This window comes from Tubulanus polymorphus, chromosome 2 (assembly GCF_964204645.1).
Source record: "Tubulanus polymorphus chromosome 2, tnTubPoly1.2, whole genome shotgun sequence".
NCBI classification, from domain to species: Eukaryota; Metazoa; Nemertea; class Palaeonemertea; order Tubulaniformes; family Tubulanidae; genus Tubulanus; species Tubulanus polymorphus.
The window spans coordinates 11,375,763-11,664,120 of record NC_134026.1 but is presented as its reverse complement, the minus strand read 5'-3'; the positions used below and the strand labels follow the sequence as shown (position 1 = coordinate 11,664,120).

The following is a 288,358-nucleotide window of genomic DNA, read 5'->3' as shown; positions in this document are numbered from 1 at the left end:
CCATTCATTAGTTTGGTTTTGTCGCCCGCGACAATTCATTATTTTGGTTTTGTCGCCCGCGACAATTCATTATTTTGGTTTTGTCGCCCGCGAAAATTCAATATTTTGGTTTTATCGCCCACGACAATTCAATACTTTGGTTTTATCGCCCACGACAATTCATTACTTTGGTTTTATCTCCAACGACAATTCATTATTTTGGTTTTGTCGCCCGCGACAATTCTTCTTTTTGGTTTTGTCGCCCGCGACAATTCATTATTTTGGTTTTATATTTGGTTTTGTCGCCCGCGACAATTCATTATTTTGGTTTTGTCGCCCGCGACAATTCATTAGTTTGGTTTTGTCGCTTGCGACAATTCATTATTTTGGTTTTGTCGCCCGCGAAAATTCAATATTTTCGTTTTATCAACCACGACAATTCACTACTTTGGTTTTATCGCCAGCGACAATTCATTATTTTGGTTTTGTCGCCCGCGACAATTCTTCTTTTTGGTTTTGTCGCCCGCGACAATTCATTATTTTGGTTTTGTCGCCCGCGACAATTCATTATTTTGGTTTTGTCGCCCGCGATAATTCACCATTTATGTTTTGTCGCCCGCGACAATTCACCATTTTGGTTTTGTCACCCGCGACAATTCATTATTTTGGTTTTATCGCCCACGACAATTCATTATTTTGGTTTTATCGCCCGCGACAATTCATTATTTTGGTTTTGTCGCCCGCGATAATTCACCATTTATGTTTTGTCGCACGCGACGATTCACCATTTTGGTTTTGTCACCCGCGACAATTCATTATTTTGGTTTTATCGCCCACGACAATTCATTATTTTGGTTTTATCGCCCGCGACAATTCATTATTTTGGTTTTATCGCCCGCGACAATTCATTATTTTGGTTTTATCGCCCGCGACAATTCATTATTTTGGTTTTGTCGCCCGAGACAATTCATCATTTTGGTTTTATCGCCCGCGACAATTCATTATTTTGGTTTTGTCACCTGGACAATTCAATATTTTGGTTTTGTCGCCTGCGACAATTCATTACTTTGGTTTTATCTCCAGCGACAATTTGCTTTTGTCGCCCGCGACAATTCTTCTTTCTGGTTTTGTCGCCCGCGACAATTCATTATTTTGGTTTTATATTTTGTTTTAGTCACCCGCGACAATTTTCTTCATTCATTATTTTGGTTCAATCACCCGCGACAATTCAATATTTTGGTTAATTATTTGGATAATTCATTATTTTGGTTTTATCGCCCGCGACAATTCATTATTTTGGTTTTGTCGCCCGCGAAAATTCAATATTTTCGTTTTATCAACCACGACAATTCACTACTTTGGTTCGGGTTTTGTCGCCCGCGATAATTCACCATTTATGTTTTGTCGCCCGCGACAATTCACCATTTTGGTTTTGTCACCCGCGACAATTCATTATTTTGGTTTTATCGCCCGCGACAATTCATTATTTTGGTTTTATCGCCTGCGACAATTCATTATTTTGGTTTTATCGCCCGCGATAATTCAATATTTTGGTTTTATCGCCTGCGACAATTCAATATTTTGGTTTTGTCGCCCGAGACAATTCATTATTTTGGTTTTATCGCCCGCGATAATTCATTATTTTGGTTTTATCGCCCGCGACAATTCATTATTTTGGTTTTGTCGCCCGAGACAATTCATCATTTTGGTTTTATCGCCCGCGACAATTCATTATTTTGGTTTTGTCACCTGGACAATTCAATATTTTGGTTTTGTCGCCTGCGACAATTCATTACTTTGGTTTTATCTCCAGCGACAATTTGCTTTTGTCGCCCGCGACAATTCTTCTTTCTGGTTTTGTCGCCCGCGACAATTCATTATTTTGGTTTTATATTTTGTTTTAGTCACCCGCGACAATTTTTTTTTTGGTTTTATCACCCGCGACAATTCATTATTTTGGTTCAATCGCCCGCGACGATTCAATATTTTGGTTTTATCACCCGCGATAATTCATTATTTTGGTTTTATCGCCCGCGACAATTCATTAGTTTGGTTTTGTCGCTTGCGACAATTCATTATTTTGGTTTTGTCGCCCGCGAAAATTCAATATTTTCGTTTTATCAACCACGACAATTCACTACTTTGGTTCGGGTTTTATCGCCCGCGATAATTCACCATTTATGTTTTGTCGCCCGCGACAATTCACCATTTTGGTTTTGTCACCCGCGACAATTCATTATTTTGGTTTTATCGCCCGCGACAATTCATTATTTTGGTTTTATCGCCCGCGACAATTCATTATTTTGGTTTTATCGCCCGCGATAATTCATCATTTTGGTTTTATCGCCCGCGACAATTCATTATTTTGGTTTTGTCGCCCGAGACAATTCATCATTTTGGTTTTATCGCCCGCGACAATTCATTATTTTGGTTTTGTCACCTGGACAATTCAATATTTTGGTTTTGTCGCCTGCGACGATTCATTACTTTGGTTTTTTCTCCAGCGACAATTTGCTTTTGTCGCCCGCGACAATTCTTCTTTTTGGTTTTGTCGCCCGCGACAATTCATTATTTTGGTTTTATATTTTGTTTAAGTCACCCGCGACAATTTTTTTTTGGTTTTATCACCCGCGACAATTCATTATTTTGGTTCAATCGCCCGCGACAATTCAATATTTTGGTTTTATCACCCGCGATAATTCATTATTTTGGTTTTATCGCCCGCGACAATTCATTAGTTTGGTTTTGTCGCTTGCGACAATTCATTATTTTGGTTTTGTCGCCCGCGAAAATTCAATATTTTCGTTTTATCAACCACGACAATTCACTACTTTGGTTTTATCGCCCGCGACAATTCTTCTTTTTGGTTTTGTCGCCTGCGACAATTCATTATTTTGGTTTTGTCGCCCGCGATAATTCACCATTTATGTTTTGTCGCCCGCGACAATTCACCATTTTGGTTTTGTCACCCGCGACAATTCATTATTTTGGTTTTATCGCCCGCGACAATTCATTATTTTGGTTTTATCGCCCGCGACAATTCATTATTTTGGTTTTATCGCCCGCGATAATTCATTATTTTGGTTTTATCGCCCGCGACAATTCATCATTTTGGTTTTGTCGCCCGAGACGATTCATCATTTTGGTTTTATCGCCCGCGACAATTCATTATTTTGGTTTTATCGCCCGCGACAATTCATTATTTTTGTTTTGTCGCCCGTGACAATTCAATATTTTGGTTTTGTCACCCGCGACAATTCATAATTTTGGTTTTGTCGCCCGTGGTTTTGTCGGAACATTAAGTTTTTGGTCGAACAGTGTGTTAAGGTTGTTTTGGAAATTTACTTGGTTTGGTATATTTTGGATAACTGTGTATGTCATTTGTCAGGACATTAATCAGAAGACGACTTAGGATACTACCTTGCGTGACTCCACTAGTTAGACCGTCTCATTCCAAGATGAGGCGTTCCGTTGATTTCGGTTACAAGTTTCCGTTCAGAGATAACTGCTGTGCCATTTGGGCGACCTATCATTGATACTGTTTCCTAATAGCCTATTCAGTAATCGCTGATGTTGAGCCTTATCAAATGCTTTGTTGAAATCCACCGTTGAACAGGATTCTAAGACTGTGCAGAAAACCCGTTATCGCTGCTTTGCAGCTATATTTATTATTATTTTCTTCCACACTATTTTTACCAAAAGAACATAGGCTTTGTTACCTTACCGCTGTTTCATATACAATCCATATAATATCGTTCAGCTCACTGAGATCTACATCTCTAGCCCGCGTGTTTTTTCACGAATCATCGTTACAAAAGCGCTGTCGGGCCGTAAAAATCGAAAATTTAGCCCCATTCAATGGGGCGACATGTTTTTCGAGTCGTCATCCCGAAATCAACCCGCAGGCCGACTGTCACTTCGATTATCAATTCAAGTATAAATGAACTAATTTTATGCCGCAGACTTCACATTCAGTCGCGGTCTTCAAACAGTGATTTTAACAATAGCCCATTTTCCTCATCAAATCATATTACCGATACACTGGAAATTTACTACTTTAGATTTTAAAAGCACTGTCGAGCCGTAAACATCGACGAATCGACGTGTTACTACATCGTCGTTCCGGGGATCAGCTGCGAGTTTCTCCTCATCATGAGAATCAAATCGAGTGCAAATTAATTTATAACTACCAGTGATTTGGCTGCGGGCGTCAAGCAGTTAGTTTAGCAATACCTATTTTTCTTTACCAAATTAACCGTGTATTTACTAAGATAAATCATAAGTGTACCGGGTAGTCGTAGGCCTAAACTAAACAAGAGATATAGCGGAGAAAAGCTCTATATCAATACCATCAATACTCTATATTTCCTACAGTACATACCGATCATTGTCAAATCCACAAGGTATTTACTAAATACAAGTTTACAACACACTCCTATCCGTAGGCTGGACTCACACTTGACATTCGGAGTAAGCATTCGCTGTGGAGGAAAGGAGATCGTTCGCTGTGTCGATTGAAGTGTTTATCGAGTTTTACGCGACCTTAAGGCTTTAGTATGGTGGCTGATAAGATAAAAAAAACACGAATATGCAAATGAGGGCGACATAACGACAAAACGACAAAACTAAAATAACGCGAGAAAACAATGATTTTGATTTTGTCGCCCGCGAAAATTCAATATTTTGGTTTTGTCGCCCGCGACAATTCATTACTTTGGTTTTATCGCCAGCGACAATTCATTATTTTGGTTTTGTCGCCCGCGACAATCCTTCCTTTTAGTTTTGTCGCCCGCGACAATTCATTATTTTGGTTTTATATTTTGATTTTTTTTTTGGTTTTGTCGCCCGCGACAATTCAATGTTTTGGTTCTATCGCCTGCGACAATTCAATATTTTGGTTTTATCGCCCGCGATAATTCATTATTTTGGTTTTGTCGCCCGAGACAATTCATTATTTTGGTTTTATCGCCCGCGACAATTCAATATTTTGGTTTAATCGCCCGCGACAATTTTTTTTTGGTTTTGTTGCCCGCGACAATTCAATATTTTGGTTTTGTCGCCAGCGATAATTCACTATTTTGGTTTTATCGCCCGCGATAATTCATTATTTTGGTTTTGTCGCCCGAGACAATTCATTATTTTGGTTTTATCGCCCGCGACAATTCAATATTTTGGTTTTATCGCCTGCGACAATTCAATATTTTGGTTTAATCGCCCGCGACAATTCATTATTTTGGTTTTGTCGCACGAGACAATTCATTATTTTGGTTTTGTCGCCCGAGACAATTCATTATTTTGGTTTTATGCTCGCGACAATTCAATATTTTGGTTTTGTCGCCCGCGAAAAATTCAATATTTTGGTTTTATCGCCCACGACAATTCATTACTTTGGTTTTATCGCCAGCGACAATTCATTATTTTGGTTTTGTCGCCCGCGAAAAATTCAATATTTTGGTTTTATCGCCCACGACAATTCATTACTTTGGTTTTATATTTTGTTTTTGTCGTCCGCGAGAATTTTTTTTTTGGTTTTATCGCCCGCGACAATTCAATATTTTGGTTTTATCGCCTGCGACAATTCAATATTTTGGTTTTATCCCCCGCGATAATTCATTATTTTGGTTTTGTCACCTGAGACAATTCAATATTTTGGTTTTATCGCCCGCGACAATTCATTATTAAGGTTTTATACCCCGCGACAATTCATTATTTTGGTTTTGTCGCCCGCGACAATTCATTATTTAGGTTTTATCGCCCGCGACAATTCATCATTTTGGTTTTATCTCCAGCGACAATTCATTATTTTGGTTTTGTCGCACGAGACAATTCATTATTTTGGTTTTGTCGCCCGAGACAATTCATTATTTTGGTTTTATATTTTTTTTTTGTCGTCCGCGACAATTTTTTTTTTTGGTTTTGTTGCCCGCGACAATTAATTATTTTTGTTTTGTCGCCTGAGACAATTCATTATTTTGGTTTTATCGCCCACGACAATTCATTACTTTGGTTTTATCGCCTGCGACAATTCATTATTTTGGTTTTGTCGCCCGCGAAAAATTCAATATTTTGTTTTTGTCGCCCGCGACAACTTTTTTTTGGTTTTGTCGCCCGCGACAATTCAATATTTTGGTTTTATCGCCTGCGACAATTCAATATTTTGGTTTTATCCCCCGCGATAATTCATTATTTTGGTTTTGTCGCCTGAGACAATTCAATATTTTGGTTTTATCGCCCTCGACAATTCATTATTACGGTTTTATCGCCCGCGATAATTCATTATTTTGGTTGTGCGCCCGCGAAAATTCATTATTTAGGTTTTATCGCCCGCGACAATTCATTATTTTGGTTTTATCTCTAGCGACAATTCTTTATTTTGGTTTTGTCGCCCGCGACAATTCTATATTTTGGTTTTATCGCCCGCGATAATTCATTATTTTGGTTTTATCGCCAGCGACAATTCATTATTTTGGTTTTGTCACACGAGACAATTCATTATTTTGGTTTTGTCGCCCGAGACAATTCATTATTTTGGTTTTATATTTTTTTTTTGTCGTCCGCGACAATTTTTTTTTTTGGTTTTGTTGCCCGCGACAATTAATTATTTTTGTTTTGTCGCCTGAGACAATTCATTATTTTGGTTTTATCCCCCGCGATAATTCATTATTTTGGTTTTGTCGCCTGAGACAATTCAATATTTTGGTTTTATTGCCAGCGACAATTCATTATCTTGGTTTTGTCGCACGAGACAATTCATTATTTTGGTTTTGTCGCCCGAGACAATTCATTATTTTGGTTTTATATTTTTTTTTTGTCGTCTGCGACAATTTTTTTTTTGGTTGTGTTGCCCGTGACAATTCATTATTTTGGTTTTGTCGCCAGCGATAATTCATTATTTTGGTTTTATCGCCCGCGACAATTAATTATTTTTGTTTTGTCGTCTGAGACAATTCATTATTTTGGTTTTATCGCCCGCGACAATTCAATATTTTGGTTTTGTCGCCCGCAAAAAATTCAATATTTTGGTTTTATCGCCCACGACAATTCATTACTTTGGTTTTATCGCCAGGGACAATTCATTATTTTGGTTTTGTCGCCCGCGAAAAATTCAATATCTTGGTTTTATCGCCCACGACAATTCATTACTTTGGTTTTATATTTTGTTTTTGTCGTCCGCGACAATTTTTTTTTGGTTTTATCGCCCGCGACAATTCAATATTTTGGTTTTATCGCCTGCGACAATTCAATATTTTGGTTTTATCCCCCGCGATAATTCATTATTTTGGTTTTGTCACCTGAGACAATTCAATATTTTGGTTTTATCGCCCGCGACAATTCATTATTACGGTTTTATACCCCGCGACAATTCATTATTTTGGTTTTGTCGCCCGCGACAATTCATTATTTAGGTTTTATCGCCCGCGACAATTCATTATTTTGGTTTTATCTCCAGCGACAATTCTATATTTTGGTTTTATCGCCCGCGATAATTCATTATTTTGGTTTTATTGCCAGCGACAATTCATTATTTTGGTTTTGTCGCACAAGACAATTCATTATTTTGGTTTTGTCGCCCGAGACAATTCATTATTTTGGTTTTATATTTTTTTTTTGTCGTCCGCGACAATTTTTTTTTTGGTTTTGTTGCCCGCGACAATTCAATATTTTGGTTTTGTCGCCAGCGATAATTCATTATTTTGGTTTTATCGCCCGCGACAATTAATTATTTTTGTTTTGTCGCCTGAGACAATTCATTATTTTGGTTTTATCGCCCACGACAATTCATTACTTTGGTTTTATCGCCTGCGACAATTCATTATTTTGGTTTTGTCGCCAGCGAAAAATTCAATATTTTGGTTTTATCGCCTGCGACAATTCAATATTTTGGTTTTATCCCCCGCGATAATTCATTATTTTGGTTTTGTCGCCTGAGACAATTCAATATTTTGGTTTTATCGCCCTCGACAATTCATTATTACGGTTTTATCGCCCGCGATAATTCATTATTTTGGTTGTGCGCCCGCGACAATTCATTATTTAGGTTTTATCGCCCGCGACAATTCATTATTTTGGTTTTATCTCCAGCGACAATTCTTTATTTTGGTTTTGTCGCCCGCGACAATTCTATATTTTGGTTTTATCGCCCGCGATAATTCATTATTTTGGTTTTATCGCCAGCGACAATTCATTATTTTGGTTTTGTCACACGAGACAATTCATTTTTTTGGTTTTGTCGCACGCGACAATTCAATATTTTGGTTTTATCGCCTGCGACAATTCAATATTTTGGTTTTATCCCCCGCGATAATTCATTATTTTGGTTTTGTCGCCTGAGACAATTCAATATTTTGGTTTTATTGCCAGCAACAATTCATTATTTTGGTTTTGTCGCACGAGACAATTCATTATTTTGGTTTTGTCGCCCGAGACAATTCATTATTTTGGTTTTATATTTTTTTTTTGTCGTCTGCGACAATTTTTTTTTTGGTTTTGTTGCCCGCGACAATTCAATATTTTGGTTTTGTCGCCAGCGATAATTCATTATTTTGGTTTTATCGCCCGCGACAATTAATTATTTTTGTTTTGTCGCCTGAGACAATTCATTATTTTGGTTTTATCGCCCGCGACAATTCAATATTTTGGTTTTGTCGCCCGCAAAAAATTCAATATTTTGGTTTTATCGCCCACGACAATTCATTACTTTGGTTTTATCGCCTGCGACAATTCATTATTTTGGTTTTGTCGCCCGCGAAAAATTCAATATTTTGTTTTTGTCGCCCGCGACAATTTTTTTTGTGGTTTTGTCGCCCGCGACAATTCAATATTTTGGTTTTATCGCCTGCGACAATTCAATATTTTGGTTTTATCCCCCGCGATAATTCATTATTTTGGTTTTATCGCCCTCGACAATTCAGTATTACGGTTTTATCGCCCACGATAATTCATTATTTTGGTTTTATCTCCAGCGACAATTCTTTATTTTGGTTTTGTCGCCCGCGACAATTCTATATTTTGGTTTTATCGCCCGCGACAATTCATTATTTTGGTTTTGTCACACGAGACAATTCATTATTTTGGTTTTGTCGCCCGAGACAATTCATTATTTTGGTTTTATATTTTGTTTTTGTCGCCCGCAACAATTTTTTTTTTGGTTTTGTCGCACGCGACAATTCAATATTTTGGTTTTATCGCCTGCGACAATTCAATATTTTGGTTTAATCCCCCGCGATAATTCATTATTTTGGTTTTGTCGCCTGAGACAATTCAATATTTTGGTTTTATTGCCAGCGACAATTCATTATTTTGGTTTTGTCGCACGAGACAATTCATTATTTTGGTTTTGTCGCCCGCGACAATTCATTATTATGGTTTTATCGCCCGCGACAATTCATTATTTTGGTTTTGTCGCCCGCAACAATTCCTTATTTAGGTTTTATCGCCCGCGACAATTCATTATTTTGGTTTTATATTTTGTTTTTGTCGCTCGCGACAATTCAATATTTTGGTTTAATCGCCTGCGACAATTCAATATTTTGGATTTATCCCCCGCGATAATTCATATTTTGGTTTTGTCGCCCGCGAAAAATTCAATATTTTGGTTTTATTGCCCACGACAATTTATTACTTTGGTTTTATATTTTGTTTTTGTCGCTCGCGACAATTCAATATTTTGGTTTTATCGCCTGCGACAATTCAATATTTTGGTTTTATCGCCCGCGACAATTCATTATTTTGGTTTTGTCGCCCGCGACAATGCACCATTTTGGTTCTGTCACCTGGACAATTCACCATTTTGGTTTTGTCGCCAGCAACAATTCATTACTTTGGTTTTATCTCCACCGACAATTCAATATTTTGGTTTTATCGTCTGCGACAATTCAATATTTTGGTTTTATCCCCCGCGATAATTCATTATTTTGGTTTTATCACCTGAGACAATTCAATATTTTGGTTTTATCGCCCGCGACAATTCATTATTACGGTTTTATCGCCCGCGACAATTCATTATTTTGGTTTTGTCGCCCGCGACAATTCATTATTTAGGTTTTATCGCCCGCGACAATTCATTATTTTCGTTTTATCTCCAGCGACAATTCATTATTTTGGTTTTGTCGCCCGCGACAATTCTATATTTTGGTTTTATCGCCCGCGATAATTCATTATTTTGGTTTTATTGCCAGCGACAATTCATTATTTTGGTTTTGTCGCACGAGACAATTCATTATTTTGGTTTTGTCGCCCGAGACAATTCATTATTTTGGTTTTATATTTTTTTTTTATCGTACGTGACAATTTTTTTTTTGGTTTTGTTGCCCGCGACGATTCAATATTTTGGTTTTGTCGCCAGCGATAATTCATTATTTTGGTTTTATCGCCCGCGACAATTAATTATTTTTGTTTTGTCGCCTGAGACAATTCATTATTTTGGTTTTATCGCCCACGACAATTCATTACTTTGGTTTTATCGCCTGCGACAATTCATTATTTTGGTTTTGTCGCCCGCGAAAAATTCAATATTTTGTTTTTGTCGCCCGCGACAATTTTTTTTTGGTTTTGTCGCCCGCGACAATTCAATATTTTGGTTTTATCGCCTGCGACAATTCAATATTTTGGTTTTATCCCCCGCGATAATTCATTATTTTGGTTTTGTCGCCTGAGACAATTCAATATTTTGGTTTTATCGCCCTCGACAATTCATTATTACGGTTTTACCGCCCGCGATAATTCATTATTTTGGTTGTGCGCCCGCGACAATTCATTATTTAGGTTTTATCGCCCACGACAATTCATTATTTTGGTTTTATCTCCAGCGACAATTCTTTATTTTGGTTTTGTCTCCCGCGACAATTCTATATTTTGGTTTTATCGCCCGCGATAATTCATTATTTTGGTTTTATCGCCAGCGACAATTCATTATTTTGGTTTTGTCACACGAAACAATTCATTATTTTGGTTTTCTCGCCCGAGACAATTCATTATTTTGGTTTTATATTTTGTTTTTGTCGCCCGCAACAATTTTTTTTTTGGTTTTGTCGCACGCGACAATTCAATATTTTGGTTTTATCGCCTGCGACAATTCAATATTTTGGTTTTATCCCCGCGATAATTCATTATTTTGGTTTTGTCGCCTGAGACAATTCAATATTTTGGTTTTATTGCCAGCGACAATTCATTATTTTGGTTTTGTCGCACGAGACAATTCATTATTTTGGTTTTGTCGCCCGAGACAATTCATTATTTTGGTTTTATATTTTTTTTTTGTCGTCTGCGACAATTTTTTTTTTGGTTTTGTTGCCCGCGACAATTCAATATTTTGGTTTTGTCGCCAGCGATAATTCATTATTTTGGTTTTATCGCCCGCGACAATTCATTATTTTGGTTTTGTCGCCCGCAAAAAATTCAATATTTTGGTTTTATCGCCCACGACAATTCATTACTTTGGTTTTATCGCCTGCGACAATTCATTATTTTGGTTTTGTCGCCCGCGAAAAATTCAATATTTTGTTTTTGTCGCCCGCGACAATTTTTTTTGTGGTTTTGTCGCCCGCGACAATTCAATATTTTGGTTTTATCGCCTGCGACAATTCAATATTTTGGTTTTATCCCCCGCGATAATTCATTATTTTGGTTTTGTCGCCTGAGACAATTCAATATTTTGGTTTTATCGCCTGCGACAATTCAATATTTTGGTTTTATCCCCCGCGATAATTCATTATTTTGGTTTTATCGCCCTCGACAATTCAGTATTACGGTTTTATCGCCCACGATAATTCATTATTTTGGTTTTATCTCCAGCGACAATTCTTTATTTTGGTTTTGTCGCCCGCGACAATTCAATATTTTGGTTTTATCGCCTGCGACAATTCAATATTTTGGTTTTATCCCCCGCGATAATTCATTATTTTGGTTTTATCGCCCTCGACAATTCAGTATTACGGTTTTATCGCCCACGATAATTCATTATTTTGGTTTTATCTCCAGCGACAATTCTTTATTTTGGTTTTGTCGCCCGCGACAATTCTATATTTTGGTTTTATCGCCCGCGACAATTCATTATTTTGGTTTTGTCACACGAGACAATTCATTATTTTGGTTTTGTCGCCCGAGACAATTCATTATTTTGGTTTTATATTTTGTTTTTGTCGCCCGCAACAATTTTTTTTTTGGTTTTGTCGCACGCGACAATTCAATATTTTGGTTTTATCGCCTGCGACAATTCAATATTTTGGTTTTATCCCCCGCGATAATTCATTATTTTGGTTTTGTCGCCTGAGACAATTCAATATTTTGGTTTTATTGCCAGCGACAATTCATTATTTTGGTTTTGTCGCACGAAACAATTCATTATTTTGGTTTTGTCGCCCAAGACAATTCATTATTTTGGTTTTATATTTTTTTTTGTCGTCCGCGACAATTTTTTTTTTGGTTTTGTTGCCCGCGACAATTCATTATTTTGGTTTTATCCCCCGCGATAATTCATTATTTTGGTTTTGTCACCTGAGACAATTCAATATTTTGGTTTTATCCCCCGCGATAATTCATTATTTTGGTTTTGTCGCCCGCGACAATTCATTATTATGGTTTTATCGCCCGCGACAATTCATTATTTTGGTTTTGTCACCCGCGACAATTCATTATTTAGGTTTTATCGCCCGCGACAATTCATTATTTTGGTTTTATATTTTGTTTTTGTCGCTCGCGACAATTCAATATTTTGGTTTAATCGCCTGCGACAATTCAATATTTTGGTTTTATCCCCGCGATAATTCATATTTTGGTTTTGTCGCCCGCGAAAAATTCAATATTTTGGTTTTATTGCCCACGACAATTTATTACTTTGGTTTTATATTTTGTTTTATCGCCTGCGACAATTCAATATTTTGGTTTTATCGCCCGCGACAATTCATTATTTTGGTTTTGTCGCCCGCAAAAAATTCAATATTTTGGTTTTATCGCCCACGACAATTCAATATTTTGGTTTTATCGCCCGCGACAATTCATTATTTTGGTTTTGTCGCCCGCAAAAAATTCAATATTTTGGTTTTATCGCCCACGACAATTCATTACTTTGGTTTTATCGCCTGCGACAATTCATTATTTTGGTTTTGTCGCCCGCGAAAAATTCAATATTTTGTTTTTGTCGCCCGCGACAATTTTTTTTGTGGTTTTGTCGCCCGCGACAATTCAATATTTTGGTTTTATCGCCTGCGACAATTCAATATTTTGGTTTTATCCCCCGCGATAATTCATTATTTTGGTTTTGTCGCCTGAGACAATTCAATATTTTGGTTTTATCGCCCTCGACAATTCAGTATTACGGTTTTATCGCCCACGATAATTCATTATTTTGGTTTTATCTCCAGCAACAATTCTTTATTTTGGTTTTGTCGCCCGCGACAATTCTATATTTTGGTTTTATCGCCCGCGACAATTCATTATTTTGGTTTTGTCACACGAGACAATTCATTATTTTGGTTTTGTCGCCCGAGACAATTCATTATTTTGGTTTTATATTTTGTTTTTGTCGCCCGCAACAATTTTTTTTTTGGTTTTGTCGCACGCGACAATTCAATATTTTGGTTTTATCGCCTGCGACAATTCAATATTTTGGTTTTATCCCCCGCGATAATTCATTATTTTGGTTTTGTCGCCTGAGACAATTCAATATTTTGGTTTTATTGCCAGCGACAATTCATTATTTTGGTTTTGTCGCACGAGACAATTCATTATTTTGGTTTTCTCGCCCGAGACAATTCATTATTTTGGTTTTATATTTTTTTTTGTCGTCCGCGACAATTTTTTTTTTGGTTTTGTTGCCCGCGACAATTCAATATTTTGGTTTTGTCGCCAGCGATAATTCATTATTTTGGTTTTATCCCCCGCGATAATTCATTATTTTGGTTTTGTCACCTGAGACAATTCAATATTTTGGTTTTATCCCCCGCGATAATTCATTATTTTGGTTTTGTCGCCCGCGACAATTCATTATTATGGTTTTATCGCCCGCGACAATTCATTATTTTGGTTTTGTCGCCCGCGACAATTCATTATTTAGGTTTTATCGCCCGCGACAATTCATTATTTTGGTTTTGTCACACGAGACAATTCATTATTTTGGTTTTGTCGCCCGAGACAATTCATTATTTTGGTTTTATATTTTGTTTTTGTCGCCCGCAACAATTTTTTTTTTGGTTTTGTCGCACGCGACAATTCAATATTTTGGTTTTATCGCCTGCGACAATTCAATATTTTGGTTTTATCCCCCGCGATAATTCATTATTTTGGTTTTGTCGCCTGAGACAATTCAATATTTTGGTTTTATTGCCAGCGACAATTCATTATTTTGGTTTTGTCGCACGAGACAATTCATTATTTTGGTTTTGTCGCCCGCGACAATTCATTATTATGGTTTTATCGCCCGCGACAATTCATTATTTTGGTTTTGTCGCCCGCAACAATTCATTATTTAGGTTTTATCGCCCGCGACAATTCATTATTTTGGTTTTATATTTTGTTTTTGTCGCTCGCGACAATTCAATATTTTGGTTTAATCGCCTGCGACAATTCAATATTTTGGTTTTATCCCCCGCGATAATTCATATTTTGGTTTTGTCGCCCGCGAAAAATTCAATATTTTGGTTTTATTGCCCACGACAATTTATTACTTTGGTTTTATATTTTGTTTTTGTCGCTCGCGACAATTCAATATTTTGGTTTTATCGCCTGCGACAATTCAATATTTTGGTTTTATCGCCCGCGACAATTCATTATTTTGGTTTTGTCGCCCGCGACAATGCACCATTTTGGTTCTGTCACCTGGACAATTCACCATTTTGGTTTTGTCGCCACCAACAATTCATTACTTTGGTTTTATCTCCACCGACAATTCAATATTTTGGTTTTATCGTCTGCGACAATTCAATATTTTGGTTTTATCCCCCGCGATAATTCATTATTTTGGTTTTATCACCTGAGACAATTCAATATTTTGGTTTTATCGCCCGCGACAATTCATTATTACGGTTTTATCGCCCGCGACAATTCATTATTTTGGTTTTGTCGCCCGCGACAATTCATTATTTAGGTTTTATCGCCCGCGACAATTCATTATTTTCGTTTTATCTCCAGCGACAATTCATTATTTTGGTTTTGTCGCCCGCGACAATTCTATATTTTGGTTTTATCGCCCGCGATAATTCATTATTTTGGTTTTATTGCCAGCGACAATTCATTATTTTGGTTTTGTCGCACGAGACAATTCATTATTTTGGTTTTGTCGCCCGAGACAATTCATTATTTTGGTTTTATATTTTTTTTTTATCGTACGTGACAATTTTTTTTTGGTTTTGTTGCCCGCGACAATTCAATATTTTGGTTTTGTCGCCAGCGATAATTTATTATTTTGGTTTTATCGCCCGCGACAATTAATTATTTTTGTTTTGTCGCCTGAGACAATTCATTATTTTGGTTTTATCGCCCACGACAATTCATTACTTTGGTTTTATCGCCTGCGACAATTCATTATTTTGGTTATGTCGCCCGCGAAAAATTCAATATTTTGTTTTTGTCGCCCGCGACAATTTTTTTTTGGTTTTGTCGCCCGCGACAATTCAATATTTTGGTTTTATCGCCTGCGACAATTCAATATTTTGGTTTTATCCTCCGCGATAATTCATTATTTTGGTTTTGTCGCCTGAGACAATTCAATATTTTGGTTTTATCGCCCTCGACAATTCATTATTACGGTTTTACCGCCCGCGATAATTCATTTTTTTTGGTTGTGCGCCCGCGACAATTCATTATTTAGGTTTTATCGCCCACGACAATTCATTATTTTGGTTTTATCTCCAGCGACAATTCTTTATTTTGGTTTTGTCTCCCGCGACAATTCTATATTTTGGTTTTATCGCCCGCGATAATTCATTATTTTGGTTTTATCGCCAGCGACAATTCATTATTTTGGTTTTGTCACACGAAACAATTCATTATTTTGGTTTTCTCGCCCGAGACAATTCATTATTTTGGTTTTATATTTTGTTTTTGTCGCCCGCAACAATTTTTTTTTTGGTTTTGTCGCACGCGACAATTCAATATTTTGGTTTTATCGCCTGCGACAATTCAATATTTTGGTTTTATCCCCGCGATAATTCATTATTTTGGTTTTGTCGCCTGAGACAATTCAATATTTTGGTTTTATTGCCAGCGACAATTCATTATTTTGGTTTTGTCGCACGAGACAATTCATTATTTTGGTTTTGTCGCCCGAGACAATTCATTATTTTGGTTTTATATTTTTTTTTTGTCGTCTGCGACAATTTTTTTTTTGGTTTTGTTGCCCGCGACAATTCAATATTTTGGTTTTGTCACCAGCGATAATTCATTATTTTGGTTTTATCGCCCGCGACAATTAATTATTTTTCTTTTGTCGCCTGAGACAATTCATTATTTTGGTTTTATCGCCCGCGACAATTCAATATTTTGGTTTTGTCGCCCGCAAAAAATTCAATATTTTGGTTTTATCGCCCACGACAATTCATTACTTTGGTTTTATCGCCTGCGACAATTCATTATTTTGGTTTTGTCGCCCGCGAAAAATTCAATATTTTGTTTTTGTCGCCTGCGACAATTTTTTTTTTGGTTTTGTCGCCCGCGACAATTCAATATTTTGGTTTTATCGCCTGCGACAATTCAATATTTTGGTTTTATCCCCCGCGATAATTCATTATTTTGGTTTTGTCGCCTGAGACAATTCAATATTTTTGTTTTATCGCCCTCGACAATTCATTATTACGGTTTTATCGCCGGCGATAATTCATTATTTTGGTTTTGTCGCCCGCGACAATTCATTATTTAGGTTTTATCGCCCGCGACAATTCATTATTTTGGTTTTATCTCCAGCGACAATTCTTTATTTTGGTTTTGTCGCCCGCGACAATTCTATATTTTGGTTTTATCGCCCGCGATAATTCATTATTTTGGTTTTATCGCCAGCGACAATTCATTATTTTGGTTTTGTCACACGAGACAATTCATTATTTTGGTTTTGTCGCCCGAGACAATTCATTATTTTGGTTTTATATTTTGTTTTTGTCGCCCGCAACAATTTTTTTTTTGGTTTTGTCGCACGCGACAATTCAATATTTTGGTTTTATCGCCTGCGACAATTCAATATTTTGGTTTTATCCCCCGCGATAATTCATTATTTTGGTTTTGTCGCCTGAGACAATTCAATATTTTGGTTTTATTGCCAGCGACAATTCATTATTTTGGTTTTGTCGCACGAGACAATTCATTATTTTGGTTTTGTCGCCCGCGAAAAAATTCAATATTTTGGTATTATCGCCCACGACAATTCATTACTTTGGTTTTATCGCCAGCGACAATTCATTATTTTGGTTTTGTCGCCCGCGACAATCCTTCCTTTTAGTTTTGTCGCCCGCGACAATTCATTATTTTGGTTTTATCGCCCGCGATAATTCATTATTTTGGTTTTATTGCCAGCGACAATTCATTATTTTGGTTTTGTCGCACGAGACAATTCCCCAAGTAGCAGCATTACGTCATAATGATGTCAGAAATCCGTCGAAATCTGACCGTACCGACTGTCGGAATATGATGACAATCTGACATCATTGCGATGTTAGAAAATGAAATATTGGGGACAAATATTCCGACAATTATGGGGAGCTTTATTTGAGTAATAATTCTAAAAGATATATTTTGATGTTTTATGATCCGTATGTCGTCGTTAAATGGGTGAAAATTCAGTTATAGTTTCCATCGTGAATAGACGTCATTATGATGTCTGTTAGCGATAAAATTTCGACATCATGGGGTCATGGGTAGAAAACTTTTCGATTATTGATCATTCTTTAAAAACTATATTTAAATAAAGGTGTGTTACATTATTTAAAAAAAAGTTGTTTGTATTTAGATGATTATCAATCTTTATTACGGCAATATATCGATGGGATTCGAAACCAACGATAACAATGCTGAGTCACGCTATTTATTGCACATGCGCATAAGATGCATTATTCACCGTGAACACGAACAAAGGAGCGATCTTCGGAGACAAAAGAAACAGGTTTTCTATTGAATTTACCCTAAGTATGCTTTGCTTTTGTTGCGTATTCACGTTTCTGATTAATGGTCTTATATACCCGGTAACCACAGCTATTGGATTCTGTCGAGTTGTTTGTCAGTTCAATTCAATTCGTTTAAATTGGACGTAATTTTTGTTTTGTCAGGATCCTTTTTTAAAATTGAATTTGATTGACATTTTATTGCTGCAAGCCTCAATTTCATTTGCGGAGTTTTGAAACTAAATTCTTAAAACCATAGATAAAAAACATTTTATTCATACTTCAGTATTTATAGGCGTGTTGCGTTCACTATATAAGCAGTGCTGAGCGACCGGTGGGTTCGAGTCTTGTTGGCTGATTATAGTTCGGCACAACACTTTAAATTTTGGCCTGTTCTAATTTAAATGAATAATCATAAGCAATAGCCCCTCCATTTTATGGATCAGAAAGAGCCATCGTTTTGGACACGCCGCCGTCGCATTAGGCGTGAAGTTGCATCAATTGTAAATTCCTTAGAATCCAATTCTACTCAACATCAGAGTCAAATTTATTCTGTAAATACTCCCAATGATGAAAATGATGTAACTCTTGGTGCTGTATTGCCGAATTCACCTGAGTTATTGGGGGAAGTTTCAAGCTACGGACTTGGAAATTCAAGTCCCATAGCATTTGATGAACTGGATGATCAATTATCAGAAATAAGTGGTTCTTCTGCATCAATAAACACTTTGTCTTCTAACGACTGTGAAAGTTACACAGAAGAACAACAATCACCCCAAGAGCTGTCTAAATCTCTTGCTCAATGGGCTACTGATCACAATATTACACAAGTAGCTGTAGGCGCTTTATTAAAGATTTTAAGCCCATGTCACCCATCCTTGCCTACAGACCCCAGAACATTATTACAAACATATAATATCTCGACAGTTGATATAAGTTCAGTATCAAGTGGTCAATATTATCACTTCGGGGCACGATTAGGAATTTGTAATTGGTTAGATAAAATTGACTTTGATTTAGATGATGACCAAAAATTGTTATTACAAGTGAATATTGATGGTCTTCCGCTATTCAAAAGTTCTAACTCACAGTTTTGGCCAGTTTTATGTAAAATTACTTTACCTACAAATAATGATACCGTAAGTCAACCATTCATTGCTGGCCTATTTTACGGCCAAAAAAAGCCTTCAGATACTGATTTTCTAATACCCTTTGTCGATGAAATTCACCAACTTGAATCTGGTTTTAGTTACAAAGATAAAACTTATTATGTTTATGTAGCAGCAGTTATTTGTGATGCCCCAGCTTTGGCATTTGTAAAGCATATACAAGGGCATAGTGGTTATTCTGGTTGCAGTAAATGTACTATTCCTGGAAACTGGAATGGAAAAATGTTGTTTACAGATTCCAATTGTCCCTTACGGAGAGATCAAGATTTCCGTCGCCAGGTTGATGCTGAACATCACCTGCACGGTGTCTCCCCATTTTTGAAATTGACCATTGACATGGTTGCTCAATTTCCTTTAGATTACATGCATCTTATATGCATTGGAGTTACAAAGAGACTACTCAAATATTGGATTATGGGTCCATTAATGTCTCGTATGCCTAGTCGTGTAATTCAAGCTATATCATCTGAAATTCTAAATTTCAATTCATTCATCCCATCTGAATTTGCTAGGAAAGGTAGAGCTCTATCAGAAATAGCTCACTGGAAGGCCACTGAGTTTCGCCTGATTACTTTGTATACTGGAATGATTGCCTTGACTCATCTTCCTGATCAAACTTATAAAAATTTCTTAATATATTCTGTGGCAGTAAGAATACTAGCAGATACCAATCTCTGTCAGTCTCATGCAGACTATGCACACAATCTTATTCTACTCTTTGTAGAGCATTACGAAACCATTTATGGCTCTAAAGCAATGGTTTATAATATCCATTCTTTAATCCATCTAGCTGAAGATGTTAAACGATATGGTTCGCTCGATGGCTATTCATGTTTTCCTTTCGAAAACTACTTAGGCCAGCTTAAACGAATGGTGCGGTCACCAGTTAATCCTTTGTCACAAGTAATTCGTCGTTTAAAAGAAAAAAATTTGTTTTCCTCTTTTGAATCAAATACGGTTAATGTAACATCCAAACTAAAAAAGGTCCATAAAAATGGTCCTTTACTACCACAACAGATTCCTTTCAGTTACGATATTACACAGGGTTCTGAAATTGAGATCAAAGGTCATAAATTGAAAAATTGTAAACCTGACAATTGTGTACTGATACATGGTGAAATAGCTCTCATACGAAACATATTGAAAATCGGTGAAACATTCTCAATTGTTTATGAAACATACAGGATTAGAAGGAGTTTGTTTACTTACCCTCTAGATTCCCAGTTGCTTGGTATATTTCGAGTAAAAACTCTAACTGGATGTATTAAGTGTTTACCTGTCAGTGCAATTACAAGGAAGTGCCTCCTTTTGCCAACAAATTCTCAGGATTATTTCATAGCCATATCATATCTCCACAATATGTTTTAGTTTTATGTAAAGCTCCATGGTTTTTGAAAATGATAAATTTTGCTGCCAGTCAAGTCAATAAACCATTTACTATCGCTGAACGTTGAAAAGATTCTTTGATTTAATACGATCATTTTAGTAACTTACGTAGAATGAATAATCTAAAAAAGGTATCATCAAATTCTTTGTAACAATAGGACTCAGCATGTCCAGCTATATGGCGTCATTAGACAGTAGTACTTTTTACGTTAAAATTTGTTCAGATTCCACTTAGTTATATTTAATTTCCATTCCTTTGGACCGGACAGCTTTTGATTTATTCTTTTTTCCATATCTTATTTGGAAAGGGATAAGATAGAGTTAATTACATTGAAACTGAGAGAAATGACCAGCGTAGTCTACTGGTAATCCAGGCTTTTTTATGAAAATATTGGCACAGTGTAGTAGTGTCTGCTAGTCCTCATTGATTGTATGGCAAAATGAGTATTATTAGATTTTCCACAACCACTGTTCATTTCATTTCTATATTTACACAGAACTTCTATACATGAAAAAGATGTAACATTTTTTTCAGTGAGATGTTTGATTTTGTATATTCCACCTAACCCATAATGAAATAATTGATCAGGTTTTGTTCAGATTATCAGAAAATGGAGAATAAATACAGCGTTGTTGAATTTACGTCGGAGGCAACAGTTGATATCGTCCCCACCAAATGGGTATTTGATGGAAAAACCAAGTGCTTTTGGCCACCTTCTGGTACCAATAAATCGGTGTCTCAAATGGTGAAAGACTGCGATTTTGCGAATATTAGATCCTGGAATGTGTTTAATGTAAGAGTGCTGGGCGTGACTGGTGAGTAAAGCAAGATTAGGGATTAGTGAAATGTTTAGTGACGTATTTACTCTGATGCTAGAGTAATTTCCTCAATGTATTGTATTGTTTTTGGTTTGCAGGTGACTATGGAAAGGCCAGGAAAATGGTGCTAAAAGCCGAAAATCAATCGGATGTCTACAGCACAGACATTGATGCTCCCCCAAAAAAGCGCAGCAGAAGGTATTTTCAATTTTTCAAAATGATGTGAATCAAATTCTACTAATCTAACATTTATATGATAGTTCACATATTATTTTTCTCATCATAGAGGGTAATTTACTTAATATTCATTTCAGACCTAATCCTAGAGTTTTTTCGGACTCAGAATCCAGTGCCGGTGATGAATCCCCAGTCGTGTCACCTAGAGTTGATTCACCGCGTGTTGAGCCATCAACCTCAACACCTAGAAATCGCCCCTCTTTACCACGCCTTCCATCACCCCCTACTTCATTAAATCTTTGTGGAACTGTCGTTGATACCAGTACAAGTTCTGTATCAGTTGGTAAGTATGCAGATAATTTCTCATTTGACTGATCAAACTCCGATCAAATCCATTACATTTTTACAAATACTTATTTCTTTTAGAAAGGAAACTTGATAAAATTTTGGAGCTTTTGGTCGAAGTAAAATCAGAACAAAAGCGCCAAAGTAAGGCACTCGCTAGGCTGACAAAACAGGACCGAACGGAAGTAGCCAAATTACCGGACGACATATATCTACCTCTTGATGAGAAAACGCAATTCGATAGGCTTGAGGGGAGACTTGGCGACCAGGTTATCAGAGAAGGGCTGGTAAGTGATTATTATCATAAAATTCAAGGTTCTGTATTAACGTTGGAGCTGCTTAGAAATGAAGAAATAAACCTATGTGTAAACCAATCTTTTTATGTTCTAGATAGGGTACCTTAGTTTGTATTCTGCGCAAACGACTAAAGATTCCACAAAGTCAATTATGAAGACCCTGCTTTCCAACAAACTAGCAGCAGAATTCAACTGGCTGGGGAAAGCTCCGAAAACAGCCTTTAACTCGACAAGGCTTTCCAAGGTCATTATAGGTATGTAGTTCTGTTTTTCCCGATTCTTTTATTCATATATTTTATTGAACAGATGTATGAACAAAATTTCTTTCGATTCAGATACAGTACAGCGCGGTGGAAACCAGCACACCAGGATCGATATCGAGCGCACAATGAAGGACTGGCTGAGATACGCCCCAGACCGCGTAAAGGCGAGCGCCAAAAGAAACAACGCACTGCAGGAGATCGACATCAATAATTAGATTTAGTATGTTACATATAAGAGAGAAAACACCACGAAAAAGCTCATTTTCAAATGATTAAATTTCATAAATTTATTCATCACGAAACATTTCTGGAACATTAACACGGCTCATAGTTCATGCTTAACGTCTTTAGATAATTCTAACTCAGTGTTTAAATCAAATTCTATTCGGTAATTTTATAAATAAACTCAACTTGAGGTAATCAATAGTCATGTACATAATCTGAATACATGTATTAGTATGAATTCAGCCGCATTCTAATCTGACAAGGGAAAAAATGTTCCAGAAAACATCTGTTATTAATCAACCTATATACTTATTTAAAAATGAAATCTTATGTGGTGTTTTGCCTTTATGAGTTTATGATTTTTTAAACTCTCTACCAACAATTTCAAAAGAGACTACATTTTTGTTTAATTCTATTTAAAACTGTTTCAAGATCTGTTTTAAATGTTGACGTTTCGCTTGAAAACTAGCTAGCAAATTTCAAAAGAGACTACATTTTTGTTTAATTCTGCTTAAATCCGTTTCAAAATCTGTTTTGAATGTCGACGTTTTCTTGAAAACTAGCTAGCAAATTTCAAAAGAGACTACTTTTTGGTTTAATTCTGCTTGAGGTTTCAGGATCTGTTTTAAATGTTGACGTTTTCTTGAAAACTAAGCTAGTATTCTCGATGTATATGTAGTTGAAAGGTTTTCTTTTATCTACAGTTGTATTCTATGAATTTCAACCAGTTATAATGATCATTTGATCGGACCAATCAGGATGTTTCTTCGATTTAACCCGTAGAACATTTGTCATTTTCGTATCTAATTAACGTCAGGTTAGTAGACTACGCTTTAAATCAAATCTTTCAGGACCGCCATTTTTTTGTCAGACGAATGCCAAGTAACCATAAATGTTGAATTAATATTTGTACATGTATTGCTTCTGAAAGTATTGTAAATTAGTCCGACTAATTCGGTTTTCCGAGTTCTTTGATTCAAGATACGTGGAGTTAACAGTAGAATTGAAATCCATAAATGTCATCTCCTTTTTGGGCATAAGTAACTTGGGAGTTTGATTAATATACCAAAGTAATTCTGATAATAGGACTAATCAATTTTTGTTCGGAATGTGGAATTTCTCGCATAATTTGACTGATGAAGGAGCAAATATGTAGTAAAGTCTTTAAAAAATAATGTTGTGAATAAAATATTATGTATAAACTGAGTCAATATATTTATGTACAGTTTATGAAATTGAAGACGTAGCTTACAAGAGAGCAGGGTTTAGATTTAAGTGAATAAAAAATTTGTTATTTTTTTAGATACTTTGAAAAGAGTAGAGGTTAGTACAACAATTTTTAACCTTGTAACGTATGTATAATCTAAAGAGATATTCATTTTAAAATAACTGTAACTGTAAAGCTGTAAGCTGTATCGAAATGTAAATGGCTAAGTATCGAAAAATCAGCAATAATTCTATAACTGTAGAATCCATGTACACGAATATGTTCACTTTTTGATGACGGGATTATTTCTTATTCCATCGCCTTAATTTTTTGTAAAAAAAAATAAAATGTGCTATTAAGCCTACGATTTACCTTAATTCACCATAAGATTCTTTTCAGTAGTTTTTAATGAGTGGGCTCAATTACTGAGGATTCACACCTTTTAAGGATTTTGTTTGGATAAGTGGAATCAATAAATCAATGGTTGCAAATGGAACGTCGGAATGATGTCATATTTTCATCAATTAAATGATTTAAAAAGGGACATCAAAATGACGTATTTCTGATCATCAAAATCAATGTCATATTGACATCATTTTGGATCAGAAAGACGTCAGAATAACATCATGATATGACATTAATATGACATCATTCCTATGAGCAACTCTGATATCAATTTGACATCATGATATGATGCCATCCTGACATCAAGGTATGACGTAATTATGATGTCATTCTGACATCACAGCGCTACTTGGGTCATTATTTTGGTTTTGTCGCCCGAGACAATTCATTATTTTGGTTTTATATTTTTTTTTTGTCGTACGTGACAATTTTTTTTTTGGTTTTGTTGCCCGCGACAATTCAATATTTTGGTTTTGTCGCCAGCGATAATTCATTATTTTGGTTTTATCGCCCGCGACAATTAATTATTTTTGTTTTGTCGCCTGAGACAATTCATTATTTTGGTTTTATCGCCCACGACAATTCATTACTTTGGTTTTGTCACACGAGACAATTCATTATTTTGGTTTTGTCGCCCGAGACAATTCATTATTTTGGTTTTATATTTTGTTTTTGTCGCCCGCAACAATTTTTTTTTTGGTTTTGTCGCACGCGACAATTCAATATTTTGGTTTTATCGCCTGCGACAATTCAATATTTTGGTTTTATCCCCCGCGATAATTCATTATTTTGGTTTTGTCGCCTGAGACAATTCAATATTTTGGTTTTATTGCCAGCGACAATTCATTATTTTGGTTTTGTCGCACGAGACAATTCATTATTTTGGTTTTGTCGCCCGAGACAATTCATTATTTTGGTTTTATATTTTTTTTTTGTCGTCCGCGACAATTTTTTTTTGTGGTTTTGTTGCCCGCGACAATTCAATATTTTGGTTTTATCCCCCGCGATAATTCATTATTTTGGTTTTGTCACCTGAGACAATTCAATATTTTGGTTTTATCCCCCGCGATAATTCATTATTTTGGTTTTGTCGCCAGCGACAATTCATTATTACGGTTTTATCGCCCGCGACAATTCATTATTTTGGTTTTGTCGCCCGCGACAATTCATTATTTAGGTTTTATCGCCCGCGACAATTCATTATTTTGGTTTTATCTCCAGCGACAATTCATTATTTTGGTTTTATATTTTGTTTCAATTTTTGTTACAATTCAATATTTTGGTTTAATCGCCTGCGACAATTCAATATTTTGGTTTTATCCCCCGCGATAATTCATTATTTTGGTTTTGTCGCCCGCGAAAAATTCAATATTTTGGTTTTATTGCCCACGACAATTTATTACTTTGGTTTTATATTTTGTTTTTGTCGCTCGCGACAATTCAATATTTTGGTTTATTCGCCTGCGACAATTCAATATTTTGGTTTTATCGCCCGCGACAATTCATTATTTTGGTTTTGTCACCCGCGACAATGCACCATTTTGGTTTTGTCACCTGGACAATTCACCATTTTGGTTTTGTCGCCCGCGACAATTCATTACTTTGGTTTTATCTCCACCGACAATTCATTATTTTGGTTTTGTCGCCGCGACAATTCAATATTTTGGTTTCATCGCCCGCGATAATTCATTATTTTGGTTTTATTGCCCGCGACAATTCATTATTTTGGTTTTGTCGCACGAGACAATTCATTATTTTGGTTTTGTCGCACGAGACAATTCATTATTTTGGTTTTATCGCCCGCGACAATTCATTATTTTGGTTATGTCGCCCGAAGAAAATTTTGAAGACGCTTTGATCAATAACCTTGATCTTTCGTTTATATTTGAATCTACCAAAGGCCCATCAGCATAAGAAAATTGGGTCGATCTGACTCAAGATGGCCGTCCTATGACCTTTTTAGAGCCCAAAAATGTCAATTTTGGCCAGAATTCTAGGTCCTGTAGCTTCCTACTGGTTTGCCATTTCTCATTGCAATTGCTGATGGATATTCTTTAGAGAGGGATGTTTTATACCTGTGACAGGTATTTTTGATCAGCCAATTATGATGCAATTGGCGGCCATCTTGGTGTCATCAGTACTCATTCGTAGGTGGGAAAAAGTTTTTCCACAATTAATTGATACCTAAGCATATTGTGTTACTATATTCAATTGGAAAGTTGTAGCCCATAACGTGTTCTATGATTTTGGTGAGTTTCAAGGTCATTGGTTATTGTATGTGGCCATCAGGGGGCGTTGAATAATACAATAACTAAGTATCGCTATATTATATTTGTACCAAGGCATATTTTGTTACCATGATCAATGGCAAAGTTGTAGTTCATGACATCGTCTATGATTGTGGTGAATTTTTAAGGACATTAGTTATTCCATATAGTCACCAGGGGGCGTTGAATAGTAGAAAAGCTAAGTTTTTCCTTATTAGATTGGTACCTAGGCATAGTTTCTTACCATGATCCATTGCAAAGTTGTAGTTCATGACATCGTCTATGATTGTGGTGAGTTTTTAAGGACATTAGTTATTCCATATAGTCACCAGGGGGCGCTGAATAGTAGAAGGGCTTAGTATTTCCTTATTAGATTGGTACCTAGGCATATTTTGTTACTATGATCAATTGCAAAGTTGTATTTCGTGACATGTACTACGATTGTGGTGAGTTTTAAGGTCATTGGGTTTTGCATATGGTCACCAGGGGGCGTTGAATAGTAAAATAACTTAGTATTTCCATATTAAATTGGTAACGAGGCATATTTTGTTATCACAATCAATTACAAAATCAAAGCTGCTCACATGTTCTATGATTGTGGTGGGTTTCAAGGTCATTGGTTTTTGTATATGGTCACTAGAGGGCGTTATGTATTGAAATTGTTAGATTGTTGAGCATTTGAAACCACTTCCCAAGTGAGCATGGTGTCTCTGGACCCCTAGTTTGGTTTTGTCGCCCGCGACAATTCATTATTTTGGTTTTGTCGCACGCAACAATTCAACATTTTGTTTTTGCCGTCCGCGACAATTCATTATTTTGGTTTTAACGCCCGCGACAATTCATTATTGTGGTTTTATCGCCCGCGAAAATTCATTATTTTGGTTTTATCGCCCGCGACAATTCATTATTTTTGTTTTGTCGCCCGTGACAATTCAATATTTTGGTTTTGTCACCCGCGACAATTCATAATTTTGGTTTTGTCGCCCGTGGTTTTGTCGGAACATTAAGTTTTTTGGTCGAACAGTGTGTTAAGGTCGTTTTGGAAATTTACTCGGTCTGGTATATTTTGGATTACTGTGTATGTCATTTGTCAGGACATTAAACAGAAGACGACTTAGGATACTACCTTGCGTTACTCCACTAGTTAGACCGTCTCATTCCAAGATGAGGCGTTCCGTTGATTTCGGTTTCAAGTCTCCGTTCAGAGATAACTGCTGAGCCATTTGGGCGACCTATCATTGATGCTGTTTCCTAATAGCCTGTTTAGTAATGGCTGATGTTGAGCCTTATCAAATGCTTTATTGAAATCCACCGTTGAACAGGATTCTAAGACTGTGCAGAAAACCCGTTATCGCTGCTTTGCAGCTATATTTATTATTATTTTCTTCCACACTATTTTTACCAAAAGAACATAGGCTTTGTTACCTTACCGCTGTTTCATATACAATCCATATAATATCGATCAGCTCACTGAGATCTACAAATAACCCGCGTGTTTTTTCACAAATCATCGTTACAAAAGCGCTGTCGGGCCGTAAACATCGAAAATTTAGCCCCATTCAATGGGGCGACATGTTTTTCGAGTCGTCATCCCGAAATCAACTCGCAGGCCGACTGTCACTTCGATTATCAATTCAAGTATAAATGAACTAATTTATTGCCGCAGACTTCACATTCAGTCGCGGTCTTCAAACAGTGATTTTAACAATAGCCCATTTTCCTCATCAAATCATATTACCGATACACTGGAAATTTACTACTTTAGATTTTAAAAGCACTGTCGAGCCGTAAACATCGACGAATCGACGTGTGTTACTACATCGTCGTTCCGGGGATCAGCTGCGAGTTTCTCCTCATCATGAGAATCAAATCGAGTACAATTTAATTTATAACTACCAGTGATTTGGCTGCGGGCGTCAAGTAGTTAGTTTAGCAATACCTATTTTTCTTTACCAAATTAACCGTGTATTTACTAAGATAAATCATAAGTGTACAGGGGAGTCGTAGGCCTAAACTAAACACGCCGAAGAGATATAGCGGAGAAAAGCTATTATGTCGACGAGGTATCAAAATAAAGAAATATATTACTTTATTCGGCCGCGGGCTTCAACCTCTATATCAATACCATCAATACTCTATATTTCCTACAGTACATACCGATCATTGTCAAATCCACAAGGTATTTACTAAATACAAGTATATAACACACTCCTATCCGTATGCTGGACTCACACTTGACATTCGGAGTAAGCGTTCGCTGTGGGGGGTAGGGATCGTTCGCTGTGTCGCTTGAAGTGTTTATCGAGTTTGACGCGGCTTTAGGCCTACCGGTACTGAGCTTTACTGTATCAAACAAACACAGTACAATTGTTGCGTTTATTAACGGACTCATTGGATTGAACTTCAAAACAAAATTTACGATATTTAGGTGGGTTGTAAAATTCAATAGGCCTACGACCAATCTGTCCGGATGTTAGGCCTACGCATATACATAGGCCTACATAGGCTAGTAGCCTCTACTAGGTTAAGCGTTCGCTGTAGGGGAAAGGAGATCGTTCGCTGTGTCGCTTGAAGTGTTTATCGAGTTTTACGCGAACTTAAGGCTTTAGTATGGTGGCTGATAAGGGCCATGCGTAAAAAAAACACGTATATGCAAATGAGGGCGACATTATGACAAAACGACAAAACTAAAATAACGCGACAAAACAATAATTTTGGTTTTGTCGCCCGCGACAATTCATTATTTCGGTTTTATCGACCGCGAAAATTCATTATTTTGATTTTATCGCCTCGGACAATTCATTAATTTGGTTTTGTCACCCGCGACAAATCAATATTTTGGTTTTGTCGCCCACGACAATTCAATATTTTGGTTTTATCGCCCGCGACAATTCATTATTTTGGTTTTATCGCCCGCGACAATTCATTATTTTGGTTTTATCGCCCGCGACAATTCATTATTTTGGTTTTATCGCCCGCAACAATTCATTAGTTTGGTTTTGTCGCCCGCGACAATTCAATATTTTGGTTTTGTCGCCCGCGACAATTCAAGATTTTGATTTTATCGCCCGCGACAATTAAATATTTTGATTTTATCGCCCGGGACAATTCATTAATTTGGTTTTGTAACCCGCGACAAATCAGTATTTTGGTTTTGTCGCCCACGACTATTCAATATTTTGGTTTTACCGCCTGCGACAATTCATTGTTTTGGTTTTATCGCCCGCGACAATTCATTAATTTGGTTTTGTCACCCGCGACAAATCAATATTTCGGTTTTGTCGCCCGCGACAATTCAATTTTTCGGTTTTATCGCCAGCGACAATTGATTATTTTGGTTCGAACAAAAAGCGTATTGTTCGATTAAACAGAATTGTTTTCATTCGAACAAGATTTTCTTGTCGGAAGTTTTTTGGTCGAACGGCGTGTTAAGGTCGTTCCGTAAATTTACTCGGTCTGGTATATTTTGGATTTCTGTGTATGTTATTTGTTAGGAAATTAAACAGAAGACAACTCAAGATACTACCATGCGTGACTCCACTAGTTAGATCGACTTATTCCAAGATGAGGTGTTCCGTTGATTTCGGCTACAAGTTTTCGTTCAGAGATAACTGCTGTGCCATCTAATATGAAATATTGGCAGAATCAATTAAATTTTGCTGTTCATTGTGCAACAACTGGTTGTGGTGTAAGTTGGCATGAACACTTGAATAACTTAGATAAAGATTTGAAATATTCTGATTTAAAATTCATTCATACAATATTTAGATTTCACACATATTTTCAAATCAGAATAATATTAAATGAATTAGAATGCCCTTTACCTGGATCGAAATATTTTAAAGAATTGGATAATAATATTAATCTATCTAAGTTTTATAAAATATGTAATGAATTTAATATGAATATTAATTCCGATTTTAGAGCGCATGGTAGATTACATGGTGTTGGTGAACAGTATGAAATAAAAAGAATTGATTATATGCATAGAATTGGAGCTTATCATAATTATAGAATTGATTATAATAATGGATGGATTAATTTTATTGAATCTTATAGTGAAGGATTTACAAAACCTGGTATACAAAGAATAAATCAATCAATTAGAACTTATTTGATATGTATTTTAGGTGCACAAGTTGAAACAAGATCACCAATAGTTGGAAATAATAGTACTTCATTCGATGCGCAGAAACAATTCAAAGTATTATTTGAAGATTCCATTCATAATGATAAAAATAGATCGATTCCAGAAAACATTTGTAAGATATCAAAATTATTTAGATAAATCTCATGTAAGACTAAATTATTGTATAGGCCCTAATCTATTAATTATTTCTAATGATTTAGTACTAAAGATGGGAAACATAATTGGTTATAATAATCCAATTAAAACTGCAACAATAAATAATTCAATTGGATTAAATGATATAAATAACAAGATTATTACTGCTCCAAAATTAATGGAAGGTGAAAAAAATAAAAAACATATTCAATCAACAGAAACTAAAACTAATAATATTAAATTAAATAATGATTCTAAAATAAAAGATTACTATACATCAGAAAATATTAAAACTGATAATATTCAACATGATATAATTAAAACTGATAATGATAATAAATCGAATGAAAATACTAAATTAGCTTTAACTTGTGTAGGAATTGTTATAGGAGGAAAATTATATTCTAAATTTTAATTTTTTTATTATATAAATGGATGTAGAAGGTGGAGAAGATTTTGGAATGGATCCTTTTGATGAACCTGGTATAACTGATGAACAACAACCTGATTTTAGTGAAACAAGTTTTAATGATGGTAATGAGCCAGAATATAATAATAATCTAAATATGCCTGATTATATTAAAAATGCAGAATCACAATTGAATCATGAAAATTTAGACCCAGGTTTAGTAAAACAAGATTTAGATAATTTAAACAAAATAGCTAAATTAGAAGATATAATTGAAAATTCTAAACTTAACATAAATGATGAAGACGTTGGACCTTTAGTAGATAAATTAAGATTTTTAGATAATGGTAAATGTTATTATAATTTGAAAGGCGATTATTATATTAATATCACTTATAAAAATCAAGATATAATATTAGCAGAATCAACTTTGAGAAAATTAGAACCAGATAGAATTAAAATAATAAGTAATAGTAATGAAATAACTGATGTTACACAAAAAGAAAGAGATGATAATATAGACGTATTTAAACAAAGAATTTATGAATTATTTAAAATAATCAAAAAGAAATCAGATACAGAAACAACTTCTGAACAGAATATAACTTCCAAAAGTAGTAAACTTAAATCAAATAAAGTTCCAATTGAAAACTTTTACCGAATCGATTAATTGATGCAACAGATCGAGAATTAGGAGATTTAGATATATTTTCTGATAAAGCAATTAGAGAAATTGAAAGTATAAGACATGCATCTGATAAAATTGCGCATGATAAAAGTATAAGAGATTTTAAAATTAGAACTTTAGAAAAAGAATTAACTGATAAAAATAAAGAAATAGAAAAATTAAAGTCTGGTCTTGATCGTCAAGTTATTGATGAAATAGAATATAGGCAAAAAGAATTACGTTTAGAAAAAGAAAAAGATGATTTAGAATATAACATAAAATTACAAAAAGAAGAAATTAAATTATTATTAAAATCATATGATTATAATATTAATAGATTAAAAGTTATTTTTAAAGATTTGTTGATAAAACCAGATTCTGAAATATCATTGAAAGATAGAATAAAGTTATTATTTAAATTAGAAGGAATAACAATTCTTTCAATTCTAACAGCTGTAACTATGTTATTTACAACAATTGGTTTAGCAATATCAAATTCTTTGAAATCTACGCCTACACCCAATAAACCGGATAAACCCCCGAATGATAATAATTCTATACAAGATAAAGTTAAGGATGGTTTAAAGAAATTAGCAAAATATTTATGGGAACTATCTAAAAAATCTGCTGCAGCTTTACCAGGAGTTATTGCATCAATTGTTGGTTTTATATTGAAATCTGCAGGAAACATTATTAACTTTGCTGCTGAACATATTATTTTATTTTTAATTACAGTTGTAAGTGCTATTATTTTTGGGTTAGTAAACATGATATCAAAAAGATATCAAGAAAAAATAATAAAAAATAAATGATTAATTTTTTTGTTAAATAAATGAGTGGGAGTTATATAAGTCCTTCCAAGATTTCTAGAATAACTAATGCTATTAAAGCAGAAAGATCACATCATATGATTACTCATAATCCTTCAAATATTAATCCCGATGAAACTTTATATGTTAGAATTCCTAGATTAACACAAAATACTTTTCCAAATAGTACGTGCGAATTTTGAAGAATCAACGTTACAAAAGCACTGTCGGGCCGTAAACATCGAAAATTGAGCCCCATTCAAAGAGCCGACATGTTTTTCTAAGTTGTCTGTCCGAAATCTACCGCACGTTTCTTGGGTCACATAGATTATCAATTCAAGCATAAATTAACAAATTTATTACCGAAAAATTGCACATTCTGTCGCGGTTTTTAAAAACTAATTTTAACAGTAACCCATTTCCCTCATCAAATTATATTACTGATACACAGGAAATTTACTACTTTAGATTTTAAAAGCACTGTCGAGCCGTAAACATCGACAAATCGACGTGTGTCACTACATCGTCGTTCCGGGAATCAGCTGCGAGTTTCTCCTCATTCTGAGAATCAAATCGAGTACAAATTAATTTATTACTACCAGTGATTTGGCTGCGGGCGTCAAGCAGTTAATTTAGCAATACCTATTTTTCTTTACCAAATTTACCGTGGTTTTACTAAGATAAATCATAAGTGTACCGGGGAGTCGTAGGCCTAAACTAAACACGCCGAAGAGATATAGCGGAGAAAAGCTGTTATGTCGACGAGGTATCAAAATAAAAGAATATATTACTTTATTCGGCCACGGGCCTCCATATCAATACCATCAATACTCTATATTTCCTACAGTACATACCGATCATTGTCAAATCCACAAGGTATTTACTAAATACAAGTATATAACACACTCCTATCCGTATGCTGGACTCACACTTGACATTCGGAGTAAGCGTTCGCTGTGGGGGAAAGGAGATCGTTCGCTGTGTCGCTTGAAGTGTTTATCGAGTTTTACGCGACCTTAAAGCTTTAGTATGGTGGCTGATAAGATAACAAAATACGAATATGCAAATGAGGGCGACATTACGACAAAACGACAAAACTAAAATAACGCGAGAAAACAATGATTTTGATTTTGTCGCCCGCGACAATTCATTATTTTGGTTTTATCGCCCACGACAATTCATTACTTTGGTTTTATCGCCCGCGACAATTCTTCTTTTTGGTTTTGTCGCCCGCGACAATTCATTATTTTGGTTTTATATTTTGTTTTTGTCGCCCGCGACAATTTTCTTTTTTGGCTTTGTCGCCCGCGACAATTCAATGTTTTGGTTTTATCGCCCGCGACAATTCAATATTTTGGTTTTATCGCCCGCGATAATTCATTATTTTGGTTTTGTCGCCTGAGAAGATTCATTATTTTGGTTTTATCGCCCGCGACAATTCATTATTACGGTTTTATCGCCCGCGACAATTCATTATTTTGGTTTTGTCGCCCGCGACAATTCACCATTTTGGTTTTGTCGCCCGTGACAATTCATTATTTTGGTTTTATCGCCCGCGACAATTCATTATTTTGGTTTTGTCGCCCGCGACAATTCATTATTTTGGTTTAATCGCCCGCGACAATTCAATATTTTAGTTTTATCGCCCGCGATAATTCATTATTTTGGTTTTATCGCCCACGACAATTCAATATTTTGTTTTTATCGTCCGCGACAATTCATTATTTTGGTTTTGTCGCTCGAGACAATTCATTATTTTGGTTTTATCGCCCGCGACAATTCATTATTTTGGTTTTGTCGCCCGCGACAATTCATTATTTTGGTTTTGTCGCCCGCGACAATTCATTATTTTGGTTTTATCGCCCGCGACAATTCATTATTTTGGTTTTGTCGCCCGCGACAATTCATTATTTTGGTTTTGTCGCACGTGACAATTCAATATTTTGTTTTTGTCGCCCGAGACAATTCATTATTTTGGTTTTATCGCCCGAGACAATTCATTTTTTTTTGGTTTTATCGCCCGCGACAATTCATTAGTTTGGTTTTGTCGCCTGCGACAATTCAATATTTTGGTTTTATCACCTGCGACAATTCATTAGTTTGGTTTTTTCGCCCGCGACAATTCTTTTTCAGTCCACTTGGGACTTTAGTCCCAGCGGGCTATCGTGTTCACTTTTCGTCCGTCCGTCCATAGACGGAATCCAGTTATTTTGGGAAGTTTTGAAGACGCTTCAAGGTAATGTCTTGATATTTGGTTTATACATGTATCTACCCTAGACACATCGTCAGCCCTAAAACTGGCCCTGTCAGATTCAAGATGGCTGGCTGGCAGCCATTGTTGTTTGCCAAAATCAGCACTTTTTAAACATTTTCGAAGTTTTCGTGGGAAATTTTGAAGACGCTTTGATCAATTACCTTGATCTTTCGTTTATATTTGAATCTACCAAAGGCCCATCAGCATAAGAAAATTGGGTCGATCTGACTCAAGATGGCCGTCCTATGACCTTTTTAGTGCCCAAAAATATCAATTTTGGCCAGAATTCTAGGTCCTGTAGCTTCCTACTGGTTTGCCATTTCTCATTGCAATTGCTGATGGGTATTCTTTGGAGAGGGATGTTTTATACCTGGGACAGGTATTTTTGATCAGCCAATTATGACGCAATTGGCGGCCATCTTGGTGTCATCAGTACTCATTCGTAGGTGGGAAAAAGTTTTTCCACATTAAATTGATACCTAAGCATATTGTGTTACTATATTCAATTGGAAAGTTGTAGCCCATAACGTGTTCTATGATTTTGGTGAGTTTCAAGGTCATTGGTTTTAGTATGTGGCCATCAGGGGGCGTTGAATAAAACAATAACTTAGTATTGCTATATTATATTTGTACCAAGGCATATTTTGTTACCATGATCAATTGCAAAGTTTAGTTCATGACATCGTCTATGATTGTGGTGAGTTTTTAAGGACATTAGTTATTCCATATAGTCACTAGGGGGCGTTGAATAGTAGAAAAGCTTAGTTTTTCCTTATTAGATTGGTTCCTAGGCATACTTTGTTACCATGATCCATTGCAAAGTTGTATTTCATGACATGTACTACGATTGTGGTGAGTTTTAAGGTCATTGGGTTTTGCATATGGTCACCAGGGGCGTTGAATAGTAGAATAACTTAGTATTTCCATATTAAATTGGTAACGAGGCATATTTTGTTATCACAATCAATTACAAAATCATAGCTGCTCACATGTTCTATGATTGTGGTGGGTTTCAAGGTCATTGGTTTTTGTATATGGTCACTAGAGGGCGTTATGTATTGAAATTGTTAGATTGTTGAGCATTTGAAACCACTTCCCAAGTGAGCATGGTGTCCCTGGACCCCTAGTTTGGTTTTGTCTCCCGCGACAATTCATTATTCTGGTTTTGTCGCACGCAACAATTCAATATTTTGTTTTTGTCGTCCGCGACAATTCATTATTTTGGTTTTATCGCCGCGACAATTCAATATTGTGGTTTTATCGCCCGCGACAATTCATTATTTTGGTTTTATCGCCCGCGACAATTCAATATTTTGTTTTTGTCGTCCGCGACAATTCATTATTTTGGTTTTATCGCCGCGACAATTCAATATTTTGGTTTTAACGCCCGCGACAATTCATTATTGTGGTTTTATCGCCCGCGACAATTCATTATTGTGGTTTTGTCGCCCGTGACATTTCAATATTTTTGTTTTGTCACCCGCGAAAATTCATAATTTTGGTTTTGTCCCCGTGGTTTTGTCGGAACATTAAGTTTTTTGTTCGAACAGTGTGTTAAGGTCGTTTTGGAAATTTACTCGGTCTGGTATATTTTGGATTACTGTGTATGTCATTTGTCAGGACATTAAACAGAAGACGACTTAGGATACTACCTTGCGTGACTCCACTAGTTAGACCGTCTCATTCCAAGATGAGGCGTTCCGTTGATTTCGGTTACAAGTTTCCGTTCAGAGATAACTGCTGAGCCATTTTAACGACCTATCATTGATACTGTTTCCTAATAGCCTTTTTAGTAATGGCTGATGTTGAGCCTTATCAAATGCTTTGTTGAAATCCACCGTTGAACAGGATTCTAAGACTGTGCAGAAAACCCGTTATCGCTGCTTTGCAGCTATATTTATTATTATTATTTTCTTCCACACTATTTTTACTAAAAGAACAAAGGCTTTGTTACCTTGCCGCTGTTGTCGATACAATTCGTCTGATATCATTCAGCTCACTTCGATCTACAAATACGGCCGTGCGTATTTTGAAGAATCATCGTTACAAAAGCACTGTCGGGCCGTAAACATCGAAAATTGAGTCCCATTCAAAGAGCCGACATGTTTTTCTAAGTCCTCTTTTCGAAATCTACCGCACGTTTCTTGTCACATCAATTATCAATTCAAGCATAAATTAACAAATTTATTACCCAAAGATTGCACATTCTGTCGCGGTTTTTAAAAACTAATTTTAACAATAGCCCATTTTCCTCATCAAATCGTATTACCGATATACAGGAAATTTACTACTTTAGATTTTAAAAGCACTGTCGAGCCGTTAACATCGACGAATCGACGTGTGGCACTACATCGTCGTTCCGGGGATCAGCTGCGAGTTTCACCTCATCATGAGAATCAAATCGAGTACAAATTAATTTATTACTACGAGTGATTTGGCTGCGGGCGTCAAGCAGTTAGTTTAGCAATACCTATTTTTCTTTATCAAATTAACCGTGTAGCCTACTAAGATAAATCATAAGTGTACCGGGGAGTCGTAGGCCTAAACGAAATACGCCGAAGAGATATAGCGGAGAAAAGCTGTTATGTCGACGAGGTATCAAAATAAAAGAATATATTACTTTATTCGGCCGCGGGCTTCAACCTCTATATCAATACCATCAATACTCTATATTTCCTACAGTACATACCGATCATTGTCAAATGCACAAAGTATTTACTAAATACAAGTATATAACACAATCCTGTCCGTATGCTGGACTCACACTTGACATTCGGAGTAAGCGTTCGCTGTGGGGGAAAGGGATCGTTCGCTGTGTTGCTTGAAGTGTTTATCGAGTTTGACGCGGCTTTAGGCCTACCGGTACTGAGCTTTACTGTCTCAAACAAACACAGTATAATTGTTGCGTTTATTAACGGACTCATTGGATTGAACTTCAAACAAAATTTACGATATTTAGGTGGGTTGTTATTCAATAGGCCTACGACCAATCTGTCCGGATGTTAGGCCTACATAGGCTAGTAGCCTCTACTAGGTTAAGCGTTCGCTGTGGGGGAAAGGAAATCGTTCGCTGTGTCGCTTGAAGTGTTTATCGAGTTTTACGCGACCTTAAGGCTTTAGTATGGTGGCTGATAAGGGCCATGCGTAAAAAAAACACGTATATGCAAATGAGGGCGACATTATGACGAAACGACAAAACTAAAATAACGCGACGAAACAATAATTTTGGTTTTGTCGCCCGCGACAATTCATTATTTTGGTTTCATCGCCCGCGACAATTCATTATTTTGGTTTTATCGCCCGCGATAGTTCATTATTTTGGTTTTGTCGCCCGCGACAATTCATTATTTTGGTTTAATCGCCCGCGACAATTCATTACTTTGATTTTATCACCCGCGACAGTTCATTATTTTGGTTTTGTCGCACGCGACAATTCATTATTTTGGTTTTATCGCTCGCGACAATTTTTTTTTTTTTTCGCGTTTTTATCGCCTGCGACACTTCAATATTTTGGTCTTATCGCCTGCGACAATTCAATATTTTGGTTTTATCACCAGCGACAATTCATTATTTTGGTTTTATCGCCCGCGACAATTCATTATTTTGGTTTAATCGCCCGCGACAATTCATTATTTTGGTTTTATCGCCAGCGACAATTTTTTTTTTGTCGCGGTTTTATCGCCTGCGACAATTCATTATTTTGGTTTTATCGCCCGAGACAATTCATTATTTTGATTTCATCGCCCGCGACAATTCATTATTTTGGTTTTATCGCTCGCGACAATTTTTTTGTTTGTTGCGGTTTTATCGCCTGCGACACTTCAATATTTTGGTTTTATCGCCTGCGACAATTCAATATTTTGGTTTTATCACCAGCGACAATTCATTATTTTGGTTTTATCGCCCGCGACAATTCATTATTTTGGTTTAATCGCCCGCGACAATTCATTATTTTGGTTTTATCGCCAGCGACAATTTTTTTTTTTGTCGCGGTTTAATCGCCTGCGACAATTCAATATTTTGGTTTTATCGCCAGCGACAATTCATTATTTTGGTTTTATCGCCCGCGACAATTCATTAGTTTGGTTTTATCACCAGCGACAATTCATTATTTTGGTTTTATCGCCCGCGACAATTCATTAGTTTGGTTTTGTCACCCGCGACATTTCAATATTTTGGTTTTGTCCCACGCGACAATTCAATATTTTGGTTTTATCGCCTGCGACAATTAAATATTTTGGTTTCATCGCCTGCGACAATTCAATATTTTGGTTTTATTGCCAGCGACAATACATTATTTTGGTTTTATCGCCAGCGACAATTCATTATTTTGGTTTTATCGCCCGCGACAATTCATTAGTTTGGTTTTGTCGGCCGTGACAATTCAATATTTTGGTTTTGTCGCCGGCGACAATTCTAGATTTTGGTTTTATCGCCCGCGACAATTTTTTTTTTTTGGTTTTGTCGCCCGCGACAATTCAATATTTTGGCTTTATCGCCAGCGACAAATGATTATTTTGGTTTTATCGCCCGCGACAATTAATTTTTTTGGTTTTGTCGCCCACTTTATTAGCTTTTGAATAATTAGGCCAATTAATAACGTAATAAAGACTTATGCTTTCGCCTATTTTGAAGTCGATTAATCTGATATAGTACGGAAGCGATAAAGGGCCTCGAGTTGTCGCGTTCAAACTCGACAAGTCGCCATATTTATGTCGATATATCGCGTCAAGTCCACATGAATATGTCTACATATCGTGACGTTTTCACAACAAATTTCGCTTTTTTGCTCATTTTCCACGGGACAAGCCGTCATTTGAAGACATGTCTAAATGTAAGATGAGGACGCTTGTAATTTGACGACTGAGTTTCAAGTCGTCATGAATATGTCGACTTGTCGCGAGGAAAATGGTCGAGAAAACGAAATATGTCGTCAAAATGTCTAGTCGAGGCTCCAAGTCACGATATATCGACATATTCATGTCGTCTTGACGCAATATATTGAGGTATGTCGACATAAATATGCCGACTTGTCGAGTTGGAACGCGACATCTCCAGGCCCCTTATCGCTTCCGTAGATATAGTGTCGAATATTAAGGTCATTTTGGCAGATTCTTTTTTTTTTAAAGTGATATTAAAGCGATCATTCAAGTGATCCTACTTAGTGAAAGATCTACGGAAGCGATAAAGGGCCTCGAGTTGTTGCGTTCCAACTCGACAAGTCGCCATATTTATGTCGATATATCGCGATATATCGCATCAAGTCAACATACCGGTAAATATGTTGACATATCGTGACGTTTTGACGAATTGAAACTCAGTCGTCATATCACTGGCGTCCTCATCTTTCAGCAACGCCAGTCACATGGAGTCGTACGTGTTCTACTTTCTGCGACGCGACACGACTGTCACAACCAACCGACGCGCTCTTGCGACTGGCAGAAACTAGTCGCAACAATCGTATTGCAACCGACTTGCACCGAAACTTGCGATGCAATGCGAGGATCGCATCGTGTCACAAGACCAACCTACGTCCGGCTTTAAGTTACTGCGAAGCACCAGAAATATCTTTTTTTTTTCGTTCAAGAGACCTTTCGCTTGAAAATTCTTTCGTCGGAACAAAATTTATTTCGTTCGAACCAATAATATTCTATACGATTGAACCAATTTGAAAAAATCGTAAGAACAAAGTTGAACAAACTTTTTTTTGTCCAAACGAAAGGTTTTTCGTTCGAACAATCGTTCAATTGAACAGAATCTTTTTTAATTTGAACAGAATTTTCTTGTCAGAACATTAAGTTTTTCGTTCGAACAAGTACATTGAAAAAAGTTTTTTCTCCGAACCGAAAGTATGAAGTATTTCGTTCAATCGAACAGAATTGTTTTCATTCAAACATTCATTCGAAAAAATTGTTTTCGCTCGACCAAATTTTTTTGCCGGGACTTAAAATTTTTCATTTCAACAATAACATAGCTTTTTATTCGAACACATTTTTTGTCAGAATGAAGAAAATTTTTGGTTCAAGCAAAAAGCGTATTGTTCGATCAAACAGAATTATTTTCATTGGAACAAGATTTTCTTGTTGGAACATTAAGTTTTTTGGTCGAACAGCGTGTTAAGGTCGATTTGGAAATTTACTCGGTCTGGTATATGTTGGATCACTGTGTATGTCATTTGTCAGGACATTAAACAGAAGACAACTTAGGATACTACATTGCGTGACTCCACTAGTTTGACCGACTTATTCCAAGATGAGGCGTTCCGTTGATTTCGGCTACAAGTTTTCGTTCAGAGATAACTGCTGAGCCATTTGGGCGACCTATCATTGATACTGTTTCCTAATAGCCTGTTAAGTAACGGCTGATGTTGTGCCTTATCAAATGCTTCGTCGAAATCCACCGTTGAACAGGATTCTAAGACTGTGCAGAAAACCGTTATCGCTGCTTTGCAGCTATATTTATTATTATTTTTTTCCACACTTTTTTGTCAAAAGTACATAGGCTTTTTTACATTACCGCTGTTGCCGATACAATCCGTCTGATATCATTCAGCTCACTTCGATCTACAAATACTCCGTGCGTATTTTGAAGAATCAACGTTACAAAAGCACTGTCGGGCCGTAAACATCGAAAATTGAGCCCCATTCAAAGAGCCGACATGTTTTTCTAAGTCGTCTTTCCGAAATCTACCGCACGTTTCTTGTCACATCGATTATCAATTCAAGCATAAATTAACAAATTTATTAACCAAAGATTGCACATTCTGTCGCGGTTTTTAAAAACTAATTTTAACAATAACCCATTTTCCTCATCAAATTATAATACCAATACAGAGGAAATTTACTACTTTAGATTTTAAAAGCACTGTCGAGCCGTAAACATCGACAAATCGACGTGTGTCACTACATCGTCGTTCCGGGAATCAGCTGCGAGTTTCTCCTCATTCTGAGAATCAAATCGAGTACAAATTAATTTATTACTACCAGTGATTTGGCTGCGGGCGTCAAGTAGTTAATTTAGCAAAACCTATTTTTCTTTACCAAAATTACCGTGTTTTTACTAAGAAAAATCATAAGTGTACCGGGGAGTCGAAGGCCTAAACTAAACACGCCGAAGAGATATAGCGGACAAAAGCTGTTATGTCGACGAGGTATCAAAATAAAAGAATGTATTCCTTTATTCGGCCGCGGGCCTCTATATCAATACCATCAATACTCGATATTTCCTACAGTACATACCGATCATTGTCAAATCCACAAGGTATTTACTAAATACAAGTATATAACACACTCCTATCCGTATGCTGGACTCGCACTGGACATTCGGAGTAAGCGTTCGCTGTGGGGAAAGGAGATCGTTTGCTGTGTCGCTTGAAGTGTTTATCGAGTTTTACGCGACCTTAAAGCTTTAGTATGGTGGCTGATAAGATAAAAAAACAGGAATATGCAAATGAGGGCGACATTACGACAAAACGACAAAACTAAAATAACGCGAGAAAACAATGATTTTGATTTTGTCGCCCGCCACAATTCATTATTTTGGTTTTATCGCCCACGACAATTCACTACTTTGGTTTTATCGCCAGCGACAATGCATTATTTTGGTTTTGTCGCCCGCGACGATTCTTCTTTTTGGTTTTGTCGCCCGCGACAATTCATTATTTTGGTTTTGTATTTTGTTTTTGTCGCCCGCGACAATTTTCTATTTTGGTTTTGTCGCCCGCGACAATTCAATATTTTGGTTTTATCGCCAGCGACAATTCAATATTTTGGTTTTATCGCCCGCGACAATTCAATATTTTGGTTTTATCGCCCGCGATAATCCATTATTTTGGTTTTGTCGCCCGCGACAATTCATTATTACGGTTTTATCGCCCGCGACAATTCATTATTTTGGTTTTGTCGCCCGCGACAATTCATTATTTTGGTTTTGTCGCCCGCGACAATTCATTATTTTGGTTTTGTCGCCAGCGACAATTCACCATTTTGGTTTTGTCGCCCACGACAATTCTTGTTTTTGGTTTTGACGCCCGCGACAATTCATTATTTGGGTTTTATCGCCCGCGACAATTCTTTATTTTGGTTTTATCGCCCGCGACAATTCATTATTTTGTTTTTGTCGCCCGCGGCAATTCAATATTTTGGTTTTAACACCCGCGATAATTCATTATTTTGGTTTTATCGCCCGCGACAATTCATTATTTTGGTTTTGTCGCCCGAGACAATTCATTATTTTAGTTTTATCGCCCGCGACAATTCATTATTTTGGTTTTATCGCCCGCGACAATTCATTATTTTGGTTTTGTCGCCCGCGAAAATTCACCATTTTGGTTTTGTCGCCCGCGACAATTCTTGTTTTTGGTTTTGACGCCCGCGACAATTCATTATTTTGGTTTTGTCGCCCGCGACAATTCATTATTTTGGTTTTATTGCCCGAGACAATTCATTATTTTGGTTTTATCGCCCGCGACAATTCAATATTTTTGTTTTATCGCCCGCGATAATTCATTAGTTTGGTTTTATCGCCCGCGACAATTCATTAGTTTGGTTTTGTCGCCCGCGACAATTCAATATTTTGGTTTTATCACCCGCGACAATTCATAAGTTTGGTTTTGTCGCCCGCGACAATTCTTTTTCAGTCCACTTGGGACTTTCTAAACATTTTCGAAGTTTTCGTGGGAAATTTTGAAGACGCTTTGATCAATTACCTTGATCTTTCGTTTATATTTGAATCTACCATAGGCCCATCAGCATAAGAAAATTGGGTCGATCTGACTCAAGATGGCCGTCCTATGACCTTTTTAGTGCCCAAAAATGTCAATTTTGGCCAGAATTCTAGGTCCTGTAGCTTCCTACTGGTTTGCCATTTCTCATTGCAATTGCTGATGGGTATTCTTTGGAGAGGGATGTTTTATACCTGGGACAGGTATTTTTGATCAGCCAATTATGACGCAATTGGCGGCCATCTTGGTGTCATCAGTACTCATTCGTAGGTGGGAAAAAGTTTTTCCACATTAAATTGATACCTAAGCATATTGTGTTGCTATATTCAATTGGAAAGTTGTAGCCCATAACGTGTTTTATGATTTTGGTGAGTTTCAAGGTCATTGGTTTTAGTATGTGGCCATCAGGGGGCGTTGAATAATACAATAACTTAGTATTGCTATATTATATTTGTACCAAGGCATATTTTGTTACCATGATCAATTGCAAAGTTGTAGTCCATGACATCGTCTATGATTGTGGTGGGTTTTTAAGGACATTAGTTATTCCATATAGTCACCAGGGGGCGTTGAATAGTAGGAAAGCTTAGTTTTTCCTTATTAGATTGGTACCTAGGCATAGTTTGTTACCATGATCCATTGCTAAGTTGTAGATCATGACATCGTCTATGATTGTGGTGAGTTTTTAAGGACATTAGTTATTCCATATAGTCACCAGGGGGCGTTGAATAGTAGAATGGCCTAGTATTTCCTTATTAGATTGGTACCTAGGCATATTTTGTTACTATGATCAATTGCAAAGTTGTATTTCATGACATGTACTACGATTGTGGTGAGTTTTAAGGTCATTGGGTTTTGCATATGGTCACCAGGGGCGTTGAATAGTAGAATAACTTAGTATTTCCATATTAAATTGGTAACGAGGCATATTTTGTTATCACAATCAATTACAAAATCATAGCTGCTCACATGTTCTATGATTGTGGTGGGTTTCAAGGTCATTGGTTTTTGTATATGGTCACTAGAGGGCGTTATGTATTGAAATTGTTAGATTGTTGAGCATTTGAAACCACTTCCCAAGTGAGCATGGTGTCCCTGGACCCCTAATTTGGTTTTGTCTCCCGCGACAATTCATTATTCTGGTTTTGTCACAGGCAACAATTCAATATTTTGTTTTTGTCGTCCACGACAATTAATTATTTTGGTTTTATCGCCGCGACAATTAATTATTTTGGTTTTATCGCCGCGACAATTCAATATTTTGGTTTTAACGCCCGCGACAATTCATTATTGTGGTTTTATCGCCCGCGACAAATCATTATTTTGGTTTTATCGCCCGCGACAATTCATTATTTTTGTTTTGTCGCCCATGACATTTCAATATTTTGGTTTTGTCACCCGCGACAATTCATAATTTTGGTTTTGTCCCCGTGGTTTTGTCGGAACATTAAGTTTTTTGGTCGAACAGTGTGTTAAGGTCGTTTTGGAAATTTACTCGGTCTGGTATATTTTGGATTACTGTGTATGTCATTTGTCAGGACATTAAACAGAAGACGACTTAGGATACTACCTTGCGTGACTCCACTAGTTAGACCGTCTCATTCCAAGATGAGGCGTTCCGTTGATTTCGGTTACAAGTTTCCGTTCAGAGATAACTGCTGAGCCATTTTAACGACCTATCATTGATTCTGTTTCCTAATAGCCTCTTTAGTAATGGCTGATGTTGAGCCTTATCAAATGCTTTGTTGAAATCCACCGTTGAACAGGATTCTAAGACTGTGCAGAAAACCCGTTATCGCTGCTTTGCAGCTATATTTAGGGTTTCTGCTGCCTTCGCAGAAACCCTATTGTATTCCTGCTGATTATTATTATTATTATTATTATTATTATTATTATTATTATTATTATTATTATTATTATTATTATTATATTCTTTTTCACACTGGATCTTACTGAAAGGATATAAACAACTGCAACTTACTTTCACTGTCGGTGAAACCATTCGGTATCACAAGTACTACGCTGCATTGACAAATACTGTATATGATATTAATCAGAATTGCACTGTTTACTCACTGTGAGCCTCTAAACATCGAAATTTAAGCCCGATTCAAACACTATCCATCTACGTATGTGCATTGCCTACGTGTCATTCCCACAGCGCGTCAGTGCGTCTGTTTGTGTCAGTGTCCATATAAGCAGTGATAGAGCTGGTGTACTAGATCTGTAGTTTTTTAGTATCTTTATATATATGTGGCGCACTGAATGAGGTCAGTCTCGAGTGAACGCAACTGAGGAATTTTTGTGCCGCATATACAAGCAATAGCCCTTGCAGTAACTTCCCTGGATAGAGCTAATGAATGCAGCTACGGTATCTATACGCGAGAGCCTGGATGGCTATATTCTGTTAGCATTACAATATTCCTTGACGGATTTACTTGAAACTTTCGTGAGATGTACGGAACACAGGTACCTTCAGGTAAATCGAGGGGATCTTAGATCGGGGACCCCGTTCACCCACCAGGGGGTGTTTTACATTTGAAAATTCTGACATCAAAAAGTTACTGTGTGAGAAATATTTTTGTCTTTGACTTTTCAGCTTCGGGTGAGCACGAAAGTTGTTCATAACAGGCCGGAGGTTAAAAAAGTGAATGGCACGCCCTATCTGCGATTAATCGTTTGGGCTCTACGGGCTAGAAAATGGGCCCCCAAAATTTTTAATGAGATTTTTGCTCCTAGCTCCTTAACCGTTGGAGATAGAATCGTGGTTGCGACGAGTGATCAGTACCCCTTGCGAAGACGCTTTTATTGATGTATGGTATAACTATGTTACTCATATGGTTCTCCAGTAGCGCCACCTATAAGACGCTGGAATACGCATTTTCATCTATATCTAAGGGTATCAATGGATGTCTATAAAAATTGATACACATGTACCTGGTTACAAAACGAAGCGAACCCCTCATATGATTAGTTCCCATTTTAACCACTAGGGGGAGTAAATTTTGAAAAATCGATTTCAGCATCCATTTTTTCGCATTTAATGCGGTCTGTTTATTATTAAAATCACAAAACTTGGTATAAGTACAAAGACATGTGTGTAATATGCCATCCTGCATGATTAGTTCATACAACTGCCACTAGGGGACTGTGAAAACAACGATTTTTGCTCCTAGGTCCTTAAACGTTGGCGATAGAATCGAGGTTGCAATGTGTGGTTAGTAGCGCTTTTCAAGATACTTGTATTTATGTATGTTTTAAGTAGGTAAATTATATGGTTCTCCAGGAGCGCCACCTACATTTTGCTGGAAATGCATTTTCATTGATAGCTACTAAGAGGATAAAAGGATCTCTATGAAAATTGATATACATGTACCTGGATATAAGATACAACGAATCCCTAACATAATTAGTTCTTATTCTAACCACTAGGGGGCATTAATGTTGAAAACTCATTCTAGCATCAGTTTTTTCGATTGTAATTCAGTAGTATGCTAACCGGCAAATTACCGACCACTTGGGCATGGTCAAAGTACCGTATCTTCGTTATTCTCGTTGTCATTTCCCCTAACCTTGGTACATTAGAACTTCTCGCGTAGTATCCCATGTGAATCAACATAGCCATGTTATCAGCTGACCCCTAGGTTGCGCTCCTCGTCCAGCAAGGCAGAAACCCGTTATCGCTGCTTTGCAGCTATATTTATTATTATATTCTTTTTCACACTGGATCTTACTGAAATGATATAAACAACTGCAACTTACTTTCACTGTCGGTGAAACCATTCTGTATCACAAGTACAACGCCGCGTTGACAAATACTGTACGTGATATTAATCAGAATTGCACTGTTTACTCACTGTGAGCCTCTAAACATCGAAATTTAAGCCCGATTCAAACAGTATCCATCTACGTATGTGTATTGCCTAGGTGTCATTCCCACAGCGCGTCAGTGCGTCTGTTTGTGTCAGTGTCCATATAAGCAGTGATAGAGCTGGTGTACTAGATCTGTAGTTTTTAAGTATCTTTATATATATGTGGCGCACTGAATGAGGTCAGTCTCGAGTAAACGCAACTGAGGAATTTTTGTGCCGCATATACAAGCAATAGCCCTTGCAGTAACTTCCCTGGATAGAGCTAATGAATGCAGCTACGGTATCTATACGCGAGAGCCTGGATGGCTATATTCTATTAGCATTACAATATTCCTTGACGGATTTACTTGAAACTTTCGTGAGATGTACGGAACACAGGTACCTTGAGGTAAGTCGAGGGGATCTTAGATCGGGGACCCCGTTCACCAACCAGGGTGTTTTACATTTGAAAATTCTGACATCAAAAAGTTACTGTGTGAGAAAATTTTTTGTCTTTGACTTTTCAGCTTCGGGCGAGCACGAAAGTTGTTCATAACAGCCCGGAGGTTAAAAAAGTCAATGGCACGCCCTATCTGCGATTTACCGTTTGGGCTCTACGGGCTCAAAAATGGACCCCCAAATTTTTTAATGAGATTTTTGCTCCTAGCTCCTTAACCGTTGGAGATAGAATCGTGGTTGCAACGAGTGATCAGTAGCCCTTGCGAAGACGCTTTTATTCATGTATGGTATAACTATGTAACTCATATGGTTCTCCAGTAGCGCCACCTATAATATGCTGGAATACGCATTTTCATCTATATCGACTAAGGGTATCAATGGATTTCTATAAAAATTGATACACATGTAACTGGTTACTAAACAAAACGAACCCCACATATGATTAGTTCCCATTTTAACCACTAGGGGGCGTAAATTTTGAAAAATCGATTTCAGCATCCATTTTTCGCATTTTATGCCGTCTGTTTATTATGAAAATCACAAAACTTGGTATAAGTACAAAGACATGTGTGTAATATGCCATCCTGTATGATTAGTTCATACAATTGCCACTAGGGGAATGCGAAAACAACGATTTTTGCTCCTAGGTCCTTAACCGTTGGCGATAGAATCGAGGTTGCAATGAGTGGTTAGTAGCCCTTTTCAAGATACTTGTATTTATGTATGGTTTAAGTAGGTAACTTATATGGTTCTCCGGGAGCGCCACCTACATTTTGCTGGAAATGCATTTTCATTGATAGCTACTAAGCGGATAAAGGGGTCTCTATGAAAATTGATATACATGTACCTGGATATAAGATACAACGAATCCCTGACATAATTAGTTCCTATTCTAACCACTAGGGGGCGTTAATGTTGAAAACTCATCATCCAGCAAGGCAGAAACCCGTTATCGCTGCTTTGCAGCTACATTTATTTTTTTTTCCACACTTTTTTGTCAAAAGTACATAGGCTTTTTTACATTACCGCTGTTGCCGATACAATCCGTCTGATATCATTCAGCTCACTTCGATCTACAAATACTCCGTGCGAATTTTGAAGAATCAACGTTACAAAAGCACTGTCGGGCCGTAAACATCGAAAATTGAGCCCCATTCAAAGAGCCGACATGTTTTTCTAAGTCGTCTTTACGAAATCTACCGCACGTTTCTTGTCACGTCGATTATCAATGAAAGCATAAATTAACAAATTTATTACCCAGAGATTGCACAGTCTGTCGCGGTTTTTAAAAACTAATTTTAACAATAGCCCATTTTCCTCATCAAATCATATTACCGATATACAGGATATTTACTACTTTAGATTTTAAAAGCACTGCCGAGCCGTAAACATCGACGAATCGACGTGTGTCACTATATCGTCGTTTCGGGGATCAGCTGCGAGTTTCTCCTCGTCATGAGAATCAAATCGAGTACAAATTAATTTATTACTACCAGTGATTTGGTTGCGGGCTTCAAGCAGTTAGTTTAATACCTATTTTTCTTTACCAAATTAACCGTGTATTTACTAAGATAATCATAAGTATACCGGGGAGTCGTAGGCCTAAACGAAACACGCCGAAGAGATATAGTGGAGAAAAGCTGTTATGTCGATGAGGTATCAAAATAAAATAATATATTACTTTATTCGGCCGCGGGCTTCAACCTCTATATCAATACCATCAATACTCGATATTTCCTACAGTACATACCGATCATTGTCAAATGCACAAGGTATTTACTAAATACAAGTATATAACACACTCCTTTCCGTATGCTGGACTCGTCACATTCGAAGTAATCGTTCGCTGTGGGGGAAAGGAGATCGTTCGCTGTGTCGCTTGAGTGTTTATCGAGTTTTACGTGGCTTTAGGCCTACCGGTACTGAGCTTTACTGTTTCAAACAAACACAGTATAATTGTTGCGTTTATTAACGGACTTATTGGATTGAACTTCAAAACAAAATTTACGATATTTAGGTGGGTTGTTATTCAAAAGGCCTACGACCAATCTGTCCGGATGTTAGGCCTATGCATATACATAGGCCTACATAGGCTAGTAGCCTCTACTAGGTTAAAGCTAAGTTCACTGTAAAGGAGGAATCAGATTTATTAAAATGCATGTTAATTAGTGATTAACTGGTTGTGATTTGCAACTATCAATCACAATTATCAATTTTATTGCCAAAAATGAAGGTTTTTTGAAAATTTCGTCTGAGCAGACAGCTGAGCTGACTTTTCATTTGAGTTTTTTCATCATAAATGAAACTGGTATTTCATTAATTCCTAATGACTTAAGCAGGGCGTAGGTCGACCTTGCCACGGCTTGTGACTCACTGCGACGCCAATCACAGCGACCGCCAGCGACGATTGTGTCGCAACGACTCATCGACCTACGCTCCCTTGCGACGGGTTGCGACTTTCAGCAACGCCAGTCACAAGAGTCGCATGTGTTCTACTTTCTGCGACGCGACACGACTGTCACAACCAACCGACGCGCTCTCGCGACTGGCAGAAACTAGTCGCACACAATCGTATCACAACCGACTTGAACCGAAACTTGCGATGCGACACGATAAGTAGGGCGTAGGTCGGCCTTGCAACGGCTTGTGACTCACTGCGACGCCAATCACTGCGACCGCCAGCAAACCCAACCACTGCGACTGCCAGCGACGATTGTGTCGCCACAACTCATCGACCTACGCTCCCTTGCGACGGGTTGCGACTTTCGGCAACGCCAGTCACAAGGATTCGCACGTGTTCTGATTTCTGTGACGCGACACGACTGTCACAACCAACCGACGAGCTCTTGCGACTGGCAGAAACTAGTCGCACACAATCGTATCGCAACCGACTTGCACCGAAACTTGCGATGCAACGCGAGGATCGCATCGTGTCATAAGACCAACCTACATCCGGCTTTAAGTTACTGCGGAGCACCATAAATATCTTTTCTTTCGTTCAAAAGACCTTTCGCTTGAAAATTCTTTCGTCGGAACAAAATTTATTTCGTTCGAACCAATAATATTCTTTTAGATTGAACCAATTTGAAAAAATCGTTAGAACAAAGTTGAACAAACTTTTTTTTGTCCAAACGAAAGGTTTTTCGTTCGAACAATCGTTCAATCGAACAGAATCGTTTTAATTTGAACAGAATTTTCTTGTCAGAACATTAAGTTTTTCTTTCGAACAAGTATATTGAAAAAAGCTTTTTCGCCGAACCGAAAGTATTAAGTATTTCGTTCAATCGAACAGAATTGTTTTCATTCAAACATTCGTTCGAAAAAATTGTTTTCGCTCAACCAAATTTTTCATTTCAACAATAACATAGCTTTTTATTCGAACACATTTTTTGTGAGAATGAAGAAAATTTTTGGTTCAAGCAAAAAGCGTATTGTTCGATCAAACAGAATTATTTTCATTCGAACAAGATTTTCTTGTTGGAACATTAAGTTTTTTGGTCGAACAGCGTGTTAAGGTCGATTTGGAAATTTACTTGGTCTGGTATATGTTGGATTACTGTGTATGTCATTTGTCAGGACATTAAACAGAAGACAACTTAGGATACTACCTTGCGTGACTCCACTAGTTTGACCGACTTATTCCAAGATGAGGCGTTCCGTTGATTTCGGCTACAAGTTTTCGTTCAGAGATAACTGCTGAGCCATTTGGGCGACCTATCATTGATACTGTTTCCTAATAGCCTGTTTAGTAATGGCTGATGCTGTGCCTCATCAAATGCTTTGTCGAAATCCACCGTTGAACAAGATTCTATGACTGTGCAGAAAACCCGTTATCAGTAATAGGGGTAATGGGCTTTCAGGCCAAAGGTCGAACGGTCGAGCTCATTAAAAAACAAAACATTAAAAGTAATTTAAAACTATAATATATTTTCATAACCGTGTGCATTTTATATTATAACTAAATATTTATTCTAAGATATCAATAATTTAAATTTTAAATGCATATTGTATTAAATCAATTGGTCGCTCCATTTATTTACAATACACAAATTCATATAATCAAATATATTTTAATAATAATAATTATTCTATTATTCAACTGAAATACACACGGTTATGAAAATATATTATAGTTTTAAATTACTTTTAATATTTGTTTTAATGAACTCGACCATTCAACCTTTAACCTGAAAGCCCATTACCCCTATTACTCTTAAAATAATCATATAAATGAATAACATTTAAATTGACAGATTATTCAATATAAAAGTATATATTTACAACATTATTTCATTATTCATATTTGTATGAGTTAGATTTTTAAACATTAAAAGTGTTAGTAAAGTGTGATTGAAATAATTCATATTTAAATCATTGAACTTCTAAAATCAATTTTAATAAAAAATTTAGTATTAAAATGGAAGCAAATAAGTACTACTGTCCAACATATATATCAATATAGATAAATCCCAAAAATCAAGACACAATAAAACTAAAACAATTTTATAAACAATTTGAAAATAATTATAAGATAGATAAGTATCCTGTTATAATTAAAAACATCCCAAAAATAGAAAGAGATAATAATATAAAGATAAATGTATTTGATTTAATCAAATTACCAAATACAAAAGGTAACAATATAAAACATTATACATTAGAACCTTTATATCTATCAAAAGATTATGATTCAAACGATGTTATAGATATACTGTATTATGAGAATCATTATATGTGGATTAAACAAATCGATTTATTTTTTAAATCAGAAAGTGATCACCATAAAATATATCTTTGAAGAAAATGTTTACATAGATTCAGTAATGAAAGTACATTATTAAATCATAAACAATTATGTGAAAATCATGATTATTGTAAATTAGTCTTACCAAATGAAAAGGATAAAATATTAGAATTCAAAAAATATGATTACAAAAATAAAGTACCATTTATAATATATGGAGATTTTGAATCATTAAATAAAGAATTAACTGATCAAGATAGAAAAGAAATATATTATAAAAGAAAGAAATTAAATTCTAATGAAAATGATTATTCTGAAGAACCACCAAAAACAAATACTATTAAAAAGATTCATCAATCAGCTGCTGCTTTCGGGTTATATATTAAATCTGATTATCCAGAACTAATTGAAAGTGAATATTATGATTATAGAAATGAAAATGTTATCAATCATTTTTGTGACTTATTAATTGAATATGAAATAAGATTTAGTAAATTATTGAATAATAATATAGAAATTATAATGACAGAAGAAGATAAAGAAGAATTTGCGTTTGCAGATAAATGTTATTATTGTGAAAAGATATTTAATTATAAAGATAAAAAAGTAAGAGACCATGATCATTTGAATGGAAAGTTTAGAGGCGCCGCGCATGAGAATTGTAACTTACAAGCTAAGAAAATTAACTTTGTACCAGTTATATTTCATAATCTATCAGGATATGATGCACATTTATTTATCAAACAGTTATGTCATAAAATAGAAGAAATTAATAACGAAATAGAAAGATTAAATTCAAATAGATCAAAAGATAAAATACCAACTTATAAATTTAGAATGTTAGCTAAAACATCTGAGAATTATATATCATTCCAATTTGGTTGCCTAAGATTTATAGATTCATATAGATTTTTAAATAGTTCATTAGATAACTTATCAAAATCATTAGTTGATGATGAATTGAAAATATTAAAACAACACTACCCAAATAATGATGATTTTCAATTAATAAAATATAAAGGAGCAATTCCATATTCATTTTATAAATCACATAATGATTTCAATATAACTGAATTATTAAAAGAACAATTCTATGATGAATTAAAAAATGAATATGTTAAAGATGAAGTATATAATAGAACATTGAATATTTGGAATCATTTCAAAATAGAAAATCATGGGCAATTAGTAGATTTATATTTAAAATCAGATGTATTATTATTAACCGATATATTCGAAAGGTTTAGAGATGTAAACCTAAAATATTTCAATATTGATCCTTGTCATTGTTATTCTAGTCCAGGATTAACATGGGATTGTGGATTAAAATTTACAGATATAAAAATGGATTTGTTAACAAATATAGATCAATTATTATTATTTGAAAAATCTATAAGAGGAGGAGTTTCAGGTGTATTAGGTGATAGATATTTCAATGTAAATGATAACCCTGGATATAAGTTATTATATATAGATGCAAATAATTTGTATGGTTGGGCAATGATGGAACCACAACCTTATGGAATAATGATAAATTTGATTTGAAGAAAAGAATTCTAGATATTGCAGATGATTCAGATACTGGTTACTTCTTTGTTGTAGATTTAGAATATCCTGAACATATTAAATTTAAATTTAGAAATCTAGCTTACTGTCCCGAACATAAAACTGTAACTCATGAAGAATTATCAAATTACCAAAAAAGAATTAAACCTGAAAATCATATTCATACAGAAAAGTTAATGGTAACTCAAGAAGATAAATATAATTATGTAGTACATTATAGAATGTTAAAGTTTTATCTAAAACAAGGAATGGTTCTAAAAAAAGTACATAGATATATTTCATTCAGTCAATCTAAGTGGTTAGAAAAATATATAGATTTTAACACCAAACAGAGAACTAAAGCTAAAACCGATTTTGAGAAAGATTTCTTCAAGTTAATGAATAATGCATTCTATGGTAAGACTTGTGAAAATATTAGAAATAGAAATCATATTGAGTTAGTTAGTAATGGTAAAAGGATAAGGCATTTACAAACATATCCTAAGTTTTTAGGTAACAGAATATTTGATGAAAATTTAGCCGCAGTTAAAATGAGAAGAACTTCTATGAAATTTAATAAACCAATCTATGTTGGTGCGTCAGTTTTAGAATTATCAAAATTACTAATGTATGAATTCTATTATAATGTATTACAACCACTTTTTGGAGAAAAACATATAGAAATACTATATTTTGATACAGATTCTTACATATTAAAGATAAAAACTGATAACATAACAGATGATTTAAAAACATTAAAACATCATTTTGATTTCAGTAACTATCCTAAAAATCATGAATTGTTTAGCAATGATAATAAAAAAGTTCCTGGTAAATTCAAAGATGAATTAGGTGGTGAAGAAATGATAGAGTTCATCGGTATTAGATCTAAAATGTATTCATATAAAACTAAAGAACATGAAGCTAAAAAGTTAAAAGGAATAACCAAAAGTGTAGTAGAAAAGAATATTCATTTCAAAGATTACATCAATTGTATATTCAATGAAGAAGTTAGAAAACATAAGATGAGATGTTTAAGATTTGAAGATCATGAAATGTTTATTGAAGAAATTGAAAAGGTTAGTTTGAATCCATTTGATGATAAAAGATATATTTTAGATGATGGAATTCATACAGTTACATATGGTTGTAATTTAGATGAATATCTAAAGTTCAAAAGAGAAGAAACCAAAGAGAACGAGATAATGAAAAGAATTCTAACGTGTTAATCAAATTTTAATAAAAATATGTATTATAAATGGAGAGTAAACAAGCACACAGTGAGAACAACAAATTATTTCTAGATAGAATAAAAGATACTTCAAATGTCAAATCAGTAGATTATAAATTTAAGAAGTTAAAAGAATTAATAATCTATAAGAAATATCTAATTACAAATATTGATACAGTTACTAACAAATATGGAGATAAATTAGTTATACACTTAGAATATGAAGGATTAAAAGGAAATACACATAAATTCAGAACATATTTACCGGATAGATTTCATAGATTATCAAGTGAAGATCTAGAAGAATTATGTTCTGGTGATTTCTATTTCGTATACAAAGGTAAGAATGAAAAAGGGCACCATGAAATAGATTTCGAATAAGAAAATATGTAAAATAAATGGTAGAATTAAAATAATACAGAATATTTGTTGATTCTAGAAAACTTACAAATTATAAATCACATAATTTACTAGTACAATTAGATAGAGAATTTAAGAATTGTGTTGATTTAAAATTAGTAAATGTAAGTTTATGTAATTCTTTTTATAATATATCGGATAAAACTATTGAAGATAATACTGTTTTAATTCATATTAGAAATGTAGATAAATGGTTTCATCTAATTTTAAAACCAGGATTATATAATTTAGAAACATTAGCTCAAGAAATTAATCGTAGAGCACGGTTGAAAATTAGAAGAGATGATAAATTTTTAATTAGATTTATAAAAAGTGATAGCACAAATAAAATTAAAATAAAGGTATATGATGTAAGTCAACATGCATTTATGGTAAAAAAACCTATAGCTAAACTGTTAGGAATTGTACCAGATACTGTTACAGGAAACGTAGATGGTAATTCAAATATAATACCTTTTACACACTTTTATATTTATTGCAATTTAATCGAGCCTACAAAAACTTTCGAAGCAACTAAAGAAACAATTTGTAGTTCTAGTATACTAAATATTTTACCGCTAAAAAATGTTAAACAATTTGGAACTCAAATAAATTATAATTTAGCTGAATGTGATTTCAACCTTGTATTCCACATTTTAATAATTTTAAATTAGAAATAAGAAATCATAATGGTTATTTAATAGATTTAAATAACTTTCCTGTGATATATGAATTAGTTATAAGATGTAAAGAGTAATTTTTTCACTATATAAATGAATATAACTGTTGGACCGAGTATATGTTTTGGATTTGATTTTAAACGTGAGAAAGAAATGAAATTTAACGTTAATGATGTAATAACACATATTAAAAATATTGCATTTTCAAATGAAACAACATTTGAGTTTGAAACAACAATAGATAAAGAAACTTTAAATGTAGAAAAGATTACTAATTTAATTAGAGAATCTTTAAGATTTTATGAATTAGATGAAGATTTTATCATCGATGATATTAAAAAAATAATAATTGAAATATATACAAATGAAACTAGTAATGAAATAAATGTTGAATTAATCATAAATAAGATAACTAAATATTTTGAAGATAGTAATTTTTTGATAAATAAATGAGTGATAATAAGTGGATAATAACTGGATTATATAATGGCGCATTACTATCAGTTGGAACTGTTGGTTATTCAATGGTATTTAAAGAAGTATTCAAAATGGGAAGTGTTAATGTTGATAGATTTGATATAAATGATATTTTAAAATTAACATTAGCAGTTACTTTAATCTAATTTAACTATTGATTATTTGGAAAAACAAAAATATATTTTACTAAATAAATGGCTTCTGCAGTTATAACTATCATAGGATCGGCAATTGTTAACGCTTTAGCATTTACTGGTGGTGGATATTTATTTAAGCATATTGATAAAAATGGATCATTAACAGAACAAAAAAGACATAACTTAGCGTTAGAGAAATACAATAAAGCAGCGGAAGAATATATAGAAAAACGACAAAACTATATGGATTATATTAACAAGGAATTATTTGATCAGAAGATTTCACATAGAGATTTTCAATCAGTTGATGATGCAATGAGTTTATATAACGCAGTAACAAATAAAGAAAAATTACATCTATACAAACCTTAATTATCAGATTATTATACCCCAAGTAATGAACAGAAGAAATATGAAATGATATGGATTTTAGGCGGAACTGTTATTGTTATATTTGTTGCTTATAAGTTTACTAATCAGTAATTTTTTTTTGCTAAATAAATGGATGATAAAGTTGTTAATATTGATATTATTCCTCATGATATAAATAAAACTAAATTAAAAATATATTTAGAAAAACAAATATTAGAATTTGAAAGTGACTTAAAGATAAAAAAGAAAAAATATTTAAAATGTCAAATTATATATTATTTGATTATAAGTGGTTCAGTTACAATTAGTTCTGTAATAACATTTCTAGCAATATTCAGTCCATTAACACCTTTAGCTATATCAATTGGTGTATTAAGATTAAGTTCAAGTGTTTTAACTGGTATAAGTTCAAAATTAAATATAAAAAGTAATAAAGAAAAAATTAAAACTAATAAAAAAGAAATTAATAAATTAAAGAATACACTAGATTATATAATAAGTTTAAATGGTCATATAACAGTTGAAGAACAAGATAAATTATTAAAAGAATTAATAAATTATTAATTTTTTAATTATATAAATGGCAGATAGTTTTCCAAAAGCTTTCCAATATAATAAATCAATTAAATATAATATTCCAGCAATAGATTTTAATAAAGATATAACATATAGAAATGAAGTTTTAGATTCATTAATTGATTTATATATTTATGTTACTGAAAGTAATAATTTTCATGTAAAGATGGAAAATATATTTCATGTGTAAACAATTAATTTTAAAAATTTAAATGAGGCAAAACAATGGTTATTAAAATCTAATATGAAGTATTGGCAGAACCAATTAAATTTTGCTGTTTGTTGCGCAACAACAGGATGCGGAATTAGTTGGAATGATCATTTAAACAAACCAAGTTTACCATTGATGTTATCACTTTTTAGATTTCATACATATTTTCAAATAAAATAAATATTAGATGAATTAGAATGTCCTTTACCAGGTTCAAAATATTTTAAAGAATTGAATAATAATATTAATTTTTCTAAGTTTTATAAAATATGTAATGAATTTAATATTAATTCAAATAAAGATTTTAGAGCAAAAATTGGAACAATGGGTGGATTAGGAATATTGTATACTAAAGAATTTGGAAAAATAATGACAAATTCAGATATAAGAACACTAAATTGGAATGAATTACCAAAATATTTTAATAATATACAACAACAAAACAATAATGGTTGGGTTAATTTCATTTTAGAAAATAGTGAAGGTTTTACTAAAGCTGGTATACAAAGAATAAATCAATCCATTATTTAATTTGTATTTTAGGTGCGCAAGTTGAGACAAGATCCCCAATAATTGGAAATGATAACACTTCATTCGATGCGCAGAAACAATTTAAAGTATTATTTGAAGATTCCATTCATAATAATAAAAATAGATCGATTCCAGAAAACATTGTAAGATATCAAAATTATTTAGATAAATCACATATTAGATTAAATTATTGTATAGGCCCTTATCTATTAATTATTTCTAATGATTTAGTATTAAAGATGGGAAACATAATTGGTTATAATAATTTAATTAAAACTGCAACAATAAATAATTCATTTGGATTAAATGATATAAATAAAAAGATATAAAAAGATTACTGCTCCAAAATTAATGGAAGGTGAAAAAATAAAAAACATATTCAATCAACAGAAACTAAAACTAAGAATATTAGATTAAATAATGATTCTAAAATAAAAGATTACAATACATCAGAAAATATTAGAACTGATAATGGTGCCATATGGCACCCACACGGTGATATTCAACATGATATAATTGAACTAAATGATGATAATAAATCCCATGAAAATGCTAAATTAGCTTTAACTTGTATAGGAATTGTAATCGGAGGAATATTATATTTTAAATTTTAATTTTTTATTATGTAAATGGCAGAAGGTGGAAAAGATTATGAAATGGAAGGCATGGGAAATAATGATGATGCCAATACTAACAATGATGATTATATGACTGCTGATAATAATATTGATGATGATGGTAATGAATCAGCGTATAATTCTAATTTAGCAGATAGTGGTTCTAAAGCCCCATCAACAGATGAACATGATAGAAGAACTAGATCGAGAATACCTATTGAAAATTTAAATCCAGATTTAGAAAGAGAAAATATAGAAAATTATGAATTTATATATAAGTTCCAACATGTATTTGAAGAATCTGGATATAATATAAATTATAGAGGCGCCAGACTTTTAGTAAAAGAATTAAAATTTTTAGATGGTGAATATTATTATAGGTTGAAAGATGATTCGGATTATTATATTAATATCTCTAATAAAAAAGAAGAAAAAATAATAGCAAAATCAACTTTGCTTAAGTTTGACACATCTAGAATTAAGAGAATAAGAAATAGTAATGAAATAGAAGATGTAACACAAGAAGAAATAAATCAAAATAAAAGAGTATTTAAACAAAGAATTAATGAATTATTTGAAACAATCAAAAATAATTTAGAAACAGAAACAACTTCTGAACAGAATATAACTTCCAAAACTAATAAACCTAATTCAAGAGAAGTTCAAACCGAAAAACTTTTACCAAATGGATTACTTGATGCAACAGATCAAGAATTAGAAGATTTAAATAATATATTTTCTGTTGAAGCAATTAGAGAAATTGAAAGTATAAGACTTGCATCTGATAAAATTGCGCATGATAAAAGTATAAGAGATATTGAAATTAGAAATTTAGAAAAAGAATTAACTGATAAGAATAAAGAAATGGAACAAGTCTGATCTTGATCGTCAAGTAATTGATGAAATGGAATATAGGCAAAAAAAATTACGTTTAGAAAAAGAAATTGATAATTTAAAAGATAATTTAGAAGTACTGAAAGGTGAAAGAGATATATTATTAAAATCATATGATTATAATATTAATAGATTAAAAGTTGTTGTTAAAGATTTGTTGATTAAACCAAATTCTAAAATATCATTGAAAGATAGAATAAGATTATTATTTAAATCAGAAGGAATAACAATTCGTTCAATTCTAACAGCTGTAACTATGTTATTTACAACAATTGGTTTAGCAATATCAAATGCTTTGAAATCTACTCCTACTCCCAATAAACCGGATAAACCCCCGAATGATAATAATTCTATACAAGATAAAGTTAAAGATGGTTTAAAGAAATTAGCAAAATATTTATGGGAACTATCTAAAAAATCTGCTGCAGCATTGCCAGGAGTTATTGCATCAATTGTTGGTTTTATATTGAAATCTGCAGGAAACATTATTAACTTTGCTGCTGAACATATTATTTTATTTTTAATTACAGTTGTAAGTGCTATTATTTTTGGGCTAGTAAACATGATATCAAAAAATATCAAGTAAACATGATAAAAAATAAATAATCAATTTTTTTGTTAAATAAATGAGTGGGAGTTATATCAATCCTTCTAAGAATTATAGAATATCTAATGCTATTAAAGCAGAAAGATCTCATCATATAATTACTCATAACCCTTCTAATATTAATCCCGATGAAACTTTATATGTTAGAATTCCTCGATTGACACAAAATACTTTTTATGTTCCAAATAGTATTTATTTATCAGCCGATATAAAAGTAATCGGTAATAATAATAATTATGTTGTTGATAATGTTGGGAGATATTTGATTAAAAAGTTAACAATAAAGATTGGTCCCGAAACAGTTTTCTCATTAGATGATTATAATTTATTTACGCATTATAAAGATTTATGGTTAACTAGAGAAAACAGAAATAATATGATATTTCAAGGAATCCAATCAGAAAACCAAAATAAATTAAGATCAGAAGCACATAATGCAATATTAACTAATGCTGTAGATAAATTGATAAAAAGTATATATGGAAGCAAATATAAAATTCCATTAGACTTTGAATTGATAAATAATAATGCACCTTTATATAAATACGCAATTCAAGAAGATGTTATATTCGAAATAACATTTGCTCCTGTAAATGAAATTGTATTATCTAGCGTTGTTAAAGATATGGGTTATAAATTATCGAATATATGTTTAGAATATGATACAGTAACTGATGAAAATATTTCAAGTATAATTCAAACTCAATACAATCAAGGATTTTCATTATTATATGATTACATTGATAAATTTAAAACCGTAACTATTAATGCAAATGATGAAATTATTAATGAGAATATTAACTTCCCAAGAAGATCTATTAAAGGTGTATTAATATTTTTTACCATTGCAACATATACTAATGGTGCAATAAATGTTGATAATCATTATAATCCTGAAATAACAAAAGTAGAAATAACTATCGAAGGAATAGCAAATAAAATATTTTGTCAAGGAATGAGAATGATTAATCAATGGCCAGAAATTAGAAAACATTTTATGAATGAAAATGTGAAATCATCTGAAAATTGTAATATTAATCAAATTGATTATTATACCGGTAATAAATATGCATTATGGTTAGATTTTAGAACAACAGAGGATAATTCATTACATGGTTCTGGAAAAAAATTACAGAACACTAAAGATGGAATACAATTATTCATGACAAAGAATAAAGGAATCAAAAATCTTAAAATGCACATTTATATTATATCTGACGCGCAATTAAATATTGTAAATTCTCAATTAAATAGTGTTATGTATTAAAATTTTAACTTTAATAAAAATTTATATAATAAATGGAAGGAGGTAAAGTATATAAACATATTCCGTACATCGATACACATGAAAATAATGATGGTTTATATTATGTAATACCTTGTAATATAGCTTTGATATTTGATCCTATTTTCAAAATTTATAAAACTAAACTAATAGAAATCGATAATAATAAAAGTGGTGTTGTTGATAATTTAAGTAATGTAATTGATAATAATGTAATACCTTCTACATCTAATAACGCAATACCTTCTACATCTAATAATGTAATACCTTCTACATCTAATAATGTAATACCTTCTACATCTAATAATGTAATACCTTCTACATCTAATAATGAAATAATATTAAATGTTAGTGAAAATAGAAATTATTGTGGATATTGTAAAAGTGAATTTTCAAACGCTACATCAAATTGGAATAAACATATGAATACAAGGGTACATATAAATAATGTTATAGAACGTGTTGGTTTAAAAGAATTTATAGAACACCCATTTAGATAGGTTACAAAGTTTGTTTCAAATCAAAAAGTAAATGGTGAAAAAATATATGAAGATTTATTATTAGCAACACCTAATAAAGATGAATTAGATCTAACCTATGCTAATGAAATATTAAAACCAAACACTGTAAATGAAATATTAGGAGCAAACACTAATAAAGATAATAATGAAAATGGTGCCATACGGCACCCACATGGTGATATAGTTACAGATATTGATAATAAACATTCTATGAAACATAAAGAAGAAACTATTGATGATGCGGTAGAAAGGATGAAAAAGTATAAAAATAAAACAACTATTGACGATGATACGGTAGAGAATTTGAATAAATTGTTAGGGTCTGATAGTGAAAGTGATTGAAATATTAATTATATTTAACACAAATAATAATATTGGTTGAAAATTGTATAAAATAATAGTAAATAAAAAAGGGGGTTTTAAGTATTTAAGGTATCTAATACATATCTAATACATATCTAATACAATCAAATACATAAAATATCTTATTTTATAAACTGATATTCATATGGAAATTGAAACCTCAGTAATAATAAATAACCTTTATTATTTCAAACTTATTCATATATTAGTTGATAAAATAAAAATAAATTGGTTGAAAATTGTATAAAAAATATTTATTTTAAAAAAGGGGGTTTTAAGTATTTAAGGTATCTAATAGGGTATCAGGTATTAGGGTATCTAATAGGGTATCATGTATTGGGGTATCTAATACATAGGTATACAAATAGTTATTTTATAAATTTTTATTCATATGGAAATTGTAATCTCAGTAATAATTTTGAATCTTTATTATTCTTTAATTTATTCATATATTCATCATGTAATTCAGTAGGTATAATTTGATTTTCTTCCGATGATTGTTGCATAGATTTTTTATCTTTGTTATAAAATAAAACTAGAAATCTTATATTCTCCCTAAAGTCTTTAACAATTGAATTATATTTTTGATTTAAAACCCATGTTGTTATCCCAAAATGTCTCCCAGAGAAAGCTAGATAACATAACTCACTTTCTCTAACTTTTGAATCATGTAAATTTGCGCAATCATCTACAATGAATAATGTATTTCATCCTTTATAAGTATCAATTGCTATCTTAATACAATTATCTAAATTTTCTTTTACTGTTTTAGGATCTAATATAATAAACTTTTTTATCTTAACTATATCTCTATTATATGTTCTATTCATTTCATAAGTAGGACAGAATAATATTATATTATCAAAATGATTCTTATAAATAGTTTCTAACAAATCTAATATGAAATGTGTTTTACCACAATTGGTTACACCAGTAACTAACATATTATGCGGTTCAAATATAAATAAATCTTTATTCATTTATTCTTTTAATTTCACTAGATAAAATCCATTCATTAAATTTATCATCATATCCTTTATATTTCACCAAAGAATACTTTTTTCCTTTAAGAGTTCTTGTTTTCAATACTTTTTCTATTTTGTATTCTATTTCATCTGGATTTGGTACAAGTGATAATTCTTGTTCATAGAAATAACCTAATATTTCTTCATCTTTTATATCTTCTAATTTACAAACAAAAGGTTTAGTTAATATTATCTTTTTAATTTTAAATATTTCTTCTGTAAAATTTGGGGTATAACCTTTATAAAATGTTTTTCTATATTTAGATATTCTTACGTGTTGTCCAATTTTGAATTTAGGTTCACCGAAATCATGTGTAACAAACACACCATACAAATTATTCCAAACTATTTCCGAATTATCTTCTTTTCTAGCTTGTATAGGTTTCATATTTATAGAACTATGTTTAGAATTATTATAACCTTTCACCAAATCATCTAACACATCGATATATTTATATGTTTCATTAGCAGTAAAATATTTCCACATTCTAGTTTTCAATGTTTTATTAAATCTTTCTATAATAGATGCTTTTTTATCTGAATGTGTTGAAAAATATTTTACATCGTTATCAGATAATAGTTTTTTAAAATGTTTGATATAAAATTCCTTACCTTCATCAAATTGTATCTTATCTGGAATAGCTTCTTTAAATATTGATTTAAAAGCATTTGTTACTTCTATACCAGTTTTATTTTTGATTGGAATTGACCATGCGTATCTACTGAATATGTCTATAACATTTAATATCCAGAAATATCCTTTGTTGTATTCCTCTAAGTTCTTCATGTCAATTAAATCTGCTTGCCATTGTTGATCGATATATGAAACCATAACTTTTCTTGTTAAATAAGTTTTATCCATTTTCTTGTGGATTTGATATGTTCAATTCGCTATATTTTATATCACCGTGTGGGTGCCATACGGCACCATTACCATTTTCCTTATCAGATTTAATTTTATTCCATAATTCTGTAACGTTAGAATATGATACTTCACTTTCTGGGTTATAATATAAATATCTTAAATATTGTTCTTTTTTTCATCTTCTTTTAATCCATTAATAATAATTTAGATTTAGTTTCAATGGCCTTATGATTTGACGTATTTTCTGATATAATAGGTTTATTGTCATTGGAATCATCTTTATCATCAGATTTGAATTTTGATTTATATATTACACCGGATAATATAATAACTGTTACTAATCCAATTGTAATATATAATTCATAATTACGTCCAGCATTAGAAGAATCAGATGGATTATTATTTGAATCAATATCAGATAATTTCTGTGATTCATTTAATCAGTTAATTTCTTTTTCTTAGCTTTTTTTAATTCTGAAGATCTTTTACCTAATTCTCTTGCCCATTTAATTTGTTTCTCGGATCTAGCCTTTTTCTTAAATCCATCACTCATTTATTTTAGTTAATTTTTGTTCTGATTCATTTTCTGTTTCGGTGTTTGGTTGTAGTACATCTGTTTCGTTCTTACCTGATTTATATTCCATAGGTTTGATGTTCGAAAATGTTATGACGCCAGTAGAAATTAATGTCATAACCGATCCTAATTGGAATGAAGCATAACCGACCCATTTTTGTAATTCAGTCATAACTAAGTAGTCATTTTTCAAATCACTATATAATTTATTTTCGTCATCAATTGGTATTAACTGGTTACATAACTTAGAGTAACATTTGACAATACCATCTGAAATAGAATCATTTATTCGGGCTAATCTTGCTTCTTCATAAATCTCAAAATATTTTATTACTTTATCTGGTTTCATAGCATCTAATTCTTGAAAAGTTATTATTTTTCCCAAGAAATCCTTAGATTTCCCGCCAGCAATTAATAATTCAAGATGATGCTCACAATATAAATAGTATTCATAATCTATATTACAATTAACTTGAGCACAATTAGTTACAACTGTATCTTTATTATCACTTATACCCAAATCATCTAATGTTTTTTTCAATATCAATACTATTCTTATTAGATTTCTTTGACATTTATATTAGAGAAAAAAGCAAAAAAAATATTATAAGTATTCTTCAAATGATACTAGCTAGTTAAAGCTAAAGAATTCTAGTATTGACTACTGATACTAGCTATTTGAATTTAAAGAATTTCTATTTGAATCTATTCAAAATATAAAGTATTCTCTTTTTGAAAAGAAAATATTAAAAATATAATAGAATTCACTAGCAGTTGAAGTTATTGTTTTTTTATTATATTTTATTTAAATTAGGATTTAATATCTCACTACTATTGTCTATCTATTAGGAGCAGTAATTATAACTGTCCAGATAAGTCATTTCGGATCCTCGATAATAAATCCTCAAACTGAAAATAAATTCAAAGAAACGACTGGTGGAATTACTATTTCATAAACACATATATTTTTTATACAAATTTTAGCGATCGATAATAGAACAATGGAGAACAATAGAAAAGCGGTCCAATCGGTTATTGCGCAATACACAGTTATATTTTTATTCTGTAAACTACAACATTCAAACATAGAACTGTAACCAATCAATATTGAGCAGCTGTTTCCGTCAACAACGATCAATAATAGAACAATGGAGAACAATAGAAAAGCGGTCCAATCGGTTATTGCGCAATACTTAGTTAACAGTAAACAATCAATACAGAACAACCGCCGCCATTAACAACGATCGATAATAGAACAATGGAGAACAATAGAAAAGCGGTTCAATCGGACCGGTTATTGCGCAATACTTAGTTAACAGTAAACAATCAATATTAAAACAGATATATACAATCGAGATTACATTTTTTGATATCCAAGACCTTCAGTGTTATAATTTATAATTTTGTCCAGAATTCTTTAATTACTGGATTGTTTCCAATCATTTTTCAATTTCCGGTAAATATCTGACTACTTCACTAAATGCTAATCCTAATATTTTGAATTTTTCATATTTTATTAATCTACCTACTCTTCTCAGTTTTCTTTCAAAACCGGCACTGATATCTCCACTCATTTTCTTAGTTTTCGATTCTTTGAGTCCAAACAGCAATTTAAGTCGCGTTGCTGGTAATTTTGGTAATTGTAGTTCGCGCGGTAATTGTTTATTATGTATTACATCACTCAGAATTTTCACCATTTCTTGATGATAGTCCAAATGTTCTTGTAATTTTTGTGAAGTTTGTTCGTCAATTACGAGAGTTTTATCCTCCATTTCTATTGATTCCTGTGTTTCACTATCCGTCGTTTCTGGTTCCTCATCCGTTGGTTGGCTTGGAATTTCTGGTTGATCTCTGTATTCCATTTTAATCTAAAAGATGTCGATGAATGAATTACTGAAAAATGAATTACTGTACTTAAATATGTTCAAAGGTTTCCCTACTTCATAATAACTACAAAAAACGGTACTTACACTTAGATTTAGAACTGTAAACTGTATTTTGAGAGAGAATATCCAATACGTACTATGTATGTGAAAGTTGATTTCTAACTGCCGACGTGGCACACGTTCGTCCAAACTAATTATTCCTGCACGTTTGCCTGGATTGTAACAGATGTTCCTTTGTGATGTAATTGATTAATCCTTTTCAACTGAAATAGCACATTCGATCAATATTCAAATGAGATACACCCCATTCAACTGAATATAACGTGCGACAGATGCAAAGAGCTAATACAATTACATATAGGCGGTTTGACATAGATCGAGAGTAACCGGTTTTCTAAGCGCTTAAGCTTCAACGTATTTTTCATTATGTGTTGAGTTCCATAATTCAACAAATGTCTTTGCTTTATCCAGTTGATCTAAATATAATTTCATATCTAGTTTATTAGATTTAATTATGTTTTCCTTCTTTTCTAAAGGTTTTAGATTCTTCCAATTCCAAATAAGTTTTTTATTGTATTCATCATTCATGTTAAATTTAGAAATCGGCAACACATGATCAATATGAAAGTATTCACCATAATTATCTATATTCATTTTATCGTCGAATTGATATATTATCCATGATATGAAAAATTCATCTGAACAACCCAATAAATTAGATAGTGTTTCTGAATGCGTTTCTTTGTTGAATAATTGTGTTAATCTAGATCTTAAGCATTGTTTCAATCTAAAATTAAGATGTGTTTGATATCTTACTCTCATATATTCTGCCATATAATAATTATAATGTTCTATATTATCTTCTCGATATTGTTTGGTATATAGTTTAAAACAAGTTTTACAGAAATATTGAAAACCATCTTTGCTAATCTTACGCTTATTAAATTCTGTTATAGCTAATTTATCTAATTTACATTTAGAACACTTCTTGTAGTATATATTTATGACGCCAGTGTTATTTGTTATATTTATAGTTTGTGGTTGTTCTGATTCCATTTATTATACATATTTTTTTACTAAATTGATTTTAGAAGTTCAATGATTTATATCATGTATTATTTCAATCACACTTTACTAACACTTTTAATGTTTAAAAATCTAACTCATACAAATATGAATATTGAAATAATGTTGTAAATATATACTTTTATATTGAATAATCTTTCAATTTAAATGTTATTCATTTATATGATTATTTTAAGAGTAATAGGGGTAATGGGCTTTCAGGTTAGAGGTTGAATGGTCGAGTTCATTAAAAACAAATATTAAAAGTAATTTAAAACTATAATATATTTTAATAGCCGTGTGTATTTCAGTTGAATAATAGAATAATTATTATTATTAAAATATATTTGATTATATGAATATGTGTATTGTAAATAAATCAATTGTTCGCGGAGCGGAGTGGTAGCGAAGTGGAGCGACCAATTGATTTAATACAATATGCATTTAAAATTTAAATTATTGATATCTTAGAATAAATATTTAGTTATAATATAAAATGCACACGGTTATGAAAATATATTATAGTTTTAAATTACTTTTAATGTTTTGTTTTTTAATGAGCTCGACCGTTCGACCTTTGGCCTGAAAGCCCATTACCCCTATTACTGTTATCGCTGCTTTGCAGCTATACTTATTATTTTATGTCACACTATTTTCACTAAAAGAACTAAGGCTTTGTTACCTTGCCGCTGTTGTCGATACAATCCGTATGATATCGTTCAGCTCACTGAGATCTACAAATACTCTGCGTGTTTTTTCACGAATCATCGTTACAAAAGCACTGTCGGACCGTAAACATCGACATTTTAGCCCCATTCAATGGGGCGACATGTTTTTCGAGTCGTCATCCCGAAATCAACCTGCAGGCCGATTGTCACTTCGATTGTCAATTCAAGTATAAATGAACTAATTTATTGCCGCAGACTTCACATTCAGCCGCGGTCTTCAAACCGTAATTTTAACAATAGCCCATTTTCCTCATCAAATCATATTACCGATACACTGGGAATTTACTACTTTTGATTTTAAAAGCACTGTCGAGCCGTAAACATCGACGAATCGACGTTCCGGGGATCAGCTGCGAGTTTCTCCTCATCATGAGAATCAAATCGAGTACAAATTAATTTGTTACTACGAGTGATTTGGCTGCGGGTTTCAAGGAGTTAGTTTAACAATACCTATTTTTCTTTACCAAATTTACCGTGTATTTACTAAGATAAATCTTTAGTGTACCGGGGAGTCGTAGGCCTAAACTAAACACGCCGAAGAGATATAGCGGAGAAAAGCTGTTATGTCGACGAGGTATCAAAATAACAGAATATATTACTTAATTCGGCCGCGGGCTTCAACCTCTATATCAATACAATCAATTCTCTATATTTCCTACAGTACATACCGATCATTGTCAAATGCACAAGGTACTTATTAAATACAAGTATATATAACACACTCCTTTCCGTATGCTGGACTCACTCACACTTGACGTTCGGAGTAAGCGTTCGCTGTGGGAGAAAGGTGATCGTTCGCTGTGTCGCTTGAAGTGTTTATCGAGTTTTACGCGGCTTTAGGCCTACCGGTACTGAGCTTTACTGTCTCAAACAAACACAGTATAATTGTTGCGTTTATTAACGGACTCATTGGATTGAACTTCAAAACAAAATTTACGATATTTAGGTGGGTTGTTATTCAATAGGCCTACGACCAATCTGTCCGGATGTTAGGCCTACGCGTATACATAGGCCTACATCGGCTAGTAGCCTCTACTAGGTTAAAGCTAAGTTCACTGTAAAGAAGGAATCAGATTTATTAAAATGCGTGTCAATTAGTGATTAACTGGTTGTGACGTGCAACGATCAATCACAATTATCAATTTTATTAACAAAAATGAAGATTTTTTTGAAAATTTTCGTCTGAGGAGACAGCTTTATAAGCCAGACTTTTCATTTGAGTTTTTTCAACAAAATTTATTTCGTTCCAACCAATAATATTCTTTTCGATTGAACCAATTTGAAAAAATTGTTAGAACAAAGTTGAACACACTTTTTTTGTCCAAACGAAAGGTTTTTCGTTCGATCAATCGTCCGATCGAACAGAATCGTTTTAATTTGAACAGAATTTTCTTTTCAGAACATTAAGTTTTTCTTTCGAACAAGTATATTGTAAAAAGTTTTTTCTCCGCACCAAAAGTATTAATTATTTCGTTCAATCGAACAGAATTGTTTTCATTCAAACATTCGTTCGAAAAAATTGTTTTCGCTCAACCAAATTTTTTTGCCGGGACAAAAAGCTTTTCATTTCAACAATTACATAGCTTTTCATTCGAACACATTTTTTTGTCAGAATGAAGAGAGTTTTGGTTCAAACAAAAAGCGTATTGTTCGACCAAACTGAATTGTTTACACTCGAACAAGATTTTCTTGTCGGAACATTAAGTTTTTTGGTCGAACAGCGTGTTAAGTTCGTTTTGGAAATTTACTCGGTCTGGTATTTTTTGGATTACTGTGTATGTCATTTGTCAGGACATTAAACAGAAGACGACTTAGGATGCTCTACTAGTTAGACCGACTTGAGATGAGGCGTTCCGTTGATGTCGGCTACAAGTTTTCGTAACTACTGAGCCATTTGGGCGACCTATCATTGATTCTGTTTCCTAATAGCCGGTTTAGTAATGGCTTATGTTGTGCCTATCAAATGCTTTGTCGAAATCGACCGTTGAACAGGATTCTAAGACTGTGCAGAAAACCCGTTATCGCTGCTTTGCAGCTATATTTTTATATTGAAATCTGCTGGAAGTATTATTAGTTATGCTGCAGAACATGTAATTTTATTTTTAATTTCAGTTGTCAGGAGCTAATAACGCAATAAAACTAATGCTGCAGATAATTTAATAAAAATGATTAAAAATAAAAATAAATAAAAATATATAAACATAAATTCCATTAGACTTTCAATATATAAATAATAACGCGCCTTTATGTAAATATGCAATTCGATATTTCATTTAATAATTTGATATTAGCAATTTGATATTTAATTTAATATTGGAAATAACTTTTGCACCTGTAAATGAAATAGTATTATCGAGTGTAATTAAAGATATAAGTTATAAATTATCAAATATATGTTTAGAATATGACACAAAAACTGATGAAAATATTGCGACTACAATGCAAACTAAAATATAATCAAGGATTTTCATTATTATATGATTAAATGATAATAAAAACAATCTTCATGATGATAATAGGTTTATTTACATGTTATCCGTTTCCATCGATTTCGACTCATCAGGCGTGAAGTGGCCTAGTTTACAAAGTACAAATGGATAATAAACATATCAAAATACGCTCAGAGAAAATGAGTCACCATGTGTGGAAAGTGTTTGTTAATACTTGGTTTTTTAGATTTTATATATAATGTCTCTTTGATGGTGATTTCAAAGTCATTTTTGCCAGAATCAGTGATTGAAAAGTTGCTTTTTTAAAGAAAAGTTTGGTGCACAATTTTACATGATGTTAAATGTTCCTAAATTGCTGAAGGCGAAGTTCCATGTTTTTTTACCCTTGTGGCCAAATGTCGCATTGTTTTACCAGTGTACCGTATGTATTATTTGCAGCACGCAACCATTTGAATTTATAGATTACATTGGCCAACAATGGTGAAGGAGTATGGGACTTGAGTGAAAAGTAGTTCCTAATTTTGTAGACGTAAAGACAATACGAATATCCACGTTGTAATATTGTTTGAATAGACTCTTGAGTTTTCTGCTAGATATAATCAGATTATATTTAGCAGAATTCAAGAGGGCAATCCTGAAACGATGTTCAAAATCAAGGATGTTCATCTTGCGGTGATTTAAAGAAAAATTCAAACCAAAGCCAAGGAGTTGACACAACGAAAGCCTAAAACGGAGGAGAGAGTCACAATGTCCGTGTTGCTTAGTCCAAGGAATAGAAATAATGAGCTGTTGAAGTTTCGAATTAAGTTCACTAGAATTGTCAGAAAAATGACGGTTACCGGAGTCCATAACGATAGAGTTGAGTAAGTTGAAGAAATGCGGGTCCGGAAGTTGAGCTCCGAGGTAATTGTGCGCTTGTCGAGATCTGAAGAATTGATAATCAAATGATCTGAAGAATTGATAATCAAATCATCTTTAGCTTGGCTGATGACTGATCTTAGATGAGGATTTGCTTGCTTCGGAAAGGGTGAATGCGAATCGAATTTCTTGATCCAGTTCATGGAGCAAGGAATCACCATGTTGCTGATGTAATCTTGCAGAAATTTCACTTTGGTTTTTGCTGTTTTCGCTTGAATGTATACCGCTTTTCATAAGTTACTTTCAGGCTTTGTTATGTCATTACTTTAATCTATTCCCCTTTCAATATTTTAATCACTCACTCTATTATTTCGTTTTTGTCTTGGATAAATATCGTGTAATATTCTCCTCTTCTCAGTACGCCTGATGATGGCTAATAGTCTTTAGCCGAAACGTTGCGCAAATAAAAATACGTTGCAAACCGCTCGCAAACAAAGTTTACGCCTGAACAAAGACGCCGGTTTATGCAAACCGATTTGTAAACCGGTATGAACGAGGACGCCGATTTTTCTACAAACCGAAACGGTTTGTGCTAACCGTTTTCAAACAAATGCGCCTCTGATGGCGCAGAATTGGGCGGGCGACCAGTCTACTATAGGGCGCAGAATTTAACGGTTAAACGATACTTACCAAGTTGAAGTTGGACCATAATTCTACCGAGCTGGTTATTTCCTTGAGAGATAACATGAGATGCGCATGCGCAGATACCGCCATTATTTAACATCCAATGGAAATTAACACTACATCCCCTTGAGAGATAACAAACTCAATGCCAAGATGAACAGGGAGGGATAGGTGGGCATGTTATCTCTCAAGGAAATAAACAGCTCGGTAGAATTATGGTCAAACTTCAACTTGGTAAGTATCGTTTAACCATTAAATTCTACCTCGCTGGTTATTGGTCCTTTCGAGATCCCATGAGATGTTTAAAGTAGTGTTAACTTCCATCACACAATCATAGTGCAACATTCCACATACAGTAACACAGAAATCCAAATAAATTAAAATGAACTCATTGAAATCAAACTGTATTGATAATTACTTTATTATATCCAGTTGTCCTCACATACAGTAGCAAAGTAGTAACTGAATTGCTAATATCAAAGTCATATGAAAAAATAAATTTACTATAAACTTAAAACAGCAGTGGCAAAATCTGCCTTACATTTCTCCACCGGTTTATTGTAATAGTTTCTAAAAGTGCTTTCTCTAGCCCAACCAGCAGTGGATAAAATTGTATGGATAGGTACTCTGGCCTTCAGAGCAGCACTCGTACTTGCCCCACGAATTGAATGAGGAGTAAATTTATCTACATCTATTCCAGCTTTTTGCATTGTCACCTAAAGCCACCTGGATAACGTATCCCTAGACACAGCCCCATGAGGCCTACAATAACTTATAAACAACTGAAACGAGTCTCTTAAATCTTCAGTACGACTCAAATATTCCTTCAAAACCGTAACGAGACAGAGACGCCTATCAGGAGCATAAGCTCTAATTTTAATTTCTTCCTGATGAAAACCAGGTCTAGTGGTTTTGAGAATATCCCCAAACCTAATTTTAACTGAATTTTCAGTCAAAACAATATTTCTAATATCTATCATGAGGATAGTCTTACCCCTTTGCCCTGCCAGCAACCATAATAACGACAACGTTTTGAGAGTTAGCTCTCTAAGAAGCAATTTCCTAACTGGGGAAATGGTTTTCAAGTAATCCAGTAAAAGGCAGGGGTCCCAAGTTACATTGTTCCTGGGAATGTAAGGTCTTAAATTGAATACTCCTTTCATAAATCTATTCACTAGCGTAGAGGAACCAACCGTTTTATCTCCTGGTATTTCCACATAATTAGATAACGCACTGCGTGCACTATTAATAGCACTGTAACTTAAACCATTAACATAAAGTTCAGTCAAAAACTCCACTACAGTTTCTATATCTGTAAAAGTTGAACTCGTCTCCCTTCGAAAACAATAACGTTCCCATTTGTCAATGTAGTTGTTGGATTGAGCCTTGGTGGAATCCCTCCATGAAGCTGCGAGGATTTTTTTGCTGCGTGGCCAATCTTCCATCTATCTAACCTACTAGTAATCTTGTTTTTGGCAGTTGCTGCTCCTCTCTCCAGTGGTGAGTTAGTGCTGGTTGAGCTTCCCGGCTATAGAGAATAAAAGGTTGTTCTTTACACATATGGACAAATCTAGAAAACCAGTGCTGAGTCGTCTAGAACGGGACTACCAAAACCCCTGACGCCTGATCCGACATCACCTTTTGAAGTACTTTCCCAACCAAATTGAAGGGTGGAAAAGCATAGAAAAACCAAGACGCCCAGTCTTCACTAAAAGCATCTATGTATTCAGCATAGGGGTCAGGCTTCCAAGCGATATAAGTTTGTAATTGGAAATTGTGTCTGGAAGCAAACAGATCAATCTCCATTTCTCCGAATTTTTGTCTAATTTTTTGAAAAAGTTTTGGATTAAGTTTCCATTCCATATTGTCATCAATTGACCTGCTCAGTTTGTCTGCTTCAACATTATTAATGCCGGGCAAATGCGTAACCGTGAGCCAATTATTATGTTTATAACACCAGAGCCAGATTTCTCTTGCAATTTCATTACACCCCTGTTTCCTACCCCCCTGATTTGAGATATATGATACAGTAGTAGAATTATCTTTGGTTTCCCTACTAAAAGACCTTAAAGCCATGAATACGGCTTTTAGCTCCAACACATTTATGTGGTCTTTGGCTTCTACATTTGACCAAGTGCCCCCTGTTCTTTCCTGCGTTGGGAGGCGCCTATAAGCCCCCAACCAGCATTTGAGGCATCGGTCTCGATCTCAGTGCAAACTTTCTTTCTCAGAATATGGGCTTTTTGATCTGCGAGATTCTTTGTCCACCATTCAATATCTTGTTTACAATCTGGTGGAAAAACATTTTTCTAATTTCTCAGGCGTAAGACGCACTGTCATCTCCAAAGAGTTCAAAATGAATCCTAGGTAGATCAATATCTGCGTGGGGTTCAAAACTGATTTCAACCAGTGAACAATAAACCCAGCTAGCTCCGATGAGTTCACCATGTAAACTACTGTTTCCCTACACAAATCTAGTGTCAGGTTTACAAGAATCGAATCATCGATGAAGCTAGAACACAAATGACCATCTCTTCGTGCTTGAGAAAATAGAACTTCAGTGAGTTTCGTGAAAAAACGCGGAGCACTCGCGAGACCATTAGGTAAACAAGCGAACTGATACAACTTATCACGCCACCTAAATCTGAGGTACTTCCTATAGTAACGATTGATAGGGACAGAGTAATATGCGTCTTTCCAATCCATTGAAGCCATGTAGCACCCCGGGGACATTAAACTGATAGCAGTTTTCAAACTTTCCATTTTAAAATGATGGTAAGTTATATACTCATTTAACTCGGTAAGATCTAATATAACTCGAAGCGAGTAATCAGCCTTCTCCCTTGTAAAAATATTTGAAACAAATTGATCTTTTGTAGGGGCCACTTCTTCAATTATTCTCTTAGTAATCATTTTTATGATTTCAGAATCAATTCTCAAGGACTTTTCCTTATTGAACCTATAAGGTTCTCTCTCAGGAACTGGGGGAGGAGTTTTGTCAAACTCAATTCTGCACCCTCTGATCATCTCTAAAATATTATGATCAGTAGAAAGTGAATTCCAGTAGGCATAATGGTTTTTAAGAGACCCTGCCTGGAAGTTTTTGGCAAGCGTTTCTCCTTTTTTGAGTGTAGCCCCTATGAAAGATTTCCATGAGGTTTGGTTAAACCTACATGCCTCTATTGTTGGCCTTTCTTTCTCCTCCCTATGTCGTTTTGCTTCTGATGGTGCATCTTCCGAGGCGGGTACGGTGCAGGCCGCCTGCCTCTTCCTAAAAACGTCGAGCGAAATGCGAGGCCGGCTTCCTGCCATACTGATGAGGTTGTTGGTCAGTATTTCCAGATTACTGAGTTTCCTCCCCATAATAGCTGCATCATTCAGCTCTTTGACCTTGTCACCTAAATTTGATCCAAACAACTCCGGGTCTCTTGGTTGCATTCATGTAAAGCAACCACAGAGATTTGAAAAACGTCAAACGTTTTTCTGGAGCATTCAACGACCTTTTGTCTATCTTCCGGCCTTTTTAACTTGGCCTTCAAATCACTCAAATCATTAATCAATTCAGCCTGTTGCGCGTTCAAGGTATTAGAGATTTTCTCCCCGACTTGTGAAAGTCGGAGGTCACGCTTCTTCGTGAAATGTTTTAGTTTGTACCAGATCGTCTGGTTTACCCTAGGGTTTTGAACATTCAGATTCTCTGGCCGTAAATACTTTGCCCATAGAGCTTTAATGGCATCGTCAGTGAGACGTTTTGTCGCTAATTTATTCAAGATGCCTGCCAATTTCTCATTTATCTTGTCTCCTAACTGCTCGTTTTGACCCATGTCAGAAGCAATGTCATCGATCCAGGAGTCATCGACTTCAGAGTCATTGTTATTGGGGTCCGACATTTTTCCCCCAACTTCTTCATTCAAGAAATCATCAATGTCCTCATCATAACTAAGGAGCGTTGCAGTGTCTGCATTTATGTAATCGTCACCCATAGAGACACTTTCCTCGGAGTCCGAGGTGTTTTTTTTTGTTTTTTGATCTTAAAATAGGGATTGTCCCCATTATTCATTTATTTGGCTGGTAAATTTTGTTTGATTTTTCGATTGAGTGTCCCTTACAGACCCACCACACCTGCCGGGAGCGAAACAGGGGGTTTGATTTTGAAATCGGAAATCGAAGTACAGATATAGATGTGTGATCGGCGGTCGAGTTAACAGAATATTTTTAAATTGAAGTACATAATTGGAAATTCGGTTCCGGTTCATCCAAACAATCTTCCATTCAGTCTGAACCGGCAAGCGACTGATTGGGATGAATTTTTCAGGCTGCCTAATTTAATACATTGGGATTCTGGAAATAGCTATATTACAAACGTGCTCAAACTTTGGATGTTTTGGTGTCTTGGCAACACAAGATTTAGGCTGTTTCCCTTTTTTAGGGTGAGCGATATGAGGGGAGTCCCCTTTTTGAAGCTCATTTACTGCCTTAGCTACCACACCTTCAATAAGGCTGAGAAATTCTGCTGAACCTGTGTTAGAAAGCAGGTCCTTTTGGGGCTTAGATGGACCCGGAACGGGGGTGCTGGCCGAGTCGGCAGAAACAATACCCTTCCTTTCCTTTTTGTTAGGCTCAGTTTCACTTTTATTAGACCTAACCGATTTGCCCTCAGTGGGCGAGGGGTTCTCGGTAATGCGACACTTGCTTGGGGCAGCACATGTTTTCCCCGTCGCAGACATTCTTCGATAAAAACCCAATAAAACACAGTAAATACGGTTAGTAACGTGTAACTGGACTTGATAACTTTTTCGATCGATTTTGTTTTTGATTTTGCACTGAAAAATGTATTCATGATCGCATCCTTTTCTTTTTCGATCGATTTTGTTTTTGATTTTGCACTGAAAAATGTATTCATGATCGCATCCTTTTCTTCCTTCGATTTTTTACACCATACTACGTGCGAAACGACGTGTCTGCTTAAACGAGGCGAAACTTGGTAGTTTCCTTGACCGTGTAAGGCTCGGGGAATATCTGCATACTGCAGATCTACTATACTATTCAGGCGCTCAATGAGATCAGGAATTTTCAAAATTTTCCAATTCGTCGATAGTTTTATGAGATTGTTCATACTTTCGCAATTATTATTAGTCCAGTTTAAAGGAACACGTTTCTCGATCTGCGTTGGAACGAAAACATGGAACATGGAACAGACCCAGTTTGCAATTTATTAATCACTTTGTTGTCATTTCGAAGTAACAATTTGGAAAAATAAAGTGATTGTTAGATTTAGAAACAAAATCGGAAAAAAGTTTAACTCAAACTAAGAAACTAAAAACTACGATATATTACGAAAAGATTTATTTCACAAAATGTGCTCAATTTGCACAGCGTATTGTTGAGTTTACCAAGGAAAACTCGTGTTATTTAAAAAAGTTTATTTCCAAATTCAATTTGCACAGTAGGTCTCATTTAGTGTTGATTTTAATATAAAATATTCAATTTTAGAATTCACAATCATTGTTTTTTATTTCCTGACGGTGTTTAGTATAACCCGTGAGTTCATGACGGTGTCTGACGGTTCCTGGCGGTTCCTGACGGTGTTTAGTATGACCGATACATACAATACTACTAAAATACCACTTTATACCACTAGTGACATACTGAACTATGCAGCAGAGGCTACTTGTTTGTTCACTCGAGGCGATTGATTGATTGTTCTTAATGTGACATTGGACACCAGCAGTTGATCCAATGAAAATAATGACATCAACAAGGTAACTTCACCTACATACTTACTTCGTAAAAATGTGAACATTGTCATTGAATATTCTATTTCACAAACACTGTATCGATTATCTATTGTAGATTATTGTGAGCGTTTTAGCGATGATTTTGTGAGTCACAACTTGTAGGATGTTTTAAGAAATTGAAATAATGCATATCAAATTAGCTCAACATGAAAAGAATAGATTGCAATGCATCAAGGTAAGTTTGAAAAATGGATTCTGAATCATTAATTGTAAAGTCAATCCAGATTTAATTGTAACAGTGTGATATGTATTTTAATTTCAGAATGATAACCTCATGCACTAATCAAAGAGAATAAAGAATCAGCACTAGCTGTCATGAATTGAGATTCCAAATAATAGGCGGTGAAACTCCTTGATTCTGATAAACTCATCATCATCAGTTACATCAGCAAGCGCTGCTGCGCCAAGATGTTGTGTACTTTATTTCTCCACTGCTCACGATCTGATAAACTGATGAGGTTTAAAGAGCTGGATTCTGTGAATAACTGCACTAGCGAGCCTTCAATTTGAATTGTGATTGGATTATCTGTCTGGTCGAGACATGGTCTCTATGATTCTAAAGACACTATCATTCAAATCAGGGATATCAGGATCGTCCCAATTTGTCGATGAAAAAAAAGCTACTGTTCTATGTCATGAAATACGTAATGTCATTGCTTAATCTCTTGTCAGGGGCTGAACAAGATTTTGTACCAGAAGTGAACAATAAATATTGAATTCAGTGAAAAAGAATTGGTCGTGATGAATTTTATAATCGATTTCTAGCAAAGTCAACATTGACATTGTGTTGTGGCGAAAATTGTCAATATCTGGGGTGGGTTTGACCACAAAATGTCGGTCTTTGGTGAAATTATATTATGTATTTCGGAATGGCCTTAAGCCGTTCTTTTCTCATTGTTTCTTTATAGATGTACGTATTCCGGGACGGGGCTGGGTGTTCTGCGACGATGTTTCGGGATCTTTTCGGCTCAATTTCAATCTGACAGATTTTTGGCAGTCCTGTCAGATTCCAATTTCACGACCTGGGCAGGCCCCCGCGGTGTTGGCCACGCCACATCGCGGTGACATTAGCGATTTTTCGGCGCCTGTCCAGGCCATTCTTTTATCCTCCGCCTACCTATTAGTGTGTGTTCTCCTTTTTATATTCGAGACCCAACTTCTTTGATTTTGGGCCGTTTTGGTTCCGTCTCGTCGCCGGAGAATTCTCCAGCCCTGCTCGTGTTTACGCTCGTTTTTACGACGCCGTTCGCTGGCGCCGCCTCACTTCCGTGTGAGCGTTTTCGCGGTGGTGCGGTTAACTCCGGTTTATTTTTAGTAAATATCTCCGTATCGGTCTTATAGTCGTCATTTTTCGCGTTAATCTTAAAATATTATATAACTTAATTCTATTTCTCGCGTATGAAGTCTTTATTTAGGGTTTTATCATTCGTCACGGTCGAATGATTTCGCGTGCTCTACTTTGTCCGCGGATCGTATCACTGCTCGTCACGCTTGACCAATCACCGCGTGCGTTGACCGCATGAAAACTATAAATTTGGCGCAATCGCGCTCATTGGCAACTTGGCTCTGGCAGAGCCACATTAGAAACTCTGCTTGCTGCCTCTTCACCGTTTTACGAATCGGACGCTGTAAATCGTGCAGATCATGTAAGAAGACAATTTTACTCTCTAATTAAGACACGGGCCTCCGGGTCGTCTGACCCCGGGATCGCTGCAGTGGTTTTTGACATCCCGCCCTCAGTGAGTCCCGAGTGCCGACGCACTCGGGGGTCGTGTAGTCGTCGGCCATGGGCTGCCGATAAACTCGTCACTTACAATCCTGTAAATATTGTAAATTCTCCGTCAGTTCATCGTCTGTTTAAATTCAATCCTCTGACGATGCCAACTTAACGCTCTCGTCGCTGTAATTAGTAATAGTAATTGTAATAATAATAGTATGGTAGGCCTATATCTTCTGTGCTATTTCCGTAATTTTACTCCGAGATGTCGTTTCTGCTGACCATGAAAATCACCTGTATTCAGTAACTCCTTTTTCGAACGAACGCGCGGTCGTTTCATCTTCTTGACGTCGCCTCTGAATTTCGACTCTTTGAGTTCGCGTCACCGACATTTTGAATTTGGCGCGCAGTCGTTGATTAACGACCACGCTCGTCGTTAACTATTTGACGCTCCGTCGTATAATTCTTATCGTTGATTGAAGACAACGCTCGTCGTTAACTATTTGACGCTCCGTCGTATAATTCTTATCGTTGATTAACGACAACGCTCGTCGTTAACTACTTGACGCTCCGTCGTTAACATCTTAATCGTTGATTAGCTTCGACGCTCGTTTACTGAGACCTAAGTGATATTAGATACACACCGGAGTCCGCCGCGCCACCGCTTCTATTTGACGTTCGGTCGTCTCCTTTGTATGCTACCGTACATTGACTGTACCAAGGCTTTGCAAGCCATGAAGGGCACATTCTTTTTATATATCGAAATGTAAATAATCAAGGTGTTTTGCGTGTGGACATGATGTCCCCTTGGCATCAAGAACGATGAACTTTGTATTATAAGAAAATATATATATTTAATAATTCGTACTACATTCCAATCAAACTTCGAATCTTGCGTTTATTTGATTCGCCGGCACTGGAGGGAAGGACGAGGATTTCTGTTTGTTTTCCTGCTGCATCAAACCCATTTAGTTCTACGTGAGGATCGTTCCCCTATTGACCGTCGCTACGGACAACACTTATGCATACGACTAGTTTGACAGATCTGGCATGAGTCGCAATTAGCTCCTGAGATGACGGGGGACAGCTATGTGCGAGAGGGCACTTGGAATGGGGGTAGCCATATCCGCCGAGTAATCAACACTGCGAGTTGCGTCCGAGGAAAGCCCCTAAAGCGGATTACTCTGAGGAGAGCGGGTTGGGGGGTCTGTATTGGCCACACAGATTAAGGCTACGTGGAGTAGGGAGGCGACTGTTTGGAGGAGAGCGTACTGCTTAAGCGCCCTTTTTAGCGACATTTTTTAATAGAGGAACCGGTTCTACATATTTTATATCATTTACTTTCCTGGGGAAGACAAGAGTCTCCTTGCCGTATTCACTACCCGAGTGCGGTCGACCCAGGCGGACCCGTGTAGCGAGCGCCCCGGCACAGCAGAGTGACTACGACTACGCTACCTATGGACAACAGCAGTCACTCCTGAATTACTATTTTTTTTATGTTTACACTACAACCGCTACAGTGTGGTCCATGAGGAGAGACAATATTGCGAATTTCCAGTGTGATCTGAGTAACTTGTCTTGACCAAGTCTCTTAATTTGACTGTCCCAACTTGCTGTCTGTATCAGGAAATCAGTAGGCTGAGATCCAAATATCTGATCTCACAAAGCGCTAAGGAGTTCAACAATTGTAAACTTTATTCAGATACTAAATATAGTCAACTGTATTAAAATATCAATTCTCTAAATACAACTCAGAAAGGATGTCCCCATCCTCGCTTGCCAGGGGTCCAGTATCACTCCCGAACTCGCTTCCACCAGCCCCCTGGCCCCACGAAGCGTGATTTCATTACTGGCGCTGTTGCGAATGACGTCATATATCGATTTGCGAACTACTTCCTTGTTCGGTAAAACGTTCGCTGATTGGTCCATTTAACGGGAAAACCAACAGAAGTCTACTGTCGGTTTGTTACAAGCGCTGTGATTGGTACGACCGGATTCTGGTCGGCTAGTAACGACTCCAACGACTCGTGAGGTCAAGGGGTTCGGGAAACAGCTTTAGCGTAGTGGGTTCGAATCCCTTGACGGGTGAAGATGGGATGTCCCCTGTTTCTTCAGAATGTTCTGTATTCAGTGTAATAGAATGTCTATTAGAATGGGACAGGCAACTAGACTGGTTACCAGTCTCTATCTTCAATTAGACTGGTTGCTTGTCCTATTCTAATTGAATGGGACAGGCAACCAGTCTACTGAAGGTAAAGACCGGCAACCAGTCTATCAATTTCATTGAATTGAAATTGTGTGGAGACGCCATCAAATTTAAATTAAGAAACCTTGTTGCTTTACGCCTTGTTTTATATTTGCGCAAACAGATAATGTGCGATATCACTCGGAAAAACTTCGACGAACTCTTACCTAAAATGTTGGAGCTTATCAAAGCTGCAGATTTCATAGGTTTGTATTATTAGTGTGTATTTTGGAACTTTCATCAAAATCTGACCTTTTTTGACATTTTCTTGTCAAAACCACAGGGACTTGTCACGACTGATAATGGATGAGACCAATGATGGGGGTACCAGTATCCCTGCAACTGTATAATAAAATAACAAGGGTGGCAACAAATTTTCAATCTGACAATGACTTCTCCACTTCAATCGACTGTAATTCCAAAAATTCTCAACCGATTCACATGAAATAAGCTTTAATACAACCTAGAAGACTTTCTGCTTCGAACGAGCCTACAACCACTACTCTCCGACAATTATCTCACAACGAAATCACCTTTTTTTGACGAGAGATAGCTCAAAATGGAGGTGTACCGATTCTATGGTGGACAGCAAAATGGTCGTTTTTTTCAATTCAAACGATGATTTCTATGTGAGATCTTAGAGAAAACCCCAACAAACCATACATTTTTAAAAACTACGCGGTCATACCTGTACGCTTATCTCATTTATTTGTATAATCCACGCGATGGGTGAGCTCACAAGCTCAAAATCGAAAATGAGGACGAACACGGCGTTCAACTTGTCATCAACTGGGCGGCCATTAATCACGTGATATCGTAGTAACGGGCTAAATATTTCACGCGCATTGATTGGCTTAGAGATTTCGAAAAACATTACAAAATTTATTAAAAATTCTGTTAATTAATAAAATATCCGTATTATGAAAATATAGTGCAACATTCGTCTGAGGGGTGGTATTATTAGCAAATATTTCCTTTTTTCAAGTCTACAGACGTAGACTTGTCGCGGTTCTATTAACATAGCCCGAACCTGCACGTCACGTGATTAATGGCCGCCAGCGCGATAGTGCGAGGTGACTTTTTCGTATATTTGTTCGATTTTGAGCTTGCGAGCTCACCCATCGCGTGGATTATACAAATAAATGAGATAAGCGTACAGGTATGACCGCGTAGTTTTAAAAAATGTATGGTTTGTTGGGGTTATCTCTAAGATTTCACATAGAAATCATCGTTTGAAGTGAAAAATACGACCATTTTGCTGTCCACCATAGAATCGGTACACCTCCAATTTGAGCTATCTCTCGTCAAAAAACGGTGATTTCGTTGTGAGATAATTGTCCTAGAGTGGTGGTTAAAGGCTCGTTGGAAGCAGAAAGTCTTCTAGGTTGTATTAAAGCTTATTTCATGTGAATCGGTTGAGAATTTTTGGAATTACAGTCGATTGAAGTGGAGAAGTCATTGTCAGATTGAAAATTTGTTGCCACCCTTGTTTTTTATATTATACAGGGATAGTGGACCTGGTCATTGATATTGGTTTTATTCATTCACTATCAATTGTGACAAGTCCCTGTGGTCAAAACAAGAACGAAGAGAGAAAGTGGGCCTACATTGAAAAAGTTGAGTGGATATTTTTTTGCCATAATGCAGCATGTGGGTCCTCCTAATTACCGAGATCACACAATTTACCGAGATGAACCAAGATGAACGGAGGTGACATGAAATATAGTATTTTTGTCAACAATTTCTTAACCTTAACCGTTTTAACACTTGAAATCATGTTATATCAGTAATTAGTTAGTTACCTAATCGTTGGTGGCACAGGGGCTCTTTGGGGGTGAACTGTAGCTTAGATCATCCAGTATCCCTGGTATATATATATCAAAAGACATTTTTATATAGGCCTATATAGTACCAGGAATACTGGATGATCTAAGCTACAGTTCACCCCCAAACTTTTGATACGAGCCCCTGTGGTTGGTGGTTAGCTTTTTATAATCGGATGGGCTTATACCAACGTTAGGGATGACAAGGGCCAAAACACGGTTGAACAAAGTAACTCTTCAAAAATATACTTTCTATTCACTTCAGTCCACAATTAGGCCTAATGGCTTAATTCACAAACTAACACAGGTACCTTTCGAAATAATCCAATTTTATGTCTGTTTCGAGTGATTAATCAACATTATTTTGAGAAATTAATTAATTTCTCCACAAATTTCGCCATTGGCCGCCATTTCTGTGTATTGCATAGGCCTACATGTGGCATGATAGACAAGGTGACCTACAAGTAGTCTAGTACCTAGCCGTTGGTCCTGAAACAACGTCTAGGGCGAAAGTGCTCATATAAGGTTAATTTTCGTCCCTCATTTTGAGGGACGAGGCTTTGAGCGTCTATTTCACCCCTTAAAACACCATCAACTTACCTCAAACTGACTGTTCTGTAATCAGATGGAAGTTAACTATTGTTTGTGCATAAATTTGTAATCCTAAGTAGCTTTTGACGATCGTAGTAGCTCAAAACTTTTGACTAGTCGCCTCAAAAAACAGTTGAAGTGAAGCAACATAACAAATATGGCGGCTTTTCGTGGTGCATGATGGGAGTGTAAATTACGGATTCGAACTTAAACTTGGTGCCAATGCAGATATTATTCTTGTTTCAAATTATTAAGGTTAAAACTGACCAAAATTTATGCGTTTTATCAACAAAAAATTACATTTAGAGTAATTTTAGAGAGACACATTGAATTTTCACATTTTATTAATTTAGTCCGTATTGGAAATCCCGATAGTGGCAATCAATTCAATTAAATCAAATAAATAAATTCTCTGGTTCGCGATTTAAATCATCAAAAAATATATCATAAAACACGTTTTCAAAGTCAACAAGGTAACTAATTTATTTATTTTAGTACAAAGGTTTGATTTGACACTAAAATCAGTTGATGCATTGCAATTAACAGGAGTTAACCTCTATATGATACTTTAGCGTCAGACGTTGTACGGAACCGTAACAACGACTGGTATTCAGACTAACCTACAAGGATTTGTATAAAACTTCCAAGCCGAAACGACAATTTTTATTTTTGATGGTTTTCCAACATCTATTTCAAATCTTCGTGCTTTCCATGATAAATAATGAAAGAATAAATTCTGGATGAAGAAAAATGTGAATTAGTGTTGATTTCTTAATTTTTTCAATTTCGTCGTTTCGCTTCGTTGGTTTGTGCTGTTGTCCTGGCCTCAGTCCACAGGTGCCAGCACCCTCCAGTAATTTTCAAAATGGCAGCTGTTGACTCGACGGAAATTTACTCTCACTTTACGGCCGATTTGCATATGGATTAATATCGTCAGGTGAGGTGTTATAGGTATCACACAAACTACAAATCTGTTGTGCGTCAATTACAACAAAAATTAGACGGATATCTTAAGATACAATGAAATGCCAAGCAAATTACTCGTCAGTCAAATTGGCTGACGAAGATTTCATTGAAAAATGACCTTCCCATTCCTGACTGTGGTTTGTGAAAATATTCGATCGTGAAACTAAACCACAGACAGGTTACTGACTAATCAGTAATAGGCACTTCAACAATTCGCGTAATCGATACTGCTGTGCAGCGATTGCGCAACAATTGAAAATTGTGTGGTATTTTCTGGTGTCTGGAAAACCCCCCTAAGGGAATTCCGGCCTTTTCACATCTCGCGTAATCACTCCGTAATGACGTCATCGTATTGAGGTAGCTTTCAAAATGGCGGCAAGTTTCGTTTTTGAATTTTCACAATCGGTCCATATTTTCCTATTTTACCAGTCGTTCGAAAAAGAAGGTAAGGTTTAAGTACTATTATGTCGATTTCCAATACTTTTCAAGACTGTACAAAAATACAATTCCATGTTTTTGAATGATGTTAACTTTTGAAATATACTCATTTTGTTGAGGTGTGAGCAGACGATCAGGGTGAATTCAAGTAGGGAAGTTGAGGTTTGCACGGGTCCAACGCTTCAAGTTGCGGTGCAATGCCTACATTCCCAGATTAAAAAAAAAACAATCAGCTCCATAACCATTCAAAATATTGTTTTAAATTCAATAACAAAAAATATCATCTTGGGGTTACAGTTGTTTTTGACGAATTTGGGTTGGTTTAGGGAGTTTTTGCAGCTGATTTCAGTGTGTTTAGAATCAGTAAGTTTGGTCATGTGACCAAGATGGCGCCCAATGATTGGCTGTGGTGATAAAAAACAATAACAAAAAGCACATGGTGATATTATTCTTAATGTTTACACAGATTTTCTCCCATTTTCACAGCAATGGCCAATAGAAAAACTAAGTCATGCGCTTATGATCTCATATCCACATACAGGCTTCTTGATGGAGGAGATATTTCAAACGGTTATGTTCTCAAACTTCGTAAAAAACATTCAGATAGTAAGTTATTCAAATTGGACAATGCAGTGGACTTAGCAGTGGCCAGAGACATTATTCAGCAACAACAGTCCACACCTGTTAATGACACTGTCACCATCTCTAAGTTGGTTTATCATGTTTGGATTAAATTTAAGAAATACAAAAACATTGACAAAGAATGGGCAAATATTGTGGTGTTCATTGACAGTATTTTTAAGTTGCCGATGGCTATTTCGCGGCCCCGTGCAATTTTAGCATCGATTGAACCCCCTGCTAGATCATCCCCAGTAGGCCTAATTGACAGTACACTTACACCTAGTACGAAAGAACCGATTTCGAGAAGGAAATTTGAAAGATGTTAGGGGTCATTCATTTATTACGTACGCATTAGGGGAGGGGGAGAGGTTAGTGCAATTGCATGCTGTAGTGCTTAATGTATATGAAAAAATGGCCGATTTTGCGTACAGAGGGAGAGGGGGGTTGAAAAATTCAAATTTTATGCGTACGTACTAAATGAATGATCTCTTAAGTGAAGCACAGCACCATAGAACTTCTAAAAAAGAAGATTCTTAACCTAAGGAAACAATTGTGAGATCGAAGAGATGTATCTTATCAAAATCGTAGGTTGAAACAAGCAATAGATGGCAAACAGATGATTGAAAAAAAAATTACGCGATGAGCGTCGTGATCACGAAATACAACTAACTCGGCAAGAAATACAACTTGAAAGTCTTGAAAAAAATTATCGGAATTTCATAATCGTAGTAAAATTGAAAAAAATTTGAAAATCTCTAATTCAAGTATTAGATATAAACATAATTTGCACAAGGAAATGAAGGAAAAAGAAATCATTGGACTGAAATCGAAAATAAAAGATCAAATAAAACAGCTGAACGAACAGTCCAGTCTGTTGGAGCTTCTTAAGACCGAACTTGACGAGCTACATACTGAGGTTTCAAATTCACTCCCTCAAAAAATCAGTCTGAAAGTAGACAAGAAAACATACAGTTACCAGTTCCGAAAAGCTGTCTTATTAACCAAGTACCGGTAGCTGCTACAGGAAATGTTATTTTGTGCGTACTTGGAGAACTATGTAATATTGATGATAGATGTGGTGTACAAGCTAGCACGATCAGCGGTTTTGCCTATGAATTAGGTGTGATTTCAGATATTCAGTGTGGAAAAACTTATTTCAAATGAAAACATTACTCTTGCCTGGGACGCAACATCACCTGATGGAGGTCATGTGATTGAAGTTCACTTCAATGTTTCTTCTGGTGACAAAATTGAAAGTTTCATCTTACAAATTGATAATTTGCCAGGTGGAAAAATGGAGGATTATGCCTTACACGTAACTAATTCATTGAAAGATGTTACTCACTCGTATTCGGAATGTTTTCAGAAAGACTTCCTTGATGTGTTCAGTAGTTAAAGTTTCATTGATTATACAATCAGTGATCGTGTGAATGTTAATAAAACAGTAGTTCAAGCTCTTCAGTCAACACTGGATTTAGAATTGCTCGAACTAAACTGCAACATCCACCCACTAGAGGGGTTATCTCAGAGTGCTGTTAGGTCAGCTAAGGAATTGGACAAAAACCACAATATTACCAGTGACACATTTGGTAATAGTTACCGTGTTGTCAACTGTCTACTGGCCCTCAACAAAATGCGCTTCAAACGGAAAAGGAGATCCACCTGGGTTCAAGCTCTTCATGAAAAACAACTCTATTAAAAGTAGTTTGATTGTACGTTATGTAGGTAATAGGTGGCACGTGATATTTCATTTGTGTTGTGTTTATTATATGTTGTGGGAAAAGGTGCTTAAATACCTAGAAGATGAATGCAATAAGACAACCACATTGAGGACATCCATAATTAAAGACTTGAGAAATCCTCGGATTATAGTGTTTTTAGGAGTCTTTGGTTTAATTGGGAAGGTAATTTCTGGTCCTTGGATGCGCGAAGTTTACAATGATAGTAGCCATCTGGATGTTGTACCAAAGATCAAAACATGTCTGGAGAATATTCAATTACTATGCAATGAACCAAAATCATTGGCTGCTGTTACTAGTGATTGTTTTGGGACAAAGCTTGATCGCACAGCTGATGAAGTCTTGAACTGTTTACTTACTGATTGTGATGCTGATAGTCTATTTCTTGATATTGTTAGAACTGTTCTCAGTGGATCATTGGTAGATCTCAACAGACAGTTAGAAAACTATTTAAGAGGGCATTTATCAAATCCGTCTCAAGAACTACTCCTTCAAACAAGATCAGCACCAGTCCATAATGTGGTAGCGGAACGTGTCATGGCTGTTACAGACTTCCACTTTAGGCATGCCCCAAATGCCACAAGTGGCTTTCTCGGCGGCAGAATCAAAGCTTCCCAGAACTGACGTTGGCCTGGTTGAATTCGAAAGAAGAATCTGCACGATGTGTTCTCATCGAATATGCAATTAAACGAGCAAAAAAGTGCACAGCGAGAAAAGGTCAACTTTGAAATTAAAAATGCTAGGCTGCAACTGAAGAAACTGAAGTCAGATAAATCAAAATTGAACTCTATGCAACAGAAATTTGAATTGGCATTTGTTGATAAGAATTTAGATGAGTTTTGCGATGTTAGTAGTGCTACTTCAACAGAAACACTTCAGTTAATGAATCAGATAGTGAATGACCCCTCTGTTATCATGCACCGGTATCTGCAGCACACTTGGAGTGATGACCACACAACCGAAGACAAATTATACACAGGAAAAGTTGTAGAATTAAAAAACATCAGTAAAACAAAACAGAAGGACAAAGTGAAGTTCAAAATCTCAGTCCCTGTCTTTGAGATTTCTTATTGGGACCCTGATACTGAATGTGAAGATGACAGCGTGGACCTTGATGTGTCCCAATTGCTTAGTGATTTTTATTTTGGCACCCTGCTTTTGATTTAACTTTCATGAATTGGAGTATGAAAGTCTCGAGTATGAAAAGGTGAATTGATCGTAGTCGATTGCCATTTCAACGGCATTTATAATTACTGAGCTATATAGTGAATATGTCGTTCTTTGGCTGTCGTTCTTTTTTCTAGTTTTCTGATGAAATATCATCTTCTGAATCAAACATATATCACCATATACTCTAGAAACAAGTAACATCATGTCTTTCAGACGTTTTTAAGAGTATATGGTGTTACTTGTTTGATTCAGAAGATGATATTTCTATTTTTGTTGAAAAATTCCTTGGAGAATCCGAGAGATTGTGACCTTGTGGACATTCAAGGTCAGGTTTTAGAACTTGCATGGTCTATATCCAATCTGACTATGGGAATAGATTAGGAATGGTCTTGGGTACATCCTGTTCATATTTGGTTTGATTTGGACGAATATTAGAGGAGGAACCGCATTTATAGCGTAGAACAATAGGGAGCATCAATTATTTCGTATGACCTTTGACCTTTCAATAGGTCAACATTTAGGGGTTTTATGTACCATACATATATCTTAATGGTTGATGAATGCATGTCACATGTTGTAAGTTACACCCTGTCCAAATTTGGTGTGATTTGGAGTCATAATAAAGGAGTTATAGCATTTTAAGTTAAAACAATGTCGAATCAATATCAAAGTATTATCCGTATTGTCCTATTCATTTCCCTTGCGAACTTATCCCTAATTTCCCGATCTTAAAATTGCCATAACTTTGCTTCTAGTTGAGGTAGGATAAAAAATGAACCACCATAAGTTAGTATTTTAAAAGCTCTAACCAGATATTCAAATTATGAGGTCATTAGAATAACTTTACAAAAATGTTGAAGTGCCTATCAGTAATAAATACCTTCTAGAATATTGCAAGATATTTTGTAGAAAAATAACTTAAAACTGAGATCGGAATTCAAAGAAATTTATTGAAAAAAATTAATTAAGTGAGAAAAAAGAAATTTATTGAGAAAAATACAATGTTAATGCAATCTTTAAAGTAATGTAATGTACCGAATATCATTAAAAATGAAAAACATTTTATTTTTCAACCAAAATCTGAAGTGAAATTAACTTTTGGTTTAATCTCGGTGAAATCGATAGTATATATTGAATTGATCGCAATGTGATCTCAGTAACTTAATGTCACAAATACTCAAGAAAACGAAATTATTTCACCCCAAAACTAATTTCGTATGCATAGGCCTAATAATGCACAAAATGCATTTCAATATAAATTAATAATAATAATATAATAAAAGCAACATATTGACATCAAATACGTCATCTCGGTACACGATAAATTTCATTGAATTAGATAAGTCGACGATATCTTCTCGGTAAAGTTAAAAGTTATTTTCCTACAAAATTATCTGACTCCAGCAGGTAGTTATTGCTGATATAATATGATTTCAAGTGTTAAAATCGATAAGGAATAAATGAATATGTTATAATTTATGTCATCTCGGTTGATCTCGGTAAATTGCCTCATCTCGGTAATAAGGATGACCGAGCAGTGTACTGTAGATGCACAGTAGTCCGAATACCAGTCGTTGTTACCAGTTCCCTACAATGTCTGACGCTAAAGTATCATATAGAGGTTAACTCCTGCCTAGTCTGAAAACCAGTCGTTGTTAGCGGTTCCCTACAACGTCCAACGCAAAAGTATCATATAGAGGTTAACTCCTGTTAATTGCAATGCAACAACTGATTTAAGTGTCAAATCAAACCTTTGTACTCAAATGAATTAATTAGTTACCTCGTTGACTTTGAAAACGTGTTTTATGATAATATTTCACAGGAGAGTGGAGGGCCACCACGTTTGGTTAGCCACAGACAATTCAACAGTGAGGGCTTACCTTCAGAATCAAGGGTGCACTCACTCAGAAATCCTCACGGATGTGTCAGCCAAAATTCTTCTTTGGTGCCTGACAAAGGGCGTTTCCCTGACTGTGGCACATTTAGCAGGGAAAAGGAACGTGATGACCGATGCTCTTGTCGTGGTCAGGCTATTGCGACAGAATGGGTTCTCCACCAAGAAGTAGCCGATTGGGTTCGAGACATGTTTGGCAATCCGCTACTGGATCTGTTTGCCACCTGGTTCAATCGGAGGTGTCCTCTATTTGTTTCCAGATGCAGAAGCGTGGGGGTCGATGTCTTCTCTCTGGACTGGTCGGGGATGCATGCGTGTGCGTTCCCGCCCACACCAGTCCCCCCACGCTTGCTGGATCAAAGAGAGAGATCAGTCAATTGCAACATAGTTCTGGTAGCACCATGTTGGCCGGCTCAGAAATGGTTCCTACCACTTCTCAACCTACTGTGCGACGAGGATTCTTCCCAATTTCCCATCGCCTCTGTCTCAGGGGAACTTTCGGCATCATCCAAACAGCCAGTGGTTAAATCTGCTCGCCTGGCCATTGTCCAGCGATCCTTGTCAGCTTCAGGCTTTTGGGAACAGGCTGCCTCCTTTATCACAGGATCTAAGCGGCCATCAACAAGGACCATTTACGATGCCATTTTGCAGATTGGTGTGCTGCAGGGGAAATTGATCCATGCTCACCCTCTGTAGCTCAATTGGCAGATTTTTTACTGCACCTATTTGTGGTAAAAGGTATGCAGGTTATAACTATTAAAGGTTACCGCTCCGCGATTTCTCATACATTGCGTTCTTCTTGACGGCCAAATGTAACAGGGGATCATTGGATATCCCAGCTTGTTGCAGGGTTTTCTATTTCCCAGCCTCGGGTACCGAGGATAGTCTGACCATGGGATCTGTCTGTAATTTTGAAGAAGTTAACGGGGGCTCCATTTGAACCTCTTTCGGCAGCGTCATTTGCGAATTTGTCAAAAAAGACTGTATTCTTGCTGTTCTTGGCTTGCTCGGCCCGTCGCTCTGAGATTCATGCACTTTCAGTGCGATAAGGTCATATTGTCTTCAGCCAGCGAAGGAATTTGTTTTGCTGCGGCCTGCTTTGGAGTTTTTGGCAAAGAACCAACGACCAGGCTCGGTTGGTCGTCAATGGCGAATTGAAGCCCTAAAACATCGAGTGGAACCACTGTGGCCAACCGGTCTTCCCTGTGCTACAGGGCTCCATTCCGTGCTTGGGTAAGTGCTCTCTTTTTTCCCTCTTACCTTGCATTTGAGTGGTGTTTTTTCTATCTCCCTTTCCCACCATCCTTGTGCTAGGCTAGTCTAGCAAAAACCATAGGAAAGGGTACAGTACTCGACGGAAATATTACAATTTTTGGAACTAAAATTTGTATTTCCGAGTAGTAATTACCCTTTCCTATGGTGGGAATCCCGCCCACCTGTCCCGCATAGCTGCATTTTTGTGTCTGCTATGACGTAAAAAGATGATATCGCCAGTGGCTAAATGCAATACCGCAGGGCCGGGTCGTATAGAAAAACCATTGGCGATCAATCCAAATTTAGAAAATATTGGCAAAAACCATAGGAGAGGGTAAGTACTACTCGGAAATACAAATTTTAGTTCCAAAAATTGTAATTTATATTTATACCTATGCATATTTTGTTCCCACAATCAATTGCAAAGTTGTAGGAAAACAGGGAAGTAAGGGGGTGAATTTGCTTTTTTTTTTTTAAGAAGCCGCACTTTGATCTGGCAAAACCGACTCCGCCTTTCAACCTGCGATGACTAACCGGTCTGAAGGCCGGCTCAAGGGTCAGATTAATCAACCTGTAGTAATACCAAAACGAACGCATAAATTCGACAAATATGCAGTATATATTTATACTAAATGCTACTCCATTCAACCCAAAAGGGGAATGAACATAGCTACACATTAACAGATGGCATGAATTATATAACACTTAGACACATGACAACCTACAAATCATAGGTCACTGACCTCAAGTGGTGACTCTTGCCAAAAACTGCGGGAACCCATGTTTGTATTTAAGCTGAATAAACATCTGTAGTAAAACCCAAAAATTCCCAGTGTCAACGCTCATCACATAGCTTGATTGCTCATAATCAACAGTACACGCAGTGTAGTTTTTTGCAGCCAATCTAGACAAGAGTCTAGCCTTGATTGCAAAAAACTACGCTGCGTGTAATCCTTCTTGATAGAATTCAAATGGCGCTGAGCCTCGGAAATCGCTTTCCTTTCTACAGCCTCTGCCAACAACTCTGCAACGCTTTCTCTACCAGAAAAGCCAACAGATGCCACCTTGATTGAAAAGCCATTTATCTGAAACGTGCGTGCTTCCGGCTTCCGGGATCCTTGAGAACTAACTCAAACACCCCTTGTGTCATAAGCACTGAACATATCTCTGTCTCACTAATCAGAGATGGTTTCAATTCTAGAAATACTATGCGATCGAGCAACAACATGACGGTGAATCACTTTCACCCAATACGTACAATCACTTGCAAACAAATGAATATTAAATATACCACTTGGGATAGTGCTAATCTATCATCTGTAATACAAATACTACTCACCGACTGCTCTACATTCCAACACCTTTGTTGCAGTTACCCAAAAGTTGAATGGTAATTACTTGTTTTCAAATCAGTAATATCAGCATTAATGTGATTGTTTCCAACAGGATGGTAATTGGTTTGCACCACCTCAATCAACTATGTCAACCCAATTCAAATTAACAAAATTTTTCAAGTTTTCAACTTGGAACTAGCACCTACAAAAACCGCTTAACCTCTTCACTACCGCTGATAATGTAACGTACCTCACCAGGATTCAAACACGATGCATCATTCAATTCAAATGAATTCGGTATTAGAGGCTGTTACTTACCGTTTACTCCTCGAGTACCATGTCCTGGTCTAAATGACACTGGTGTCCACCAAACAACACCCAGTACAATTGTTGGTCGTCAATCCTCTTCCACGCTCTTTTTGTTGACCTACCACATTTGCCAAGGCAGCCTGTTTGAATGAATTAATTTTAACATTGGTCATAATTGGGCTAGGCCTTGTTATCATCCCTAAATGTACAGACTAACTTTTTGAAGGCTGATTCAAATTAATTGCAATGAATCAACTAGGCCTATTTAACCTGAAGTTTACAAACAGTTATCATATTTTATTGCTGGATGTCCATGACCAAAGATATTTTTACAAAATGTTTAAAGGATCCTGTCAGTAAATGGATTTATGGCATATCAGATGGTTAATTGATTTATCAGATGCTAATTTTTCAAGTTGGTTGCTAAGACTAAAAAAACAAGCATGCTGCAAAGTGTTCAGTTTGTGACAGAATGTTTTCTGTAGCTAATGATGGAAAGTAGGCTCTTCAATCTCATGCTGATGGAAACAAACATAAGGATCTCAAAGAAAATCTTGAAAAATCACAAAACTAATTCGCAGACCATAACTGGATTCTTTTTACCTCCAGCATCTCCTGCAGCACATCGAACAGATTCCGCTATATCATCACCTGTTGTGGAACTGTCAAGCGCTAAAAGATCATTACTTCAGGATTAGGCTACACCAATACAGAGGATGTTCGGAAAGCAGAGACAATTGCTACCATCAACAAGGTTGAAAACCATTATTCGTTTAATTCTATGAATGTTAGTTTGTGTAGTTTCATTTACTAAGGATAGGTGGTTTTAGGCCTACCTGTTTTTGTGTGTGCTATTCCTGTAGGCTTCACTGATTTTGTTAGCATTAGGAGACACTTGGTCAGTTGTCAAAAAAAAAACGCGACCCAATACTTCCACTTTTCAGAGGCCTTCAATTTTTATACTGATGGATAGGAAATTTTGTTCGAAGGATAATGACACCAATAACTCTCGATTCGCTCAAGTTATTTTGATTCCAGGGCCATTGTTGTGAACCAGTCAGAGCCTCTATTGAATGGAATTTGAACTCAATTTCTACTCCACAAGGATTTCCACACACAGTTGACAAACAGATAATCGTACCGGAATAAAATAATACGCTTTATTTTCAAACTTTAAATTATGCAGGAAAGTATGACACAATTTAGCTTTTCCGTTGCTGATTTAGCAAGCACTCAACTAAACATAATCAAAAACTTAACAGAACATGTACATCCATTTCCCTGTTGCCTTGTGCATGAAGAGTATCATCACATTATCCTGATTTCTAGCTGCTCTCAGATACGTCCTTCAATTTGATGACCTTCCACTCGAATACAAACTTCAGCTCGCCTGTACATGTCCGCCATGGCATGTATTATCATGTCCCTAGGTAGTTCTCCAAACCATGCAGTAGGCAACTCTCCTTGGTGGATCTGTGGGCTCAATCCATGTCTTATTTGCATCTTGTAAGGATGAAATCTGATTTCCTTAATCAAACGAGTGAATGACGTTTCTGTCACACCTAAGTTGTTTCGTCGCTTGCTCTGGTAGGGATCCCTGATTACGGCTTCTCGAAATTCTGCAATTGCTTCCTCCGTTTTGAGACAGTTCGAGGTCGCCCAGAATTGCCCTTGTTTCGGTGAAAGCTGGTGCCATGGGTCTGATATTTAACATAGTGTCGGAACACTGTACTTTTGTTGCCATGGTTCTGGATACCGTTCATGAAACAATCGGAGTGTCTCCATCAGGTTTTCCGTTCGGTTGTAGTTTAGAACCATGAATGATGGAGTACTGAGGTCTTGCCATCTTTCCTCTAGCCCAGATAGTTCAAAATGACTCAAGTAAAAAACCCTTGATCTGTTATGGCTACATGAATCATTACGTTAAATGATAATTTTAATCCCGTTCACGCTTGAATAATTCATCTAAGACAAATGCCTTGGCTTCATGCTTCGCTGGTTCACAACAAAGGCCCTGGCATCAAAATTGCTCAACCGAAACCAGAGTTTTTGGTGTCATTTTCCTACCATAAAAATGTCCTATATATCTAGAGCCCTTTCAGTATCGACTTTTTAAAAAAAAAAACGTCTGAAGTGATTTGATTTAATTTTGGGTCTATTATGGGTTTTGTAAGTGCTGTAGCACAGTAATTGGATAAGGGAAGAGCAAATAAATGGTTGGACATCAATAGTAGGTCCTTCTAGTTTGTAAAACTCCTGCTAGTTTGAGTTTCATTCATATCATCTGTCCAGGGGGGTCAAGAAGGACCCCCAAATTGACGAAATTGGTGAAAATTATGCAAAAAATGAGAAATAAGTCATTTTGAATAATAGAAAATGTCCCCAGAATGAATATTTGTCCCTATATATAGGTAGATATACCTATTGGCTATGAAAAAAGTATGGTCCATAAGGTCTTGACAAGATTTGATAGAAAGGGGGTCCAAAATCCGATATATCAAAATTCATGATTTTTTGAAAAATTTCAGCTTTTAATAAGATATTATAAGGAAAGAGATTCTATTCTGATAAGACCCACAGAACCATCACAGATATTATATTATTCTCGTTTTTTTATAAATTGAGGGGTCTAGTGATCACTGGGGCATCTGAATTGGGCGGGGGGGGCTAGGTTCAAATAGGTAGGGGTTAAATTTTTGGGCCAGGGTCCAAATCGTCAAAAAAATAAAAAATGAACAAGTTTTTCAAATGAAGTAACTGTTGGTTTCTATTGCTCAAAAGTTCACACAGCTTGAATTATTTGTAATTATTCTGTGAATGGTATTTATGAAAACACGGCGTCGGATGGAGCGCAGGCTTATCTCCAAACGTATTGCAGAAATATTTGGTTCCACGGCGATTTCCTTCAGCACGATTGCTACAATTTTTGCAGTCTCTTTTCCAAAATCTATCTTCTCCTAGTTTTAGTTCGTGATACTGCTGATCCAATGGCGGAAGTGGTGGTCCTTCCCTTGGTCTTCCCTTCCTTATTTCAGGTGTTGGATGTCTCGCTCGATCAACAAGGGCCCTAACCAATGATCCACAAAATTTCACCAAAATACACCGATTCTGTTCATCAACAGGCCTTGTTATTTTGTACAATATAAACGCGTTGGTAATGCAAACTTCAAGTTCAAAGTTCTTTTCTCAACGAACGAATCGCCCTTGTAATAACTGCTTATCATTGTAACAACGCACTTATCTTTCCAACTCGTCACAAGAGTATTTTCTTTTCTGAAGGCAAGTGTTTCTTTCACCTACAGCAAGATTTCTAGATTTCAAATCTTGAGGAATTCCAACCCGGTTCAGCAATTGGGTATTATTATTATTATTATTATACAATATTTATATAGCGCCTTAATCCAAAAAAGGCTCTAAAGCGCTTTACAAATAAAAACATTAAGCTAAAAACATCTTACAAAACATTTAAAACATTCACATGAAGAATTTAGTTAAAATGTCTGGTGAAAAGTTCAGTTTTAAGATGAGTTTTGAAACATTGTAGTGATTTGGCAGATCTGATGTGGATGGGTAAAGCATTCCACAAAACTGGTGCAGTGCAAGTAAAAGAACGTAAACCATAGCGCTTAGTTCTAAAACGAGGTACATCAAGTAAAAATTGATTAGTTGACCGTAAATTATGTGCTGGAACATAGACAGATACCATTGAATTTTATATACTCCGGTGCACTGTCATTCAAAGCTTTATATACATACAACAAAATTTTATATTCAATTCTAAAATGAACTGGAAGCCAGTGAAGTTTGGCTAGAACAGGAGTAATGTGGTTCCTTTTACTTTCCATTGAAATAATTCTGGCAGCAGCATTTTGAACTCTCTGTAATTTACATAGCAGATCAGAATGGATATATAAAAGAGAGTTAGCATAATCTAGCCTAGATATAACAGTTGCCTGGAGTAGGGCTCTACAAGCATCCTCTGTTAAAAATCTCCTAATTCTACTATAAATTTCTTAAATGAAAATGACAGGTTTTATAAATTTTTAGAACATGCTTTTCCATTGTAAGGTTCCGGTCAAAAATTACGCATTTAGATTTCGAATGTTATCAGAAATAATGACACTGCAAGCTCCTACCTGTAATGACAGATCTTTGCAAAGATAGGTCATTGCCGGAGGACAAAACACAGAAAATTCAGTTTTATAATCATTTTGCATAAGGCCACTGCTAACAAGCCATGGTTTTAAATAACGTAAGCAGTCTTGAAGTTTCACGATACCAAGATCATTGTTTTCAAGCTTAGGCTTCACAACAACATAGTCCTGAGAGTCGTCAGCATATAAATGATACATCAAGTCATGTTTTTTAAAAATATCTCCAATCGGGCCTGTGTTTAAACAAAATAATTTAGGTCCTAGAACAGAACCTTGAGGAATGCCAAACTCAACCACTTTCTCAATAGATGGATGATCGTTAACTAATACACGCTGGGTTCTATCTGAGAGGTACGACCGTAACCAAGACAGCGCAATATCAGAAATACCATAAGAAAAATTCAACCTATCTAAAAGTACATTACGATCAATTGCTGACAACATGTCAAGCATTAAAAGTAAGACTACATTGCCGTCATCTAGGGCTACTGTAATATCAGAATGAATCTTTAAGAGAGCAGTCTCTGTAGAGTGTAAGGGTTTATAAGCAGATTGAAACTTATCACCTAAATCATGTTGAGTAAGGTGATGATCTAACTGAGATTCAACAGCTTTTTCCAGTACATTAGATAGGAAAGGTAAGTTGGAAACAGGACGGTAATTCTTAAGGTCCTCTTTGTTCAAACTAGGTTTCTTTAAAAGTGGACAGACATTGGCCATCTTAATATAAAAATAAATATGAAATATAGCTGCAAAGCAGCGATAACGGGTTTTCTGCACAGTCTTAGAATCCTGTTCAACGGTGGATTTCAACAAAGCATTTGATAAGGCTCAACATCAGCCATTACTGAACAGGCTATTAGGAAACAGTATCAATGATAGGTCGCCCAAATGGCACAGCAGTTATCTCTGAATGGAAACTTGTAACCGAAATCAACGGAACGCCTCATCTTGGAATGAGACGGTCTAACTAGTGGAGTCACGCAAGGTAGTATCCTAAGTCGTCTTCTGTTTAATGTCCTGACAAATGACATACACAGTAATCCAAAAAAGTAATCCGACAAAACCACGGGCGACAAAACCAAAATTATGAATTGTCGCGGGTGACAAAACCAAAAGAAGAATTGTCACGGGTGACAAAACCAAAATAATGAATTGTCGCTGGAGATAAAACCAAAGTAATGAATTGTCGCGGGCGACAAAACCAAAAAAAGAATTGGGGGGCAACAAAACAAAAATAATGAATTGTCGCGGGCGACAAAACCAAAATGGTGAATTGTCCAGGCGACAAAACCAAAATGGTGAATTGTCACGGGCGACAAAACCAAAATAATGAATTGTCGCGGGCGATAAAACCAAAATAATGAATTGTCGCGGGCGATAAAACCAAAATAATGAATTGTCGCTGGTGACAAAACCAAAATATTGAATTGTCGCAGGCGATAAAACCAAAATATTGAATTGTCGCGGGCGACAAAACCAAAAAAAAATTGTCGCGTTCGACAAAAACAAAATATACAACCAAAATAATGAATTGTCGCGGGCGACAAAACCAAAATATTGAATTGTCGCGGGCGACAAAACCAAACTAATGAATTGTCGCGGGCGATAAAACCAAAAATAGAATTGTCGGGGCGACAAAACCAAAATGGTGAATTGTCGCGGGCGATAAAACCAAAATATTGAATTGTCGCAGGCGATAAAACCAAAATATTGAATTTTCGCGGGCGACAAAACCAAAATAATGAATTGTCGCAAGCGATAAAACCAAAATAATGAATTGTCGCTGGAGATAAAACCAAAGTAATGAATTGTCGCAGGCGACAAAACCAAAATAATGAATTGTCGCGGGCGACAAAATCAAAATCATTGTTTTCTCGCGTTATTTTAGTTTTGTCGTTTTGTCGTAATGTCGCCCTCATTTGCATATTCGTGTTTTTTTATCTTATCAGCCACCATACTATAGCCTTAAGGTCGCGTAAAACTCGATAAACACTTCAAGCGACACAGCCAACGATCTCCTTTCCCCCACAGCGAACGCTTACTCCGAATGTCAAGTGTGAGTCCAGCATACGGATAGGAGTGTGTTAATATACTTGTATTTAGTAAATACCTTGTGCGTTTGACAATGATCGGTATGTACTGTAGGAAATATAGAGTATTGATAAATGGTTGAAGCCCGCGGCCGAATAAAGTTATATATTCTTTTATTTTGATACCTCGTCGACATAACAGCTTTTCTCCGCCATATCTCTTCGGCCTGTTTAGTTTAGGCCTACGATTCCCCGGTACACTAAAGATTTATCTCAGTAAATACACGGTTAATTCGGTAAAGAAGAATAGGTATTGTTAAACTAACTCCTTGAAACCCGCAGCCAAATCACTGGTAGTAATAAATTAATTTGTACTCGATTTGATTCTCATGATGAGGAGAAACTGGCAGCTCATCCCCGGAACGTCGATGAAGTAACACACGTCGATTCGTCGATGTTTACGGCTCGACAGTGCTTTTAAAATCTAAAGTAGTAAATTTCCAGTGTATCGGTAATATGATTTGATGAGAAAATGGGCTATTGTTAAAATCACTGTTTGAAGACCGCGACTGAATGTGAAGTCTGCGGCAATAAATTAGTTCATTTATACTTGAATTGATAATCGAAGTGACAGTCGGCTTGCGGGTCGATTTCGGGATGACGACTCGAAAAACATGTCGCCCCATTGAATGGGGCTAAATTTTCGATTTTTACGGCCCGACAGCGCTTTTGTAACGATGATTCGTGAAAAAACACGCGGGCTAGAGATGTAGATCTCAGTGAGCTGAACGATATTATATGGATTGTATATGAAACAGCGGTAAGGTAACAAAGCCTATGTTCTTTTGGTAAAAATAGTGTGGAAGAAAATAATAATAAATATAGCTGCAAAGCAGCGATAACGGGTTTTCTGCACAGTCTTAGAATCCTGTTCAACAGTGGATTTCAACAAAGCATTTGATAAGGCTCAACATCAGCCATTACTGAACAGGATATTAGGAAACAGTATCAATGATAGGTCGCTCAAATGGCACAGCAGTTATCTCTGAACGGAAACTTGTAACCGAAATCAACGGAACGCCTCATCTTGGAGTGAGACGGTCTAACTAGTGGAGTCACGCAAGGTAGTATCCTAAGTCGTCTTCTGTTTAATGTCCTGACAAATGACATACACAGTAATCCAAAATATACCAGACCGAATAAATTTCCAAAACAACCTTAACACACTGTTCGACCAAAAACTTAATGTTTCGACAAAACCACGGGCGACAAAACAAAAATAATGAATTGTCGCGGCCGACAAAACCAAAATAATGAATTGTCGCAAGGGATAAAACCAAAATAATGAATTGTCGCGGGCGATAAAACCAAAATATTGAATTGTCGCGTGTGACAAAACCAAAATAATGAATTGTCACGGACGACAAAAACAAACTATTGAATTGTTGCGTCCGACAAAACCAAAATAATGAATTGTCGCGGGCGACAAAACCAAACTAGGGGTCCAGGGACACCATGCTCACTTGGGCAGTCGTTTCAAATGCTCAACAATCTAACAATTTCAATACATAACGCCCTCTAGTGACCATATACAAAAACCGATGACCTTGAAACCCACCACAATCATAGAACATGTGAGCAGCTATGATTTTGTAATTGATTGTGATAACAAAATATGCCTCGTTACCAATTTAATATGGAAATACTAAGTTATTCTACTATTCAACGCCCCTTGGTGACCATATGCAAAACCCAATGACCTTAAAACTCACCACAATCGTAGTACATGTCATGAAATACAACTTTGCAATTGATAATAGTAACAAAATATGCCTAGGTACCAATCTCATAAGGAAATACTAAGCCATTCTACTATTCAGCGCCCCCTGGTGACTATATGGAATAACTAATGTCCTTAAAAACTCACCACAATCATAGACGATGTCATGAACTACAACTTTGCAATGGATCATGGTAACAAACTATGCCTAGGTACCAATCTAATAAGGAAAAACTAAGCTTTTCTACTATTCAACGCCCCCTGGTGACTATATGGAATAACTAATGTCCTTAAAAACTCACCACAATCATAGACGATGTCATGAACTACAACTTTGCCATTGATCATGGTAACAATATATGCCTTGGTACAAATATAATATAGCGATACTAAGTTATTGTATTATTCAACGCCCCCTGATGGCCACATACAAAAACCAATGACCTTGAAACTCACCAAAATCATAGAACACGTTATGGGCTACAACTTTCCAATTGAATATAGTAACACAATATGCTTAGGTATCAATTAATTGTGGAAAAACTTTTTCCCACCTACGAATGAGTACTGATGACACCAAGATGGCCGCCAATTGCGTCATAATTGGCTGATCAAAAATACCTGTCCCAAGTATAAAACATCCCTCTCTAAAGAATATGCATCAGCAATTGCAATGAGAAATGGCAAACCAGTAGGAAGCTACAGGACCTAGAATTCTGGCCAAAATTGACATTTTTGGGCACTAAAAAGGTCATAGGACGGCCATCTTGAGTCAGATCGACCCAATTTTCTTATGCTGATGGGCCTTTGGTAGATTCAAATATAAAGGAAAGATCAAGGTAATTGATCAAAGCGTCTTCAAAATTTTCTTCAGGCGACAAAACCAAAATAATGAATTGTCCCGGGCGATAAAACCAAAATATTGAATTGTCGCGGGCGACAAAACCAAAATAATGAATTGTCACGGGCGACAAAACCAAAATGGTGAATTATCCAGGCGACAAAACCAAAATGGTGAATTGTCGCGGGCGACAAAACCAAAATAATGAATTGTCGCGGGCGATAAAACCAAAATAATGAATTGTCGCGGGCGATAAAACCAAAATAATGAATTGTCGCGGCCAATAAAACCAAAATAATGAATTGTCGCGGGCGACAAAACCAAAAAAGAAAATTGTCGCGGGCGACAAAAACAAAATATAAAACCAATATAATGAATTGTCCCGGGCCACAAAACCAAAAAAGAAAATTGTCGCGGGCGACAAAAACAAAATATAAAACCAATATAATGAATTGTCCCGGGCCACAAAACCAAAAAGAAGAATTGTCCCGGGCGACAAAACCAAAATAATGAATCGTCGCTGGCGATAAAACCAAAGTAATGAATTGTTGTGGGCTATAAAACCAAAATAATGAATTTTCGCGGGCGACAAAACCAAAATATTGAATTGTCGCGGGCGACAAAACCAAACTAATGAGTGGTCGCAAGCGATAAAACCAAAATAATGAATTGTCGCGGGCGATAAAACCAAAATATTGAATTGTCGCGGGCGTCAAAACCAAAAAGAAGAATTGTGGCGGGCGACAAAACCAAAATAATAAATTGTCGCTGGAGATAAAACCAAAGTAATGAATTGTCGTGGGCGATAAAACCAAAATATTGAATTGTCGTGGGCGACAAAACCAAACTAATGAATCGTCGCGGGCGACAAAACCAAAAATAGAATTGTCGGGGCGACAAAACAAAAATAATGAATTGTCGCGGGCGACAAAACCAAAATGGTGAATTATCCAGGCGATAAAACCAAAATGGTGAATTGTTGCGGGCGACAAAACCAAAATGGTGAATTGTCGCGGGCGACAAAACCAAAATAATGAATTGTCGCATGTGATAAAACCGTAATAATGAATTGTCGCGGCCGATAAAACCGTAATAATGAATTGTCACGGCCGATAAAACCAAAATAATTGTCTCAGGCGACAAGACCAAAATAATGAATTATCGCGGGCGATTAAACCAAAATATTGAAATTAAACCAAAAAAGAAAATTGTCTCGGGCGACAAAAACAAAATATAAAACCAAAATAATGAATTGTCGCGGGCGAAAAAACCCAAAAGAAGAATTGTCGCGGGCGACAAAACCAAAATAATGAATCATCGCTGGCGATAAAACCAAAGTAATGAATTGTCGTGGGCGATAAAACTAAAATATTGAATTTTCGCGGGCGACAAAACCAAAATATTGAATTGTCGCGGGCGACAAAACCAAACTAATGAATTGTCGCAAGCGATAAAACCAAACTAATGAATTGTCGCGGGCGATAAAACCAAAATATTGAATTGTCGCGTGTAACAAAACCAAAATAATGAATTGTCGCGGGCGACAAAATCCTTGTTTTCTCGCGTTATTTGTTTTGTCGTTTTGTCGTAATGTCGCCCTCATTTGCATATTCGTGTGTTTTTATCTTATCAGCCACCATACTAAAGCCTTAAGGTCGCGTAAAACTCGATAAACACTTCAAGCGACACAACGAATGATCTCCTTTCCCCCACAGCGAACACTTACTCTGAATGTCAAGTGTCAGTCCAGCATACGGAAAGGAGTGTGTTATATACTTGTATTTAGTAAATACCTTGTGCATTTGACAATGATCGGTATGTACTGTAGGAAATATAGAGTATTGATGGTATTGATGTAGAGGTTGAAGCCCGCGGCCGGATAAAGTAATATATTTTTTTATTTTGATACCTCGTCGACATAACAGCTTTTCTCCGATATATCTCTTCGGCGCGTTTAGTTTAGGCCTACGATTCCCCGGTACACTAAAGATTTATCTTAGTAAATACACGGTTAATTCGGTAAAGAAAAATAGGTATTGTTAAACTAACTCCTTGAAACCCGCAGCCAAATCACTGGTAGTAATAAATTAATTTGTACTCGATTTGATTCTCATGATGAGGAGAAACTTGCAGCTGATCCCCGGAACGTCGATGTAGTAACGGCTCGACAGTGCTTTTAAAATCTTAAGTAGTAAATTTCCAGTGTATCGGTAATATGATTTGATGAGGAAAATGAGCTATTGTTAAAATCACTGTTTGAAGACCGCGACTGAATGTGAAGTCTGCGGCAATAAATTAGTTCATTTATACTTGAATTGATAATCGAAGTGACAGTCGGCCTGCGGGTTGATTTCGGGATGACGCCTCGAAAAACATGTCGCCCCATTGAATGGGGCTAAATTTTCGATGTTTACGGCCCGACAGCGCTTTTATAACGATGATTCGTGAAAAAACACGCGGGCTATTTGTAGATCTCAGTGAGCTGTACGATATTATATGGATTGTATATGAAACAGCGGTAAGGTAACAAAGCCTATGTTCTTTTGGTAAAAATAGTGTGGAAGAAAATAATAATAATAATAATCACGCGGATATCAATAGGGTTTTCTGTGAAATAACAGAAAACCCTAATAATAATCACGCGGATATCAATAGGGTTTTCTGTGAAATAACAGAAAACCCTAAATAGATGGTACAACACCGGTTTCAAGAAATACATTAATTATACGAGTAACACAAGGTAACAAAACATCTATACATTCTTTTAGCAACCACGTAGGCAGAGGATCTAGATTACAGGATGCAGATGAGTTTCCGAACATCATCACAAGTTAAAGGATTAAAGCACGATAGACTATTGCCACAAAACTGGACATCATTACTGAGATGGTTATTGTTAACAGAGGACAACTCTCTGAGTTTGCCACGCATGTTGACAATCTTACTCAGATAAAACTCATTAAACCGATTAGCCAAAAATTTAGGGCACGCATGAGTTGGAAAAATAGCACAGTCTGATTTCCCCATTAATTTACTCGATAACTTAAAAAGAGCTTTCATGTCATTGCCACACTCAATAATTTTTGAGGAATAATAGTCATTTTTCGCTTGCTTTAAAAGATTGTTGACTACCGCACATTGTTCTCTGTAGATAAGTTGATGAACAGTCAGTTTAGTTTTATTCCAAAGTCGTTCACGTTTTCGATGTTCTTGCTTAGCAGTTCGAAGTTCATCGGTATACCAAGGTGCATGTGGATGCAAAGTGACCTTTTTAGTCTGAGAAGGAGCATGCATATCTATAAGCTTTGAGATGGCGGAATTATAATTAATCACTAATTCCTGCACAGAACAGTCTATATCTGTTGCTTGACAGTCGGTTTCCAGGTCTTTCTTGAAATCAGGAACATTAGTAGATCGAAATTTGCGAAAAGTAACAGTCTTTTTAACCACGGATGGACGATTTATAGAAAGGTCGAAAATAATCGCTTAATGATCTCTTAAAACTTCAGCATTAGAGTTACAAAAACTAGGTTCACACGCAACAGGTGGACACACAATCAAAGAACAATCCATTTTAGTTATGACTAGATCAAGAGTATATGGCCTGAGTGATGAGTTGGTACAGTAACATGTTGCCTCAGACCAGCAGATGCTAGAGAATCAAGAAATTTCATAGCGCTAGCACAGTTCGTGTCATCAACATGAAAGTTAAAATCGCCAGTTATGATAAATTCATCCTTGATCGAAATAAAACTGTTTAAAAAGTTGTACCATTCATCAAAGAATGTAGATATTCTAAAACCATTTCTTTTTGAAGCTGATGGCCGGTACACAATGGTTGAATCAAAACAGGTGTCACATGACTTGACTTTGCAAGACATATACTCAAAATGAGTGAAATTACTAATTTTATCCAACACATCCACATCCAACGACTCTTTAAATATAATTGCAACGCCGCCTCCATTTCTTTTATCCTGGCGAGATATATGGTTGATTTTATATCCAGTGGGCAAAAGTTTATTCAAAACTACACTGTCAATGTCACTGCCCAACCAGGTTTCTGTGATGGCTAAAATGTCTAAATCATTGGAGGTCATATAATCTGCTATTGACAGCGCCTTATTTTTGACTGAATATGGATTAAGACAACATATCTTCCTGGTTCTGTTCATGTTGACATTCTCACTCTTGGCTGATCTCAGGATCACAGGAATTGTAGAACAGTTTGTATAGTTTACTATAGTCTTTATCTGCCTGACATCAGCTTTATTTCCATGCTTCGTTGGACATTTAGTACATATTTCCAATGAGCACAATTTGTCATACACAGGTTTAGATATGCTTTGAACTGAAGGGAAAAATTCAGCAAGGCCACTTCTAATGTACTTCACCTGTGCTGCCATCTTCACTACTTGAAAAAATTTTACCAAAATCTTCAAAATCCTTCAAATTCCAAGAAACACTGTCTTGTTTTCTTGTTGGGTACCAGTTATGTGGATCCGTTTTTCGTATAAACTTTCAGCCAGCCCAAAACTATTGTATTGACGATCCAAGAAAACTTGGTGGCCCCTATCTTCATAAGCTGCCATGATTTTCAATACAGATTGGGCTAGCTTCCCTAGCCCAGGAACTATAGCTGGGTCATCATTTCTCCCATAGTAGACATTGATATTCAACATGTAGCCAGTGTGAGCAAATGCCAAAGTGCACGCGAGAATGCCTTATTTAGTGGGTTTCTTGGGCATGTACATTATGAAAATTACTCTGCCTTTATAGGCGATCATACTTTCATCCATGGACAGCTCTCTGTGTGGGGCATAATATTTATTGAATTTTTAAACGTAAAGCCGTATGAAACAACAGAAAATCCATTTGCATACATAGCATCGCTGAAAAACTGGATATGCGATTCCCACAATGTGGACCAGTACTTTTTGACCTCCGGGATTCTTACAAGCCCCATATTCATAATGATTCCAAGTAGCCTGTAGATTTCATCAGTATCAGTCGGGACCCACTGTTGCAGCCTCGAATGCAGTTTCAATTGAGTTGTTGCTATTTTCTCAGCTGTGTATCGATTACATTCATCTGCAATTCCTGATGCGATATCTCTGGTAAAAATCCGCTTGAAGAATTCGACCGGTTCATCTACATTATCACAATGTTTTGGTCCAGGGGGCGCTTGGGGGATGAACCAGATTATATTTGGACCAACGTCATTCTCAGTCACATCAATCCGATCATCATCTTTATTTCGATTCGCTACGTCAGGCTGCCCTTGTCTGATAACTTGAGCTCCTCTGCCGCGACCCCTGGCTCTCACTCTGGCTCGACCCGTGGGCCGGCCCCTAGCTTGTTTCCTTGGTGGAGAATAATTTTGAGTTGATTCATTGCTGCTTGATGACATTTCATGAACGACAGGTGCCGTGTCGTCCTCACTTTCACGTTCGGAATTTGGCGGGTCTATGACGTCATCATTGTCACCATCATTAGTTATATCATCATCGTTTTCACTTGAATCATTTTCGCCATCATTTACATATTGCCGTATAAGATCCCTGGCTTGATCGCCGGAGTATCTTTGACAAGACGCCATGATACAGTATTGTAGTACTACAGCGTAGGCTATGTGCTATATACTGCTGTACTACTGTCTACACAGCATGCGGAGCGACTGTATGATCGATAACGCTAGTATACTACGCTGTCAGACAAATCTGGTGAACATATGCCGATTCATTTGCCATCTATTGATTTCTTAAACACAGTGGGGCTTCTGGTGCGCCTGCGTTCGGTTAGGAAAAAACTCGGCGCACCGGGTGCACCTGAGACACTGAAAGGGCTAGGCCTATATTGATATTGAAGGCCCCTAATAAGTGGAAGTATGGGGTTGCGTTTTTGGACCACCCTGTATAGGCCTATCTGTGTAGGTGAGGTTTTGTATTAGTTTGGCATGTGTGTGGACATGATGTAGACATATATAATATGAGTATAAATTCGGTAAGAAAATCTTTACATCATAATGTTATTCAAAGTCGTTATTACGCAAAGAATTGTTAATTGCTGTATTCAATGTTGTTATGTTTTGAAATAAGTTTGGACTTGTTATATTTTTTGTAGTGAACTGACGTTGTCGTGTTGATTGTCCTTATTAAAGAAATATCATATACATATAGCATGAATTCAGTAATGTCGTTCATGTATGGTGTTGTTTGTTGGGCGAGGACAAAAAAATTGACGCATTCTATTTATGCCGTTTTTATTCTGCAGAGTGGTTTATAATGAACAATAAATCAAAACTGTACCGAAAAATTATTTCAGATAGCGCGATTGCAAGCAAGTTCAATCTGGTCGAGGACAAATGCAGATATTTAGTAAACTTTGGAATTGGTCCTTACTTGCGAGAGATGTTGCAAATATCTGTCTCAAGTTTTAGTGAATATGTTCTATTATTCAATGAATCCCTCAACAAAGTTACTCAAGAAAAACAGCTGGACATGTGGGTTAGATATTGGAGTAACGGTATTGTAAATACAAGATATTATGGCTCGTAGTTTATGGGTCATGGTGATTCTGAATGACTGCTCGATGAATTAAAAATTTGTGCCGATAAACTTAGTCTTAGGAATTTACTGCAGATTTCGATGGATTGGTCAAATGTGAAATTGAATAGTGTAAATCCATGTATGCACTATGAAATTGGAACATGTGGGCTGCATATTCTACATTGTGCTATAGGAACAGCGTTTTAAAAGATAAATTTTGACATTCGCCCAGTATTGTCATCACTTAATCCTTTATTCAAGGATTCAAAGACTTTATTACATCGACCGGCTGTGATGTGTTTCCAATGTGTTTCTGTAAGCATCGTTGGACTGAGAATGAACAACCTGTTGTACGCCATGCCATTCTTCTACGGCCAACTGTTTTGAAGTATATTGATGCTGTTCAGAAAAAAACTGTTATGAAGCCCCAGTGTGCTTCTTACTTAACTATAGTTGACGCCTCAAAGAAACCTCAGATAGTGCCGCTCTTTCACTTCTTATCTGTATGTGAGGAGATACATCCATTTCTAGTGAAATATCAGACTGATGAACCAATGTTGCAATTTTCGGCGGAACATTTAAGCGCTATCCTATGTGGTTTGATGTTACGATTCGTTGAAAAATGCTCTCAGTGCCCACAGAATTTTAAAAGTCGACAAAGAGATGGAAAAATTGCTTCCTATAAAGGTAAAGTTTTGGTTACAATACTTCACACTTAATGCTGAATAATATATTAGATTTTTTACTGATATGAAAATAGTGGTTGGTTAGAATAGATATATGATATCTGGGATCCAATTTTTAAGAGTGATGGTACTGTTCACTGTTAAAGTGTTACTTTTTAACTAAACAACATTGTTGTCATCCCAATATTTAAACGATCCTTTTTTATTGATAGGTAATTGTTGGCTCTGCAACAAAAGCATCCTTTAAAGGTGCTAAGCTACCATATAGCAGCGGTTGGATTTCATGAATGACTCGTTGAAAGTTCTAATTGGACTTAATGGCAAATTGAGAAGGCACCTGTCAAGAACAGTTTAGTGCGATATGGTAGCTGCTTCAATCCATTTAACTTGCCAGACAAACCGGACCAGTCAATTCAGGTGATGGAGAAATAAGCTGAGGTACAGTGTGTATACATGGATTTACACTATTGCATCTTACCCAGATGTTTTGTCAATTTCTTTGATGCTTTATTTGTTGGCAAATTGTTTTTAGATGCTTGCAGATTCAAAGAAGATAATGTATTCAGAAACAGATATAGCAGTCTGGCAGCCAATTTTGTTGATAGTGATGTTCGCTCTAGTCTCTCAGAATTTAAGCTATATGAACATGATAAGCATGATAAGTCTGAGTTCTTTCATGCAAAACTTAACGAAACAAAGTATAATGTGTTGTGGAAGATTATACAAATACTACTGGTTATGTCCCATGGACAGGCTTCTGTTGAGCGTGGCTTCTCAGTAAATAAAGAATTAAGTAGAAGTAGATCAGTATTTTGTTTCAAGTTTCTGTATATTTTAATTTTGATTGGGGCAACAATGTCTGGCTTAAATTAAATAGGACATCTTTGTGTTCTTTACTTAACAGGTCAATAGCAATAATCTATCCACATTGACACTAGTCAGTGAACGAATCATATGTGGTCACGTCCGAAAAATTGGTGAAAAGTGCTCAGGACATAGTCATAACCAAAAAACTGCTTCTATCATGTAGTCGTGCCACAAATAAGTACGAAATATATGTTGAGGAAACAAGAAAAACCAAACAACCAGAAAACAACGTCGCTAAAACGAGCTGCCTAATTATCATGAAGTCCAAAACTAGGACTCAAAAAGAAGCAACTGGGGGTCAGAAGAGAATAGTAAGGGGAATAAAAAGATATCGGGGACAGGGTCAGTACCTGGCCAAAACTCGTTCTCTGTAAAATCTCATCTATGACAGCTGACCAGCAATCACTTCGTTTCTTCGCAGTTCCGAGGACCAAAACCATTCCCGTAGGCCGTTGAACCATCATCTACATACACCACAAGTCTGGTCGTACCATCCACCACCACTCCAGTAACATTAGACCTCTAGTGAACTGATCCAGACTGCTGAGGGAATGACACTACACCAATCGAGAACAGTCCCTAACATAAAGTACAATGACCGTTTATTGCAAATGTTGTAGTCCTGCCTGCCCGCCTTTTATAGAGCCCCTTGTACCCGATGTGTCCTGATTGGCTGCATGTTGCTGTCCCTGACGCGTCTCGATTGGTCGAAGGTTATGTGATACTGCGTGACGTGACGATCACGCGTGATTAAACATAAGTAAACAACAACACTCGATCTAACACTTTATCGTCAACTAGTCTATGAGAATTCCAGCCTGAACCGCGTATCAAAAGCTTCAAAAGAGAGATTGGCTACTTTTGAGAACATTTATCTTCCAAATAGTTAAAAAGTAATTCACCCAAAGAGAGAGCACTATACAGTGGACCACACCTCGGGTGCGGTATTGAACCAGCCCGATGATCTGGACACGGCTCCGACTATCAGATTTGAATTCAATATTATATTGAATAGGGGTTTCCAGTCGTAAGGCCAGGGTAAAAAGAAGTACTAAGAAAGACTTTTTCGGCAATTTTAAACCCAAAAGGAGGGACTTTTGACTCGAACTTCTTTCCAGTAAAATGAGGGCCCATAAGGGAGCATTTTCACAATGCCTTTATCAGAATACTAGTCTTGTAGACCAGTCATACATTTCAGGACATTTCTATAAAACTTTCCTGTATATTCATTCTTACTGATAATTGAATTGACCCGGCCTGAGTGGTAGAATACTGTCGAATTTGCAACATAAAAATCAAATTTGGAAGGACTTTTTATCAAAAGGAAGAACTTAGAATCAAAATGAAGGGACAAAGATGATGTTTGTCCTAACTTTTTCCAAAAGGACATAGAAGGACTTGGAAGGACTGCTGGAAACCCTCATAAAGGCACTTAGTCAGCAGATCGTTTAGTGTTTATCACTAAACAATCTACTGACTAAGTGCTTTTATGAGAAGATTCTAGAAATAAAGTTCCTAATCCAACAAGTATTTCAACGTCATGGACGGCAGCTCAGGTCCACTGCATAGTTACAAGAAGGAACAGCAAGAAATATTCGTGCAAAATCCCTAACCGAACACAGATCACCCTGACCCGTCCTGTGCCTTTGTTTGTGCCTAAAAACGTCAATTTTGGCCTGAATTCTGAGACCTGTTGCTCTTCCTAATGGTTTGTTATTTTTCATTGAAATCTGTGATGCAAGGATAAGGATTCCCCGGATCCGCGAATTTCGGTATTGAAAAATATCAATTTTCCAAATAATCCAAAAATGATGTAAAAGTATGGGGGGGGGGGGTGATAATCTCACTCAATTGGTCTGGCGCGATCGGTAATCAGGTGAACCGTAAAAGCGTTCACTGCTTGTTTTACTTATCTTCGCGTATTGCGTTTCAATGCATATTCATTCCAACACTGAATGTGTATGTATTTTTATTTTTACTGATCGTTTGCAGACATGCGCGCGCGGCAGCATTAGTAATGTATATAGGCCAACTTACTGTTGCGGCGCCTTCAGATACTATACACTACTGGTTGATGATTTTTAGTGAGCATTCATCGGCGCATTTTAACTGCAATAATTCTGGGTTCGACCCGTAATGCATGAGATGCTGAATGTCATCGAATGAGGATGTGCCACATTGGAATTTGCCATTACCTTCCAAAATATAATAGTCGTTCATGGGTTACAGATCGCTCTAAGTGCACGGAAAACGCTTTTAATTTCTAAAATTTTCTTGGGGGAGGACCCCCAACACCCCCCGAAATAACTTTGTGGTGCAATAATACACTTTTATGTGCAAATGAATTTGAACTTGATTGTTTGGCTCGTTGAACCCTCACTTGCCTTAGTAGCCATGCCTGTTCTTCAATGTTTAGTCGCACCTCCTGACATGTTTAACTGTAGTGTCATGAATATGGGCTTATGTTCAGCCGGATATGTTGAACAATAAGATAACATGGGATTTCTATTTATTTTGGAAGCTGGTTCCATACATATTTTGGAAAGAACATTCAGTTACACATTTGTATCTCATGACATAGATATTGTTTCATTGCTGTGAATTTTGAGGTCTGGTTTTTGCATTTCTTCACCAGCTGCGATTTTTAGACCGGAGTTGAATAACTAGGAATGTTTTTAGGTTAATGTCTTTCAGGAACTTAGGCTTTGCAGTGCTTGTAGTAGGGCCTAAGGGTTCATTTAGGGTTAATTCAGCCATTTCCGACTCCTATACTGGAGTGGGAAGTACCTCCATGATGGGTCAAACTCTTAGTTTAGGGCCTATTTTCGTCTGAGATAAAACTATATTGTTTATCCTGACCCATAAAAGTATTCACAGTATTTTCATTTTTTCATCTTTCAGCCATTGATTCAGAGTTTACGTCACTCCATTCAGATGGCTATAAACCTAGGTATGTATGAACTAGTACTAAATGCATGGCATATGATAAATGATGGAAGAATATTTAGGCTACTATGCGATGACTTAAGATGTTGAATTCTTAGAAGATCATGACTTCATGAATTTCATCAGGCTTCACACATCAATTGTTACAACGTTATTGAGTCCGTGGCATGCCTAGTGGCATTTTTTTATATGTTGAGTCCAAAATGTTGAAGATTTTCAACATGCGTCAACACCAGTCAGAAATGGTAACTCACAACTTAGTTAACCTGTACATTTGAACGAGGCACCTTGCCTACCATGAAAAAATTCAGTAGAAATGAAATTCTGATTCCATCCACAATATCTTGTGATTAAGGCCGTCCAAATAAAATGGTATGTTCGCCCTAACCAGGCAGACCCGGCTTCAAAGGTACCAAGTGAAAATTTTTTTCTGGGATTTATGGAAATAAAAAAAACCGGACGACCAACTGACCGACCCACTGCCGAGCCGATGATTGTTTGTAGTCTAGGGAAGGGGTCTATGTTTTTATGAATCGCTTCTGGTCCTACAGTTTTTTGATAGTATCGTCGTCAGACGAACCCATGTATGGCATCGTCGTCATTTCTGTCTGTCTGTCTGTCTGGTGGATGTTTCTTTAACACACATTTAAGCTGTTTGTGTGGATCGATAATTCTGTAATTTGGCATATATATTCTGTACTTGGTGTAGATGGTGCAGCTTGGTTTATATTTGATTCTGATGCTTATGAGTGCTAAATTTGGTTATAAAATAATCAAAGTTACTCTTTAGTTCAAGCCGCTGTAGCGAGTTACTACGGCAAAGCTCATTATACTCGCTGTGTGTGTGTATGTGTAACACAGAACACGTTTGTACATGGGAAATTGTACAGCGTGTGCGCTGATCTAGTCTTACGCCTCGCGCGCGATATTCAGCGCTTATGCCGACAGACTGGGGAGTGCTCCAGACACAATGCAGTGAACTATAGAACCTTTGGAATTCGGGTAATTTCAGATGGTTGCTACTCTTTACGTAAAAACCAGCATAATTAATTAGCCAGCTGAGATTATATCACTTTTTGTTACGGGTATTTACTACGGGAGCTTCAATCGCAGTGTCAAGAAATATTGATGACGAAGTCGAAGTTTAATTACATATTCCACAAAATAAACGAGGCTTTTTGATGAATAGAGTTTATTTTGTTTGAAAAAAAAACATCATTTAAACACCAAAATTGTCATGTCCAAAATGCCCATGATTAGTATTGGGTAACTGTCGTTCTTCCGCTGGTGAATATTGTTTTCCTGTTCCACTTGGTCAATCATAAGACTAGCTATAGGCCCTCAGGGTACAGCTAGCAGTTGGCCTTAAGGTTCAGTCTGTGAACAGCTTCAAAACACTCGTGTTGAATCATGGATGTGAAGCTTGTACCCCATGGACTGCATGGTCATTGGCCTATGCCATGGGTTCTTGGCGATTGTGCTGAGGGCAGACTGTATTCAGTGGCCATGGTAAGTACACTTACTGACATTTAGCTTGATAGAATGGATTAAACATGTACCGCATCAACACAGTTAGTATTTTCATTCACTTTTCAAGTTCTTAGTCAATACCGAGCCTCATCATGGAAAGTTTCTTTCTGGTTCTGATCTCTTCTTAAGCTTCTATGGATTTTGCATGGGTCAATGACTACATAGATCGCTTTTCTATGAATTGTTTACTAATCCTTGCATCATTACTAAATCATAGTTGTGCATATCCTATCAGTCGTTACATTGCTGTTCTTGGATTGATCCTTTTAGATTACATTCAGTGATGGGCCTTAAAATAAATGATGCACGAACTCATTAAATAAATGAAGTACGCAAACATATTGGAGCGATATAAGTTAACAAAACATATTGGAGCGATATCAGCCAATAGGCTGCTTGTTTCATCAAATATTTCTCAACTTCTTGAATGTATTTATTATTAGTTATTGGTATTTAAAAAAGTAATTTTTCTAAACACCCTCAACCTGCGAAGCGCCATGCAGGAAATTATAAGCGTGTTTGATGTTTCCTTTTCCCAATGGGGGAGAGGCCAGAGTAGTCCCTCCGACCAAGGAACTCTGTCACCACCAGGGTTTGAACCCACAAACCCTGGATTCACAAGACCAGTGACCGGCGACTTAAACCACTCGGCCACTGCGCCTCCCTCATTGGTATCTGCTAGCTCCAAAAGCAATACAAGCCTTCTTAGCCCACAAATTTCCCCTCAATAAATGATGCTCCCACTCATGATGTTCAGTATTGGATTTAGGGTACCTCAGATGCCTTGCGTGAGGCACTCAAAAATCAGGAGTGCCCTTCTTGGACCAAGGGGGAAAATAGTCGAAATTAATTTGAAAACTTTTCAAATGCCTTTTCAGGCACAATTTCCTGAGGTCGTGCCTCAAACAATTGTTTCTTTGGGGTCCTGGATGGTGTTTCGAATATTCGCACGTATTGAGTATTTTCTGTAAAGGGCAGCCTAAAAGTGTGAAAAGGGCTTACAAGAATTGAGAGGTACTGAATATAATATGTTGAAAATTGAAGGCATCAGTAGGAAAGTAAGAATATTTCAAGAACCTTTAGAATTTTCTTGCCTTGGAGGACATTCAAAGATTATGCCAAAATAGGTTAATTTTTCAATGCAAAGGTAATTTGCTGGCAGAAAAGGCAAAATGTAATCTTATTTTTTCTGTCAATGGGCAAAATAGGGCACCTATTTTTAGCTGAAGTTTTTTGCAGGATTGTGCCCTTTTCTAGCAAAGGTTTCCCTGTCCTATGAAAATCCTGGCTATGGGCACGTTGAAAAGTCTCAGAAAAAAGTAAAATGTAAATGGCACCATCGTCCTGTTGCTTACAAAAAAATGTAAAAACTGTTGAAAATGACTGTTATTGTACATTGGAGTCAATTCCTATAATGTGCCCTTTTTAGCCCACTTGGGACTTTAGTCCCAGCGGGCTAATGCGTTCACTTTTCGTCCGTTGTCCATCCGTCCGTAGGCGGCCATCTTGGTGTCATCAGTACTCATTCATAGGTCGCAAAAAGTTTTTCGACATTGTGTTGATATCTAAGCATATTGTGTTATAAAAATGAATTAAAAAGTTGTAGGTTATAACGTGTTCTATGATTGTGGTGAGTTTCAAGGTCATTGGTTTTTGTGTATGGCCACCAGGATGCGTTGAATAATACAATATCTTAGTATTTCTATATTTTATTTGTACCAATGCATATTTTGTTACCACAATCAATTGCAAAGTTGTAGCTGATGACATCGTCTATGATTGTGGTGAGTTGCAAGTATATTAGTTATTCTATATGGTCACTAGGGGGCGCTGAATAGTAGAATAACTTAGTATTATTTCCTTATTATATTGGTACCTATATTTTGTTAGGCATATTTTGTTACCATGACCAATTGCAAAGTTGTAGCTCATGACATGTTCAATGATTGTGGTGTGTTTCAAGGACATTGGGCTTTGAATATGGTCACCAGGGGGTGTTGAATAGTAGAATAACTTAGTATTTCCATATTAAATTGGTAACCAGGCATATTTTGTTATCACAATTAATTACAAAATCGCAGCTGCTGACATGTTCTATGATCGCAGAATATTGAGATGGTTGAGCATTTGAAACCACTTTCCAAGTGGGCATAGTGTCCCTGGACCCTTAGTTCTTTTTCTGCTTTTTTGGTGAGGCAGCCAAAATTGCACCCTTGATCTGTCCCTAATGTTATTCACATTATTGAAAGGCATACCCCTCAATTCATTCAATTTGACATTGAGAGCTGCCAACCATTCGGATTTTTCCGTAACTGTTCCGTTAAATCGTGTGAAATCAAGGCGTTTTCATGCTGAAGGTTTTCATGCTTGCTATCACACGGATTGATAACTTGCTTGGGGAGTCGAGAACTTTCGTTAGAAACTTTCTTGGGCTCTGATATTTACACACATTTAATGCAGTCATAAAATCTAGGTTCCTTTTGTATATTGTCTATATCGGTTGTCGTTTTCATCCTTTTATGATTTTGTTTAATCGTTTTTGTTATTTCAGCAGCACATACCAACCTTGGTTGAGCGTACATGATCAGTCTTGAAATGGTATTCATGCGCGGCATAGTGCTGCCGACAATTCAATTCATTCTTTATTGAAACAATAAAACATTTACTTTCAGGTTTTAAAAAAATTCTTTTAATTTTCTTCTACTTTCAATGGGGGCTTGCGTTAGCAGCCATTTGAAAAATCTCTGTATGAACATTTATATTTTTCAGTTTGAATATCTAAAATTTAAAACTCGCTTTTCTGTAAAATAAATTCTGAATTGAATTGAAGACTGGTTCCCTGCCTCTTCAAAGAGCCAGGGGGCGATAGTCTATGGTGGAAATAAACTTTAGGAGTAAACTTTATCGGATGATCGTAGTGGATTGTCGTTTGAAGGAGATGCTACTTATTCTTGCTCAATGTCTTTATTATTTTAAAAAGAAAAAATCGTGGCTCCTATCTATTTTCGTGTGCGGCTTCTCTTCACTTGAAGTCCCTCGAGTTAGTCAGGTTTTTTCTTTCAGCTGTAAATTTTTCTATATAAAATCAGTTCAACACAATCCGATACGTAATCTAGCAATTATCAACATGATGATAGATTCCATTAAGACACTACAATATTCAAATAACAACTATCCAAAAGCTTGCACTAACTTGGTCCACGTCTAAAATAAAACCATTCCGATATTCCCAGTGCCCGTGCCCGTGTGTTACATTTTATGTACGATGTACAACAACACTAGCATGAAGTTTAAGATATATCGTGAACACATATTGGTTGTATGTTTGCATGTACTACATGCTTATTTCTAACATTACATTTACTCTAATTTAGTCTGTTTGATTCTGGTGCTGAGCGGTATAACAAACTGAGAATGTCTACTTCAGAACTTGTACCTTGTCAATTAGGTAAATCATTCAAGTCTTTACTGCTAAAGAAGAAATAACTATTTGGGATTAGGCCTCCTACACGAAGCATTGATATTAATTCGATGAAAAAATTTCTGTTACATTTCAGGTATTTCTATATTCTTGGCAAACAAAAATTCACCAGTTAAGTAAGTATTGGTGTTGACCATGAGATGTTTTCAGGATCAACATAGCTGATCATAAAAACTTATTATTTTATGGTCTATTTTGTATTATAGAATGGTTTTGAGAGTAACTTTCTGTGACCTGTTGGTGACACAAATTGTTACCTCTCTGTAGTTATCAGGAGAGAAATTAGGGGTTGGATTTAGTGTGACAAGTTTTGACCATTAGCTCTTTTTGGTTTGGAAATGCTGCGAGAAAATGATGAAAATTTCAATGAATCTTTCCCGATTCTACTAATTGATGCCGATATATGATATAGCCGGTATAACGGTCTAATTCTGGATTTTCCAAGGGATAAGGATTTGTAAAAAAAATAAAAGGCCATGAATTTTTTTTAGTTCTACAGTTCATCAGATCAAGTCCAAATTTGGTATGAATGTTCTATGGACCAATACCTACAAAGTACATAGCCTTTCTTGGATTTTGCCACAAGGGGGCACCCCTAGGTATGCAGCTTCTATTTCTTCAAATCACACAGCGGAAATATATAAGCTGATAGGCTCCTTGTTTCAAATTGCTTGTCACCATGTTGTTACTATAAAAATCATCTCATCTTTCAAACACTATAGAATGATCGTGTTTGAAATATGACCATTTCCTTTCTTACTTTAGCAGAGCTGCCAACCGTTCCGATTTTTAGGCCAGCCGTAGGCTGAGCCTATTACTTAAAAAATGGAGCGAATTTTAATAAACTGAGCATACATTCATACAAATCATTCATTAAAGTAATATCCATTCTCCGAATCCTAGGGAGCTGAATTTTGAAAAAGGGCCTCGTTAAAATTTACATGAGCTTTTTCCGAAAAATCTGAAGGCAAAAATACCGGTTTAAAAAGCTAATCAGAAAGCAAAGACTCCTCTATGATTGGCTTAGCCGCAGAAATCAGGTTCACGTGAACCCTCTGTATTGTCTTCTGTTTGTAAAGTTGTAGCTCATAACATGTTCTATGAATGAAGTGAGTTTCGCAGTCATTGGGCTTTGCATATGGTCACCAGGGGGCGTTGAATAACGAGAATAACTTTGCATTTCGATATTATATTGGGAACTAGGCATAGTTTGTTACCGCAATCAATTACAAAATTGTAGCTCATAACGTGTTCTATGATTGTGGTGAGTTTCAAGGTCATTGGTTTTGTAAATGGCCACCATGGGACGTTTAACAATTCAATTACTTAGTATTTCCATATTATATTCGCACCTATGCATATTTTGTTACCACAATCAATTGGCAAGTTCTAGCTCATCACATTGTCTATAATTGTAAAGAGATTCAAGGTCATTGGTTTTTGTATATGGCCACCAGGGGCGTTGAACAATTCAATAACATAAGTATTCCCTTATTATATTAGCACCTAGGCATATTTTGTTGCCATGATCAATTGAAAAGTTGTAGCTCATGACATGTGCTATGATTATGGTAAGTTTCAAAGTCATTGTGCTTTGCATATCGTCACCAGGGGGCGTTGTATAGAATAACTTAGTATTTCCATTTTATAGTGGTAACTTTGCATACTTTGTTAGCACAATCAAGTTCAAAATCGTAGCTGCTGACACGTTCTACAATTGTGGTGAGTTTCAAGGTCATTGATTTTTTTCAAGGTCATTGGATGGGAGCGTTGAATATTGAAATTGTTAGATTGTTGAGCATTTGAAACCACTTCCAAGTGGGCATGGCGTCCCTGGACCCCTGGTTGTTCCATAATTTTGCGCAAATGTTTATGAGAAGTGCTCATTTTATGTAACGCAGTCCCTTTGAAATTACTGATAGTGTGGTGGGAAGATTTAAATGTTTGCCAATAGGTTTAAATCCATTTTTTTGTGTCTGATATTAAATTTGTGACCGTTCAAGCGTTGATGTAATGTTTGTCCAGTCTCTTCGATGTAGATGGTTCCAGGGTAGATATCACATGTGATGGCATAAACAACGTAAGTGGAGTCGCATGTGTGGGGTCCAGTGACTTTTGAGTTGTTGGTTGTTGGCCTCAGTGATGGTTTTTGATGAGTTGATGAGAGGACAGAGTTGACATCTAGATTTGTTGCAGGGTGCGTGTATTTGTTGTCTGAGCCTTCTTCGGTGGATAGTTCGCTGCTAATCAGGGTTTTTGCTTAGGTTTGCTGGTTGGCTGTAAGCTATGGCTGGTCTTAGAGGTAGTATGTTGCGTACTAGATGATCATCTTCTTCGATTATGTGTTGAAGATCTGATATCATTCATTGGATTCTGCGTAGGCGGGGACTGTAGGTGACTGCAATGGGGATTCTTTCAGCTTCTTCAGACGAACGCGGGTTGTATGGAAGTGTTCTTTGGGTATGTGAGTAGCGGGTGTGATTTGTTGGTGGATGGTTGCAGGGTTGTACTGGAGTTGGCGGAACGCATTTTTCAGTTGTTGTAGACGTTGGTCGCAGTCATGAGTGTTGGAGCAGATTCTGCCACAGTTAGCTAAGGACAATGATTGCTCATAGGATAGACGGACGAAGAAATACCTTGTTTGGTTTTAGTGGATAAAAGATATAATGAGAAACTTAAATTTTGTTTTCACTAATAAGAAAACTGACATCTCATGCATCCACTTCTCACTACTTGTAACTTTTAAACTCTGTCTTCGACCATATTGACCTTATGGTACTATCGTTTTCATGTAGTGTGAGGTTTGGGGCAGCTAACAGGGGGTTGGCTCTCATGCCTTCTCATGTGAGGATATATGAACAGAAAATGAACATCATCACCTGTAAAACTTCTATCAAACTTTGAATACTGAATCATTCTACATCTACTGTGTCATGAAGGTATGAGGCCCGTGGGCCTCCTGTTCATCAGGGATCCCAATCTTCCGACTTTAATCAGAATTCCGACTTAATTAGCGAACCTATGGTTCGCTTTTGCTATCACTAGCTGATGTCGTCATGCTTCCAATGCATTTGCCTATCGCCAAAAATTTCAGTAAAACGGGTGGCACACGTTTTATCTAGATGGTCCTGAGATCTGATTAGGAACATTTTCAAAATTCAAGTTTTCACAGAATGCGTCGAATAGTGGATTTTTATCAATCGAGATCAAGGTTAATTTTCATTTCATAATATTTCAGTCGCAATGTTGACATTGTGTTTCGACAGATCAAAGTTTCGGTTTCTTCCATTATATTTGTTACACTAGATTATATACACTAGAGACACCGCGCACTACCGCATTTCCTGGTTTATTCACACGCGTATTAACACGTTATTTTTGCTCATTGAAGGTAAGATATTCTATGAATAATGATTGTCAGTGGTCCTTAGTGCCCCGAAAATGTGTACTACATACAGCAAGAAGTTAGTACGGGACCGACCGACAGAATATCAATCCTCTTGTCTATTACACTGTGATTGCAATTAATTTCAATGCAATTTAAATTTCCCTTTATTTCTATTGATCTTACTCATTGTTTTACAGATACCGGTATCCCAAGAGTGAATCACCACCTCGACTCATTGAAGCAGGAATTATAGATTTTTTCGAAAAGAATGTTCCAACCAATACTCTAAGACAAAACTTCTGATATGATTAGGCCTAGCTCCTATCCTACCTTTTGATATGAATATATTATCTGAAAATAAATATGATTATTAAAACAAGAGTTGCCGTTTGAATTTGATCGCTCCTTTGAAGTTTTGAAAGGCAATGTGTATATCGATTTTCCTCTTCCCATCTTGCCACCGGCCCTTGCAATAAGACCAGCGTCTTATCCATTTTAGACATAAAACAAGTCTAAACTGGCTATTAGTTAATGGTCAGGTGAACTACAAGACCGATAAAGATTTGATGTTAAAATAAAGGGGGTAGGGGGTTATGATCAGTTATGACACTTGTGGTGAGTTCCGTAATAATCGACATGCGTGGCTATCCTGAGCGTACATCTAGAAAATCGATACTGTACCGCGTACTGCTACAACAGTATTGTAGGTGGCCACACGCTGACACGATATGAATAAGAAAATAGTGGAACGATGTGGTTTAAACAATAGCATTCATACACGCGTCGCACGCTAGTGAGCAGCGTCTATACATTACTGATCACTAGAGTATATACCTGCGTGCACGTGGTGTCTATTGATTAGCGCACAGCAGTAGTTATGGTTAGACTGACGCGTGTGATGCATACATATCGTCAAACAAAACAAACTATTCAATAAATCAATACCGTATTTTCCGGCCAATAAGCTGACTCGGCCAATAAGCCGAGGGCAGTTTTTTAGCCTAAAATACATGGATTTCATAAAGCTTCGCCCAATAAGCCGAGGCCCTTCATCAGAGATTTTAATTCACTGATTTGTCAATTAGTTCGTCTTAATTGACGATGTAAGAGGCTGACAGTAGCGCCCGCCGATGTGTGAGAGTGCTGTGTATACTATCATCGCCGAGTGACTGTGCTATACATAGACTCACTCAGCTGATTACTATACACACAGCCATACACGCAGTACGCGGCTCACTGCTGATTTGCATATATACTAATGTATGAACTGACACGTGGTAGTACGATGAACTCGCGCGTTATACAAATGTATACCATTGCCGCTGTGCGATGATAGAACAATCAAAGTAAAAATAAAATAGTTCAAAATAGATTATAATTGGTAGTAAATAATGACCTCAAATAAATATCGACCACTTTTCTTGATTTTGACGATCATTGAGAGCATTAGAGTGGCATAGATCAGGAAGTGATTTTTTATGTCAGATCGTATCCGCCCAATAAGCCGATCACAATATTTTGGGTAAAAATCTGAGGCTAGAAAATCGGCTTATTGGCCGGAAAATACGGTATTTTATTTATACAATGTTTTATTGGTTCTCGGCCTAAACGACGTATAATCGATGCGATTGAAGACGTGGCGAACCTCCATCGATGACATGGTCAACTTTGTTAAAATTCTACGAAAAACTGTTTTTGTCTATGGCTGTTTGTCTATGGTTTGATCTGACGAGGTGTCCATTCAGCATATGACAGTGATTATGATCTACACCTTAGTAGTAAGCTTTCAAGCAATTTCTCATGTCAGTCCCCTAACACTTCGGTAATCCGACCAATGTTATTCTGTGATATCGTAATGATGCAGCCCATACACATGCGTAAGGAATTCTGAACTCTCTTGTCAATCTTCACTGATATTTCTTCTCTATCTTGAAGACTTATATAGTCAGCAAATATGTGGTAAAGTCTATTCACAACGAGTTGACGTGCGGCTTTTTGACCACAGGGGTATCAGTTTACAGTAGTGAACTCAGTTGCAGAGTGCATGCTGCGCCAGTTAAGTGGCTTGTTGCTATGGTTTTGTACACAAATTCAGCAAGAGTGAATAACTAGCAAGATTTCACAAGACATGCAGTCATAGGAATATAGAAGAATTTAAGTTTATCACAGATTGAACTCCAATTTTCTACCCAGTCACTCTCTTTTGCGGATGCATCCATATTATATAGTTTGAATCTAATTCAGACGAAGAATCATCGCTGATATTTATAATGAATTTGTCAACCAAATCATTTGCATTTTAAACTGACTTGTGTAATATTAAAGAACCGAGTGGTTGGAGATGCAAGTTATGTGTGTGTGTGTGTGTGTGTAGTTATGCACTCTTGGTGGACGCTGGGCTACAGTGGGTCAGCGCAGCTGTGATGGATCATTTGTGTAGCAGCTATCTGACAGCTCACAGCAGTAGCTGCTCTTTGATGTGGAGAAAAAGCCGCACGTCAGCTCGTTGCGAATAGACTTTAAAATTTTATCCAACTTGATTAGAGGGTAAATTCTTGGATATTGTAATGTTTAAAGCTTAGGAGAACTGAGCATGCATATGTACAGTACCTAATGGTCCTCCCAGGAATTCAAAACAATTATTGTACAATATTTCAGGTATGAATCATTCACGTACAACATATATTTGTGCCCAGAAGCATTTGGACCAATTGATCCTAGATTCATCTGTCAGGTAAACCAAATCATTGAATTGAAATTCATTTAGATATAAAAGAACAATACAAACTAATAATAATGATTATCATTATGTTTATGATTCAATTTGCAGGTAATATTGAAGAAACTTCATTTTTATTTGTAGGCTAGCAGTCTTAAATTTCTTCGTAGATATAATTTTGATTTCAACAAAGTAAGTTAGATATCAGTCTACTCAATTATTAGGTCACGCAAACAATTACCCGAGTTTCTCATCAGAAAGTGACGAGGACGGGCAAATTATATTTTTATTCCCGGTGATTTTTCTGATTGACATTGAAGTGTACACATAAGCTTCCACGTGCGCGCGAGCACTAATCATTGGACTGTTGCACACACACACACAAACACTCGTACAGTTACACTACTATACAGTGATACTGTAACGCAGCTTGCTGGTGCGTACAAGTTTAAAAGGAAAATTTAAACTTTCATGGCAGAGGATGTGCACTGTGTTTTCTGTTTGATAGAATTTGTAATATATTGTAATTTCTTGTGGCCTGAAAATACTAAGCAGCAAACTATGTATAGGTCGAGGTCTGAACATTTAAGTGGTAAAATCCAGGATTTAAAATGATCTACTTACATACGGTACCGGTACCGTCCCTGCACTGTCTGGATCATTAGGTATCTCATGGTGGAGCTCGGTCTCTGATGCTCGCTCTCTTTTTGCCATGTTCAAAATGTGTCTGCACAACAGGTGTAAAATTCCCATAACCACCCAAAACAAATGGAAAAATTTTCTTCATCTTTTGGAAAAAAAGCAGAAATAAGTCATCTTGCATGTTTTCGATGGTTTTAAACAACATGATGACAATTACTCTATTAGCTGTATCGTGTATGAGCCAAATGTCAAGCCTAGCTCATCATATACAGCAAAAAGGTTAACAACTGCATTATAAGTCCGTTAAATACATGTATTGAGAAAACTTTTTACAGGTAATAATAATAATAATAATAATAATAATAATAATAATAACACTTTTAAAGCGCTGTAATTCCATGCTAAAAAGGCAAAGTTCAAAAGCGCTCCGCTAGAGTGTCATAGAATGCACGGAAAAGTACTGTTTTGAGGTGAGACTTGAATTGGACAGGCGACATATCAAGAACTTTTTGATGAGAGTCAATGAATTGGTTCCAGAGTCTGGGCGCACACCGTGAAAATGTTCTTCCTCCAAAATTACACAAACGGTATGTGGGTTCAACTAATTTGTGCTGATTAGCCGAACGTAATGTACGAGCAGGGATGTAGACTTGAATAAGTTCACTGATATATACAGGGGCGGAGCCAGTGAGAGCTTTGAAGGTCAGCAACATAGCCTTGTACTTAATCCTGGCGTCGACTGGTAGCCAGTGCAGCTCACGCAATATAGGTGTAATGTGCTCGAATTTAGAAACACGCATAACGAGACGAGCAGCACAGTTTTGAAGCAATTGAAGTTTACGAATCAGTTCATGCGAAATTCCACAGAGCAGACTATTACAATAATCCATCCTTGAAAGAACAAGGGCCTGAACAAGTGATTTAGTAGCTGTGCAGGTTAAGTTCCTACGTGCCAGCCCAATGTTACGGATGTGATAATATCCACTTTTTAGAACTGATTGAACATGTGATTTCATGATGAGCTCACAATGAAACATGACGCCCAGATTACGAATTGGTTTTTCTGATACAAGAACTTCTACACCAGCAACAGTCAATGATTTGATGTCAACAGATCGGAGGCGTTTTTTCGTCCCAAGTAAGAGTATCTCAGTTTTTGATGTATTTGCCTTAAGAAGGTTGGCCGTGTACCAGTTAAAAACAGCTTGTAAACAAGACTCCACATTCTGAAGCTGTTGTGTAACTTTAAGCGGATTGTTGAGGCATTTAATGAGTTTGTAGGCCTGGGTATCATCTGTGAACCCGTGTCAGGTAATGATTTGCAGAGGGAATCAGTTTAATTTAGTTCACTGTTCACAGATATAAAGATCATTTAGAAGAGTGTTTAAATTTTTAGCCCGCTGAGGACTTTTTGTCCGTAGACGGAAACCAGTTATTTTGGAAAGTTTTAAAGATGCTTCAATGTAATGTCTTGATATTTGGTTTACACATGTGTCTACCCTAGACACATCTTCAGCCCAAAAACTGAACAATCAATTGCAAAGTTGTAGCTCATGTTATATTTTATGATTTTTATGAGTTTCAAGGTCATTGGTTATTCTATGGTCAACAGGAGGCATTGAATAGTTGAATAATTCACTATTTCCGTATTATATTGGTACCAAGGCATATTTCGTTTTTATATCCAATGCAAAATTGTAGCTCGTGGCATGTTCTATGATTGTGGTGAGTTTCATGGTTATTAGTTTTTGTACATGGTCACTAGGGGCATTGAATATTGAAATTGTCAGAATGTTCAGCGTTTGAAACCACTCTCCAAGTAGGCATGGTGTCCCTGGACCCCTAGATCTTATTTTTATCCCAGTTAGGACTTATGTCCCAGTGGGCTATTGCGTTACTTCTCGTCTTGTCTGTCTGTAAACGGAATCCAGTTATTTTGGGAAGTTGTGAAGACGCTTCAAAATGAATGGATTGTCCTGATATTTAGTTTTTACATATATCTACCCATCCTCCCTCTGCAGGGACTCGAACCTGATGGCATCGCTACACTCAGCCAGGGCACGAACCCCTGCATCAGTAGACCGGGTGCGCAGGTACATGCGCAGCTTTCCGACCGAAAACTGGCGGCACCAATCAGATTACTCGTTGTATAATCGTTTAGGCAAATTTCAAGGAAGAACTATAAATGGGAAAACCCGGGCTAAAATAAAACGGGATTTCTGATTGGCTAAAAATCACATCATCTGAACTGCGCATGTATCTGCGCACGTGGTCGATTATGGCAGGGTTTCGTGCCGTGGCAATCTCGATGCCATCAGGTTCGAATCCCTGCCGGGGGAGGATGATATCTACCCTAAACACATCTTCAGCCAAAAACTGGCCCAGTCAGAATCAATATGGCTGACTTGTGGCCATTGTTGTTCGCAAAAATCAGCTCCTTCACATTTTTGAAATTTTGAAATTGCTTTTATATTTGTGACGGTTCGTAAATTCCTGCTTGAGGTTTCCCTGAGTCACAAGTTAATTAGGATCCTGGAGATTAGAGTAGAGAACGAACAGCTCGTTGAACATGCAGAGCAAAGAAGGACCTGCGACAACAGATATATTTTGCATAATCACGTTCAATTGCAATATTAAACTCCAGAGATAGGGCTCACTTTCAATTGCATCCATCCATCGGTCCATCCATAGCCAGAATCTTGAAGCTTTGATTTTAGCTTTGTGGTAAGTTTCAAGGTCATTGTATATGTTCACCAGGGGCACTGAATATTGAAATCGTCAGATCGTTGAGCAGCATTTCAAACCACTTCCATAAGTGGGCGTGGTGACCCCTAATTTGATTCGACAAAGAATATGTTTATCCTGCCACGGTTTCGTAGAAATATTTATTTCAAAACTTTGTGTATCTATTTATAGTTTATTTATGAAGGCGTCTCATTCTTGAATGAACCACAAGAGACATTGTTGCGCAATCATTTACTGAGTGGTGATATGTTTGCTGGTATAGATAGGTAAGTTGAATTTCAAGCTCTGAATGATAGGTTTTACCATAGAAATATAAGCGAATGGGAACATCGATTCTTCTCAAAGAAATCTGCTAGTGGTTTGTGTTTTTGATGGCAGCCTCTTCATTGGGAATAAACAATAGATTTTCTGGTTGCCGGTCTCTTCTTAATTAGCTTTTTTGAATTACCTATATTATCAACAGTTTGTTGGTAGTCTGCTATATATCAAGTATAGGGTACGTTATATTGCGGCACAAAATTTAATTGTAATACTTACGGGTTTTTTTTTTTCTGAAGCTAGTAGAATTTATGCGTGGAGCTCCGGCCGGTAAGCTTCGAACGGATGACGCAAAATTTCCAAGAAAAAAAAACATTGAAAATTCTTGACCTATATTAGTGTTTCCGACGTGAATACTGAAAATTTCTCGGAATTTCGGTGAATGTCGGTGCTTTCAACGTAATTGTGGCAAAGCCATAAAATGGCTAGCATAATAATTCGACATTCATACTGCGCGTGGTTCAGTATAATATATATAATTTGTTCATTGTGAGGAATATAATGAAGTCGGCTATCTTATTTGGTATACCAAACTTAGCAAGGATGACAATTTCAATATAGCACTAGCTTTGATTTGTTTTGTTATTGTCTTATTTCGACAACAAAATACATCCTTTGAAAAGGTTAGATGATGATGCCAGCCAGTAGCGATTACGTACATACACACTGTAGTGCCTGACAAAGTGTACTATACTGTGGATACATGTATATACACACGCCCGCTGTGTTGCGCTTTCAATACTGGTGCTTATTACCTTTATTGTCATATGGAGTAAGATTACCAGAATCTGAATAAAAATTCACCTTGGCACCTTGTCCAGTTGCCGCCTGGACCGAAAAATTATTTTGTTTAAGGGTAGAAGCTGGTCCATATGGACCTACTACTATAAATCAACCAAATTGGATGAAATTTGGTGGGATTTTTCATACACACATAAGCATTCCTCACACCAAATTTTTGAATCCTAGGTGGCCCGTTGCTATGGCAACAGACCATCAAAATTTTGGGTGTGGTCAATTTTTCAAAAAAATGGTTTGACCTCTAAATGAAATCTTTTAAGTAAATAACTACCTAATCATTATTTTAGATCCCAAATTACATAATAAGACCATTTGCATGCATTTTGGTTTGATATAAGGGGTCAAAATTCAGTGCCTACTGCCACGCCCCCATTTTGGGAAAAAAATTTTCCCAAAAATCCCCCATGCATCCAAACCAAAGATACAATATATGAAAAAGATGCATTATTGCATTGTTATGTAGCTTAGAATGTTATAATGAACCACAGAAAATTTCAGGCAGCTATGTTGAATACTTTTTGAGAACGATTTTTTGCCAGCCGGCAATACATGGTTTTGAGAAAATCGCGATAAAGAAACCAATAACGTTGTACCTTCAAAATATAATGTTTGTTTTGTATTTATTCATTGATATCACAACATCCAGCTCCATAGGCTTGTTCCAGATCATCTTCCACATCTTCCTTCCTTCTTTTAGCCAGTTTTTTCTCCAGTCTTTTTTGTTTATTGGCAGGTTGGGCCCTTTTTTCCGATGCCTTTTCGCGCTGGAAGTCACATTTTTCAAGGTATAAACAGCTCTCCTACATCATTTGTTAGATCAGGGTCAATTTGTTTTTGTTGTTTGACCTCATCAGGGTTTTTTCCCCTCTGGTATAACAGATTTATACCAGCACCAGTCATCACATCTCGTATGCTGGCGCTCAGGCGGACAATTCGGAGTTTGAGTTGAATGAAATAAAATAGCCCATATTGCATTTTGCATCTCTTCTATAGTGCCATTATTCATAATGGCATTTCTGAAATAGCTTTGCCACCTCAGCATTCTATCTTTGGTGACTTTTCCGCGACCTCTTATTGTTTTGGCACCACTTTTTTTAATACTTTCACGAAGAGAATTCATACCGGTAAACATGCGCTTCTGAATATGATTCAGGCATTCCTCTAGTTATTTTGTGCTCATCACCATAAGGGTTGAGCATTATTAGCTCACCAAGGGTCTTTTTTGATCTTAAAATAGGGATTGTCCCTGTTGTTTATTTGGTTTGTAAATTTCGTTAGATTTTTTGATTGAGTGTCCCTTACAGACCCACCACACCTGCTGGGAGCGAAACAGGGGGTTTGATTTTGAAATCGGAAATCGAAGTACAGATATAGTTGTTTGCTCGGCGGTCTAATTTACAGAATTTTCTTTTTTAAATAGAAGTACATAATTGGAAATTCGGTTCCGGTTCATTTAAACAATCTTCCAAGCAGTCTGAAACGGCAAGCGACTGATTGGGGTGAATTTTTCTGGCTGCCTAATTTAATACATCAAGATTTTGGAAGTAGCTAATTACAAGGGTGAAGATCATTTTGTCCATTTTTATATTTTTTTGGTCGTTTTCTACGTGTAAATAGTCCGAAAGTTTATTGTGGTTTTTTTCTTGGGTAGATGTTGATGTAGAAGTCCTCTAAGTTGATTGTTCCACGTGTTGACTAGATAGAAAGGAAGCACATTTCGAAACGCAAATTTTCCAGATGAGAGTATGGTCCTTGGGTATCCAAAGTGTAGTTTATGACATCGACGGTGCAGCTCCGATGAGGATGGGTTTCTCCGTCAAGGGGAGCGCAATCGGTACTTCACATCTGGTGCTGAGTTTGCCTAAAAGGAAAAGTTTTTACACAGGAGCAGTTTTGTGTTTCTAATATACAGTGCATAGGTAGGTGTGTGGATGCGTCGCAATCAAACGGACAGTGCTATGCGCATTGATGGACCGTCACCACCGCGCGTAAATAGACTGAGCTTGCTATTCTGAAGCCAAAAAGGAGGCAGCTTTCCAGCTATCGCGGCAATGAGACTGAGTTTACAGTCAAAACATCAGAAACAGTAAACTTAATGTAATGCGTATGTGGTGAAATAAAGCAAAAGTGGTCAGACAGTTCTATGCGTATTGATAGACGGTCGTTCCGGTTCGATCCATATCAGAACATACCTCAAGTGTCAAAATCGGGGTATGTAGGTGTAATTAATAAAAGAAAATGGCGTTGGGTTTAATTAATAGACTACGCTAATGGTATCGATTGTGATTCTGTTTACTGCATTCAGTCCGCTTGCGTCCAGATGTATAAGTATATTGTTAAGACTCCAAATATGAAGGGTTTTGTTGAAGCATGATTTCTTGGTTTAGGCGATCTATTAGTGAGTTTTTGAAATAAATTATAGTGTTGATGCGGCCAGAGCCTTGTTCTAGATTGTTATGATTTTTGTACAAAATGGATTGTGCGAGAAACAAAAGATAGTTCGCGAGTGTGCGTTTGAAGAAGTCTCTTTCTATTGTTTTAGTAATTCCTGTGTAGACGATGTCTTGAGTGATGTTTATAGGTGTGTTTAGTATGCGTTGAAAGATTTGTTGTATACGTGAATATAATTGCTGTGCTTCTGTGCATGAATATACTACATGGTCATTCGTTGCCGCGCGTCCACAAATTTTACAATTTGGATCAGTTTTAATTTTCCAAAGTACTAATTTTGAAGCTGTTGCAAGAGTATTATGTAGTAATTTCCAATGAATATCACTAAATCGTCTATCGATATGTTTATTATAAACTTCATTCCAAATTTCCGGCCAATTCAGATCAGTATTTAAAAGTTCAGTAATTTTGGTTTGCCCAATCGGTGTGATTTGATGGAGATTTTTTAATAATAGTATTCTATAAATTTGGGATGATGAAAGTTTTCCTATAGTACAGTCTATATTATCAAATTGCACATAGATTTTTGGTAATTCACCAGGATCTAAATTTTGGTCAGATAGAATTAGTTTCCAATGTTGCGGAATCGCATTGTATATACACGTGTGTTTTAATCTATTTGTTAATGGTGTTTCGTTAAATGCTTTGTAGTTCCCACGATTATCGAATAGATGTCGTAGATTGGTTATACCGTGATGTATGTATTCTGTGAAATTGATTTTCTTGTTGAGTTTAATTTTTGGGTTGCCAAAAATAGGTTTTTGCAGAATTTCGGTAATGGTCTCAGTTGGAACTAGATGTTTTTGAAAAACTGTCCATGATTTAAATAGATGTCTGTAGTAGTCATTTGTAATGACTTTTTTTGGTATTTCATTGTGAATCATGTTTCATATATTCCAGCCTGGGCCTAGATATTTTTGCAGGTTGTAGTTGATTAGTGGTTTCCAGTGAGTAGGTTTTAGAGCATGGTTAATTATCGTCTTAATTGCCTGTGTTTGCTGTCTGTATTTGACGCTGTGTATGTCGAGGCCTCCGTGTTCGATTTTTTTGTGTATTATGTCTTTACCGACAAGGCGTTTTCCATTGTCCCATAGGAAATTGATGGTTTTTGGTTCGAAGATTTTGATATATTTATCTGGGATTGGAAAAATTTCGGAAGTGTACCATAACATAGGTAATATGAAAGAGTTTATGACGACCTTTTTGCCGTGTAAAGATAATTTAGTTTGGCGCCAAAGATTTATGACATTTTGAATTTTATTTATTTTCGGATACCAGTTTAAATCATCACCATTCTCATTTCCGAAATGAATTCCATAAATCTTCATGGATTTCTTCCAATTTAAGTCTAAAGGATTATCGTTTCTAGTTTTCCAAGATCCTAAGCACATACACTCAGTTTTGTCTTTATTAATTTTTGCACCCGATGCTCGTTCAAATAAAGTTAAAGTTGTAAAGGCTTGATTCAATGATTCTAAGTCTGTTAGACATAGTGTAGTGTCATCTGCGTATTGTTTGATTTTAATTTCTGTGTCGTCTGGTAATTTCACTCCTTTAATGTTGTTATTTTCGCGTATTTTAATTGCTAATGGTTCCGCTGCTATTATTTAGAGTATTGCACTCATGGGACACCCCTGTCTTACGCCTCTTTCTAAAGTGAAGGGTTTAGTTAAGAAGCCGTTACTTTTGATTCTAGATTTTGGATTTGAATAGCAAGTTTTGATGTATCGAATTAGATTTTCTCCAAAACCGAAAGATTCTAAAGTTTTGAACATATATTGCCAGTCAACGCGATCGAAAGCTTTCATTTGATCGGTTGTTACTAAAATGCTTCTAAATTATCATTATTAACGTAATCAATTAAGTCTCTAATTATATGGCCATTGTCTTGGATTCGATGTCCCTTTACACTACATGTCTGATCTGGGTGTATTATGTCTGTTAGGCAGTTAATTAATCTGTTAGCGAGAACTTTTGTGAATATTTTGTAATCTGTACATAGTAACGAGATTGGTCTCCAATTTTTCAAGTCTGTTTTGTCATTTTTCTTATGAATTAATGATGTAATACCAGTTTTCATTGATTTAGAAAGTCTATTTTCTTGTATACATGCATGTATTAATTGTAGGAAGTCATTTCGGAGAGTATGCCAAAATATTCTATAAAATTCAATAGGTAGTCCGTCTATACCAGGGGAATTATTATTTTGAAAAGATTTTACTGAATTTGTTAATTCGTCCATATCTATGAGTCATGATGTGATTCTTTTTAGCGCGTTGTTTTTCATAATTCGCAAAGAAAGTACTTGTTTTCTCTCCGAATTCTCTCCACTCAATCTTAGATCTAATCATAGCACTTTTTGCTTTTTCAATTTCAAAATCACGAATACACTTGGTGAGATATTCAATTTGATTTTGGTTAGTGTTTACTCCTATATCAGAAAGTTTTTCGAGAATGAATAATTCAGATTCTAATGATTCCTTAAGATTGTTTTTAATTCTCCGGAGTTCCGATGCAAATTTTATAGATCTTTGTTTTATCTGAGTTTTGCCCTCTTCCCACCATTCAATAATTGAGTCATAAAACTGTTTGTGATTTTGCCACTGTGCCCAAAAGTCTGTTATCATAGTGATGTAATTAGGGTTTTTAAGTAGTTCTTTGTTGAGATGCCAGTATCCCTTGCCACGTTTGACTTGAGAAGTGTTTATTGTCAATTCGACGATCTTGTGATCGGAATGAATAGAGTTGACGTGTTTCACCTGTTCTATGTCTGATTGTAAAGTGTCTGACACATAGAATCGATCTATTCTTGTTTTAATGACATTGTTATTGCGTTTTGCTACTCTAGAGAAAGCTGTTGTGTCTGGGTTTTTAAGTCTGTAAGCGTCTGCTAATCTGTTTTGTTGACATAAATTGGCTAATTGTTCGGAGCCACTTCGTATTGAAGAATTGACGGATGTTGAATCACGATCTATAGGACTTTCTATACAATTAAAGTCCCCTGCTATTATTGTATGCTCATTAGGGTTGAGATTAAGATAATTACTGATATTGCTTAGGAAAATTTTCCTATCATGTTCCTTATTTGGGGCATATACGTTAACGATATTGTAAATTTGGCTGGACAAGGATGTTTTCAAGGATATCAATCTCCCTTGTCTGTCTATAGTCTTATCTAAAATTGTATATTCTAAAGATTTTCGAATACCTATGGTTACTCCACATTTCCTTTCGTTTATAATATTAGATATAATCTCAAAATCTTTCCTCAAGGGCTTAAATATTTTTTGAATTTCATAATCATTCGATATGTGAGTTTCTTGAAGTAAAAATATATCATAGTTTTTAAGTCTTTCAAAAATGCCAAAAATTCGAGCATTTGAGAAAACTAAGCCGTTGCAATTTAGTGATAGTAATCTAATACATTCTAAAGTATCCGCCATTGTATGTTCTTTTTTTACCTACATAATTAGTGAAAATTCTACATTACCTTAATTTGATCTTTTAGTCCTTGGTTTTGGTTGACTTTTTGGTTGACTCTTTGGTTGACTCTTTTTCTGTGGTCGGACTGGTGCGGGTGGTGCAATGCTTGAATTTGTTGTCTTTGCAGCAGTTTCTCTCGCATCGTCCGTGTAAGATTCTTCGTCTTCAGTTTGGGCTGGCTTCTCCTGGTCGATTATCGGGGACTTCTCGTCTTCCGAAGGCGCCTTTGACTTGTGCGACTTCTTCGGCGTTTGAGAAAATTTAGTTTGAGATGATGGCCTCTTTCTCGACTCATCAGTGACAACGGCCATTTCTGTCGCCACCTCATCTTTGTTCTCAGATGCTTCAGCCGGTGTTGGGTTTCCTTTTTTCATCAATGTTAAAGAAACGGTCTGTCGGAAATGGATTTGACGGCATCGATCGGGTGTATGGGTTGGTGAGTACATGCAATGTTGCACTCAACCCAGGTGTGATTAAATTGTCCACATATCACGCAATGTTCAGGCTGACCGTTGTAATAGACCCTTACAAGAAGTAATCCATAACGTTTCGAATCAAGAGTTATATTCAGTGGGATAGGTGATGTAATAGCTACCTCCAGTACACGTTTCTCACCGTTCTGAAATGTTGTTTTTCCTATCGTCGGGTGATAGGATCCCGTAAGGATGTTTCCATATGGTCGAATCATTTTGTCTACCGCTTCGTGAGGGCAGATCGCAGGTATACCTTCGATCCTGACGATGGTAGGAGTCTCCAAAGCCGATCGAAACTGTATGGTCGCTCCTCTAAACATAATCCTGTGGATTTTTAGAATGGTGTATTGTTCGTCAGATCCACAAAATACTCCCACGTTGTAAGTGTTGAAGTCAATTACTTTTTCAACACATCGGCGAGCCGTATCATCGTTTGCCAAGATTTCACATATCTGGTCAGTTTCAAGTTTATTGTACTGAACCCTAACTTTAGGGACCAGTAAGAAGTTTTCGAAGTCCTTAGCCATCGTGTTGTTGTATTTGAATGTCTTCGCCTGGAGTAGAGCCATATTTAGTCAATTGAAGAGCGCGCCGAAAGTACGTCCGTACAGTAAGCAAGAGCCGAAAGGGTCTTACTGTCCCCATCAGCAGTAAATGTAGTATACCTGAAACTCGTAGCATCAACTGAACGCTGCCATAGAACAAGAGCCATTGCAGGTTCCATGTTACCTGATGGCCCATCAAAGTTTTGTCACAATTTCCGCGATGCAATTCCAACCAATCCAATTTTTCCTGTCCTCCTAGTTTTTTCCTCACAACCTTACAATGAAAACAGTACTTAGATTTTATATCAAAGTCCAAAACAAAACCAGTAAGGCTATCAATAATAAAACCTATTCCATAAGGGGAAGTGAAACCCCTTTTCATCCACGTGCCATCATAACTGACAGATATGTTCAAAACATCCGCATCTGGGTCACTCCCAAGATCTATGTAACTAATCTAACTTATCCGTGCACAGTTTGTAGGGAATCAACTGAGCTTCTGTCATTTATTGCTTCCCCAATAAAAAGAGAGATATCATTGTATGTTTTATGATGAAACCCAGTGTATATGTTCATCACCCCTAGCAACTTATTCATTTGTGTGCAACCTATTCCAATTTCCTTGGCTGCCAAGACTGCCCGCCGGTTTATCTCGAAGGGCCTGTTTCTTCCAAAGTTACCTACAGTTTCACTACTCCAGACACGATTCAAAACAGCCCCACAATCTGAACATACCACTTTTATCTTAACTGAGCATCCTTTGCGTGAGCCAATTTCCGTTTTTGTCATTCGATCTAACTGACAACCATCACAAAAATATTCAACATCACCAAATAATGAATCTAATTTACTAATCTGAAGAACAATATACTCATTTTGTGAAATATTGACAACTGTTCTTTCTCTTTGTGGAACAGGCTCATCATGCAAATCACTGTCTCTAAATTTATCAAATTTGCGCTTTGTTGCTCCTACAACTGCTTCTGCGGGATTTGGCTGAACGGCATCAGAATTAGTAGCTGTAGTTTGGCTGGTGCTTGGTTGAGGTTCAGAACTAGTACTTGGTTGAGGTTCAGAACTAGTACTTGGTTGAGGATCTGCACTAGGACTATTAGTCCTACTAGACCTACTGGTGGTGGAAGAGGTTTGTTGCTTAGCAGATTCTGAATTTTTTTTAGTAGTCTTTTTTGGTTTTGCCTGTTAAGGTTCATCTCCTACCTCCTCAACTATCACAAAATGTTGCTGAATTTCTTCAGAATCATCACATATTACAGAATTGTCACTGTCAGTCACAGAAAACGTACTTTTATCAGTGACGGTGGTGCTTACTGACGAAGACGACAAATCTTTCTTTTTCCTACCCCGTGTTTCGTTATACGGCGCCTCTTCCCTTTGAATTTATTCGCGGTAGAAGGCTTCATTGTTCATTCACAATGAACTGACGAGTAATTGTCCATTTGATCAAAATAAAACCGGTTTTCAAAGAATTCTTCCATGTTTGTTTGTAAAAGTTTACTTCCACATTCCAGCGTGTTCAATCGGGTTACCGTAGCGACGGAGAAATTTGATCAACTGCGCGTGCGTAATTGGGTACGGAGATTGCCGAAGCTGTATGCTAATGAGCGTCCTCCATATATGGATATCCTCGGCATCCCGACACATCATTTATTATTCGTATTTCCCCGGAAGCCTCCGAAGATATCCTTATATGGATAATTGCGTCAGAACGAGGTGATTCTCAGCTTTTCAATGGTACCCAACATGTCCGGTAAAAAAGGATTATTGCAAACACATATTACGCTTCGAAAAATGGTCTAATTGACCCAAAACAAAACGATTTTCTCAAAACAATGGAATGACATGTTTACGAAAACATCGTTTTTATAGTATTTTGCAATGTTTGTGCAAAAAATTGTTCAGCAAGATTAAAATAAACATCCCAAAGAACCCGGAAATGAGTGTATCTCAAAACTGACAAATATCCCGATTTTCCCGATGTGGGTATAAACAGAGTTCTTTCTCATATAACTTTATGCGTGTTTCCGTGTGATTCGGTCAGGGAACCCTGAGCATTTCCCCTTTTAAGCGCTATATTGTTCTTTCTAGTTTCGTCTGCTAGCTCGATGAAATGTTCCGCTGGTTAAAAGTTATCATCGAATGAAAGAAATTTTGTCTTGTCATTCAGGATATGAGTGGTGGCACCACAATCCACGAGTAAACTGTTATTACCAGAATTTATTGTATACCCGCTGTTGTTATCGGAGTTCACATTAAAAATCACCAAGTTTTTATCGCTTCGTCTACGAATTTAGCTGCATCGTGACCTTGTCCTCGTTGTAGTTTCTTACAGAAATTACCTCTTATTCAGCAGTATTTGCACCATCCCCGTGGTCTGTTTTGTTTACAATCTTTCGCAATGTGACCTGGTTTATGACATCGATAACATTCAACCTGACGGCCGCTTTTGACTCCACGATTCTGTGGCGTACCCCTCGCACTGCTGTGGTAGTTTGTAGTATTTACATGTAACACACTGTCATCATACGCACTCGACTGTGATTGAGCTTTATTCGTTTCGGCAAAGTTTCTCAACGCAACTTTAAATTCTGTGAAAGATATCCCAACTTTTTTATTGATAACCGTTGTAAACGGCTTAAATTCTTCGGGTAAACCTGTAATGATCATTGCCACGAGTAAACTATCGCTTATGTTCTCTTCAGCAAACTTAAGGAAGGCAGCAGCTTTTTCAGCTCCTAAAACATAATCAGTCGTGCTCTCATCGGCACTCATTTTCAGAGACGTGAGTTCATGGTATAAACTAATTATTTTAGGCTTACCCTTTGATAGGTAATGTTCACGTAGAGTTGAAAGTCCTTTTTCACCATCGTCTTTTGCATCGCTCATAATTAGGGATAACGAACGATCATCGAGGCATTATACGAGCTCGGTGTACGCTTCAGCCTTCTTATTCACGAGCTGCTCGCCCACAAGTTGTGATCTTCCGGTCACCACATCGTGCATTTTCTTGATTCTCATATATCCTAAGAATTTGGTTTCCCATAACTCATACTTGCCCTCATCGCCATCATATACAGGTGCTCGAGACCTGGGCCCATAACCTGTTGCCATTTTCAGGGGATCTCGATGGATGATGACGGATTATTATGACAAAGACGGTTAAGAATTAACAATAGAGACCGGCTTCCATTGTGATAAAACTATCTTGAGAGCCTTTTTATTGTGGAGCTAAACTAGATACTACATAATCAAATAGATGGCAGCACTGCCCATATTTCTTTACAGGGTGCAGCAAAACTAAATGCAAGCAATAAGTTTAGCTAGGGTACATATTCTAACATGAATTACTGCACAAATTTCAGCGGTCGATGCTTTTAATCAACAAATATTGATATTCTATTATGAGAATATCTATATTTACCATATAGCGCCATCGATTGATAACATTTATTTTTGAGACGTGTACGTGATATCTCAAAACTCGTTTGAGAACATTTCATGAAATTTATATTAGATGTGTATAATAGTATGATGTGATAGATTAATGAAATTTTTATGGTATGTGTATGATAATATGAAAAGGAACTGTATTGTTCTCGGAACTTCTCCAATTCAAGATGGCTGACTTATGGCCTACATTCTGGTCAAAACGGCATGTTTTGAACTTTTATGGACTTTTGCTTTAGGGCAGTCCATTTTGTAATCGCATATGAAACTTTCTTCCTTTGGTACAAAATAATTTCCAAACGAGGCTTAGTATCTCTTTGGAACTTTTAAAACATTCAATGCAGTAATAAAAGCTCTAACCCTATCGAATTTCGCCAGAATCTGTTGCTTATTTATCAATTTAGTTATTTATTTGTTGTTGGAACTACATTTCTTTTCGGAAGAACACATGCCCTTTTACGTACATTCATTCTTTACACACGTTCCTGACACATTTACTCGCTGCTATGCGGTGTATTGATCTGTGCATGTATATCAAAAGTGCCTCGTGAGTGGCCTAGTTAAAGTTTTCTTGGAAACTGCAAATGAATTAACTGGGTTCAACCAGGGTTTGTCGCGGCTGGCCGTGAAAAGCAGTGAATTTTATAGAAGGGCAGTGAAATTGTGAAAGAGGGAAATGAATCTTGGAAATTGTTCATTTTATGAAAATAAATTGTCAAACAAACTTTCCACACTTAGTGTATAGAAATCGTCACACCATGAGCGTGGAGAGTGTCTATTTGAGTCAGTTGGGAAAACCCGCTACCGTGTATATTCATGATGAATCATCATGCCATTGTGTGTGATGGAGATCGTATCCATTGACAGATTTTCATGTAAACTCCTGGATTCAATCAAGGGGGACATCTTAGGCTTTTTAAATTACTTGGAGCACGGATTTTCTGAAATTCTGCCAAAAACTTCATGCTGAAGATAGGTATATGCGTTTCCATTCATAAAAAAAGACATCTTTTTCTTGATATTTTCCGGCGTCCTTATTTTCGATCTAATTGTCTGTAAAAAGTCAGTCTTCTCCGATCATTTGAAGTCGATTCAATAGTGTTCACTATTTTTCATTTGTTCTGCTTATAATCTCTAACTTAGACTACCAATGTTTGATTTTGACGCTGATTTGACATAGCCTACACTTACGTAAATTTAGGAAAGTCCATATTAAGAATTTCGTTTCTTGTTATTGTAACGCTGTCTTCTGTATTTATTGCAGATGCTTCATCTGTTTCATCACTATCCTGGGGTTTTGTGATTAAAGCTGTGTGTGTGAGCGTGCATTTTACAACTATGGTTTATTTTCCACTTGGGTCAATAGTACAGAAATCAGGAAGTTGTGTGCGTGAACCGAGCATAGCAAACTCTTGTGCATGTGGCAAATCACTGAACTGCCATATTGCCAACAGTAATGTGTACGCCACTACTTATTTACACTGTTCCAATATCATCTGCTCATTAGCCTCACAATTCATTCCACATCCTATTGTTCCCACATCTGATTAGTCCAACATCTAAATGGTTCCACAATCTTTAGGCCAGCCGTAGGCTGAGCCTATTACTATACAAATGGAGCGGATATGGGTATATAAGTGACATGGTTTCCAGATGAAAGGCTGTTTTGCTTGCCAGTGAGGGCATATTCGAACAAGTCAAGTATTCAAGCGTAAACAATTCTCGAAATTCTACGTAGCATAATTTTGAAATAGGGCTTCATTAAAATGTTTTTAACATTTTTCAAAAAAATGAAATCGGAAAAATTTTAATTTTCATCAGCCAATCAGGAAGTAGAGTCTTCTCTGTGATTAGTTTATCTGAAAATATCAGGGGTTGTTCACGTCGTTGTTTACAAGCAGTGTGGATTTTCCATAGTATGGATTACCCCAGCGGCGATACGATTTAGGCCTGCGATTCAATAAGCGCTAAAGTTGAAAGTAATCAATTCTCGAAATTATCGTTATTATTCGTACATATTTCAACCATAGCGATTGCCAGTCACTAAATTGATTGCATTTGATCGTTAGAATTTTAAATCAAATTCAATTTACGATGTGTTTATTTATTCCCGATTATGGATCGTATCAAAACAATACAACTTTATTGAAACAAAACATTTCTCCAGTTGGGGGAGCCGCGGATATTTACTGGAAGTGCAAATTTGGCGTGGTCTGGTGTCCTCGATAATCGACGTTCTCTCTTAGAATTTTGGAGTGATATTGAAATCCGGTTAGGGATTGTGAAAACTCATTGCATGATACTTTTGTCCTTTATTTAACAAAAAGCGTCGGGGCCAGGAGTTTCCGCGAGTCAAGAAGCGAAATAGCCTACTATCTGTCACACCTCCTCTCCGTGCAACGTTTTGGCCTTAATTTCGTTAATAATGTACCGATTTACCTTATCCATACATCAATGTCTTAAGTGAAAGATTTGCATTCAGAAATATATCATTTTCTTCATCCAATCTGTCTTTCTTGTTGTTTATCGACAAATATTTACGCAGCATATGACCGTGTAATGCTTCCTGCGCACGCGCATCATCCTATTTGTTGACATCACGTTGCTACGGGAGCGGGGCTTTTAAGAGTGCATAGTTGCATGCGAAAACTACCGCTGAATAAATTGTGCGCGGGCAAAAACACGCAACATATCTGTAGTTTTCGCCAGTATTCTTCATCATTCCAATATTTTCCGCATGGAATTGTTTGAAGTACCGCACAGGGAAAATATTTTAAAATTTAAAAGGGAAATTGTGTATTTTGAGTAAAAATGATGGAGAACAATAAAACACAATAGATCTTCTATTCTGATGCTCTGGTCATCGGTCCAGTCAAAAATTGGCAGACGAAAAATATCGTTGAGATTATTCTTGATGTGAGACACGATTTTACTAAGGCTAACACATTTTATAGATCTTTAATATATTGTTAATTTGGTAATCCTCTCGTATGGGCCTACAATGCCCAAATAAATGTGACTGCTAGGCAAAAGTCTGTTTCTTCCTCGATCGCTCCGACTCATAGAAATGTTTGCCAACCTTTATTTGTATTGAAAATACACTTAAAAATGATTTAATTTGATCGGATCTCAATTCCGAACCATTCCAATTTTCATTGCATTGACCATGTGACTAACTGCAATAAAAACACAAAACGCCAAGCAAAAGCATGGATGCAATACTCTGAGTCCGTGTTGCATCGATGATTTAAATACCACATTGAAAACAAAAATAGAGTCCAAAAAGTCTTATTGTCGTATTTCATTCTTAATTGCCAAACAAAACGTCGACGCGATTGAGTATAATTTCGGCATGCAAACCACTTTCCTAAAAAATATAAACAAAGACTGTTAAAAATTTATTTGATAATCAATTGAAAATAGTTTAATAGATTTAAATGATACATGCATCACTTACACGCACCCCTCTCCATTCAACTAACAGTCTGACACGCACACATGCATACACTCACGTACACCACATACGCACCGTAAAATACCAGACACAAATATGATATACACAATATACAAACATGGAATTATACGATACAAGGTTAAATAAGATCATGACTCATTATGTAAAATCTTCCAGCATACTGGACATGTAAATTCTGCTTCGGATTTTGTTTTTGTGCAACAGTATTTTAAATGCACCCACTCCTCGCAAAAGTTACATCTTATCCACGTGAAGTATTTAACACGTGATGGTGCTGTTGGTGGCTCGAGTTCTTTGCTTATTTTGCACACAGCATCTTCATCGTCTGCTACCTCCTCATCATTATCATCATCGTCTTCGTCATCCTCTTCTTCATCGTCGTCGTCATGGTCATCGTCCTCACAATTTACTATGAGTGAACCGTCATAGGTGGGTATCAAGCCATAGGTTTCCCAATACTTTTCTTCGACCTAGCAAATTCAAAATACATGTATTAGGCATTTCAACTGTGAAAAAATGCATCACTTCAATTTATTTTTACTTTTTCGATGACGTGGTCTTACGTTCTAAAACCACAGTTTCGTTGTGCGACATAGCACTTTTCATTTGCCTATATGCAATAGTATAACGGAAGCGATTTTAGAACCATAATTCGCATCTCAAAAACGTTTCCTTAATATCTCATAGTACAAACGATTCAAGGCCTGGGTACCAGAGACAGTAAATCATAGTGGTCTGCATCAAATTTGAGAGTAATATGACGTTAGAAAAGTTATTTAGTTGGGAATGAACTAGAAATTATTCAAGGGATTTAAGATGAGAGTAATCGTAGTCAGGTCAACGATTCCATACCTGAATATACTCAATCGGATTGCGCTCGGGGTGTCGAACCGGCAAACGAAGAACCCGATGACCGAATCTAAAATTAAATATTGAATTTACATAGAAATGGCATTTTATAACGATATAGCTATATGGACAGTGTATTGTTACCGTTCAGCAATCTCGTCTGTTTTGTAAATTTGTTTTGGCTTGTGTGGTTTCAATATTTCGACGAGCTCTACTTTCAAAACATTTTCAGGAATTTCAATGTTTTGTTCAGTAAGCCAATTGCAAATAGCTTCTTTCGTCGACGATGACGGGGGTACCTTTGAAGCATTGGTTAAAATGTTGTGGTAAGGCGCGTTGTCCATAATGATCGTCGATGGACGTTCACAAGCGGGCATCAGTTTGTTCTCAAACCAGTCGATAAAATGTCTGAAATAAGAAACAATCATTTTTGATTTTTTCGTCATTTTTCAATGCCTCTTGAATCCTACGTAAAAGGGAAAAATACATACTCTACGTTCATCTCGGAGTGGTAGTCTCCGTAATTCGTTCGACCAACGAACACGTCTAGAACGCCGGGAACATAACTTTCTCTGGAATATTGTTTACAAATATATCAAATAATATGGTAATGTTATCGGGTTCTCGTCAAATACCGTATCTTATTGTTTACAAATATATCAAATAATATGGTAATGTTATTGGGTTCTCATCAAATACCGTATCTTTGCTTTAATGGTGCATACCTTGAACCTGCATCAAGGATAATCAATCGTTCTCCCTTGCCACTCGGGATGTGTCGTCCGCATTCGGGACAACGGATGTTACCAGCGCTACAACACTTTTTAATGTTCTCAGTCCACTCGGCTGAGACTGTGTGGTGACTATTCAACCAAGTTTCGTCTAAATAGATAAGTTGACGGCCTTCTTTCTTTGAATTGAATACATATTTGGAAGTTGAACATTTTGAATAACATATTTCCCACAAACATGTATTTCAAATCAATTTTTCATGTTTTTTAGTCCACCTCTCTTCTCTGATACTTCGAAGGAATTGATGCCTAGCCATCAGAACATCGCCTCTCTCGGTGACAAATTTTTTCCCAATTCCTTTTTGATAGAATCTAAACTTTAAACGCTTGAGGGTTCTTCTTATCGTTTTGTGGCTGCAATCGATTCCGCAGTGTCTCATCGCAACCTTTTTAGTGAATTAAAAAAACTAATGCGTGCCCATTGGGAATTGTATATAATTTACTGTCTTATGTTAAGCGATGAAGGGATATTTCACGAACAATGGAAATGAGTGAGAATAATAATTGGTTAAATCGAAATTATGAAATGAACTATGACTATTGGGACTCAGATTCAGTTTCATTTGGGATTCATTGGATAATTTGTTAAGTGGGTTATTTTACCTTTAACTTTCTGAGATTTATAAACATTCCACTTCTGTACATATCATGGACTTAACGTCTCAAAACTCCTTTGTGAAAAGGATCAAATTTTCTTATTTGAACTATTTTTCTATTTGATTGGGTTAAAAATGACATGTCTATTTCTTTTTTCTCATTCACGATATCGTGAACCGATTGTTCGGGTACTTTGCATAATGCACTTGTACGCTTTACTGTTGATCTTAACGAGATACATGGCCTTGAGATCTTTCTTCCTCTTTCGCACATTCGGAAAACACTCCGTATGATAGTCTTTTCTGCCGTTGTCCGTGTTTTACCCATTTTCTATTTCTTTTTCTGCACTCTTTTGTAATCGGCACTCTCCCCCACCTATCGGCTGTTGCTATGTAGGTTGATGCGCGTGCGCAGTGAGCCGGAACTGCGCTCGCGACATCAGCGCTGAAGCATTACGCAGTCGTATGCTGCATAGATATTTGTCGATAAACAACAACAAAGACAGATTTGACGAAGAAAATGATATATTTCTGAATGCAACTCTTTCACTGAAGACATTGATGTATGGATAAGGTAAATCGGTACATTATTTACGAAATTACAGACCAAAACGTCGCACGGAGAGGAGACAGACAGTAGGCCTACATCGTGTTCTCTAGCGGTTCTCCTTTACCGAGATGACGCAATTCACCGAGATCAACCAAGATGACATGAAATATAACATATTTATTTATTCCTTGTCGATTTTAACACTTGAAATCATATTATATCAGTAATATCTCCCTGCTGGAGTCATATTTAACATATTTTGTCGGATATTTTTGAAGGAAAATGAAATTTTATTGCTAACCGAGATGACGTATTTGAAGTCAATATTTTTTCTACAAAATATCCAGGAAAATATGTAAAATATGACTCTAGAAGGTATTTATTACTGATATAACATGATTTCAAGTGTTAAAACGGTTAAGAAATTAACAAAAACGCTGATGGCGCTGTATGATTGCACTTTCGTACCCCCCTCCCAAAAATGTTTATTTCTGCATAGGCCTATTGTTCATCAGGTAGGTCTACTATTAAACCTGCTCTTCGTGTGATGTTTTGCAGTCATCCTTATTACCAGGGATGATGCAATCTATTGACGATGACCCAAGTTGACATGAAATTTGGTCCTTAATTTCATTAATAATCAATTGATCTGTGAATATTATGCATCAGTGTGATCAGTAAGGAATTTGCATTCATAAATCATGAATTAGCATGAATTTGTTAGATTTACAGAGGCAAATTGATATTCTAAAATGCTGATTGTCTTTGCTAAATTAAGTGGGTTGCTTCAGCAACCCACGGCATTTTTAAATGCTTTTGCTCCAGGTCTGATTTTCCCAATTTTGAGGCCAAAAAATTCTTGCGAACGTAATTATTGACAACAAGTACGTTCGCAAAAACGTTTTTTGTTTTAAGTGGCTATATTTACGGCGTCATAAAGCGGTCGTAAATTCTATATTTACGACGGTTTTATATTGAATTTAGGATTGTGGACTAGAGAGAAGAGGATTAGCGTCAAGAGGGTGAGAAGAGGGTCCAGAGGGTTAGGGTTAGGGTAAGGGTCCGTTTTAACCCCTAGGGATAGGATTAGGGTAAGGTGAGGCTATATTTAGTTAAAACATTCAACCGGTTTCCAACGAGCTCGGTGGTTTAGTGGTATTATGCTGCGCTAGTAATTAACTGGCCCGGGTTCGAGTATCGCTCTATCCGCTCTATGTTCTCTAACTCGATTCTCCACACTTGCCTTGAATTTTCTAAGTCGCGCACCCTAGTGGGCATGCGCAACGTGAATTAGCCAATCAGAATGAGACATTGTAAATATAGCTAGTGTCATCCGTTTACAGCATCGTAAAAATAGCTTGAGCGTTTTTTTGTCTCTGAGTGCAAATTCCCCATTGAACACATGTATTAGGCCAACCGTAGGCTGAGCCTATTAATATACAAATGGAGCAAATTTAATTGACATGGTTTCCAGAGCTGAGGCTCTTTGAATGTGCAACTGGGCATATATTCATACAGATCATTCATTAAAGCATTATCCATTCTCCAAACTCTACGTAGCTGAATTTTGAAAGAGGGCCTTGCTAGAATTTATATGAGCTTTTTCGTGAATATCTGATCGCAAAAATATTGGTTTTGAAAAGCCAATCAGAAAGCAACGACTCCTCTATGATTGGCTTAGCTGCAGAAATCAGCAGGTGTTCACGTGAACCCGCGGTATCGTCTACCGTTTTACTTCCGGCTTTTATTTTAAGATCTAAAATTGTATATCAAGATCGATTTCTGTGGAATCTTTTAGTTGATTAGGTTTTTGGAAGGAATATTTTTATATAAGCACTACACTATTTTTATATAAGCACTACAGAAAATATCATTGACCATTGTGCAAAGTCCGGGAAAAATTGCTTTTTCTCAAATTGGATAGATGGCCTTGATATGCTAATTAGCCATGTGCTCAAGCTACAAATTCAATCAAATTTTATTCTGCAAAAAATATCAAATCCAATTCAATTTTTCTTTATTGAACAAATAAAAACATCAAATCCAATTCAATTTTGTTTTATTGAGCAAATTTCTGCAAATTTAATTCTATTCCAAATTAAAATCAATAAGATCAAGGGAAAAGATTTATCTGAGGTATTTGTTCCTGCCAGATCCAGTCGCTGTCTGTGCTACTTTTGTATTCTAAGATTGTATTGTGTAAATCATTAGATATTGACTCTGAGCTGGGAGTATATTTTGACAAATTTAACCCACAGAATGCATCATCATTTGCCATTTCATGAAAAGCTGACAGGCTGGCCATAGTGCCCCTTGGGGCTCTTGTTTCATTTGACTTACTGCGCCTGAGATATAAACATCCGTGGATCTCTTGTTCTTTTATCTCTGGTTCTATGAAAAAGGAAAAGATTCCTTAAGTGTCTTTTTATTTTTCACTTTCCAAGTTATCAGGAGAGGCCTTATTCATCTAATGTGTCTTTTTTTCAGAAAGGTAACATGCCCCTTGAGCTCGCCCCGCTTGGGCCTTCAATGACACAACGTTGATATCGTTGTATATTTTAGAATTTCCCACCTGCACCCCTGATCTATAACCACAGGGTCAAAGCCCTTGGGCTTCTTCTTTTCTTGTTTAATCTTTGGGCATAATTTTGAATAATTATTTACAGTTAAGTACTAATGTGTGATGTTTATATTCATCACATTTAGACGTCATGAAAAGGAGAACAATTTTAAGGAGCAAATTTAGCACATGTTTTCCAGATGCGAAAGGCTTTTTCACTGTGCAACTGAACAGGCGTTCACGTGAATATATATAGTATCATCTACTGTTTTACTTGCAGTGGTAGAGAGGATCAGTGGAAGCAACATAAATTCACTCAAACACTGTGATCTTAAATTCAACAGAGCAGCAACCAGGCTTTCTTTTTTCCAGGCTTTCGACACACTACTAATACACATTTTTTATACTAGGAAGCAGCACTAGCTTGACCCACAAAATTCTCTCTCTATCATATCCTCCTCGATACTTATTAAGTAAGTATCGAAGCCAAAAAGAAACAAAATCACTAAATTGAAATACTTCAATTACTTAAAAAGTCTCCAATACAAGTTAATACTTATTGACTAATTAACTACCTTAGAAACCTTATGAATACAAAATATATGCCTATTTCCTGAAACTTTCTTAAGTCAACTTATCCTACCCGAAACTCAAACTAAATTAAAGTATTATAACCGAACAACAACTTGAGTTCATGGAGCGTAACAATACATCAGTAATTATTTAAGCTAACAAACTTATAGCCACTCTAATAAATGAATAAAATTCAAAAAATCAATCACACAACCACTTATATGTATATAGACTATGCTTTTAGATTACTTGCAACAACAGGTATAGAACTTATAACATTCAGTCATCACTTGTACTTTCTAAGTGGCACAGTTTTGTAAAAGGACGAACTAATGTACCGTTTCCAACGCGCAATTTCACGACTCGAACTCTACCAAAAGCCAATGTCCGGCGAGATAACAAGGACTATATCTCCAATTTGAATGTTTTTTTGAACAGTCAACCACTTTTTGTGGTTGTCAACCACCAACAGTCAACCACCACATTTCTCACTAATTCCTGTACCCGATGCCAACGCTTACGCAAATTGAAGTCAGTTTCGTCAACTGATTCCGGTGCATACTGTCCACCGCACTGACCAATAAGAAAATGGTTCGGCGTCAGAGGTAAATCATCCCCCGGATGCGACGACTGATATGTAATCGGTCTCGAGTTAAGCAACGCTTCGGCACCGATGAAGGCTGTCTCAAGTTCCTCATCATTCACATCCGCTGCTGAAAGTATACTATTAATCGCTCTCTTAGCACTTTTAATGATTGTTTCGTGAACACCCCCAAAATGAGGGGCTGCGGGTGGATTAAATTTCCACATAACACCACGATTCGCCGTTGATTGTCGAATATTATCTACATCTAACAAGCTAACTAATTTTTTAAGTTCAGGAGCAGCACCGACAAAGTTTGTTCCATTATCCGATGACATTTCCAACGGCATTCCTCGACGACTAGCCATTCTATAGAACGCGTTAAAAAATGTATTAGTCTCTAAACTAGTAGCCAACTCGAGATGGACTGCGCGGGAGAGCAAACATGTAAATAAACAACGCTTTTTAGATAACGCTTTTTACGGCATTTTCCTGGACCCTGAAGAGTAATAAATGGTCCAGCGAAATCTACGGCCGATCGCGCAAAAGCTCGCAACGGTAATTTCAGTCGAATCTGCGGAAGAGGAGTCATCATTTGGCTCGACACTTTAACAGTTCTCCTGTGACAAACTACGCATTCTCTTTCGCAATCACGAATTTCTTCTCTCGCAGCAACGATCCAGTATTTCGACTAAACAAGAGCGAGGGTGTGATTTGTACCTGCGATATGGTCACCCTGAATATGATAATCCCTCACAATCAATTTAGTAACCCAATGTTTACGGGGTAATATAACCGGATAACGCACATCATACGGAAGAAAGTCTGCGTGTTTTAACCGACCATCGCACCGCAGTAACGAATTGTTATCTTATTTCGGACACAAATGCAATATTTTACTATTGCATGGTAAAGCACGGTTTTGAATAATCGCTGTTATTTCCTCTTTGAAACATTCGTTTTGAGCTAATCGCACAAAATAATTATGGGAGTTCTGAATTTCTTCCGGCAACAGCTCACCACGCGTTCGGTGTTCTTTCACCGATCTGCAGTTCTCGCAAAATCTGATAACCCAGGCTCGAACCCAAACTGATAAGTTCCACCTTGAATAACGAATTGGGTTTAGTCTCCAATGATCGGATCATCAGCGACAGTAAGCACTGTAGTTTCATTTATAATCGACCATTTCTTAGTCTCCGTGTGACCTGCAGACTTTCCCGTTTCAAAGGTTTTCGTAGGCCTCAGAGACTCATTTTTGTACAGAAAACAAGGACCGTCCCACCACAAGGACATCTCGTTCAACTCGTAAGTAAATCCGCTGGATTCTCTTTTGTAGATACGTATTGCCATTGTTCCGGACTGGTCGAAAGTTGGATGACACCAACACGGTTCGCAATGAACAATTTTAAGCTTCGGCTTTGACTACGAATCCACCACAGAACGTTCATACTATCCTACCGAAATCGGACATGATTCAACAGAAATCGCAACGATTTGCCAACGGTCTTGGCTAGTTCTAAACCAAGAACTGCAGCCATCATTTCTAGCCTCGGTATACTTATCGACATTAGTGGAGCGACTCGCGATTTTGCACAAACGATACGAAGATATAGACTGATCAGTGTATACGTTTCGCTGGTATATAACAGTCCCATAAGCATCTTGCGACGCATCGATGAATACATGAAACTGAACGGAATCAATTTCCTTACACAATCTCAAACATCTAGCAACTTTAATATTCGACAACGACTCAAGCTCAGAGAACCATCTTCGCATCTTGTTTTCAAGCTCAATGTCTATGGGATCGTCCCAGTCCACACCTGCTGCCCAAAGCTCCTGCATTATGATTTTTGCGCGAATAATCAATGGACCATGGAAACCAAGCGGGTCAAACAACGTCGCGATTTTACGAAGAATATTCTGCTTAGTATAAACGAATTCAGTTCTAGGAGGATTTCCGTTAAATGTGAATTCATCTGTTGCAGCTTTCCACATTATCCCGAGTGTTTTAATAGCCGGTAATTCTCCGTCCTCTAAGTTAATTTCAGGCGCGCATCCCAGCATTTCCCCATAGCTCAGAAAGCTGTTGATACAGTTCTATCGCATCATGGTCGGTTGGCACAGAATCCATTGTATCGTCCATATATGTGGACTGTAAAACCGATTCGGCAGCTTTTGGGTATTTCTCGCTGTATTTCTTAGCATTATGCTGTGCAACGAACTGTGCTTCAAAGGGAGAAGAATTTACGCCAAATAGGACACGGTTAAATTCGTAAATATCTGGAGGTCTCGACTGATCCAGATCACGCCATAAAAATCGATTGAACGGACGATCATCTGGGTCTATCTTTATGCGAAGATACATTTCCGCAATGTCGCTAACAAGCGCAACTGGTTCCTTGCGAAATCGTAAGAGAACGTCAACTAAACTGTTCTGAAGGTTTGGTCCCAAGTAAATAACATCATTTAACGATATTCCATCACATTTCGCAGACACGTCAGAAACGATACGTCAGACGAGTTTTAGTCGTAGATTTGTCTGGACGTAGAATGATGAAATGAGGCAAATATCACGATTGTTCAGGTTTCTTCTCATTCGACGATACTTTACGGATATAGTCTTTATCTAAATACTGCTCATTAGTAGCGGAATATGATTGTGCAACTACCGGATCTTTTAATACTTTTCGCTCAGTACATTCGAGTCGTTTCATTGCCATATCATAATTGTTGGGCAGTTGAACCTTTTCGTCTCTCCACGGTGTACGGATTTGATAATTTCCCTCGTCAACTTTAATCGAATTCTCCAATACGGTAACCGCGTACCTTTCATCGGAGGTTAACACGATCTCATTACTGTTAACTAAGTAAGTACAGTTAGTGTGCAACATCTCGATTGAACACGGGTTCCCGATGCGAGTCCAGCCCAGGGGAGTGAGTCTCGCGATAGGCTCCCCAGGTTTTCCACGTATATCTTTAATCGAATAATGCAAGTCAACCATGTCGCCTCCGATTAATATATCGATTGTTTCTGGCTGCCCAAGAATGGGAAACTTAATATCTTTCAAGTGTTTCCAATTACAGTTAAATTTATTCCAGTCAATCGCATGGTGACTTTTGGAACAGTTAGTGCGTTTACGATTCTCGATACTCGACCATTGATACTCTGTACTGTAAATTCGACGGGCATAGTTTCAAACGTATCAGTTTGATCATTTAGCACATTAACGTTCATCCGATCAAATTTTCCCTGCAACCCGAGTTCAGCTGCAACATCAGCGTTGATGTAAGTTTTAGTGCTCGCATCATCTAACAACGCATTGACTTCAACGATTGTTGGCCATTCTTTAGGATCACTGGAACAGTTCTCATCGTCAAATACTGAGGTTTTTTCGCAAAGTTAGAATTATCGCGAACGGATTCCCCCTCCGTGAGGGGTTCTGATGGCTGATCAGTCAAATAAGTTTTTTCAAACTTGAGGAGATTCCGAATTCTGACCACTGGGATCTGGTTCGAGATCACCAGGTTCATTTCGACTGACCCGGCCCTGTACGACACTATTTCTGCGATTATTATGGAGTAAACGATTATGCGTTTGCTTACATCCATCGATGCCACATTCTGGATTGAACTTGCAATTCTTACCCATGTGATCACCAGATAAGCAACGTAAACACAATGTTAATTCCTTTGCTTTTTCCCATCGTGTGTCCATTTTTCGAAAAATCTCGCACCGCCAAATTGGATGTTGACTTGAACAGATCTTACAGCTATTATCGCTCGCTCACTGTTGACTATTACCGCTTATTCCTTTCACCGTCTTGTGGACTGTTACGCTAAATTCTGATTCTAAAATAATCCACTCACGCAAAACTTCTACCGATTCTATTTTCCTGTTTTCGAAACACCAACGGTTGTAGTGGCATAGCATATATTCTGGAATTTTCTTCAACAGTTTTGTGTATAACGAGCCATTTAATAATTCGTCATTTTGCCCAGATTCTTTCAAATTAATTACTGCTACGTCTAAGAGATCTGCAAACTTCATTACATCACTAGCATTGCCGTAACGTATTGGCCTAAAAATCTCAATTTCTTCCAATTGCAGCGCCACCTGACGACGATGTCCTCCAAGCGTCTATCTAACCTTTTTCTTGCTGCATCATATGCCGCAGCCGAGTGTCCGAGGTTCTGAACCACGCTTAACTCGCCAGACAGGTACTGCCGTAACTGCAACAGTTTGTACTCAGGAGTTTTCGGAGCCCGATCTACACACGAATAGAAGATAGCTTTCCAGTTTTCGTACGTCTTCTTGTCACCAGAAAAGACAGGGATCGCTACCCTTCTCATTTGCCGCCACATATCATTAGCGGTCTGATCTGAATGCAATCTAGGAGCGGGCGTGGAAAGGTCATTTGATACTGGTACTGCGTCAGGCATAGATGGCTGCGATAGACCTTGAACCAACGGAACATCTTGATTCAAACCTTCATGAACACTGTTAGTATGACTGTTGATACTGCATTGTGCCGACTTATTCGCCATAAGCCCACGCATAAAATTCATCGCGCTATTTTGAGCTTCAGTGAAACTACTCTCTAATTGTTCTATCTCTGTATCTGTACGATTTTTGGACTTGGTCATAGGTTGGCATAACCCTTTCATCTACCAAGATTCCCATTAACTTTCTCTTGGTCTTTGTAAAGGCACTTTCCTGAGCTATTTTCTGCCTTTTGAGAATATTCAATCTTTCAATCGTACTGCTGCTACTACTACTGTTGTCGACGACGTTAGTATCTGTCATGGACATGGTTACTGCTTCTTTTTTCTATCAACTAGTTCTAATAAACTTGCTATCTTTCTTGTCTGTTTCCTTCTATAACTTCTGTACTTCTGAAACTACGCTCTGCTACCAAAATATGGTAGAGAGGATCAGTGGAAGCAACATAAATTCACTCAAACACTGTGATATTAAATTCAACAGAGCAGCAACCATGCTTTCTTTTATTGCGACACACTACTAATACACATTTTAGCTCTCGAGGAACGAGAGAGCTATTATGAGCGTGTCGGTATCGTGTTGTGTATGTTTACCGCGTACCAAAGCACACCATTTTTACAGTCATTGAATTATCGAAAGATCCGATAAATGGGGTTAAATCCGCTGCAAAAATAGATCCGGCAATTTGTATTCAAGATTATTTCAGATTATATTGGGTTGAATGGTGATAGAAGTTGATATTGAAAAGATTTTTGAATAATATTTTATTAATAATTCATTCGGATAGATCTATTTTACAAGCTTAATAAATATGCGGATGACTACATCAGTCGGGTGTGAACGGGCACCTTGCACCAAGGGTCGGTACCGTAGCAGTCTTAAATTCCTTGATTTTTGCTGGGAAAGTCAGTGGCGAGTCTTTAACTTCGAAAGGTTGGCAGACTATGTCCTTGAAAGTCCTAATTTTTACGGTCAGACTGAAATTATCACCGAGTTGTATGACAGTGTGGCGTTTGTTTATTCATTTACTGCAGACGTATTGCGTAGCAGCTGTCGGCGTCTAGCCATACTACGCGAGGCAAGCGTGCGCTGGCAGATGACACTCGTATCTCACACTGCACACACTACAGTGACAAAGGGCTCATATTGATGCACACGTTATGAATATGCGCGTTTTTCATACAGTGAAATAAGTTTTTTTTGAATGAAGTTAACTTTATCATAGATTTTCATTTAAATTAATATCGGTCACATTATTACTAAAAAGACTTTGAAAGTGGTATACATTGGTCTGTCAATCTTTTTGTACTATAACCGGCCATAACAAATCGATCTGATGTATTTGTTCCTGCCTACCACTCCCTGTCTTGAGGCGCCCAGTTCCATCGTAGTGTCCAGGGCAGTTGTGAAGCGAACAGATCTGCATAATTAAAAGAGTAAGAATGATCAATGTAATATGTTTTCATTGATATTATAAAAAAAACTTTGCCTCGAGAACACAGGACCGTTGGTCCTCTAGTTTATACTAGGAGGCAGCACTAGCTGGACCCACAAAATTCTCTCCCTATCATGCAGGTTTTATTTTAAGATTTAGAATCGTATTTCTTCAAGATCGATTTCTGTGAAATTTTAAGTTCATTTGGTTTTTGAGAGTAATTTTTATTTGCACTACAGAAATTCATCCTTTACAACTCGCACAAAGTTCCGAGAAAAGTAGCCTTTTCTCAAATCGGATGGATGACCTTGATATGCCAATAAGCCATGTGATGTGTTGCAATTTGAATCAAATTTTATTCTGCATAATAAAATCCAATCCAATCAATTCTATTTTATTGAACAAAGAAAAAAATCAAATCCAATTAAAGTTTATTTCACATTCAATTCAATACGACATAGGGAACAAATTGATCTGAGGTATTCCTTTGTGCCATCTGTGCTACTTATAAAAACCTGATTGAGCAGGGAGTGTATTTTGAAATATAACTCACAGATTGCATGATTTATGAAACGTGAATGCAATGGCTGGCCATGTTGCCCTTTGGGGCTCTTGTACTTGATACCTTAAGTGGTTTCCCTCAGCTTGGAGCTCTTGATTCGATCTTGAGCTTCCAATTTCCATGACAAAGTCTAAAATTCCATGGACCTTGATTTTTTTGTTTTGTTAGAAATGTAGACGAAGAAGAGCTTCAGAAATGTTGTTCATCTATCACTGAATGGAGTGTCAATGCCCAAGTTGGAGAGCATGTCATTATTGAAATTCCTGTTGGTAAGTCATTCACTACTAAGCAATCACTATGTTTGTATTTCAATTGGGTTCTTAGACGTTAAAATGTTAAAAAATCTGTGAGGGATGAGGTAATCTGGCGTAAGTGGGAGGGTGTGCGGTGGCACGATCTCGCTCATTCATTGGACTGCTCAGAAACCCTTATAGCCTATTTTAGCCTTATGATGGGTAATTTGACATCACATGGGTAACCCGCCATGCAACGGTGCTTAACTGCCACGCAAATAATTGTTGATATTGGCCCCCAAATGCTGGGAAATCTCATCTGAGCACCTAGAAATATAAAATCTTTCCAAGGAGTGCCTTTTTCGCTCTTTTCTGAGCATGGCCGTTCTTTAAAGGACTACTGAACACTATTCCAATATGCATCGTATTTTTCCACTATACTGTTGATTAAGTAACACATATTCCATATTGACTCCTAAAAATATTTACATGAAGTTTTTTTAACCAAAAAATTAACTTTTGTAAGATCTCCGCTGTTTTGTTTACTCTGACCACATGTAATGAGCAGGTCACGTGAGTAAACGTCAGCGCGAGAAGTTACTTTGTAAACAAACATGGCGGATACAATTAACAACATAAGCAACAGCGATGAAAGTTCAGAAGATTCTTCGTCAGATAATAATTATATTGAAAGGGAAGACAGTGAGTCGGGCAGTGAATTATCTGTGGAGACTGTAAACGTGGCAGAATCAATTCTAGATCCATATTTATATGAGCCAGATGCATCCGACTCGGAAGAGGGCGACCAACCTGATGACAGGCCGGATAGACTGAATAGATTAGACGTGGATCGCCAAGATGAATGGTAATGAATAACTATTGTTTAAAAAAAACTATTCATAATAAGGTCAAATATTTTATTCACGGCATTCCTAAGAAAAAGTATTGTCTAACTAACCATACACTTTTATTACAACGTGGTAGGCCTATTACTCACTGCTCACAATAGGCCTATGTTATTGTCTTCGAACTCAACAATAGTTGTTGTAGTACGTTACTCGAGCGAGGCGTAGCATACATCTTTGTGTTAGCTAGTTTCTAGGGATGTTTAACTTTCAATTTGCAGACTGAACGTGGTAATTCAAAATCATTTTCTCTTTCCTAGGTGTCATTGCCAGATATTGGACACTGAGCCAGAGTGTATCTGCTGCCATGAGGTTCCCGGGGTCAAAAATAAATTAGACCAGATCAATGCAAGACCAGGAGACGACCATTTCACTTGCATGACTGATACGCCATCATTTCAGTCAGTGTGTTTGAATGTTTCGGTGCTGGAAACAGCATGGTATGGGTTTCGTTCGCAGTATGGCCGTAAAGCGTTTGAGGGACCTTTACCAGACAAATATAGGCACATTGCATATAGACAGTGTGTTCGATGGTGCTGGGGATTCTGCGGCAAAAACAATAGAGTTATATTGCCTGCATGTATCGTGTCATGCATCAGGGCACATTTCCCAAAAGAAGATGTTCTCGAAGAGGATCAGCAATTCAGAGGATTCCGTCTACCTCCATTAGAAAACTAAAACGCAATTTTTAGTTGCAATGTATAAAATATTTTATTAATTTACAAGAATAAATGATTTGTATATATTTTGCATTAAAAAAGTTGTCAATCATGTCATCTTGAGCCGAGTAACAAGGAATTCAAATAACTACAATGATATTAACAGCAGTAAATAGTCAAGTGGTTATTAATTGTCAACCAAGTCACTTTCCAGAACCTCGCGAATCACTTCATCAATAGATTCGGTGTTGACAGTCAGTTTTCGAAATCGCTTTTTAGGTTGAGTAGCGAGGACAGTTGATTTTGATTTTCCTTTGACCTTTTCGGTAACCTTCTTGAATCTTGATGTATGGTAGATTACCGCTTCATCCTTAACTACCCTTTTGCGATCCGCGATCAATGTGGCTGGTACATTTATTTTAGAGGAATCATGCGGGCGTCTCTTTATGTTGTTAAAAACTTCTGCAAAGCATAACTTGACGTAATCTGAAAAAAAATTTTTTAAATGAACCCGAGTAATTTTTAGTAAATAATATCACACTTTGTTAGGTTCAGCCTACCATGACACGAGTGTACAAGCTTTCAGCTGAATTTGACCTTGACCCTTGACAGTGGCGTACGTGCGCGTCCTTAGTTACCGTGCGTGAACTTGCTGATTATATTTTTGCGCTGCGCTGTGTGTCATAATATGAATTTTCAATCATTGTTCTAAATCTTTAACAGATATTCATTCAGGAAATATGTTTTTGTGGTTTTTAGATTGATAAAATCATATTTCATTATAAAAATACGCAGTGGTCCTCCTGGTGGTGATTTTCCTAAAATGGCCGCCGTCGGCGATGTTTTCAATAATTTTTGACGTCAAATTCAAAGATTTCACAGGATAACACTGGATTATGTGCATACGATATCATATTTGATATTGGCAACAGATGAAGGAAGATAACGATGGCTTAATTGGTGTAAATGCGTACGATAGATGCTGTATTTGCCTCTGAAATGCAATATTTCTGTTCTATTTCCGGGTTCTCGAGTCGACTGACCAGCTGACAGTAAGTACTGCTGATACGTGTGTAGGCTTTTAGTTGACTTTGTAGCTTACCAAAACCACCTGAACCATTTCTTTACGCAAAATGATAAATAGGTATGGTAGATTCTCTTTGTATAATGGCAGATAATTCGACATTCAATAGTAAAATGATACTCGAAAGACCTCCTGTCCTGGAGGACTGGACCTGGTGTAGTAGCCGTAGGTCACCGCAGCTCCACAATACTAAAAAGTTCATGCTGATACTTTGAAATGAAAAGGCCTAATGCACCGAAGCTGTTTCGGCAGAATATGTGACATGAATTTTTATCCGAATATAGGTCTATTGCAGACTGTACCAGGACTGAACTCAGATTGGCTATGCCGTAAAGACTTTCCAGTCGAAAATAAGTGGACCAGAATTTCATGTTTTAAGAAAAGGATGGAATTCACCAACAGGAAAGATGATTTGGCTGATAATGTGGCTGTGGCCACAGTTATATCTCGGTAAGTCAATATCTCATAGGCCTACGAACAGACGTAAGCACGAAATTCTGATTTTTTAACCTCCCTGCCCCATGTACGAAGTAATAACTGGTAAGCAGATTATATCTTAATTGTTTACTTTATTCGTATAGGACTATAGGCTACGGCTGACAGTAGAGCGAGCGGGAGGGAACAAACCCGAACATAACTCTATGGTTTAAAAACCATAAAGTTGCCCATTTCCCATCCACTTCTCTACTGTCAGACAAACAGATATATAGACAGACATAGACAGACATAGATAGACAGAATACATTAATAGTTAATAGACTGACAGTAGAGCGAGCGGGAGGGAATAAACCCGAACATAACTCTATGGTTTAAAAACCATAAAGTTGCCCATTTCCCATCCACTTCTCTACTGTCAGACAAACAGATAGATAGACAGACAGACAGACATAGATAGACAGAATACATTAATAGTTAATAGACTGACAGTAGAGCGTGCGGGAGGGAATAAACCCGAACATAACTCTATGGTTTAAAAACCATAAAGTTGCCCATTTCCCATCCACTTCTCTACTGTCAGACAAACAGATAGATAGACAGACAGACAGACAGACATAGATAGACAGAATACATTAATAGTTAATAGACTGACAGTAGAGCGAGCGGGAGGGAATAAACCCGAACATAACTCTATGGTTTAAAAACCATAAAGTTGCCCATTTCCCATCCACTTCTCTACTGTCAGACAAACAGATAGATAGACAGACATAGACAGACATAGATAGACAGAATGCATTAATAGTTAATAGACTGACAGTAGAGCGAGCGGGAGGGAATAAACCCGAACATAACTCTATGGTTTAAAAACCATAAAGTTGCCCATTTCCCATCCACTTCTCTACTGTCAGACAAACAGATAGATAGACAGACAGACAGACAGACATAGATAGACAGAATACATTAATAGTTAATAGACTGACAGTAGAGCGAGCGGGAGGGAATAAACCCGAACATAACTCTATGGTTTAAAAACCATAAAGTTGCCCATTTCCCATCCACTTCTCTACTGTCAGACAAACAGATAGATAGACAGACATAGACAGACATAGATAGACAGAATGCATTAATAGTTAATAGACTGACAGTAGAGCGAGCGGGAGGGAATAAACCCGAACATAACTCTATGGTTTAAAAACCATAAAGTTGCCCATTTCCCATCCACTTCTCTACTGTCAGACAAACAGATAGATAGACAGACAGACAGACAGACATAGATAGACAGAATACATTAATAGTTAATAGACTGACAGTAGAGCGAGCGGGAGGGAATAAACCCGAACATAACTCTATGGTTTAAAAACCATAAAGTTGCCCATTTCCCATCCACTTCTCTACTGTCAGACAAACAGATAGATAGACAGACATAGACAGACATAGATAGACAGAATACATTAATAGTTAATAGACTGACAGTAGAGCGAGCGGGAGGGAATAAACCCGAACATAACTGTATGGTTTAAAAACCATAAAGTTGCCCATTTCCCATCCACTTCTCTACTGTCAGACAAACAGATAGATAGACAGACAGACAGACAGACATAGATAGACAGAATACATTAATAGTTAATAGACTGACAGTAGAGCGAGCGGGAGGGAATAAACCCGAACATAACTCTATGTTTTAAAAACCATAAAGTTGCCCATTTCCCATCCACTTCTCTACTGTCAGACAAACAGATATATAGACAGACATAGACAGACATAGATAGACAGAATACATTAATAGTTAATAGACTGACAGTAGAGCGAGCGGGAGGGAATAAACCCGAACATAACTCTATGGTTTAAAAACCATAAAGTTGCCCATTTCCCATCCACTTCTCTACTGTCAGACAAACAGATAGATAGACAGACAGACAGACAGACATAGATAGACAGAATACATTAATAGTTAATAGACTGACAGTAGAGCGAGCGGGAGGGAATAAACCCGAACATAACTCTATGTTTTAAAAACCATAAAGTTGCCCATTTCCCATCCACTTCTCTACTGTCAGACAAACAGATATATAGACAGACATAGACAGACATAGATAGACAGAATACATTAATAGTTAATAGGCTGACAGTAGAGCGAGCGGGAGGGAATAAACCCGAACATAACTTTATGGTTTAAAAACCATAAAGTTGCCCATTTCCCATCCACTTCTCTACTGTCAGACAAACAGATAGATAGACAGACATAGACAGACATAGATATACAGAATACATTAATAGTTAATAGACTGACAGTAGAGCGAGCGGGAGGGAATAAACCCGAACATAACTCTATGGTTTAAAAACCATAAAGTTGCCCATTTCCCATCCACTTCTCTACTGTCAGACATCACGGTGAAAATATTACTATCACTCCGAAAATGCACATAACAAAGTATAGGCCTAGATGTTTGGTACTTGATTGAAAATTTAGCTCTTACTACATTTTTGACATTTTCGTTCATTTTGTTTAGTTATAAAAAATCCACCGCACAGACATTTGCGTGGAACAGTTTCAATACTTAGCGTTTTCGTAGTATATAGACCCTGATTAATGAAGATTAACTTGGTTCGTAGAATATTGTCCCTTATAGTGCAATAAACTCGTCCATCTTTATTGACACTAGCATGTTTAGATTCCAGTCCTTGTTCGCCAAACATGCCAATTGTCCTCCAGACACGAACAAATTCTGGTACATGATAAATTAGCATGTGCATTTTCGGAGTGATGTTTGTGTCCGGAAACGCGTTCGGATACCACATACCGAAATCATCACAAAGCCTACCTAGTTCTTCAACTTCAGAATTTTCAAGGAAACGGTTTGCCGTATATAATGTATAGATTGAGTGAAATTTCTCACACAAAAGTTGGAATAATGACTGAGTAGCTGGGTCAAATTCTAGTGCTTCACATAATTTACGCGGATTATTGATTCCTTTTGATTCATCGATTTTGAACATTTTATGGATATGATTGCCGACAAAACTATTCGAATGGTAGGCCTGTCGATCAATACCAATCTCAGATAGGATATTGTTGAGTTTTTTTTGGGTCGGTCCTTGAATACTATTAATTTCTTTGAAAATTTCATTCAGAAGAGATTGTTCCGGGGCTATTTGTGTTTTCAAAGTTGAGATGTCTTTTTTTAGCTTTGTGATGATGATGTTTTGTTTTTTTATGATAGAATCTGCTGATGGTTTGCGACCAGTAAAACATTCTATACACCTAAATTCATCAGGATTCGATACGCATTGTTTATGAAAGGGTAAGTTGCAATCTACGCAGTATGTATATTCATTTGGGTTTGCATTTTCAATAGAGCGAATGAAGCAGATGGATGCCGTGCAGTCAATTACCGATGAACCTTTACGGTGGGAAATTTTCATGAGATTAAGTAATTGGCTGGATGATTCAAAAGACAATTGTTTCGATTCGATTTCTAGTCTTAATTTTGAAACTACTTCTGATTGGTCTTGCCATTTTTTGTTTAATTCAGGGTTCGATTCCCTTAAGTTTGTCTGGTCGTGTTCTTTGCACTTGTTTTCCATCATCTCAAAGAAACGGTGGCCTAATCCTAGGGAAATATGGAGAACTGGAGGAACGAGATGAAGCATGTCTGATGGTTTGAATAGCATTGATGATGAAATACTCAAGGTTTCTGGGCCGAATGATTGTGGTGATTTTGATGAATTTTCGAGATATGATGCGATAGTACGGTTTTGATATGGATGGGAAGATGGATTGTGTGGTGTTCTGTTCTTTTTCCTAAGATCTTCAAGTTTTACTTGGCACCATAAACAGGGATAGGTAGCCGAGGGCCCCTGGTGACCCATGCAGTTACACAGATATGCATAATCCCCAATGAGGAACATCCTAACAGGCAAATCTAATTTTCTATTATCAATCATTGTTGATATAGTGATATCATTAGCATCGATTTCATCTTTGAAAATCCCGAATACCGTTCTCATATTCTCAACAATATCAGTGCCTTCAAAATAGCCAATCATTTCGCTGGCATCTGCACTGTTGTTCCCTTCCCCATTTATAACCGAGTATATCATTTTTGTACTACCCCCTCCCTTGTCAATACCCACTTTGACCCAAACTTCATTGTGAAAATTTGGATGAAAACTCATTTTCTTTCGGTCAGATAGATTTTGTACAGTTCTTTGAATTTGTAACTTCAAATTGGTCAGAGTTGCATGAGGAGCTGTCTTTTTTTCATGGGTTCTCGAATTAACTTCTAATTCTGTTTGGCCTACAGTGATATAGGGGGTGAAAGATTTTCCCCTCTGCAAGATCTCTTGTCGGATTTTGTTTGCAGATGGAAAGATTGGCGTTCCATAGCTTTTTAGAACCCGTTTCAAGTCGAAAAGTCGTCTCATCGGCAGACGCAGAGCAAGTTTTAATTCAACAGATTGCGATGCGGTTAATGGTTTGAGTAGATGTAATTGTTGAAAATGGTCTATTGCAGATTTAGATAATTTGGGATTGTGTGATAGAAATGTTGAAAGCGTGATGCTGCTCTGATATGAATTGATTGGTTTAGCTGATATTGTGTCTAATACATTTTTCATTGTCAATGCTCGAGCTTCTAGAGTTTGGGAACTTGCCGCTGATGATGGGACATTAGGGATGCTCAATTTGCAAAACTTTTCAGGGCGAGACTTCGTTAAGTGACGAGCATCGAAGATGCTATTCATATTTCCTCTGCATATTTCTAATAAGCTTTTATTTCTGATTAGAGATTCATATTGTTCGTATTGCAATATCTGATTTTGTAACTCTTCTAATTTCTGATCTTTAATTTTGATTTGCTCTGCTAAATTTACATTTTCTGATTGCAAAACCAATTTCTCACTTTCTATCTGTCTCATTTTCGACTCAAGTAGTTTGATCTTAATTTCTTGTTTATTTTCAGTTGCAGTGTTCTCCGTTTGACAGCTGCGATCCTCTTTGAAATGATAGGTCGGTACAGATGTTTCAACGTTGGTACTTGGTACATACATAACAGGGGACGTAAATGGAGTACTGGTAAATGGAGGCTGAATATTTGATTCTTTTTCGTCAAATGAAGTTTGCGATTGAGGAGAAAACTGGCTAGACACACTTTCACTCAATAGGCTCGTATTTCCCCATTTTGCATTTCCTATTGAATCAATAGATGGTAAAATACAATCAATTTCAATGAATTAATTTTCATGCATACGAGTCCCTTCATTTATAAACCAATGTCGATCATTATCAGTTGAAATAAAAGATCAATGGAAGTGTACATATGGTACTAATTAATTTAGTTTTGTTGTTTTCTCATTAATCCATATATTCATAAATAGGAAGTATTAGTCACCAGTTAGTAAATATAATTCAACTTACCTAACCATTTTTATCATAATTTCTTTCCATTTCAAATATAAGACCCACAATAACATTATACGTAGAACATTGTGTCTTTACACTTGCTAGGGTTCATTTGAGTTCTTAAGTTTGTAGTTAACAACAATCCAGATAAATGCCAATGGAATAGTGGTGAGAGTTCTACCCTTTTGTTATTGTGGGTTGTTGTCACTCATAAACCCTCAAATTCTCAGTCTCACTCACTGGCAGTCATCATAATATAATTACTTCACCTCCTTTTTCTGAACAATTCTTAAATATGAACATGTGCATTGTATACATTGTAAACCTGAGGCCTGTTTTCCAAGAATACATACGAGACTCTTATTAATGTTTCAATACTGATATTGGCTTAGGGGGGGAATGGGTTAATAGGCACAACAGGAGTAGACTATACACGAAACACATTTATTTGAGAATTGCCATTTAAGATCTTCATGATCCCTAGATACTTTGATTCAGAGCATGTTTAGAAATCAGTTCCTTTTTGAAAAATAAATCAGAACTTAAAAAGTCAGAAAATAAGTCAGAAAATATAATTATTGTTTTTATTCAATCAGAAAATAAACACTTAATTTAAATAACAAATTCCAAAGTTTATTTTTCACTCTCATTTGAATGCAGCTATAGATTATATTTTTAACAAATATACTTACAAATCAAAAATCGAAAATGTATACCTTATTCATGAATAACTAACTTGCCAGCAAAATGCAATGGGCACAGCCGAGGCATAGGCATGATTCATAGTTGGCATTTTGGGAGTGAAGAATGAAACTACTGGGACATAAAAAGAATTGTATTGATATACGTACTTGCTTCGATCATTTTTTTTACTTAAGCTTTATTTTTCTTACTTTTCTGGTTGGACCCATAATAAAGCTTACGTTTGCCTTGACCAACTTTCCTGTCAAAATTTTCTGCCATTCTGAAATTGAAATCATGCCAATTCAAGTAACAAAGTAACCGCTTATTTGTAAGCATGAGATGGTTTTTCAACTTAGCATACGAAATTAAATTGTTGGTTTACCTCACCTGACTAAATTAAAAATATGGCCAGACTGCAGTCTAAACGATATCAATATCAACACTTGCGGTTGGACTCTTGACACTGCGAATCTGAAATTATAAACAAAAAACTACAGCTTAATCAAGGAATTTTTAACTTTTTGGTATAGACTGACACTGCGACTGCGAAAAATCTGAAATTATAAACAAAAGTACAGCTTAATCAAGGAATTTTTAGCCCGAGGAGAACTTTTTAGTATGAAATACATTTTTCGGCCTACCTCACTAGACGATATTGAAGGGCCCCACCCGACGGCAGCCTGCCACTGAAGGACCACGAAAAATCTGAAATTATTGAAGTTACATGCATGATTGATCAATTTTTTTATTTCAAAGTCCAAGAAAAAGTTTTCGATTTGAAAAATGACTGATTTTTGAGCCTACCTCACGAGACGATATCTTATTTTATGAGTACAGTAGGAATTTAAACGACGAAAAATATCCTGAAAGAGAAAAGTGGATATTCGAACAGAAAGTCTAAAAGGGGACTACTATTTGATTTGGCTTTGCTTTTGGACATGAATCAGGCCTCTCTACTATTGAACATACGATTCAATATGAATTATCTCTCATGGATATCACTAAATTCGGTGTTCAAATGAGGCAAGGCCTATAAAGATAAAGATACTGCAAATTTGAATGATGATCGAAATCGACTAAAACTTATTTCCGGGTTAGGAGCGACACGATTTCTCAGCGATACGGTTACAAAAACACCACTTATAATATATCAATTAAAACTAGATAAGCTCACGCTCAGCGCTATGTTTACAGATATAATTATTCTTATCCTCAGATTAAGTATTTCCTGATGTATTTGGTGGTATACTTACACATAGGTCGTCCGATTATCGCTAGACTTTCGAGCCGGACAGGCGACAACGTCGGGGAAATTTCAAAAAACGGCAAATTTAGCGCGGTGGAGCCAGGCCAGTTGAATGTTATTTGCAATCTGGCAGGGGACGATTATGCTAAATAGCGCAAGAAACATGCCACTAAAAACCGTAGATTTTCCTATTCACTAGCATTATGCCTCGTGACGTCATGAAGTCACGCGATCAGAAAGTTAAAAATAGCGCGCCCTTGCTTAACTACGCGCTCACATTGTTAGTCGTTATTGCCTTATCGCGTATCGTCGTGATGAGTGGTTTTTGTCAGAATTTTTCTTAAAACGTGACCATCTTTATACTTTGGATAGTGCACCTGCCATCGCTGATTACCAGTCTTCGTTTCAGCTTGAATTCGTTCAGAATTTTCGTTATAGTGAAGTATTGCTATACAGATCCTAATGGAATTTGAAATGAAGATAGAATGATAATGTACCAGGTAGAACAATGATGTGATTTTGTAAATTCATATTTTTACATGTATTTACATACCTACTGAGCATTCCGACGTAAGAGAAATGTATCATCTTAGGGGCAAAATGATTTAAGATGTTATGAAAGCATTCGATACTGCTGGTTTGTCCATAGCTAGACATATTGGTTATCTGATTAACTGTCCGCGTGTTAGTTGCAAGATTCTCAAATTCAGATGCAACATTGGATCTTAAAAAATTGAAAGATCAATAAATCAAAATGAAAACAATTATTTACACTTAATTATCTAACCGGGTAGCTATTAAATAGAGAATAGAAAAATATACCTGGAATTAACCATTTCTTTTTTTTAGAATATGATGCGTGGAGACAGTTCTCATGATTATTTTGAACATGCTGTATGCATGTCAGCCATTTCTGTTTTATTGTCTCGTGGTCTCCTGTTTCTGAGGATTGGGCACACCAGTACAAATGGACTTTGATATTGGGTATCCACTCTTTGATAACCTTAGTCTTTTTGCTTTCCTAGGCGTTCAAGTTTTCTTTTGACCGCTTGACAGATAAAATGATAAACAAAACGTAGATCTTTGTGAACAAGCCTTAAGAAACCATTTACAAAATTGTGTTACTTACGCACCTTTGACACAATGCCAAGTATCATAGTAATGTGGAATTTTCCAAGTGTCGCGTGCCCATTTTCTAACGGACAAATGCATATCAGTTACGAGAGCTGTGATTTTGAATTTCTTCAGTTTTTCTGCGCATCTTTTTAAGCCTTCAAGTTCCATCGCATTTGATGATGTCACTTCATTTGACTGAATTATACATTAAAAAAACAAAATACCTAAAAAACGAATCCACATTCATAAACCCTGAATAACTGCAAGGCATACTTACTTGGACTAACTCAGAAGTTATTATTTTATTGGTCTCCAGATTCATTATCGAGTATGAGCAGTACTTTGCCGAGTGGCCAGGTGAGTCACAGCGTCCATCTCCTCCTATCAACAGTGGAGATGATTTGAGACTATCAAGCATAGACTCGCGTTTCCTTTCCCAAACTTGTCGTATAGCGGCATGGATGTATTTCGAATGATGGTTATACACTGTTCGCGTTGAAAGGCACTGAATTTTCATGAAGCTGGATTGACAATGAATGTTTGAAATTATATATTGAAATGTATTTTTTAAAAGTCGATGAAAATTAAGGCACAATTTGATGACAAGCATTGGTTTCAACTTACTTAAACAACCTGATAACCTTTGCTGTTAGGCTTCCTGTCAGTAGTATTCCAACACTCAATAATATACTGGTAACGGGAATACCCTTGATGGATGGCTCACTTTTCCATGTGGTCCTGTGGTTTACACAGCTTACACTGGGTTCTAACTGTCAGACAGGTAGAAGACACACTCTTCGAGACAAGATTTTCACCCTTGCAGATACTGCAGAATTGAAATAGTATCAGCAGAGCAGACTGATAAACAATAAACTTGGTCTGATCCTGAAATTCAACGTCATCTTCATTCCTGCAAGTAAAAATACTTCTATAATTTCACAGATCTTAGTATTGATCTCTCGACAAAATCAAATACAAATTTCTATGTCATGATATCTAACTTGAGGGTAGGCTACATGTAATGATCATCTTACTTCATTTCTTCAAATTTCAAACTTTCTTCTTGAAATTCATCATCCGATTCAGTCTCCGTGTCGCACTCTGGACGATATTCTTCATCAGAATCTGTCTTGTTTGATGAGACACTGCTCTGACTAGCTTTTCTGTATCGCTTCTTGGGTCTTGTCTTTGGGGATAGAAGGGAACATTGAACCCCACGTGAGGTGCGTCTGATTTTGTAGCTTTTGACTTTCGGTTTTGAATATTTTGGGAAATGTCGACGTTGACAAAAGTACTTAGGTCTCCATATGAGAGTTTGGATTGCTGAAAAATTTTTTTTAAATAATAATGATTAAATTCAATTCAATTTCTATAATCAACAAATGAAATATGAAATTAAAAGTATATTTTTGAATAATACTGATCAAATCTTATTCAATTTCTATAATCAACAAATGAAATATGAAATTAAAAGTAGGTAGGCAACTATCTTATTCATGATTTCGAATGGATGTAATTACCTTTACTAGATGTGATAGGTTCAGTTTGAACAGCTACAGTTTCCCACATCTTATCGAGATCGGCATCACCATCAATTTCAAAGTCAATACTTTGAAGCTCTGGTTCAGCTACACTTGGCTGAGTCGCATCATTGACCATCGCTAGCCTCCGTCTCTTTTCAAAAGCTGAACGTCCTTTCTGCATCTGCGGACTCAAAAAATCTGCTTTCTGAGGCGAGTCAACAGAATTCGACACAACAGAATCATTGAGATGCAAAGTTGGTACAGAATCTTTCTTTAATCGAAGACTGAAGTGAAAAATGCATCATAATAGTCAGTTGTTTCCAAACTAATTACAAGTCGCCTGATTATACATGACACACTTAGGCCCAGGTCACTCGAAAGTGAATTAAATATGATTTGTTTCAAAAGCTGTAGAATCAAGGTATCAGTTTATTTTATGGGATTGATGTTTTTAATATACAAACCTATTAGCAAAACCAGCATTGCACTCCATGTAATTGTCGAAGGCCTCCGTTGTGAAATGTTTTCTACAGAGCACACTTGATGACGAAGGCTTCCATCGTGCTCACTTTGTACTCATAAAAGCAGTCCATACTCTAGCAATATTTGGATCACGCGGCCATTTGTATAACAAGGAATCTTGTGTACTACAATTGTAGTACACACAACGCCGTGGCATAGTTTAAAATCGTTTTAAAATCTGTTTATAATCACTTTATCTCCTGTTGTTATCGCTATCTGAACGAGGCTGATAATACTTCCAGGTTCTCAACATCTCGCGCTGACGTCACCACAGGGGATTACCCGAGATTGCTGAGCATCGCGACTACGTATATTTTGGTTTGCCGTAGCAAGAAAAAACCTCTTAAAAGTATTCGAAATGAAAACAAATATACCTAAGGTCATTAGATTATCATTTATTACATCTTACTGGATTGATTCAAGGGAAAAAACAAAATTGTTCAGTAGTCCTTTAATTTCGACCCAGCAAAGCACTGCACGAGCTATTCTTCGCCCTCAATTCTAAGACCTTTAGCTCCCATATTGTTGGCCATTTTTCATAGAAATTTGTGATGGGTGTACTCCTAAACATATCAGAGATATTCTTTGATCAGTCAAGCATTATGCAATCGATAAATTGTATCACCATCGTAGTATTCATCTCCTCACGTGGACTTGGGTTTACTCAGGAGGAGGTGAATATTGAATTATAGAAAATTTGCCTATTTGTATTGGTACCTTGGATATTTTGTAACCGTTTTCAATTGTTAAGCTAAGTTTTGTAAATTGTGTTTAAGTTTCAAGGTCATTGGTTTTTGTTGTGTTCACTTTTTGTCTGTGTGTTGTCCATCCGTCCGTAAAAGGAATCCAGTTATTATTCCCCCGGCTCAACTTTAGTTGAGAGGGGGTATATATATTTACCCCCGTCTGAATACGCTGCCGCCGCAAGTGACGTTAACAGCCTAGAGGCCGCAATTGATGACCGATTTATTTCAACCTTGGTACACAAGTAGGATATCACTTGGGCCTGAACCCTATTCTACTCAATGACTACGTTAAGCCGCTGTTAGCGGCTCGTCGTATTTACCATTGCATACGCTAAGCCGCTAAGAGTGGCTTTCATGACTTGATTTTAACCAATCAAAATACAAGTTAACAATATTATCATAAATTTTGTGAGGAATTCCATGGAATCCCGTTTGCAACGCGTCAGACACTATTGATCATGGGAAGTACCAGAGGGGGAATCCCTTATTAACCAAAATGGTGGAAATTTCGTCTGCTGCTCGCAATTTTTAATTTGGCTATTCTGGAGTGAATGAGTTAGAATTAGGTCGATTCGATTCAAATTATGGCCACTAGGGGGCCGACATAGAAAAAGACGTTAACAGCCAACAGGCCGCAATTGTTGACCGATTTATTTCAAACTTGGTACACAAGTAGGATATCACTTGGAGCAGAACCCTATTTAAAATTGGGTCGATTCGATTCAAATTATGGCCACCAGGACGCTGACACAGGCATCACGCTGGGGAAAATGTCCGTTACTAACGTAATTGCGAAAAAAAACTTCCGATTCAAAGTAGTTTACCGGCGAGCTGAGTGTTTCAGTGAACATAGCATGGTAATTTAGGCTACTTGCGATCTTCTTTGAACGTCAATAGTTTTGGCTGGCTGCCAGTGACGTCATTTAATACTGATCGTATTTAAACTATGTCACTGGTAGCCAGCCAAAACTGTTCGACGCCACCCACAGTGATCATACCATGAATGAATGAGAGCAAAGAAGGAAATGAACTCTCCGCCTTTTATTGACGTCACTCAGTGGATGACGTTCAGTGAAACCTGATGAGAGATGACAGCACGTCGGCCAAGGTATTTAAAAAAAGCGTTGTAAATAAATACTGTATTCATAAAAACTAGTCGTTTGTTGTTTTATTTAAATCTTATTCTCATGTACAAACATCCAATGTCAACAATGTTTACCAGAGAATTCACAAAAATAGTAATCTATTTAAAACCTGACGCCAACGAAGTTACAAGAAAATTCTCTGAAAATACTACCTTAATTAGGGCATATATACATCCAACGTCAACAAAGCTTACAAGATAATTCTAAAAAATACAAACTATTACCTCCCACGTCAACAAAGTTTATGAGAGAATTCTCAAATAGAAACTTACTAACAATTATGTATTCAACCCCTGTAAGATATCTTTCAAATAATCCAATTTAACTTAAGAACTAGTTTGCAAGAGAACTTTTCTTGCCCCTTTGTGGTTTTCGCCCTTTTGACATTTGGATTTAAATATGTCTATTATGGCATCCCAATCAGGCTGTGTTAACTTTCGATCATTCATATTTATTCTGACAAAATTATTCAAAGTTTGACTTTTCAGGTGGGCAGGCTGCGAAGTTTTCATGCCGTTCAGAACACAAACGAGACTCTCTACGGACACAGTTCCCACTGGGGCAAAGCAGAGCACTTTCTGCAGCAGTGTGCAGTTAGGGATACCGCAACCGCAGTCAGATTTCGATAAATCGTGCATTAGTATCTTTGAGGTGTACAGCACGATATCAGTTCCGTTTTTCACATATTTTCACATACGAGCCAAGTATAGCGCTTTCAGCGATTTCATGGTCGCTACACAGGCAGGCCACTCCACAACAGTTTCATCTGCAGAGAAATGGGTTAGTGAGTGTAGTGTTTCCGTTGTACGTGTCTTGTTTCGTGGTTCCGTAAAAATCTGCTAGTAACTTATCTCATTCACGCCATAATCTTTATCATCAGTAGTCGGTAAATTTCTAGGATCGAGAACAGAAAACGATGTCAGCAGTCCTGACGCTTCGGTCGCATTTGAAAGTTCGACTTTCAGTTCTTTCAGCAGTGGCACTACCAAGGATTCTACAAAATTTTTCACGGTCTTTTCCTTGCCACGACCACCTCTCGAAACTGGGCCCAGTTCACAGCTCTCAATCACGATTTTCAAATAATCGGCGACGGAATCAAAATTAGGCAGGTTTGCAGCAGCAGCCACAGGTTCTACAGTTAATCGGTTGACATGGCTAATAATGCTGTCAATTTCTTCCAGGGCAGTTTCATGAAGGACAGGTACAGCTCTCTAGTCCAGATGGCTGGATTGAAACGTTTTGTTCATTTTGCCAGTGATGTGTAAAAGGTCGCTCAGAAATTTGTTCCTGAGAATGAATTTATGTTCTGACAGATTGAGTTTAATTCCACGCCATTCGGCGTCACCTGACTCTTTTTGCATCTTAGGCATCAAGGATAAACTTTTAACGTTTCAGTACTCTGATCGTACAATCACGATGCAACAACCACCTAGTAGTTGAAGGCATGATCATTTTCATTGGTTTCCCACCCTGTATCGCTTGAGAAGTCTCGAGTACTGCGAGATTTTTCGGAGATTGGTGGAATAGATTCCATAGCGCAAGGAGTGTTGTATCCATGAATGCAATATGGGGATATTGCTTTATGAGGTGCGCGAAAACGAGAGCTAGTCATTGACAACGGCAGTTTATATATTCGACGAACGGGGCCAAGTTCGGCGATGTGCGCTGCAAGCCAGACTTGTGGACTGACATGGCATTTGTGCCATTGAATGCTTCAAAAATCAGGTTTTTTTGGGGTCGATATTTTTGTCTTTGAGAAATTGTTTTATTATATCTGCAAGGTATTCTTCCCCTTCCTGGCTAATGGGCTCGATGCTGATGAATTTCTCCACTACCTGACCATCCACCCAAGGCCATCGCCCCAATATACAAAACTGCTGATGACGAGACTTATATGTCGCAGCATCTGTGAGGAGAGTGTTAACAGGCGCTTCCCGCCAATTATTAAAATCTATCGTTTGGATGTACTCGCCCATGCTAGACAGGATCTCATCAATTGCCTGATATGAAGTGTAAGTGGTTAAGTCAAACTTCATATTTCCTTGTTCAAATGTTTCTTTGATAAACTCAACAAAATCTTTGAAGTTATGTACATGTGCCCACTTTTTCTGAACAATGAATTCGAGGCACTGTATCATTTTTTTTCAGTTTTACCCCGTTAACATCGACTTGTGTCATTGAAGCTTGTTTCATTTTATCTATTACCGAACTGGAATTGGATCTATACAACTGTTGGTTGCGTAATGAATCTTTATGGCTACGTGAATCCAAATGCCTTTTGAATTGCCTGTTCGGATGATCGTCCACTTTAAAGCTAGATGATGCTAACAAATTTGACATCTTAGAATTGGAAAAATACCCTACACAGTCAACCACCCTTAGAAAACTATATGAAGCCCATTTGTACAAATTTACATACTTAGAAATGCAGTCAATAAATCTGCCGTCTACTTTGTTTGACGTGATCTCATCATCAGTCACATAAATATCAGATGATTCATCGTCACGATCAGATTCGGGACCAGGTATAGATTCGGCTTGCGTAGATTCAATCGCATCGCCTCTTGATTCATCAGTGGGGACGGTGGAATCGTCTACGATCGAATTCGGAAGGACCGGGTATGGATTCGGCTTCCGTAGATTCAATGACATCAGCTACTGATTCATCAGCGGGGACGGTGGAATCGTCACGATCAGATTCGGAAGGACCTTTGGCTACTAGTGGTTCATTGACATCAGATACAGCACCGGCTATAGAAAAAAAAACAATACCTTAGGATACCAGATGCCTATTGAAATTGACAATGTTTCTCAACAATAATATCATTTTATCGACTATCGCACATGCAGCACGTGCGGTAGTCGCAGTTTTCAAATGCCTTCGAAAAATGTTTGTTTCTGGAAATAAGTAAATAAAAGGGCACACAATTTGTGCGCCATAAAAAATAATTGCCTTTCTGTGCTAGGACTAAAGCAAAATGTGAATGAAAATAAATTGCCCAAAATTAATCTAAGGCATTTTCCTTTACTCAAAAGGGCACTATTGTAAAAGAGACATTATTGTCGCTATATAAATCTAATCGAAAAAGGGCAAATTTCGTCAAAAATCTAAAAAAAAAGCACAAGAAAATTGAAAGTGAACGCAAATTTAGTGGCATGATACCAATAAATGGCACTCAAACTCAAACTCACTCGCTGGGCATTAATACTGGCCCTTTTCAAATTTGGTGCCCTCACTGTGCTGTAGTCACCGAATGGCCCTGGATCCGCGCCTGACATGGGCTCAGTCCGGAAACACGGCTGATCGACGAATAAAGAAAGAACAAAACAAAACAGAAATCTTTAGAGCATACTCTCGGTTTTTCTTTTCTTATATGACTAATTCATGGAAACATTGATGCAATCAGTCTGGTAGAACTACCAACCGGCAGCTAGCGGCGCATATAGTAGAACACAACTTCAATTACTTTATTGTATAGAATATAAGAGTTCATTGGGAATTTTTTATTCAATTTGGGAGAAATTAATTAGCTTTGGATTGGGAATATGTTTCGGTTACTGGACATAAATCCGGCCCAGCGACATGAAAAATGATGTTTAGAGGCCGCAATAGTTGACTGATTTATTTCAAACTTGGTGCACAAGTAGGATATCACTTGGGGAAGAGCTCCATTCAAAATTGGGTCCAGTCGATTAAAATTATGGCCACCAGGGGGCCGACATGAAAAACTATTTTAACAGCCAAGAGTCCGCAATTCTTCACCAATTCATTACAAACTTGGTACACAAGTAGGATATCACTTTACCCAAAACCGTATTTGAAATTGGGTTGATTCGATTCAAATTATGGCCACCAGGGGGCAAAACATGACAAACGACGTTAACAGCCTAGAGGCCGCAATTGTTGACTGATTCAAATTATGGCCATCAGGGGAAAACAGCGTAGAGGTGATAAATTTTTTACTCTTTGTACACATGTTCTCTAATATCATTCTTATAGTAAGAATTGTGGCCTCAATATTTCTAACGCATTTACCACGAACCCTGTAACTTCATGTGGCGGTGAAGTTCAGGCCGGGGGCATTCGAGGCTCAATAGTTTTGAGAAGTTTTGAAGACGCTGCAAGGTAATGTCTTGATATTTGGTTTATACATGTATCTTGAGCCCAAAAATTGGCCCGGTCAAATTCAAGATGGCCAACTGGCAGCCATTTTTTGCCAAATTTAGCAGGTATTACACTTTTGAAGTTTTCAAGGAAAACTTTGAAGACGCTTTAATCAATTACCTTGATCGTTCAGGAATAGTTGTATTCCCCAAGGGCCCATCAGCGTGAAAAGAAATGGGGTGATGAGACTCAAGATGGCCGTCCTGTGACCTTTTTTGTGCCCAAAAAAAATCTATTTTGGCCTGAACTCTGGTTTGGTATTTTTCATCGCAACTTGTGGTGGGTATTCTATGAAAAGGGATCTTAATGCATGTGACAGTATTTTGGATCAGCAAATTATCAATCAATTGGTGGCCATCATAGTGTCATCGGTACTCATCCCTTCGTAGGTGGAAAAATTATTTTTGAGGAAAATTACAGCAGGTATGAACATATAGCCTTCATATTCGATCATTATAAGCACAGTCATAGGATAAATCTCCTCACAGACATATATGGAATTTGAGATCACCCAATTCTTTGTTCTTGCTACCAGGAGGAGTTAGATATTGAATAATATACAATTTGTCTATTTATAATGGTACCTGGTATGCATATTTTGTAACTACAATCAATTGCATACTTGTAGCTCTTGGAATGTTCTATGATTTTGGTGAGTTCCAATGTCATTGGTTGTGTATATGGTCGCCAGGGGACGTTGAATTGTACAATAAATTACATATTATTAGTTTTTCATATTGTATTAGTATCTATGCATATTTTGTGACCACAATCAATTGCAAAGCTGCAACTCTTCACATATCTTATGATTGTGGTGAGTTTCAAGGTCATTGGTTTCAGTATATGGTCCCCAGGGGGCGTTGAATAGTAGAACTGCTTAGTATTTCCATATTATATTGATACCTCGGCATATTTTGTTACCACAATAAATTGCAAAATTCTAACTCATGACATGTTCTATGATTGTGGTAAGCTTCAAGGTATTTGCTTTTTGCATATGGTTACCAGGGGGCGTTGAATAGTAGGATAGCTTAGTATCTATGCATTTGGTACCTATGCATATTTTGTAACCACAATCGATAGCTAAGTTCTAGTTCTCGATATATTCTATCATTGTGCTGAGTTTCAAGGTCATTGGGTTTTGTACATGGTCACCAGGGGGCGTTGAATACTGAATCTGTTAGAATATTTAGCATTTGAAACCACCAATTGGGCATGGTGCCCCTGGATCCCTAGTTGTAAATGGCCACCAGCGGGCATTGAATAGTCGAATAACTTAGTATATTAATATTTAATTGATACCTTGGCATATTTTCCCACCACAAACAATTGCAAAATTGTAGCTCATGACATTTTCTATGATTGTGAAAAGTTTCCAGGTCACCAGTTTCTATCACCAGGGGCTTTGAATACCAAACAACTTTAGTTATTTCATATTGTATTGGTACCTAGGCATATTTAGTAACCACAACGAATTGCAAAATTGTACCTTGTGACATGCTTTACGATTGTAGTGAGTTTAAAGCTCCTTGGTTTTTGAATATGGTTACCAGGGGCATCAAATAGCTGAAGAACTTAGTATTTTCATATTGTTTTGGTCTCTAGGCTTATTTTGTAACCACTTAATATTGTGGTGAGTTTTAAGGTCATTATTATCTTAATATGTATAGCAGGGGCGTTATTGAAATTTTCTGTTTGTTGAGCATTTCAAACCACTTCCCAAGTGGGTATGGTGTCCCTGGACCCCTAGTTACCTCAGGCATTATTACAGTGTTCTATGCAAGAAATAATATCTTCTCACTATGAACGATAGAAATCTCAGTCTATGTGAAAAAGCTAAAGGGGTGCTGTCTCTATTTGAAATAACTTTCTTGCGATGGATGCAATACAAAATGATTTATTGTAATGAGGCCAAACAATCTATTTGTATTGGCTGTATTCATAACTTTCCCAGACGTGTGTATTTCCGTCGAGTACTGTACCCTTTCCTATGGTTTTTGCCAATATTTTCTATATTTGGATTGATCGCCAATCGCCAATGGTAGTTTTAGGCCTTTTGTGCTCGCTGCTAGTATTACAGCAATATGTAAACTTGTAGATGTCCATCTCTTATGACCTTTTCAAAATAATTTGCCATTTTTTCTGACCAAAATAGACAATAGTCGTGGGCTCACGCTTTAAAGCGAAGTTCATTTTTGCTAACATATGAAACCTTGCGAATGAGGCTTCTTTTTGGAAGAACACATGTATTGTTACGTATATTCGTGCTTCACACGTGTGTTAGAGCGTCACACAGACGCTATATGGCCTAAGGCCTAGTTAAAGGGTTCAAAGAAACTGCAATTGATTCCTGCAACTTTGCACCGCTGTGGTAACTAATGGCAAGCACCATATTCTGAATCTTTCTGAAATAAAGAGTAGCCCTATAATGATATCTTTAGAGATTATAAATGCTCAGACTCTAGCAGTTAAGCATTACTGACGTTTAACTTTGATGAAGAATTAAACATGCACTATCATGTGAATAGTGCATATTAACAATTTCTTGTCATAAAGATATTGATAGTCTGTCGAGGAGGTGGATACAGACAGCAAGTTGACAGCTGCATAAACCATAGAGTGAGAAGCATTTAATGCTGCATTGCTGAGTCATCAGTAGTTACACATTAATGCTATATGTCATGTCAGGTCCTGTTACAACTCATGAGTCTAGAACTGCTCTCAAAATAATTGCCAACATGACTACCATGGTAACTACCAACATGATGGCAACTGCACTTAATCAGTTATTGGATAAGAGATTTATAATGCACATTCTACGCGAAAAATCTCATTACTACATATTGCCTACAGGTTTATCAGAATATGTCCTTATTGGTGAAATCAGACAGAGATTTAATGATATTTGGCCAAGTATTCATGACGAAAAAGTTTTTGTTGAAAAAATAAAAGAAGAAGACCGAAATAAATTTGAGAGCCAGGAGAAAACCAAGGAAGTTGATGAACAAAATAAGTAAGAGCTTGAATATTACCTTGTGTCTTTCAAATGCAATTGTTATGTATGCATATACGAAAATCCTCATAAGAAAAATTGTTTTTAACTTTATTTTGTTGTGTGATTTACAGGATATTGAATAGAATTTTAGGTGTAACTAAAATCATTAGAGGAATGATTCAAGCCAAAAAGGTATCTCGGATTGGGAAGATAATGCTAACTTTAGTTTCGTTTTGTCACGTAAAGTTTCTCTTGGTTACCTATCTGTCTTACAGCCACTTGTTGGGCATAACTGTTTAATGGATTTGCTGTTGATTTATGATAAATTCTACAAACCTCTTCCAGGTACGTATTTTAGAATGGATTTTCCTGTTACACATTAGTCTGGCCAAAATTATGAGCTTCTTACGGGTGGGAGGTTGCGGATCCTTTCCCCATACCTCATCCTTTCCCCATTGTTTTTGAAATTTACGTTTTTTTAACTGAACCAAACTTAGCATTGATTATCTTTTATTGCCATTTTTAGACTTAGTAGATTTAGGGTTTATCAATTGTTTGTTACTTGTCCAATACATTTCTCCAAATTGTCAGCTTTAGTGACTAGGTCACCGATGCTAATAATTTGACTCGAAAAATCGTGTCTCTCTAAAATCAATAAAGAAAGTAGTGCGATCCTGTACTTATGTACATAAAACCAAAAACCTTTAATAGCGTTTTTTGAGCCGCGAAATTATTTCATAACAGCTTCATTTCATTATTCAGATATTTGATCAGAGAGTGATATTTCGTATTTTCAATGGAACATACATTGAAATAAAAGAAAATCAGTGTTCATGGCTTTATTTTGCGTTGTTTGCATAGTATTCTTAAAACGTGCATACACTCGTAGTCAACTCCAAAACAGAAGCCACTGGATCTGATATTATGACGCGATACTATTTTAGTTCAATTAACTTTCAATCGTCTTTGGTGGGATTCGAATCTCCTGAGTTTTATGTTGGATTGGTATTAATCTATACCCTGCTCCCAATGCTTGCTCGATACTATTAATGTTAGTTCGTTAGTGTTATGTTTTATTCACTGCCGGTTATCAAGAATATATGCCGAAACTAAAGCCTATGTTTACAGGTCATTCTGATCATGGTTCGTACGCAGCTGATTTTCCTTTACTGGTCTGTAAAATCATGGGAAAAATGGTGTTCTCTTTTAGAACATTGTTACGGGTTTTTTTCACCAATACAACCCTGAAAAAAAGAATAGTTTGCATTGAGCCAATTTTGTAAAATCTCGGTACGTCTTTATATGTGAGCATTTGTTTCATTAGTTCTCGGCGTATAATTGATGCGATTGAATACATGTAAAACCTCGTTGCAAGCCTGTTAATAAGGATTTCTCCGTGACTGACAAATGTCAGGCACCAACCGTTTGGTGCCTGACATTTTGATTTTGTGCCTGACATTTTGAAATACGAAGAAAAAAGACAAAGAATAATATATTAAATTGCAAAATTATCATTATCAAAATTAACTTTTTAATAACCAAACTTCTTATCAACATAAAACAATGAAACAAAACTATTTCTATAAAATATAACAAAAATAACATTATAATTGCATGGTAAATGAGTCTTACCTTAATTTTTGACTGTACAAAATCTTAGGCCTTAGCCTAACCAGTCAGCAGAGAGCTACAGTATGTCTTCTTACCTAACCATACTTCAGATCAAGTTAATTGCATCCTCCAAGAATATTGCTGAGTGGGGATGTCAAATCAGGTGATGTTGGCTTAATCAAATCCTTCAAAACTGTCAATGTCACTGCTAGAAGCCTCTATATTTTCATACCACCAGTGCTCATAATTCTGCTCATCGTCAACCTGGGTATCCTCATCTGCTGACAGTGACTGGGAAGACTCTGCTGCTGAATTACTGTCCAAATCATCATCAGATGATACATTATGATTGACATTGTAATATTTTACCTTTTTTCTCTTACTACTATCATACATTTTTCTCTTGCCTGTCAGAGTGGTTTTACGATTTGGTCTCCTAGTTTTCTTCATATACCATTTAGTAACAACATCACCTGAATTGATTGAATTTAAATCTGGCCCCTCCTCCACAATTCATAATAGATTTGTCACCCTCATTTTGCCCAGTGCGCATCTATAGTCACTTTTCACTCTTTTTAGCTTAGAAAACATTCTTTCTAGTTTTGCATTGCTGGCTGGAATGGTTAAGGGAAGCTCAATCAGCATTAGGATATTTTTCCATCTCTCCTCAGAGCGGGATGATTGGAAGATCAATTTCCATGTTTCTATGTAATTACTCTGTTCAGGTGCAAGAAACACCAATGCGTGACCTGCTAAATCATGCAAATCTTCCGATATAGTGGTACAAGTACACTCAAGAGCTAAACATGTCTCAAAATGGGTAAACAAATTACTGATTTCAGAATCTGCAAAACTTTCTCCATAATCTAATTCATCACCAGATTCATCGTCTCTACTTTGCTCAATTTTCTTTTCCGCTTGAATTTTTCGAATTCCAGTACATATATTAAGAACTAATTCAATTTTTGGCGAACCATAGGTTTGCCTATGCAAACGGTCTGGTGAAGCAGTTTCCATTGAAATATTGCTGATTTTTGGTGTCATGGTTTGGCTTAACGAGTTCTTGAGCCCACGAAATTTTCATAGTGATCTAGTTATTTTCAGGGGACTTATTCTTGAAAAACAGGTAAAATCCCTGCTTTTTAGCACTAAGTAATGGTCAATTTTACATATGACAATTTGCATACCTGGAATTGAAATAAATAGAAGTTCAATCCTTCCTGGAAGTGTTGCCATTTTTTGTGCGACTCATCTCAATGTACTTTTCGACCTACAGGCCCTCACTTTATTAACGCCCTAAATTTTCTCGCTTCTATTTATTTGAGTTGACCTCGTTACCTGAGCTACAATGAATGTGATTGGCTGTTTGTGGGAATTCCGGGAATTTCGGCACTTCTGATGTAATTGGGAAAGCCCATTGGGAAAAGCCAATTTGGAACCCAAAACAAAATGGCAAGCGTTTCATACGTCTAGGTATTGTATGTTCGCTTATAATTTGTTCGGTGTTACGAATGTAACTGAGTAAGCTCTTCAATTCAGTATCCAAACTAGCAAGTATGACGATACCAATGGAGTGTTGGCTTAGATTTGTCTTTTCAATGCCTTAAAGACCTGCTAACCCGTACGGTTTAAGCGCAGCTGTCGCCATCTGGCTTTTTTTATGAACCTACTGCTCTACTCTATTAAATTTTAGTACGTTGTTAGGTAGAGAATTGTGAGCGATGATAAATTTATAATGGACTAAGTAGTCTGTAGACAAAAGCGGGCAGTGGAATGTTCTCAGCTATTCATCCAATCAACAGTCAGTTTTTTCACCAGTGATTTAGTCTACACACATATATATTGTTATCGTACTACGGAAATCCGTCCGAAGCGATCAATATAGAATGTAGAGTATAGTTTTTACACGCGTGCTGTTAAAAAAAATAAACACAGAGGATACGTGCGTCGTGCGCGTTTTTTAATTTAATTCAAGGATGATAAAATCAGGAAATTGCTAGTATCTTGTATCATGTATGCATTAATCATGTAACTAGAGGCTAAGAATTAATGAATTGATTAGATTTTAGAATAAAAGATTGTTGTTTGAAGAGTTTGTTCAGCATATCGTCAGATGATGGTTTTAATTCGGTAATCTATTCTACATTCGATTGCAATCCAAATTAATTCTCAGTATAATATTTTTGACAATATACACTCAATGATTTGATGATGAGCGACAGGGCCATTGGACCTTTATTTCAAAATAGCATTCTCTGGCTGCATGCGGTCAGTGATGCATTTCACCTCTGAATTAACTATACCACCTTTCATGGACCTTGGAGAGCTGAATCAACTGTGGTTGATTAATTTTACACCCTGATAGATTACCTCATCGCCTTTTTTGGTTTACCTTTGTCAGCAGTATGAGGTTGGCATTGAGCCAATTCATGTAAAATCGCGGTACGTTTTTTTATGTGAGCATTTTTTTCATTGGTTCTCGGGTTAAACGACGTATAATCGATGCGATTGGTTGCACGTTTGGTATGATAACAGGCTGAATAATCGTCGTAGCAGAAGATGAGCGCTGTGTTTTCTGTTTGATAGAATTTGTAATAAATTGTAATTTCTTGTGACCTGAAAATACTAAGCAGCAAACTATAGGTATAGGTCGAGGTCTGAATATTGTAGTTGTAAATTCCAGGATTTAAAACGATCTAATACTACACCCCGGTGTTCCGCGGCCATACATTGGAAGAGGTTTCGTTTCCAAGACTCAATATTCAGCCACCCTCTGATATGTGACATCATATGAATTTTATTTGAATATTTTTTCATATTGTGAAAAATATTTTTTTGAAAATATAAAATAGTTTCCAATGCCGAGCCTACCTGTACAAAATTTTGGACGTAGACCATAAACAAATGTTTATCTTTGGTCTTATTTGACTACAAAATAATTCTTTAAGAAAGATAAAATACAATATAAACTTCTAGAACTTTGAAGTCACGAATTAAAAAGATTTTTTCAAGCAATGCCCTTACTCCAAACAACCTCTAGCTTTCAAGGTAAACCACACTGCCCATGGGCAATTTATTTCCAATTTAGTAAGTAAGTATCTCATGATGGTCTGATTTTCAACATCTCTTTTTAAAAGCCTGTCCAATTTGCCCTGAGTGCGCCTCAATGCATGAAGTGAGTGAACCACATCAATACCTTCTCTTTGCAAGGAAATAGAAAATACTGACGCTGGGGTCAAAATATCAATGAAAAATGCTATGTTAATAAGCAGTTTGGCAGTTTTCCATTTCCTTGAATATCCAATTATATCGTCATTACCCCTTTCTCTAGACAGGTTTTCAAGGTGCATAATGTACAATCAGCAAATTTGTCAAACACTACTCTAAGAGCATTTAGCTCATGGGCTAACCAGCGATTTCCACATGCTATTTTCAGTTTCAAAGTACCCTCAGCAAATTCAAAGGAATTTTCTTACATAGATGCCAGTTGTTTTAGTTCGTATAACTTCTTTGGGGATTTATGGTACAAATAATAGAGCCGTAGAAGCATATTATCAACCTCCTTAAAATAGGAACCACGGATAGCATCTTTTAATGCCTATTTACCTAGGCTCCATCTGCGCCATAGCCAACCAACTTTTTATACAGGTCTTCTTTTTCCATACTTATGATCTCTGAAAAACTTGACTGGCCGATTTGATTGTTGGAGCCACTTTTCATGTTCAGAAATACTTACTTTGGTTTAACATCTTTTTTATCAAAATGAATACATAAATACATTCTTTCACAACAAAACTTTTATTGGTAGTGCCATCAGTAAGCACACAAAAAAACGACAGTTTTTAGGTCAGATTTGAGGGTTTCCAGTGAAGTTTCTGCATGACAGTCAATGAATTTGCCACACTGAACCCTGTTAGTATAACTTTCTTCGATATCAACTGCATGTTTTTTCTCAAACGCCAAAATCTTTTGTTAAAATAGTTATTTTCACCTTAGAAAAAAGATGCTTAATTTATCAGTTACGACATCAAATTGAACTTAGCTATGCTCTGCTCCATTTTTAAATGATTAAAGATTGCTTTACTAACACTCTAAGTACAAGATAAACTGCATAATTGCCGGCCTAACAACTAGTGAACTACACCTGTCTGCCTGAATCTCGAGCATAAAATGACATCTTGTACTGTGATCTTTCGGATTAGACAGTCTCAGGTTTGATGACCCATTGATCCAGGCAGGGGAAAAGTCTTTCATTGTTTTAATATGTGCTTTATAATGGGTGCAAAATCTGCAATTTAACTATGACACTAATGATCTGTCGTCTTCTTTGGTTTCGTATATTCGCCTCAGATTTAGCGAGATCGTTCGATAACCACTTTTTTATGGTCTCGGGCTTGAGCGTCTAGGGCTTTTTTTCCGCAGACATGTTAAATAATCAACCTTTAACGATGATAAAAAATGTCCCGGACATCGTGACCTGGAGCACCAATCGGTACCAGACAAAAACGATGTTTTGTATGAACGGACAATGTCCGTGTCCGGCTGCTTATTAACAGGCTTGTTGTTGGCTTCGTTAGAATTTCTCAAAAACTGTTTCTGGCGGGAAAATACTTTTCTCTTGCAGTGTATAAGTCAAGGTCAATAGCGAAATCCCTGGTGCCACGTCATCGTAACTCACTATAAAAAAGGGAACAAGACATTTCATATGCTAAAACGTTTGTGCAGTCATCAATACCTGCTATCACTTACCTTGTGTGCATCGCATAACGAACTTCAAACAGCGAAAAAAAGTTCCGGCTCTTGGGAGATCTCACCATTGGTTGACACTTAGATGTAACTTTCAGGGAAGCATATGTTGACTTGCCCTTACTCGTCTCTTCTGTTCGATTCCAGTTTCGAACCCGATCCCCGTCCAAGCGTGTTTTTTGCACATATGCTCGGGAATTTGCGTTATTGTACGCCCGGACACTGTGCACAGATGTTTGGATCACTGTAGAAATGAAGTGTATGAGAAACCCCATATCCTCAAAGTCAAACGTGCTCAAAAGACGTGCTTTTTGTTTGGGTTAGGTCAAATGTGCTCAAAAGCCAATACTTTTTAGTGGGCAAGTCAAAAGTTCCCATAAGCTATTATAATAATACTACTATATAATGATTTGATACCATAAGCTTAAAAACAAAACAAATTAAACTACGTGAACATCATTATTGCTGTGGAACTTTCGACCGGATCGACGACACTCTGTTCTGCAGAACGTTCGACCAAATCGATGATATATGACTGCAGCTCCCTATTTCGACCGATACCAATCTTCTTAATATGAAAGACGATTTCATTCATAATATGTTTTTATTAAATGTATATAAACAAGAATATAGACTTTAATTTTGCGTTTTTCTTCAAAGGAAACATCTTTTGTTTCAACAGTACATGCATAGGTAAGTATTTACAGCCATTTGTTCAATCAATCCCGCGCATTGGAAGTGATTCCATCTGTCATTATGTTCGCATTAAATCCATTTTACTTTCTTTCGTTTTTCGGAGCAGTACGGAAGTTCGCAAACTCTTTCGTTATTCGGTTTCGCGGACGCTAGCAGCTTGTTGTATATATAGTTTCTATATCTATTCAGATGAAACTGCCTCATTACAATCGGTGAGGTTCCATTTAGAATAGCTTCAGCGTTCTGAAAAATGCATCATTCAATTAAAGTATCAATTCAGAGAAAGAATGTTTTCATTTGTTTATCAAAGCCTACATACCATGAGAATAAAAATTCCGCAGCTATTTTCAACTTCCTGTACCGATTGTGGTACACATCTCTCCAAAGTCCAGCCATCCTGAAGTTCGATATCGCTACCAATCGATTTTGAACGCTGCATCATAAATGCGCTGAAATTGAAAAGAGAAATAATATATTTCTGAAATTTCTATTCTCCATGGCGTAATGAAAATTTAATGGACGGTCTCGTATTACTTACTTCCACATTAACTCAACATCAGGAATGAATTTGCTGTACGCGGGTAAAGAATTGAAAATCATGAGTGTTTTCGTGTTTACATCTTCAACTACGAGAATCCAGTGGTTTTCTTTGACACAAATTGGCAGCAAAATGTAATCCATTTGATGAAATCGGGCCTGAAATGGATTAAGTATGCTTGTGAATGCCGGTAAATGTACATGTCTGTATAAAACGAGATGTTCAATGCGTTTTCGAATAAGTACCTTTCGGTATAACCATGTCGTAAAATTGCCGTTCAGCCAATGGTGGTATATGAAGGAAGGGATAACGAATGTTGACGGTTTCGTTTGTGTCGACAATATTCCTAAGTAACAGTGAATAACCTGCAAAGATTTCAGCGTCGTAAGTATCATTATAATCAAAAATTCATGAATTTTGTAATCATGGAATGACGAAAAAAGTTATTATCCATTATTGTATACTCACTGAATCATTACACCATCCATCTAGCGATTCAATATCTTCTTTTCTAAGGGTACGGTTCATGACGTTTAATGTTTCGGAATCTGAAATTTGTTTCTTCGTTCTTGCTTTCCAAAATCGTTCATCTAAGTGATTTGGCATTTCTTTAATTGTCTGTATCATATCTTTTGGGAAGATACCGTTTTTGAACGCTTCAAATAGGATCGAGCTCAGTAACATCATTTTCTCACACTTTTTACTCGGGTTTTGCTTAATACTTTTACATTTGTTTATGATTGTTGGAGCTATGAAGTCGAGAGTTGCTTCATTTTCTGTTGATACTTTGTGAAAAAATGATAAAGCACAGTTGTCGGATTCCTGGTTGATTTGATGGACGGTTTTCGGTATTCTAAATTTCGAATCATAGATTACCAAAAGTAGCTCTTGGATAACTTTTATAGAGATTCCATTGATATATTCTATCAACTTCATATTGGTGTCGTCGTCCAATTTACGATTTGAAGGGGTTGAATAGTCATGAGGAATAAATTCGTATTTTGGATCCTCAAATTTCATTCTTTTCACTGGCTTTGGATTTTCGAAATCTGAATTCCTCAACTTCTTTCTCTTCAAGATTGATTTGGGTGTTTCCTCGATCACAGTTTTCTTTTTTTCTGGTGTGGTAGGGACTGGTTTTAACGAATGTTGAGTCTCTTCATTAATAAGAATGGATACAGGTTCCGGAATTATCTAGTCATTAAGGTCGTGCGGTTTTATTTCGGCACATGACGTTTATTTTGGTTGACGTTCATCTTTGTTCTCGACCTCTGCATATGTCATGAGTACTGAATCGGGTGCTGGATTGACAGTGACATCTAGATCACCAACGCGCAGTTTCTTTCTCCCCGATGTTTTATCTTTTCTTTTTCTCGCGTTTTTGCGCAATTGGGTGAGATTTATCACTTTTCTTGCATCTTCGATTTCTACGCCAATACTAATCTTTGCAGCTATTACATGCCAACAAGTGCCTGTTGCTGGACACTTCTCCTTTGGATTTAATGTTATGGCGTATCTAGTCCCAGCATTACCTGTTACGACGAAAGCCTTGGACTCGGCACAAAGCCGTGCGCTACCTTGCTGGCAGGCTTCTTTTGCCATTGCTTTCTGTGTTAAATCCTTTCTTTCTAAGTTCTTAGTCTCGACTTTATTTGATAAATCGATACCGAATGTTTGCTGCATTTCATTTGTCCCCGATTTTATATGTTCCACAATGCTTTCTGGATCAATGCAAGTGACAAATTCCAAATCACTAGTATCTAGTTTCGCGCTGTTGAATTCCGTCCGTAGAGTAAATTGGCCAAGACCACACCTTCCACGAGCAATCTCATTCATCAAATACCTCTGTAACATATTAAGCGCAGGTAGAGCACTATCTACCTGTACTTCCTTCTAATCCATCAATCTTTTCATCAAAGCATTTACTGATTCAGATGCATTGTTTGTAACGCCAGTGTAGCTACTATATAAACTGGACTGTTCAACTACGAATCGAGCAGCTTTTGTTTCGATGTCATTTTTTAAATTGCGGTCAAAGTACTCCTGAAAACTTGTTGACCACTTTTTACTTGCTATTTCGGCTGTATCGCTCGTTCAGACTTTCTGACATAAGCAAATCATGTATATCCTTAACGTAGACTTTAATTTCATCTGTTGCCGCACCATGCCTACGTAACCACTCTTTCGTATCCGATATTATGTGATTCGAACAGTACAAAATTTTCATGGATGGAAATGTTTTTTTGACGGCCTTAGTAAATCCAATTTCTCTGTCTAGAAAGATGGGGACGTTGTGCTTTCGTAGTTTAGGATTTCTTTTTGCAACGGTGTCCATAAACATTTCGTGAATGTTGCTGTACTTCCTTTCGTGGATAAGATACATCAGTGGCATACATGGCGATCCTTCAAATAAAACGTGTCTGAACACCAGGGTAGAAACGTAGAAGTCCCATAATTTGAAAGTTGTTTCGTAAGATAATAGCTGTACAGCTTTTTCCGACTTAAGTTCAAGTACTTGCTGAAACTCATCAATCATGTATTTTATGCCAGCTATGATGATCAAGTCGGGGTATGTCTGTATGATCGAAACATAATCCTCATCGGCACGCTGTAGTACGATTTCATGTACATTATATAGTGCATCACGGCTTAGTCTGAGCTGCTGTTTAACACTGTCTCTCGCATTTTTGATTTGTCCAATATTTCTAGGTTTCAAGACTGGTTCAAGGTTTGATGGTATTTCTTTGGAAACAAGATCTCTGTATATATTTGACGGCTCCTCCTTGGGCCTTGTCTTGATCTCCTTTAAAACAGAATTTGCTGTGCGGTGATGTATTTTTGCATTGGTGTTTGACGATCTATGAGGAAAGAGAATCGATAGCCCTTTTCTCATTGCCAATGTAGTGGATAATCGTCAGTTCTTCAAATTCGTACGCATGTTTGATGTATTCTCTTGACAGGCCATCGGCTGTATCCAAAACGAAAATCGATTTCGGTACACTTTTCTCACGAACATAACGAGGGAATCGCTTCACACCATTATTTTTCCATCGATAGCCATCACACCTCCAGTTTTCTGTAATAAGAAAGTTCATAAAAAATGATTATATGAAACTGCGATAACGACACCGATAGCGATTTTCTTAGAAATTCCACAGGTACGCCCAAATTAAAGTGGGGTGATTTTATTATAATCCATAATTGATCATAAACGATATAACTTTATAGGTCGAGGAATACACAAAATGCTTGTAAAATAGTGACGGACGAGAAAAGTACAAAATAGTTTCAGCTATATTGAAATATTGAAAGTTCTTGCGTAAATGGGTACATATTTCGAGCATCGTTTCAACTGTAAACTAATAGTCATTATCAGGCGCACTCGAACTAAAACTAAACTCGAACTATGTCAAAAGTTTATTTGTAATTACATTGATAAGATCTTGTGAACTTACGTTTCTCTGATGCGTTTTTCCATTTAAAAACGTAAACATCACCGCCTTTCGGCTTTGCCGATGGTGTGAAAATTACATGGTCAGACTTCTCTTCAACTGTTCCTGTAGAGTAAGAAGAAAAAATTATCAGATTATTACAGAAGATATGGAGTAAATATGAGTAATAGGTAAAGTATGTTTTCAGATCAAAGGTCGAAAGGTCGAGGCCGAGAAAATAAAAATTAAAAAGATTATATCAGTTTTAATTTTTTCTTTATTACTTTTTTATATTTAATTTTGAACTTATACCCGTTAAAACACTTGAACTTAAACCTAAAACTCCAATTGATATAGCTAAAGGTGTTAATGGGTTGAATATTGCTAAAAATGTTATTACAGAACTAATTGTAATTTTTAGAACTAATTTTACTTTTTTAATATTTTTTTTTTTACTTTTAAATCATTTTCAAATTCTAATATTTGTTTCTCGAAATATGATTTTAATTTAGACTATATCATGCGGAGCGGAATAATATCAATACCATCCATTTTATCTTCCATTTATTTTACAAAAAGTAATATATAATTAATTTCTAAATTTATATGCTAAAAATAATACAACAAGTATCCCACCTAAAATCAAAATTATTTCATATTTCTTCTGTTCAATACTTGGTGTATAATAATCTGATAATTTAGGTTCATATAGATGTAATTTCTTAGAATTTCTCCGTTGAATATTGCTAAAAATGTTATTACAGAACTAATTGTAACAGATCCACTAATAATAAAATAATATATAATTTTACTTTTTTAATATTTTTTCTTTTTTACTTTTAAATCATTGGCTCGAGGCAATGTATACCGATCCTTGACTGGCTAATGATTAAGGATGCGGTAGTACACAGAATCGCAGACCTCCATCTTTTTTTCGGGACAAGCACCACAGGCGATGAATATGGCGAATAAGCCGGTCGTGTAATACCAGCTGAGGTCCTTGACCTTGTTAACCATGATGTAGGCACGACAATATCGTTCCTTGACCGGAATGCCCTCCCACAATGGGATCTCGTGTTTCAAGACATTGGCACACCTGTTATCCAGATCACCGGTGGAGAAATTGACAGGTGTTTTCTCAACGCAGCTTCTGATGCACACCTTATCCGATGACCCTAGTTTTGCGTCCGCACTGGTGTAATAGGATTCTTCAGGACCGGGTGCACTTTGTACCTTTGTTCATGTAGTCACGGTGACGGGATGACAAACATTCCAAACACACACACTGAGTTGGTAACAACAAACCAAAGCGACCTTGTTGATGGTTGGAACTAACACCAGCATTCCAGGTTGCGATGCCTAATGAGAGCTACATGTCATCGTCTTCTAAATCTCCAGGGATGCCACGAACAATGCCTTTTATAAATATCTACGCCATAGGGTGCACTGTTGTTTCAGTTGTCGTTCGCACCTCCGTGGGAGCTGATGATAAGCACCTTTTAGTAGTTCCAATTGCATTATCCCCCTATTGTTTACAACGTCTAGAACATCAGTTTCAATGATGACACGTACAGTTTTACTCAGTTTCAGCTGTCACTAAGACAAGTGCAATTATTATTTGCTGGTTCATTATCATATCTTACTCGGCAGCTCCAAGTACGGAAGTTCACCTCCACAGGTGGTTTTAGTATCGAGTAAATCCTGAACTGGATACATTTTCACATCTTTCACCCGATTTAGAAATTCGATAATTGTAGTCACTTGCGCCCCTGTATGAACCAACGCCATGCATTTATCTCCGTTGACTACAATTTCCGTCTCGTTTGTGACCCACTAATTGTGTTCAGCCTGACTTTTCAGCACGAGTGTAATCGCATAATGGTCGGTACTGCCATAAGCATAACAACCCCGCTGACGACTCCTGGATTGCAGGCGATTATCCCCACGATCACTTGGAGCTCCATATCTAGCAATTCCATGGCCTGGTCAAAAATCTTGACTGATCGGTTTAGTCCTTATTTTCAGTCTAGCTGTAATGTACTGCTGCATCTCTCGTTTCAACTCAGCTATGGTAGCCGCTGGTGTCTCTATGGTTTTCTTCATATCGTTGTACTTGGGTATTCCACACTCGAGCCACTTTCTCCAGCACGCCCCCACTCGCTCTCCAAATTCAATAGGCAACCACGTGCCACACCCTTCAATGATCGTCTGATTAAATTGAGCAATTGGACATCCAGATAGGAACCATCTTGTTTCAGACCATTTACCTCAATCGCCGGTTGATCCTTGTGTGATTACGTATCGTTGTCCCCCACTGGGCGCCATTTGTCATAGCTGACTCCTCTTTTAACTGTCAGTAATCGGGGTTCAGTGTCTTGATGACAACGACTGACGATAGGAAGAACTCATCGACTGAGATCACATTGATAACTGCAATAAATAGAGTAGAAATATATTAACATTATACATTAATTATTCAACAGATCATCGTCCGATTAGGCAGAAAAAAAATCAGAGAATAACACTGATTTGAATTACATAATAGATTATTTGAACAAACATTCATGATAGATTATTGATTTTCTTATCCTTTGAATTTTTGCTTTAATATTTTCTCTTGAGTTTAACATAGATGTAGTTGACATATCAAGCAACAAACATTAAAATACAAAGTACACAGACTAATCTCAATTTACCGCCAAAATTACCTTACTACCGGAAAGGAATTGAATCAAACCTCCAACCATTTTGACTGAGGACAACTCAAAAATCCATCATTATAAGTAACAACGATATGGTAATTATACCACAGATCCAGCCCAAGAAATGTGTCTTTTTTAGACTAAGGATTATATATCATTAACTTGCCACTCACCTGCAATAAATAAAGTAGAAAATATATTGAGATGATTTATTATTTATTGAAAGATCATCGTCCGGTTAGGCCGAATGACAACCAGAGAATGACAATGATTTAAATCACATGTGTCAAACTCATAATTTGTTACTCACAGAGATGTCGCCACAAGCTGGACGATAGTTGACAGTTGAACCAACGAAACTATGATTAAAACCCACAAACAACTACTCTAGTGCCTACAAGCCCTACAGTCAGCCTATAAGCGTAATCATAGCACTGAAACTGCAATACTCAGGGTTCAGAATGATCTCAAGTGTATGGTGGACAGTCATGGCTGTGCTCTACTTGTGCTCCTCGACTTAAGTGCTGCTTTCGACACTGTGGATCATGACATTCTCCTCACTCGCATGGAGAGTCTTCTTGGAATATCTGGTAGTGCACTTAGTTGGTTTCGATCCTATTTGAGTGAGCGCACACAAGCTGTGGTTATTGATGGTTGTCGATCAAACCCAAAAGTTCTGGACTGTGGTGTACCCCAGGGCTCTGTCCTTGGACCCCTTCTGTTCCTTGTCTATGTATTGCCACTTATGCATCTGTTTACTAGTGATATTGTAAAGCGACATGGCTTTGCAGATGACAAACAAACGTATGTTGCCTTGTCTTGCAAATTTGATGCAGATCTATCCCAGCAGCTTAAAGAACTCCAGGACACCTTGAACAGGGTTCATTCATGGCTCTTTGAAAATAAACTCATGAGTAATCCGGATAAGTTCGAGGCCCTTCTCGTTGGAACTAAGCAGAGTTTGTTAATTCACATACCACCTCTAAATGTCGGTGGCACCTTCATCCCAGTGCAGAAAGTACCGGTGAGAAACTTAGGTGTGATGTTTGATTCGTCCCTCTCCATGGACAGCCAAGTCAAAAGTGTGGCTCGTTCCGCTTCGTTTCATCTTAGGATTATTGGTTCTACTCGTCGCTTCCTCACACAGAACTCAGCGAAAATGTTAACGGAGTCTTTAGTTCTGTCGCGATTAGACTATTGCAATAGCTGCTTGTACGATATCAGCGATTATCTTCTTCATAGACTCCAACTTGTGCAAAATAGAGCTGCTAGGATTATTACACTCACTAAGTCACGTGATCACATCTCTCCGATTCTCCGTTCACTTCATTGGCTACCAGTACGCAAACGGATCTTATTTAATGTTGCTTTGCTGGTTTTCAAGTGCCTCCATAACTTGGCACCCTCTTACCTCTCCAGCCTGTTAACAGTTTACAGACCTGTCCGAACACTTCGTTCCGGGTCGCAGAACCTTCTGTTAGTCAGATCATGTCGTCTTAAGTCATTCAGCGGATGTGCATTTGAGACATTTGCACCTACAGTGTGGAACTCCCTTCCACAACCTCTCCGTGATATTGACTCTCTGCCAGCATTCAAAGCACAGCTCAAGACATTTCTGTTCAAGTCATCATCTTCGGCTGGAGAGCGCCTTTGATAATAGTCCTGCTATTTACAAGGTGCTATAAAAATTTACAATCCTATCCTATCCTACCAGCAGAAGATACGAGCAGCCCGCTTAAAAGCAAAAAGCTAGGCAGGTCGAAATCAGTAGAGTTGAAGAATCAGGTATTGTCAAAATACCAACTCACTACCATGAAAAAGTAAGTAAGCGAGCATGGCTCATGAGGAAAACAGTCGTGCCTAGAACTTGAAGAAAACTGGATCCGAGCTAAATTCGTGCCTCTCTTGCTCCTAGGCAAAATCACAGTTAATTCTGTAGGCTTTCTGTAATTAGATTTTTATGATGTGTTTTGAATAAATGATAAAGATCCGAATTTATGTTTTATTTTCTCAATTGTAACAAGCTATGGGCTCTAACGTTTTGCTATCACATGGCATGTAATGAAACGTCATTCAGTTTACTATTGCCGTAGTTAACTATTGCCATGCATATCGCCACTGTATTCGCTGCACATCCAACACCACTGCTGAAGTAATTGTTACAGCAATCTCCCTGTCTGTCAAAAAAAATGATTGTGTACTGTGTAAAGCAGAGAGTGTATTCGGAAACAAAGAACCATTCACGAAAGGCGAATATTGCAGGCTGGCTATAGTGCCGCCTGGGGCTCTAATTATAATTTTTCATACCTTTCACAGATGGTGTATGGGTCTGCTGGCACAGATATTGACTTCCGTCAGATTTTACTCCAGGAGTTACAGCTGCTTGTTTACAAAACTGTTTTTTATGTAACAGATGATAGTAAATAAATAAATTACCCGTGGGCAAAGTGTGGTTTACCTTGAAAGCTAGAGGTTGTTTGGAGTAGGGCATTGCTTGAAAAATCTTTTTAATTCGTGACTTCAAAGTTCTAGAAGTTTATATTGTATTTTATCTTTCTTATTTTATCTTAACAGTCGATTTTCCAGAGTCAAATAGGACCATCTGGTCCAGTTGTCCATGGTTTCAAGTAGATGTAATTGACTGTTTGTCAACCTACCTCTTATGTGTTAACCGTTGAACCGTTGAACAGGATTCTTAGACTGTGCAGAAAACCCGTTATCGCTGCTTTGCAGCTATATTTTTAGTTAATGTTCATGATGAGGTCTATGTGTTCATTCTCTTTATATTCTTGGCTTCATTAAGTTGGTTTATTACTTTCTTATTTAATGTGAACCAATGGCTTCAGTATGCTGTGAACTAGCAGCAGTTCCTTGAAGGCTACATTAAGCTGGTATCGCTTTTTGGTTTACCTTTGTCAGTAATATGAGGTTGGCATTGAGCCAATTCATGTAAAATCTCGGTACGTTTTTTTATGTGAGCATTTTTTTCATTGGTTCTCGGGTCAAACGACGAATAATCGATGCGATTGAAGACATGACGAATCTCCGTCGATGACATGGTCAACTTTGTTTAAATTCGACGATAAACTGTAATCTTTGGCGAGAAAATTCTTAGCTCTTGCGTATAAAATTGCAATGACCTTGATTGGGGGTGCCGTCTCTACGAGCGAATGTGATTGGCTGTTTTTGGGATATACAGGGAATTCCGGCGCTACTAAAATAATTATAGGAAAGCCATTAATGGCGAATGTTTCATTGGACTAGGGCCCGTATATGTGCGAATTTTAAATGCTCATATCCTAATAGTCATCTTCAGGAATAATGGAATAATTGTTGTGACCTGAAAATACTAAGCAGCAAACTAAAGGTATAGGTCGAGGTCTGAATATTTTAGTGGTAAATTCCAGGATTTAAAAGGATCTAATAATACGCCCCGGTGTCTTAGCTTCGGCAGCCATACATTGGAAGAGGTTTCGCTTCCAAGACTCAATATTCAGCCACCCTCTGATATGTGACATCATATGAATTTTATTTGAATAATTTTTCATATTGTGAAAAATATTTTTTTGAAAATATAAAATCACAAACAAGGAAGTACATTTTTAACTTGTGAATGGTCGAACCCCCGTTATTCACAGTAACATGTGATTTGGATATTCTCGGAGCCTTCCTTCTTTATTTATTTATGAAATGACGTCACAAATTTACAGATTCGCGCCAGTGTGCGCGCCATGATTGATGATTGCTATTTCCACCGGTGTTATCTTTAAGTAACTTCAAGTTTAAAATAGGAAGCACAGTACATCCATAGAAACTACGCGCAGAAAGAGACTGTTATATTATTATCAGTTTAACATTTCATTTCAAAGTTGTTAGTAGTCAAATCTAATAGAAGATGATTTTTATGTGACGAAACTCAGTGGAAAATATGTTAAAATAATAATCAGCAGGAATCCAATAGGGTTTCTGCCGAGGCAGCAGAAACCCTAATAATCACGCGAATCTCAATAGGGTTTTCTGTGATGTAACAGAAAACCCTAATAATACTAATCACGCAAATCTCAATAGGGTTTTCTATGAAGAAACAGAAAACCCTAATGATAATCACGCGAATCTCAGTAGGGTTTTCTGCGATGTAACAGAAAACCCTTATTAAATGAAAACAAACAAATAACGGCTTACTGTAGCCTTCAAAGAACTGCTGCCAGTTCAAAGCTTACTGAAGCCAGTGGTTCACAGTAAATAAGAATGTTGCATCCCCGGGTTGAGATCTTCAGTACTGCATAAAATGATCATACTCATCGGTACTTAATTCACAGGCAATTAAACTACTTTACATATTTGTTTGCTATCTAAATTTCTGTTACCTGGGGCCTCCATTGGAACAATTTTCAAATGACCCAGTCTCCGGTTTACAGGCAGAGTCCTCGAGATCATTTATTGTCTCCACCGTCACAGGTGACCACATTATACCACATTATAGTCCACTTTAAAGAGCAAATGCCATCAAAATAGAATATTGTGTAAAAGTCATTTTCAAATCTGATGTATTCACAAATATCAAATATGCTACTGGTTTGAATTTTAGTTCAGCCATTACTGAGAAATACGACTTATAAATCGTCAATTTCTACACGTTCAGGTGGATGTTTCTGACGTCATCTCTGACAAACGCTCGCGGCTTCCAGTCATTTCCCTAGACATTTCATGCGATATTTTGGGAGTGATTTCAATTAATAAACTCTTGCCATTGTATACAGTTGCTACCGTTGTTTAAAACATGATGATATTATATAAGTGGGTAGCATTGTAGGTCTGTTAATGCGGAGAACAAATGATGTTTATTTTATCGATTATATAGAGGCTATGCATACTAGTGCGCACATGTGCTTTTGCAGATTGTCATAGATAACCTTATAAATGGCGCCACCACGGGTTGTATGTGAACTATACGCACGCAGTGAATGATGAATAAATGACTAATTGATGACTAATTCGAGCTACTTTTTCGATGAGTCAGATCTCAGGTCATTATATATATTTTTTATACTTTTTCGATGAGTCAGATCTCAGGTCATTATATATATATATATTTATTTATTTATTTATTTATTTATTTATTTATTTATTTATTCAGTATTATAATATTATTATTTATATGTATTTGCTCCTACTCTGCTAGTTAGCAATGAATTCCATGTTTTAAGAAAAAATTTAAAAAGATGTTTTTCTGCCCCATCAATTAAATCAATTCCATGAAATCTGTAATCCAATTTAAAAATAATAAAACAGCCAATTTGGATGAAAATGAGCATATTAGGTGACAAAAAATGTGATCATAAACAAAACCTGCTTTTACTCATGGAATTCATTTCAAAAATGAAATGCTATGCCAGGAATGTGACATGACAATGCTTTTAATCCTTTTTATTGGGCAATAAGAGTATTACAATTGAAATGGTCCACCTGGTTGCAGTTCATATAAAATCTTTTATTACTTACAATTAAATATTGCCAATTTGCTATATGTATTTGAGGCCTTGAAATCCATTATAGGGATACTGGAACAAAATCAAACGTAGTTGCAAATGGGTTATTAACTCAGTTCATCTGGCATGCGTCAATAATGTTCTTCTAATTCAGAGAGCTATGAAGATTTCAAGTATGAATTTCACTCAATGTTTCCAGCAGTATATGACACCAAACACATTTCATTCACCCTGAGAAAGGTAACGGTATTTATTTTCAGTTCGATTTTATCCTCACATACTTAATGCATTGTATGCTCTGGAAATAAAATAGACAAAGGCCTAATGTAAAGATTGTGCAAGCAAAGAGTCTTACACATTAAACAATAAGTAGCAATAGCAACACCTAGCAGCAGCTTTGCTGCCAAATGGTCCCATGTAAAGGCATTGTACTAAAATGATATGCTCTTGTTGAGATTGCACAAAACTGCCAGTTGACTACTGAAAGAAATTCATTTTCTAATGTGTATCATTATCTCCAAGAAAAATTTTCTTTTCTTTTGACAAAATGTTTTCCCGTAGTTAATAACCTCAATTGAATAAGTCATGTTTGTGCAATTTTCATAACCAGAAATAACAGTCTCTTTAGGCCAGCCCTAGGCTTAGCCTATTGCTATACAAATGGGGCAAATTTAAGTTACTTAAGTTAAGCGACTGAGTATGTATTCGTACTAATCAAGCATTAGAGCATTATCCAGTTGAAATTTACAGGAAGTTTTTGCGAAAAGCTGAAGGCAAAAATATCAGTTTTAGAAAGCCAATCAGAGAGCGGTCTCCTCTATGATTGGATTAACTGCAGAAATCAACAGGTGTTCTTGAACGCCTTTACTAAATAAAGTTAAAACCATTTGATGATGACACGAAACATCAAACGGTAAACTTCCACCCAACCATGATACGATATCACCGATAAATATAGATTATTTTACTCAATTTAACCAGAGTTGTTTATTGGTGAAAAATATCATAGTTAAGTACGCCGAGAATAACCATGCTGTATCATCAATCAGTTGACTGACAGTTTATTGTAAAATTCCATCGGGCTGCCTCAGTGACGCAAACGCTGGCATTGCATTCTGTGCGACGTTTTGATGCGTACGTTTGTCCGGTTGACCTACCTATCGACTGTCATCAGAGTATTTTGCATTCAGAAATTTTGTTCTGTTTTTGTTTTCATTATTCAGCAATAGGGCCTTGCAGTTGTAGGCCTACGTGGTTGATATGAATCTTGTAGACGAATGCGCTAAAAATGTTATATTGAATGGGTTTTGTATCCAAATCTTGATTGATATAGATATTTTGGCTGGGACATGATGTAAGGCATCAGAATAATCTTGTTGACTAACAGTTTATTGTAAAATTCCATCGGCCTGCCTCAGCGACACAAACGCTGGCATTGCATTCTGTGCGACGTTTTGATGCGTACGTTTGTCCGGTTGACCTACCTATCGACTGTGCATCAGAGTATTTTGCATTCAGAAATATCGTTCTGTTTTTGTTTTCATTATTCATCAATAGGGCCTTGCAGTTGTAGGCCTACGTGGTTGATATGAATCTTGTAGACGAAGGTGCTGAAATTGCTCTATTAAATGGGTTTTGTATCCAAATCTTGATTGATATAGATATTTTGGCTGGGACATGATTCAAGGCATCAGAATAACCTTGTTTCGTCTTTAACAGAATCGCATTAATGAGGTTTAATAATAAAAATATCGTGACTTAATCGTTCGGCAGAAAAATGAAATTCATTTTCAGCGTAATGAAAATTGTACATTAAGACCTTAAGTCTGTGGTCCTCCCAATCAATATTGTCATAGAACAATTGCTGGGGGATGTAAAATATTAAACACTTAATACATTAACCATAGAGGGGATAACACTAAAAACCTCATTTTCTAATGAGTAAAGACAGTTTATTAACACGTTTTCGGGATCATATCCCCTCATCAGGTGAAATACAAGTGAATCAAATGCTTAAACTACAGGTTTATATACAACATATGTTACAAAATTACAAGTGCTAAATTCTAAGCTAATTACAAACCAAGTATTTAATTACAAGCTAATTATTTGAATACATTTAGGATTAAAGGATTAGACGTTTTGAAATAATCGTTGATTTAAGGAGGGTCGTTGCGCTTTAATAAACAGGGCTTCCCTAATTTTACAGTCGAGATCAGATGAACCTTTGTCTAGAATTTTGAATTTGTTGTCACTGAATTCCTGATCACAAGTGTGACAAGTTGCGAGATGTTGTCCAATCGCAGAAGTCATTGATCTGTGTTCTTTAATCCTGATGGCCAAATGTCGTTTAGTTTTCCCAATATAGGAAGTGTTTATGTCACATAAACAATTAAATTTATATATGACTTTAGCCTTCAGCGATTTAGGGGTAGCACATTTCAAAGAGAAAAAATTCTTAATTTTGGTCGTCGTGAATGCGCATTTCAAGTTGATTTCGAATTTCCTTTTAAATAGATATTTTAATTTTCGGGCAAATAGGATTGACGGGTTACCAATATACGGTAATGAAATGAATAGATCAATTCCATCTTCATCTACAGGTTTCGGTTTAGGTTCGGAGTTCTGTTTTGATTTCAAAATCTATTGATACATTGATCGATGACATGAATAGGAAACGCATTAGATTTTAAACAGATTTTTCAAGAAATTGATTTCTTCTGAAAAGATGGTCCAGTCACTGCAAATATTGTAGGCACGAAAAAGCATGGTATTGATGAGTCCTATTTTCTATTTGTACGGGCACATGGCGTTGAAGTTCAAAAGTAGGCCTGTGTTGGAAGCTTTACTGTACACTCGAGATATAAAGTCACCACCGGTTTCTAACGGAATTTGTATTTCGGTATCGAGAAAAGGTAATAGATTAGGACCCAGTTCAAAAGTGAATTTCAGGTTAGAATGGAGGCGATTCAATTCTTCAAAAAATAGTCTGTAAGTGGATTCATTTCGAAATATGCCGAAAATATCATCCAAGTATTTCAGGTATTATGTTGGTTTGTAATTAGTTTTGGAGAGGAGCAAGTTTTCAAAATGGGCAAGACAAAGGTTGGGCCTAAGGGGCTGCCCGTGGTGACCCCATCAACCTGCTTGAAAATACGATCATTGTACATAAACAATCCCGAAGTTGCGATTTTCAGTAATTATTTGAATGTAGCCTGATCATATGAAGGTTTAGACTCAGAAGCATATACATAATCGGAAACTATATGTATGGTTTCTTTCAATGGAACATTAGTGAATAGTGACTCTACATCAAAACTTATAAGGATATCAGAAGGTTTAAAAACGAATTGTTTTAGTTTTTTAAGATACTCCCAAGTGCTATTTAACATGAATTTTGACGGTATATGCGGTTTAATGATTTTATCGAGATGTTTAGCCAGGTTATATTAAGCAATGGAAAATTATCCATTAATAAGATAATTTTCCATTTCGACTTTAGTAATTATCCAAAAGATCATGAATTGTTTAACAATTGTAATAAAAAGGTGCCCAGTAAATTAAAAGATGAATTAGGTGGTGAGGAAATGATTGAATTTATAGGTATTAGATCTAAAATAATATCTAAAGTTGATAATATTGACATTATTCCTCATGATATCAGTAAAACTAAATAAAAATTATATTTTGAAAAACAAATATTAGAATTTTCAAAATGATTTTTAAAATTGAAAAGAAAAAATATTTAAAATCTAAAATTATATATTATTTTATAATTAGTGGTTCAGTTACAATTAGTTCTGTAATAACATTTTTAGCAATATTCAGTTCATTAACACCTTTAACTATATCAATTGGTGTGCTAGGATTATCATCAAGTGTTTTAACCGGAATAAGTTCAAAATTAAATATAAAAGGTAATAATGAAATCTAATATAAAAGAAATAAATAAATAAAAAAATACATTAGATTATATTATTAGTTTAAATGGTAATATAACAATTGAAGAACAAGATAGATTATTTAAATGATTAATTAATTATATAAATGGGGTTTCCAAAAGCTTTCCAATATAATAAATCAATTAAATATAATATTCCAGCAATAGATTTTAATATAGATATTAAATATAAAAATTCTGTTTTAAATCCATTAGTTAATTTAGAAATTTATGTTACTGAAACAAAGTTTTCTATTTCTAGAATGGAAAATGTATTTAATACATATGAAGTTACTTTTACTCGAGATGAATATAATATATATAAAATAAAATCTAATACGAAATATTGGCAGAATCAATTGAATTTTGCTGTTTATTATGCAACAACAGGATATGGTATAAGTTGGAACAATCATCTTAATAACTTAAATACAAATTTGAATTATTCTGATTTAAAATTAACTCATACAATATTTAGATTTCACACATATTTTCAAATTAGAATTACATTAAACGAATTAGAATGTCCTTTACCTGGATCAAAATATTTTAAAGAATTGGATAATAATATTAATCCATCTAAGTTTTATAAAATATGTAATGAATATAATATAGATATTAGTTCCGAGTTTTGAGCGCATGGTAAAATTACATGGTGTTGGTGAACAGTTTGAAATAAAAAAGAATTGATTATATGCATAGATTTGAAGCTTATCATAATTGATAATAATAATGGTTGGATTAATTTCATCTTAGAAAGTAGTGAAGGTTTTTCCAATTCAGGTATACAAAGAATAAATCAATCTATTAGAATTTATTTAATTTGTATTTTAGGATCACAGGTTGAAACAAGATAGAAACAGTTAATTCAATTAGAGAATTGGTGAATAGTATTTCAAATACATCTGGCACTGGAATTGGAATAAATCAGATGCTTTTATCAGAAAAAGGATTTATTGATTTAACTGATGAAGAATTAGAAACATTTCCTGAACAAGCACGTAGAGAAATTAAAGGTGTACAAAAATCAGCTGATGAAATTGTTAATATTAAGATGAGATTTTCTAAAATAACCGTGTTAGAAAAACATTATCTGATGCATATGAAGAATTAAAACAATTAGAATTAGATAAAAATCTTAAAGTAATCGATGAACCTGAATATGAAAGCAGAAAGTCGGCTTTAAAAAAAGAAATAGATGATTTCAAATATAGCTAAGAATTTCAGGAAAAAGAAAGAGACATATTATTAAAATCATATGATCTCAATCATATTAAGAAATAAAAAGTTATTTTTAAAGATTTATTGATAAAACCAGATTCTGATATATCATTGAAAGATAGAATAAGATTATTATTTAAGTTAGAAGGTATCACAATTCTTTCAATTCTAACATCTGTAACTATGGTATTTACAACAATAGGTTTAGTTATATCAAATTCATTAAAATCTACACCAAGTCCTAAACCACCTGATAAACCCCCGAGTAATAATTCAATACAAGATAAAGTTAAGGAAGGTTTAATAAAATTAGCAAAATATTTATGGGAACTATCTAAAAAATCTGCTGCAGCTTTACCCGGAGTTATAGCATAAATTGTTGGTTTTGTTTTAAAATCTGCTGGAAATATTCTTAACTTTGCTGCTGAACATATTATTTTATTTTTAATTACAGTTGTAAGTGCAACTATTATTGGATTAGTGAATATGATAAAGAATAAATTATTAATTTTTTTTCTTAAATAAATGAGTGGGAGTTATATAAATCCTTCTAAGAATTCTAATGCAATTAAAGCAGAAAGATCTCATCATATAATTACTCATAATCCTTCTAATATTAATCCTGATGAAACTTTGTATGTTAGAATCCCTCGATTAACACATACTAACATAAAATACTTTTTATGTTCCAAATAGTATTTATTTATCAGCTGATATAAAAGTAACTGACCATGATAATATTTATGTTGTAGATAATGTTAGTAGATATTTGATTAAAAAATTAACTATAAAGATTGGGCCAGAAACAGTTTTTTCATTAGATGATTATAATTTATTTATGCATTATAAAGATTTATGGTTAACAAAAGAAAATAGAAATAATATGATATTTCAAGGCATCCAATCAGAAAACCAAAATAAATTAAGATCAGGAGCTAATGAGGCAATAGTAACTCGTACCGCAGATAATTTGATTAAAAAGATTTATGGTAGTAAATATAAAATTCCATTAGACTTTGAATTGATAAATAATAATGCGCCTTTATATAAATATGCAATTCAAGGAGATATTATATTCGAAATAACATTTGCATTTTCATTATTATACGATTATATTGATGAATTTAAAACTAACTATTAATGCAAATGATGAAATAATCAATGAGAATATCAACTTCCCAAGAAGATCTATTAAAGGTATATTAATATTTTTTACCATTGCAACATATTCTAATTGTGCAATACAGGTTGATAATTATTATAATCCTGAAATATCAAAAGTAGAAATAACAATTGAAGGTTTAGCAAATAAAATATTTTGCCAAGGAATGAGAATGATAGATCAGTGGCCAGAAATTAGAAAACATTTTATGAATGAAAAAAATAAACTGAAAATTGTAAATCTGAAAATTGTAATATTAATCAAATTGATTATTATACCGGAAAGAAATATGCATTATGGTTAGATTTTAGATCAACAGAGGATAACTTATTACATGGTTCTGGTAAAAAACTGCAGAACACTAAAGATGGAATACAATTATTCATGAAAAAGAAGAAAGGAAGTTTAAATTTCAAAATGCACATTTATATCATATCTGACACGCAATTAAATATAACAAATTCTCAATTACACAGTGTTATGTGTTATGTATTAATAAAATCATCTTTAATAACAAATTTTATAATAAATGGATGAAGGTAAAGTATATAAACATATTCCATACATTGATAAACATGAAAATAATGATGGCCTATGTTAATGTAATACCTTGTAATATAGCTTTGATATTTGATCCTATTTTCAATAATTATATAACTAAACTAATGGAAATCGATGATAATATAAGTGGTGTTGTAGATAATTTAAGTAATGAAATTGATAATAATGTTATTCCCTCTACATCTAATAATGTTATTCCTTCTACATCGAATAATTTTATTCCTTCTACGTCTAATAATGAAATAATATTAAATTATAGTGAAAATAGAAATTATTGTGGATATTGTAATGGTGAATTTTCGTTTATTAACGGACTCATTGGATTGAACTTCAAAACAAAATTTACGATATTTAGGAGGGTTGTTATTGAATAGGCCTACGACGAATCTGTCCGGATGTTAGGCCTATGCATATACATAGGCCTACATGGGCTAGTAACCTCTACTAGGTTAAAGCCAAGTTCACTGTGAAGGAGGAATCAGATTTATTAAAATGCATGTTAATTAGTGATTAACTGGTTCTGACTTGCAACGATCAATCACAATTATCAATTTTATTGAGAAAAATTAAGATTTTTTTGAAAATTTCGTCTGAGCATTTCGTCTTCATTAGCCAGACTTTTCATTTGAGTTTTTTCAGAATTGTTAAGTAGAATTATATCTTTTCAAGAATTAGATAATATGAACAAAGAAAAAGTAATCAAATATTTTAAAATATACGAAGAAGCTAGATTTGCTAGAATAAACGATTCTATTAGTGACGGAATAGTTAAATGTTATTGTTAATTATGAAACCGGATAATACCAATTGATGATGAAAATAAATTATATACTGATTTAAAAAATGATTATTTAGTTATGACAGAATTACAGAAATGGGTTGGATACGCATCCTTTCAATTAGGTGGAATAATGACATTAATTTCTACTGGTGTAATAAAATTTTCAAATATTAAACCTATAGAATACAAAGATAAACAAGAGGCCCATGGGCCTTGAAGCATTGGTAGATTATACTGTGGTATTAAGTGGTTATAATGTATTACATCTGTCGGCAAATCTTCTATAACGATGTTGATTGGGAGGACCACAGACTTAAAGGTCTATTTGTCTAATACGATTTTATTCCCGAGAATGAATCTATTTTCTGCCGAACGATTTAGCCTAGGCTATTTGTACTGTTAAACCTCATTAATGCAATTCTGTTAAAAAGACGAAACTAGTTTATTCTGATGTTTTCCATCATGTCCCAGCCAAGATATTTATATCAATCAAGATTTGGATACAAAAACCCATTTTTCCGCATGTAGCTAGGCCCTACTGAATAATGAAACAAAAACAGAACGATTTTTCTGAATGCAATTGCAATAAACAACTCTGGTGAAATTTAATAAAATGATCTATCTTTATTGGTGATATCGTATCATGGTGGTAGCCTACCTGATAATGACCATGATGATAGTAATTATAAACTATAGTGATTATAAACCTATTATACCAGAAAATAAATCAAATGATAAAATCATTGAAAATCAAACAAGATTATTATTAATGGATTAAAATGAGATGAAAAAGGAACAATATTTAAGAGATTTATATTATAACCCAGAGAGTGAAGTATCATATTCTAGTGTTTCAGAATTATGGGATAAAATAAAATCTGATAAAGAAAATATAAAATATAGTGAATTAAAATTATGGTTACAAAATCAACCAACATATCAAATCTATGAGAAAATGGATAAAACTTATTTAACAAGAAAAGTTATGGTTTCATACATCGATCAACAATGGCAAGCAGATTTAATTGATATGAAGAACTTAGAAGAATACAATAAAGGATATTTTTGGATATTAAATGTTATACATATATTCAGTAGATACGCATGGAGTATACCAATCAAACATAAATCCGGTATAGAAGTTACTAATGCGTTCAAATTAATATTTAAAGAAGCTATTCCCGATAAAATACAATTTGAGGAAGGTAAAGAATTTTATAATAAACATTTAAAAAAATCATTATCTGATAACGATGTAGATTATTTTTCAACGCACTCATATGAAAAAGCATCTATTATAGAAAGATTTAATAAAACATTGAAAATGAGAATGTGAAAATATTTTACTGCTAATGAAACATATGAATATATCGATGTGTTAGATGATTTAGATGATTTAGTGAAAGGTTATAATAATTCTAAACATTCAAGTATTGGTATGAAACCTATACAGGCTAGAAAAGAAGATAATTCAGAAATAGTTTGGAATAATTATATGGTGCGTTTGTTACACATGATTTCGGAGAACCTAAATCTAAAATTGGACAACACGTTAGAATATCTAAATATCAAAAAACATTTTATAAAGGTTATACTCCAAATTTTACTGAAGAAATAATTAAAATTAAGATAATATAAACTAAACCTTTTGTTTATAAATTAGAAGATTTAAAAGATGAAGAAATATAAGGTTATTTTTATGAACAAGAATTACCAAATCCAGATGAAATAGAATATAAAATAGAAAAAGTTTTGAAAACAAAAACTCTTAAAGGAAAAAAGTATTCTTTGGCGAAATATAAAGGGTATGATGATAAATTTAATGAATATGAATTGATTTTATCTAGTAAAATTAAAAGAATAAATGAATAAAGATGTATTTATATTTGAACCGCATAATATGTTAATAACTGGAGTAACAAATTGTGGTAAAACACATTTTGTATTAGATTTGTTAGGAACTATTTATAAGAATCATTTTGATAATATATTATTCTGCCCTACTTATGAAATGAATAAAACGTATAATAGGAATATAGTTGAGATAAAAAAGTTTATTATTTTAGATCCTAAAAACAGTAAAAGAAAATTAAGATAATTGTATAAAAATAGCATTAGATATTTACAAAGGATCAAATACCTTATTCATCATTGATGATTGTGCAAATTTACATGATTCAAAAATTAGAGAAAGTGAATTATGTTATTTAGCTTTTTCTGGTAGACATTTTGCGATAACAACATGGGTTTTAAATCAAAAATTCTGATTCAATTGTTAAAATATGATTCAATTGTTAAAGATTTTAGAGAAAACATTAGATTTTTAGTTTTATTCGATGACAAAGATAGAAAATCTATGCAACAATCATTGGACGAAAATCAAATTATACCTACTGAATTACACGATGAATATATGAATAAATTAAAGAATAATAAAGGTTCAAAATTATTACTGAGGCTTCAATTTCCCTATGAATATAAATTCATAAAATAAAATCATAATTTAAGTATTTATGTATTAAATACATAAATACTTAAAACCCACGTATTAAATACGCATTAAATACGTATTAAATACTTAAAACCCCTTTCTTAAAGTAAATATTATTTATACAATTAATTTTACATTTTCAACCAATACATTTCTAATTTTCCAACTAATATGTGAGTAAGTTGGAAAATAATAAAGGTTATATATTTTTAATTTTCAAACTTCAATATAAAATATAGCTGCAAAGCAGCGATAACGGGTTTTCTGCACAGTCTTAGAATCCTGTTCAACGGTGGATTTCAACAAAGCATTTGATAAGGTTCAACATCAGCCATTACTAAAGAGTCTATTAGGAAACAGTATCAATGATAGGTCGTTAAAATGGCTCAGCAGTTATCTCTGAACGGAAACTTGTAACCGAAATCAACGGAACGCCTCATCTTGGAATGAGACGGTCTAACTAGTGGAGTCACGCAAGGTAGTATCCTAAGTCGTCTTCTGTTTAATGTCCTGACAAATGACATAGACAGTAATCCAAAATATATCAGACCGAGTAAATTTCCAAAACGACCTTAACACACTGTTCGACCAAAAAACTTAATGTTCCGACAAAACCACGGGGACAAAACCAAAATTATGAATTGTCGCGGGTGACAAAACCAAAATATTGAATTGTCACGGGCGACAAAACCAAACTAATGAATTGTCGCGGGCGACAAAACCAAAAAAAGAATTGTCGGGGCGACAAAACCAAAATAATGAATTGTTGCGGGCGACAAAACCATAATGGTGAATTGTCCAGGCGACAAAACCAAAATGGTGAATTGTCGCGGGCGACAAAAGCAAAATAATGAATTGTCGCGGGCGACAAAAGCAAAATAATGAATTGTCGCGGGCGACAAAAGCAAAATAATGAATTGTCGCGGGCGACAAAAGCAAAATAATGAATTGTTGCGGGCGATAAAACCAAAATAATGAATTGTCGCGGGTGACAAAACCAAAATATTGAATTGTCACGGGCGACAAAACCAAACTAATGAATTGTCGCGGGCGACAATACCAAAAAAAGAATTGTCGGGGCGACAAAACCAAAATAATGAATTGTTGCGGGCGACAAAACCATAATGGTGAATTGTCCAGGCGACAAAACCAAAATGGTGAATTGTCGCGGGCGACAAAACCAAACTAATGAATTGTCGCGGGCGATAAAACCAAAAAAAGAATTGTCGGGGCGACAAAACCAAAATAATGAATTGTTGCGGGCGACAAAACCAAAATGGTGAATTGTCGCGGGCGATAAAACCAAAATAATGAATTGTCTCGAGCGACAAAACCAAAATAATAAATTTTCGCGGACGATAAAACCAAAATAATGAATTGCCTCGAGCGACATAACCGAAATAATGAATTGTCGCGGACGATAAAGCAAAATATTGAATTGTCGCGGGCGATAAAACCAAAATAATGAATTATCGCAGGCGATAAAACTAAAATATTGAATTGTCGCGGGCGATAAAACCAAAATAATGAATTGTTGCGGGCGACAAAACCAAAATATTGAATTGTTGCGGGCGACAAAACCAAAAAAAAAATTGTCGCGGGCAACAAAAACAAAGTATAAAACCAAAATCTTGAATTGTCGCGGGCGAAAAAACCAAACTAATGAATTGTTGCGGGCGATAAAACCAAAATAATAAATTGTCGCTGGCGATAAAACCAAAAAAATGAATTGTCGCGGGCGATAAAACCAAAATCATGAATTGTCGCGGGCGACAAAACCAAAATATTGAAGTGTCGCAGGCGATAAAACCGCGATAAAAAGAGAAAAAAATTGTCGCGGGCGATAAAACCGAAATAATGAATTGTTGCGGGCGATAAAACCAAAATATTGAAGTGTCGCAGGCGATAAAACCGCGACAAAAAGAGAAAAAAATTGTCGCGGGCGATAAAACCGAAATAATGAATTGTCGCGGGCGATAAAACCAAAATATTGAATTGTCGTGGGTGACAAATCCAAAAAATGAATTGTCGCGGGCGATAAAACCAAAATCTTGAATTGTCGCCATTGTCGTGTGCGACAAAACCTCAATAATGAATTGTCGCGGGCGATAAAACCAAAATAATGAATTGTCGCGGGCGATAAAACCAAAATAATGAATTGTCGCGGGCGACAAAACCAAATTAATGAGTTGTCGCGGGTGATAAAACCAAAATAATGAATTGTCGCGGGCGATAAAACCAAAATAATGAATTGTCGCGGGCGACAAATCCAAAAAATGAATTGTCGCGGCAGAAAAACCAAAATCTTGAATTGTCGCGGGCGAAAAAACCAAACTAATGAATTGTTGCGGGCGATAAAACCAAAATAATCAATTTTTGCGGGCGATAAAACCAAAATAATGAATTGTCGTGGGCCATAAAACCAAAATATTGAATTGGCATGAGCAAGAAAACCAAAATATTGATTTGTCGCGGGTGACAAAACCAAATTAATGAATTGTCGCGGGCGATAAAACCAAAATAATGAATTGTCGCGGGCGATAAAACCAAAATAATGAATTGTCGAGGGCGACAAAACCAAAATTATTGTTTTGTCGCATTATTTTAGTTTTGTCGTTTTGTCATAATGTCGCCCTCATTTGAAGCGACACAGCGAACGATCCCTTTCCCCCACAGCGAACGCTTACTCCGAATGTCAAGTGTGAGTCCAGCATACGGAAAGGATTATGTGTTATATACTTGTATTTAGTAAATACCTTGTGCATTTGACAATGATCGGTATGTACTGTAGGAAATATAGAGTATTGATGGTATTGATATAGAGGTTGAAGCCCGCGGCCGAATAAAGTAATATATTCTTTTATTTTGATACCTCGTCGACATAACAGCTTTTCTCCGCTATATCTCTTCGGCGTGTTTAGTTTAGGCCTACGATTCCTCGGTACACTAAAGATTTATCTTAGTAAATACTCGGTTAATTCGGTAAAGAAAAATAGGTATTGTTATACTAACTCCTTGAAACCCGCAGCCAAATTACTGGTAGTAATAAATTAATTTGTACTCGATTTGATTCTCATGATGAGGAGAAACTCGCAGCTGATCCCCGGAACGACGATGTAGTAACACACGTCGATTCGTCGATGTTCACGGCTCGACAGTGCTTTTAAAATCTAAAGTAGTCAATTTCCAGTGTATCGGTAATATGATTTGATGAGGAAAATGGGCTATTGTTAAAATCACTGTTTGAAGACCGCGACTGAATTTGTAGTCTGCGGCAATAAATTAGTTCATTTATACTTGAATTGATAATCGAAGTGACAGTCGGCCTGCGGGTTGATTTCGGGATGACGACTCGAAAAACATGTCGCCGCATTGAATGGGGCTAAATTTTCGATGTTTACGGCCCGACAGCGCTTTTGTAACGATGATTCGTGAAAAAACACGCGGGCTATTTGTAGATCTCAGTGAGCTGAACGATATTATATGGATTGTATATGAAACAGCGGTAAGGTAACAAAGCCTATGTTCTTTTGGTAAAAATAGTGTGGAAGAAAATAATAATAATAATAATCACGCGGATATCAATAGGGTTTTCTGTGAAATAACAGAAAACCCTAATTATTCTAAAATGATACTAGTAACTCTTTGGGTTAATACTATTTAGTTAAGTTAGAGAATTTTAAATACTAGCTATTTGAAGTTATGTAATTTTTATTCAATTCTTATTACAATCTATTTAATCTAGTGTTAATTAGAATTGCATTAGAAAATATTAAAAATATAATAGAATTCACTAGCTAGTTAAAATATGTAATTTTTAATACTTTTTATTTAAATTAGGATTCAATATCACACTACTTTTGTCTATCTATAGGAGCAATTAAATTGTCCAGATAAGTCATTTCGGATTCTCGATATTACATCCTGAAGCTGAAAATTAATTTAACCAAAATGCTGGTCGATTTCATAAACACATATATTTATTATGCAAATTGTAGCGATCGAAAATAGAATAATTGAGAACAATAGAAAAGCGGTCCTACAGGACCGCTTTGCCATTGTTCTAACAAACACACATGGCGTCAACATTCAAACATAGGCCTACAACATTCAAACATAGAACTGTAACCAATCAATACAGAACAGCTATCACCATTAACAACGACCGAACGACGAATGTACGCGCAACTGCAATTCCGGCAAATATTATAGATTGGAAGTCTATACAGTATGACAAAACAGCTACAGTCTCTTTCGATGAAACATTCATAATTTCTGATTCCACACCCATCTTCACTTTCTTGATTCAAATGGCAATTGTCTTCATTTTGTTATCTAAAAGATATCTAGCGTAGAATATAATTAACTTGAAGTTGAACCCGGTTTATGTTAGAATTTAGCACGAGTCAAATCATTGCTTGTGATTTTGGGAAGTGTCTCGTATCTCACTTTATTACAGCTCCGGAGTACTCAAAAGTCACAGCCTTGTTGTTAAATATGAATTAATGCACTTAAATATATTTAAAGGTTTCAAATTTAGTAGTCACCTTTCCCGACGTCTTAATAACAACAAAAACGGTACTTACATTTAGAACTGTAAACTGTAACTCTGAATTGTGTTTCGAGAGAGAAATCCTGTGCTTATGCATTGCGCGCTTATTACTAACTGCCAACTAGCCAAACACTGTCTGGCGCGTTGGTAACAGGTGTTCGTTTATAATGAAATTGATTATTTCTTTACAACTGAATGCATGCTTGTTTATTAAAACGTTCGATCAATCAATATTCAAATTAATTACTACCTTGCAACTGAACGGTGTGAACGCGCAACAGATGTTTGGATATACAGGCAGTTATATAGACTGGGCGTTATCGGGCTCTTATTCTAACTGCAGATTAAATCTCAGTCTGCGGTTCATTCTGTGAGCTACTATTCCATTATTCAACAAATGTCTGCTTTATCCAGCTGATCTAAATACAACTGTAAATCAAGTTTATTTCCTTTCCTAATATGTTCTACTTTTTCTAAAAGTCTCAGGTTCTTCCAATTCCATATTAACTTCTGATTGTATTCATCGTTCATGTTAAATTTAGATACTGGTAATACATGATCTATTTGAAAATAATCACCATAATTATTCATATTCATTTTATCGTCAAACTGATATACAATCCATGATTTTAAGAATTCATCTGAACAACCTAACAAATTAGTGTAACTGAGTGATTATCTTTCCTGAATAATTTTGTTAATCTAGAACTCAAACGCTGTTTAATTTTAAAATTAAAATCTGTTTGACACCTTTCTTTTTGAAAATTATTACTATAATCATTATATTGTTCACGATTATTAGCTCGCCAACGTTTATTTTTTTCATTACATTTTTCTGGATTATTTGCTTGATATTGTTTATTATTATTTTTGCATTTTTCAGCATTATTTATATAATATTGTTTATTAACTACTTTTATGCAACTTTTACAGTAACTTTGTATACTATCTCTCTTAGTCTTATTTTTATAATATTCTGCTAATGATTTACTTAATTCACATTTTGAACGAATCTTATAGTATGTATTTACAACACTATTTGTAATATTGATACTTTGTGCTTGTTCTGACTCCATTTTGATATCAAATTTTTTATTAAAATTGATTTTAGAAGTTATTCATATATAAATTATTCATTTATATATGTTATTCATATATATGGAATGATTAGAGTAATAGGGAATATTGGGTTCATATCAAAGGTTGAAGGGGTGAGTGAGTAAAAAATAAAAAATAAATTCGAGCGTGCGAGAATTTTTTTAAAAATTTTTTATGAGCTCGACCCTTCGACCTTTGGTATGAACCCCATATTCCCTATTACTCTAATCATTCCATATATATGAATAACATATATAAATGAATAATTTATATATGAATAACTTCTAAAATCAATTTTAATAAAAAATTTGATATCAAAATGGAGTCAGAACAAGCACAAAGTATCAATATTACAAATAGTGTTGTAAATACATACTATAAGATTCGTTCAAAATGTGAATTAAGTAAATCATTAGCAGAATATTATAAAAATAAGACTAAGAGAGATAGTATACAAAGTTACTGTAAAAGTTGCATAAAAGTAGTTAATAAACAATATTATATAAATAATCATATTCCCTATTACTCTCATCTATCTTGGGGTTTGATGGGTCCTGTAATAGTGGAGCTTCTTTCGTGATTTCACCTTTTTCCACCCTGTAGACGCGTCAACACTACTGTGGTATTGGTTGTAGAGTCGTCCCCAACGGAGAGGCCCATTTTTAGCACTCTCCCCGGACACATCATGGTATAGCCGCGTACTAAGATCTCCAAACGGTTATAACGGGTTTTGTTGTTGACCGCTTTTTCCTTAATCCCTTGTACAAGTTCATCTCTATTCTTATGTCAGTAAAATTTGGAGATTGGAAATGAATCCCTCCATGTTCTGATTGAAAAACTTCACTACCTTGTTGAAGCCGCCGTCCGTAAATGGTATCGGTACCCTATATACGTTTAGCAACGCTTAATTTCTGCTACAAGTCGTCGGTCGTTTCAGAAACTAGCTCATTCGATATAGACGAAAAAGACTATGGATTTTTTGGTTGACGATGATTTTATTCTAGATGCACTTGGTATGTGTTTGAATTCGATACATTCTCCAAGGCTGACTCAACGAAAGTGTGTCTGATTGAATGAATAATTCTGAGTGAGTGACAATTCTTTTGAATCTTACAAGTTATATATACAATATTGGTTACAAAAAGAACAAACAGGTAAACATGTGACAGACTTACAGTGACATGTTCCAAACTGGTCATTGTTTAATACATTAGTGGGACACCTGTCTGAACAAAGAATTAATTAATTACAAAGCAAACAAATGAGCATATATAGTTATATAAATAATTTTGATATAGAGACTGCTAATTAAACATGAAACGATACTAGATATGATATTTGATGAGAAAATCAAAAGAATTAAAATAAGAAACTAATCGTTTTGTTACATCCGCATCCAAATTAGTCACAATAATGACCTACTTTTGGTTATAAAAGTCTAATGACACCCCGTTCAGTAAGTTTCTCGACTTGTCAACGAGGTATTCGCTATGCCCGGTAAACATACATTCTTTTGTACCCCTGACGCTAACCTCTTTAACTTCGACGTTTCGCTAATAAATTTCCGAGACTCCAAACAGCTCAGTGATTGGGACGCTCAAGAGCACTCGGTATGGTTTTTTTGACGGTGAGTATGACGGTTACGAGTAATGACATGCTGCAATTCTTCGTTCAAATTCTCAAACATGGAAAGTCCATTACTGATAATCAAGTTAAACTCTTTTGTTGGTGCTCGTCCACCCTATCTCAGGTCATGTAGTTGCTTCTATGGTTGTTCAGTTTTACGGAAACATTGAAATAACGCAGAGGAATGACAGCACATGATAAGGTCACAGTTTTTTAGCCACTCATGTCGTGATGCATTTTTTTGACGCACGGTCGAATCCTTGCGGCAACAGTGGATGACTAACATTTTCTTATATCTAACGCGAGAATTTCATGGCCAGACTGACTGCAACAATAATCACGAGCACCAGGTTCTCGGCCACGAATCCAACTACTTTTTCGGCTTTCCTCAACAGGAATCTACCCACGGAGTAGGTTCAATAGTCGTAATTTACGGGAGGCAGGTGGACTTCTTTCGGTTTTGGAACTATTTTGATTTGCAAAAAATTTTTGATCTGAGGTCAAAATCCATGGGTAATATACCATAGGGGTCGTCTATGACATACAGATACTTGTACGCGATGACGCTATTCAGAAACACACTGCCTAATATGAAGGCCTACTCACTGTTTAATTGGGCATCTGAAGGGGTATAGAAATCACCCAGCAATGGCTGTGTGCCCCAACTCGCTGACGATTTGTCGTTCCTGGTATTGTTGTAAAGCCTAAGGGCCTAAAGTCTGTCTTTGTCTGCATCTCGTTTTGCAGCTCCCTGTTGAGGTAGTACAGTGTTTTGCCTTTTCCCGTTCCATGTCACCTATGCCGCGTTCAATCGTTAGAGTCGCCTTGTGTTGCTCTATAGATTGCTTGGCCTCCAGTAAATGCTGCAGCGTTTGCTATGGCGTTGCTGATAATAACCGCTGCAGTAGCCATGATTAGGTCCCTACACTTTTTTCACTACAGAATTTTCGACTTCGCCAGATAATCCTTGGATATGGTTGCTAAAGAAACCGCAACCATGAGTTTCATAGCCTCCGAAGGGTCAGCCTTGGAGAGATCACCCAATAAAATCGAAGCGAAATGTGGCATCTTCTTCCCTACATACCCTACGGTCAGCCAGCTTAGAACAGCCGAGTGACAAAGTGCGTTTGCGATTGTTTGAATGTTGATTCGTTGTCATTACCCGGAAATTTAAGTCATCTGTGCAAGGGAGTTTTCTGCAACAATGCAAAAGGGTGTAGTCAATTTCCAATGCAGTGAATACGTAAAGCGTAATTCAATCAATCTCCAGCGCATTTTACGCAAAATGACATGCTAGTGTGATGATTCACGAACAAAAATATTTACACTTTTGGGTTTTCCGCATATTTGGGATGACCCGTTTTTTTTGGATTTTTTATGCTCCTCCATTCACGACGACACGGGGTTCTGCACCATGTCGTGAAGTTGTTCCTCGAGATCCATTCTGTTATAAATAGTAAATATTTTCTCTCATGATACGTTTGTCTTTATTGTCCGTTATTCGTCCTTGAAAGCCCCTTGCGGTCTTCCTCTCTATTACACAACCTTCAAAATTACCTGTATATCTAGATGGCGTTACCATGCAATCAGTATAGAACACCATTGAATATGCTGCCACTACAATCAATAACACATAACACAGTACATATGTAGCTCAGCAGGGAATAAAGATTCAATCCTTGCATCAACCCTCTCTTGTACGGATTACACTTTGGCTTTCTTATGGATTGCCATACTTCATTTTGATATTTTAATAATTTTCATGATTTTATTACCTAAAGCAATTTAGAGATAAAGGGGTTCTTGAGAAAACTGGACTCGGAGATCTCTATGAAGCATTAGTTAGGTAACTATGTTTACAATCTTTATGGACAATTATTCTGTTATTGCATATCCTTAGGCTGATTTTGTATCGGGCTTTTCATGAATGATGTCTACAGGTCAAGAACATTTTTTCAACCCTACTCCCACATGCATACTAAATTCAGTCAAAATAACAGTGGAATGTTTCAAGTGATAGTGTAGTGCATGAACCTATATTGATGTTGAATGTGTTCACTGGACATCCATTCTTCTGAATCCCTTTGAAATGGACATTAAAATCTGATTTTGGTAGATCCTTCCCCAGCAAGGTAGACATCATTTCATGATCGGTCGTTTTCCAGTAATCGTTAAATTCTGATGTAATAAAGGTTGTGCTATACCCTTTAAAAATTGAGAGGATTTTAATATGTTATTTATTTGTATTATGTAGTGATGTTGACAGTCATCGTGTCTTGTATTGCCCATTCATTGAACATGGTGCTGGATTCGAAAAATATAGTAAGATATATATTGACTTCCGATATTTTCCAGCTTTTAAAGCTGTTTCCATTTAACAATGCTTACCACTAACTAAAAAAAACCATAGAATTAGATATGTGTTCATTAAAAAAGAGCGCATAGTCTAGCTTTGTTAGGTGCACAAAATAAGAAATTAATCCACGAAAACTTGAAATCCATGCTTACATATATTTTAATTAATTGGTGTTCTTTGAGAATATATAAAAGAAAAACAAATCCAGAATGTGAAGTATTATTCACGCTTGAATGTGGCAGTTCAGACCTCAGTTACTTGATGGGTTTAGCGCATAGAAACCACAGGGTTCCAGATCTGCGATAATATAAACTGTTTGATGCACCGTGATCATAACCACTGGGATAGACTTTAGTACGTACGCACCATTTGATGCCTTTTTGATAGAGCATTGAATGACAATATTACTTTACAATGTACTATAACTCAATAAATGTTCTAACAATCATCATGACAGCCGTATCAGCAGAATTTAAAATAATGCAATGAGGATTCTGATCTTGTCCAGTTCGACTCATATGCATATTTCACTTACCTCCAAAGATAAAACGGCTCTTGCCACCAATCAATAAGTATGTTCTCGAAAGTCATTATGTATATGAACAAGGGGTAGGGGCATTTATGAAAAGGACTGTTGCGTATAAGGGAGGGAGGGGGTTAAAAATTGGTTCTTTTTGCGTACATACTAATTGAATGATACCAGAGCAAAATTTGACCAATGCACTTACCTTCATGATTTTTTAGGTGATGGTCATTGTCCTCACGAAGCTGGCTATGACTCATATATGGCTGGAGTAGGTATGTTATCATCAATGGTGGTATTAAGATGATTTGTAGTGGCTGGATGCGAATTGATCAGTTTTATCCATATACTGCTTCTCATTTCAGTGTTCCTTCAAGTGTGTCATTTATTTTCAACTCAAGATGTTAAGTATGTTCTTCTTTGTTGTTGGACTTTGTTGTACATAGCTGCAATCTAATTTAACAGTCACGAACATGACCCCCAAAATATGGAATTCTGTATGACTGATTATATCTATCATAATATTCATCCAGTTATTTCCTGTACAGCCAATGCCAGTGTCTTCTACCATTCCCATACGCATTCGAGGTGCCTCTTAACGTGTTTGTCCCAAATTTTACCTCCCTGTTCGCCATGCCAAGAATGTAACAACAAAACACACGAAATGCACTAGTTCCTACACATGTTGAAGAACAGTCCCATAGCATGAAGTAAAATGGAGTAGTGACCATAGGAGCAGATAGATGCCTTTATTTAGATATAGACTAATAACTATACAATTGATACATTTGACTTTTTATTTTCATAAAGCACAACTTTTTTGCTTTCGATACCTTTAGCACAGTAATAACGAAAGGTCATGCCTTTGTTCTCGTCGTAATGAAGCCATTGTCAATTTTCAAACGAATTTGGCTGGAAAGCCTTCGTACCATTCTTTTTTCCAAACCCCTTCATTAGAAAATCATGACTTTCTAGTTGGTTTGGTCCATCAAGAATTTTTTTCGCGACGAGTTTCAAATGCACCATCCTCTATTCATGTGTGCAAATTTAAATCTTATATTATGTGTGAATATTTATTTTCTAGAAATGATTCCAATGTAGACAATTCACCCATTTTTTAGGTTGTGATAGCGGATCTTTGTCAGCGGTTATACTACAATCAAATCTATTTTAGCACATTTAAACACAATTTCAGTAGCCTGTAACTTCACTATTAATGGGCGAATGGGGCAGATTAACCAGGCATATATTTCGGAATTTGTTTTCTATTTATGGTGCACAAATTTGAAAGCAGTGGGTATCATATTTTTGAGAATTTTACAGAAAAAGGTCAAAAATTACATTAATTTTAGCATGTTTTTTATGCAGCATCTTAAACTGTCCAAAATAAACATGTAAGCCCTTTTGGCGCTGACTAATTAATACCCTAAAGTGCTGGATATGATTTGGTCATGTTAAAAAAATTCCAGTCCGGTGCATCAATTAACAGGCATCAGGTGTTATGTGTCTACACCGCGGCTGGTGTATCATTAGTTACTTATATCTATCTGTGTTTGACAGGTGCTGCCATCTTTCATAAGGGATAAAAATGTTTACGAATTACATCAATACATTGCAGTTTGATGCACCGGCGAAGTCCATCACCGATTTATACACTACAATGCTGTGTAGACGCTCTGTGTGTAAGATCTTGTCAAAATTCGATGCTTTGTTCATTAGTTAGGTCATCCAAAGACAAACACATTCTGGTTGAAGATGAGGTCATTAGACAGGCATCTTTCATACGATCGATCCAATAACTTGTATGGTTCGATGTACCCAGAGGGTACTTATTCATATGGGACGTCAAGATACATGCAAATTTCCATTGTTAACTTCAAAATGTGGAAGTTGCAAATTCAAATTGTATTATTAGATAGGTCAGCACATTTCACATTGTTGTGGTGCCATCAGGGTAAGATCCCTTTGAGCCGATGCTAGCTACTGAATCATGATATACTAAATCAAGCAAGGTACATGCTACATGGTAAATGGAAACATTTTTATTTATAGATCATCACAAGCTGAACCAGTTCCGTTCAAGAAATATCTGAGTAGAATGAAACCATTTTGTAACAAAATCAATGTGATACGGGCTGCTGTTAATTCAATTGTACGCAAGTCAGACTTTTCAAACATTCATACTCTACCAACCTTTAAAAAATTTTGCAGACTATTTATCTACATTCTTACCTCAGGCATTGTCTCAACAAGACCCTATATCAATCAGACCGGAATGGCTGTATATAAAAAGTAAAACGTCACAGAAGAAGCTATGTAGTAAAGAGGTAATTCTTATTGTGGCCTTCCTTTTTCCAATTACAACATCGTTCACCACACTTAAATGTGGTTATCCTACTATTCTCTCAATTATTCTTAGTTTTGAAGATTATCTATGCTGAACTGAGCTCGAAATGATCACATATTATCAAATGATCGGTTTAGCTTACGATCACCCATGGTGTAGACGTAAAAATCATATATCATTCTATATCCTTTATCTCAAAAAAAGTAATCTTTACAAGTACATTTGTATAGAATTAAAACATCACATTGTAAAAAGCCTTTTGTTACATAAGTTCATTTTTAAATCATAGCTGGCTGGATTATTGTCGAGTTATGGAACGGTGGACATTCGCCTAAAAGGAGATTATGAAGGTTTTGTTGCTGCCAGTAATCTAAGATGGTATGTTGAAGAATGGACCATGTAATTTAATGTATTAATGTATGTTTAATGGATTTTGATTGTCCTCTCAGGAATTTGTTTGTTTTTCAGTTCCAAGGATATTTTAAGAGCGTTCACGTCTCATGACTGGATGAAGATATCTAAGTACAACAAATGGATACACTGTGTATACATCAGAGGTCTACTGAAGTACGTAAGCATGTAGTCAAATAGATGCACATGTTCTGTTAGACCTTTGGAAAAAAGAAATTCAGATATGAAATCATAATTGAATCAGGGTAGCGTAATTGAATCAGGGTAGCGTGGAAGGTGATAACTCGTCTTGAATTATGATGACCTGGTTGATCGATAATTTTATGAAGGTTATTCAGTTTTGGAGATTTAAGTGGTTTTGATGTTGAAACACCACCTCGAACAAGTAGTCAGTCTCTTTGAGTAGATGTAAAGTAGGAGTGTCATCATAATATCATCAGTCAGCAAACCCTACTCTGACTAGGAATATGCTATAGGCCTCAGGCGGTGCAGATTCAGGGGAATCTCAAGGAAGCTCAAATCCCTCTGTGGGAAATGGTAAAGAGAAGCGATTATGGCTGTACTGCGCAGCTGCGCCATGCAAATTTGAAATGAATGTAATTATAGAAAACTTAGATATTACATTGTTCTGATACACAGCTGGTATGCTGTCTGGCATGACTTGACGTATAGCATTGACTAACGTATGGTGGTGCCATCATGTGGAGTCATCATCTTGAATCAACGTCGAATTATAGCACGGATTTCGCGGAATCCCTAGGTGTCTGTGATCCCCTTTGGGACATAGTTGAGTCAAATCACAGCTGCCTCATTCTGATTATAAATGAAGGGAATTATGTATGCCTATGTGCCTATGCCTATTTAAGTTTCCACAAAATTGGCTGCCTTCCAAACAACTGCCAATCATCCTAGCGACTGCCGGTGTTACAGGAGTAGTCTATATTCGATGAATTATTTCAATTTTGAACTCATCGTTGATGCTCCAGATCTTGTTATCTAGACTATTTGACATATTTCACATGTGAACAAGGTGAAAACTTTGTTCGGTGAACTCACAGAGACACTCGAAGAGACAGTTTGGGTAGCCTAATAGCATAAATATGTTCTTAAGCTGGCTGCTTAACCAATCAACAGTCACTACTGCAGTCACTTACACTAGCAAATCAATTAATTTGATATTTCTAAAGATGAAAATATGCAATTTGATGTATATACTATTCCCGATTCCTTGCTTTTATCACTAGTATGTGCTTCTTTAGATAGAGATCTGATTTAATCATGCCCATGAAATTTCAATAAATGAGCTTTCGTTACCTCAGGCTAACTAAATATTAGATAACTAAATATTTCTGTGAAAACAAGCACTGTGTCAGTGGTAACGGAAAATTTTGCAACTGCCATTTCTTTGTCCGCAACTGGTATTTCAAATCATTTTGAAAGCCCTGAATGCACCCTCAAATATTGCCATTAAATACAACGAGACATGTAGTACTATATAGGTAACCTATTTCATTGATGCACAAGCTATTGCTACTAATGTGTAACACCTTCATCATTCACCTGATGAAGCTACTATACATTAGTAGCGTAATATTGTAATACTACTCGTCTCATTGTATCATCCTCGCTTGCCAGGAGTCTGGTATCGCTCCCCGAACTCACCTCCACCAGCCCCCTGGCCTCACGACATGTGATTTCATTACTGGCGCTGTTGCGCATGACGTCATTGACCGATTTGAGCAGCACTTCCTTGTTCGGTAAAACGTTCGCTGATTGATCCATTTAACGGGAATTCCAACTGAAGCATAACGTTGTTTGTTACAAGCCCTGCGATTGGTGCAAACGGATTATGGTTGGCTAGTAACGACTCCAACGACTCGTGAGGTCAAGGGGTTCGGGGAACGACTTTATCTTAGTAGGTTCGAATCCCTTGACGGATGAAGATGCATTGTTTATATTCTACACCCAGTTAACGCCGTTCCTCTACAAATCTTCTCAACATGAAATTCTGTGTAATTATAGAGGTGTCTCAGAAAATTACCGAAGCTTTAAGAGGTTTAAGATGTGTTTCTTTACTGATATCAATTATAGTTATTGAATAATTAATTATAAAACTTCGGTAACACATTATTTTTAAAACCACACATACGTCTGATGTTTTTTACGACCACCTAGCTTCATAACATTTAGTATGGTAATGGGAGGAGCGAAAATCGGGCTTTTAGCCAGTGTTGTCATATGGCGGAACAATAGATTGCAGAATTTTTCAAAAAACACGGAATCTCTTCATTTTTACTATACATAGTAACCGGACAAGACATCGGACCCAAGAAGGTTTCAATACCGGGTACCAGTATGTGATAATTCATGATATTGCCAGTCAATAACTTAATCTGTGATGCAGAGTTTCGCTGTACTGTATTGAGTGAAGGAATCCAAATGGATAGAAAATAAATAAGTAGGCATCGTGAGTAATTGGGAAAGTGGGCTTTCATACCAGAGGTCGTGAGGTCGAGACACCCCTCATCACCACAAATAATTTTTTCCCCTAATAAATTGGAGATAGAAAAGCATTCTTAGCAACAATAAATAACAGAATAAAACCAGCAAAAAAACAATTTGAAATAAAAAAGTTAGCCGACGTTACAAAAGAAATTGAACATAAAATATTGAAATTAGAAAAGATAAAAACTAAATATGGAGAGAAAGTATCAGCAAATTAAGAAATAAAAATAAGTTTAGAAAAATTAAAAAATTTTTTGCTTTTTTCCAAAAATAAACAAACTTTTTAATATAAAAGCGCTAATAAAATGATAAAATTGTCAAATATTAAAAGTGTGAGTAAAATAATTTAGATTTTCAATATTTAAAGTGTGAGTAAAATAATTTAGATTTTCAATGTTAAAAGTGTGAGTAAAGTGTGAGTAAAATAAGTTAGATTTTCAATATTAAAAGTGTGAGTAAAGTGTGAGTAATAATTTTGCTACATAAATGAAAGAAGAAATGGAATTTAAAATTGAAATAAATGAATTTAATGAATTATTTTCACTATTTAACATTAAAAATTGTATCTCAGCAAAAAATTTAGCGTATGGAAGGCAATATAAAATTGATAATATTACTGTTATTAATCAGATATTATTAAATGAAACATATTTAATTACTGAACTAATAGATACTTTAGATAATGGTGCCAAAAATCCTAAAATATTTAATACAGTTTTAAATTATAAAGGTAATTTAGATGAAAACATAATAAATATTCTTAAATTTCCTTTTAATGAAAGAGAAAGTGATATAATACTTTCAAAAGGTAATGATAGGATAGACTTAAGAATTGAAAAACGACAATTATATTATTGTAATTTTGATAATAAACAAATTATTTATAATGAAAATACATCAAATATTGAAATTCAATGTGATTTAGAAAACAATAATTCTTTTAAAGATATTGCAATTCAGTGTGATTTAGAAAATAGTAAATCTTTTAAAGATATTGCAATTCCATGTGATTTAGAAAATGAATTCAAAAGATTTAATCCTAATGAAAAAATTCATTGTTATTGCGGAGGTAAATATTCAAAATCACATATATCAAAGCATTATCAAACAATTAAACATAAAAACTGACGTAAAGAGTAACAATTCTACATTAAAAATAAATTAAATAGTCAAATAATTATTGAATTAAGTTAAATGATTTAAATATCTAATAGACTGTTAAAATGCTAAATTGTCAGACTGTTAAATAATAAATTGTTAGACTGTTTAAATGATAAATTGTTAGAATGTTAAAATGTTAAATTGTTAGACTGTTAAAATGTTAAATTGTTTGACTGTTGAAATGATAAATTGTTTGACAGTTGAAATGTTAAATTGTTTGACTGTTAAAATGTTAAATTGTTGGACTGTTAAAATGTTAAATTGTTAGACTGTTAAAATGATAAATTGTTAGACTGTTAAAATGTTAAATTGTTCGACTGTTGAAATGTTAAATTGTTAGACTGTTGAAATGTTAAATTGTTCTGCTGTAAATTTAATTGTTATTTGATTTAATCATTTAAAAGTTTAATATTTTAAAAATGATCATAAAGTATTTAATTAAAAACTAGCAAATATTTATTAATTTTCTAATTTCTTTCTTAAATAAATGGATGGTTTCATTCCAACTGGAAAAAGTGATTTGAAACATTATCTTGTAGCAGGAGGATTAATATTGGCTGCGCTTTATTTATACTATGAGAATATTAGTAAGGATTTGATGAATGAAAATATGAAATTGAGCAAGAAATTAAAGAAGTTAAATACTAAAAATAGAAATAATCATAAAAACGGTAATAATCACAAGAAAGTTGTTGAATCAGATTAAATAGTGAATTAATCTAATAAAATCTTTTTCTAATTAAATGAGTGAAAATATATTAAATTTGTTAAATCTTATTTACAGAAATCAAGAGAAAATGAAATTAATTATGATGATTTCAGGGGAACTTTCATTTTCAGTTTATAGTTTGAAACAATTGTTTCATTTTTATGATGATTGTAAAATAAAATATATTGAATTGAAAAATAATATCAATTAGATTTCAGATAGAATGAATAATATTAAAAGATGTGAAATTTGTAGTAAAAATTACAAGACGGAAAAAGGATTTAGAAATCATAAATTCAGGCATAAATTAGAATGATTAAATGAAAAATCAAAGTAAAGAATTTTAAGAAAATCTCATTTATTGTGTAAAATTGAAATAATTTGAACTAAACTAAAATTAAACTAAAATATACAATTTTGTTAATCTAATGCATCTTTAGTTATATTTTAGTTGAATTGTAATTAAAGTTAGTTGCAACTATCTTCAACTAGAATTTAACTAGAATTGAATAAAAATACACTAAATTAACTGGCCTGTTAATTTAGTGTATTTTTATTCAATTCTAGTTAAATTCTATTTTAACAGTCTAACAATTTAACATTTCAACAGTCAAACAATTTAACATTTAACAGTCTAACAATTTAACATTTCAACAGTCAAACAATTTATCATTTTAACTGTCGAACAATTTAACATTTTAATAGTCTAACAATTTAACAGTCTAACAATTTAACATTTCAACAGTCGAACAATTTAACATTTTAACAGTCTAACAATTTAAAATTTTAACAGTCTAACAATTTAACATTTCAACGGTCTAACAATTTAACATTTCAACAGTCAAACAATTTATCATTTCAACTGTCAATCAATTTAACATTTCAACTGTCAAACAATTTATCATTTTAACAGTCTAGCAATTTAACATTTCAACTGTCAAACAATTTATCATTTTAACAGTCTAACAATTTAACATTTTAACAGTCTAACTATTTATCATTTCAACTATCAAACAATTTATCATTTTAACAGTCTAACAATTTAACATTTCAACTGTCAAACAATTTATCATTTTAACAGTCTAACATTTTAACAGTCTAAAAATTTAACATTTCAACTGTCAAACAATTTATCATTTCAGCAGTCTAACAACTTAACATTTTAACAGTCTAACAATTTAACATTTTAACAGTCTAAAAATTTAACATTTCAACAGTCAAACAATTTAACATTTTAACAGTCTAACAATTTAACATTTCAACCGTCAAACAATTTATCATTTTAACAGTCTAACAATTTAACATTTTAACAGTCTAACAATTTAACATTTCAACAGTCAAACAATTTAACATTTAACTGTCGAACAATTTATCATTTTAACAGTCGAACAATTTAACATTTTAACAGTCTAACATTTTAACAGTCTAACAATTTAACGTTTTAACAGTCTAACAATTAAACATTTCAACAGTCAAACAATTGATCATTTTAACAGTCTAACAATTTAACATTTCAACAGTCTAACAATTTAATATTTCAACAGTCTAACAATTTAACATTTCAACAGTCAAACAATTTAACATTTCAACTATCAAACAATTTATGATTTCAACAGTCAAACAATTTAGCATTTTAACAGTCTAACAATTTAACATTTTAACATTCTAACAATTTATCATTTAAACGGTCTAACAATTTATTATTTAACAGTCTGACAATTTATCATTTTAACAGTCTATTAGATATTTAAATAATTTTACTTAATTCAATAATTATTTGACTATTTAATTTATTTTTAATGTAGAATTGTTACTCTTTACGCCAGTTTTTATGTTTAATTGTTTGATAATGCTTTGATTTATGTGATTTTGGATATTTACCTCCGCAATAACAATGAATTTTTTCATTAGGATTCATTTCTTTTGAATTCATTTTCTAAATCACATTGAATGGCTCACAGGTGGCAGCCAGTCAACTGTATCATGAAATGATTTCTGATGAAATAGCCGGCAAATAAAGGGATTCGAACCTAACTCAGTGCATCGATTGGTCCGGTACCTTGTCCGACAGTGGGAATCAGCACGAGAAAACCCGGTTACTATTTATAGTGAAAATGAAGAAATTCCGTGTTTTTGGGAATTTCCGCGATTCCGTTGTTCCGCGTTATGACAACACCGGCTTTTAGCCCAACACCAAGTGCAGCATTTCTCTTTACTCAAACCCTAAAACCCAGAACTCTAACCCCTAACCCTATAAACTGCAACCCTAAAATCTTAATCAGGTCGAGGGAAGATTGAAATGATTCCTTTCTTTTTCAGAATTGGGGCTATCACCTCAGGCGTATTGGTGACCAGTGCTTTAATTTCTTGTTTGATGGACAGTTGAAATTCCTGTCTCAATGAATGGATGACAGTCAATGAATTAGGACTATTCACTATCAATGACTGTGACCTCTTATGTCACAAATCACCTGAGCAGGAATTTTTAAAACCGCCACAATAATGTTTCCTTAATTTCAGAAAATAAATCATGTAAACCATCTATTTTCTTATCAATTTTTTCAACCCATTGCATTCACTTTTCATTAAACATTCCTCCCTTCATTTCCAACTAAGACTAAGTTGTTTTGGGTAGTTTTTCAAGATGCTCATATGTAATGTTTTGATATCTGGTTTAACCCTTTCAGTACTCAACTCACCATCTTACATGGTATACTATCTGAGATGATTTCTGGGTCCAATACGGACTAAATTAATGAAATGTGAAAATTCAATATGTCTCTCTAAAATTACTCTAAATGTTATTTTTTTGTTGATAAAAACGCAAAAATTTTGGTCAATTTTAACCTTAAAGTAGTTCTGGAATTTGGGTTAACATGTCTTGGAGATTGAAAATAAATACATTTTAGTAGTTGAATGTGTCCGTGTTTTTATTCAAAAAAAATCTATAAAGTTATAATTATCGCGTATAAAATTGCCTAAAATCAATGTACAGTACTGAAAATGCGCGAATGGACCACGTGACCTGATGACATCAGAGGTTGATATAAACAATATGGCAGTACCCAGCAATGCGTTAAGCGACAGTGACTACTTGCATTTAGAGTCTGATTCTGCTGCCGATACATCATCTGGTGCAGGTATTTTTACGTATTCTAATATCCTTTATTGTGAAGCATGTTCCCTCTCGCTCAAGAGTCAAACTGAGTCGTTATAATGCTGCGATTTTAATTTATCTTCCCTCTGTCGGCAAGCTCACTTGCTGATTTTACTTCCGGGTTCAGTACGGTAGATACAGCGAAAAGTTTAACTGCTTGCTTTCGAGGCTACCACTGAAGTAAACAAACTTTACTCACTCAACCATACGAGCAATCATGTAGTTCAAACCGAAATGGAGCTATATGACTATATCTGATTTATTTATTTTAAATTGTTTGTAATCACCAGATTCAGGGAGTGATGATGACCTCGGAAGTGATAATGAGCCAGTAGGACTAATTCTCAACCTTGAATCACTTCGCAAAGAACAGACAGAAGATAACATTGGTGCTATGGAGTGTGTGGAGGAAATTCAGAGGATAGGGAATAATGATTGGTAAGGGCTACATCAGATTGATATATTTCTGCTCTCAATTACCAGTAGGCCTAATTGAAATTTAATGGCTCTGTACATGTTATTAGTTCTCTATCTCTAGGTTTCAGTGTCAGAACTGCATTCCTATGGAAACGATTGAGGAGAGTTTTTGCTGCCAAGAAAAAACCCAGTGCTTGGAAAAATGGAACAGTTTGCCGCAGAAGAGGGTGGAAGCGATATAAGATGCATATTTGCGCATCCTGGGTTCCACTCTGTATGCTTGGACCCTTGGTCGCTTGAAATGGGGTATCAGTACCTAAAAGCAGATGGCTACATCGACACACATGCCAAATATAGCGTAAGTAAAAGCATAGATTATGTCTTAATAGATATAGGCTTCATATATTATTATTCAATTAATGTGATCACATATATTTTGTAACAATTTTTCGCTCAAATGTTCAGTTTCATTAGTTAAACAACATGGAACTATGAATTAATTTTCGCCATTTTTGGAAATATTTACAGGAAGTACAGATACACAGGTTATCGTCGCTTTATACAATGGTGCTATGGAATCCTTGGCAAAAAGAAAAGAGTTCCTCTTCCTTCGTGTGTGGTCAAAATAATTCGAGAAACCTATCCTGATGAAACAGGGACATACCGTGGATTTAAATTACCAACATTGAATTAATTAGGGTTTTTTGTTTGTTCACAGAAAACCCTATTGATATCCGCGTGAATATTAGGGTTTTCTGTTATTTCACAGAAAACCCTATTGATATCCGCGTGATTATTATTATTATTATTTTCTTCCACACTATTTTTACCAAAAGAACATAGGCTCTGTTACCTTACCGCTGTTTCATATACAATCCATATAATATCGTTCAGCTTACTGAGATCTACAAATAGCCCGCGTGTTTTTTCACGAATCATCGTTACAAAAGCGCTGTCGGGCCGTAAACATCGAAAATTTAGCCCCATTCAATGCGGCGACATGTTTTTCGAGTCGTCATCCCGAAATCAACCCGCAGGCCGACTGTCACTTCGATTATCAATTCAAGTATAAATGAACTAATTTATTGCCGCAGACTTCACATTCAGTCGCGGTCTTCAAACAGTGATTTTAACAATAGCCCATTTTCCTCATCAGATCATATTACCGATACACTGGAAATTTACTACTTTAGATTTTAAAAGCACTGTCGAGCCGTAAACATCGACGAATCGACGTGTGTTAGTACATCGTCGATCCGGGGATCAGCTGCGAGTTTCTCCTCATCATGAGAATCAAATCGAGTACAAATTAATTTATTACTACCAGTGATTTGGCTGCGGGTTTCGAGGAGTTTAACAATACCTTTTTTTTTCCGAATTAACCGTGTATTTACTAAGATAAATCTTTAGTGTACCGGGGAATCGTAGGCCTAAACTAAACACGCCGAAGAGATATAGCGGAGACAAGCTGTTATTGTAACCGTCGATCTGTGAAGGTAAATCCGATTCTCCGCCATCTCTAACCGGCTGGTTGTTGTGTCGGTAGGCTGGCTGGGGAACTAGCATTTACACCAGCGGTACAGGATTCCATCCATCAGGAACAACAAGGCAGTTAAACCTTATACGTACAATCTTTATTGCATCCCGGAATGAGAATGATTATCATAGCTTTACATAGTCTTTATATACAGAATCATGAGTATAATGCGAGAACTAGGGGTCAGACAAGTTGTAGACATCAGGACTCACAAACAAACACCTAGTGACATGTTTGAGAGACATTAATTAATTATCGATGAGCACTGACTATAGCTAATTATCGTGAAAACATGTTGAGTAATGTCACATGTTGATTACGACCTTAAAGCACATATTGACACTATAGTCATAAGTTATATTATATTATTATCATTATTATTATTATTATTATTATTATCATTAATATGTAGTAGAGCTATGAAATGTTATGAACTGTTCGATATGACATTGTAGATCTATATGATTATGAAATATGCAAATTATATCAGGGTGGCATTATGTCGACGAGGTATCAAAATAAAAGAATATATTACTTTATTCGGCCGCGGGCTTCAAACTCTATATCAATACCATCAATACTCTATATTTCCTACAGTACATACCGATCATTGTCAAATCCACAAGGTATTTACTAAAAACAAGTATATAACACACTTATTTCCGTATGCTGGACTCACACTTGACATATATATGCAAATGAGAGCAACTTTGTGACAAAACAAAAAAACTAAAATAACGCGACAAAACAATAATTTTGGTTTTGTCGCCCGCGATAATTCATTATTTTGGCTTTATCGCCCGCGACAATTCATTATTTTGGTTTCGTCGCCCGAGACAATTCTTCTTTTTGGTTTTGTCGCCCGAGACAATTCATTATTATTTTTTAATATTTTGTTTTTGTCGTCCGCAACAATTCAATATTTTGGTTTTGTCGCCCGCGATAATTCATTATTTTGGTTTTATAGCCCGCGACAATTCATTATTTTGGTTTTGTCGCCCGAGACAATTCATTATTTTGGTTTTATCGCCCGCGACAATTCACCATTTTGGTTTTGTTGCCTGGACAATTCACCATTTTGGTTTTGTCGCCCGAGACAATTCATTATTTTGGTTTTATCGCCCGCGACAATTCAATATTTTGGTTTTATCGCCCGCGATAATTCATTATTTTGGTTTTATCGCCCGCGACAATTCATTATTTTGGTTTTGTCACCCGAGACAATTCATCATTTTGGTTTTATCGCCCGCGACAATTCATTATTATGGTTTTGTCGCCTGCGACAATTCACCATTTTGGTTTTGTCGCCTGGACAATTCACCATTTTGGTTTTGTCGCCCGCGACAATTCATTATTTTGGTTTTGTCGCTCCCACAATTCTTTTTTAGGTTTTGTCGCCCGCGACAATTCATTATTTTGGTTTTGTCGCCCGCGACAATTCAATATTTTGGTTTTGTCGCCCGCGAAAATTCAATATTTTGGTTTTATCGCCCGCGACAATTCACTACTTTGGTTTTATTGCCAGCGACAATTCATTATTTTGGTTTTGTCGACCGCGACAATTCTTCTTTTTGGTTTTGTCGTCCCCGACAATTCATTATTTTGGTTTTGTCGCCCGCGACAATTCATTTTTTTGGTTTTATCGCCCGCGACAATTCATTATTTTGGATTTATCGCCCGCGACAATTTATTATTTTGGTTTTGTCGCGGCAATTCAATATTTTGGTTTTGTCGCCTGCGACAATTCATTACTTTGGTTTTATCTCCAGCGAAAATTCATTATTTTGCTTTTGTCGCCCGCGACAATTCTTTTTGGTTTTGTCGCCCGCGACGATTCATTATTTTGGTTTTATATTTTGTTTTAGTCGCCCGTGACAATTTTTTTTGGTTTTGTCGCCCGCGACAATTCATTATTTTGGTTTTATATTTTGTTTTAGTCACCTGCGACAATTTTTTTTTTTTGGATTTGTCGCCCGCGACAATTCAATATATTGGTTTTTTCGCCCGCGACAATTCATTATTTTGGTTTTATCGCCCGCGACAATTCAATATTTTGGTTTTATTGCCTGTGACAATTCATTATTTTGGTTTTATCGCCCGCGACAATTCATTATTCTGGTTTTGTCGCCCGAGACAATTCATCATTTTGGTTTTATCGCCCGCGACAATTCATTATTTTGGTTTTATCGCCCGCGACAATTCACCATTTTGGTTCTGTCGCCTGGACAATTCACCATTTTGGTTTTGTCACCCGCGACAATTCATTATTTTGGTTTTGTTGCCCCACAATTCTTTTTTTGGTTTTGTCGCCCGCGTCAATTCATTAGTTTGGTTTTGTCGCCCGCGACAATTCAATATTTTGGTTTTATCGCCCACGACAATTCATTACTTTGGTTTTATCTCCAGCGACAATTCATTATTTTGGTTTTGTCGTCCGCGACAATTCTTCTTTTGGTTTTGTCGCCCGCGACCATTCATTATTTTGGTTTTATTGCCCGCGACAATTCAATATTTTGGTTTTATCGCCCGCGATAATTCATTATTTTGGTTTAATTGCCCGCGACAATTATTTTGGTTTTATCACACGAGACAATTCATTATTTTGGTTTTATCGCCCGCGACAATTCATTATTTTGGTTTTGTCGCCCGAAGAAAATTTTGAAGACGCTTTGATCAATTACCTTGATCTTTCGTTTATATTTGAATCTACCAAAGGCCCATCAGCATAAGAAAATTGGGTCGATCTGACTCAAGATGGCCGTCGTATGACCTTTTTAGTGCCCAAAAATGTCAATTTTGGCCAGAATTCTAGGTCCTGTAGCTTCCTACTGGTTTGCCATTTCTCATTGCAATTGCTGATGGATATTCTTTAGAGAGGGATGTTTTATACCTGGGACAGGTATTTTTGATCAGCCAATTATGACGCAATTGGCGGCCATCTTGGTGTCATCAGTACTCATTCGTAGGTGGGAAAAAGTTTTTCCACGATTAATTGAAACCTAAGCATATTGTGTTACTATATTCAATTGGAAAGTTGTAGCCCATAACGTGTTCTATGATTTCGGTGAGTTTCAAGGTCATTGGTTTTTGTATGTGGCCATCAGGGGCGTTGAATAATACAATAACTTAGTATCGCTATATTATATTTGTACGAAGGCATATTTTGTTACCATGATCAATGGCAAAGTTGTAGTTCATGACATCGCCTATGATTGTGGTGAGTTTTGAAGGACATTAGTTATTCTATATAGTCACCAGGGGGCGTTGAATAGTAGAAAAGCTTAGTTTTTCCTTATTAGATTGGTCCCTAGGCATAGTTTGTTACCATGATCCATTGCAAAGTTGTAGTTCATGACATCGGCTATGATTGTGGTGAGTTTTTGAGGACATTAGTTATTCCATATAGTCACCAGGGGCGCTGAATAGTAGAATGGCTTAGTATTTCCTTATTAGATTGGTACCTAGGCATATTTTGTTACTATGATCAATTGCAAAGTTGTATTTCATGACATGTACTACGATTGTGGTGAGTTTTAAGGTCATTGGGTTTTGCATATGGTCACCAGGGGGCGTTGAATAGTAGAATAACTTAGTACTTCCATATTAAATTGGTAACGAGGCATATTTTGTTATCACAATCAATTACAAAATCATAGCTGCTCACATGTTCTATGATTGTGGTGGGTTTCAAGGTCATTGGTTTTGTATATGGTCACTAGAGGGCGTTATGTATTGAAATTGTTAGATTGTTGAGCATTTGAAACCACTTCCCAAGTGAGCATGGTGTCCCTGGACCCCTAGTTTGGTTTTGTCGCCCGCGACAATTCATTATTTTGGTTTTGTCGCACGCAACAATTCAATATCTTGTTTTTGCCGTCCGAGACAATTCATTATTTTGGTTTTTAACGCCCGCGACAATTCATTACTGTGGTTTTATCGCCCGCGACAATTCATTATTTTGGTTTTATCGCCCGCGACAATTCATTATTTTTGTTTTGTCACCCGTGACAATTCAATATTTTGGGTTTTGTCACCCGCGACAATTCATAATTTTGGTTTTGTCGCCCGTGGTTTTGTCGGAACATTAAGTTTTTTGGTCGAACAGTGTGTTAAGGTCGTTTTGGAAATTTACTCGGTCTGTTATATTTTGGATTACTGTGTATGTCATTTATCAGGACATTAAACAGAAGACGACTTAGGATACTACCTTGCGTGACTCCACTAGTTAGACCGTCTCATTCCAAGATGAGGCGTTCCGTTGATTTCGGTTACAAGTTTCCGTTCAGAGATAACTGCTGAGCCATTTGGGCGACCTATCATTGATACTGTTTCCTAATAGCCTGTTTAGTAATGGCTGATGTTGAGCCTTATCAAATGCTTTGTTGAAATCCACCGTTGAACAGGATTCTAAGACTGTGCAGAAAACCCGTTATCGCTGCTTTGCAGCTATATTTATTATTATTATTTTCTTCCACACTATTTTTACCAAAAGAACATAGGCTTTGTTACCTTACCGCTGTTTCATATACAATCCATATAATATCGTTCAGCTCACTGAGATCTACAAATAGCCCGCGTGTTTTTTCACGAATCATCGTTACAAAAGCGCTGTCGGGCCGTAAACATCGAAAATTTAGCCCCATTCAATGCGGCGACATGTTTTTCGAGTCGTCATCCCGAAATCAACCCGCAGGCCGACTGTCACTTCGATTATCAATTCAAGTATAAATGAACTAATTTATTGCCGCAGACTACAAATTCAGTCGCGGTCTTCAAACAGTGATTTTAACAATAGCCCATTTTCCTCATCAAATCATATTACCGATACACTGGAAATTGACTACTTTAGATTTTAAAAGCACTGTCGAGCCGTGAACATCGACGAATCGACGTGTGTTACTACATCGTCGTTCCGGGGATCAGCTGCGAGTTTCTCCTCATCATGAGAATCAAATCGAGTACAAATTAATTTATTACTACCAGTAATTTGGCTGCGGGTTTCAAGGAGTTAGTATAACAATACCTATTTTTCTTTACCGAATTAACCTAGTATTTACTAAGATAAATCTTTAGTGTACCGAGGAATCGTAGGCCTAAACTAAACACGCCGAAGAGATATAGCGGAGAAAAGCTGTTATGTCAACGAGGTATCAAAATAAAAGAATATATTACTTTATTCGGCCGCGGGCTTCAACCTCTATATCAATACCATCAATACTCTATATTTCCTACAGTACATACCGATCATTGTAAAATGCACAAGGTATTTACTAAATACAAGTATATAACACATAATCCTTTCCGTATGCTGGACTCACACTTGAAATTCGGAGTAAGCGTTCGCTGTGTCGCTTGAAGTGTTTATCGAGTTTGACGCGGCTTTAGGCCTACCGGTACTGAGCTTTACTGTCTCAAACAAACACAGTACGTTTTGCGTTTATTAACGGACTCATTGGATTGAACTTCAAAACAAAATTTACGATATTTAGGTGGGTTGTTAAATTCAATAGGCCTACGACCAATCTGTCCGGATGTTAGGCCTACGCATATACATAGGCCTACATAGGCTAGTAGCCTCTACTAGGTTAAGCGTTCGCTGTGGGGGAAAGGAGATCGTTCGCTGTGTCGCTTGAAGTGTTTATCGAGTTTTACGAGACCTTAAGGCTTTAGTATGATGGCTGATAAGGGCCATGCGTAAAAAAAAAAACGTATATGCAAATGAGGGCGACATTATGACAAAACGACAAAACTAAATTATGCGACAAAACAATAATTTTGGTTTTGTCGCTCATGCCAATTCAATATTTTGGTTTTATCGCCCGCGACAATTCATTATTTTGGTTTTATCGCCCGCAACAATTGATTATTTTGGTTTTATCGCCCGCAACAATTCATTAGTTTGGTTTTTTCGCCTGCGACAATTCAAGATTTTGGTTTTTCTGCCGCGACAATTCATTTTTTGGATTTGTCGCCCGCGACAATTCAATATTTTGGTTTTATCGCCCGCGACAATTCATTATTTTGGTTTTATCGCCCGCGACAATTCATTATTTTGGTTTTATCGCCCGCGACACTTCATTAATTTGGTTTTGTCACCCGCGACAAAACAATATTTTGATTTTGTCGCTCACGACAATTCAATATTTGGGTTTTATCACCCGCGACAATTCATTATTTTGGTTTTATCGCCCGCGACAATTCATTATTTCGGTTTTATCGCCCGCGACAATTTTTTTCTCTTTTTGTCGCGGTTTTATCGCCTGCGACACTTCAATATTTTGGTTTTATGGCCCGCAACAATTCATTATTTTGGTTTTGTCGCACGCGACAATGGCGACAATTCAAGATTTTGGTTTTATCGCCCGCGACAATTCATTTTTTGGATTTGTCGCCCACGACAATTCAATATTTTGGTTTTATCGCCCGCGACAATTTTTTTCTCTTTTTGTCGCGGTTTTATCGCCTGCGACACTTCAATATTTTGGTTTTATCGCCCGCGACAATTCATTATTTTGGCTTTATCGCCCGCGCCAATTCATTAGTTTGGTTTTGTCGCCTGCGACAATTGAATATTTTGGTTTTGTCGCCCGCGACAATTCATGATTTTGGTTTTATCGCCCGCGACAATTCAGGTTTTTGGTTTTATCGCCTGTGACAATTTATTATTTTGGTTTTATCGCCCGCGACAATTCATTATTTAGGTTTTGTCGCACACGACAATGGCGACAATTCAAGATTTTGGTTTTATCGCCTGCGACAATTCATTTTTTGGATTTGTCGCCCAAGACAATTCAATATTTTGGTTTTATCGCCCGCGACAATTCATTATTTCGGTTTTATCGCCGGCGACAATTTTTTTCTCTTTTTGTCGCAGTTTTATCGCCTGCGACACTTCAATATTTTGGTTTTATCGCCCGCGACAATTCATTTTTTGGATTTGTCGCCCACGACAATTCAATATTTTGGTTTTATCGCCCTCGACAATTTTTTTCTCTTTTTGTCGCGGTTTTATCGCCTGCGACACTTCAATATTTTGGTTTTATCGCCCGCGACAATTCATTATTTTGGCTTTATCGCCCGCGCCAATTCATTAGTTTGGTTTTGTCGCCTGCGACAATTCATGATTTTGGTTTTATCGCCCGCGACAATTCAGTTTTTTGGTTTTATCGCCTGTGACAATTTATTATTTTGGTTTTATCGCCCGCGACAATTCATTAGTTTGGTTTTGTTGCCCGCGACAATTGAATATTTTGGTTTTATCGCCCGCGACAATTGATTATTTTGGTTTTATCGCCCGCGACAATTAATTTTTTTGGTTTTGTCGCCAACATTATTAGCTTTTGAATAATTAGGCCAATTAATAACGTTATAAAGACTTATGCTTTCGCCTATTTTGAAGTCGATTAATCTGATATAGTACGGAAGCGATAAAGGGCCTCGAGTTTTCATGTTCAAACTCGACAAGTCGCCATATTTATGTCGATATATCGCGATATATCGTGTCCACATGAATATGTCTACATATCGTGACGTTTTCACGACAAATTTCGCTTATTTGCTCATTTTCCACGGGACAAGCCGTCATTTGAAGACATGTCTAAATGTAAGATGAGGACGCCAGTAATATGACGACTGAGTTTCAAGTCGTCATGAATATGTCGACTTGTCGCGAGGAAAATGGTTAAGAAAACGAAATATGTCGTCAAAACATCACGATATATCGACATATTCATGTCGACTTGACGCGATACATCGCGGTATGTCGACAATAATATGGCGACTTGTCGAGTTGGAACGCGTCATCTCCGAGGCCCCTTATCGCTTCCGTAGATATAGTGTCGAATATTAAGGTCATTTTGGCAGATTCTTTTTTTTTTTAAATGATATTAAAGCGATCATTCAAGTGATCCTACTTAATGAAAGATCTACGGAAGCGATAAAGGGCCTCGAGTTGTTGCGTTCCAACTCGACAAGTCGCCATATTTATGTCGATATATCGCATCAATTCGACATGAATATGTCGACATATCGTGACGTTTTGACGACTTGAAACTCAGTCGTCATATCACTGGCGTCCTCATCTTTCAGCAACGCCAGTCACATGGAGTCGTAGGTGTTCTACTTTCTGCGACGCGACACGACTGTCACAACCAACCGACGCGCTCTTGCGACTGGCAGAAACTAGTCGCACACAATCGTATTGCAAGCGACTTGCATCGAAACTTGCGATGCAACGCGAGGATCGCATCGTGTCACAAGAACCAATAATATTCTATACAATTGAACCAATTTGAAAAAATCGTTAGAACAAAGTTGAACAAACTTTTTTTTGTCCAAACGAAAGGTTTTTCGTTCGAACAATCATTCAATTGAACAAAATCGTTTTAATTTGAACAGAATTTTCTTGTCAGAACATTAAGTTTTTCGTTCGAACAAGTATATTGAAAAAAGTTTTTTCTCCGAACCGAAAGTATTAAGTATTTCGTTCAATCGAACAGAATTGTTTTCATTCAAACATTTGTTCGAAAAAAATTGTTTTCGCTCAACCAAATTTTTTTCATTTCAACAATAACATAGCTTTTTATTCGAACACATTTTTTGTCAGAATGAAGAAAATTTTTGGTTCAAGCAAAAAGCGTATTGTTCTATCAAACAGAATTATTTTCTTTCGAACAAGATTTTCTTGTTGGAACATTAAGTATTTTGGTCGAACAGCGCGTTAAGGTCGATTTGGAAATTTACTCGGTCAGGTATATGTTGGATTACTGTGTATGCCATTTGTCAGGACAATAAACAGAAGACAACTCAGGATACTACCATGCGTGTCTCCACTAGTTAGATCGACTTATTCCAAGATGAAGTGTTCCGTTGATTTCGGCTACAAGTTTTCGTTCAGAGATAACTGCTGAGCCATTTGAGCGACCTATCATGGATACTGTTTCCTAATAGCCTGTTTAGTAATGGTTGATGTTGTGCATTATCAAATGCTTCGTCGAAATCCACCGTTGAACAGGACTGTGTTATCGCTGCTTTGCAGCTATATTTATTATTATTATTTTCTTCCACACTATTTTTACTAAAAGAACAAAGGCTTTGTTACCTTGCCGCTGTTGTCGATACAATCCGTCTGATATCATTCAGCTCACTTCGATCTACAAATACCCCGTGCGTATTTTGAAGAATCATCGTTACAAAAGCACTGTCGGGCCGTTAACATCGAAAATTGAGCCCCATTCAAAGAGCCGACATGTTTTTCTAAGTCGTCTTTCCGAAATCTACCGCACGTTTCTTGTCACATCGATTATCAATTCAAGCATAAATTAACAAATTTATTACCCAAAGATTGCACATTCTGTCGCAGTTTTTAAAAAACTAATTTTAACAATTGCCCATTTTCCTCATCAAATCATATTACCGATAGACAGGAAATTTACTATTTTAGATTTTAAAAGCACTGTCGAGCCGTAAACATCGACGTGTGTCACTACATCGTCGTTCCGGGGATCAGCTGCGAGTTTCTCCTCATCATAAGAATCAAATCGAGTACAAATTAATTTATTACTCCCAGTGATTTGGCCGCGGGCGTCAAGCAGTTAGTTTAGCAATACCTATTTTGTTTATCAAATTAACCGTGTATTTACTAAGATAAATCATAAGTGTACCGCGGAGTCGTAGGCCTAAACGAAACACGCCGAAGAGATATAGCGGAGAAAAGCTGTTATGTCGACGAGGTATCAAAATAAAAGAATATATTACTTTATTCGGCCGCGGGCTTCAACCTCTATATAAATTCCATCAATACTCTATATTTCCTACAGTACATACCGATCATTGTCAAATGCACAAGGTATTTACTAAATACAAGTATATAACAGTACACTCCTTTCAGTATGCTGGACTCACACTTGACATTCGCAGTAAACGTTCGCTGTGGGGGAACGGATATCGTTCGCTGTGTCGCTTGAAGTGTTTATCGAGTTTTACGCGGCTTTAGGCCTACCGGTACTGAGCTTTACTGTCTCAAACAAACGCAGTATAATTGTTGCGTTTATTAACGGACTCATTGCATTGAACTTCAAAACAAAATTTACGATATTTAGGTGGGTTGTTATTCAATAGGCCTACGACCAATCTGTCTGGATGTTAGGCCTATGCACATAGGCCTACATAGGCTAGTAGCCTCTACTAGGTTAAAGCTAAGTTCACTGTAAAGGAGGAATCAGATCTATTAAAATGCATGTTAATTAGTGATTAACTGGTTGTGACTTGCAACGATCAATCACAATTATCAATTTTATTGCCAAAAATGAAGATTTTTTTGAAAATTTCGTCTGAGCAGACAGCTTATAAGCCACCCTTTCATTTGAGTTTTTTCATCATAAATGAAACTGGTATTTCATTAATTCCTAATGACTAAAGCATGGCGTAGGTCGGCCTTGCGACGGCTTGTGATTCACTGCGACGCCAATCATTGCGACCACCAGCGACGATTCTGTCGCAACGACGATTCTGTCGCAACGACTCATCGACCTACGCTCCCTTGCAATGGGTTGCGACTTTCAGCAACGCCAGTCACAAGGAGTCGCACGTGTTCTACTTTCTGCGACGCGACACGACTGTCACATCCAACCGATGCGCTCTTGCGACTGGCAGAAACTAGTTGCACACAGTCGCTGACAATCGTATCGCAACCGAATTGCACCGAAACTTGCGAGGATCGCATCGCGTCACAAGGCCGACCTACGTCCGGCTTTAAGTTACAGCGGAGCCCCAGAAATATCTTTTTTTCATTCAATAGACCTTTCGCTAGAAAATTCTTTCGTCTGACCAAAATTTATTTCATTCCAACCAATAATATTCTTTTCGATTGAACCAATTTGAAAAAATCGTTAGAACAAAGTTGAACAAACTTTTTTTGTCCAAACGAAAGGTTTTTCTTTCGAACAACCATTCGATCGAACAGAATCGTTTTGATTTGAACAGAATTTTCTTGTCAGAACTTTAAGTTTTTCGTTCGAACAAGTATATTGTAAATAGTTTTTTCTCCGAACCAAAAGTATTAAGTATTTCGTTCAATCGAACAGAATTGTTTTCATTCAAACATTCATTCGAAAAAATTGTTTTCGCTCAACCAAATTTTTTGCCGGGACAAAAAATTTTTCATTTCAACAATAACATAGCTTTTTATTCAAACTCATCTTTTTGTCAGAATGAAGAAAATTTTTGGTTCAAGCAAAGAGCGAATTGTTTTCATTCGAACAAGATTTTCTTGTTGGAACATTAAGTTTTTTGGTCAAACAGCGTGTTAAGGTCGATTTGGAAATTAACTCGGTCTGGTATATGTTCGATTACTGTGTATGTCATTTGTCAGGACATTAAACAGAAGACGGTTTAGGATACTACCTTGCGTGACTCCACTAGTTAGACCGACTTATTCCAAGATGAGGCGTTCCATTGATTTCAAGTTTTGGTTCAGAGATAACTGCAATGATACTGTTTCCTATTAGCCTGTTAGAAATGGCTGATGTTGTGCCTTATCAAATGCTTTGTCGAAATCCTCCGTTGAACAGGATTCTAAGACTGTGCAGAAAACCCGTTATCGCTGCTTTGCAGCTATATTTACTGTTAAAATTTCTATGTACAAGTGTTAAATTTTGTAACTTTTAAATTTTCTAATAAAACAATTCGGTCGAATGAAAATTATATTCTTAAATCATAAATGATGTTCTAGCATCCGAGAACTCAACCGTCATCTACTCTTTGTCTTCCGTGAACCTGGTCATTCTGGTCTTATGCAATCTAATAGCTTCAACTTTTGTGATTTTTTTTTGCTGAACTTGAGAGAGGTGGTGGTTTGGTTCTATCACTCAAGTATTTCCTCCCAGTTGCAAGGCGCTCGAAGACACAGGCCATAAGTGGTTTAATGTAGTCTGGAAAAAAGTAAAATTCAATTTTAAGATATAAATACATGTACATGTACGTGTATACTCTAAAAGCCCATGTTTGAAACTTACTAAAGGTTGCTTGCTCAAACACTTTACATAGTGTATGACTTCCTTTCTTGAACTTGGGATACACAACGTTATACCTATTTCCCCATCTTTGGTCTGAGCCTGTCTTCTGTTGACTTTTTCATTGTGATGTAATACAGCAATACGATACCTGTAGAGCAAGCAAATGTACAGAATTGAATATAACAATCGCATTGTTTTTCAGCAGAGATCCTCAATTCTTGTTATTAGGAATAAAACTGATATGCTAACAAATTCCTGCCTAGCTGTTATTCCATGATAACTAAAATGTACAATTTTTGGCGCTAGATGATTGAGGAGTGAATGGAAAGACTCAACTCTAGACGTTACACCGTTCGGCGATAGACATTTTACATCATTCTTGAAATGTGTTTTGAATGCTACATCAGTCAGCCTGGTATATGCCTTGAATCTATTCATGGAATGCGAAGATTAATACTTGCATGTGATATATCTTTTCATAAACATTATAGTGTATACATAGTGATATATATATATATATATATATATATATATATATATATATATATATATATATATATATATATATATATATATACCATATGTAACAGTGTAACCTAACCACAGTGCAATACGAAATCTAAAAAAATGCTGTTGGATAAACCAGGAGAATGTGAGCAAAAGATACTTTGGTTATAGATATTTTAGATATAGCCCCTTCAACCCATATAGTCTCTAGTCCAGCCCCTAAATAAAGGCTTCTTGTAGGATTCATGGCATCAATGTGCCTGCACAGAATTACACATAAGCTTATAGTGAGAGAAAATAGATTAGAAGTGTGTAAATACAAGTAAAGCCAAAGCCAAAAGCAACAACATAGTATTTATCAATGAGATTTACCATTACATATAGTGTCCATCAATTAACTGTAAAAGGAGGCAAAATATGATCAACAATAGAAAACAACGTAGCCATGTTATGACAACAGTTACGGCTAGTGAAATATTCTCTTTCTGCTATTTCTCCGTGTTGACATTCAGGAAAATGGGGGTTATCATGGACGTGTATATCTTCGATATGATTAGAAAGAGCCGCCCATACTAGATGTTTGGATATTGCGGCCTTCCAATCATAAACGAGCTGACACCCTCTTTCTTTACCAACAGCCAATAGTTTTTTTCCAAGACCTAAAAAGGTGAGGAAATATTATTTGAACAATCATTTTTAAAATAAATTTGTAAAAAAAGTCAGATACCCTACTTTTTCTAGATGCCAAACATCAAAACTGTGTTTAATGTTGGAATAATCTGTTCTCATCATTTTCCGGATAGAAACGTGTCTGTCAGTCACCAGTTCTTTGACAACGATACCAAATGATGACAGTTCATGAAGAGACCGTATCAACCCTTCCTTCTCCATGGCCGAACTAGATGTTACTTCTTTTGACTAAAGAATGAAGTCAATATTATAAGTTAAATTAAAAGAAAAATGTGTAATTTTTATAAGAACTAATTTACAATATTTTACATACCTGTACAAGCTTTGCCGATATGATTTTGTTCGAGTTCTTTTCCATTACGGTATAGGTTCCATATTTGGCAGAGTGACCTAGATGAAAATCGGGTAAATTGGCATGGAAAATTGCTAATTTGAATTATGATAATTTCAAACCTAAAGAAGTGCATGGGCCTACCATTGGATTCTTTTTCTTTCAAAGATGACAAAAGTGCCTCACTTTCTTTGTTAAAACCTCATTCACGGCTGGAATTAAGTACTTTGATTGATGTTTCATCAACGTATCATATGAAATGCTGTGCACATTCATATGTTGAAACAAACGCAAGGCCTTAGATGGAGCCAATCCAGCAAAACGTATTGCAGCACTGAGAGATATGTTTCCCACAGGCACATTGGCTATTTTCGGTTGGCTGTGCCAGACACGCTTAAAACCACAAAACCCAGATTGGCATTCCTGAAGCACAGAGATGGCAGTTCCATTTGATGTTTTCATTTTGGGCTCAGTGACACATTGCGGGCACATTTTGAACAGCGACATCAGTTGACTCTCGGAGATCATATTGAATTTCTCACCAGGTTGCCACGATTCATCCCTGAAATTAGACACCAGGGGCCGGTTGCTCAAAGGTTGTTTAATTTTAACCAGTCGTTAAGACTAACGACTGGTTAAAATCCCTGAAGATTCGTTACTTAAACACTCGTTTAACGACTGTTTAGATCGGTTGCTCAAAGACTGTTTAAGCCTTTGGTTAACTAACGAGTCGTTATCTTTTTTTAACTAGTAGTTAAGTCCTAAACAGTGTTTAGCCTCATTTTCAAAATCAAAATGGCTGCAAACATGGAATCTGTGTCAGTTAAACCTGCTCTACAAAACATTAGAAATAAAAGAAAAACTAACTTCAGTGTAATAGAAATCGATCTGTTAACTAGCCTAGTGAGAGAAAACTACGATTTATTGACCAGCAGCTTCACAAACAGTGTTACAAATCGGAAAAAAACATGATAAGTGGGTGGAGATAAGTAAGTCAGTGAGTTCTCTTGGAATTTGTGAGAGGACACCTGCTGCTGTAAAGGAAAAGTGGCGGCAGCTTTGTGTAACTGCCAAGGCCACAGTAGGAGGCTATCAGCGGGAGAGCCGGAAAACTGGAGGAGGACCTGCACCTACTCAGCCGTCACCAGTTATAAACGAGATTATTGCCATCCAAGAAGAGCGAGGGAATCCATCCTTTTTTTTGGAATAGAAGGTGGTGTGGTGTGAAACTACCTTTTTGAGCGACAACTATTGGTGAGTTAATCTATCGTGTATCATTTTATTCAAATACTATTAAAAGGTCTTTGAATGATTTTTGGGTCTAATTTGGTAGCATATTTTCAATCGTCTGCCTTTGTTTTTGTTTCTAGCCAACGATCTTCAGACCGGCTTCTAGTGACTGTGATTTAGTTCGCACAGATAAGAGATAATTAAAGCCCTCTGGACTTACTGATTATTTAAATGCTTACCTTTACATACTTTCTCATTGTCTGATATGAAAATCAATGCTAGATTCCGGCCATTATAACTGTTAACTTAGGCAACATGCAGTCATGTACAGCAAAGTTCAAGAAGAACCTAAAACTACTAATGGAGGGTGTACCTAAATTGCGGTTACGGATTTGGAATTTGGCTCGGTCCAATTCAATTCTATGTCAATCAGCTTTTTATTACCTCATCTTACTCATTGGGTTGATTTCTCATTTTCAGATGCTTATGAATTACAATCGCTGATTGACAGCAATTCGGAACCTGAGCCAAAAGTTACAGAGGAGCAAGAGAAGCTGACAACTACGCTGCCGGAGTCAGTAGTAGCAAAACTGCCAAAACGGAGGAAGTTTACCACTGATGACCGATTGCAGCTTCAGTGCGAGTTGCTGGTTGTCCAGAAAGAAGTGGCAGAATTCCAAAAACAAAAAGTACTTCTGGAAATTAGAAAATTAGAAGAATAATTTAAAGATTCCATTTCATGTTTATAATTATCCAATACAACGTATGATTGAATGTTTTTTTCAATTTTATTAAAGATTGTTCCCATGATTAGATTGATTTTAGTCATTGAAATGCCTGGCACTGAATGCCACGCCATCAACATTTAGTGGTGCAAAGACGTCATCAAACTCCATTTCGTCGACGACATCTGCGGGCTCTGGTTCATCCAACTGTATAGCTATGTTGTGTAGTATGGCACAGCACAAAACGATCTTACAGACACGTCCGGGTATCATTCTTATCTCTCCGTGTAGAATGTGGAATCGGCGTTTAAAGATTCCAAAAGCCCTTTCTATGATGCTTCTGGTACTTTTATGAGAGACATTGTACCTTCTTTCTGCCCTTGAGCGCGGATGTAAAAACGGAGTAAGCAGAAACCTCCGGCACGCATATCCACTATCTCCTAAAACGATGCCATCATATTCTGGATGTGCTTCCAAATATCTAGGAAAGAAGAAATCAGCCATTTCTAAATCAAGTTGTGAGTTATAGATGGTGAATGGTTCTAAGCTTCAATAAGAAAAGATTCCAATGACTGATAGCAATTCTCAGTCAAATGGACTTTTTCTTAGATTTCGACTCATGAGAAAATTATTTTCCTTCTGGTTTTTCCAATAACGTAACACTTTAGAATATGCAAGAATTGATATCTATGAAAAGGTTATTTTTATAGTTCATAAATTACAGAAACAAGGGAGGGCGAACACATAGTTCAAGTGAGACGGAGACATTCATACCTGCTGACTGGAGATGATCGGAATATATGACTATCATGAGTGAATCTTGCTAGAAAGAAGAAAAACAGCGTGATCAATAGGCCTGCTAATAGACATTTTTTACGTATAATGACTGAGGGTTAAGTTTGACACAAACATAAGTAGGATATTGTTCCGCGGTCCCTTTCTCTATTGTCTTTTTCCTATATTACAAACTCCGGTCCCTGGCGAGAAAGTCGACCACGAACACAGAAACCCGAAAACCAAGGAATAAAAGGAACTCCGGATTTAAATATGATAATACTCAACTTTAATTCTACAATTTTAACTGAACTATAGTCTCAACAATTTATAAAATTCCCTACCTTTTAATTTAGAATTTTGTTACAAATCCCGCACACAAGAAGATGCAATTCAACCGTATAGCCGAAAGTTATCTGTTCTATAGTCTTCTAATGCTTCCCCTGAAAATGCTTTCTAAAAGAGTCCGCTCTCTCTCGAGGTGCGGCCCCTTTTATACGGCTGCGTCCACACCCAAGAAAAATCCAGAACCCTGCTTGCGGCCAGCCGTAAAAGGGAACGAGCAACCAACGCAGCACCACGACGCAGAGCTGGGGTCCTGATTCCTAGACTTTTCATTCGCTGCTAACTTTAACCCGACCCTCGACGTCATGATACCTGCCGGTCTGCTCTCCTTCTCAACCGCACCGAAGAGATTACATATATACTATTTTTCCAACCCTCGAACTCATTTATTTTAACTTATCCAATGATTACAATTCCCACAATGAATGGTATTTAATTTTGTCTAAATAGTAATATACAATGTAAGCCGAAATATCATCTTTCTTAATTATATTCTTTATCATTATTAGTACATTCAAATTTAAACACACAAACACTTATTAATTAAAATAATAAAACTCTTTAATATTACTTTTTAATATTACTCTTTAATATTACTCCTTATTATCGAATTATCAGACTAAGGGTCAGCGAGTGTTTCATAAGTTGATTTCATAATTGCTCATTTCCACGAATTCTTCTCATGACTACAGCGCCGTGATTACCTTCAAAGTGATTTAGAATGCTCGTCTGATACAAGTATAAATGTTTCAGACAAACAACCATTAAGGCGGATAATGTATTATCGTACATAAGGAACAATGCGTGTGTTCTCCCAGGACATGCCAAGAAACCTACGTATATAAATCGTTTGATCTTTTTGAAAGTACAATTCAGCTGTGGATCAGTATGCTTCATGATGGTAGACCTATCTTGGGATTCGGACCAGTATTGAAGCGGGGAAGATTAGGGACTGTATAGTAGCGCCTTCTACTGTAATGCTAAGACTGAGATAAAACTGTCGCTTGCTGCATCTAGTCGCAAGTACCCGGAAATATATGAATTACGGGAGAAACAAAACATTAACTGGGAATATATTTTACCTTTATGATCACATATTGCCTGAACATTGATGCTATGAAAGCTCTTTCTGTTGACGAAAGCTGGCTCATTTTCTGTTGGAGCCTGAATGCGAATGTGCATACAGTCGACGGCACCAACAACGTTCGGAAATCCGGCCAGATCAAAAAAGCCTCTCTTCAGGTCATTCAAATCGTCGACTGCCGGCCATTTAATGAATTCATCGACGGCGATCCCGGCTAGTCATGACGTGTACGATTCACTTGCCTAATCCAGTCTTTGTATCGCTGCTCATCCTTTACTGGATGCGGAAATGTGTGTAAAGATACACCATCCTTATGTGTGTTAGCACACCCGTACGCGACACATTTTTTTACCATCGTAAACTCGAAAAAATAACGCCGAGAAACAAACGCATTTCATTTACTTCCGGGTTCGTGTTGCCAACCTCTAACGTCATCTCATCACGTGACTCACCGGCGGTATTTTTAAAATTGACTCTAATAAAATGCCGATTTCGCAAAAAATTGTTTGATTTTATTTTTGCCACCATAATATATCAATAATATAAGGTTGTCAGAAAATAATGTTTACGTTAACAAATTCTAGAACTACTTTAATAATTTGAAACAACAATAATATCTGCATTGGCATCGACGCAGTCCAAGTTTAAGTTCGAATCCGTAATTTACACTCCCATCATGCACCGCGAAAAGCCGCCATATTTGTTATGTTGCTTCACTTCAACTGTTTTTTGAGGCGACAAGTCAAACGTTTTGAGCTACTACGATCGTCAAAAGCTACTTAGCATTAAAAATTTATGCACAAACAATAGTTAACTTCCATATGATTACAGAACAGTCAGTTTGAGGTAAGTTGGTGGTGTTTTAAGGGGTGAAATAGACGCTCATAGCCTCGTCCCTCAAAATGAGGGACGAAAATTTACCTTATGAGCACTTTCGCCCAAGACGTTGTTTGAGGAACAACGGCTAGGTACTAGACTAGTTTGCTTTGTATTCAAGACAGTTTTACACTGCATCAGTTTGTATTGCAATAATGGTTCATCCCATTAATTTGAAAAAATAACATCTCTTTTCAATCACAAAGTATGATTCTAATCGAAGTATTCAGAACTAGGATTATATCATTTATACAAAATATCGTGAGTTGGTAAAACTTACCCTGTGGACAGCAAGCACTATATAAACACAGGTGATCTCTTCGGGGGGTTGATATCAATATGTCTGTGCTTACAAACTAGAGGTTATGTTTTATACACCAATGATGACAAGAATAAGTTAGGGTGACAGACCAAGCACAACCAAGTAGAAATTTCCGGCTGACGTCGTGATACTACGAAAAGCTTCTGGTTGATAATCTTGTACGGCCGGGCTTCTAGTGGGAGTGGACGTATAACTTCATAACTTCGTGCGGACACCTAGCGGCGCAAGACGATGTCGCTGGTCATAGAAGAAATGTTCTGGACTGCGAAGTAAAACTACAAAATATCAACTGTGCAAACATAAAAGAATGCAAATCTACAGACAGTCACGAATAATATCTCTTTTATACGCAGTTCAATAAAAAAGTAAGATTCTGATCGAAGTATTCAGAACTATAATTATTTCATTAATACAAAATATCGTGAGTTAGTAAAACATAAACATAAACATTGGTGATTCTCCGACGGACTAATATCAATGTGTCTGCCCTTACAAACTGGTAGCTACGTTTTAGACACCAATGATAATAAGAATAAGTTAGGGTGAATGACCGAGCACAACCAAGGCTTGCTAAACTATAAAATTCAATCCCGGGGAATTGAATACACCTAAAAAGTACCACCAAATGCTAGTACCCGAAGAATGGCAATACCGTTCCGGTCGTTTGTGGAAATGCGGCAGTATTGATTATCATTCTGTATGTCCAATATACAACCAAAAGTTTTTTCGCACGGTAGATCACTGGCACCCAACTCCATGAATGACGTAGCTCGCTCTTCTGGTGCGGATAGTATCACAGCTCATGAGTTGGTTAAAACTGTCAACAAGTGGAAACTTCCTTTTTTATTTAACGGAGTCCGTTAACTAACAAAGGAAGTAACATTATACGATCTCCGTCCGGGACGGAGATCGTATAACAGCGTAACAGTGTCAGTTCCATACGATGGTACGGACTTCCCCCATTTCAAAACACTGTCGGTTGTTAGTAATAGGGGTAATGGGCTTTCAGGCCAAAGGTCAAACGGTCGAGAAATTTTCCAAATATGAAAATAACAATAATTTCTACTTGAATTAGTCGCGTACACTCCTAATTCAAGTAGAAATTATTATTATTTTCATATTTAGAAAATTTCTCAACCGTTCAACCTTTAACCTGAAAGCCCATTACCCCTATTACTCTTAAAATATTCATATACATGGATAAAATATATATGAATAACATATAAATTGATAGATTATTCAATATAAAAGTGTTAGTAAAAAAGTAACGAGTAATTAACGAGCTCTTATAGAATAGATAGATAGATATATAAATAGTTATTTTATAAATTTATATTCATATGGAAATTGTAGTCTCAGTAATAATTTTGAACCTTTATTATTCTTTAATTTATTCATATATTCATCATGTAATTCAGTAGGTATAATTTGATTTTCTTCCAATGATTGTTGCATAGATTTTCTATCTTTGTTATAGAATAAAACTAGAAATCTTATATTCTCCCTAAAGTCTTTAACAATTGAATTATATTTTTGATTTAAAACCCATGTTGTTATCCCAAAATGTCTCCCAGAAAAAGCTAAATAACATAACTCACTTTCTCTCACTTTTGAATCATGTAAATTAGCGAAATCATCTATAATGAATAATGTATTTGATCCTTTATAAGTATCAATTGCTATTTTAATACAATTATCTAAATTTTCTTTTACTGTTTTAGGATCTAATATAATAAACTTTTTTATCCTAACTATATCTCTATTATATGTTTTATTCATTTCATAAGTAGGACAGAATAATATTATATTATCAAAATGATTCTTATAGTTTCTAACAAGTTTAATATGAAATGTGTTTTACCACAATTGGTTACTCCAGTAACTAACATATTATGCGGTTCAAATATAAATAAATCTTTATTCATTTATTCTTTTAATTTTACTAGATAAAATCCATTCATTAAATTTATCATCATATCCTTTATATTTCACCAAAGAATACTTTTTTCCTTTAAGAGTTTTTGTTTTCAATACTTTTTCTATTTTGTATTCTATTTCATCTGGATTTGGTACAAGTGATAATTCTTGTTCATAGAAATAACCTAATATTTCTTCATCTTTTAGATCTTCTAGTTTATAAACAAATGGTTTAGTTAATATTATCTTTTTAATCTTGAATATTTCTGCTGTAAAATTAGGGGTATAACCTTTATAAAATGTTTTTCTATATTTAGATATTCTAACGTGTTGTCCAATTTTAAATTTAGGTTCTCCAAAATCATGTGTAACAAATGCTCCATATAAATTATTCCAAACTATTTCCGAATTATCTTCTTTTCTAGCTTGTATAGGTTTCATATTTATAGAACTATGTTTAGAATTATTATAACCTTTCACTAAATCATCTAACACATCGATATATTTATATGTTTCATTAGCAGTAAAATATTTCCACATTCTAGTTTTCAATGTTTTATTAAATCTTTCTATAATAGATGCTTTTTTATCTGAATGTGTTGAAAAATAATCTACATCGTTATCAGATAATAGTTTTTAAAAATGTTTGTTATAAAATTCCTTACCTTCATCAAATTGTATCTTATCTGGAATAGCTTCTTTAAATATTGATTTAAAAGCATTTGTCACTTCTATACCAGTTTTACTTTTGATTGGTATACTCCATGCGTGTCTACTGAATATGTCTATAACATTCAGTATCCATAAATATCCTTTGTTGTATTCCTCTAAGTTCTTCATGTCAATTAAATCTGCTTGCCATTGTTGATCGATATATGAAACCATAACTTTTCTTGTTAAAAATTTCATCCATTTTCTTGTGGATTTGATATGTTGGTTGATTTTGTAGCCATGATTTTAATTCACTATATTTTATATTACCATTTTCTTTATCAGATTTAATTTTATCCCATAATTCTGAAACGCTAGAATATGATACTTCACTTTCCGGGTTATAATATAAATCTCTTAAATATTGTTCTTTTTTCATCTTATTTTAATCCATTAATAATAATTTAGATTTAGTTTCAATGACTTTATGATTTGACTTATTTTCTGGTTTATCATCATTGGAATCATCTTTATCATCAGATTTGAATTTTGATTTATATATTACACCAGAGAATATAATAACCGTTACTAATCCAATTGTAATATATGAGTAATTATTACTTCCAGCATTAGAAGAATTAGATGGATTGTTATTTGAATCAATATCAGATAATTTCTGTGATTCATTTATATCAGTTAATTTCTTTTTCTTAGCTTTTTTTAATTCTGAAGATCTTTTACCTAATTCTCTTGCCCATTTAATTTGTTTCTCGGATCTATCCTTTTTCTTAACGCCATCACTCATTTATTTTAGTTAATTTTTGTTCTCTTTCATTTTCTGTTTCACCGTTTGGTTGTAGTACAGCGTCATCTGTTTCGTTCTTACCTGATTTATATTCCATAGGTTTGATATTCGAAAATGTTATGACACCAGTAGAAATTAATGTCATAACCGATCCTAATTGAAATGAAGCATAACCAACCCATTTTGTAATTCAGTCATAACTAAGTAGTCATTTTTCAAATCACTATATAATTTATTTTCATCAATTGGTATTAACCGGTTACATAACTTAGAATAACATTTGACAATACCATCTGAAATAGAATCATTTATTCTAGCTAATCTAGCTTCTTCATAAATCTTAAAATATTTTATTACTTTATCTGGTTTCATCTAATCTAATTCTTGAAAAGTAATAGTCTTAGTTAAAAACTCTTTAGATTTCCCGCCAGCAATTAGTAACTCAAGATGGTGTTTACAATATAAGTAGTATTCATAATCAATATTGTTATTAACGTGAATAGAATTAGAAACAACTGTATCTTTATTATCACTTATACCCAAATCATCTAACGTTTTTTCAATATCAATACTATTCTTACTCGATTTCTTTGACATTTATATCAGAGAAATTTAATAAGAAAAATATTATAAGTATTATAAAATGATACTAGTATCTCTTTGGGTTAATACTAAATTGACTAGGTTAGTTAAAGTTAAAGAATTTCTATTCAAATCTATTCAATCTAGTGTCAATTAGAATTACCAAAAGAAAATATTAAAAATATAATAGAATTCACTAGCTAGTTGAAGTTATGTAATTTTTATTATATTTTATTTGAGATATATTAATCTTTATCCACTCAATAACGATTCAACATATTGTTCATTATTTGGATCATTGTTCCATAATTCAATGAATTTCTTTGCCTTTGTTAACTGTTCTAAATATAACGGTAAATCTAGTTTGTCATGTTTAATCATATTTTCTTTCTTTTCGAGGGGCCTTAGATTCTTCCAATTCCAAATTAACTTTTTATCATATTCATCATTCATGTCAAATTTAGATATTGGTAAAACGTGATCAATATGAAAATAATCTCCATAATTATTAATATTCATTTCATCATTGAACTGAAATGTAATCCATGATTTGAGAAATTCATCTGAACAATCCAATAAATTTGTTAGTGTGTATGAGTGTCTATCTTTACTGAATAAATTTGATAATCTAGAACTTAGATATTTTTTCAATTTAAAATTAAAATCTGTTTGGCGCCTTTCTTTTTGATAATTATTCATATATTCTGTATAATGTTCACGATTATTATCCCTCCATTCTCTCATATATTCTGTTTTATAATCTCGATGATTTTCTCTCCATTTTTTATTTTTAACTTTGAATTTTTCAATATTATCCATATAATATTCTGTTGAATAATTTGGATTATTTTCAAGAAATTTTTTATTATATAGTTTAATACAGCTTTTGCAATATGTTTGTTTACCATCTTTCTTAGTTTTATGATTATAATATTCTGTAAATGGTTTACTTTTTTTACATTTGCAACATGTCTTCTGATATATATATTTACAACACCAATATTATTGTTTATATTTATAGCTTGTGATTGTTCCTCCATTTATAATACACTTTGTATTTAAATTAGGATTTAATATCTCACTACTATTGTTTATCTATTAGGAGCAGTAATTATAACTGTCCAGATAAGTCATTTCGGATCCTTGATAATAAATCCTCAAACTGAAAATAAATTCATAGAAACTGGTGGAAATACTATTTCATAAACACACATATATTTTATTCTACAATCATTACCGATTTCCACATTCCAAGCCGCTCCTGAGAGGAGCGGTAAGGTATGCGTGGAATGCAGGAATCAATAAAGTACAATACAACACTTGTCACTGTGTGTCATTAACAACAGCTTAATGACGCAATTGAAATTCCGACAAACGTAATGCATTGGAAGCCTATACAGTATGGCTAAACGGCTACAGTCTCATGAGTTGAAATATCCATTATTTCTGATTCCACATCCTCCTATCTTCACTTTCTTGATTTAATGGTCTTCATTTGTTATCTAAAAGATAAATATCTAGCGTAGAATAAAACTAACTTGAAGTTGTAGTTGTAAAATATTAATTACAGCATTTAAACATGGCCATTTGTGGCGCATCTTACCAGGGTAAGTTTTACATGTTTAACGTTTCCCAACGCCTTAATAACAACAAAAACAGTACTTACATTTATAACTGTAAACTCCTAAAATTGTGTTTATAGAGAGAATATCCTATGCGTTCCTATGCTTATGCGCGCTTATAACTGCCAGTTATTCACTAGCTAAACATTGTCCAAGCAACAGATGTTCCTTTGTAATGCAATTGATTAATCCTTTTCAACTGAAATAGCACATATTCAAATGAGGCGCGCCCCATTCAACTGAATATAAAATGCGGCACAGATGTTTTTGTAAACAACCTAATACAATTACATATAGGCAGTTTGACATAGATCGAGAGTAACCGGTTTTCTAAGCGCTTAAGCTTCAACGTATTTTTCATTATGTGTTGAGTTCCATAATTCAACAAATGTCTTTGCTTTATCCAGTTGATCTAAATATAATTTCATATCTAGTTTGTTAGATTTAATTATGTTTTCCTTCTTTTCTAAAGGTCCTAAATTTTTCCTATTCCAAATAAGTTTTTCATTGTTTTCATCATTCATGTTAAATTTAGCTATCGGTAACACATGATCAATATGGTAATAATTCCCATAATTATCTATGTTCATTTTATAGTCGAATTGAAATATAATCCATGATTTGAGAAATTCATCTGTACAAACCCAACAAATTAGATAATGTTTCTGAATGTGTTTCTTTGTTGAATAATTGTGTTAATCTATATCTTAAGCATTGTTTCAATCTAAAATTAAGATCTGTTTTATATCTTTCTCTCGTATATTCTGTCTTATAATCATTATAAGCTTCCCTATTATCTTCTCGATATTGTTTGGTATATAGTTTAGTACAAGTTTTACAGCAATATTGAAAACCATCTTTGCTAATCTTACGCTTATTAAATTCTGTTATAGCTAATTTATCTAATTCACATTTAGAACACTTCTTGTAGTATATATTTATGACACCAGTGTTATTTGTAATATTGATAGTTTGTGGTTGTTCTGGTTCCATTTATTATACATATTTTATTACTAAATTGATTTTAGAAGTTATTCATTTATATGTTATTCATGTATATATATATGAATTATTTCAATAAAACTTCACTAACACTTTTAATGTTTAAAAATCTAACTCATACAAATATAAATATTGAAATATGTTTAAAATATACCTATGTATTAGATACCCTATTATATACCCTAATACCTACCTCTGTATTAGATACCTTAATACTTAAAACCCCTTTTTTAAAATAAATATTATTTATACAATTTTCAACCAATTTATTTTTATTTTTCAACTAATATATGAAGTTTGAAAATAATAAAGGTTATTTATTATTACTAAGGTTTCAATATAAATTTTAAAAAAATATATAATTTAAGGTATTTTCAAATAATATATATTAGATATGTATTAGATATGTATTAGATACCTTAAATACCTTAAATACTTAAAACCCCCTTTTTTATTTACTATTATTTTATACAATTTTCAACTAATATTATTATTTGAGTTAAATATAATAATTATCTTAATCACTTTCACTATCAGACCCTTACAATTTATTCAAACTCTCTACCGTATCATCATCAATAGTTGTTTTATTGAACTTATTCATCCTTTCTACCGCATCATCAATAGTTTCTTCTTTATCTTTCACCAAAAGTGTGTCCACATAATCTTTAATATCAATATGCTTATCTGTAACTATATTTTCATTATAATCTTTCTGAGTGTTTGCTCCTGATATTTCATTTACAATGTTTGATCCTAATATTTTATTAGCATCGGTTAAATCTAATTCATCTTTATTAGGTGTTGCTAATAATAAATCTTCATATAATTCTTTACCATTTACTTTTTTATTTGAAACAAACTTTGTATCATATATAAATGGGTGTTCTATAAATTCTCTTAAACCAACACGTTCTATTACATTAGTAATATGTGTCTTTGTATTCATATGTTTATTCCAATTTGATGGAGCGTTTGAAAATTCACTATTACAATATCCACAATAATTTCTATTTTCACCATAATTTAATATTATTTCATTATTAGATGTAGAAGGTATTACATTATTAGATGTAGAAGGTATTACATTATTATCAATTACATTACTTAAATTATCAACAACACCACTTCTATTATTATCGATTTCTATTAGTTTAGTTTTATAAATTTTGAAAATAGGATCAAATATCAAAGCTATATTACAAGGTATTACATAATATAAACCATCATTATTTTCATGTGTATCGATGTATGGAATATGATTATATACTTTACCTCCTTCCATTTATTATATAAATTTTTATTAAAATTAAAATTCTAATACATAACACTATTTAATTGAGAATTTACAATATTTAATTGCGCGTCAGATATAATATAAATGTGCATATTGAAATTTAAGCTTCCTTTTTTCTTTGTCATGAATAATTGTATTCCATCTCTAGTGTTCTGTAGTTTTTTTCCAGAACCATGTAATGAATTATCCTCTGTTGTTCTAAAATCTAACCATAGTGCGTATTTATTACCGGTATAATAATCAATTTGATTAATATTACAATTTTCAGATGATTTCACTTTTTCATTCATAAAATGTTTTCTAATTTCTGGCCATTGATCTATCATTCTCATTCCTTGACAAAATATTTTATTTGCTATTCCTTCGATAGTTATTTCTTCTTTTGTTATTTCAGGATTATAATAATTATCAACATTTATTGCGCCATAAGTATATGTTGCAATGGTAAAAAATATTAATATACCTTTAATAGATCTTCTTGGGAAGTTAATATTCTCATTAATAATTTCATCATTTGCATTAATAGTTACAGTTTTAAATTTATCAATATAATCATATAATAATGAAAATCCTTGATTGTATTGAGTTTGAATTATACTTGAAATATTTTCATCAGTTACTGTATCATATTCTAAACATATATTCGATAATTTATAACCCATATCTTTATTAACGCTAGATATTACAATTTCATTAACAGGCGCAAATGTTATTTCGAATATAACGTCTTCTTGAATTGCGTATTTATATAAAGGCGCATTGTTATTTATCAATTCAAAGTCTAATGGAATTTTATATTTGCAATTCTTTTACCATTACTAACTAACTCAATATCATTTCTATTTATTATGAGAAAACTGTTTCTGGACCAATCTTTATAGTTAATTTTTTAATCAAATATCTTCCAACATTATCGACAACATGATTATTATTATTACCGGTTACTTTTATATCGGCCGAAAAATAAATACTATTTGGAACATAAAAAGTATTTTGTGTTAATCGAGGAATTCTAACATATAAAGTTTCATCAGGATTAATATTAGAAGGGTTATGAGTAATTATATGATGTGATCTTTCTGCTTTAATAGCATTAGATATTCTATGATTCTTAGAAGGATTGTTATAACTCCCACTCATTTATTTAACAAAAAAATTAATTATTTATTTTTGATTATGTTTACTTGATATTTTTTGATATCATATTCACTAAACAAAAAATAATTGCACTTACAACTGTAATTAAAAATAAAATAATATGTTCAGCAGCAAAGTTAATAATGTTTCCTGCAGATTTCAATATAAAACCAACAATTGATGCAATAACTCCGGGTAATGCTGCAGCAGATTTTTTAGATAGTTCCCATGAATATTTTGCTAATTTCTTTAAACCATCTTTAACTTTATCTTGTATAGAATTATTATTATCTGGGGGTTTATCCGGTTTATTGGGAGTAGGAGTAGATTTCAGTGAATTTGATATGGCTAAACCTATTGTTGTAAATAACATAGTTACAGCTGTTAGAATTGAAAGAATTGTTATTCCTTCTAATTTAAATAATAATTTTATTCTATCAATGATATTTCAGAATTTGGTTTTATCAACAAATCTTTAAAAATAACTTTTTATCTATTAATATTATAATCATATGATTTTAATAATAATTTAATTTCTTCTTTTTGTAATTCTATGTTATATTCTAAATTATCAATTTCTTTTTCTAAACGTAATTCTTTTTGCCTATATTCCATTTCATCAATTACTTGACGATCAAGATCAGACTTTAATTGTTCTATTTCTTTAATTTTATCAGTTAATTCTTTTTCTAGAAATCTAATTTTAATATCTCTTTTACTTTTTTCATGCGCAATTTTATCATCTGATCCTTGCATACCTTTAATTTCTCTACGTGTTGGTTCAGGAAATGCTTCTAATTCATCCATCAGTTAAATCAAATAATCCTTTTTCTAGTAAAGATTGTATTCGATTTATTCCAGTTTCAGTACCGGGTGTATCTAAAACACTATTCATCTCTTCTTCAAATGAATTCATTGTATCTAACATGCTATCAAAATGTTTTACTAATTGTAATTGACTTGAATCATTATCAATTTGTTGAATATCTCTTCTCGATGTTTCGGGTGTTGAAGATCTTAATTTATCTAATCGATCTGCATACTTTTCCATTTCTGGATCAAAATCAGTAGGATTTGGATTTTTAAATGGTGAATATTTGTTTATAGTAATATTAGGAATTGGTTCTTCTTCATTTATTCTATAGAGTGCATTCCATATAATTCTGAGAAATTCTCTACCGCCTTTTGAACCTTCAATTGTAGATCTTGCTCGCATTTCAGGTTCAAAAATATTTTCTTGTCCCATTCTAGATAATTGAATTGTTACAGTATTCCTATTTAATTCAAGATTATAATACCATGAATCATTTTGAAATTCTAAATTATTCATGAAAAATGGGTCATCTTCTAAAATTTGCATTACAACGCCTTCTGAATCAATTTCATCTGTTACAACTTTTGGTAATAATTCGTTAACAATTGTATCTGTTACTCTAGATTTCATTCTATATAGTTCCATGGGTTTATCAGGATATTCTTCTTGTTGTTTTTCTAGTAGTTTCATAAATTCTTTTCTTTCTGTTCTAGTTGAAATTCTACCACTTTCAGGAGCTTCTAAATATTTATCTAATTTTTCACGTACTTCGGAATTAATTCCATCATAATCATCATCATAATCATCATCTCCACCTAAATTAGTCTTATATGCTGGTCCATCATCATTATCAATATTAGTTTCATTAAAATCAGGTTGTGGTTCATCACTTATACCGGGTTCATCAAAAGTATCCATTGGAATATCTTCTTCCATTTATATAATAAAAAATTAAAATTTAAAATATAATATTCCTCCTATAACAATTCCTATACAAGTTAAAGCTAATTTAGCATTTTCATGGGATTTATTATCATTATCAGTTTTAATTATATCATGTTGAATATTATCAGTTTTTATATCACCGTGTGGGTGCCGTACGGCACCATTTTCTGATGTATTGTCATCTTTTATTTTAGAATCATTATTTTATTTAATATTCTTAGTTTTAGTTTCTGTTGATTGAATATGTTTTTTATTTTTTTCACCTTCCATTAATTTTGGAGCAGCAATAATCTTTTTATTTATATCATTCAATCCAAATGAATTATTTATTGTTGCAGTTTTAATTAGATTATTATAACAAATTATGTTTCCCATCTTTAATACTAAACCATTAGAAATAATTAATAGATTAGGACCTATACATTAATTTAATCTAATATGTGGTTTATCTAAATAATTTTGATATCTTACAATGTTTTCTGGAATCGATCTATTTTTATCATTATGAATGGAATCTTCAAATAAAACTTTGAATTGTTTCTGCGCATCGAATGAAGTGTTATCATTTCCAACTATTGGTGATCTTGCGCACCTAAAATACATATCAAATAAGTTCTAATTGATTGATTTATTCTTTGTATACCTGATTTTGTAAAACCTTCACAATTTACTAAAATGAAATTAATCTAACCATTATTATTATCAATTTTATAATTATGACAAGCTCCAATTCTATGCATATAATCAATTCTTTTTATTTCATACTCTTCACCAACACCTTGCAATTTACCATGCGCTCTAAAATCAGAATTAATATTTATATTAAATTCATCACATATTTTATAAAACTTAGATAGATTAATATTATTGTCCAATTCTTTAAAATATTTAGATCCGGGTAAAGGACATTCTAATTCATTTAATATTATTCTGATTTGAAAATGTGTGTGAAATCTAAATATTGTGTGAATTAATTTTAAATCAGAATAATTCAAATTTTTATCTAAGTTATTTAAATGATCATTCCAACTTATACCACAACCAGTTGTTGCACAATAAACAGCAAAATTTAATTGATTCTGCCAATATTTCATATTAGATTTTACTTTATATATATGATATTCATCTCGAGTATAAGTAACTTCATATGTATTAAATATATTTTCCATTTTAGAAATAAAAAACTGTGATTCAGTAACATAAATTTCTAAATTAGTTAATGAAATTAAAACTAAATTTTTATGTTATATTTTTTTTTAAATCTATTGCAGGAATATTATATTTAATTGATTTATTATATTGGAAAGCTTTTGGAAACCCCATTTATATAATTAAAAAATTAATAATTAACTAATTCTTTTAATAATTTATCTTGTTCTTCAACTGTTATATGACCAATTTAACTTATTATATAATCTAGTGTATTTTTTAATTCATTAATTTCTTTTATATTAGTTTTAATTTTGTCTTTATTACTTTTTATATTTAATTTTGAACTTATACCAGTTAAAACACTTGAACTTAATCCTAATACACCAATTGATATAGCTAAATGTGTTAATGGTGAGAATATTGCTAGAAATGTTATTACAGAACTAATTGTAACCGAACCACTGATAATAAGATAATATATAATTTTACTTTTTAAATATTTTTTCTTTTTTATCTTTAAGTCACTTTCAAATTCTAATATTTGTTTTTCTAAATATATTTTTAATTTAGTTTTATTTATATCAAGAGGAATAATATCAATATTATCATCCATTTATTTAGCAAAAAAAATTACTAATTAGTAAATCTATACGCTACAAATATAACAATAACTGTTCCCCCTAAAATCCATATTATTTCATATTTCTGTTGTTCTTTACTTGGGGTATAATAATCTGATAATTTAGGTTTGAATAGATGTAATTTTTCTTTATTGGTTACCGCGTTATATAAACTCATTGCATCATCAACTGATTGAAAATCTCTATGTGAAATCTTCTGATCATATAATTCCTTGTTAATATAATCCAAATAGTTTTGTCTTTTTTCTCTATATTCTTCTGCTGCTTTATTGTATTTCTCTAATGCTAAGTTATGTCTTTTTTGTTCTGTTAATGATCCATTTTTATCAATTTGCTTAAATAAATAACCACCACCAGTAAATGCTAAAGCGTTAACAATTGCCGATCCTATAATAGTTATAACTGCAGAAGCCATTTATTTAGCAATACAATTACGCATTTATATGGGAGGAATATATTTTTGTTTTTCCAAATAATCAATAGTTAAATTAGATAAAGTAACTGCTAACGTTAATTTTAAAATATCATTTATATCAAATCTATCAACATTAACACTTCCCATTTTAAATACTTTTTTTAATACCATTGAATAACCAACAGTTCCAACTGATAGTAATGCTCCATTATATAATCCAGTTATTATCCACTTATTATCACTCATTTATTTATAAAAAAAATTACCATCTTCAAAATATTTAGTTATCTTAGTGATGATTAATTCAACATTTATTTCATTACTAGTTTCATTTGTATATATTTCAATTATTATTTTTTTTAATATCATCGATGATAAAATCTTCATCTAATTCATAAAATCTTAAAGATTCTCTAATTAAATTAGTAATCTTTTCTACATTTAAAGTTTCTTTATCTATTGTTGTTTCATACTCAAATGTTGTTTTATTAGAAAATGCAATATTTTTGATATGTGTTATTACATCAGTAATGTTAAATTTCATTTCTTTCTCATGTTTAAAATCAAATCCAAAACATATAGTCGGCCCAACAGTTATATTCATTTATATAATGAAAAATTACTCTCTACATCTTATAAGTAATTCATATATCACAGGAAAGTTATTCAAATCAATTAAGTATCCATTGTGATTTCTTACTTCTAACTTAAAATTGTTAAATTGAGGAATACAAGGTTTAAAATCACATTCAGCTAAATTATAATTTATTTGCGTTCCAAATTTTTTAACATTTTTTAATGGTAAAATATTTAATATACTAGAATTACAAATTGTATCTTTAGTTGCTTCAAATGTTTTGTAGGATCAATTAAATTGCAATAATTATAAAAATGTGTAAAAGTCATTAAATTTGAATTACCATCTACGTTTCCTGTAACAGTATCTGGTACAATTCCTAACAGTTTAGCTATAGGTTTTTTTACCATAAATGCATGTTGACTTTCATAATGTAACTTTATTTTAATTTTATTTGTGCTATCACTTTTTATAAATCTAATTAAAAATATATCTTCACTTCAACCGTGCTCTTCTCTTAATTTCTTGAGCTAATGTTTCTAAATTATATAATCCTGGTTTTAAAATTAGATGAAACCATTCATTTACATTTCTAATATGAATTAAAAAAGTATTATCTTCAATAGTTTTATTCGTTATATTATAAAAAGAATTACATAAACTTATATTAACTAATTTTAAATCAACACAATTCTTGAATTCTTTATCTAATTGTATTAGTAAATTATGAGATTTATAATTTGTAAGTTTTCTTGAATCAACAAATATTCTGTATTCTTTTAATTCCGCCATTTATTTTACATATTTTCTTATTCGAAATCTATTTCATGGTGCCCTTTTTCATTCTTACCCTTATATATGAAATAGAAATCTCCAGAACATAATTCTTCTAAATCTTCACTTGATAATCTATGAAATCTATCTGGTAAATATGTTCTGAATTTATATGTATTTCCTTTTAATCCTTCATATTCTAAGTGTATAACTAATTTATCTCCATATTTGTTAGTAACTGTAACAATATTTGTAATTAGATATTTCTTATGGATTATTAATTGTTTTAACTTCTTAAATTTATAATCTACTGATTTGACATTTGAAGTATCTTTTATTATATCTAGAAATAATTTGTTGTTCTCACTGTGTGCTTGTTTACTCTCCATTTATAATACATATTTTTATTAAAATTTGATTAACACGTTAGAATTCTTTTCATTATCTCGTTCTCTTTTGTTTCTTCTCTTTTGAACTTTAGATATTTATCTAAATTACAACCATATGCAACTGTATGAATTCCATCATCTAAAATATATCTTTTATCATCAAATGGATTCAAACTAACCTTTTCAATTTTTTTCAATAAACATCTCATGATCTTCAGATCTTAAACATCTCATCTTATGTTTTCTAACTTCTTCATTGAATATACAATTGATGTAATCTTTGAAATTAATATTCTTTTCTACTACACTTTTGGTTATTCCTTTTAACTTTTTAGCTTCATGTTCTTTAGTTTTATATGAATACATTTTAGATCTAATACCTATGAACTCTATCATTTCTTCACCACCTAATTCATCCTTAAACTTCCCTGGAACTTTTTTATTATCATTGCTAAACAATTCATGATTTTTAGGATAATTACTGATTTTAATGTTTTTAAATCATCTGTTATGTTATTAGTTTTTATCTTTAATATGTAACTGTCGGTATCAAAATATAAGATTTCTATATGTTTTTCTCCAAAATGAGGTTGTAATACATTATAATAGAATTCATACATTAATACTTTGATAATTCTAAAACTGAAGCACCAACATAAATTGGTTTATTAAATTTCATAGAAGTTCTCACTTTAACTGCAGCTTAATTTTCATCAAATATTCTGTTACCAATAAATTTAAGATATGTTTTTAAATGCCTAATTCTTTTACCATTACTAACTAACTCAATATCATTTCTATTTCTAATATTTTCACAAGTCTTACCATAGAATGCATTATTCATTAACTTGAAGAAATCTTTCTCAAAATCAGTTTTAGCTTCAGTTCTCTGTTTGGTGTTAAAATCTATATATTTTTCTAACCATTTAGATTGACTAAATGAAATATATCTATGTACTTTTTTAGAATCATTCCTTGATTCAAATAAAACTTCAACATTCTATATTGTACTACATAATTATATTTATCTTCTTGAGTTACCATTAACTTTTCTGTATGAATATGATTTTCGGGTTTAATTCTTTTTTGATAATTTGATAATTCTTCATGCGTTACAGTTTTATGTTCGGGACAGTAAGCTAGATTTCTAGATTTAAATTTTTAATCTTCAGGATATTCTAAACCAACAACAAAGAAGTAACCAATATCTGAATCATCTGCAATATCTAGGATTCTTTTCTTCCAATCAAATTTGTCATTATTTTCATGTTGTAAAACTTCACTTATTTCAAATACTCCATGAGGTTGTGGTTCCATCATTGCCCAACCATACAAATTATTTGCATCTATGTATAATAAATGATATCCAGGGTTATCATTTATATTGAAATATCTATCCCCTAATACACCTGAAACTCCTCCTCTTATAGATTTTTCAAATAATAGTAATTGATCTATATTTGTTAACAAATCCATTTTTATATCTGTAAATTTTAATCCACAATCCCATGTTAAACCTGGGCTAGAAATAACAATGACAAGGATCAATATTAAAATATTTTAGGTTTACATCTCTAAACCTTTCAAATATATCAGTTAATAATAATACATCTGATTTTAAATATAAATCTACTAATTGCCCATGATTTTTCATTCCAAAATGATTCCAAATACTCAATGTTCTATTATTCTATTTATCAGTTATGTTAAAATCATTATGATTTTTATAAAATGAATATGGAATTGCTCCTTTATATCTGATTAATTGAAAATCATCATTATTTGGGTAGTGTTGCTTTAATATTCTTAATTCATCATCAACTAATGATTTTGATAAGTTATCTAATGAACTATTTAAAAATCTATATGAATCTATAAATGTTAGGCAACCAAATTGGAATGATATATAATTCTCAGATGTTCTAGCTAACATTTTAAATTTATAAGTTGGTGTCCCAAACCAGAGTTGGACATAGAACTTATCAAATCGAGGACAAGACGGCTACAATCATAAAAGGTCTAACGCACTTTATTCTCGAATGTGTGAAACGCACAGGTTACAGATACACAGTGAACACGAGCGAGTGGTTAACTGAAAAATACACAATTAAACCCTAAAAATTTGATAAATAATAATTCAAATTACGGAGAAAAAAAGGCCTCGATAAATGCAATAAATATTTAGAAATGTATAATTTTAACTTACAACTCTTTTTAGTTGTAGAGAGCCTATATCTTTCCTCTATCAGAATACTGTGGCGAATGCACAGAAGTACAGTTGTACAGAGCAAACGTAAAGGAAAATTAAACCACCCATGAAACAGCTTACCTACACTATACAATGTCAGTTTATATGAATTCAAACCACACAAAACAGCTCACCAACACTACATAATACCAGATTAATATGAATTCAAACCACACAAAACAGCTTACCAACAGCTTACCAATACTACCTAACAACAACATACTAACATAAAGCACGCAAAATAAAGACCAAAAAAGATAATAAACTAAATTCACTGAAACTTAACAGACCTGAAAGAAAAACTGTTGCCAGTGGGCAACATGCCACCCCCTTTGACGTCACATAGAGCGTCAACACAATATACTATCATCAACATGTATTAGTAACACACACAACATCTCGTATACAAACAAGCCAAATCTAACACACAGACTCCTCCAGCACAGCCACTTTACTGACTGGACGGGTAAGCACAGAACCACTTTGGGTTTTTACCTTTACCACCCTTATACGTCCGTCAGGCCCGGCACAGACGTTCACGACCCTAGCAAATTCCCATTTACCCCTAGGAACATCGTTATTCACAAGAATGACCAGGTCATTGACCCCGACACCAAGCCCGTCGCACTGCCACTTACCGGTAGATACTCGCGTGTCCACCGGCGCCAAATATGGTCGGCGATGACCTGTCTTTGCCGCCACCTTTTGCGACGGCAAATTTCTTTTGGTTCGAATATATCAGGTGCATTAATCGTTTTTGGACCGCCGTGCAAGAAATGATTTGGAGTAATGGCGGTGAAGTCGTTTGGATCGGTACTGTTGTATGTTAATGGCCTACTATTGATGACGGACTCCGTTTCTATTAACGCAGTTCGTAATACGGAATCGATAACCAGCTGCCCCTTAAGAATCTGTTTCAATACCCGTTTCGACGATTTCACTAACCGTTCCCAAGCCCCGCCGAAATGAGGGGCTGACGGAGGAGAAAAATGCCATACAATGCCGCGTTTGAGTAGGCAATTATGGACTTGCACTTGATTAAGCCGTTCTAATGCCTCGCGAAGTTCGCGATCAGCGCCCACGAAGTTAGTTCCGCTATCACTGTAAATTTCGGATGGCGGACCCCTTCGGCCTATGAAATTACGCAAGACTAAAATGAACGCATCAGTTTCCAGGTTATCCGCAACTTCCAAGTGAATAGCCCTGGTTACGAGGCACGTAAACAAACAGCACCATCTTTTAACTGTGCTTCTACCAAGCTTTACGAACACGGGACGAAAGTAATCGATACCTGTATAAGTAAAAGGACGGGTAAAACCAGCAACACGGGCCGATGGCAAATCAGCCATAATAGGGACCGATGGGTTGATTCTACTGAGACGGCAAACTGAACACTTACCAATTACGCTTTGCACCAAGCTACGGGCCTTTACGGGCCAAAAGTTTTGCCTGACCTCAGAAATTACGTTCCGGCCCAGCATGATAAAGAGATTCGTGTACATCAGCAACAATAAGGCGCGTAATATGGTCACCAAAGGGCAATATAACCCGATGCTTAGCCTCATATGGTATCACTGCGTTTGTCAAACGACCGCCGACTCTCAGGACACCTCGGTGATAAAAAGGACGTAACGGGAGCAAGGGACTTCTTTTGGACATATTTTCTCCACACTCAAGGGCTTCAATCTCATCCCTATATGCCCTATCTTGGGAGGATTTGATCAAGGAAGTCTGAGCTTCAGTTATCTCTGATCGAAATAGAAGGCGACCTTCCCGGCCTCGGCCGACTTTCAAACGGGCTATGACTGATGAGAATTTTCTCACCGCACGTAGAATCCAGGCTACATGCCGCCGTAGCTTGAACCATGATGAGAATCGATGGACATCTGTACAATCCGAAATACGACTAAATTCAAAAAAGCTAGAATCAGCAACAGAATTTTCATTTTTACTAACGGCAACATTTGTTTTATTCAGAGAACACTTTTACATTTAAAGGATATAGTACTGGACCATGAACAATAGTCTGATCTGGCCATTCGGACTCATGAAATCTCAGGAACTGAGGGCCATGTAGCCACATGGGGTGCTTATCGATCCCAGCTGCAGGTAAACCCCTTGTAGCAGCATCAGCGGCATTCTGATCTGATGGCACATGCATCCATTGTTGAGCGTTGGTAGAACGGTGAATTTTCGTCAGTCGATTGGCGACGAATGTTTTGAAGCGTGTTGACATGTTATTTATATATCTCAGGACAGAAACCGCATCAGTCCAGTAACAGGTGCGCTCAAATTCTAACATCTTCAACTCATGTTTAAGCGAGCTAGACAGCATGACAGCGAGAACGGCTCCCTCGAGCTCCAATTTTGGAACAGTTAACATCTTAAGAGGAGCCACCTTAGTCTTTGACGCCAAAAACGAACACACAAATTCACCTGATGGACGCTTCATTCGGAGATATGCAACAGCAGCAAAGCCAGCCTCAGAAGCATCACAAAATACGTGGAGTTCTACTTTAGTGCTTCCAACATACAAATCTACATGATGCCGATTTAGTCTGAAGTCGACTAAAAAATGTAGCTCACTTATCCATTTCCTGCCAGCGTGTGAGAACATCACCATGTAATGCAGTATCCCAATCGAAGTTCTGTCTCCATATCTCCTGTATAAGAAACTTTGCCCTGAAAGTATATGGAGCCACAAAACCACACGGATCGAAAATGGAACTAACCGTACTGACGACAAGACGCTTCGTCGGGATTCCCCCTCTAACAGCTGGCCTGAACAAGAAGGAATCAGATTCGACAACCCATTTCACGCCGAGTGCTCTCTCAACGGGCATCTCGTCGAGATCTAAGTCTAATTCAGGACGGGCTCTCTCATCTTTCGAAATCTGCGCCAGTACTTCACGGTTGTTACCCATCCATTTAGTGAGGTGGAAACCACCACGAGCCAGAATTTTCGTTACTTCCTCTGCTAGTTCGATGGCCTGTAACGGAAAAGACACAGATTTCAACATATCATCCACATAAAAATCTCGTATTATAGTCTGTACGGCAGCCTCACTGAAAAGCAAAGCAGTATCAGTTGCTGAGCGTTTAAGACAATAATTAGCAGCACACGGGGAATCCGCTGCGCCGAAAATATGTACTGTCATTTTATAGACTTCTGGCTCTCCATCAGCGGCTAAATCTTCTTGCCACAAAAACAAAAGGGAGTTTGAATCAGTCTCCGGATCTTTCACTTGGTGGAACATGCCTTCCACATCAGCTGCAATGGCAACAGCTCCTAAACGAAACCGCTGCAAAACTCCAAACAGACTATTTAATAAATCTGGCCCAGTCATTAATTGATTATTTAATGACACACCGAGGTAAAGAGCTGCAGCGTCAAACACTACCCTGACCTTGCCGGATTTATTGGGGTTAACTACACCGTGGTGAGGAAGAAACCATGCTCTTTTACTAAGGGATTTTAACTCTTCATTACTCACTTTCCTAGCATGGCCCTTTTCTATGTAACCATTCACGGTTTTGCAATAAAGAGCCATTAATTGTGGGTCCTTATTTAATCGTTTCTTGAGATTTTTGAAACGAATTTCGGCCTGAAATCGATTATTGGGCATGAATGACTCCATGTCCCGCCAAAGCATACCGACCTGATAGTGTCCGTCGACTAAACAGCAGGATTTATCTAAGATCTCCAATCCACGATGATCTTCTACAGAGCGCGATTTTTTGACATCATCGAAGAGGTCAGCGCCGCCGAACGTTTCGGTCTCCCAAAATTTCTCAATCTGCTTGTCCAACAGGAAATCAGTACCATGAGTCTCGATGGTTGTCGTTTTAAAACCGAACCTCGGTTCATTACGAGACCCTTTAACTGCAGGACCTAAAATACACCAGCCCAAGTGAGTGCGGACTGCTATAGGATCCATCGGCCTTTCGCCTTGCCTAATTTCTAACTGTATATGAGCAAATGGGACATCCCCACCGATCAGAATTTTAACATCACCTGGATGTATGTCACTTAGCGTCAAATCCCGGAAATGATCATACTGCTGGGAGATTCGAGACGACTGCGGTGGACAACTAATGGTGCCTTGTCTTGTCCACACCTCTGGGAGATTTAATTTAGCAGAATCGGGAGACACTGGGTTAGACAAAGAGAAGCTGACGACTTCGGAAGGTTTCGTTTCGGTCGACGTAAGCGTACGCATTTTAAGGAGATCTGGTTGCCCTTTCAGACCCAGATCTTTAGCTAAATTACATTCTACTAGTGTTACATCGCTAGCAGAGTCTAACAATGCGAAGGTGGCAATGCAGCGGCCATTGGAGCCATGGGCAATGACAGGGACAATCTGAAAATGAACAACAGTGTTACCTGAACCTTTTGTTGTTTGGCGATGTACAGCTGACATGACCTGGCTGTGATGAGGCAATCCCGAACCTGACGATGGACCCGACGGACGCTGTTCATCACGATGTATACTGGTGTGATGACGTCTCTTACAAACATGGCAGTTGCCCTTTGATGGACAATTAGCTTTCACATGCCCTACATAAAGACAATTAATACAGAGTTTATGTAAACGTACAAGCGCAAACCGATCGGACAAATTTCTATCCACAAACTTCTGACACCTCGAAATATGGTGATATTCATTTGGACACAGTGGGCACTTTTTAATTTGATCACCATGCGCCGACATACAAGTAGATAATCTAGGGGAATTATTCACATTAGACACGATTTGAGAGCCTTTGGGAGGGATGTAAACCGCAAAAGGGCCGCAGTCGGCATCAACCCTATCTTTTAACCATTGGCCTAAATCAATCAGGTTAGGCTCTCTATTTCGTGAGGATATTGATCGTACATACTCATTCCACTTCCCTCTTTTCTCAACGGGAAGACGTTTAGCAACCTTTTGTAAGAGTTCACAACTATTGAGTTCATAAGTGTGCTTTAGTTGATTTAACACAGCAATACAGTCTAACTGACACGTAGAAATCTCGAATGGACGTAGGGGTCGACTGTATAACAGGTCCAGTTATACTATTCAGGCAAGCACGGGCGACTAACACTTTATGACCAAAGACATGTTTGAGCTCCTGAAGAGCTTGGGCATAGTTCCGGCCTGAATACCCCAGGCCTTGGATCATCTTTCTTGCCTCACCTTTAGTATGTGAGAGTAACAGGTCCATACGCCTGCTATCTACAAGACCATACCTTGAATGAACTTGTTCATAAAACTGATCGACGAACCGTGGCCACATCAGAGCGGATCCATCGAACACGACCTTTGGTAGGTCTCGGTCACAGCTCAGTTTGGTGAACGCCTTGAAGATCTCCTCGTCGTTAGAATCTGAAGATCTCGATGTAGGCACGTCCACGACAGTCTCCTGTCCGATGACAAGCTTGTCGATCCAATCGTCGATCGCCTCTGATGATGTATCGCCGGGAATCGCTGCGTCCTGGTAGGCGGATTGACCATGGTTGACGGTGGCACTTGAAGAAACATCCAGGGGAACAGACGAAGTTTGTTGACCGGTCGCCAGAACAGACTTAACGGAAGTAACAGATGTGAAATCACTGATGATGCTGTCAATTTTAGAGTCAATTAAATCTAAACAATTTACAACCGCCGAGTTATATGGCTCGAACCATAACTCGGCCTCAGCAATCTCCAAGTCCAATTCTGATGCTACTGAAATATACTGCTGGTGTTTTTGTTTTAACCTTTCAAATGCAGTAACTAAACGGTCTTTAAGCAATAGTATTGCGCTTTTACTGTTCAGCGTCGGGACTTGGCTTCTGCAACTGTCAACGGTCCTAGTTAGCCAACCAGCCAACGACGAACGCGATTTAGAAATCTTATCAATGCTCGGAGGGTCCGAGCCCTTTACAGCTATCTCTTCTGGCGCCATTCTTAACGGAATTCAAGAGCTTGAGCGATAGAATTATATAGCTTCAACGTTATGAAATTTAAATAAAAAGAGTTTTAACAATATGTCCCAAACCAGAGTTGGACATAGAACTTATCAAATCGAGGACAAGACGGCTACAATCATAAAAGGTCTAACGCACTTTATTCTCGAATGTGTGAAACGCACAGGTTACAGATACACAGTGAACACGAGCGAGTGGTTAACTGAAAAATACACAATTAAACCCTAAAAATGTGATAAATAATAATTCAAATTACGGAGAAAAAAAGGCCTCGATAAATGCAATAAATAGTTGACATTTAGAAATGTATAATTTTAACTTACAACTCTTTTTAGTTGTAGAGAGCCTATGTCTTTCCTCTATCAGAATACTGTGGCGAATGCACAGAAGTACAGTTGTACAGAGCAAACGTAAAGGAAAATTAAACCACCCATGAAACAGCTTACCTACACTACACAATGTCAGTTTATATGAATTCAAACCACACAAAACAGCTCACCAACACTACATAATACCAGATTAATATGAATTCAAACCACACAAAACAGCTTACCAACAGCTTACCAATACTACCTAACAACAACATACTAACATAAAGCACGCAAAATAAAGACCAAAAAAGATATTAAACTAAATTCACTCAAACTTAACAGACCTGAAAGAAAAACTGTTGCCAGTGGGCAACAGTTGGTATTTTATCTTTTGATCTATTTGAATTTAATCTTTCTCTTTCATTATTGATTTCTTCTATTTTATGACATAACTTGTTTGATAAATAAATGTGCATCATATCCTGATAGATTATGAAATATAACTGGTACAAAGTTAATTTTCTTAGCTTGTAAATTACAATTCTCATGTGCAGCGCCTCTAAACTTTCCGTTCAAATGATCATTGTCTCTTACTTTTTTATCTTTATAATTAAATATCTTTTCACAATAATAACATTTATCTGCAAACCCAAATGCTTCTTTATCTTCTTCTGTCATTATAATTTCTATATTTTCATTTAACTTTTCATTAAATTTTATTTCATATTCAATTTATAAGTCACAAAAATGATTGATAACATTTTCATTTCTATAATGATAATGTTCACTTTTAATTAGTTCTTGATAATCAGATTTAATATATAATCCAAAAGCTGCAGCTGATTGATGAATCTTTTTAATTGTATTTGTTTTTGGTGGTTCATCTGAAAAATCATTTTCATTAGAATTTAATTTCTTTCTTTTATAATATATTTCTTTTCTATCTTGATCAGTTAATTCTTTATTTAATGATTCAAAATCTCCATGTATTACAAATGGTACTTTATTTTTGTAATCATATTTATTGAATTCTAATATTTTATCCTTTTCATTTGGTAAAACTAATTTACAATAATCATGATTTTCACATAATTGTTTATGATTTAATAATGTACTTTCATTACTGAATCTATGTAAACATTTTCTACAAAGATATATTTTATGGTGATCATTTTCTGATTTAAAAAAATAAATCGATTTGTTTAATCCACATATAATGATTTTCATAATATAGTATATCTATAACATCATTTGAATCATAATCTTTTGATAGGTATAAAGGTTCTAATGTATAATGTTTTATATTGTTACCTTTTGTATTTGGTAATTTGATTAAATCAAATACATTTATTCTTAAATTATTATCTCTTTCTATTTTTGGGATATTTTTAATTCTAACAGGATAATTATATATCTTATAATTATTTTCAAATTGTTTATAATTTGTTAATCTGTAAGTATGTTTATTATAATCTTCAACTGGGTGTAAGCAACTTATAATTGTCCATAGAAAACATTTATCATCAAAATTGTGTACATTTATTACAGCATTAGTTTTAAATGGTAGTTTAATATAACTAGATGCTTCAATATCTGGTTCTTTATAATATGATAAATTATTTTCATCAATTGGTTTTGATTTAGTTAACTTATTATATTTTGTGTTATAAACATGTAAAGTCGTAAATATTATTTCATCAAATATTAAACCAGATCCTTCAAAATATTTCTCTTCTATTTTAGTTTTTACTTCATTATAACATTTATCTAATTTTTCATCTATATGTTGTTTTGAAATAATATGTTGTGAATGAGAATTTATATTATATATTGGTTTATCTTCAGATTTTATAAACTTTACTTTAACTGATATACTAATTTTAGGGTATTCAACATCTGTAATTATTTTTATAATATTTTTCATATTTTCTTAATGTTTTTTATTTTCTTCTAATGTTTTTCCTTTATGAAATTTAAACTCGATAGCTGCTGGACCAATATCACTTTTAAATGCTTCGGTTATCTCTATACCTTTTTTATTATCTAATGAATTAATATAATTTCTTACATCTTCCATGTATGGTCTTTTATTGTTTAATTTATTTCTTATTCTTTTAATTGTCTTATGTTTCTTATCGTTATCATTATCAAAATAATCCTCACCTAAAATATTATTTCTAATATGATTTTTAGATTTTAAATGTTCTTTATAATATCTTTTATCACTGAATGATTGATTACATGTATCACATTTGTTTGTTTCTTTTTCATTCTTTAATTCATCTAATTTAGTTTCTAATATATCATCTTCATATTCTAATTTCAATTTATTCTCTAAATGTGTTTTAGTTTTATTGTGTCTTGCTTTTTGGGATTTATCTATATTGATATTACATGTTGAACAGTAGTACTTATTTGCTTCCATTTTAATACTAAATTTTTTTTTTTAAATTGATTTTAGAAGTTCAATGATTTAAATATGAATTATTTCAATCACACTTTACTAACACTTTTAATGTTTAAAAATCTAAATCATACAAATATAAATATTGAAATAATGTTTATCTATCTATCTATTCTATAAGAGCTCGTTAATTACTCGTTACCTTTTTACTAACACTTTACTCACACTTTTATATTGAATAATCTATCAATTTATATGTTATTCATATATATTTAATCCATGTATATGAATATTTTAAGAGTAATAGGGGTAATGGGCTTTCAGGTTAAAGGTTGAATCGTTGAGAAATTTTCCAAATATGAAAATAATAAAAATTTCTACTTGAATTAGTAGTGTACGCGACTAATTCAAGTAGAAATTATTGTTATTTTCATATTTGAATAGCGATCCGTGTGATGGAGCATGAATTTAATGTCAGCAACTGGGCCATCACGGAATGGTGTATCCACACCAATAGAGTTCACGAAATGAAGCCCTCAACAACATTTAGACATACGTCCTTAAACTTAGGGGGGGGGATCGCATACAACCCTCAATTTGTCTTTTTCAGTTTCATGACCCGGGGGGAGTGGTTAGCTTCATCAGGGACATCGTGGCAGAAGGCTTTGTCGATAAGATCGTTTATAGATTATATGCTGTTTATATCGATGTACCAGCTGATCTCTCTTTAACTCATATATTGGCGCATTCAGCTAATGTGCGGTTATTTGGACAATATTGTGACTTCCTCAGTAACCCCATTCGAAGCGTTCTCCAATGTATCTGATATTCTCACTATTTTCTTTATTGTCGGGTCACAAATTGCTATCATCTGTGTATTTATCTTCGAACTCGCGATTACATTATTATTTGAATTGCTTAAGTTTTGTTCTGCACTGATCTAATTAACACATTTATTCGTGCCCCAATAAATTAGACCAGTATCATGCTGTAATTTTTGCCAATCAGCAGACCTATGCCTCTGTTAATTGAATTTGAGGTCACGCTACGCAAGTGCGGCCATACATTTATGCCCTTTTGCTCTGGTATGTCGGCATCATGTTGGCAGGATACAGTTCAATGTAATGTGCCTGCTACCCATGGTTGTCGACTTGAATTTGGTGTAAACGCCTTGTAACTTTAGCTTTGCGTAATAGTTCTACAGTACAAAAGCTCCTTGTAACCCGCCATCAAGAAAAGCGTATGTATTGACAGGAATGACCTACGCTTTATGCACTTATCAATAAGCGAAGAGCGCTATCGGCAAAGCATTGACACTATTCTGTATGTCAATATTTTACAGATGAAAACTCATGCAATTATCTCGTTGGGAAAAGATTAATGTTATAGATGAATTTAAACATTTCTAGAAATATTTTCTTTAGATCACATAAAACATTGGATATTATTATGCAATTTATTCTTCAGCATGATTTAGATGAAATATGCCACATTTGGAATCATCACAGAATTAGGAAGAGTCAGTAATTGGAAAAATGCGCTTTCAGGCCAGATGTCGAGAGGTCGACACATCACTCATCACCACTCGTAATTTTTTTCCTTATAAATGGGAGTGAACAACAAACAAAACAAAATGATGGTAATAAAAATCAATATTATTGTCCATACTGAAAAAAAAATATATTGCTAAATCACACAAAAAAAACTAAAAATCATTAAAAAAATGTTATAGATTTTGAGACACCAGATAGTTCAAATTAAAGAAAAGAACGATTAAAAGATGTAGATGAAATTAAATGTAATGTTTGTTATGAATTTATAAGTAAAAGGAATTAGGATAGACATCTTGAGTCACAAAAACATCAACAAAGTTTAATTAGAAATATTTTAAGAACAGCATATTTTGATGATTAACCTCAACAAGTAAAAACATCTATTAAAAAACTCAATATATTTTCAATAAACCTTATATGGACAATGTTAAAAGTTATAATGATTCACTAGACATAAAAGAAACAATTGAAGAGAGATATTTTGAAGGTTGGCTTATCATTGAATGAAATTATAATTTAGATTTAAATTTCATAATACAAAAAGAAATAAAACATCAAAAAGTAATAAAATGTTAACAAATGATTCAAACTTTACAACAGAGAAGGATATTGAAGCATCATCTTATGGTAAACTACCATTTACAACAAAAGCAGTTATAGATGTTCAAAATGAAGATAATAAATGTTTTCTATGGTCGATTACAAGTTCTTTACATCCAACAGAAGAACATGTATATAGAATAACAAATTATCGGATATAATAATCATTATATAAAACTGATCAATACCCAGTAACTATAAAAATGATACCTTAGATAGAAAAAGTTAATAATTAGAAAATAAATGTATTTTAATTAATGCAACTACCAGAGACAAGAGGTGAAAATATTAAAGATAATACATTAGAAGCTTTATATTTCACAAAACATTATAACAAGTTGAAAATGAACATTATATGTGGTTAAAACAAATAGATTTATTCTTTCGAACAGAAAGTGATTTTAACAACCACTATAAATTTATCTATGTTGAAAATGTTTATCTAAGTCGGTGACAGAGAATGCATTTTTAAAACATAAAGAGTAATATGTGATAAAAAAGATTTTTGTAAATTAATAATGCAAACAGAAGTTGAAATTTACTAATCATAAGTTTAGAAATATTGTTCCATTTTTAATATATGGAGATTTTGAATCGTTGAATAAAGAATTAACTGACCAAGATAAAAAAATGTATATACAAATATAGCTGCAAAGCAGCGATGACGGGTTTTCTGTAAAGCCATTCAGAATGATGGGAATTGTAGTAAATTGAAATATCGATACATAGAATAAAATGCATTGACAGATTCGAACCTAATATGCAACCACTGTGTAAACGTCAAATATGATTCAGCTTTGAAACCGAACATACGTGGACGTACAATCACAAATATTAATATATTTGACCAGGCACTTATTTTGGCATTCAAACATCATGATACTGTATTATCACCATCCTTAAAAATGGATCTGTCCTATTAAGAACTCATCTTAAGCACCTGCTGAGCCGATAGATTGAGTGAATTCACAGATAAGAACGTATTATGATTTAGAATAGATTAGATTTAAGAAGTTAATGTTTTTATTGAAATATTTGAATAAATACATATATCGTAGTGTAGATTCAATCAATAAATTATGAATTGATTTGGTCTGGGTTTCCGGCTGATGTTGATTTTGGCTTTTATGGATTACAAATTCTACAGTGATAAACAATTGATACCTGCAACATGTGTGTAAATCAAACCTATTCCACTAGTTGCGTGTGTTTCCTAATAAACGGGAGAGTCACTCTTGATCTGAGTTATTAGAACTAGGGGTCCAGGGACACCATGCCCACTTGGGAAGTGGTTCCAAATGCTCAACAATCTAACAATACAGGTATCAAAGGTATAAAACATCCCTTTTCAAAGAATACCCATCACAAATTGCAATGAGAAATGGCAAACTCAGAATTCGGGCCAAAATTGACATTTTTGGGCACTAAAAAAGGTCATAGGACGGCCATCTTGAGTCCGTATCCCAATTTTTGTTATGCTGATGGGCCCAGGGGCATTCACATATATCCGAAAGATCAAGGTAATTGATCAAAGCATCTTCAAAATTTCCCTCAAAAAGTTCAAAAATGTGTAAAAAGTGTTGATTTTGGCGAACAACAATGGCTGCCAGTCGGCCATCTTGATTCTGACAGGGTCAGTTTTTGAGCTGAAGATGTGTCTAGGGTAGATACATGTGAAACCCAAATATCAAGACATTACATTGAAGCGTCTTCAAAACTTCCTAAAATAACTGATTTCCGTCTACGGATGGACGACGGACGAAAAGTGAACGCAATAGCCCGCTGGGACTAAAGTCCCAAGTGGGCTAAAAACAATGTTCATTTAGTCATAGAAATTCATTGCCTTTTTGGAGTTTCTGTAATAATATTTGTTCTGCCCTAATTTTTATTACTGTATGAACCAATGATATGCTTTGTAAATATGATGTAATAAAATAAATTTGAATTAAATTTGAACATGGGAATCAAGCCTAACTTGTGTTTTTTCAACTTGTCTTACTTGTCTTTTGTTAACAGTTCCAGAGTTTCAATTACAATCAAATCCAAATAGGCTAAAAAGTACATAGGACTAAATGAAATGAACGGTTAGTTACTGCAAACCTATTCCAGTGTTATGTCGATTGTGTTGAATCACTTTCCTTGAGTTGAAAGAATCAGATCTTCTATGGTACAACATCGGTCGAAGAGAGATATCTTGGTGTTGACTGTCCTTGACCATCTAACTTCATGCGTTTGACATTGGAATCAGCATCATACCCATTTGAACTGCAAAATATTCATACAACATGAAAACCTACAGTACATGTATACATTATTAATCAAACTTTCACCGATGTTGGATATTTGAATGAACATTAGGTTTATTTCAGTACTCTAAAGCAGGAAATAATAAGCCCAATCAATAGGCCCTATTCCCATTGGAACAATTATATAATGCGTACAGATGTACCGTACACTTATCAGTCAAGAATGGAGAAATCGGTATACCAAACCTACGAACAGCAAAATGTACAGGCCTACAATGATTTCTGGTAATACAAGCCGTGACCACATGAACGTTTTGGTTTGACTATTAATGTCAGCAGGTCAGAGAAGGCCTGGCCAAACTTAATCACATGGCTCAAATCAATTAGCCTTTCTGCGTGTGAATATTTCACTGTATTGTTTTAAAAATAGGCCTATGGAGTGAATTAGTACATAGACTGAATTAGACTTTAGGCTAGTCCTGACCAAATCCTATCCATATTATAATGGCACCAGTTATAGTAACATCACTGTAGGGCCGACGAGAGGGAAAAAGTTGTGTTTGTAGTACATAGGCATGGTAGGCTTGTCGTACTCACTTAATACATAAAACGCTGTTGTTACCTGTACGTGACTGTACGGTGATTTCTACAGGTTAGCCATATGTGAGTACGTTGACGCTCAGACTTGCAATATTGGGATTCGAAACCAAACGAAAAAAAAATCCAGTAGTAGTCCAGTGATTTACCCACTGTGCCACAGAACGTAACTGGTGGGTGGATGAAATTTGATTTACAAATAGCCTAGCCTCACCTAACCCAAACTCTATTCTTTTACGCATGCGCGTTTGCAGATTATAGGAACTCACGTACAGCGTTTTTAGGGAACTCACGTACGGTTAACCTGTGGATATCACCGTACAGTCACGTACGCGTTACAATTTCGTACTTAAAATGGTATTGGCTACTAGGAACTCACGTACGGCGTAAGTAGGGAACTCACGTATGGTTAACCTGTGGATATCACCGTACAGTCACGTACGCGTTACAATTTCGTACTTAAAATGGTATTGGCTACTAGGAACTCACGTATGGCATTATATACTTAGTAGGGACCTCACGTACGCGGTTAACCTGAGGAGATCACCGTACAGTCAAGTGCGGTTAACAACTACGTACTTAAAATGGTATTGGCTTCTATATAATAGGCCTATAGACAAATAAATACCGGTAGGCTTTCTTATAATCTTAGCTTCCACACTTCACAACCGAACCAACTGACCAACCAGTATATTTAGTCCCAGTACGCACCAACCGGCACAGGCCTAACACTGTTTGTCAACTGTCTGTGCCGTTGTAGGCTATCGATAATCACCTGATACTTTTCTGTCGTTTGTTTTCTCTCTGAGACGAAGACGAACGTAATTCTAGGAGCCTTCCGCGACTCAACGACCTTGATTTAAACTTGATCAATTCAAAGTCTGTTTATTGACGCTTTTGGTTACATGAAGTGATCAGCAATATACTTAAATAAAATAACCGGAATAACAAGAAATCAAAAATATTAAAGAGGTAACAAACAAATGCCGTAAACCTGTCAGACACGCGAACGCCAGACTCGTAAACTCTTGGACTCGGACCCGCTGAGCAATGAATTCATAAAATTGACTTTGAAATTGATTGTGGAGAAGAGAGGGAATTATTCGATAGCTCTTCCTCGAAAAGAAGAGAGAAATATCGGTAAGAAAACACAACATGGCTACTAATTGAATGGAGCAAAATTTCTGATGTTTTCGGCTCGACAGTGCCTTTATAACGTGGATTTATCAAAATTCCTATGCAGTATCTGGAGATTGAAGTGAGCTGAAGGACATCATACGGATTGTATCGGCGACAGCGGTAAGGTAAGGAAGCCTTTACACTTTTAACAAAAACTATGTGGAAAAGGGAAAAAAAATAATAATAATCACGCGAATTTCAATAGGGTTTTCTGTGAAGAAACAGAAAACCCTAATAAAAGGCAGTTATTAAAATCAATGGATAAAGGGAATGAACTAAATGAAGACATAATACAAGACCCACCAATTATAAGTACAATTTAGAAAGTTCGTCAAAGAGCTGCTGCGCATTGAATTTATATAAAATCAAATTATCCTGAATTATATGAAAGTCAATATATTTCTTTTAGAGGTGAAGATGTAGTTTTTGTGAATTTTGTAATAAAATTATAGAATTAAAAAGTGATTTTGCACAATTATTAAATGAAAATAAAATAATACTTATGACCAAAGAAGATGTAGTTGATTTTAATTATGCAACTCATTGTTGTTACTGTGAAAAACGTTTTTACTCATTTGATTAAAAAAGTTAAAGATCATGATCATTTAAATTCAAAATATCGTGGAGCTGCTCATGAAGATTGCAACTTATAAGCTAAGAAAGTTAACAACGTACAAATATTATTTTATAATTTATGAGGGTATGATATCTACTTATTTATAAAACAACTATCAGGAAAATTGGGTGTAATCAATCAAAAAATAGAAGAACATAAAGCTATAAATGATGCAAATATAAGAAAATATGATTTTAAACTAATAGCTAAGATATCTGGGGCCGGTTTCACAAAGCGTAATTAACCCTTAATTATGATTAAATCACTAATCATGATTAAATTATCATGATTTAATCAAGTTAGGTGTTTCACAAAACGTAATTAACTTTAATTATAATTAAGTTAATTACAAAATTTAATTCTCCTCTAGAGTGTAATTAAACCATTTAATCATCATTAGTTTATTATTAAAAACAAAAAGCTGCCGATATTATTCATGGAATTTTGTGTTTATTAATTGACGACGGCAATTCCTACACTTATTCAGTTTTTCAGATTGTCTGGCTCAAATAATTTGGATTTTTGCCTTTTGTAAAAAAGGCATGTCAATACTCTAAATTCTATTGATTTATTTTCAAACGTCCTATGTTTTGTCAGCACGACCACCACATACTTAGAAGTGTTGAATTAATTGATTTTGTCCATACATATGATAGATTTCTGTCAGTAGAGTACATATCTATGGAGTTAGTGTTAAAAAGTGCTAATCACTGCTCGGAAATAAACCCCATTTACGAGGATTTTATTTTGCTGACTGGAGGTGAGTTTCTATTTAAAAACTTTTGAGACATCTTGCTAAGTTTTTCCACTGGTTCCTGAGACCTTTCAGAGCAATCTTTAACTCCCAAAGGAGTGAATTTCTCTTTTCCTCTAAACAAGGAAGGTTGTTGATGCTTGGACAGCAAATGGCTGTCTAAAATTCCGCCATTTTGATACAGTTTAATTGTAATTAAGTTGCCTAATTATGTAATTAGTTAATTTTGTAATTAAACCCTTTCGTGAAACCGAATTTTAATCGTAATTAACTAATCATGATTAAGGAAATTTAATCATGATTTAGGTCCTAATTATAATTAAAGTTAATTATGCTTTGTGAAAACGGCCCCTGAAAATTATATTTTATTTCAGTTTGGTTGCATTAGATTTTTAGATTCTTATAGATTCTAGCAAGTTCATTTGATAATTTAGCAAAAAGTTTAGTTGACGATGATTTTATAATAACGCGTTATTATTATCCAGATATACAAGACTTTAAATTATTAAGATATAAAGGCGCAATACCTTACTCATTTTATAAAACGCACGATGATTTCAAAGAAACGAAATTATTGAAAGAACAATATTGTGATGAATTAAAAAATGAGTACGTGAAAGATGAAGTGTTTAATAAAACATTGAATATATGGAATCATTTCAATTTTAAAAATCATGGCGAATTAGTTGACATATTTAAAATCAGATGTAATGATATTGGCTGATGTTTAGAGAAGTTAATTGAAATCATTTTAATGTTGACCCTTGTTACTGTTATTCAAGTCCTTCTTTAACCTGGCAATGTGGTTTAAAATATATTCAAGTAGAATTAGATTTATTAAAAGAACCAGACATGGTATTACTGTTTGAAAAATCTATTAGAGGTGGAATTAGTGGGGTCATGGGTAATAGGTATTTTAAAGCAAATGATGAATATAAATTATTATATATTGACGCCAATAATTCATATGGTTGGGCAATGATGCAACCTCAACCATATAAAAATGTTATATAAACAGAGTTGAAGATGATGATAAAACTGATTGGGAAGGTGCAATTATTAGTTTAAAAGATGATGCACCAATTACTTATTTCTTTGTAGTTGATTTAGAATATCCTGATAACATGAAGTTTAAATATAGAAACTTACCTTATTGTCCAGAACATTTAGCCTTAGATGATAGTTATCTATGTAAATACCTGAAAAAAATAAAACCGAAAAAATTTATACTAACACAAAATAATAATTATAATTATATTGTTCACTGTAGAATGTTAAAAGTTTATCTTAAACAAGGAATGAAATTTAAAAAGTACATAGATATATTGAATTTAATCAATCGAAGTGGTTAGAAAAATATATAGATTTCAATACTCAACAGAGAACCATATCTAAAACAGATTTCGAAAAAGACTCTTTTAAGTTAATGAATAATAGTTTTTATGGAAAAACTTGTGAAAATATTCAAAATAGAAATAATATTGAACTAGTAAATAGTTTTGAACGATTGAGACACCTGAAATCAAGTGCTAGACATTTAGGAAATAAAAGTTTTGAAGATTATTTAACAGTAGTAAAATTAATAAGAACATCAATGAAAGTTAATAAACCAATTTTTATAGGTTCAACTGTTTTAGAAGTATCAAAATTATTAATGTATGATTTTTATTATAATGTTCTACAACCACTTTTTAGGGAGAAACATATTGCAATATTATACTTTGATTCTGTAACAGCCGACACCCCAATAGTATTAGAATATAATAATAAAATATTAATAAGAATTTCAGAAATAATGCCTAAACAAAATGAACTTTATATTGCATATGGTGAAAAATAATTAACACAAATAAATGGATTAATGAATGTTTGGACAAGAAATGGATGGACAAAATTGAAATATATTATTAGACATAAAACAAATAAAACGATTTATAGAGTTGGAACTAAGTTAGGGTTGTAGATGTTACTGAAGATCATAGCTTGATTAAACAAAATGGTGAAGTCAAACCAACTGATATAAAAGTTGGTGATGGATTATTACATAAAAGATTTTACCCAAGAATGAATCATATATCATTGGATGAATTAATTAATAATATCTATTACATAGTACCTGAAACATTAGAAGAAAAAGAATATTTTATTAAAGGATTTTTATGGGTGATGGTTCAGCCGGCGTATATAAATATGTGTGTCGCACTCAATATTGTTGGTATTTATGCAATCAAGATTTGAAATTATTAGAAAGAATTAGAAAATACTGTGAAGAAGTTTATTCGCATACAGTAATCATGGATCATATGAAATCATCAGCAGTTTATTGAATACTTATAAATAATCCTAAAGATTTTGCTATATAATATAATGATGGATTCTATATTCATGCAATAGTCAAAGGTAATACTTCGACCAAAGAAAGGATAGTGCCCAATTTTGTATTAAATGCAAAATGTTATTTAAGAAAATGGTTCTTGATTGGATTCTATGCTGCAGATGGTGGAAAAAATTTGATAGATCTCCAGTAATAACCTTTGCACAAAAAGGAAAAGTTGCTATAGCGGGATTAAATATATTGTGTAATTCATTAGGTTTTCATATGCGTTTAGGAATTATAGAAGATAAACCGAATATATTTGAATTAACGTATGTAGAAAATGAGCTAACAGAAGAAGTTAGAGATTTATTTGAAACATCCAATCCAACAGATTATGTTTATGATTTATCAACTGAAGATAGTACATTTAATGTGGATTTCCATTGATCATCAAGAATACGGACGCCTACGTACTGGAGATCAAGACAAATAATATAACAAAAGATTTAAAAACATTAGTAATAGGGGTTTAGTTGTTCTAGATCAAAGGTCGAACGGTCGAGCTCATTAAAAACAAACTATTAAAAGTAATTTAAAACTATAATATATTTTCATAGCCGTGTGTATTTTATATTATAACTAAACATTTATTCTTAGATATTAATAATTTAAATTGGTCGCTCCGCTTCGCTACCGCTCCGCTCCGCGACCAATTGATTTATTTACAATACACAAATTCATATAATCAAATGTATTCAAATAATAATAATTATTCTATTATTTAACTAAAATACACACGGCTATGAAAATATATTATAGTTTTAAATTACTTTTAATATTTTGTTTTTAATGAGCTCGACCATTCAACCTTTAACCTAGAACAACTAAACCCTATTACTCTTAAAATATTTATATACATGAATAAAATATATATGAATAACATATAAATTGATAGATTATTCAATATAAAAGTGTTAGTAAAAAAGTAACGACTAATTAACGAGCTCTTATAGAATAGATATATAGATATATTTTAAACATTATTTCAATATTCATATTTGTATGAGTTAGAATTTTAAACATTAAAAGTGTTAGTAAAGTGTGATTGATTTAATACATAGCATTTGCTTATACTAGAACATGATTCTATTTGAGCCTATATACATTTCATGTAAAAAGCTATGGAATAAATCTATAAATTCACAGCTGTCAAAGCTGTTACTATGACGCCGAGACATATGAGACATAATACTGCAAACGCGTAGAACATTCTAGAAGGTGTACCGGAACTCTGAATAGAGATGACGTGTCATAATTGCAGACGTGTTCATTTAGAAATCGCACCAGAACTGAATAGACGATGTAACATAACGCTTAGGATATTCTCTCTCGAAACGCAATTAGGAGTTTATAGTTTACAATTCTAAATCTAAATGTAAGTACTGTTTTTTGTAGTTATTAAGGCTATTAAATATGAAACCTTATATATTTAAGTGTATTTAGTATATCTTTTAGATATATAGAGTTGCCGCTAATATCTTTTAGATTGATAAAACGTCATACGCATCAAGAAGCGATAGAGAAACTCAAGATACTCTTTCTGACTGAGGAATCAACAGCAATGGATATCGAACCAATAGAAACTGGCGTAGAAACACCA

The 288,358-nt window shown here is 35.4% G+C and overlaps 4 protein-coding genes, 4 long non-coding RNA genes and 3 pseudogenes across 8 annotated transcripts; 2 read left to right on the top strand and 9 right to left on the bottom strand.

Moving 5' to 3' along the window:
- Nucleotides 1–74,995: 74,995 nt before the first annotated feature.
- Nucleotides 74,996–77,385, bottom strand: LOC141898917 (uncharacterized). The gene is made up of 3 exons (XM_074785064.1): nucleotides 76,931–77,385; nucleotides 75,690–76,829; nucleotides 74,996–75,569 (listed from the first exon to the last, which is right to left on the bottom strand). Exons 1-3 carry the CDS (start codon nucleotides 77,383–77,385, stop codon nucleotides 74,996–74,998), a joined length of 2,169 nt encoding a protein of 722 aa, XP_074641165.1.
- A 5,867-nt stretch (nucleotides 77,386–83,252) lies between these two features.
- On the top strand, nucleotides 83,253–229,686 carry LOC141899886 (poly(A)-specific ribonuclease PNLDC1-like). The gene is made up of 21 exons (XM_074786491.1): nucleotides 83,253–83,368; nucleotides 115,112–115,160; nucleotides 120,061–120,134; nucleotides 120,244–120,283; nucleotides 126,214–126,289; nucleotides 126,419–126,466; nucleotides 129,833–129,927; nucleotides 157,844–157,944; nucleotides 180,396–180,555; nucleotides 180,669–180,729; nucleotides 180,813–180,882; nucleotides 199,905–199,990; nucleotides 218,964–219,028; nucleotides 219,437–219,504; nucleotides 220,283–220,336; nucleotides 220,427–220,469; nucleotides 222,114–222,213; nucleotides 222,299–222,388; nucleotides 222,698–222,786; nucleotides 222,877–222,975; nucleotides 229,514–229,686. The coding sequence occupies exons 1-21, from the start codon at nucleotides 83,290–83,292 to the stop codon at nucleotides 229,578–229,580; spliced, it is 1,614 nt and encodes a 537-aa protein (XP_074642592.1). The 5' UTR covers nucleotides 83,253–83,289; the 3' UTR covers nucleotides 229,581–229,686.
- On the bottom strand, nucleotides 151,030–153,172 carry LOC141900811 (uncharacterized; annotated as a pseudogene).
- On the bottom strand, nucleotides 153,748–155,821 carry LOC141900810 (uncharacterized; annotated as a pseudogene).
- LOC141900177 (uncharacterized) lies at nucleotides 160,297–166,299 on the top strand. Its single transcript, XR_012618668.1, has 4 exons — nucleotides 160,297–160,524; nucleotides 160,841–161,006; nucleotides 164,216–164,296; nucleotides 165,956–166,299. It is a non-coding gene; the product is annotated as an uncharacterized LOC141900177 (long non-coding RNA).
- LOC141900550 (uncharacterized) lies at nucleotides 167,284–168,388 on the bottom strand. The gene is made up of 5 exons (XR_012618719.1): nucleotides 168,333–168,388; nucleotides 167,884–167,942; nucleotides 167,721–167,784; nucleotides 167,467–167,550; nucleotides 167,284–167,359 (listed from the first exon to the last, which is right to left on the bottom strand). It is a non-coding gene; the product is annotated as an uncharacterized LOC141900550 (long non-coding RNA).
- On the bottom strand, nucleotides 182,323–186,908 carry LOC141900808 (uncharacterized; annotated as a pseudogene).
- Nucleotides 229,687–244,044: 14,358 nt separating the features above from the next.
- On the bottom strand, nucleotides 244,045–244,749 carry LOC141900724 (uncharacterized). The gene is made up of 3 exons (XR_012618754.1): nucleotides 244,656–244,749; nucleotides 244,320–244,467; nucleotides 244,045–244,235 (listed from the first exon to the last, which is right to left on the bottom strand). It is a non-coding gene; the product is annotated as an uncharacterized LOC141900724 (long non-coding RNA).
- A 649-nt stretch (nucleotides 244,750–245,398) lies between these two features.
- LOC141898914 (uncharacterized) lies at nucleotides 245,399–246,405 on the bottom strand. Its single transcript, XM_074785061.1, has 4 exons — nucleotides 245,992–246,405; nucleotides 245,830–245,906; nucleotides 245,559–245,744; nucleotides 245,399–245,485 (listed from the first exon to the last, which is right to left on the bottom strand). The coding sequence occupies exons 2-4, from the start codon at nucleotides 245,872–245,874 to the stop codon at nucleotides 245,399–245,401; spliced, it is 318 nt and encodes a 105-aa protein (XP_074641162.1). The 5' UTR covers nucleotides 245,875–245,906; nucleotides 245,992–246,405.
- A 10,241-nt stretch (nucleotides 246,406–256,646) lies between these two features.
- LOC141900721 (uncharacterized) lies at nucleotides 256,647–282,678 on the bottom strand. Its single transcript, XR_012618753.1, has 3 exons — nucleotides 282,608–282,678; nucleotides 281,090–281,254; nucleotides 256,647–256,660 (listed from the first exon to the last, which is right to left on the bottom strand). It is a non-coding gene; the product is annotated as an uncharacterized LOC141900721 (long non-coding RNA).
- Nucleotides 256,917–274,099, bottom strand: LOC141900806 (uncharacterized). The gene is made up of 10 exons (XM_074787857.1): nucleotides 273,170–274,099; nucleotides 272,886–273,096; nucleotides 272,584–272,729; nucleotides 270,758–272,532; nucleotides 270,472–270,693; nucleotides 269,996–270,057; nucleotides 268,874–269,462; nucleotides 268,601–268,736; nucleotides 263,908–263,961; nucleotides 256,917–256,979 (listed from the first exon to the last, which is right to left on the bottom strand). Exons 1-10 carry the CDS (start codon nucleotides 274,097–274,099, stop codon nucleotides 256,917–256,919), a joined length of 4,188 nt encoding a protein of 1,395 aa, XP_074643958.1.
- Nucleotides 282,679–288,358: the final 5,680 nt, after the last annotated feature.

What these genes read in the sequence shown, in the direction of transcription:
- LOC141900806 (XM_074787857.1), bottom strand. Translation starts at nt 274,099, where the DNA reads ATGGCGCCAGAAGAGATAGCTGTAAAGGGCTCGGACCCTCCGAGCATT. An exon ending in TTCGAGATTTCTACGTGTCA is followed by an intron (nt 273,097 to 273,169) that starts GTTAGACTGTAT and finishes CTCTTACAAAAG; the next exon opens with GTTGCTAAACGTCTTCCCGT. An exon ending in CTTAAACATGAGTTGAAGAT is followed by an intron (nt 270,058 to 270,471) that starts GTTAGAATTTGA and finishes CGGATTGTACAG; the next exon opens with ATGTCCATCGATTCTCATCA.
- LOC141898917 (XM_074785064.1), bottom strand. Translation starts at nt 77,385, where the DNA reads ATGGGTGACGATTACATAAATGCAGACACTGCAACGCTCCTTAGTTAT. An exon ending in TTGAGTGATTTGAAGGCCAA is followed by an intron (nt 76,830 to 76,930) that starts GTTAAAAAGGCC and finishes AATGCAACCAAG; the next exon opens with AGACCCGGAGTTGTTTGGAT. An exon ending in AAATGTTTTTCCACCAGATT is followed by an intron (nt 75,570 to 75,689) that starts GTAAACAAGATA and finishes GGGGGCTTATAG; the next exon opens with GCGCCTCCCAACGCAGGAAA.
- LOC141899886 (XM_074786491.1), top strand. Translation starts at nt 83,290, where the DNA reads ATGTGCGATATCACTCGGAAAAACTTCGACGAACTCTTACCTAAAATG. An exon ending in CAAAGCTGCAGATTTCATAG is followed by an intron (nt 83,369 to 115,111) that starts GTTTGTATTATT and finishes TTCATCTTTCAG; the next exon opens with CCATTGATTCAGAGTTTACG. An exon ending in CTCATATATGGCTGGAGTAG is followed by an intron (nt 220,337 to 220,426) that starts GTATGTTATCAT and finishes TTCTCATTTCAG; the next exon opens with TGTTCCTTCAAGTGTGTCAT.
- LOC141898914 (XM_074785061.1), bottom strand. Translation starts at nt 245,874, where the DNA reads ATGGAAAAGAACTCGAACAAAATCATATCGGCAAAGCTTGTACAG. An exon ending in TATCGGCAAAGCTTGTACAG is followed by an intron (nt 245,745 to 245,829) that starts GTATGTAAAATA and finishes TTCATTCTTTAG; the next exon opens with TCAAAAGAAGTAACATCTAG. An exon ending in ATGTTTGGCATCTAGAAAAA is followed by an intron (nt 245,486 to 245,558) that starts GTAGGGTATCTG and finishes TCACCTTTTTAG; the next exon opens with GTCTTGGAAAAAAACTATTG.